Here is a 243,793-nt window from a genome sequence, read left to right as displayed (position 1 = left end):
GTGGGTGGGGCAGACGAGCCGGCGTTGACGACAGAAGGCTACTTCCGGCTGTGGTGCGTATGACGTCAGGGCCGAGCCTGACCGGCCCAGCCACCGAGAAGCCGAGGAGGGAGGGCTCGCGAGAGTTCAGGAAGGCCGCCCCGAGATTCCGGCGCGGCCGCGGGTGCCACCTCCCGGGGGCGGGGCGAGGGCGGAGCGGGCAAAAGGGAGCGGACGGGCCGCGGACCGGCTGCGGTCCGTGCGGAGGCTGAGCCGGCCGCGGGCGCGACCGGAGGCAGGTGAGTACGCGGATGCGGCGCGCGGCGGCCGCGGCGGCCGCGGCTGGGGGGCCCCGCTCGCCGCGCGGGCCCCAACTCTGCGAACCGGAGCCGGAGGAGATCTTCTGTGTCTTTGGGTGTCCGGCGACAACCGGGCTAATGTCGGGGCTGGCAGTGTCTCTCCAGGGAAGCTCCAGCGACGGCCTTGGCCCTCTGGTTCCCCGAGGTGATACTAGTCCCGCGTCCCGGGAGAGGTAGCCGCGAGCCCCGAGAGGAATCTTTGTGATTCCCTGCCCCTCTCCCCTTGCACTCCTCGGCCCCCGAGCACCCCGATCCCGGTCCCTGCCTGGGCTTCATAAACAATAACAAATGTCGTGGAACCTCTGCTGGTACCCCCCGCTCGCCCGTCCCGTGTCCTCCAGCCGATGTCACCGAGAAGGAGGATTCCAGGCATGGCTCAAATTGTGGGGGCTGCTTGTGTACCGTTCCTAAAAACTGATGCGTCAGATTGCTAAACATTTCTCAGATCGACACAACACGGTCCAGCCTGCTAGCTCCCAGAAGCACGGAGCGTTCAACACCGGTCTCAAATCGGTCCCTGCCCCTGGCACCGTAGACCCTCCTTTCAACATCATTTTCTCCCACTCCCCTTTTTTCTCTTTACTGTCGGGGGCAGACGAGGGCTTGTTTGCTAAGGGAATAGGAAAGGTTGTACCCGGTCGAGTAGGAGACGTTTCATCTTTAGAAAAAGTTGTCAGGTCGACGGCAAGGGAACAAACTTTATTTTCAAAACCGGTGGCCTCCCGTTTACTGATGCTGCTTTTGTTTTGTGGGATCACTTTTCGGATTGCAAGTTTGGAGGAAGGATATAAAAAGAAATTGGGGGGGGGGGGAGCTGGAGGTGCTGGAAGTGGTGGCTTGTCCAAAAGCTGTGAAGCTGTTCTCTTGGTAAAATGCAGAACCAACGCTCTTGTCTGTTTCACATAACTTGTGATAAGTTTTGACAGAAGTCAGTTGCTCGGAAAAGGCCTCAATATTAGCTTTCTTACGGCTAAAGTCTGAGGAGACAACTCTTAGTGTTTTAATTTATGCCTCCTGGTTGTAAGATGGGAGTGAGACCTTGTCTTTAAGGGAGTGGGGATGGGGTGGGAGCTTAATTTGTCAGGTCTCCCTACTATAAGGCAGAATCCATTGTTGCTTAAGCCCAATTTTACTTACTCTGTGCAGATTTTTTTGTCTCAATCATATATGTATATAGGATACTGGGAACCTCTTTGTCTTTGATCAACCTTTCTTAGTTTGCCTCAGGATATATAAAACAATTAAGTTTATTATACTCTACCCAGTAGCTGAGAGGTATTATAGGTGAATTAGCCACCATTGTGACTGTTTGAGGAAGAGAAATTAATTCAACATATGATGTTAAATTGTGATTACCTTTGTTGATTGCATGGGTTCATTAAAGTACTTTTGTGTGAAAAATCCTGATCTCAAAAGTAAAAAAAAAAAAGGTTTGATGTGGCTTAGCTTTGTGTTTTTCTCCTGGTTAAGATGGCTGATAATGTTTTCCATTTGGCTGGGATGTGTTTAGGATGAGAAATAAATTGGGTGTAGTTTTTGTACTCCTTTGAAAGGCCCTGCCACTGAGGAATGAAAAAAATGAGAAAAGCCACATTAAATGGGTGCAGTTCTTTTTCAGCTTTCTGTATTTTAGTTTGTTTTAAAATGGGTCAAAGGATAGAGACTAGGAAAATTTGGGCAAATGAATAGGTGTCCTTGGCAGTTTTTATGCTGAAAAATTAATTTCAAAATGTAGAACACTATAAAACTGGAGGAAAATTTGTAGAAAATGCACTCAATTTAGCCACTTGTTTTCAGAAAAGTTCTGTTCTCTCAAAGTGAGGGCAACATCATTGTGTGAGTGAAGTTGGATAATACTTTAGAAAGTGTTTTCCCAGTGATCCGGAATAAGCTGGAGGCTTGTTGTGTGTGGGGGGCAGGAAGGGGGGAAGGCTTTTTTTTTTTTTTAAAGAGGGAAAAGAGGGCACAAATCAAAGCCAGAACAATTTGCATCTCAATGTGATGTTAAAATGATTTTATTTTACATAGTGTTGGGTGAATGAAGCAAGCATATTGTCTTCTAGCATCCCCAGGATTACATTAAAATCAGCAGATGGGCAAGTTATGATTAGGTTAGACTTGACATATGCAGAAGTTATACTACTGCATTTTTATTATTAAAAGTACCATGGACTTTTTTGAATGAAATATGCAGCTTTTAAGGTATAAGAAATTAAAAAAAAATTAGTTTAAAAAAATCCTTAGCTGTTAAACATATTAAATTAATCCTTCTTTCCTCCCTCCCTCTCCACACCCACAAAATTTTGTTTAAGTCTTAAGAGCTCTTATTTAGCAAGGTAAGATCAGTATTTAAGTGTACTGGTTACATAAAGCTCCAGTCTCCAGGTAAAGCTTTGTTAATTGACAGGGTATGATTGTTCAGAACCTTTAGAGAGAGGGAAAAGAAGGACGGCAGTGAACAATATTTGCTGTCTGGTGTACTCAAATGAGTTGTCATCTGTCTTTAGAGAGCTACAATCTCATGTGAGGGAAATGCACCCAAATAACTGTAATACACATGCATTTTGTGGAGAAGCCTAAGAGGGAGGGATTAAATTCTACTAGATCAATTAAGGAAGGTTTTGAGTAGGAAAAGGCGTTTGTGTAGATGATTTGATGATCTAGTCATGATAATCATAATAAGTAAACACTTTATATAATGCTAATTGCTGCCAGAACCTTACATGTACTGATTTACCTGGGTTTAATTCCTATAACAACTGTACAGAGTAGGTATAATAAAAAATATATTTCCGTTTTGTAGACAGGGTAACTGAGGTATCAAGACCAAATAACTGGAAAATGATAGATCAAGGGTTCCAGCTCAAACATTCTGGCTTATACCTGTATGTCTGTGCTTAATCTCTATCCTTACTTTCTCTTCCACTCCTGATGGTCTTTCTTAAGTCTTTTTCAAAAAAATTAATTCAGGAAAGTACATTTCTCTGGCTCACATAGATTTAGTGGTCAATTTTGTAGAAAGAGCTTCAAAATAAACAACACCCAGGTAGGTAAGTTATTTTTGGAATGTGAGATAATAAATTGCAAGAAGCTGCTCTTGGTGCAAAGTAAATGTAACCATTGAGTGGGACTTTTGATGAATTTGACTTATTACCTGGTACCATACCCATAAGGGTTTAGAAATGAGAAATTGTAACTATACTAACTCCTTTGCCTAATGGAATGTTTGAATCATTGTATATTTTGGCTTATAACTTTAAAAAAAAAATCACTTGGCACTGGGTATTTTTTGGATTGAATTGTGAAGTTGGAAATTAGTTAATGATTGATAGTCTTAGCACTTCTAGTTTTTATTTCCACAAGCAGCTAAATATATTATGCCTGAATCAGGGTGGGGTTTTTTTTTCTTTCTTTCTTTTTTTTTTTTTTTTTTTTTAAAGATTTTACTTTTAAGCAGTCGCTACGCTTGATATAGGGCTCAAACTCACAACCCCTGGATTGAGTTGTATGCTCTATTGACTAAGCCAGCCAGGTGCCCCATGAATCAGGGTTTTGAATAGAGTGTGGTACATGTATAAAATAAGAGAAGTGCAGTCGCTGATACTTTCTGTTAGGGCACCTTTGAAAGCTTCTTGGGATTGTAAAATAAAAAGTGCCATAGAAATGCACTGTGCCTCCTATAGACCTACTCAGTAAATGCTTCTTTGTTGAATGAATGGTCCAAATGATTTTATTAATGAAGTTCCAAGAATAGTTCACGTTTGTTATTGGTTATCAAAGTACTGGGATCACAAACTCAACTGGATTTAAAGTTTAGGAGAGAAAGTATATCTCGGCAGTGGTAGGGGTACTGTCTACTAAGATGCAGACACTTCAGCTCCTTTGTCCATGTCCTGATTGACCAAACTCATCATAGAGTTCCAGAGGCACATTTTCTGAGATTGAATATAGTAAGTGTCCTCTCCTTGTCTGAGTTGGGTAAGATGGTAGAAAATGCCCACAGTAGGATAATTTATGGTTGATGAGCTTAAAATCTAATAGGAAGAGTAGAAGAACTAAAGCCAGGATTTAAGCTCATATATTATTACAATTAGACAAAAATGGCAAAACAAATTAAAATATGTATGTATATCGGTATACATATATATGTATTTTTACATGGCTTAAATTAATAATGATGGCGTATTATTTCCATTTACCACCACCTGACTGACAAAATTTTTAGCCCATAATTTCATGCAGGTACTTAAAAATTTTTTTAAATTTTTTTATTTTTAAGATTTTATAGATTTATTTATTTGAAAGAGAGAGAGAGAGCACACATCCGGGGCAGTTGTGGGGAGGGCAGAGGGAGTGGGAGAGAGAAAATCGTAAGCAGATTCCACACCCAGTGCAGAGCCTGATTTAGGGCTCCATCTACAACCCTGAGATCCTGACCTGAGCCAAAATCAAGAGTTGGATGCCTAACCGACTGAGCCACCCAGGTGCCCCTCATGCAGATACTAAGACAATTATGCTTTATTATTAAAAAAAAAAGAAAAGAAAAGAAAGAAAGTTAACATTTTTCTAAGCACAGGTTTGGTTTTGAAAGGTTATTCTTAGTGAAGAGGAGTGTGAGCTGATGCCTCGGAGGGAAACTAGATATACTCTCACCTCCTTGCTGGTAGAAATTTGGGGGCATCTTTTCCCCTAATAGACTAGTCTTGTCTATGCTGAACATCTACTGAGACAGGTAGCTTCCCTCTTAGATGATCTCTGCACAGGTCTTACAGAAGACCTTAGCAGTGACAGTTCATATGGTGAGCTGACCATTCACACTGATGTTGGGTAAATTCAAAAAGGCCTCAAACTTTGGCAGTTTTGCAATAGTAGCACTTCTGCTATGCTTAGCTTTTTTAAACTGTTAAACAAGCTCCTTGCCTTCTCCAGACCAGTTGACAACTGATGTTGATTCTCTGGCCACACATGCGGCTTTCTTGTTTGCCTTGTCTTTTGCTGATTCTTCCTGATTTCGCAGGCATAGACGTTATTACAACTTGTAAGTCTGATCCCCCATACACAGGCAGCATCCAGTGTTCGTCCCTACCTCTCGTTTCTCATAACTTTACCCTTGTTTTCTTACCTTTTACAATTATTCGCTATGTCTATCTGATTCCTAATTTCAAAACACTTTCCTTACGTTTGCAATTACTGAAGATGATGGAGTTAAAAAATACTTAACACCGAAAATCAACCACAAATACAACAACTTCCCCAGGATAAAGAACAAGATGACAGAAACCTAAATGACTATGCATGGTTGTTAATGCCATCTATTTTTGGCAAGCCGAGTTGGTGTGCCCTTGCTATGGAGCCTAGCTTTCATTCTGCCTAGGAAAAGTTAAAAAATCAAAAGTTTGGAAACAGAGAGTTTTGGTACACATCACTAAGCCCTTTTTGTCATTGGTGGTGGGAGTCTTGCTCTGTCTACATGCAGTCATTGCTATTCTGCTTTTATGACTTTGAGAATTTGGCTACAAAATCTGTACATTATTTCTATAGAGTTCTCTAGATTCTTCAGCAATCCTGGAGACATGGTACGACATTTGTTACATTTAATATGAAAAATGCCTTGTGTAATCTATGTTTCTCAAACTTGGTCTCCCAACAGGAATTTATAGACTTAGCTCTCTGTCACCTTCCCTTCTGACATGTTCTTGGCTCTTTTTTCTTCCTGAATGTCATCAGTCAGTGTACAGGTCTAATAATAATTTTATCAACAACAGTAATCACTCACTTATCGCTTACTATGTATAAGACATAATGCTAAGGACTGTATATAAATATCATCTCATTTAATCCCTGAGGCAACGTATGAGTTATTATTTTTGCTTACCCATAAGGAAACTTGAGTCTTTGGAGAAGTAACCAGGGTCATGTGGGTAGATAGTAAATGATGGAGTTAGAACTTGATCCCTGAGATCCAGTTTGCTTTCTCTTGCATTGCTTTATTTTTTTTAAAAAACACCTCCTCTGCTATTGCCTTCTTCTGGTCCCACCCGAGTTATCTTTCTTTCCTTCCCTTCCTCCCATTTTTAGGACTTATTTACAGTTTTGCATGTCAAACAAATCTTTTTAAGAGAAGTACATAGAAATAATTCGGCTCTACTCATATTTCCTGTAGAGGAGGACTTGCTCTTAGAGAGAGCTTATTGGAAGAATTCTAGTTGTAACACCTTATATTTGTATTGTGCTTTAGAGTTGCCTAAAGTATTTTTTGTCACATATCCTCCTAGCAGTCCTCCCTTTAACTCGAGTCCTTAGATTAAAAGATGCTACACACACTTTCCTAAAGACTGTGCAAGTTAGTTGATGAGACACAGTTCTTGCTCTCAGCAATTTTAATGCTGAAGTAAATGATATAATCAAATGTTCTGACTTCATTCAAGCCAATTAAGAGCAGATAAATATTGTTACAGCACAGCAGTTTCTTTTTCTTTTTTTTTTTAAGATTTTATTTATTTATTTGACAGAGGAAGAGAGAGATCACAAGTAGGCAGAGAAGCCCGCAGAGAGAGAGGGGAAAGCAGGCTCCCCACCGAGCAGAGAGCCCGATGTGGGTCTCGATCCCAGAACCTTGAGACCATGACCTGAGCATGGCTTAACCCACTGAGCCACCCAGGCGCCCCAGCACGGCAGTTTCTTAAAAGGCATTATAGTTTTGAGATTTGAGCTTCCTTTTTGGTCAAAATTGACAAGTTGGAATTTTAGTTCTGCATTTTAAATCATGAAATTTCAAAGTGCTCCATCCCTGTGATTCAAGTGAATGGTGGTTAAGTTGCTGCCTACCTCATCCTGCATACAAGTGTGGCATTTAACTAAAGGATTACAGTGAAGGAATAGGGCAGAGGGAGGACAGATTATTATTTCAAAAGTGAAATTGGAGAGATGGAGATCGTAACAAGGGCTTGATGAGGTATCTTATGGTGTCACTATTGTAGGAAATTGGATGTCAGCTTTAGAGAATGGACAAGCTTCGTGTATTGAACTCTGGCAAGTTGTATTATTTGAGAGATCAGAGAGCTTATTCAATGATCTATCTTTGGAATTTTATCTTGTGTCAGTATCTTGTTTGACTAAACTTAATTTTTACTAAATTGAGTATTTTTTTCTTAGTTAAGCATTTGCCCACTAAGTTGGCCCCAGGGTGGAAACGCCACACCATGTTTGCGCTTTATAGTTTTTTGGTATTTGTCAGCAGAGGCTGGTTGTCTGGTTTATAGCACTAGGGAGTTGCCTTTTATTGTGTTTTGACAATAGAGATCCATTTCATTTGGACACATCTTTCAAATCTGGTTGAGGATATTCTCCATATGTCCACTATTATTATCTAGCCAAACCGAAAAGACTTTTTCTATTTTTGTGGCTAGAGTGGAAAAATTTCCATCCAAATTGCATGTATTTGGCCTATCAATGTTCTTAATACTGGCAAATCCTAAAGGAGCCACAGACTCACAATATTTTCGTGAGGTTAATCATCATAATTCAACATTTATCGTCTATTTGCAGTGCACTGTATGAGGTACCGTGCAAAATAGAGATGAGTAAAATGTATTGCACTTCTACTTAGAAAGTTCTATCCAGTAAGAGACATAATGTATGGGTACAAATAAACTGTAATTCAAACAGAAAGTGATGAGTGAGTGGCAGGGCGCTGTGGAAGCAGAGGAAGAAGGGATTGCTTCTGGCTGGAGAGATTAGGAAGGCTTCCCCTATAAAATGAAATATGAATTGGCTATTTAAGTGTGAAGGCCAGACCAGAAGGAGGGATTAGCATAAATTGGATCGATCTCTACAACACCTGATAAATTACATGTTAATTATTTACTTTTCTCTCTGCCCTATTGGATTTAAGCCCACAGAGCTTTGAGAACAGGTGTTTTCAGAAAGCTTTTCATTATTTGCATCATCAACTGTTCAATGTAGTACATTTAATTAAAGTCATACTTTAGTAATATTACAGTGGCAGTAGTGTATTTGGACTTCATTCAAGGGACGAGGTACCAGAATTGAGAAGACCAATGAAGAGACTATTTAAATTTATTTAAAAAATTTTTTTATTTGAGTATAGTTGACACATGATGGTACATTAGTTTCAGGTGTACAACATAGTGATTCAACTCCTCTATATGTTATGCTCAAGACTCGTGTAACTACCATCTGTCACCAACACAATGCCACTACAATATCAATGACTACATGCCCAATGCTGTGTGTTTCATCCCTATGACTTATTCATTCCATAACTGGAAGCCTGTGCCTCCCACTACCCCTCACCAATTTTGCCCAGCGACCCCCCCCCCCCCCGCCGGCAACCATCAGTTCTCTGTATTTATAGGCTTGATTCTGCTTTTTGTTTATTATTTGTTTTGTTTTTTAGATTCCACAAATTATTGACATCCTAATGTCAATAATTTTGTCTTTCTCGGGGCGCCTGGGTGGCTCAGTGGTTTAAGCCGCTGCCTTCGGCTCGGGTCATGATCTCAGGGTCCTGGGATCGAGTCCCGCATCGGGCTCTCTGCTCGGCAGGGAGCCTGCTTCCCTCTCACTCTCCCTGCCTGCCTCTCTGCCTACTTGTATCTCTCTCTGTCAAATAAATAAATAAAATCTTTAAAAAAAAAAAAATTTTGTCTTTCTCAGTCTGACTTATTTCACTAGGCATAATGCTCTCTAGGTCCATCCATGTTGCAAATGACATGATCTCATACTTTTTTATGACCGAGTAATATTCCACTGTATGGATATATGACATCTTCATTCATCTATTCATGGGCACTTGGGTTGCTTCCATATCTTGGCTATTGTAAGTAATGCTGAAATAAACATAGGCATGCATGTATCTTTCTAAATTTGTTTTTTTTTTGTTTGTTTGTTTTGTTTTGAAGGGACAAAATGACCTAGGAGATAGATAATAAAGTTCTAAACTGGGTAGGATTGGAAAAGAGAGACTTGGATGGATGGTTGTTGCCCTGCCATCTTGAGATGAGGGATTTCTTTCACTGTGTGAATTACCTGTGAGGTACATGTCATGTACCAGGAGATATAGAGATGGAAGGACCTGGTGGTCCCTCAGACTGCAGGCAGGAAACTAGAGAGCCACACTTCCAGGGATAGAAATAATTGCACTATATGCAATTGCATATTGCAATATATGCACTATAATGGCCACTATAATAAAGGAGCAGTAAGAGGAGCAGCTAAGGAAAAGGAGCACCTGTTTCGGAAAATCAAAGAAGCCTTCCAGGGAGGTGGTAGTGTGTGAGCTTAAACTTGAAGGGTGAGTAGGAGTTTTTCAGGCCAAAAGGCAGCAGGAGGCCATGATGGCATAGAGATCTAAAAGACTGTTTAGAGACCCACAAGAAGGGTTATTTTAGTGTTGGGACATGAGGCTAGATAGGATAAATGGACTTGTCTTAATAGAATAGCATTATATTTGCCATTTTTTTAAGTCTTCTTTTTTGAAGATTTTATTTCAGAGAGTGAGAGAGATAGCGTGCATGGGCATGAGCAGGGGGGAGTGGTAGGGGGAGAAGCAGACTCCTTGCTGAGCAGGAAACCCTTCCTGGGGCCTGATCCCAGGACCCTGAGATACTGACCTGAGCCGAAGGCAGATGCTTAACCAACTGAGCCACCCAGGCGCTCCTGCCATGTTTTTTGTTTGTTTAAATATATTTATTTTATCCAGCTCTAGCACTCCGAGCTTTTGTGAGGAAGTATTTCTAGTGCCTCTTATAGCCTAGTGAAGGTAACTCTGCTGTGCTTCCCACTCCCAGCCTGCAAGTATACTGCCAGTAATAAATTGTCTCTTGCTTCCACTTAGTGAAATTAAGCAAAAAAGGTGATGAATGATACCAATAGCCAGAGAGATAAAGAGAGAAAGCAATGCACTGAAAACCTTTCCTCTGATGAATGCCCAGAGCTACTAGGGTTGTCCTCTAAAGAGAATACAGCATAGAGCATAGCTTCAAAGCACTTGACTCAGGGGAGGGGACTGTGGTAGGAACACAATTATTTACCTTTCCCATAAAGTTTTATGGAACCCATGAAAATTTCCCAGAACTGTAATATCTAGTGCTAAAGTCCTTTTGTTCTGGTTCCAGCCTTGATTTTTTTTTTTTTTAATCTTCTTTACTCTAACCCTTACTATATAAATTAGCATGACTTAAATTTAAATGGTCTCAAATGTGGGCCCTAGTTTGTTCCCCTCCCACTTTTCTGGGCTTCCAAAATCTGCATTGAAGGCTCCCTGCTAAGCAGAGAGTCTGCTTCTCCCTCTCCCTCTGCTCTCATTCGAGCTCTTCCTCTCTCCCTGTCTCCCTTCCTTCTTTCTTTCTCTGAAAATAAATAAGTAAAACCCTCTTAAAAAAAAAAAAAGAACCTGCACTGGCAAATTATGATTCTGAACTATGTGTACATAATCTATATTAGATAGCCAGAACTAGGAAGCTAGGTTTCTTTTTTCACATAGGTTTCTTTTCTACAGCCATTTATCCTTTCTGTCTTGTGTACTGCTGAAACCGAATATAGTTGTTTTCTAAGGACAATCAAAAAGTTAATTAGAATTATATCCATTGTATTCTAGGCTGGGGCTTGGCAGCTGTAGTGGGTTTAGTGCCGTTAGTGGTAATAATCAAAGTTTCTGGGCACTACCAAGAAGAAAGTGAAAGACAAGAGGGACAAGAAAAAAGAAGGCTTGCAGAGTGTCAGGGGAGGCATAGGGTAGGAGCTAGAGATACGGTTAAAAGGGGTCAAATACCTCTGACACCTGTTCCAGGTGCCACTTAGTGGGACATGTGCCATATTTTAAGATTAAGTTGAACCACCAGTAATCATGTCTGGAAATATGCTGGGTGTATTGTTATGCCCACAATGACAGTTTGTTTTAATCAAATATTTCTGGATTTAATAAAAACAAAATTTGTATATATACCTGTGCCTCTGTCTTTAGTATTGAGTAGAAAGGGAAACAGAAATCAGCACATTTTAAATATTAGTGAAAGTTACAGGTACATTTCTGAAAGGTAGTAAAACATTTAAGATTTAAAACCACAGATTACATATCTAGCCCCCATCAGGCAAAGGTGGCCAAGAGGGAAGGGAAGCACAAGTAGGAAAATGTGTTTGGATAAAACTGTGTATTCATCCTACTCGTATAACAGGACCCACAGAAGGAAAAACAGGGTGAGAAATTAGATCTAGAGGCTGTGGTCTCCCATCCAGGTAAACCAAGTACATTTCACTATCAGGAAACAAGAAGCTTTAATGCTTCAAAACGTTTTTCCATGAGCAGCTAACAAAGCCAAAGGAAAAGGATAGGCACAATTTTAGTGTTTCTGTAATGATGATAAAAAGTTATTTCTCAGATTGTGAGAAATACTGGATTGAATGAAAGCCTTTGGCTCATATTCAAAGCTGACAGCTGCTGTAGAGGTCAGAGTGTCAGATTCTCTACTGTGTGTTCCCTCTAATCCTTGACAAGTGGACGGCTTGTCTTTGTCTACATATTTTAGTACCTTGCTGAGACAAGGAATTCAGCAGTTTACAGGACATCTAACTTTCATTTCTTTTGGTGGCCAGTGTTCTCCAGCCTTCTGCCCCGATCCTCTTTTCTTCTTCCTGCACATGCTCTGGTTGCCGGATGATCTCACGTGCTCTGATGTCAGTAGGGACCACTCTCTCATGATCACTTGGAAATCTGTGTATCTTGCTCAGACCTCTTCTGAGCTTGGGACTCTGTTGTCCATCTTCTTCCTAGAATATTTAATATTTAAGGTGTTGATCTCACTTTTCCAGCTCTGTAAATGTGAATTGTTTATGTGTGTCCAGAAATAATCAGGATTATGGAAATTTACTTATGATTAGCAAGTGACCAAGAGACCACTATATAAACACAAGAATGCCAGTTAATGAGCTTATTAATATAACGGTGAATAGAATGGAAGCATGCATCATTTGGCCAACACACTGTCACCCAGTAGGACAGTCTTCATGGGAAGTGTCACTAAGCCATGATAGCTTGATGGAGCGTCTTTTTTTATAAGGATGCCTCTGCCCACTGCTGCTTTGGATATGGGCAGCCCATTTTAATTTTGGGCAGTGTTAGAGGAACACAGGCAAAATCTTGCATGTTGAACTCCTGCTTTCTTCCCCCCAGATTAATATAACTGTTATTAATGTAACTGTTAACACAGTTTAGCCAGAAGAAAAACAAAACTGATAGGGTTTCAGTTTTCTTCCTTTTTTTTTAAAGGATTTATTTATTTACTTATTTATTTACTTATTTTATATATATTTATATATAATATATATATTATATATATATATATTTTATATATATATATATAGAGAGAGAGAGAGAGATCACATGAGTGGGAGGGGTAGAGAGGGAGAGAATCTCGAGCAGACTCTGTGCTGAGCATGGAGCCCAGTGTGGGGCTTGATCTCATGACCCTGAGATCATGACCCGAGCTGAAACCAAGAGTCCGACGCTTAACTGAGGCACCCAGGTGCTCCACAAGGTTTCAGCTTTCTTAATCCACATTCTTTTTTTTTTTTTAAGGTTTTATTTATTTATTTGACAGACAGAGATCACAGGTAGGCAGAGAGGTAGGCAATGAGAGAGGGAGGGAAGCCCCTGATGCGGGGCTCGATCCCAGGACCCTGGGATCATGACCTGAGCCAAAGGCAGAGGCTTTAACCCACTGAGCCACCCAGGTGCCCCCTTAATTCACATTCTAATCCTACCTCCTGGAAACTACATCCTGTTCAGTTTTGATCGGAGTTGGGTATTCCAGATATTTTCAGTCACACATTCTTTTGGAATTACTTATGTTGATAGCTAATTTCTACCACTCTACTTGATTCATGCTGATATTTCTCCCAGAGGGTGATTTAATTTTCAAATTAGGTGGGCATTTCGCCTTGGCCTTTTGTACTCACTATAATGCATTGCCAAGTATTGCAAACTTCTCCAGGTATGAGCTGACCAGTACAGTGTACAGTATGACATCCACCTTCCTTTGTCTTGACCTTTTATGTCTATTAGCTTAGCCTAATAGTAAGATTGCATAGATGGCCATTTCACATTTTTAGTTTATGTCAAGCTTTGTTCAACAGACATCTTTAGTTGTTCTTATATATGTAGCGGTTTGTCGCCATTTGTGCCAGCGTTTCATTTTTTTGAATCCAAGTATAATTCTTTACCTTTTCTCTATAAATTTCATTGGTTTATGTTAATCTTCCGTTAAAATTGGTTTGAATTTTGACTCCACTGTGCCCTGTTTGATTATTCTCTCCCGATTCCAGTTTGGGATAAGGACTTTGAAAAGAATACATCTGATAAGGTTCAAACTTTATCCAGTTCATGGATAATATAACTGCCCAAGCCCAGCGAGCCTTGCAGAACTTACTTAAGATGACTCTGAGTTTTGTTGCTTAATCAGTTATAAACATATCCAATACTCAGCCCATTTTTCTTCATCTTTCTCCCTTCCTCACCCTAAAAAAAATTGGAGAATGGGTCTTGATCGGTACCTTTCAGAGTCGTAGAGATTATTTGTCCTTAAGACTTGCCAACAAAGGAAGTAAGTTACTTGGCAAGATGTTTTCCTCCTGAATCCGTGCAGATTTTTGGTGATCACCCATCTTCATCTGTTCAAAAGCCATCTGCTTTATTATCTATTCTAGAATTTTCCTCAGGCTGGATGATAAGCAAAACAATGAGTGTGTTGTAACATTTTGTAACGTCCATGTTCTTTTGTAATGCTCATGTTCTTTCCTCACTTTGAAAGATTGGGCAGTTTGTCTCCTGTCTTTCAGCGCAGCTCTCTGGTCCTCATGGGTCATCCGAGTGCTTAGAACATGTGGGCCTGAGATAGCAAACCAATCAGCTGGCCAGGTGAGAAGATTTGCAGGGCACTAGGGGCAGTTGTCTGATGGCCTCCCATGTCCTGGGCTTCAGCTCCCTGGTTTCACATCCACTTTTGGCCTTTGTTTCCCACCCTCTACTGTAGAAGAGAGGCGGAGCTCCATGGGTGGGTGGCAGGTGGGCACCCCACTGGGAGTCCTCCTTATAACACAGGGCTTGTATCTCCCCAGCAAAGATGTCGGAAGATAGAAATATGTAAACTGTAAAGGGGTATGCAAGTGCAATATTTTTAAAAAGCAAAACAGAAGTGGTTTTTCTTCCTTTTTTTTTCCTGTCCTATGTTAACTACACTGTTTCCTTGCACCAACTTACCAAGGCCGATTGCAAATTTTTCCTTCCAAATGAAAATTCAGAAGCTGCTTTTGTAGCCCTTAATGGTTTTCTTAAGTTCAGCTCACTGTGGGCATCTGGCTTCCTGATACCATCCTCTGTTTCTTTTATAGGCATCCATGTTACGTGTGCCTCCTCTCAGTTTCTCTTATCTGTGTTTTTAAAATCTAAGTTCATTGGAGAGCTCTCTGTGCAGCCACTCTTTTCCAAATCTTCCCCTTTTCTCTGTCATTAATATCCTTTGCATTTATAACAAGAGTTCTATTATTTTTGTACCAAATCATTTTAAGTTTTACTTTTTTTCCACATGACTAGGGTGAGTGGGGGGCTATACTGTTTGGTTATACTTTTCTCCCCCATGTTTCTCTAACTCATTCTCTTTCTTTAATTCTCTCTCTCTTGCCCTTCTTTCCTGGATACTTCTGGTGGCGTAATATTAGAAATTATTTACTTAAAACCTAGAAGTTTATTCAAGATTTTATTTATTTATTTTTGAGAGGGAGAGATAGAGAAAGAGAGAGATGAGGAGTGTTTAGAGGGGCAGAAGGAAAAGCAGATTCCCCACTAAGCAGGGAGCCCTAGGCAGGGCTCCATCCCAGGACCCTGGGATCATGACCTGAGCTGAAGGCAGCCTCTTAACCGACTGAGCCACTCGGGTGCCCTAAAACCTAGAGGTTTAAACCTGGTACTTGATCAAGTCCTGAATAGATATAGAACATTTCCTTATTATTCTTTTAAATTCATTTTCAATTTATAATTTACTTTCAACAGAGTTTAAAATGGGCACTGTCTCCAGGGAAATAATCATGGTTTCTACCTCCTTTGTATTTTCCTCACAAAGCCTAGCCAAATACAGGTATTTCACGTAGACATTGAGTGTAACAGGACCTAAGAAGTGTGAGTTCTTAATGGTTATAATTTAGGAGTAATCCAAAATCCTTATAGTGTCTACAAGTGCTTCACATTCTGGTACCGCTTACATCTCTGAACTCTTTTTCTTACCATGCCCGTGCACTCACTCTCTTCTTACCATGCTAATCTCCTTGCTGTTTCTTGCAGACACACTGCTGCCTCAGGGCCTTTGTAGTTACTCCTCTGTGCCCCCAGGTTTTGAAACCACTTTTTCTCATCTGTTTCAAACTTCCTTCTCAAGGGAACTTCTCAAGGTCATCTCCTGATGACCTTATTTAAAATGTTAATTCCTCCCTCAGCCCGTGCACTTTCTAGTCTCTCCCCAACTCGAATGTAAGCTCCATAAGGGCAGGTGTTTTATGTTACCTGTGTCCTTCCTGCCAAGAACAGTACCTGGCCATCGTGGATGCTCAGTAAATATTACTCAATCAAAGCTAGTTTAACCAGAGTTGTATTCTTGAGAGCTTCCTAAAACATATCATGCAACATCCCTTTTAGAGTCTCAGGCAAGATTTGCTTCTATATTCTATGAATGTTCTATAACTTGTGTTCTCTAATGTACCACATTAGAGAACAGCTACTGTAACAAAACTTCAAAATTGCTGTCAGGTTTACCAATACTTCCATTTAATCAGCTAATTTCTTCCTGTGGTCACATTCATATCCATAATATTTCTTTTCTTGTTTGAGAGATAGAAGGTTTAGCAAGGCATTATCAGATGCCTCGAGTTTTAGCTGTGGAAGAATTCTAGCAGATATTCCAAAAGTTCCATTTATTTCTGTGTCAGCTTCAGTCTCTAGAATATTCCAAATCAGCAACTTTTTATGCCCTACGTTTCCACCGTTGCTCTATTCCAGTTCAGAGTCCTATCTCATCAAATCCCAGTAAGGCTTAATGTTATCATATTTACTTATTTGTAAAATGGCAGTTTTCTTTAATACTCATATTCTGGGTTTGTGTTCACAGGAACCTAACACCGCATTGTTGCTAACACCTTCCTGTTTGTTTTTCTGCCATCACATCATCCTTTAACACTGTCCGCTTGCTAAAAGGAACCATGAGAAGCATCACAGTAATCTCTTCAAAAAACTTCTATTTGGGGGTTAATGTCCAGACAATAATAATGCCTTTATTGACAACCCGGGCATTACACTTTGAAATTGAATACAAATTATTTAAGTTTAAAGAAAAATGTCAACTTTTATAAATAGAGATGTTGTTGAAAACTGGTTTTTATCATTTGTATTTAGGGAATTCCATATATGTTTTAATTGACTCAACACAAAATGGGTAAATTAAAATAGCTCTTCTAAAAGGGAGAAAGCTTTATATTAAACTGATAAGAACAGATACTACACTTGATCTTAGCCAAAAGGCCGAGAAGCGATGGGGGGGCGGGGGGGAGAAAGCTTTATAGAGATTATGCTAAGTGTTGATAGGTTAAGCATTCTAAAACATTACCATTTCCATGGGAGAAAACTCCTTAAGTCATTGAGTAGTCAGGTTCTGAAGTAGCTCTTACTTTTAGAATGATATGGTTATGTATATTTAAAGTAGACTCAAACAAAATAGTTGTTGTATATAAACTATTTTAATGTGACCCTTTGTATCCATTTCACCCTCTATTTAGGAGAGGTCAGATAATAAAAGATGGTTTAGAAAGCCCTTTGAAGACTCTAACGAACCTCATAAATATGGGCACTACTACTCTGCACATGAAAATATAAGAAACATTTAATATAAGAGTTACTATAATATTTAATATAAGAGTTATCATTTCTTAACCAGTAGCAGCATGGCACCTGAGATTTGCTGATTTATGTAATAGCATTTTATGAATAGGTAGGACTCTGCTCAGGTCTTTTGTTTGAATAGGCATTTCTCTTTGTTGTTCTCTTTGTTGTTCAAAGTTGTTTTGTTGTCAAAGCACTCCTTCAGAAGACCTAGTTCCTGTTGCCATAGAGGTTAGAAGGTGTTTGAGATCCTCATTACTCACCCTTGAAAGAGACTTCGAGAACGCCAGTTATCATTCCCTAGAATTCTGTCTCTGTTGTTCCATCATTGGGACATGGGGACCCCTTGTCATCACTACAGTGTTATATCTAATGGACCTCCATAGTACTGTGCCGAAATAGTCTCCTGTTATATTCCTTAGGACTGTGCTTGACCTGCCCAAATTGCTACAATGTGTGTAGCGGTATATATAATATAGTGAAAGAGAAGCTGGGGCTGAAGCTGATTACTTCAGTCAACAAATATTAGCCCTTTCTTTGTGCTTTTATCATGCTAAATGGTGTGGGGGACAGAATAAGGTATGGCTCTTGTCCTCGAGAATTATGGAACTTAACAGAAGACTAACATACATGACAGCAAATCCACTTTCACAGGAGTATGGAATCAAATGCCCAATTGGGAGAGTCATAGTAAGTGCTAGACAAGTTCTGAAGTGAAGCATAAATGAGGCAGGAGAAATCAAGAACAACTTTGTAGAAGAGGTAATAATTCATAGGTTCTTTAAACACAAATAGAGGGGGAAAGGAAGGACTATTTTTAAGATATTCCAGGGCTTGGTGGTAGGGTTGATTATGGTATGTCTGTTGGTTGATGAGGGAGGAGACTGGCGAATAATGGAAAATAAAGTTAAGTAGTTAGGGTGGAACCAAATTATGGGGTTTAATAAAAGCCAGGCAAAGAAGTTTAGATTGGAGTGGCAGAAAGGAGAAGGCTTTAAATGTTTTTGAGCCAAGGAATGACATCATCCAAGCTCTGTAGAAGGAGCAGTGATGTACAGATGACAGAGAATGGCATCAGGAAGACCCCCTTTGAATGCTGCTGCAGTTATGTCACTGACATTGTGAGCGGGGCCTGGACTGATATGATGGAAATGAGAATGAAGAATAAGGTGGGATGGGAGAGAGATGTGGACAGCATTTGTTAATGAACTTGAAACAGGGGAGGGGGAGTTGAATTGCTTTCCAAGCTTTCTGATTGGAAGAAAGGTGGGTGCCATGGACAGAAATGGGGTTGGCTGTGGAGGAAAAGTATGCATTTACTTTTGGATGTAATTATGTATGAGTTATCTGTAAGGTGTTTAGGTGGAACTGTTAAGCAAAGAAATGTGAAAGAGCCAGTTGGATGAAAAGGTAGAATGTGTTAGTCACCTGTGGAGAGTCTTGCGTAAAGGCGGGGCCGGGGCGGGGGGGGGGGGGGGGGGGGGGCTGTGGGGGGAGTGGCGGGAGGAGGAGCTCTCTTCAAGAGTTCAGAGATGGAGGTTCAAGGACTGGCTTTCATGAATAACTTCTAGTAGATAAATCTGAAGGGATCCTCATATTCGTGTTGATTGAAATTACTTTAACAAGTAATTTTTCCCTTGGTGATAAAAGGCATGTCAAGCTATTTTAGGAAATTAGAAAATTCAAAGAGGTGTAAAGAAAAAAAGATAACCATTAACAGTACTTGGTTGGTTTTCTTTCTGGTCTTTTTCTTTTGCATATAAAGGGATAGGAAATATATACGTATGTGTATATATACATGTGACACATATATGTATATATGATCGTGTACTATTATATGTTTTGTCGCTTGCTTTTTCATTTAACATTGCATCATGATAATTATCCCATGTCACGAATCTAAGTAGCTTTTTACTAGAATATTTTTCTCCTGATTTAGTCTTGGGGGTAATATTGTATATAGTATGACCTCTGTGTTACAAAATGTTTCCCAGTTTGTATTACATGAAACACAAGTCCTAAAAGAACCACTATGTAATTCACCATGTTAAAAGGTTCCAGGGTCAAAGAATTTGGAAAATTCTGTTTGTTCTTTAGGAGATTTACTTGTTCAACTCATTATTCCCCAAATTTCTTTCACTACTGGAACCCATTTTCCTTCAGACAACTAAGAAGAAATGTTTTGTAGAACACACTTGGACAAAAAGATGCTTTATATCATTACTTTGTTGCTTTTCTACCTGTGAATGAGTTTGACTCAATTGTAAATTTTCAGTATTTTTGTTTCTGTTGCAGGTTTTATTTCTCACATTCTTTATCCTAAATAGTTACTTTCCTAGTCTGAAATGTCTACATTGTTTCAATGATGAGTTCATTATGTAGTCTTAACCACAACTCTTTAAAAAAAAATTTTTTTTTGTATGTTCCATGACCATCCTTGAGTCCAGTGCAGGGTTTGAACTCATGACCCTAACTAAGATCAAGACTTGAGCTGAGATTGAGAGCCAGATGCTCAACCGACTGAACCACATAGGCACCCCACAACTCTTGTAAAAGGAATATGTTAAATTGTTTTTCTTTTTTTAAAGATTTTATTTATTTATTTGACAGAGATCACAGTAGGCAGAGAGGCAAGCAGAGAGAGAGGGGGAAGCAGGCTTCCCGCTGAGCAGAGAGCCTGATGTGGGGCTTGATCCCAGGACCCTGAGACCATGACCCGAGCCGAAGGCAGAGGCTTATCCCACTGAGCCACTCAGGCGCCCCATATGTTAAATTGTTGTTTAAAGTGTGTTACATACAAGAACATAAAATGTATTTGTGCAGTAATTTCCATGGAGGGTAACAAATAGAACTTTCCCAGTATCCCAGAAGCTTCCCATATGCCGTTTTTCTCTCAGTTTTAAATTAGTTGTCTTTTTTTAAGCATCCCTTTGCTTTACTTACAGTTTCATTATCTAGGAATATATCCCATTGAGTGAATATGATATTTTAGTTTGTTTATTTCTGAATTTATATAAATGAGAACAGTTTATATTCTATGACTTGCCTTTTTTTTCCCAACTTTATGTTTGTTTCTGAGATTCATCAATGTAGTGATATTTAGATCATTTTCACTGCTGTGTAGTTTTCAGTTATAGGACCATACCACACTATTTTTGTTGTTGTTGTTGTTGTTCCTCTTCTGTTAATGATCATTGTATTTTGTTGTTGTTGTTATTTTTTGTCTGTGGGAACATTGCCCCAGTGACCATCATTAAGTGATGAATGCCCCCTGTACTCCACGTGTATCTTTTTGGCATATGTATTGGGAATGTAGTTGCTTGGTCATTGGTATGTGTCTGTTCATTGGGTGTGTGTCTGTTGAGCTTTACTGAGGAGTATCAGACTGTTCCCCAAAGCAGTTCTACCTTCATCAGCAGTGAATAAGAGTTCCTATTATTCTACTTCCTTAGCAAAACTAGATATTGACAGCCTTTTAAGTTTTTGCTGATCTAGGGGTGTGAAATGATACCTCTTTGGAGCTTTAATTTTAATTTCCTTGATCAGAATTGTAGTTGAGCATCTTAAATTTTATTTATGGACTATTTGTGTTTTCCCTTTTGTGAAATTCCTATTTGGAGTTTTTGCTCTTTTTATCTTATTTTTGTTTGTTTGTTTCAATTGATTCATAGAATTTCTTCATGTATTTAAGATATACTGTTTAGAAGAGTGCCTAATATCATAAGAATTATATAAGAGTATCATCTGTCTCGCCAGGTGTATTGTGATTATTTTGAATACAAAATATTTTTGGCTTCCTAATTCCAAAAGTTTAATACTTGCAACTTAGGGACTACTTGAAATCTGTAACAGCTGCCCATAAGAGAGCCACATGAATCCTAAACTATTCTTACAGCTGAGTCCTTATGATGTCAAATCACAGACTTAAGTTCTTTGAAATATATAACTTGCCGACCAAACTGTCAATGTATTATTTTCTTTAGCCGAGTGGTAGTTCAGAGATCTAATTATCTTCAATAGATTTTCCACATGCTTTAAGGATGGCAAAGGGAATATGATTGTCAAGTTAACAACAGTGGTGAGAGAAATGATAACAGTTTCTTCAAACTGCCCACTTATCATGTGTCAGGTACTGTTCCAAATGTATTACTTGCATTAACTCACAAGGACGCCTTCGGTGGATAAAGAAACTAAGGCCCACACAGATGAATTCACTTTTCTGAGATCAAACAAGCTGACAAGAGTGCAATCAGGGATTCAAACTCAGGCAGTCTAGTTGCAGAGTCTTAGAAGTAGATTCATAAGATTTATCAGCTGGTATCGGAAGACGAATTAATTACTTTTTTAAAATTAATTTTTAGTTTAAGAGAAGAATTCACCTAAAACTGTTTTGTTTTTTAAAGTGATGTTGAAAGTGGGAAACACATTTTTCGTGTGGTAGATGGGATCAAGTACTTTTAGGTTAAGAGAATTTTCCTCCTCGTAATCTTTATTTTGGATTCAAAACATTCTCATTGGCTCCTGAAACAGTTTTCTTTAGGTTGCTATTATTGCTTTGACTATTGGTTGTTTCAGATATAATTTTCACTCAGTTGTGGTTTCTTTATTCATTTAACTATAGGTTAAGTGCTTAGATGAATTAAGATCAATGCATTTCCTCTAAAAATTATAGGGTTAAATGACTAAGTGAAAAGAATGAAACGGGTTATAGCTTCTTACCCATTCTGTTTTGAGTAGAATTAGCAGAGTTGGAACAACCATGTATAGGAAAGGTAGTTAGTACCAAGGTGATTGGCTGCAGTGTATTATGCTGATGACTCAGCTAGGGTGTGTATCTTAATGGAAAAGTTTTAAAACTTTGCTATGGGATTTAAATATTATGCTTTTTCCTCTATTGCTTCCCCTCAAGGAAGGACTAGGAAGGTAGCTCTTTTCCCTGCCTTGTATGGTCATACTACAGGATTGCAAATTAATTAGCGACATTCAAGGCATCACACAGATTGAATTCCATATTTGTCTTGGAGGGAAGTCCAGATTTCTGTTTGGGGTGATTGCATCTGCTTTGTGAGACTGGGTGCAACTTCCTTGTATTCAAGGGCGGGATCATCTTGTCAACAGCCAGATGCCTTATTAGCCGTAAGTCACTTAGAAGAAATGAGCCCCCGAATGTAGTTTGTTTTAATGTTTCTCCTCACCCTTTTTTTTTAAACCACCTCCACCCCACATACATACAGTGCATCAGAGAAATATTGCACCTGCTTGTTATTTGGCGGTAGATTCTGTGAGGATTAATCGTAGACCTTGTTTTCTCTGTGGGTTGGGGACAGAAAATTGCTCTTAACCTTTTCCCAAGTTTCTGATAAGTACTGAAAACTTTGGCAGTTCAATGTGGTGGTCTTTAGAAGGTACAAATAAGTAAATACTGGGAAAACTAAGTAAATACACACCTTCAAAATTTGGAAAATCCCGTTTTCTAAATTAGCTCCTTTTATGATTTGAGTTAAAGGCAGTCTAGCATGTGTCAAAAAGAAATTTACTGCCTTTTTTGTTTTTTGTTTTTTTTAAGAACCTCGTGACCTTTGTGTTATGCTGACAGACATTTTGTGTTTGATTTGATTTGATTGTTTTTAAACAACGGTGGGGATTTTCTATTTTGCTGATTCCCATGAAGTGGTTATGATTTCTTTCATGGAACAGGTGCAATATTAGAGGTAGAGTGGTAGAGCCCCTGAACCAGGAGCCTAAGTTGCTGATTCCATTTCTAGATGTGTTACCTTAGGCAAGTCTTGTCTGAACCTCTAGTTTTTCATCTTTAAAATGCGGTTAATAACACCTGCCCACCTACCTCACACAGTTTTGGAGAGGCAGTCTGTCCTGCATGGTGGCAGTGTGGGCTACTGACAAGCTTGTTTTGGTTGTATAACGTTGGATAAGATACGCATGTTCTCTGAGCCCATTTATTTTTTCTACTGCAAAATGGCAGTAGAAAAGTGGTACTTTAGGTACCACTTCTTAGGGTTAATGCGAGGGTCAAGGTCGAATGGGTACTGTAGCTTAAATGTTAAGCCTATTACCTGGCACACAAATCTTATTTTATTTTATTTTATTTTGTTTTTTTAAAAGATTTTATTTATTTATTTGAGAGAGAGCGAGTGAGAGAGAGCATGAGAGGGGAGAGGGTCAGAGGGAGAAGCAGACTCCCTGCAGAACTGGGAGCCTGACAAGGGACTCGATCCCAGGACTCCAGGATTACCACCTGAGCCGAAGGCAGTGGCTTAACCAACTGAGCTACCCAGGTGCCCTACAAATCTTTTTTTAAAGATTTTATTTTATTTGTTTATTTGAGAGAACTTGAGCTGGGGTTGGGGTGGGGAGGAAGCAAGCAGAGCAGGAAGGGAGAGAGTGAAGCAAGACTCCCTGCTGAGCACAGAGCAGGGAGGTAGGGCCTGGTCCCAGGACCCTGAGATCATGACCTCAGCCGGTTCGTTGTTTAACAGACACCCACACACTCCATACCTGGCACATAATTAATGTTCATTTCCTTATTATAAATTATACATTTGTTATTATTGTCAGTGACATTTGGGGTGATATTAAGATTTTGTAAGGTTTTGTGTTTGGAATAGAATAAAATTTATAAGTTTTGATGTTTAGGACCACAGGTTTACTGCTGAGAGAATCTGAAATTATAAGAAGGTAATAATTAAAGGGCCTCATTTTCCAGTTTCAGAGTAATAGTCATGACAGCAGGACATTGTTCAGATGATCTACTCTCTGTGCTTTGCTTTTTATTTTTATTTAAACGAAGATAATTGTATTTGAGAGGAAAATATTCCTTTTGTTTTATAAAAATCAAAACAAAAGTTTATATGGTTTGTGGCACATAATACTGAGTACTTCTAATACTTTTCTTAGAAGAGCCCGTTTTGGTACTTAAAAGGTACTTTGTAGTTTGTAAGGGAAAAAAACTATCTTCTGTTATAGTCTGTACATGAGAGTAGTCTAACTCTTAAATAACAACAAATTAACTATCCACTCTATTGTTTTAAGAAGTAGCAGTAAGGATTATTGGTAATGTTGCCTAAAAGTTTGGGGGGTTGGGAGGAGGGTTATAGAGGGGCACAAAAATCACCTGAAAGAGAACTTTTGCCTTCCCTTACTTGTTCTTTTTATCTTGTCATTGTTAATATGACACATGGTACTGTCTGTTTCATTAGTTCATCAAAACTCATTCAACACATAACCTGCATTTATTAAGCATCTGCTATGTGCTTAGCACTGTGCTTGAAGCTGGTACCCCACGGATGATGAATAGACATTGTTATTTCATGCTGTAGCTTGTTTTTTATTTTATTTTATTTTATTTTATTATGTTATGTTAGTTACCATACAGTACATCTTTAGTTTTTGATGTAGAGTTCCATGATTTGTTTGCATGTAACTCCATGCAGTACATGTTTATTATCTTGAAAGATGGGGAGAGAAATAGAGTACCTGAAATCTGCATTTCTAAAGCTGTAACAGTATCTCAGTAATCTCCACTAATATTGCCTTGGTTCAAGCCCTCATCATATCCTGCTGGGCCATTGGAGTATCTTCTCCCTACCAGGTAAACCTCCCTTCCCTTCTCTTACTCCATCCTCTGATTCTCCAAACACCATGAACGATCACCAATTCTAGATTCCTGCTCCAAAAGCTCATCTAAAATGTATATTGGACCACATCATTTCCAGGCTTACAATCTTTAAAATAGCTTCCTTATCACTTTTCAAGATACCGTCTAGATTCCTTGGTATGGCATTCATGGCTCTTTTCAGTCTGGTCCCTACTTTCTTATCCAGTGTCATCTCCAGCCACTTAACTTTCTCCTTCTGCTTATGAGATTATCTACAATTCCCTGCTCTCTGTCACTGTGAAGGCCTCTGGCATTTTCAACTCCGTCATCGCTATCATCTCACTTACATTGTATTGTCATTTGTTTATACATCTGTCTGCCACGATTAGATTGGGTCTGGAAAGCAGAGATTCTGTGTCATTTTACTTTGTATTCTACCCACATGTTGCGCTGCCTGGCACATCATACGCATTCCCCGAGTGTTTGTCAAATAAGTAAATAAACGAGGGATCAAAGAAACCCCCGCTTCGCCGTAGTAGATCGCTAATAACATTTGCCGTTCTTAATTGTGTTGTACTGTAAGTCAGTTTTAGAAATCCAATAATCATGTTATAGTTAAAAGGAAACTTAATATTAGCTTGTCCAAACTTTTTTTTTTGTTTGTTTAGTTGGATAAACTCAAAAGCAAAATGAGGGTACCCGCTGAATAAGGTGAGGGTACCTGGCTAACTAGTGGTCGTGTCAGGATGAGTCTGGCCTGGCTGCCTTGCCATGAACAGATCTAACATTGATATGGGGCGGGCCTTTTAATATGGTAATCATTCAGTCATTTATTTTAGTTTTGGGTTTTCTTCCTAAAAAACTTTATTGTGGAGAAATTTAAATATACACAACAAGAGAGAATAATGTATTTCCACGGACCCTCACCAGCCTGAATGGCTATCAAAGCATGACCAGTCCTGTTTCGTCTGTACCCCCGCCTATTCCCTTCTTACTATCTTACAGTAAGTCCTTGATGTTATATTGTTTCATCTGGAAATATTTTAGTATGTATGGGATATGTTTTTAATCCTTTAAATATAGATCTCTCTGGTATTCTGGGAAGTCATGATACTTCAAAGGAAATAATGAAGCCTCCCAGAAGACCTGGGTCTGGAAAACTGGTGGCCTCTTCTGCTGAGTGGTGGTCTTCTGCCCCCGGGCTCTCTCCTCGCCCTGCCCAGCTATTCCCACGCCCATCACCTTCACTGCATGCTACTCCCTGAGACTGCTTTGTCCCTGGAGAGTTGTGCTTTTTTAACTGAAACTGTCTGGTGATGATGTTAATAAGGAAAACAGTAGAAAATAAGATATTCTATGTATGTATGAAGTTAAGTAGCTTTAAAAAAATTCATCCAGGGCGCCTGGGTGGCTCAGTGGGTTAAGCCACTGCCTTCGGCTCAGGTCATGATCTCGGGGTCCTGAGATCGAGTCCCACGTCGGGCTCTTTGCTCAGCGGGAGCCTGCTTCCTTCTCTCTCTCTCTGCCTGCCTCTCTGTCTATTTGTGGTCTCGCTCTGTCAAATAAATAAATAAAATCTTAAAAAAAAAAAAAAAAAATTCATCCACAAGAAGCCTTTAAAGTTCCTTGGCATCTTTGTCATTTTTCTTTCCTTAAGATTGCATTACAAACGAATAGTTGAATTTTTTATTATGAATTATTATAAACATGAACAGTTACAGAGAAAAGTATAAGGGACATCTGTGTGTCTGCTGCACAAATATTAATATTTTGCCAGATTTGCCTTGGATTTTATGAAGTAAACAAAATTAATAGAGTTTGAGATGGCTCCTATACGCTTTCCCTCCTTCCACAGAAATAACCATTATCCTAGATACAGAATTTTTATTGTTCCAGTGCGCATACATTGAGTAGTGACTTTTAAAAAACAATTTTGCCTCTTCCTTTTGACCTTCACAACTCTTAAAGTTTGTGGAGAACTATATAGAGTATTTCATTTCTAAAAATGTACAACCCAACAACCTTCCCAATCTCACTTAGTAAAAGCTGTAGAGTATGACGTGATGTTTTGTGATTTACAGTGTATCTGATTAGAAGCGGTGTTCTGAGGCTTCTGTGTGAGAACTGTCCACACCTGCTGTGTTCTCTGCTTAAAGTACAAATAATTACCTTTTAAAAGTATAAACAACATGGAGGACTGAAGGGAAAGAACCTCAGAGGGTTAAATAGTCTAAACTAACTGATGTTAGTGAAACTGCCTTAATAGCAATCACAGGTAAGTTTTATACTCATTTTCAAAGAAAATACCCTTCCTAACATAATGCTCACTGGCATGTCAGTGTGGTAAAGAAATCAGTGAGATGCCTTACTTTGCATTATCTAATAATGATTTTTAAATTAAATAACTATAGAGTTTGCATATGATTTAAATTGGGGGAAAAAAAAAAAGGTTCCACCCTAATTCCTCCCAACCAATATTCCCAGCTATGTTTAGAAGTTGTTTTTTTTCTCCTTGGAAGGAGATACAGTGTTCATCCTGTTTATTCAACTAAAAAAAATTTTTTCCCTTTTTTTTTTTTTTTTTAACAAATCTAGTGCTGGTAAAATTTTCTGACTCAATAATTTTGGAAAGAACTACCTCTTTCCACAAATAGATGAGCCCACATACTAGGTCTTCTGAGTGAACTAGTAAATTTCCATGATGTTGGGAAACTGGGTGGAGGTTTTTGTGGATGCAAGTCCTATGGAATAGGGACTTTTATGGTTGCATAGAGGGGAGTAGGATAAAGTTCTGGTACAGAGTAGTCCCTCGAGCCACAAAGCATTGGGGGGATTTCCCAATTGGATCATCTCGTGCAGGCCACAGTTTGTGCACATCATGGGGAGTAGCTTCAGCAAGAACAAAGGGTGATGCTTTCCCAAAGAATCTCAGCCCTTTTATTCGGGTGTTGTAAACTTGGCTCAGTCTTGCTTTATCAAGCAAATTGAGATCATCCCATTTTTCTTCACGTGGACTTTTGAATAGGTGTCATTAAATTTTGATTATTGTGAAGCATTCAGTGAAACTAGAGCTGAGCTACCTGACCTACTAGTTCTTATTGGGAACTGCAGCCTGCACCTGTTTTTCCCTGTTCTGAAGCCCTGCTTGTATCTCAAAGGCCCATCCAGATTTTGTCACATGTACTAATTATTTCTATGAGTTAGTCTTGCTCTGTTCAAAAATATTATGGGATTTTAGAGTGCTCATATAATAATCTCTTACTGTTTGGATCTCTTCCTTCTAGCAAAGAGTCTAGTGTATATCAGGTGATAACGATGCCCATTTTTGGATCAGCCTTACCTGAAACCTGTGGAAGTATTGGCTTAGCTGGTTTCTTCTATTTTTCTATCTCTGGTGATCCCAGGGCCTTAACTGTCTTGCAAGTACCACTTCACAGGCTTAATGAATTCTTATTTTGTTTTCTGCAATCAATAACAGACACTGTAAGTTTGGATGCAGCTTTTTTTTAAAAGGACTATTAAAAACCACAACCTTCAATCTGGAAACTTGTCCCCAGGTGGCAGAAATACCTCGGCAAAGAACCAAAATAAAAATGGTAATTTGAAGCCCAAGGCTGATGCTGGCTTAGTTTAAAGCATGTTTTTTCCTCTTTTCAAAAAGACAATATGTGGGGCCCCTGGTGGCTCAGTCGGTTAGGCATCCAACTCTTGATTTTGGCTCATGTCATGACCTCAGAGTCATGAGATAGATCCCTGTGTCAGGCTCTGCTCAGCAGGGAGTCTGCTTCTTTCCCCCTCTCTCTCTCCTTTTGCCCCACCTCCCACTTGCATGCATTTTCTCTCTCTCCCTCTAAAATAAATAAATCTTAAAAAAAAAAAAGGACAATACCCAATCAAAACCCCAAGTTTTTAAATTAAACTTTACGAGCAGATTCTAAAATTCATATGAAAGAGTATGTAAAAATTTGAGGAAGGAGAAACAAGGAAAAAGGGGAGAGGTTTGCCCAGCCAGGTGCCAAAATATATTTTACAGATCTGGAAATAAAATAGTTTAGTTTAGGTATGAGAATGCATGGATGGATGGTTGGATGGATGGATAGATTAATGGAACAAAGAAGAGTCTCAGAATGGACTATGACAAGATGATTATCTAGTGCAAAAGTTCTGTAGATGGTCAAACTCACTCCTAAGTCTAAGTGCACATATTTTTTTTTTAGTTTTTAAAAAATGTCCACTAGGGGTGTCTGGCAAGTTCAGTACGTAGATCATGTGACTCTTGATCTCAGGGTTGTGTGTTTGAGCCTCATATTGGGTGTAGAGATTACTTAAAAATAAATCTTTAAAAAGAAAAGGGTGTACAACATGATATTTTTTTTTAAAGATTTTATTTATTTATTTATTTGTCAGAGAGAGACAGAGAGAGAAAGATCACAAGTAGGCAGAGAGGCAGGCAGAGGCAGAGGGAGAAGCAGGCTCCCTGCCGAGCAAGGAGCCCGCCCGATATGGGACTTGATCCCAGGACGCTGGGATCATGACCTGAGCCGAAGGCAGCCGCTTAACCAACTGAGCCACCCAGGCGTCCCAACATGATATTTTTTAAAAAATAAATAATGTCTGCTGTATTCTTAAGTATGACTCTTCAGTTTTGTGAAAGCTTGGGGTGTTATTTTTACACATATTTTATAATGGTAAGAGGTGAGGAAGATCAAATTTGTAATAATGAGTGTGGTACTTTCAGGAAAAAAGTACTCTGTAAAGTGGGGCTTACTCATTTGAAAATAAAAGCCACATGAGAGACCGTATAGTTAAATGGGTTGTGAGCTTGGTCCCTGATACAAAGCAGACCAGGTTCCATTTACTAGTTGTTTATCTTTGGGGTGGTGACTTAAGTCTCTGTTCTCTCATCTATAAGTCTAGAAACATCTACTTCATAGAATTGTGAAGATGAAAGATTGTCGTGCCTATGAAACGTGTCACACTGTCCTCAACCTAGGGGTAGTTGATAAAAGTTACCTATGATTTTATTTTTATTAATTAAAGACCTTTAAAAGTTTGTGAGGGGTTCTGTTTTTTAAATCCTTTTTTTAAAATTTTTATTTATTTATTTATTTGACAGAGAGATCACAAGTAGATAGAGAGGCAGGCAGAGAGAGAGAGAGAGAGGGAAGCAGGCTCCCTGCTGAGCAGAGAGCCCGATGCGGGACTTGATCCCAGGGCCCCGAGATCATGACCTGAGCCGAAGGCAGTGGCTCAACCCACTGAGCCACCCAGGCACCCCCTCTGTTTTTTAAATTCTTAAATAAATACAAATCACGAGGATTTCAGAAGGGCAACTTTATTCTCAAATCAGTTTCACAGAGTTTTGGGGGGAGACAAGCAGTTTTTCCCTTAGCAAAATGGACCGAAAATTTAAGAGATTGGGGTTACAGAATGATGAGACTCAAAGGAAACCAGTGCTGCTTCTAGCTACTCTTTTCTTATTTGCTATGAGAATTTGGGCAAATTAATTTCTCCAGTTGAAGTTCTTCATTTTTATGGAGAATCTGAGAAAAATAAATGGGTTTGAATTTCAGTAGGAGATATTTAGATTAGACGTAAGAAGAACTTTCTGATTGTAAGGCTGCCAAACAGATCAAAGAGACTCCTTTGTCGCCACTCTGGAGACCTCTCCGGCTTTCTGAGGTTATTTCAGGGCTCTTGGTAACCCATCTAGAAGCAGCTTAAACGTGGACTTCAACCCTAATATGGCAACTTTGCTGGGTTTCTGACTGCCACTCGGTGTTGGTTAATCCTCCTGCTCACAGAGTAAAGCGTTCTGATACTTTCCCCCTATTTAGACAAGTAAGTGATGACAGCATAGGATAGACTACATATTTTAAATAATCTGTGAAATAATTGCAAAGGTTCGCAAAAGATTCTAAAACTCTTTAAACAGTTTGTACAGCTGTTTGGGCAAGAGGGCGTGTTGAGTGGGAGGAAGGTTAGCACAGCCTCGTTCCTGGGAGGATGGGCTACTTGATTCTTTTCAGTTTCTGTAAAACCAGGAACTGTAATAGTGCTTTCAGATTTATTAAGAATAAATAAGGTGATTGTGTAAGAAGAGACCAGTAATTCTTTTGAGTGGTCTTTAGGAGGTTAGCAGATTTATTTTTGGCTTGAGCTTTGTTGAACTAGTTGAGTCTGATTATAAAATGTAGGAGTGATGTTAGAACAATAGAACAGTAGTAGCCCTGGGGTCAGACGGGGTTCAGATCCCAGCTCTGCCACTTGTAGTTGAGAGCCTCTGGCAAGTAACTTAATGGCTTGAAGCCTCAGTTTCTCATTTGTTAAATGGGGAAATAGTACCTACCTCAGACAGTTGTGAAGATTAAGTGAGGTGATGCATACAGTACTGTCTGGTGCAGAGAAGGTAAGGTGCTTAGTGATAGTAGCCATAAGCCACCATGATGACAGTGATAATAACGACAATGACATTGGTTAGTTGCTTCCCAGAGAGTCATTATCTATGCTGGGAAGTTATCTGTTGAAGAGTAAATTGGCATTATTTTATTTTATCTATCTATCTATTTATTTTTAAGATTTTATTTATTTGACAGAGAGATAGAGAGAGTACAGGTAGGCAGAGCAGAAGGTGGAGGGAGAGGGAGAAGCAAGCTCTCCACTGAGCAGGGAGCCCCACATGGGGCTCGATCCCAGGACCCTGAGGTCATGACCTGAGCTGAAGGCAGATGCCTAACCTACTGAGCCACCCAGGCACCCAACTGGCATCATTTTAAAAAAGAAATTATATATGCTGGCCTAAATAAATAGGGTCCAAACAATAGGGTCTTTTTGTTTTCACTATTTTTAGATTTTATTTATATTCAAGTTAACATATTACTTTCAGGGGTAGAATTTAGTGATTCATCAGTTGCATATTATACCCAGTGCTCATGACATCACATGCCCTCCTTAATGCCCATCACCCAGTTACCCCACTCCCCCACTGACCTCCCCTCAAACAACCCTCCGTTTGTTCTCTATATTTAGGAGTCTCTTACGGTTTGTTCATCAGTTTTGTTTCTTAAATACCACAAATAAGTGAAATCATATGGTATTTGTCTTTGAATAATAGCATCTTAATGTCATATCCCAGTAATGGAAAATCTTATTTAGTCTGGAAAACTCTTTCTACTTACATCCTCAACCTGTGAGTTGTGTGATAATAGTTTTGACTTGATCTTACTGATTTGTAGGAAAGTGCCCTGCTTCTAATGTAATGACTATAATTCCTACATGAACTAAAGCATTCTTTGACTTTTTTGGTAAGTTTTATAAACCAAAATTATTTAAATATTGGCATTAAGGTATGATTTAAGCTATTTAAAATACTAAAACTGGGCTATGATAATTATATTGTTAAAATATAGTCTCACTTTATTAAAGAATGAATCTTCCAATACAAAAGTGGGCAAGGAACTTAAGTCAGGCAGCTTAGAAAAGAAGAAATATTTAAAATATATGAAAATACTCTTACCTCATTTTAGTCAAAGGAATACATAAACAACAGTAGGATTTTTTTTTAAACCCATCAGGCTGGCAAAGATTAAAAAGATGGATGGTACCCAGTGTTGCCTCTTTCATGTATCTGTAGATGTTAGTTGGCACTATCTCTCTGGAAGGGAATATTGCCTTGTGTGTCAAAATTTAAAATGTGAATATTCTTTGACTCAGCAATTGCATACCAGAAGAATACAATAAGGAAATAAGAGAAAGAGTGTGCAGTCTGTGATCTGAGTATATTCACTGCAGCATTGCTAAAAATACCTCCCCAAAATGGAAGCCATCTAAGCGTCTGTTAGTGGACATTGGTTTAAAAGTAGGGCACTATAGAGAATGGAGAGCACTGTGGTCACTAAGTTCAGATCCCAGTTCCACCACAGTTAGCTATATGATCTTGGGCAAGTTACGTGGCCCAGTTGAATCTTTCTTTCCTCCTGTCTATGTAGGAATAATAATAAATAGCACATGCTTTTTAGGGTTCATATGAGGGTTATATGAGATGATACACAAAGCACAAAGCAACTCACTGTATGTTGGAAAATGTTATTACGGTATGCTCCCTAAAGAAGATAAAGTGGGTCTGTTTATGTTAAAATAGGGAAAAACTGAGTTACAGAGCAGTTTATAGGAGCCCATTTGTATTAAAACCGTCTGTGTGTGTGTGCGTATGTGTGTGTGTGTGTGTGTGTGTTTGTGTGTGTACATGTTAAGGTTTGGGAAGGTCATCAGAACAACCATTGACATTCAGTGAGCAGGTGACTAAGGCTCAGGCACTATTCAGTGCTCTAATGTCTACCCGTCAGCTACTTTATTAAAATTTGTTAATATGGTTTAAGTGCTCGGAATAATACCTACACTTCATAAAGTACTTAATAAACACTAGTTATTAATTCTTGCACACTGTCATTGTCTCTGTTTTGTAGATAAGGACACTGACACCCTGAGAGCTCAGAGTTCGCCAGTGACAGAGCCAGAATTTAAATCCAGGCAGTGGAACACCAGTCTGGCACCCAACAGTTAAAACTGGCTGGTATGGGAGGTAGGAGTGTGAGGTCACTTTCGTGTTGCAATTTATATACTTCCGGATATTTTCACATTTTTACAGGAAACGTTTTGCTTTCATAAATAGAAAAAAGGTATTTCCAGTTTGGAAAGAAAAAAGTACATTTTTATATTTTAGAGATCTTATTTCATGTTATAGAATACCTAGGGCAGAATCCAGACAACTGGATGTATGTACACTTATCTTTGTCCTCGTGCTCAGCTGCCATGGACAAGGAATGCCCGTGATTCCATGTGGTATCTAAGATTTTGAAAACCTCACTTCGGGGAATATTTTTATGAGGAAATCATCATAGGTAGAGGTGGGTCCCCGGCTGAATTTTGTTCACTTCATGGCAGTTAACGTCTGTAATCGAAATCCTAATCACTTTCAAGAAGGTTTTAGTCATAATATTTGGGGTTTATTAGAAAGTTTAGAGTAAAAATGTCATTCTTCCATCATCTGAAAAGCAGTCCGAAACCAGTTATTTGATCCACAAATCTAATCCTAAGAAAGTAAATAGTGATTTAGCATTGGACTTGGACATCAGTGTTAGATCTCATGGACGCCATGTAGTACAGAACTTGGCCCGGGGTGTCAGTGTCCTGAGAGCCAGCTTCTCCACAGGGTAATACAGAGTCTCAGAGGTGCCGCCGCACCGTGGACTCTCCCGCTAGGTTGGGAGCACCAGCGGAAGGTCGAGTGACTGGTTTTGTTCAGGCTTGTCCACCAGGTAGCCAAATGACTGTGGGCCGCACTTCTGTAAAATGAGGAGATGGATTACATAATACAGCTTCTGTTGTTGGGTGCTGTGATTCTAACAGTCTTGCGTGTTGCTGAACTAAATTTGCCACCTTAGACCTTTAGTGAAATCCAGAAAAATACTGAACAGAATTGAACTCATAAATTGATTTATGGAAGGATTTGCCAGTCTACCCACTTGAATTACAGGATATCCTTGATGACAACAAACTATACAGTTTACTTTTTATTCCATCTTAGGCATATTTTTCCCTCGCCTATATTTGTTTTCCAAATAGACCGGAATCGTGTTCTAAAGACCACAAGTCAATCAAATGGTATGACCCTGTTTGGTACTTAGCTAATCAGCTGTTCAGGTATTAATTATAAAGGTCAGTAGCACTAAAAACATTTTTTTCTGCCTTAAAGATTTAAGTGCCTTAAATGAGGTGAAGTAGCTTCTGGATTTTCTCACGGTTGCAGAAGGCAAGTAATCTGAGTGTTTAACACAATATCTGAATCTTATGAGTCACGTGGTATGTCTGCTTTTAGCTGGGAGCAGTTTTTGGTGGTCACTTGTGATGGTCAAAAAGCCTCTTGGGAGAGTTTAAATGACTCAAAATAGCTAAAAGTAACTCAGAGCTACTTACATCTTAAAATTGTAAACTTGGTGATACCATGTTTTATTTTTAGTCTAATCCAATTTTTTCCCTCAAAAAGAATTGCTGCTTCTGCCTCTTAGGATGTTAGATCAGTCTGATCTCTTTCAGTGAGTGGTTGTTGTTTGAAAAGGAACAGTGAACAAGAGAACACAGTAATAATTTTAAAACTAAAATTAGGGAATATAAAAGGAATTGGTACAATAAAGGAATCTACATCTCTCTTGAACCTCTTCAGTGATGTAGAAGCTTTGAATATTTTTGAGTGAATGGGAAAATTCAACCATGAGCTTATATTTTTAATCAAAGTCATTTCTGGAAAATTCATATTTTACACCCTCACTTAAACTGAAGCCTATTTTTAGGTTTCATTTTGGGTGGGGAGGTCAGTCTGTTTCTTTCTCTCTCTCTCTCTCCCCCCCGTTCCCGTTCCAGTTCCCATTCCCATTCCTCTTAGACACTTACTTTTAAGAAAGTGAAAGGCAGGAATTCAAAGATGAGCAGCTTCTTCCAGTTGGACCACTGAGCGTGGAAGTGTATGAGCTGCTCCCCTTTCCTTTACAGTGCATCACACCACCTCTCACCATTCCATAGGTTTTTCTCTGGTCACACCAAACCTTCACCTTTTAGCACAAAATAGGTGTTTGGTTATACTGGTGCTTTGAATCAGGCTGTATCTCCTTTAAAGAAGGAGTAAAGGGGGGTGTGGAGATCTTTGAAGCTAGAGCCTTCATTTTGTCTCTTATGATTTTGGAGTAGTTCCCTTACCTTAAATAAGACATGAAGTTAATTGAGGTAAGACTTGTGCTGCCTTGTGTTTTGATTTTGAGATGGGCCTTCGGAGTCCCGTAGACAAGCTAGTTAAAAGAGTGACAAACAGTTTGAGCCCTTGTAAACATGCATGAGTATAAACCACTAAAAATCTGTTTTCCTAAAAAGAAATATAGGATATGACTGGAAAACTTCTCAGAATTCTCATTAGTCTTGTGGTTTGTATTTAACTTTATTCCATGACTCAGACTCTTTTTGCTGTTCCTCATTATCCTCCACTAAACCAGAACTAAGAATTTGGTTCATAGGAAAAAACTCCCAAGTACAGTGGTACCTGGAAAACCACCTTTGTGGGCTGAAAAATTCAGTTTAATTCCCTTTTACTGCTCCCATGTCTGTCCTCACACAATTACTCTGAAGTGCTTCTTTTTTCTTATTATAAAAATCATTGTTTTCCCATTATCGGAAAATTAGAATCTTTAAAAAATGATAAAGGACAAAATCTAAACTATCCATAATTTTATACCATAATTTACCCCCCCCCTTTTTCCATATCACTGAGTTCATATTTTAACTTATAGATAGAGCTTTGTATCCTGTTTACTTTGTATTATTTCTCATGTTAAATTTTTGGGGGGAAATTTTCTTCAGTATTTCTGTGGTATTTCATGCTATCATCATTCCATCAATCATTTCACCTAGTTTTAATCATTTGTTTTATTTGCTATTTTAAATAACGCTTTGATTTAAAAACAACTCTATAGGGGCGCCTGAGTGGCTCAGTGGGTTAAAGCCACTGCCTTCAGCTCAGGTATGATCCCAGGGTCCTGGGATCGAGCCCCGCATCGGGCTCTCTGCTCAGCAGGGAGCCTGCTGCCTCCTCTCTCTCTCTGCCTGCCTCTCTGCCTACTTGAAATCTCTGTCTGTCAAATAAATAAATAAAATATTAAAAAAAAACAATTCTATAAATCTTTGCTGCAATTTTTATTATTTTCTTATGATAGATTCCTAAAGGTAAAATTTTTATGTCAACAAACCCCTACAAACCTTAAGTTTCTTCATACCAATTGCTATACTCCCTACCAAAAGGATTATATTCCTATCAGTTAACATAAGCACAGGGAGTGATATCATCAAGGTGGTAACATAGATTGTTTCCAACTTCAGCCTCCTTCATAAGACCAACTAACAGCTACCTATAGACAAGACCATTGTAATAATCCCAGAACCTAGGTATGAGGCTGAAGCAACCCCCTGTATGACAGAGACTGAGAAGGACCACATACTCTGACCTCATTGCCCCCCACCTCCTGCCGTGCTGGCCGGCACAGTTCTGTACGGAAAAGGGCCCCCTGGGCCTATGGCTTTTCCAGTGGAAAGGAGAGCCCAAGGTGGATATCCAGCTCTTCTGGCCTTGTGGGATACACCCAGGGATGCCCACTTTGGTCTTACCTCCCAGGGCTTACTGGGAAAATCTGCAAGGCTCTACTACTGGGGATCAGATAGAGGAGGAGGCCGGGGATATACCACCCAGTGCTCAGATCTTGGTGGACCAGATTTCTGTTCACAGTGGTGCCCGAGCAGAGACCGCAGCCAGCTGCTCTGCCCATCTGTAGTGCCAAATCAGTGGCCTTGTCTATTAGGGAGCTTGATTGATAGATCTGCCTTATTTGGGCCCAGCCAACAAGCCATACTGAGTATGGAGCGTGTTCTGTGGCCCCACATGGTCAGGGCATTCACAACTCTGTCCAAATGCTGAGTATAGCCTCCATTCCCATCTGGCCAAAGAAACTGCAGCCACAGGGCCTATCCTACAGCCCGCTTGGGCAGGGAGCCAAGCCAGCAGCCCTGGCGAGTACACTATTTAGTATAGCCTCTGACATCGCATAACCTGGGAACCTGAGCAGTGAGCCTGGACAGCTCTGGAGCCCAGTCTGTGATACTACCCGGTTGCTGAGCCCACCCTACAGTCCTGCCCTGCAACAGAGTGCAGACTATGGCTCTGCCTGATTGTTGAATACCGCCTGCTGCCTCCCCCAGGCAGGAAGCCCAGCCAGCCAGTGACCTGTCCAAGTGGGAGCATAGCCTGCAGCCTCACCTGGTGAGGAAGCTTGGACAGCAACCCTGTCCATTTGCAGAGCACAATTTCTAGCCCAACTAACTATAGAACAAAAACAGAGCCCCTCCCAACCAGGGAACTCAGCCAGCAATCTTCTCCAAGAGTGGATGGAGCACAGCCAACAGCTTACCTGATTGTGAAGTGTAACCTGAGACTTTGCCCAAACTTGGGGCACAGCCTATATAGTCTGTTTGATTCCAGAGCATAGCCAGAAGCCTGTCTAAGCACAAAGACCTGTCTGCAGCCTTCCTCAGCATGGAGACCAGCCAGAGCCACCATCCAATCGGGAAAGCACAGTCTGAGACCCCACCCAAACAGGAGTGATTGCAAAGCCCAGGCCATAGCCCTGCCCAATCTGGGAGTCCACACAGTGGTACCACCATCCCAGGGAACACAGCCTGTGACCTCACTTGACCAGAGATAATTGTAGAATCCAGCTAGTGGCCCCACCTGATTGCAGGCACAGCCAGCAGCTCCACCTGATCCGGGAGCCCTCCTACTGCCCTTGCTCGAATGTGGAACCCAGTCAGCAGACTCACCCAACCACAGAACCAGGTAGTTGCACCCACCCTGACTTCAGAGCATGGGTAGTGGCCTCACCCAACTAGAGACCCTGATAGGAAGCCCTGCCTGCCCATAGCTAGTACCAGCTGATCTGTCTAATATTCCAAGCTGAGCTGACTGCTGAAGGTCTTTCCCTGCTAAACCTATAAAATCTGGGAGAAGAGACCAATTACTTAAATGGCAGATACCAACCCAAGGAATCCAGGAACACGAAGAATCAGGTAAACATGACACCATTAAAGGAAACTAATAGAGCTCCAATAATTGACCCTAAAGAAATAGAGTCTGTGAACTACCTGACAAAGAATTCAGAATAATCCTCTTAAAGAAGCTCAGTAAACTACAAGAACACACAGACACCCAACTAAATGAAAGTCAGAAAACAGTACATGTACAAAATGAAAAGTTCAACAAAGCTTTTTGATAGAAACTATTAAAAAAAAAAAACCAGAAATTCTAGAGCTGAAGAATATAATGAACTCAAGAATTCAATGGAGAGCTTCAGTAACAGACTTAACAACGTAGAGAAAAGAATTAGTGAATTGAAATATAGGAAAAAAGAAGAGTGAAACAAGTCCACAGACTTATAAGACACAATTAGGGGGCGCCTGGGTGGCTCAGTGGGTTAAAGCCTCTGCCTTCGGCTCAGGTCATGATCTCAGGGTCTTGGGATCGAGCTCCGCATCGGGCTCTCTGCTCCGCAGGGAGCCTGCTTCCTCCTCTCTCTCTGCCTAGTTATGATTTCTCTCTGTCAAGTAAATAAAAATATAAAATAAAGCTTTGCTTGACCTTTCCTTTAAAAGAAAAAAAAAAAAGACACAATTAGGAAATGCAAATACATATTATGAATACATATATTATTATGCATACCCAGAAGAGAAAGGGACAGAAATGTCTTTAAAGCAAGAATGAGAGGGGTGTCTGGGTGTCTCAGTCGGTTAAGCCTCCAACTCTTGGTTTCAGCTCAGGTCTTGATCTCAGGGTTCTGAGATCAAGCCTCAAGCCCCGTGTTGGGCAGCACTCTCAGCACAGGGTCTGCTTGTCCCTCTCCCTCTGCTCTTCCCCCCACCCCCAAATAAATAAAATAAAATCTTAAAGTAATAAAGAAAGGCAGCAAACTCTCCAAACTTGGGGACAGAAATGGACATCCAGATTCAGGAGGTGTAGTGAATCTCAAATAGATTGAACCCAAAAGGGCTATACCAGGATACATTATAAATTGTCAAAAGTCAAAGAAAAAAAGAGAATTTTGAAAGCAGCAAAAGAAAACCAACTTGTTTATACAAGGGTGCCCTCATAAGACTATAGGTGGTTTCTTAAAAGAAACCTTGCAGTCCAGGAGTAAATGGATGTTATATTCAAAATATTGAAAGAAAAATACCTGTCAACCAAGCATACTATGCCCTAAAGCTGTCCTTTACAAATGAGAGATAAAGACTTTCCGAATCAACAAAAGCATTACCTCAGACGTAATTTATAGGAAATATTAAAGTTGTGTTCTTCAAGTAGAAATAAAAGGATTCTAATTAATATCATAAAAACATGTGAATGTGTAAAAACTCACTGGTCTCATTCTTTTTTTTTTTTTTTTAAGATTATTTATGTTTTTTAACAGAGAGAGAGAGAGAACAAGCAGGGAGAGCAGCAGGCAGAGGGAGAAGCTGGCTTCCCACTGAGCAGGGAGTCTGATGCAGTGCTCGATCATAGGACCGTGGGATCGTAACCTGAGCTGAAGGCAGACACTTAACCAACTGAACCACCCAGGTGCCCCCACTGGTCACATTCTTAAATGTTGTAATGGTGGCACATAATTCACAACCCTAGTTTAAAAATAAGCATTTTACAAAAATAAGCATAACTATAAAAACTTATTACTGAATATACAATATCAAAGTGATATAAATTAAAGCACCAATAACCTAAAATATGAGGGGTAGAGAAGTCAAAGTGTGAAGTGTCTGCCAGCTACTAAAGTTAAGTTGTTCCTAGCTTAAAATAGGATGTAAACTATTGATAACACTATACATCGGCTAGTTGAACATAATAATAAAAAAATAGGATGTTATCAATGTAAACCTCATGATAACCACAAAAAACTTATAGTAGAAACACAAAAGACTATCATAAAGGAGTCAAAGCATACTGCCGAAAAAAGAAAAAGTCGTTATTCATAAAACAAGTAGCAAAATAGGAGGCAAAGAAGAAAGGATATACAAAACAGAAAACAACACAATGACAGTATTAAGCCCTTATCTGTCATTTCTCCAATCAAAAGATACAGAATAACGGAAAGAATTAAAAACAAATCCAATGGTGTCCTGTCTACAAGAGACTCATTTAAGCTTTAAGGACACACATAGACCAAGAGTGAAGGGTTGGAAAAAGTTATTTCGAGCAAATGGAAATCAAAAGAAAGCAAGGGATAGCTAAACTTAAATCAGACAAAATAAACTAAGGTAAACATGGTCAGAAGAGACAGAGAAGGTCATTATGTAACGATAAAGGGGTTAATTAAGAATATATAACAACCAGGGCGCCTGGGTGGCTCAGTGTTAAAGTCTCTGCCTTCAGCTCAGGTCATGATCTCAGGGTCCTGGGATCGAGCCCTACATCGGGCTCTCTGCTTCCCCCTCTCCCTGCCTCTCTGCCTACTTGTGATCTCTGTCAAATAAATAAATAAAATCTTAAAAATAAAGCATATATAACAACCATAAATAATTATGCACCTGACATTAGAGTGCCTAATCTATAACACAAATACTAACAGAACTAAAGGGAAATAAACAGTTATGCAATAATTGTTGGGGACTTTAATTCCCCCTCTCAATAGTGGATCATTCAGACAGAGAATCAATAAGCAGACAGCAGATATGAATAACACTAGGCCAAATGGACCTAACAGACTAAAACAAAACATGCCATCCAACAGGCCACAAGACAAGTCTTAACAAATTCAAGAAGACAGGGATTATATCAAGTATCTTTCTTACCACAATGGTGTGAAAATGATTACTTAGAAATCAGTAAGTAATAGAAGAAAAGCTAGAAAATTCACAAATACATGAAAATTAAACAACACACCCCCAGACAACCAGTGGGTCAAAGTAGAAATCAAAAGAAAAAAATTTTTAAATATGAAACAAGTGAAAAATGGAAACCCAACATACCAAAACTTATGGGATGCAGCAAAGGTGATTCTAAGAGTTTATAGTAAGTTTATAGTGATAAATGCCTACATTAAGAAAAAAAGAAAGATCTCTAATATCCTAGCTTTACTCCTCAAGTAACTACAATAAAAAGAATAAACTAAGCCCAAAGTTACCTGAAGGAAGGAATTAATAACGACCTGAGCAGAAGTAAGTAGATATGAGGAAAATAATAGAAAAGTTTAACAAAACTTTTGGTTGGTTTTTTGAAAAGGTAAAAGTGAGAAACCTTTAGCTAGACTAACCAAGCAAAAAAGAGGATTCAAATAAAATAGAAATGAAGAGAAGATATTATAGCTGATCCTATAGAAATACAAAAGATCCTAAGAAACTACAGTGAACAACGTAGCACCAGCAAATTGAATAGCCTTAGAAGAAATAGATGAATTCCTGTAAACATATAATCTACCAAGACCGAATCCTGAAGAAATAGAAAATCTGACCAGATCAGTAATAAGTAAGGAGATAGAATCAGTAATCAAAAATCTCCCAACAGGGGCGCCTGGGTGGCTCAGCGGGTTAAAGCCTCTGCCTTCGGCTCAGGTCATGATCCCAGGGTCCTGGGATCGAGCCCCGCATCGGGCTCTCTGCTTGGCTGGGAGCCTGCTTACTCCTCTCTCTCTCTCTGCCTGCCTCTCTGCCTACTTGTAATCTCTATCTGTCAAAAAAAAAAATAAATCTTTAAAAAAAAAAAAAGATTCTAAAAAAAAAAATCTCCCAACAAAGAAAAAGCTCAGGACATAGGTTAATATATATAAGGAACTCATGTAACTCAGTAGCAAGAAGGGCAAATAATCTGATTAAAAATGGACAAAGACTTGAATAAACTTTTTTTTCCAAAGAAGATATTCGGATGGCCAACACATAAATTAAAAGGTGGCTAATACTACTAACCTCCAGAAAAATGCAAATGAAAACCACTGTGTGATATTACTTCACCCCTGTTAGGATAGGTATTATCAAGAGATAGCAAGTGTTGGTGAGGATATGGAAAAATAGGAACTCTTATATGCTGTTGGTTGAAATATAAATTGGTATGGAGGTTCCCCCAAAACTAAAAATAGAACTACTCTATGTTCTAGTAATTCCGTCTCTTGATATCTGTCCAAATGAAATGAAATCATTGTCCCAAAGAGAGAGCTGCATCCCTGTGTTCATTGCAGCATATTCACAATAGCCAAGACATGGAAGCGACCTAAGTGTCTACTGATGGATGAATGAATAAAGAAAATATGGTATTTCAATATAATAGAATATCATTCAGCCATAAAAATGGACAGCCTGCCACTTGTGACAACATAGATAAACCTTGAGGGTATTAGGCTAAGTGAAATAAATGAGACAGAAAAAGACAAATACTGTATGATCTCACTTATATGTGGAATCTAAAAAAAATCGAACTTATAAAAATAGCAGTTTGATTAGTGGTTGCCGTGAGCCCAGGGGTAAGAGCAGTTGGAGGAGGAACGGGCAGAGGTGGCAAAAGTGTACAAAATTTCAGTTACAAATTCTGGTGATGTGCTGTCCAGCATGGTGATTATAGTTAACAATACTGTACTGTACATTAAAAAGTTGCTAAGAGAGTAAATCTTAAAAATTCTCACCACACACACACAAATTGTTAACTATACAGTGTGATAGATAACTAACCTTACTGTGGTAATCATTTCATGGTGTGGGCATATATTGTATCTATGTATCACGTCATTACTTGGTATGTGTTAACACTGCAAAACATTATATGTCATTTACATCTCAGTAAAACTGCAAGAAAACTACACACAAACACACATGGTGTATGAGAAAGTCATCTCATGATAGCCTGGACCAAGAGTGTCTCCCCCTAAATTATGGCTATTTTCACATAGGGAACATATGTATTATTTTAAAGTTTCCATATCCTTGATTTACTTGGGAAAATTGAACATTTTCTAGATGTTAGCTATTTTTATTTATATATTGTCCATCAGTATTATTTCTTTATTATTAGGGTCCTTATTTTCCCTTTACAATTTTAATGTTTAAAAAGCCATTTTACAAGCTTTTCATATATTTTAAGAAATGAATTTGTTATTTTTAAGATATACCTTTATACTTCAATATATACTTTTTTTTTTTTTTAAGATTTTATTTATTTATTTGACAGAGAGACAGAGAGAGACATACCAAGAGAGGGAACACAAGCAGGGGGAGTTGGGGAGGGAGAAGCAAGCTTCCTGCCGAGCCAGGAGCCCAATGCGGGGCTCGATCCCAGGACCCTGGGATCATGACCTGGGCCCAAGGCAGATGCTTAACGACTGAGCCACACAGGTGCCCCTCAATATATACTTTAAATACATGCTGTTATTTTGCAGTTTTTTTCCCCCAAATACTGTCTTTTACTCTTGTTTGACATCTATATATGTAGACTCCAAGTTTTTATGTAATGAATATGTAGCATTATTTTTTTTTAAAGATTTTATTTATTTGACACACAGAGAGAGAAGTCACAGGCAGAGAGGCAGGCAGAGAGAGGGGGGAAGCAGGCTCTCCGCCGAGCAGAGAGCCCAATGCAGGACTCAATCCCAGGACCCTAAGATCATGACCCGAGCCAAAGGCAGAGGCTTAACCCACTGAGCCACCCAGGTGCCCTGTAGCATTATTTTTATTGTGATTTTAAAAATACAGTTCTGTCAATTCAAAGATCAGATAATTACTCATCAATATTTCTTGTAATTTTTTTAAGTTAAACTTTTCTTTTTACTTCACTTCCTCTTTTCTTTCCTTTTTCTTCCCTCTTTAGTTTTTATGGTCACACTTTTGAACCATTTGAATTTATTTTGCCCATTGGAGGGAATGAACATCTGGCTTGCTTAAATAATAACCAGTTGTTCCAACCCATTAATTGAATAAATCTTCCCTTCTTCTACAATGATTAAATTTCCTCATAAAAAGGCTAACGGTTTTTTTCTTGATCAAGGTATTCTTAGGTATTTTATGAATGTTGTTCTTCATCCTCTTCTCTTTGCTACTTTCAGGAACATTTCCATCTCTAAATGTAAATCTTTAGAGTTCACATTTTAAAGCCTAAATTTTAAACTAAGTCTGGTGACATAACTCGGAATCAGACTTAAACTTATTTTCTTTCCTACCACATTAGCTCTTCTTATAATTCCTATTCTTATTAGCTATCACCATTTACCCACTCATCCAATCTGAAACCCAGAGGTAATTATAGATTTCATCTTTCCCTCTGAATATCTGAGCCCCTCTTTTAATCTTTTCTGCTACTATCTTAAGTTAGGCCCTCATTCTTTCATACTAAACCAAAGACTGTGATTTCGGCTGCTAACCAGAAGCAGTCAGGTAATAAATTGTGTGGAGGATGCTGGGCAAAAGGGAGTAGAAATTTGGTGGACTTGTGCAGGATGTCCTGTATTGCAAGGGGGCAGCTGCCTCTCTGTTCCAGGCAGTAATGTGGGCTCATATCTAACTGAGCTGATTTTTCAAGAGGACCAAAAATCTGAATTCTTATGTGAGGTCTTCTAATTTCTTTTTCTTTCTTTTTTTTTTTTTTTAAGATTTTATTTACTTATTTGACAGAGAGAGAGATCACAAGTAGGCAGAGCAGAAGACGGGGGGAGGGGGTGGGAAATAGGCTCTCTGCTGAGCAGAGAGCCCGATGTGGGGCTCGATCCCAGGACCCGGAGATCATGATCTGAGCTGAAGGCAGAGACTTAACCCACTGAGCCACCCAAGTGGCCCAAAGTCTTCTAATTTCTGAGTCACAGTACAAGCTAAGCACAATACGACTGCGGGCCACAAGTTCGTAATCCATGACTATGTATTATTGCATCCCCCTAACCTGATTTATATCCCTTCAATCAAATCTACTCCCAGCCTTTTTTTTTTTTTTTTTTTGCCATCCTCCCTGTACTAGCATATTCCATCTGAAGTGCCAAATGGATAGGATTTGAGAGGTGTAAACCGAACTAACATGAGTTATATAACTGAACTAACATGTAACCGAACAACATGAGTTAGCTCCCTGGTGACTTATACATAGAAACTACATCAGGTGGAGTTGTCATACAAAATCAACTTTATTTGCACCTAATAAGGAGGTCACAGGGAATAACTTCCAAAGCTGTGATTCACCAAGCAAGGATGAACGGGTTCCTTTTATTTAGGGTTAGGATGAGTGTTTAGAAAGGGGGTCCTTGTCATTGTATGTAGAGGCAGCCATATGGTCATACATGTGCCTCAAAGAAACATGCCTAGACATACATTGTACATTGTGTTAATGAGGCTTGTGCTCCTCCTTGGGTGGAGAATTTAGCATGATAATGAGGTAGAGGTCACTGGGGGTCACTCCTGGGTCCGTCTGCACAGGTGTGAGTCAGTGGATAAGTTCAAACTGGTTTGGGTGGTCTGGGCCTCTGGAGCTCTTCCCCATGGCAGTTGTTATAGCTTGAGGGGTAGTGTTGGTTTCTCTCATGGGATGCTGTGCCCATTAGGTCTTTGCCTGAGCTGAGAGATAACCTGGAAAGAACTTAAGGAAAATGTGGGACAAAGGTAGGTAGGTACATACAGGTGGGTGGTAAAGGTCAGGTCTTTTTTTTTTTTTTTTTAAGATTTTATTTATTTGACAGACAGAAATCACAAGTAGGCAGAGAGACAGGCACAGAGAGAGGGGGAGGCAGGCTCCCCGCCGAGCAGAGAGCCCGATGCGGGGCTCGATCCCAGGACCCTGGGATCATGACCCGAGCTGAAGGCAGAGGCCTTAACCCACTGAGCCACCCAGGCGCCCCAAGTTCAGGTCTTATAGTCTTGTTGGTCGGGCACCTGGGTGGCTCAGTGGGTTAAAGCCTCTGCCTTCAGCTCAGGTCATGATACCAGGGTCCTGGGATCGAGTCCCACATCGGGCTCTCTGTTCAGCAGGGAGCCTGCTTCCTCCTCTCTCTCTCTCTCTGCCTGCCTCTCTGCCTACTTGTGATCTCTCTCTGTCAAATAAGTAAATAAATAAAGTATTAAAAAAATTTATAGTCTTGTTGGTGACAGGAGGATTGGCTGCATTAAAACATACACCATTCTTAGCAGAGTTCTTGATACTTGAGTAATAAGCCCTCAGGAAATGTTATTTGTTGGCCACTACTTTTTACTTAGTTAAAAGCCCTGAATGGCTCCCATTTGTGCTTAGTATATTTTAACATGACAGAAAGATATTTTATCATGACTCCTACTTGCCCTTCCACCTTCATCTTCTGCTGTTTCACTGAATATACTAAAGCCATGTCTATACTTCTGTATGTCAGTCTGTTTCAGACCCTTACACCTCTTCCTACTCTGACCTGTCCATCTGACTTGTGAACCCTTACTCCTCCCCACCCACCCCAAGATTCAGTTCAAGTATTTCCTCCTCTATAAAACCTTTGACTACTCTTAAACCCTTGGAGAGCTAATTTCTCCCTTCTTTGCATGCCCATAAGATGGTGGACTCCCTAAGGCAGAGACTATATTTTATCCTTCTTAGTATTCTCAGTAATGTGTGCAGTGCTGGCACATGGTATAAATCCGCAGTATATATGAGCTGGAAATAATACAACCAGGTAGAGTGAGTACTGGAACTTGAGCCTTCACCTGACTGAATTTCTTGCTCTTCTGAATATACTGCCCAGGGGAAAGAGACTGTGGCTGCTCTATCCTTAGGGACCCAGCATATACAGTATCCAATGTGAGGACCCGTTGTAGCTTGGGGCATTACAGTTGTGACTAAATGCATTTAGAAAAGTTTTTATACTCCAAGGCAATACAGTAGCATTCAGGATACTCGTTCCTCTGATACGTAGTAGTGGAAACTAAGGTGAAATCCCCAGTTAAGTAGTGTGTTTGGCCAGTCAGGTAAAACAGTTCTGCTTTCCTACTTTAGAAATTTGATGGTAAATGGTTGGAGACACATCTATTTATAGGTAGCTTAAGTGCCAGATTTGTTATCTCCTTTCCCCAGGCTTGATAAACGAAAGAATGTTGGACTTAACTATTGGTAGTGTCTCCATTAATGAATAGGGGAGTCTGGCGAAAACACGTGAACAGGAAATTCAAGGGCACCTAGTGTTGTTTTTATCAGTCCAGGAATTCTAGACTTGCAAATTGTATCCTGTTCTTTTTCTGACTAAAGAAAGGGCTTCAGTAAAAGACAAAGGACAGTGTTAAATCCATTAGAGGAATAAATTTGCAATATAATAAGTGCCAGTCATTTAGATCATTCTTTGTAATAATTTGTTCACTTCTGTTGTTGGTTTTGTTCAATTTGAAATTTTTAAAGCCAATTTGTATCTAGTTAGAAGGAAATTATTTTTTCTTGTCTTTAAAGCTAATTTCTAAAGGGCATTATTTAATCAAGACTAAGGGTGGGATTTTGGCTTTTTTCTGCAATTGTCTCTCTCAAGGAGGATTTTTTTCTGAAGTTAACCTAACACTAAATGATTCTGTAGTTTTTAATCTAAAGAAAACTATTATGTACAAAACATAAATTTCAACTCTATTAAATTTGAGTTCTGTTACCATCATTTACTGAAAGCCTACTGTGTGCTCAGCACTTTGTCCGGTGTTGTAATACTTTCATTACAAAGACGAATACAAAGATGAATAGGTTTTGCTCTGATTTATTTTTTAAACACAGTACACGTACTTGCAGGTATGTATGTATAAGTAGAGTAGAAGGACTTAATCATTATTAGATGATACGGTGTCTGGAAATTGTTTTTCATTACTCAACATCCACCTTTGGATTTTGGAGTTAAACTCATCACGTCATCTTATGATGGGAGAAACCTGACCCTGTGTTTATTCCTCTTTTATAAAGACCTCAGGTTCTTACATTTTTATCTAAAACAACTTCATATTGCTCTGTACTGTTGATGCACACAATTACTGATGTTTAGAATTGTTTTGAATTCCCTAGCAATTTTTTTTTATGTTTCACAAAAATGTCCCCCAAAGTTTTGCTCAGTAATAATTCTGCCCATATCTAGCCCCTCGATTTTGCTTCGTTCTGGGAAAGTCCAGTCAGCAGGAGAGCTTGATGCTGGCCATCTCCAGCTACTTTAAAGTACCTTGGGCAAGATAGTGATCCATCTCTTATTTATTTGTTTTTTTAGAATCTGCCTTAGTCTGATGCCATTAAACATTTAAATTGAATAATGGTTCTCTTTGTTTTGATGCCGTGCTCACCAAGCAATCTTCTGATCCTAATTAAGGCTTTACATCTAGCTTGCCTACAAGGTTGGAATACATTTGCCCAAAGATACAAGTCTCTGTTCCTTGTTGCTCAATTTCTTATTGTGTAAATCAGTAAATTGCTATTATGTCATGCATATCAGTCCCTTGTGAACTCTTTTAGGCTAACATAGCTTCCAGAATGTGATTGCTCTGGATCTCTGGAAGCTGAAGAACAGAGCTTTCTTCACGAGTCCCTGGACAGCCAGTAATCTGTCTTCCAAGGCCAGACCCTGAGTTCTTCACACATCTTTCCTTCTGACTTGTGCAAGCATTACTTAGGTGTGATTTCTTTATGCTTTTTTTAGGAGGCACCACAGAAGATTTTGGTTGGTTGGGTTTTTTTTTTCACCATTTGCTTTTTGAAAGAAACATGAACAGCCATAGTTGGGTCTTGGCCTTTTTTCCTCCTAGGAACTGGCAAACCAATTTGAAAATTCCTTATCAGATACAGATCTTTTGGACAAATGAGAAAACCCTCTGAAGTCCCTGGATATTTCTGTGTTGGAGCTTCTAAGTTTTCCCACCTCCAAATGTTGAAAAAACAGTTCTTTATTTGTATTTGATGAGCATTATCTATGAACTTATATGCATAAGGAAGCTCCTTGGAATTCAACTGCCAATTTTATATCTCCCCCCCTTTTAGCACTTAAGATGCATGTTAGCATATTTAAAATGCTGAGAAGTCTTGAAATAAGACACGTGTTTAATTTCATTTACTTTGGATTTCCTGAATTTATTTGAATTCCTCAACTTCTCGTCCATCTTCCTTAGCCTTCCCTCCATCCTCAAATCCCAATTAAGTGGGACTCAGGATGTCTGCTGTATACCCTGCCTGTTCTGCTTTTCTTTGTTTGACTTTTCTACATCTGATCCTGAAGGACAGACCATGAATCCAGTGATTCTGAGGTTTCTAAAAATGGTGTGGCAGCATTGCCTTAGATAACATTCCAAGAAGAGTGAGAACTCAGTACTCAAAAATCATTTGGCCATGATAATTCTTGAGTTCCATTTGTTTTTATTTTTTATTGTTTTTAAAAATAATATGCATTATGTTAAACCATTTAGCACATTTAAAAAATTTAACTAGGTGCCTCAAATAATGTCTTACATTTGTATAAGCCACTGTGGCTTTGCTCCGTATCAGCTCAGATGGCCTTAGACAATGCCGGTGAACCAGCAAAACAAATATTATAAAACCCCTCTTGAGTTCATAGTGTTCTAGTGATTGGAATAAGACCTTACTATCGTTAGCAGCAGTGCCTGGATTAGATCTCAAAATTTCTGACTCCTAAGTTCAGTAATTTCTTCTCTTATAGTTGCATATTAGCCAACCTTGATGGAGTACTTTATTTTTTGCTAATTCTTTCAGTTCTTCCTCTACCCCCCATTTGACCGGTTGACCCATTCATTCATTAAAGCCTACTATGTGTCAGACACAGTGCTATTGTGGTGAATACTCAAAAATGAACAGGAAGATTCTTGCCCAGACATGCCCCTAGTTCAGTGGAAGAGATGGATGAGTGCTAAATACCAGTATCCGAGACCTACTGGTACAGGTGCTAGGCAACACACGTGGCAGAGTACCAAATAGTATGCCTCTTCTGTTGGGGAATGTTAGAGAGGTGATCGCAGGAAGACTTGAGCTAAACTGGGTCTTAAAGGTCGGAAGTGGTTGGGGATAGATCATGCAAGGGTTCGGAGGCAGGAAAGAGCTGGTATGTTGGGAGAAGAGGGGTGGGGGCGGGGCAGTAGAGAGGCTAGACAGACAAGTTGGAGACAGCTCCTAGAGTTGGATCCTGACTCCATGACACACTAGCCTTGGGATTTTTCTGAGCCTCAGTTCCTTACTTTGCAGGGCTGTTGTGAGGAGGAGACGCACTCATGCTTAGGAAGGGCCACTGTCTTAAATCCTCTGGAGAAAAAAGGAGAAATCAGTGAATAAGATATCATACAATTGCTGATAGGCACAACCATTCAATGTCCCCGAGTTGCCTTTGTTTATCATGCCAAGCTAATTTGATTTGCTATAGGCAATGAGGAGACGTGAATGATTTTAAACAAGTGGCATAATCAACTTCTTGTTCTAAAAACCTTTAGAGTAGTCAGCAGAGGACAAGTTTGTGAGGCTGAAAGAATAGATTCATGTTTAGACATAATGACTTTGAGGCTTATACAGTTCATTGAGGTATAAAGCCAGTAAGAGGGAAGTAGAACCCGGAATTTGTCAGAGTTAAATTATATACTTTCAACCTATACTCGACTTGCTTGACATTGAGGAACAAGAAAGGTCTTTTGTTCATTCCATTATCCCTGGAGTCTACTGCAGTTCAGGTCCATACTCAGGGGTCTGTATCTTCACGTAGTTAGGGAGTAGGTGTCAGGTTTGGGGGAATGCTTTCCAGCTAATAGTGCAATATTAGATGCTCGCTGTTGGCAGTCTGGATCTTCTCTAGGTCTGTTATGATCTCCATCTAGATAAGCACAAACCTCTTTGCTGTATGAAACCATTCTAGTCTTTTTTGGTCCTGATGTAGACTGTAGACTGTAGGAGACAAGTCTCTTAGGGTCACTGCCCACCAGCAGCGGCCACCACAGTTCAGTCTGCCTCACCACCCCCATGAAGCAGCCATTTTGCTACAGTCCTTGTCTTACTGTCCAAATTATCTTCTTCAAACCAGTACTTCATTTGGCTGGCCCGTGGTTTTTTGAAGTTGGCACTTGAATGGCTTTAAGTAGACACACATTGCCCAGTTAAGGTCCTAAAACATCCCTGCTGTTACCTGGCTTGATTCATTTGTGTTTTCTGACTCCTATGGGCATTTGAGTGTCGTTTGGAAATGAAATGGACCTCACAGTCTGGAGGAGTACACCAGACCTTGTTACAGCACATTCTGAAATGAAATAGGATTCAGACTGAAATAGGGCAACAGAGCCTCCATCCAAAGGAGCTTCTTTTTAGAAGTAGTTTACCTGCAGGGGTGCCTGGGTGGCTCAGTAGGTTAAAGCCTCTGTCTTCAGCTCAGGTCATGGTCCCGGGTTCCTGGGATCAAGCCCCGCATCGGGCTCTCTGCTCAGCGGGGATCCTGCTTCCCTTCCTCTCTCTCTGCCTGCCTCTCTGCCTACTTGTGATCTCCGTCTGTCAAATAAATAAATAAAATCTTAAAAAAAAAGTAGTCTACCTGCAAAGCCTGTATATGTGAGAATTGCTTCAGATTGACGTTTATGTGCAGATTTGATAAACTGCTTCATGTTTCCTAGAATTTATATGGTAGAAGCTACTTCTTACTATTTAACTGGACTTATGTTTAGTGCAGGCATATGTAGTAACAAAATCTTGTGGATTTTATTTAGTGATCAATAAAACAACAGCAGAATAGATCGAACCTCTTGTTTTGTTTTGTTTTGTTTTTAAGATTTTATTTATTTATTTGACAGAGATCATAAGTAGGCAGAGAGGCAGGCAGAGAGAGAGGAAGGGAAGCAGGTTCCCCGCTGAGCAGAGAACCCGATGCGGGGCTCAATCCCAGGACCCTGGGATCATGACCTGAGCCGAAGGCAGAGGCTTTAACCCACTGAGCCACCCAGGTGCCCCTGAACCTCTTGTTTTGAATGCTCGTTGAGTACAACTTTTTCTATAAAATATGTCCATGTTGTGTGTGGACTGGTGCTTCTTGACTCTTATTCATCCCTGGTGGTACCAACAGGAAAATAATTTCTGCTGCTTCCTCTTTCTTTACTGGTATTGTGTTATTTATAATGTGAAAGACTTGGATAGCGTAACTATTAGGGTAGAATTTTGCTTAGCAGAAATTAAACCATCTCCAGAGTTTATTATGAGGGTTAGAAAGTGTTTTTCTACTGAACAATTTGTGTTTATATGTTGTTTCAGTTTCGGTTACTATGGCAATGACGGCAGGGACTACAAGCACCTTTCCTATGAGCAACCATACCCGGGAGAGAGTGACCGTGGCCAAGCTCACATTGGAGAATTTTTATAGCAACCTAATTCTACAGCATGAAGAGAGAGAAACCAGGTATAGTAAAGGCTGGTCAGAATTTTCTGTTTGGTTTAATAAGCTGTTAGGTTGCAAGTAGGGTATAAATGTTTATTAATATTACAATTAATATAATAATAATAATATAATTAACATTAATAATATAAATATTGTGGATCCATGTATGCTGTTTTTAGGTTTCCTGTACTGACAGTGTCTCTAGTTATTTTTGCAGAATTTTTCTTGCCCTGTGCCCCCATATACTTAAATCACATCAATTAATACCTTCAGTAAAACATTTCTAACCATGAAATTATGATTTATCTTTATACTTCATGAATAATTAATGTTATTAATTATCCAAAACATGTATAGAGTGTAAGCAGAGGTAGAGGAATAAAAACATGAACGATGTGTTATTTTGCCTTCAGAAAACTCTGAAGAGGGAGATAAGGCCCATAAATATGACATGAAAGAGTGGAAAGCATCACTAAGAGAAGGGCAAAGAAGGGAGAGATTGCTTTTGACTAAAGTAACTGGGAGGGTGTCATAAATGGTGGTGGCATTTATCAGGGCTCTCAAGGAAGAGTTTTAATTACACATGCATTAATGGGAGAAGAATGAGATAAAAGAGCAGGAGGAAGGATAATACCGACAGAGGAAATGGCCTTTGGTGCTGGGTCAAGCAAGAACCAGTCTAGCTCAAGCTGGATTTCAGCTTTCCTTGGGAGCCTAGGATGCTTTGCTAATGTAACTGTTCTCATGGGAGTAGAGAGGCCTGAGGATTTTTGAACACAATCCATGATCACGGTGTTTCTCCAGAAAAGTGCTTTAGTTGTCATGTACAGACTGGATTGTGCATGGAGAGATAAGAAACAGGGAAGGCTAGTGACGTGTAGTGCAGGCACATAGAAAGGGCTTGAATCAAGGATCGTGACAACAATAGAATAGAACTTGGGAGCAAGAAAGATTGACAAAAGTGGCGCCTAGCTAGGTATGAAATGTTGGACAGGTCTCACTACTGATCAGCCAAGCTGAGCAGAGAATTGAACTAGAAAATAAAACAAGTAATTATTCAGAAGTTAACCTAGAGACGCAGAGGCAGAAAGAGAGGAATGAGAGTTGAGAAATATGGAGAATAGCAAGGAGAGCTAACATCTTTAACCAGAGTTCCTAAAGGAAGAGAGGAAAGAGGCTGGAGTAGAAGCAGGTTAAACTAAATTCACCATCACCAAAACTTCCAAAAGATTCAATTTAGGCTGAAAGAAAGTGATCACAAACAGATCTAAATATAAATGTGGGGATAAATCTCAACACAAATGGTGTAAAAACTGTAGCAATAATGATAATGTCTTATACATTTTTAAAAGTAGAATTAAGATATTTTCCAGCAGTGGACTATCAGTCAGGAGGGCAGTATCATTAAAATGTTTCTAGAGATCTTTGTGTCACCACAGTAGAGGCACAACATACAGAGAGGTAAAGATTGATTCATTTCAGACTAATAGAGTTTATAACTTCCAAACTAGTGGAAGGGAAACAATGGAATGAGGAAAAAATCCTGGTTCAAAATAAGGCAAGGGAAAAAGAAAAAGTAAAACGCCAAAAAGTTGACACAAATAGAAACCACACAATCAGTTAGAAATGAATCCAAACATATGAGTAATTATACTAATTGTAAGTACAATGAAAGTCTCTGGAATTGATCCAGTCACCAAGGGAGAGTGAATGAAGTAGAAGAGAATCAGGGAAAGAAAGACTGCTTTTTCAGGAGGCAGACACTGAAGTTACGCATCAGAATTTTGAAGGCTCATTGTCTTTTCTTGATGAAATCTTTCAGTAATTAAGTTTTGCCCTCTTTCCAAACAAAGGGAAGTAAGACTGAAAGTATCTGCTGTTATTTCAAGAAGGGGGGTACTGGGGGGAAGCAGTTTCAGCTTGGTGCCATGGAAGTCATATTAAACAGCTCATATTTTCTCAAAGCTTATACTTTAGGACTACATGTGATGAATTTTTAAGGCTTAACTAATTGAGTAAATACATAACCCAAATAAAGTACCAATCAGAACAAAGTATCAGGACATTTAGGAGGAAAACTATTTTCAGGTACCAGAGAAGCCACAGGTCTTCTTGTTTAGATATGGTAGAAACATACGAAGGTTACTGCCTCTGTCTCCAGAGTAAGGGATGATTCCCTGAAGTGTTAGTCTTGGTAAGCAGTGAGGAAAGGGGGCAGTGGAGATTTGGGAGAATGAAGTTGCCTGTATGCAAATGGGCCCTCCCAGATTAGCGGTCCTCCTCCACTGTGCATTCTGTCTGCCGAGGAGAAAACTCAGAATCATTCAACAAGCGGCTATGTGGGGCCCAGAGGAGCATGATGGCAGGCACAGAGCTTACTCCGTTCTGAGGGTTGGGCTTCAGAGAATAGTGTGTAAATGAAAGATAAAAATCAGTGTGATAACGCACCAAGGTATCTATTAGAAATGTTGGGGAAGTAGTCAGAGAACATGCCATTAGGTATCATTGCCTTTGGGGTACTGATTGATGAACAGCCATTAGATATTTTTATGAATTTTCTGTAAGAATAAGGGGTTAGGAAAGAGCTTACCTTTAGGCATATTGTAAATGACAAATGCTAAAAAATGTATATGATGATTTTAATCCTCAACCCTTGTGTTCCCATGTAGGTAAATCCTGGAAAGTTAGTCTTACTCTCACGTACTCCAGAACTAATCAGAAAGAGCTCACTCAGGTTTATCTCTAGGCAAAACCAATATGATAGAAGTAAAATGATGAATATTCAGTTGGAAATGAGTTGCAAAATTTGTATCACAACCATCTCCGTAGTTACTGGTTCCTTCATCCTCTGGCCCTTTCCCTTTTCCTCCCCATCTCCCCGCAGTGCTTAGCTTGACTAACTTTGGTGATGTCATCTAAAAATGAGGAATAACTGGACTTGGCTGTACATAGAAAAGCAAATGCTCTGGTGGTTAGTGGGGTTTTTTAAATGTACAGTTTGCAAAGAATTAGAATAAAATACACTCAATTACATTGAACTTTTTTCATTGACTGATTATGAAATCAAGCTTAGACATTAAATGAAGGCCTTCCACAAGCTCATTTAGATAATAAGTATTAGAATCAGGGTTCAAACAGGGATAGCCACCTAAAATATTTATACTTTTAGTCATTATAGTCACTTTTATATACTTCCAATGTAAACACTGATAAATGTTAATGATTTTGGTGGTTTGCATATTAGAGAACATTTTCCTTACTAGAATATTAGTCACCTTTGTTAATCATTGATTTAAGCAGCATTAGAAGCAAATTTTTCATTTGGCCAATATGAGAAAGTGAAATCTGGGTTGGATTTATATTTTGAGAAAGAAAACTATTCTTAATGATTATTTTGATTCAACTTGAGATATCTTTTTTTAGCATAGCAAACTGAAGTGGTAAACTCAAATAAATAAATGAACATTTCTTAAATGATAATAGTTAGGAATGTATTTAAAATTTAAATTATTTTTTCTTTGAAAAGGCAGAAGAAATTAGAAGTGGCCATGGAAGAGGAAGGATTAGCAGATGAAGAGGTAATGTTAGCTGTAATTACTGCGACTGTAGTTAATGATACTATGTACTTAAAATTTACTAAGAGTGGATCTTAACTGTTCTCACTATAAAAAAAGTTACTTATATGAGGCGATGGGTATTTTAACTAGCCTTATTGTGGTAATCATTCCATGATATGTATGTGCATCAGAACATCACATTGTAGGCCTTAAACTTGCTTTAGACATTGTAGACTTTAAACTTGTGTTATATGTATGTCAATTATATCCCAAGCAAGTTATTGGGGAAGGGACTAATTGCTGGGTAATGACAACCCCAGTGACTTTTTTCGTGTATTGATATTAGATTATTTTATAACTTAGGTAATGTGTATTTCATCATTTGAATATGGGCTTCTTACTTTCTTGCTATGATGAAGATCTTTAAAAGGAGGCAGCTTTTTATCGTTTCAATTCTGAGAACATAGGTTTAGTGAACAGGGTCTACAGTAACCTAAGTGCACGGAACAGGAAAAGTGGGCTCCAAGAAGAATCAGTGAATCGCCAAATGTTCTCACAGTTTTTCCTGAACATTTCTTAAAACCATCCAGTTCTCTAGTCCAGTGCCTCTCCCCATCTTTAAATTACTATGTGTTCACTTGAAGAAAAACTGCCCCCAGCTGGGCTCTCTTCCTGCAGTCTGGGCCCCGCTCCCACCCCCAGGTTTTCTGCATACTCCACCCGGAGTTCTCGATCTAAAAACAGGTTTGATCCCGTAATTCTTTTGCCTAATACCCGTCACTGGGTCCTGAGTACTCTCAGATGAGTGCTGGAGCCTTCCCAGTTAGGTCTCTGTGGTTTCATCCTAGCCTCATCTCTTGTTCCCCAGCCCCATGCCGACCACCACACCTGGGTTACTTTGACCTCCATGTTCTTGCCTGTGGACGTTTCACAGGCTATTTCTGCCACTTAGAACTTCTTTACCCTTATGCAATTCCCATTCTTCTTCGGTTACCTCTGGGCCTCACTTCCAGCCTCAGTTCCACGGGGAAATCTTCCCTACGTTCGGCACGAACACTGTTCCTGTCCCTGCGGCAGCGCTAAAATATCCCCTCCCACAGTAGACACTTCATGATGTCTTATTCAGCTTTACACCTCCAGACACGGCAGAGGGCTACAGATAGAATAAATATTTGGTGAATAAAGGAACAATGACCTTTTCCTCCAGGAATTTACCAGTTAGAAGGAGTGATGATGATGATGTGTGCATAAAAATACATAGACATGATAGAATGTGGCAAACTTCGAAAATACAGGGATTTTTTAATATAGGGATCAGAAAAGGTTTCATGGAAGAGATAACAACTGATTTGAATCTTAGGAAAATAGGGAGACTTACATTAGAATTATGAGATAAACAGAAAATAATTGCCGGACAATGAACTATAAAGAATGCAGTAAAGGAAACAGCAAAGGAAGTTGACAGAACATATGGAAAGGCTAGGCTGGTAGTAGTTTACTAAGAAATGTACAGGCAATAGGGAGATACAACTGAGAGTAATCAGTTTAGCAGTTTTCAGTGATCAGAAATTTCTGTACTTTAAGAGTGATCTTCCAAATGATGACTTGAAATCAAACCATTATTTAGTCTTTCCTGTACCTTTCCTAAGACTGTTCCTTTATTTTTCTGCTGGCACTGTTTAAATAAAATAAAACATTTTATGATTTGTACCAAATGTGGTTACTTTATTAATCAGTTGACTCAGCATAGAAAACCTAAATTATTTGCATAAAATTACTATGATAAATGTCTTAAAACTCATTTAATTATATTCTTTAAACTGTAAGTGAGAAAGGCAGTGATTTAGATCTGTATTACAGTCGATAAAGAAAAAATAAAGCAAAGCACACACCTTTTCTCATTTATTCATTAGTATTAATAACATCCTTATTATTAATAATCTTATAATTATATTAATGCATATTATACATCATTATATTTGTGTGTATAGAGAAATATTATATATGTAAATGAATCTTAAGCATGAGATCTTAATTTGAGGGCACCTGCGTGGCTCAGTGGGTTAAGCCTCTGCCTTCAGTTCAGGTCATGATCCCAGGGTCTTGGGATCGTGGCCCCCATCAGGCTCTCTGCTCAGCGGGGAGCCTGCTTCCTCCTCTCTCTCTCTCTCTCTCTGCCTGCCTCTCTGCCTACTTGTGATCTCTCTCTGTCAAATAAATAAATAAAATCTTTTTTTAAAAAAAAAAAGATCTTAATTTGAATTCTCAAGGGAGAAATTATAAAAATAGATGCTTGGAGGTCAAGCAGATAACATGAATGAGGGAAGCTGGCTGTATTGTTTTCATGATATCTTAGGTTATATATTCTTTTGATCCAACACACTTTGTTTGCATGTTCAACTCCCAAGAATATTTTTTCATTTCCACAAAGAAATAGACTCTATTTTTTTTTCTTTTTCTAAAATATCGGATCCTCACAGCTTATCTTTTGATAAAGACATATCCCTTTTCACTTTACTGAAAAGAGACAGGAGCACCAGCCCTGTTCTCCATGTCACCTGATGACTGGTGTCAATTAGAGAACTGATGTCCATCAAAAGAGGACTGACTGCCTCTTTGGCCCAGTATGGCCAAGTTCCTGTTTTTCAAGAGAGGCTGGAAATCTGGACTTTTATGTGACATCACTTGCTTTTTTAAAATATTGGCAAATAATTCAAGTGTTTTAAGAGCAACTTATAGGCAAAATCAAATACATCTGTAGGTTGAATACAATTAGTAGCTTTCAGTTTGCAATCTCTATTCTGCACCGGGAAGGAGAAAATACATTTAGAGCTGTTTTCTTTAATTCTTCTAATTAACTTGGAGAAAGTGTGATATGGTTTATACCTAAAAACAGTTAGTGGCCCATAATAACTATAAAACTTCTAAAATTTTTTTATTTTAATTCCACAAGTGCTTATTATTAGGCCCCATGCCAGGGCTTAGGTCATGGCAAATTCTACAAAATAGACATCCTCTCTTAACCTTGATATAAAATATGTTGCAACTATCATTATGTGGGGTGGATTTTTCTCTTTAAAGATTTTACTTTTTTATTAGAGAGAGAAAAAAAAAACAAGTTGGGGGAGGGGCAGAGGGAGAAAAAGAAGCGGCTCCCCTCTGATAAGGGAGCCCAGTCCAGGACCCTGAGACCATGAACTGAGCTGAAGGCAGACACTTAACTGACTTAGCCACCCAGATGCCCTGTGGTGGATTTTTTAAAAATAAAATTGTTTTATAAAAATCTAGTTTTAAAGTGAAAGCTAGTATTTATCCTTCATTCATTCATAATAGAAAATCTTTATAAAATAATTCATGAAAGTTATTTGTGAAAATTAAACCATGTACTGTGGTCATATAGAGGATATATATGGAGACAAAGTTGCCAGCTGAACTCTTTCCTATCTCAGAACTTCTGTGTACACTGTCTGTCTTACACAAAAACTGGACATCTCGCAGATGGAGAATTTGAGGACTACCCATTTAAAAAGGAATGGAGAAAGGAAGAAAACGATGCATGTCTAGTTTCATCTCACTTAAGAAAATCCCATCAGACATGGAATATTATGCACTCAATGGAAAAACAAAATAAGCAAATTTAAGCTGCAAAGGGAGCCATGAAATGTTAAGCCTGCCCACAAATTTTTCTCTTTGGCAAAAGAGAATATGATTACTACAAAAGTGTTATTTGTTTTTCAAGGCTACTTAATCTACACAAGTCATGAGCAGATACATCAACATGCTTTTTTTATCAATATATTTTTTGAGTTTATTCTTTACTTCCTAGTATAATAATATATAATATTAATATAATAATTAATATTATTAATTAATAATTAATATTAATAATTAATATTAATAATATATAATAATATATAACTGTATGTTGATACAGTGTTAGATTAGTTACAGGTATACATTATAGTGAATTAACAATTCTATATACTCAGGCTCATCATGTCATCAATATATTTTTTAAGATTTCCTTATTTATTTGAGAAAGAGAGAGCAGTGCATGTGCAGGAGGGACAGAGGAAGAAGAGAGAGAGAGTCTCCAAGCTGAGCCCAGAGCCATACACGGGGTTCCATCTCATGACCTGAATGGAAACCAAGAGTCCTATGCTTAACCGACTGTGCCACCCAGGTGTTTCATCAATATATTTTTTAATGCTAGTTTGCTTCACCTCCCTCTGAACTGCAACACTGATTTTAAGACTAATATCATTGTGGGGGCACTCTTGGTCTTGGCTCAGGTCATGATCTCAGGGTTTTGGGGCCTTGGGCTCCACTTAGTGGGGAGTCTGCTTCTCCTCTCTCCCTGACTCTCCCACTGCTACACCTCCTCTTTCTCTATCTAAAATAAGAATAAATAAATCTTTAAAAAATGTGTATTTTTAAAAAAATAATGTAACAATGTTATAGTGTGGTCCCATTTTTGTAGAATTATGTGCTCCCTCCCTATACTTGTGATTCTCTCTTTTGGCCATTAAATAGCTGTGCCCCAGACTACATAAACATTGTTTACTTGCTGCATTACACAAGCTATTAAATATTAGTGAACATTATTTTCTTTAGTGGCCTCTCTCCTATTGATGTTGAGCATGATTATGGTAATGAGATCATCTTTTCCATTCAGATTAAACAAGTTTCTGAAACGACACCCAACTGTACTCCATTTTATACTCCACAAATCAGAAACCCAGAAAGAGTTTCAAAATTCTTACATTTATTCATTTATGTAATAACCACCCCCCAAACCTCTTTGGTACTTGAAAGACATGATACTATAGTGCCACCATGTGGCCTTTTTTTTTTTTTTTAAGATTTTATTTATTTATTTGACAGAGAGAGATCACAAGTAGGCAGAGAGGCAGGCAGAGAGAGAGAGAGAGAGAGAGAGAGAGGAGGAAGCAGGCTCCCTGCTGAGCAGAGAGCCCGACGCGGGGCTCCATCCCAGGACCCTGAGATCATGACCTGAGCCGAAGGCAGCGGCTTAACCCACTGAGCCACCCAGGTGCCCCCACCATGTGGTCTTTTTAATTAGTCTTAAAATAGGCTGCTCTTGGGGGCTCTTTTGTTTTACTATAGTAATTCAGTTATTTTAAAAAAAACAACAACTATTCAATGAGCTTTTTAAAAAAAACATTTATTTTATTTTTTCAGTGTTCCAAGATTCATTGTTTATGCACCACACCCAGTGCTCCATGCAATACGTGCCCTCCTCAGTACCCACCACCAGGCTCACCTAATCCCCCACCCCCCTGCCCTCCAAAACCCTCAGTTTGTTTCTCAGAGTCCACAGTGTCTCATGGTTCATCTCCCGCTCCGATTTCCCCCAGCTCACTTCTCCTCTCCATCTCCCCATGTCCTCTGTGTTATTCCATATGCTCCACAAGTTAGTGGGCATTTTTGAACCAAAAAATAGTCTTCACTGTTTCCACCTTGATGTGCCTGTGTGCATAACTTCATTCAGCTGTTTAAAGATGTTTAAATTGAGGATATAATTTCTTTCTTTCTTTCTTTCTTTTTTTTTTTTTTGAGGATATAATTTCTTGATCGCATCTTCTTAGATTAATTGTATTGGAAGTATCAGAATTCCATTGCACTGGTGATGCACATTTACCCATTTCCAGTTAATTGATAGTTTGCCATACCTTTTTGAAAATAGATATATACAGGAATAGTAAGACACCATTCAGTGATTATACCTTGTACAAAAGCAGTGTTTCTGAGCTAAGATGGCCACTTCGACTTGACTTTCCCTCAGAATAGAACTCTTGAAAGCCTGGTAGGGTTCAGTTGATGGTGAACAGGTGCTTAACTTTTTTATTTTTGTTTAATTCCTACTATATGAGACCTCTACTGGGAACTAACAGAATGTCAACAGAGTTTTGTTTGGTCAGGGGGAACATGACATTTAGAACAATAAAGTAAACATCCCTTCCAAATGTAACCTTTGGGTATTTCATAATGTTTTTTTATCAGTGTTAGTTATTTTTTGGCGATCTTTGGAGAGCATATTATGAAATTCCTGACTTGAATATCTTTTTTTTTTTAATTTTTATTTATTTGACAGACAGAGATCACAAGTAGGCAGAGAGGCAGACAGAGAGAGAGGAATGGAAGCAGGCTCCCTGCTGAGCAGAGAGCCTGATGCGGGGCTCAATCCCAGGACCCTGGGATCCTGACCTGAGTCTAAGGCAGAGGCTTTACCCCACTGAGCCACCCAGGTGTCCCCTGACTTGAATATCTTAATGAATTCTTCATGTAATTATTACTACTTTTTTGTAATCTCATATTTTTAGGAAGTTGTGTGCCAAATCTCAAAGCAATTTATTAAAATTTATCTGAGAAAAAATTCCATCATAAGTAAATTTCCATGGAAACACTACTGTGGTGTTATCTTGGTGTCCTAGGTTTCAGTAGTTGTGACAGAACAACCTAGAAATTAGAGAATTGAAGCAAAGTAGATTGCCTGATGGTAAAATTCATGATCAGAATATAATTAGCTTTTCCTAAAGCTTAACTTTTCTTTATGAATTAAGTTAGCATATACATGACGTATAAGATGAACTTCATTAAGATGAAATATTTAATGGAGTCCACCTCAAGAATAAAGATTTATCAATTGGTGAACACAAAAAATGTTTTCTTTAGATTGTTTTATTCTTTCCAAGATTAATGAATACTCAACTTTGGTTAAATAAGTTCTAACATTAGTATATAATATTTAAGATACTTCATCCCCATTTTACATTTCTTTTAATACTACAGGCTTCCTTTATAGCAATCTAAATTTAGAATCATCCTTTTAAATTGTCTTTTTTTGATAGAAAAAATTACGCCGATCACAACATGCCCGAAAGGAAACAGAGTTCTTGCGGCTCAAGAGGACCAGACTTGGCCTGGATGACTTTGAGTCTCTGAAAGTTATAGGAAGAGGAGCATTTGGAGAGGTTACTTCTTTTTTAAAGACACTGCCGTTGAAAATAGATAGCTTTAGATAGTTTAACATATGTATTCCAATAGGCTAATATGTATTAAAATAGCTTAATGTATCAGAATAGTTTAATATTCAGAATTCCTAAAAATATAAGCAATGGCAAATTGAAACACTGATCTCTTTAAAAGAACTTACCTTTTGTTCCTAAATCAATAGTAGGGATTGCATAACATTGATAGCATGGTCAATTTTTACACTCTAGGTGCGGCTGGTCCAGAAGAAAGATACAGGCCATATCTATGCAATGAAGATATTGAGAAAAGCTGATATGCTTGAAAAAGAGCAGGTATGAGTTCTTTAACATACAACCAAAAGGAATACCACTGACGAGGTGTTAGAGTCCATGTTAATATTGGAATTTGTAAAAAGAAGTCTACACATCTTACTGTATAGTCTATTAATTTTTTGATAGCCTGTTTTATTGTTTCTCAATTCTTATAGCTAAAATTTCTTCCAAATTTATAATCTGAAATTGTATTAGTTTGTTCAGACTACCATAACAAAATACCACAGACTGGGTGGCTTAAACAACAAAAATTTATTTTCTCACAGTTCTGGGGGCTGAAAGCCCAAGATGAGGGTTCTGGCAGGGTTTGAGTCTGGTGAAGTGCTCTTCCTGGCTTGCAGATGGCTGCCTTCCCACCAGGTCCTCACATTTGCACAGAGAGAGAACGCGAGCGAGCGCTCGGGTGCCTCTTCCTACAAGGATGCTATCATACTTCTCTCCCTCTCTGGCCTCACCTAACCATAATCACTTCCTTAGAGGCTCCACCTCCAAATTCAGTCACCCTGGGGGTTCATCATCACGGGAATTTAGGGCGGGAGGGTACACAAACATTTACTCCATTACAAAATACCTTCTTTTCTGACTTCAGTGAAAATAAGGGACAGTTCTCAGTTTCCTTAATCCCTATCACATATAAGCAAGACCAGTCTCCTGAGAAGTTGCTGATTTAACATATTTCCAAAATCTGTAAACCACCCCCTCCCCCAATGTCATTCTCCTGGACTCTCTATGTTTCCTGTGACTTAATGCAGCTTAAGGGTGGGCCATAAATCCGAGAATATCACTAGTATTATTTATGCATTCCTCTGTTTCTAGTCTGGATAGAGGCTCTATAGAACCCTAAGTGGATTACATATGCTAGGGAAGGTCTCAACAACCAGATAAAGAGGGAGTATGGCCCCTCTCTCTGCCTAATATTCTACTTCAGTCTTTCAGTCCCTGTAAAGCTTACTTCAGAGTTCAGCTTTTAACTGAACAAGTTACAGAAGAGATTTAGGCAAAAAGACCAAACTGCAGGTCCTCATCAAACTCCTGGGATTCTCCTTTCTTTGCTTCAATTCCTTCTCCTTAGCCAGGGCAGCCTCAGTGGAGGGAGCAGGACTTCCTGCTGGGGTGGGTCCGTAGCCCTTTGTTTGTAGATGAGGCTCCTGATACTGATGTTGACATTGGCCAGGGGCCTTTGCAGACAAGCCTGGCCAGAAAGGTTCAGCTTCTACACCCGCTGCTCTGATGAGGCCATTAATCTTATCCTCTGTGACTGGAGGATGAGGGCTGAGTAGACAGATGTTGGTAGCAAGCCAGAGACAGAGGCCACAGAGGCCGAGTAGTGCTGTACCCACACGGTGCTAGTCACCAGAGGAAGTGAGAGTCTCACCCAAGTCGGTCCTGGCTTCCTCAGAAGGAGTCAGCACCTTAGCAGCAGCTGAGGAAAGTCCCGCCTAAAGCTTCCATAGTTACTATGGCAGTATAATATTTATTTTTATTCAAATATGCCCCACCTTGAATTTTCACTGCATTCTTTCACTTTATTTCTATTTCCTGTGCTCAACAAGTATTTACTGGGGGCCAGTGATGTGCCAAATGGGTCTGTGGTGTTGTAGATAAACACATAGGCGGGATTAACAGGACAAACCTGATCCTTATTTTTTTCTAGTACTGGGGACACAGACAGCTATCTCAAATAGTCATGATTGAGAAAGACTATAAAGAAAGTTTGTACAAAAGGATAAATTGATGCAGATGATCTGGTTTTAGGAGGAAGAATTAGATGAGGTAGTGTTTCTCTGAAGAGAGAATTATTTGGTGAAAGACAGAATAATGAGAAAGAATGACAGAAAAGATCATGTAGAACAAACATCCAGACAGCAGATGCAGAGGTCCTGAGGCAAGAAGCCGTTGTGGCTAGAATTCAGTGCACAAAGGATGGTAGGAGATGTAGAAAGGGAGCAGATCCCAGAGACCTCTGATGGCCAAGATAGAGCATTTTGGTTTTATTCTAAATGCAATGGGAAGATGCTTTTGTTTGAACAGGGGAATGGTATGTCTGATTGAGGTTTTACAAAGATGAATCAATCCCTTTGCTTGCTGATGGGGAAAACAAGAAGTGAAGCAGAGAAGGCGATTTAGAAACCGGTGAACCACTTTCAGCCAGGATGTGATTGTGGCTCACAGCAGAGAAGCTGAGGAAGAGTCTGACAGATTAAGTATATGTTTTAGTGGAAGAGCCAGCAGGATTTTCTGTGGTGTCCTGTACATTGGGGGATGAGAGGATGGGTGAGGATAGTGAGGAAAAAATGGAAGAATCAGGATAATACCTAGAGTTTCATTTAGGAATGGGATACATGATGGTGTTGTTTTCTGATTTAGAAAAGACTGAAGAAATAACATTTGGAGATAGTGGAAATGAAGAGTTCTCCTTGTGGCATATTGAGTTTGAGCTGCCTGTTAGATTCAAGAGATACTGAGTTCACAGTTGGCTGGAATCTGGAGAGAAGTTTCTCTAGAAATATAATTTGGAAGCCATCATATTGACCATCTATTGGGGACAAGATGAAATTGCCTAGAAAACATAGAGAAGGAAAGAGGGCCTATATATAAGCCCTAGGAAACAAAAGGCAGAAGAGAAACCAGCAAAAGGGACCAAGAGGGAACATCTAATCAGGTGGGGGAAACTGAGAGAACATGGTGTCATGGAAGCCAAGAGAAGAAAGTGTACCACATAGTTGAATGCTGCTAAGAGAGTACAAGAGGAAGACAAGCCAGTGGATGTCACAATATGGAGATTTTTAATAACTTGGCAAGGGCATTTCCAGTGGTTTGCAGTGCAGAAGCCTAACTGAAATGGTGAGATAGAAAAATGGGAAGCAAAGAGCAGGGAGCGTGAATGCAGATAAATCTTTCATGTGAGGCAGAACAAAGAACAGATTTATAAAGTGAGACTTGGGATAAAAAGAATTTTCTTTTCTTTTTATTTTTAAAGACAGGAAATGTTTTGATTCTGTTGAGAAGAATGCATTAGAAAAAGAAATTGAAGGTCCAGGAGGGGGGAGGATAGCTATAGGAATACATTAGAAGACAGAAGAGTTGGGGTGCCTAGATGAATCAGTGGGTTAAGCCTCTGCCTTCAGCTTAGGGTCCTGGGATCCAGCTCCACGTCAGGCTCCTTACTCAGCAGGGAACTTGCTTCTCCCTCTCCCGCTGCCTGCTGCTCCCCCTGCTTTTGCTTGCTCTCTCTGTCAAATAAATACAATTAAAAAAAAAAAAAAAAGAAGAGTTGATCTTCGATAGGAATGGACGTGTACCTATCCATTGGAACAGGAAGAAGAGGGAGAGAAAATGGGAACAAATGCAGGGTGGTTGACCTAGCAGCCTCAGGTACCATGTTTCTGCCTGAGTGCAAATAAGTGAGGTCATCATCTCAGAGTAGAGGAGGGACAGATAGCTTGCTGGAGGCATAAAGAGGGAGAATTTGTGAAATAGTCACAACTATTGACTTAAAGGGTGGGAAAGCAGACTTGCCTGGGAAATGCAATTGAATGCCTGTTGAGATTTGCAGTCATAAATGTACCATGAAACCAGTTGGCATAGTTGGGTGACCTTTCTGTAGAATACTTAGTTGCTCTGGGGTAGGTAGAGAATAGACAGAAATTTGAGTCTAATTAAGGTTGGTGTTTTGTCAGGCAAATACAATGGAGGAAGGGGATGAGGGAGTTCAGAGTGTTTGCAAAAAGAGTGATTATAATGATGGAATCTAGGCTGGGTAGAAAAAGATACGAGATTGTGAGGAGAGTAATAGAGAAAAAGTTGTAGAATCCATGGAAGGGAGATTGAAATATAAGAAAAAGAGATCTGGAAGATGAAAGGTAGAAATAGAGTTCCTCAAAATGGAGATTTTAGAGGGGGTACAGTTTTAGGTGATGAGAAGGCTAGGACGCTTCCATGGGTGGCTGAGGTGCAGAGGCAGAAGAGATCATTGTAGATGAGGAGGAAGTCAGTAGATAGGGCATTTGATGGTTCACCCTTATGGAGGTCGAAATCCATCCATGAATGGAGAAATTGGAAAGGAAGTTGATAGTGAGCCAGGAGCTGAAGTTATAAGTGAGTGAGAGGAATTGCCCTGGAGCTCTGTAAACGATAGCCATGAGGATAGATGATGGCTGATGGAGTTTCACAGGGTGCACTTCAAGGAACTGCAGAGAAGGAGAGTGTCACAATGGTATGGAAGCAGCATGAGAATGAGCAGGAAACCTACCCCCTTGCCACATAAGGCATGAGAGGAGAGCAGATCATTCTTGAGAGCTCACTGTGCAGGAAGACAGAATTGTCAACAGCCTGATGAGAAGAATCATCAGTTAGGATGACAAGGTGAAGGAACTGTCCAGAGGTGAGATGATAGAGGACTTTTTTGAAGACACGCCAATTCCATAGGGAAGAGGCTGGTTTGAAACTCAAGAAAGGTCGAAGTATTACAGTGTATTAGAGAATTACAGATAATGGTAAGAAAAAAGGTCTGGGTCAAGATGTAGAGCCTCAGAGACAAAGAGATAAACAGGATCTAACCAAGCCTTATGGGATTAGTCCTGAATAGGGTTTTGGAGAAGGGACAAAAGGAGCAGTTCGTTCTAGCTATTGTCGTCAGCTTACTAGCTACGCATGGCTATTGGGTGTAGCTAGTCTGAATTGAGACTGTGTAAATGGCAAATATATATCAAATTTTGAAGACTTCCTAACAAAACTCAATAATTTTTATATTGATTATGTACCGAAATGATAACATTTTGGATACATGGAGTTACATAAACTATATATAATTAAAAATATTTCACCTGTTTCTTTTTATATTTTATGTGGTTACTAGAGAATTTTAAACTAAGTCTGTGGCTTGCATTGTATTTCTTTTGGACAGCACTAATCTAGAATATTTTGCCAGAAGTTGAAGAGCTTCTGACCACTGTTCATTCCTGAATGCAGGGAAAAATCTCACTGGAGCCCAAACATCAAGTCTGTTTTGCCCCCTATATAAATTAATTTGCATTTGCAACCACTGAATTTCATTTTAGGAAACCTTTTCCCACTCAATTCTAATATGTTATTATGTGAAGTGTTTAATTACATTTACTTTAATACTAACCAATCCACAAAGTAGCAACTTATCTCCCTGATATTTTGGTACTATGTGCGAAGCGTCCTATTCTTTGAAAACATAGACCCATTTTAAAAACATCCTGTAATCTAACTTCAAGATATTTAAAAACAATCAGGCCAAGTTGATGACATAACTTTTCCTGACAGCAGCAGATGCAGCATCAAAGGTTTAAGGTTTTTCCTTTACTAATCTTACAACGCTTTGTAAAAAACCATCGGTAGGAATTTTGATACCATTGTTCACTCTATGAAACAGATCCACAGAGATTGTAAAGTTTTATTCATGCCAGAAAACAAGTTCTTAGTTTTCAACTGTTTTTCCTGTGCTTTGATCTCAGAGCATTTATTGTACTAGGTAATAAATACAGTAATCCCAACTATGACATTTTAAGCAGATCATATTTCATTACTGTGAAAAGGCTTAGGAAATCTGGGTTCTCATGTGCTTTGGGCCAGAGTTCATAATAATGCACAATAAGAACAGCAAAAGGATAAAATCAAATATTATTATTAATCTTTGAAGAGAAAATGTATAAATATATTAATGCAAAACATCTGAAAATTGATTATACCAACCCAATAAATTACTCAGTTTATAAAATTTTCCAGTCTATAAAATGTTCATATAAAAGTCTCCCTAGTAATTGTATGTCTGACAAGTCAGCAGCAAAACCCCCAAAGTTACACTAATTTGCTGCGGATCATGTTAATAAATATTATAGAGGCTTTTATATTTCAGAAAATAATATAGTTATATTTGTCAAGATAATACAAAGTTATTATAAATGTTTCTACTTGTTAAAAAAAAACCCAAATATTTAAAAATCACATAACACCCTTTTTTTTGACTAATAGCAGTTAAAAACAGTCTGCTAAGGATCCTGACTTTGTTATACCAAACTGTTAAGGCATTGCTTACTAGTTTTAACTTGCAAAAGTCAGGCCAGGGCACCTGGGTGGCTTGCTCGGTTAAGTGTCTGACTCTTGGTTTTGGCTCAGGTTGTGATCTCAGGGTCATGAGATCTGACCCCGCATCACGCCCTGCACTCAAGCAGAGTCTGCTTGAGATTCTTTCTCCCTTCTTCTCCTTCCCCATCTGCTCCTCCCCCCCCCCTCTTTCTCTCTCAATAAATAAACCTTAAAAAAAAGGCCTGGGGCTGAAATTTGTATAACAAAGCCAGGATCCTTGGCAAAGAAGGATTCTGGTTGGAAAGTTTTTGGACTAATCATTTTCCTACCTCAGAGGCATCAGCTTCTGTAACATACCTGTGGATCCCACCTTTCCAGGCCAAAGATAAAAGATTTCCTGAGGTTCTCTATATGTAATGAGGATATGAACATGCGTCTGTATTTCAAATCTTTTCTAAAACTCCCTCTTTCCTTCATGATTGTTAAGGGTCTCTTAAGAGGTCAACTTGAAAGATGTGTAATGTGTTGCAATCATTTTTTCCAACTACATTCATCTAGGTGGCCCATATCCGAGCAGAAAGAGATATTTTGGTAGAAGCAGATGGTGCCTGGGTAGTGAAGATGTTTTATAGTTTTCAAGATAAGAGGAACCTTTATCTGATCATGGAATTTCTCCCTGGAGGTAAAAACAAACATAATAGTCATGACAGACTGACACAAGCTTATCTTTACATGTAATTATTATCCTGTTGCTTAGGTTTTTTCTTCTATTCCTAGCAGTCATGGTTTTCCTATAGTTCCTCCCATAATAGTGCTAATTTTTACCACAAATCAGATTATTTTGAAGGAACGATACATTTGGCACATTTTAAATACTACCAGTCTGGTCAACAGGGTATAGTTAGTTAGATTGTTGCAAGTCTAGAGTTAAGAACAGTAAGTCACTAAAGAGAAAGACAAACAACCCAATGGGCAAATAGCATATGGAAGAGAAACTCTGGCTGGTCTATAAATATAAAATATAAATATTTTACAGCAGCTAAAAGTTAGGAGCTCTATCCATTTCAATAAGATCTCAGAAACAGTGGAGTAAGAAAGCAAGCTGGGGAATTATATGTACAGTTGATACCATTTATGTAATTTTTAAAAATATGAAAGAACATAATTTCATAGATTAAGATATATGTATATGAAAACATATTTTAAAAATAAGCAAGAAGGATACCCATCAAACCAAGTCCACACTAATGGTTGCTCAGCAAAAAGGGAAAGCGGAATAAAATGGGATGGAGGACAGAGAATACTTCTACATTTTTTTTAAAAGACTCAAAATATCATAAAAAATATTAACAGTTGTCATTTCTGAGTTGTAAGTTTACCATTTTTTATTCTTTGCCCCTTTTTAAAGAAAAAATTCCTTGAAAATAAAGAATGTCTTTTGGTGGGATAATGTTCTGTTTTTGATGGACTGAAGAGCTCTGAACATTTTTGAAACTTGAATTTGAAAGACTCTATCCCATTTCCAGGTGTGCTTACTCTGATTCATTTCCTCAGTTCAGCATATTTTCCTCAGCAATTTATTATGGATGTTGAGTGGTAGATATTACTTCATTATCACCTACTTTCTACCTTAAAAATCATCAGATGTTGTGAAACTTTTGCTGATGCAGTGACACTTTTTTTACTTGGCCCTAGAGATGGTTGGCGGTCTGCTGGGTGGGTCATACAATGCAGAAATTAGGCAGAGGTTGTACAGATACAGAGGAGGCCTGACGTGTTTCTAATACATGATGCTTGGTTTCCCTTATGGAGGTGACATGATGACATTGCTAATGAAGAAAGATACCTTGACAGAAGAGGAGACACAGTTCTACATTTCAGAGACTGTTCTAGCAATTGATGCAATCCACCAGTTGGGTTTCATCCATCGGGATATTAAACCAGACAACCTTTTATTGGATGCCAAGGTATGTGAATTATTGGGTTGCTGATTATTTTAATGGAATAATAGAGCTGATTTTGTGATTGAATGGGCAACTACCCTTTATATTATTGCTCAACTATGTGATGTCATAGAATGATGTGACGGGAAAAGACTCGGCAGTGAAAAATGACATCAAGGGAGGATGGCTGTCTTTGTCTTCCATTTTCTACTTTTAACGATCGTCATCATCAAATATTTATAATTTTACTTACCACCTGTAGGAATTTTTATAATGCTAAGAATTTTTATAATGACTGCCTTAAGGCTTTTGTTTCAAAGTTAAAATAATCTCTTGATTTTACTGGATTTTTTTATAGGGTCATGTAAAATTATCTGATTTTGGTTTATGCACGGGATTAAAGAAAGCTCATAGGACCGAATTCTATAGAAACCTTACACACAACCCGCCAAGTGACTTCTGTAAGTTTGATTCTTTTTTTCTGTGTGACATAGTGTAGCTAGTTTAATTCAGCATTGTTGAGCACTGAAAGTTCTCTTCCTCTCCTCATTTCTTAAACCAGTGTATTTACATGTATGTGAATTTGTTTTTTGGTGGAGTTTTTCCACTTATAATTACAATTTCTCTTGTTGAAATTAGCATTTCAGAACATGAACTCAAAGAGGAAAGCAGAAACATGGAAGAAGAACCGGAGACAGCTGGTAAGTTAGCCAGGTCTTTAAGAAAGATTGACCTGGTCCTAAAATTTCACTCCGGTTTTGCTTTATCATTTTGTATCTTCACAATGATTAGTACTTACTTTGTAGCAAGGATAGAACTGCTTCTGGGGTCACATAGTTCTCTTAGTTTCTCTGTAACATTTCCTTGCCTAAAAAGTGAATGCTGATTTTTACTTTATGATTTAACTTTATAGAATTTTATGACTCATACCTATAATTAAGCAGCCTGTTTACTAGTAATTAGCACAATATAAAATTCACTGAGATGAATGTGATTGTAGCGAATGCCTTGTGTGTTCCATTTTTCATACTTGTTCTGAAACAACCGCCAATCAGCATAAGTAAGGTGGTTGTGTGTTTCTAAGGACTTTATAGACAAGGTAAACAGGAAGTTTGGCATATTAACAGATAAAACAGATAAAATAAAATTAGAAAGCAGACTTTACCACAGATAAACTTAATTTCTCTTTAAATGGAAGTGGAATAAAACTACTTCTGCCCACACTGTTTCTCCTTTATTACTTAGCAATTATAAGAATTGTTTGCCCATTTTCCTCTTTCCTTTATCCTATTAATTAGGTCCATGCACATTCTCAGGGTTAGGAATGTGCCTTTTGACTTTGTTTTCCTGATCTCTTGTACGCCCGGCACATACAGACACTCTATAAATATTTGTGAAAGTCAACCAAGTGATGAAAGGGAAATTAATTCAGCATTCCCTCTGAGTATTGGGTGAGGTTAATAGACTGGAAGATAATAGTCCAGTACCCTCTCAAACCAAATAATAAGACTTTGCTTGATCAAACTCATTCTGTCAGTGGCCCAAGTAATTAACTATAAGCTTCCTGTGCTCATAAAACATTTCAGTGTTTTTAAAAGTTAGAAAAAAAGAATTTTAAAACTATGGAGCTATGAATTCATGACAGAAACTTCCTTCTACTTTTAAATGTGCCACTTTCAGATTGGATTTTACCACCGAGAGAAGAATTGCAGTATTTCCTGCTTTTAAGGGGAAAAGTGAATACTGCTTAAAAGTATGGTGGGAATTCGACTTAACAGAGTATTCACGGGTGATTCCTGCTGTCGTGTTTTATATTCTTGTGGCCATTATCATGACTTCTATCAATGTTTATTTACCAAGGGAGAAGTAGAGGGGACTCTTAGTGTTTTGGGCAGGAAAATCCTTTGGATCTTGTATCCCCCCTGCCAACTAAATGCCCATCAGCAACCATCCCCACCCCCACCCCCCACCACCCTCAGGTCCTTGAAATGACGAAATCTACTGGCACACATTTTCAAATGGTCCCTGGCATAACTGCCCTTAATTGAGAACAACTACCTTAAAGAAATCGTTTTTGTAAGATTTTATATGAATTAAGAATGAAACACTCCATTGCTTTCTGATGGATAAGCAGTGCCCTGGAATTAGGTTTATCATGAAAATACATGATGTTTATATATACAGCAGGTTGTAGTTTCCAAAACACATTCCTTTTCTTGTTTCATCCTCCTGTCAACTGTGTATGATTACTGCAGTTTCCTGTAAGCAGCAGCCGAGGTTCAGAGTGCTTGAGTCGTCTGTCCAAGAACTCACATTAGTAGTGAGTGGTGGACCCCAGCCCACTGGGTTCAGCCTCTTTATTCTTTTTGAAATGGATGGGTAACCTTAAAAATGAAACAATTATTGTGCCAGCAAAAGTGGATTTATTTGGGAATAACAGAGAATCGCAATTTGGGACAGGCAAGCTGTAGCAAAACCATTGGCAACTCCAACAAACAAAGAAGAGAACTTGTATTTTAAGAGAAGAAGGAGGATTCGAAAGGGGCTGTTTTGAACAAGAGTTCACTGGAGCAAAGCAGGAGTTGAGGGTGGTGAAGGTCTCTCCTTGGCTGAGTTGCAGGGTAGCTGCTTTTGCACAGGAGACGCAGTGTACATCTTTCCCTGTTGGGGCCCACAATAGGTGATTCTTTGCCTGTTCGTGATTCCTCTGATGGGGTCTGTAATTGACAGTGAGGAGTACAGCAGCATAGCTCCCCCTTCTAGCATCCCCAGTCCACTTTTGTGAGCTGTCCTTCCATTAATTTTCATAGGATTTAGGGCTAAATATATAAATAATTTAGTTGAGCTTCTTGGAGAGGGGGTGGTAGGCAGCCAGAAATCATATCTTAAATAACATATTATCTGATTCAGTACCTGTCACTAAGCTTTCTCGTGATAAACGTGCGAAACAAGTATTAAATGCAAAATTAACTGCTGTATTGCTTTTCCAATAAAAAGCGATACTCAGATCTTTTAACGAATATTTAAGAATGCTGGTTTGATAAGCTCTTCCTTTGCAGGCATATTCCACAGTTGGGACACCAGATTACATTGCTCCGGAAGTATTCATGCAGACTGGTTACAACAAGCTGTGTGACTGGTGGTCTTTGGGGGTGATTATGTATGAAATGCTAATAGGTATGTCTTATCATTTGTTTACATATATACTATATATATACTACAGAAATTTCCATGAGTGCCACGGATGGAACATATTACAGATATCATGGGCTAAAATGTCTGAACTCCTTGACATCCCCCAGTGTCAATAATGATAAATACCAGTGAGCTCTGTAGCGATTCAGGAACAGGGTATTTAACCAGAACTCCCATGTGTCAAAATTGCAGCTACATGGACTTTGGGATAAAGGGGGTGATGCTTTGAATCCTTTATTTTATTGCCTTTATTAGAAATTTTATTATAAATTGATGAATGGTGACTTTCTTTTTTTTTTGCTGAATAGAGCACTTCTATTTTTTTCCCCTGTGACACATATACAGTAGGTAGAGCATATTTGATTATTAAAGATGATAAAACTTGTATTTTCTCTCATATGCAGGATATCCACCTTTCTGTTCTGAAACTCCTCAAGAAACGTATAGAAAAGTGATGAACTGGAAAGAAACTTTGGTATTTCCTCCAGAAGTACCTATATCTGAGAAAGCCAAGGACTTAATTCTTAGGTTAGTGCTTAAATCCCTAGAGGAGTTTATGGTATTTTGAAACTTCACAGGTACCTAAAAAGATTGAATTGGCCATTTTATTCTTGTGGGAGGAAAAGGACCACTACTGATCTCTACAGTCAAAGAGATCAATAAAGAAAATGTGTTTTTTAAAAACTGCAAACAATTAAAAGGAAGCATGCAGTAAAAGTAAGAGTTAAGAAGAGGAACGGTGTCTTGTATCATTTCAAAGGCCACTCCTGTTGGTACGCAAAGACCTATTTCGTTAAAGAGAAAAAAATCGCTAGTAGCAGTGCCTATCACAAGTCTGTATATGAAATTGTTTCTAAGCAAAGGGTTCCATTCTGTTTCTCAACTAAAATGAAGTTTGGTATTATTGTGAATGGCTGCAAGGAATAGAAATTGGGACAACCTATGAGAACAGCTAATTAATAGCATATTATCAAAAATCTTTAAACTGTATATGACCATTGACCCAGTAATTCTAGGAATTTTGCTTATGCAGATAATTTGATGTGTGTAAAGATGTAGGGAGACTTTATCATGATGTTTTTAGTAATGAAATATTGAAAACTAAATGTTCAACAAGAGTGGACTGGCTAAATAAACTAATATTTCCACAAGCAAATTTTAGAATATGAAGTTAAAGAAAAATATATAATGACTTTGGGAAGTTTTCTCAGTATATTAAATGAAAAGAATCACCCTAAAACAGTAACTACTGTACTAACACATATTTTTAAAAATTATAATAAAAGACTAAAAGGAAATGGCTTCAAGCTGTTTACAGTGGTTCTCTCTGTACAGTGCAATTACAGAGGACTTCTGTTCTCTCCCACATTTCCCACAAGAAACAGAGCTGACTTCGGTAAACAGAGGGAAAAAACGAAATGTTTGGGAAAAAATGCAAATAGGGCACTGTATATGTAATTTGCATATGATTATTTCTGTTTCCATTTTCTAGATTTTGTATTGATTCTGAAAACAGAATTGGAAATAGTGGAGTAGAAGAAATAAAAAGTCATCCTTTTTTTGAAGGTGTAGACTGGGGGCACATCAGGTACGCTCATAGGCTTCCAACGGGAGAGATCTAAATAAAACGTTTGTTTGTTTGTTTTTACTAGCTTTAGCAATCAGTTTGTCTCTGACTCTGCTAAATACTCACTGCTGTTACAGTGTTATTAAGCCAGTGTTCTCTGGACTACGTAAGCAAGACTATAGCTAAATGACTGGTTTTAATGAATGCCCCTGTAAAGGGGAAACCACCTACTGCGCACCTGTTTCGGTTTTTATATTCAGAGTTACGGGATGCAAGCTGATGTCCACACGACAGGGATGTAGTTTTATTTCACACAATAACCCCTCATTTTTTCCTATTCTGTCATGCTGTATATTGCTCCTTTCTCTAATATACCATCTTCTTTATGAAGTTATAAGAAGACACAGTCCCTTTTTTTAAACACTGTGAGAAAAGTGAAATGATGCAAGTAACTTTTAAGAATTTGCTTGCAGTTGTTAATTGTAAGCATCGGCCTTTAATTCAGTTTGTGGCCAGAGTACCTTCAGTAGTTCTGAGCTGCTCTCCACACAGTGAGACTTCCGAAACATATCACTGATCATGCCCTTTTCTTCCTTCCCTTTGCACCTCGAATAAAATTAAGGCTGAGGTACTGCTTTCAGGACTGTGGGGTGTGGCTCCACCCTCATCGGTCCCAGTGGCATCTCCAAGGGTAGTTCTGCTCCTCTCATACCAGGACTTTGCCCTTTGCTCTTCATTCTGCCTGAAATGCTCCTCTCTCTCTGCTTGTTCCTGTCGCCACTCCTGCCCTGCCTGGCCAGCATCTGCCCCTCCCTCGAGACAGCTAATGTGTCACTGGCTCCAGGCACATCTTCACGGGAACTCCCAGTGTGCCAGGCACTCGACCTGCTGTAATAACAACTCCTTTGTTTGGACCACTTACTGTTATGTCCAGCACTGTTCTGAGGACTTCATGTGCATTTTTTGTCTTATCCTCATCATAAACCTTATAAAATAGGTAACATTATTATGTCTCTTTTACAAATGAGGAAACTAAAGCACAGAGAGGTAATTTGCCTGCAGTGCCACGGCCAGTAAATAATCCAGCTAGAATTTCTAACTAGAATTGGACCCCTGGGTGTCCTGGTTCTTAACTGATACGCTGCATTACACTGTATACCTCATCTCACTGACCAGAATGAGGATTCCCCGCTTCACAGTTGGAAGGACGCTTAGAGCCCATTAGTGCAATCTCTTGCTTTGATAGTAAGGAAATAGTCACAGAGCAAGGAGTTGCCTGCCTAAGGTCACGCTGCTAGTTAGCGACACCAGTCTCTGGTTCTTAACATAAAGTAATATACATTTATTAAGTTATCACATTAAGTATAAAGAAATTGGAATGATTCTGCAAAGAATACTCAGGACTTTAGGTAACTGGCTTTGTTCACTTCTCCCGTAATACATCCAGTTAAGTATTTGTTGAAAAAAATAGAAGCCATAAAAATGGATAGCTTCTTCGAACTATTTCTATTTTTAAACATTGTTAGCATGGTAAGATACTTTCATGACTGGTTTTTTTAACCTAATCTCCCTGATTCCCTTAATATTTATATGGCAGAAAGTTTTAGATTTAGATTTTATTGCAAATGTGTAGTCTCTTTGCCCCCCTTAATTTCCCAAAGCGCTTTTTGTTTTTCCAAGTATCTTTATTTTTTAAAGTAATCTCTAAACCCAGTGTGGGGCTTGAACTCATGAACCTGAGACCAAGAGTCACACACTCTACTGAGCCAGCCAGACATTCCCCAAATGACTTTTAATCTCTGGATCCTTTAGTAGAAGAATTCTATTCCTGAATTGTTTAGCTAGAATCCAGTACCCACAATAGCCAGCATACATTATGTAATTATTAAATTGTTTGAACAAAATCTCTTCTGTTCTACATTCCCTTTCATTAGCTCTTATTTTTCCACTTTAAACAAAACAGCATGAGAAAGTCTGGGTACAAAGAAATAAAAATTCAAGTAAATGGTCATGTTTTCAGAAAATATTACACTCAACTATGACATCCACTTCACAGGTTTCAAGTCCACAATAAATTCTCTTGGCTCTTCTATTATCTATAGAACAGGAAGCAGAATTTGCAAGTAGAACTGTTTTTGGAAAACAAAGAGTTAAAGAAAGTTTGCCATGCTACTACTTGATCCTTTTTTTATAGGGAAAGGCCAGCAGCAATCCCTATAGAAATCAAAAGCATTGATGATACTTCAAATTTCGATGACTTTCCTGAATCTGATATTTTACAACCAGGTAAGATAATCTATGACAAAACTAACACTTCACGGTCTGTAAAGATGCCGACAGGGTCACTAATGAAATTCCTTTGCTCTTGGTTAATTTTCCCATCTTTCCTAGTGCCAAACACCACAGAACCGGACTACAAATCCAAAGACTGGGTTTTTCTCAATTATACCTATAAAAGGTTTGAAGGGTTGACTCAGCGCGGCTCTATCCCCACCTACATGAAAGCTGGAAAATTATGAATAAAGATCACGTTCGCCCACAACCAAGAGAACTCAGGTAGCTGCATCACCAGGCTTGCTTGGCGTAGATAACAATACACTGAAATACTCCCGAAGACGGTGGTGCTTATGACTACAAGAGGAAATTCTACAGGATTAGGATTTCTAAGACTACTACAGGAATTGGTTGGCAGTGCCAGCTGGCTTTTGGGTTTTTTTTAAATATTTTATTATTTTTGTTAACTTTATTATACGAAGGTACTGGAATAAAAGAAATGTACGTCCCTTTGTAACTGCACTGCCTACACGCGTATTAAGGTCCATTCTGCCTGTGTGTGCTGTGGCTTTGTACTGTAACACCTCTGATCAATTCAGGAGAAACATATCATTTAAAGCAACATAGGCTAATCTGTAGGTAACACTGCAGTATTGCTGTTTTACTGCAAATCTTATGGGTCTAGATAATCAAAAAAAGCCATCTTCCAGAGTCGGTGTTAGAATACTTGCCCTATTGGTTTGGACGTCTATAGAATGAACAGACATGAAGACAATTTCTGTAATGGTTTTAAGAAATTTTAAAAAGGAAATACACTGGTTATTTAAAAAATAGAACTTATCATCATGTTATTTCACAAACTGCACAGTCGGGAGTGACAAGTTTATACTCAAGAGGAAGTTTAACACCTTCACTCAAGCACTCCACTAATATATTTACTTTGCATTCAGAAATACTGATGACCTTTATATATGTAGTCTGTATACTCATAGGGAGATGTACTGTATTATATAAAATGTAAAGTTGCTTTTCTTGTGACAAAAGGACTTCTTTTTTAACAAGAGGACATGGCATTATTTTGATTTGATTATGGTGAGTTGAATTTAAGAAATGACCATGAAGGCTGCTTGTAGAACTGGTGTATTTTTATTAAACTATTTTTTTAAATGTCAAACTTCTGATCATGGAAATGGACTTGTAGAGAACAAAGAGCTATCTACTTTGGTTTTCTAGAAAGTTGTTACATATCATGGCCGGTTAACTTTTCTTTTGTTTGGTGAAAATCTTTCCTCTGATAGTACTTGTATTATTGTGCCATTATTTTCTTACACTCCAAATGTACCAAAGATCCTGAACAGTTCACAACTGAGGAGAATTTTCCTTTCCTGTGGGAATGCCATATTCAGATATGACAGATCTTTGATAGTGCTCAGCCTATTCAAGGGCAATATTGTTCATGTTCAGCTACATCACTATGGTTAACCTACGTGGAATTAAGGAAGTAAATGCAGGTGGGGGGGGAGGGGCGCTGGTGAGGTTGTGAGGAGGATAGGGGAGAAGATGATGTCAGCATCACATTCTTTAGCTCTTTCCCGAAGAATTAAGTCATGCTTTTTAGCTCAACATTTTATTCTAAAATGACTCTCTGAGGTTTTGGCTTTATAAGCACTAGTTAAGGAACAATACTTTATCAAAGAATGGCCTAATGTTTCTCTTAACTGTTAATTGATACAATTGTAACCATGATCTGTGATCAAAATCAAAAGTGATGGTTTATTTGTAGCTATGTTCTTCTTAATGGGGAAGAACTGCACAGGATCATTATGCAAATCTACAGAAGCTTTTATAAATGCTGCTGCTAGGTAGCTCCACGATATTTCAACAAGGCCATGCTGGTTGGTTCGTTGGTTGGTTGGTTGGTTTTTCTCCCCCCCGTTCTCTCTCTTTCCTTCTTTCCATTCTTTCTTTCTAGTAATTGTTTGGTACTTATTATATGATCATCTAATCGTTCATTTCCATTTTTCTCATTTGGATCATGTGGCTGAGTATGTAGGAGAGAGAACTATTAAAATTCTAGGGTTATCTCAATTTGACCAGCTCTGGTTCTTCTAATTATAACTCCCTCTAACTTTAAAAAAATTGTAACTGCTACTCAGTTTTATGAGATTTTTCTCACCCCACCGCATCCCCCCCACCTTTTAAAAAAGACTGACTGTTTTGCTTGTGTAATAATGAATGAGTAAGACAGGAGGAAACTGCATCATTCTCTAGTTGTAATATGGTAACTATTCTAGCATAGAAAAATGTCATTAATAATTCAAGTTGACCGTGGAGGGGGCTTTCCTAGAATGGAACTGAATTACCTGTTTGCTTTTTAATCAAATAAGAGAAGAGCATGTTGTTTTCCATCTCCCTCATTTTTATTAGCAGGAAGAACTTGGAAATAATTATGATTTCTTGGCAGTGGAAGAGCAGTTCTGGAAAATTGACTTTGCTTAGAGTCTCATTTTTCTCTGGAGTTAACAGAGTGATTCACAATCTTTGGGGTTTCCTCCTCGTCACAAGCATTTCTTAAGTGCCTATCTAAAAGCAATTAAAGACTGTGTCTGCCCTTTGGAAGCTAAGAATTTGAGTCATGATGCAAATTAGCTAGGTAATTTGCAAAGTACCCTCAAGATCGAATTTCCTCTACTATACACTTACCATGTTTCAGGTGAACCATTTAATTTAAATGACAAAACCCTATCTAATCAACTGGGCATAATGACATTTTCTTTAAATTAGACTCTATTTTGAATTAAAGAGTTTTATTATAAACTGTGTGTTTTTGGTTTTTCTAAGTATATAGAAAGCTTGTATAATTCAGATTTATTGATTTCCTGATTTAATGTAGACTTCAACTTTTTTTATTAAAAAAACCTTTGTATTAAAGCAAGTTATGTTATTTTACTTTTATGCTTTTCTTACTAACATAGTTTAAATTTATTGAAGCATAGTGCTAGCTGAAAACAAGGAATACCTTTTCTGAATGAAATATATGGCTGATTTTAATAAGCTAATAGCTGAATGAAAAATAACATGTGGAAAACTGTAAACTTCCTTTGGTTGCTAAGTCTGAAGATAGGGTTTCATTTATTTCTATAATGTCATACTACTTCTGTTTTTAAAACATCTGTATATCTTTGTGTAAATCAGTAAATGTAAAAATTTTTTAAGTTCATTAATTTTTGAGGTTTTATTGTAGAAAACCTTTAGACAGTCAAACCATATCTACTGGTAGAAGAACCAGCTATCCATCTTTTGATGATCTATAAATTAATGAGTTGAGATTTTAAGCAGGAGAGAAGTCCCCTAGCAACTAAATCACATTCGCTCTGAGGTGTTAAGTTTCAGAATATTCAGAACAACTGTTTTGCTATAACCATGACTATTTCCTCTCGTCTTTATTTAACATATATTTTCTCTTTAGAAGTGCACTTATTTCTGAAAAGTTTTAATGAAACACTTAGAACAAACATAAATATGAAACACTTGGGACTACTAGATATATTTTAGATTTTTATGAAAAAATCTAATGTGAGGGCACATTGCCACTTTAAGCAGAAATGAAGTAATAAAAATAGTTCTTAGTTATTTTTTAAAAAGCAATATAAATTATTCAGCAGTTGTCTAGAAAAATGATCATCAGGCTGTCAAGTGCTGTGTTTAGTTACCGAGTTTCAAAAAAATGTTTTGGTGACATGAGGCCTTTTTCATTGAAGGTAAGAAAAGAATAAAAACTATGTTTATAATACTTCTGTTGGTGAGATGTTTTGGTTTTATTTTCAAGTTTTGAGACAGGTGTTATCCAAAACGCAAGAAAGACTCTCCTGTAAATATATGCAACCATCACACTTAAATATCACGTCAAGAACACAATATTTGAAGTTTCAATTGTACTATGTTTAAATAATCAAGATAGTTGTACAGGTTTGTATATAACTACCCCACCAAGCCAAAATCAATTTGCAAGCAACCGGAAATTGAAAATACCTCAAAATTAAATTTAAAATGCCTCAGAATAGCATGGAAACTAGTGATGCGAGTGGCCTAGGTTTGCACACAGATACCATTGTGTCCTGTCCAGTGGAAGACACTGATAAGCAGTCATGCTACTCTTTCCACCAAGCGCAGAGGGGGCCAGTCAGAATCCTGCTCATCCTAATTGTGCTCCTCACTGTTCCTGACTTACATCATTTCAATAATGCCATTGTTAAGACAAAAACAGTGAAAGCACCGATTGTGAAAATTTGGACATTGGAGCAAACTTGGAAAGTGCATCTTCTTTCAAGAGCATCTTCTGATAAAAAGAACTTCTATTTGCATACAAAATGCTTTAACTTACATTATTCATTTTGGATATTACTATTGCTCTGAAATAAACATAATTACCCTCATTTTACAGATGATGAACATGAGGCTGAGTGTGACTTACCCAGACACAGGTAATAAATTGCTCTTGAACCCAAGTCCAATGCTGCTGTATCCCCCCACATCAGACAGCGTGCTTCCGTGACAAATTACCTCATGTGCTTCTAGACCGCAGAAAAATACGTGGGGAGCTAGTGACAGATTTGTCACTTTGGGTACTTTAGACTGCAAGTGTCAGAAGACACAAGGCAAGATGGCTTTGGCAATGAGGAAAATGATTATCTTATAGGACATGAAGATACGAGATAGTGAGCTTCCCGGGTGGTCAACTTCACATCTCAAAAGCAACATCAAGAACACAGGTTCTTTCCATTGTACTACTTTTGTCATCTTCCAAGCATTAGCTTTGTCCCTCCTCTTGTTTTTCAGAGGGGCTAAATGGCTACAGAGACTCTAAGCATGAAGTCTTTCTACAACATGTAAGTCCCTAGAAACTACTGCTTGTGCACCCTCTTTTTTAAAATCAAGGAAGATGTCTTCTAGAAGCATTCTAAGCAAATTAACCTCCACATTTTATTGGCCATGATTATGTCATACATCCATTCCTACAACAGTACCTGGCCTGGGACGGACTTAAAAATCAGGATTCACATCCCTGGTACTAGGTGGAGGCTTACCTTTTAAAGCACATTGGCCACCTGATACCAGGACCAGTTGGCTTTCTTTTAAAAAGCTCCAAGGTAATCAAAAGGGTGCTACACATTTTTGTAGCAATGGTTCTTACCTTAAGCCACTGTACCTGGATTTTCTTGCTGGTTCTCCCATTGCTATGTTTGAGCTGAAGGCTGATCCATTAACGTCTTTCCTGGCCCACCGAAAGCAGGAGTACTAAGTACCACTGTGCCCAACCATGGCCCAGCCACTGTAATCCTACTTTTCTTGCCCTTTGGAGAACCAAAAGCAGGGTTGTATCTCTGGACCTCATACAAACAGAATAGATGTATGGCCCAATGACCAGGGTTTGGTCCGTTTTAGTGCTTTTGCCATCCCTCCCAGCTCCTAATCATTGCTTCATTGGTCCATCTCCCCACACTGCTATCATGCCAGCAATAGAGATCCTCATCGATTTATTTCTCCAAGATCCAGCCAGAAGTGGGGTCGCCTACTTATTCATTGGCTCAACTGTTTGTCTAACTTGAGCACATGGGCTTTGACTAATAGAAATCCAAACATTTCTCAGGCAAGATGCTAACTACCACGATTTTATCTTGGAATTACTCTACTGTTCATATTAAGATGTTCCTTACCAAACCCTTAAACAGAGGATGACTTTTTTTTAAGATTATTTATTTTGAGACAGAGAAGATGCAGGGTAGGGGGCACAGATAGGGCAGAGGGAGAAGGAGAATCTCAAGCGATTCCCCACTGAATGCAGAGCCCAATGCGGGGCTCAATCTCACAACCCTGAGATCATGACCTGAGCCAAAACCAAGAGTTGGATGCTTAACTGACTGAGTCACCCAGGTGCTCCAACACAGGATGACTTTTAAGTCTCTACCAAAGGGCAAAACCCATAACATGAAAGGGAGACTTGTCCTTTGCCTTTCTTGTCCTCTTGGGTGAGATAAACTTGAACAGAACTTGAAGATCACTCCTGTCCAATTCCATACATATGAGGAGGACTCAAGAGGATCTGGGATACATACTTGTTTCAAGAGTGTCCCAAACCTGCAAAAGTAAAAATCACTTCAGCTTTTGACACTTATAACACATACACAAATATCATCTCTAAGGGGAAAATAACATTAAACAATAACTCCATATATAAAGAGATGACTGCACAGCCATTCCCTCAGGCTTGTCCTATGTTCCTTTCTGTATTTTTCTCAGAATTTCAGTTTATGGCTACTTCCGACCTCTGGCTAGCAGAAATACCCAGCTTACCCCCACAACAACCTAGGCTTAGGAAACGTGATTTTTGGCAAGTTGAAGCAGTATTTTCTAGAGTACTTAAAATGTCTCAAAATCAACTAGGGTGCTGGTTTGAAGTAGGGACTGAGAACTACTAACTCAGAATCTCTAGGGGTGAGTCTGAAATTCTGTACATTATCATGAACATCCAACTTGGGGTATGGCGGAGCTGAGGAGAGAAAGACACTGGCTGGACTTTTCCCAAATGAAATAATACCCACCCCATCAATTGCTGTGAGAACATCTATATAAAGTGACGGGAGCACAGCAGGTGAAGTACAAGTCCGTGCTTACAGCAACGCCTGGCACACGGTAGGCACTCTATAAATACGTGTGAACAAGTGAATTAAATAACTGCATTTTGTTGTGGGCAGCCCTACTTTCCATCTAAAGCTGATCTCAAAATGTTCTCATTTTTAATAAAAACATAAATCAACTCCAAAAGCATTGAAAAGGGATGTAGCTTTACTAAAGTTGTTATTTTCCAGGGAAATAATGTAAGAGGGTTTGCATTACCCAGTGAAGTTCCTTTAATACCCTTTTAAAAGATCTTTCTCAAATTTCCACTCCCTGTGGCAGCTGCCACCTCTTTCCTCTCTCTCATGAGTATACGCTCCTGGACTTACCTTCTCTGCATTCTCCACTCCTTCATAAGCCAAGCTCAAGCTGATCTTCCCCGTACCAGACGCCTACGACAGGTCCGCCTACTCCTCTAAACACATTTGGCCTTTCTGTTTCTCCCAGCTGTGCTCCCACTCATCAATCTGCTTAGCAAAAACAAGAATCGTCCCCAGTATGGACCCTCCATAGAATGCTGGGGGTGGGGGTAAAAGGACAGTGGCAGGGAAGAAAAGGTAGTTTTAAATATAAATAATTTAGTTATTTTCTCCAGCCAGGAGCTCATTGAGGGGTGGGTTTTTTTCTTTCTTTCTTTTTTTTTTAATGCATCATTGGAAACAGTATCTTTGAATCTTCGATTCGAAACAGTATCATTCTGAAGCAGGTAGATTCCCCCTCCCCCACCAACTAAAATATGTAAGTGGTCTTAAGGAACCCTCAAACCAAATTACATTGTTACAATCTCAGCAGGAGGTTGACAAGTATAGGAATTTATAGTTTTGAGGCAGTGGATATTGATTCCAGTACTGTTCTTGCCTATGTACTTGGCAGTGAAGCAAAATTAGGAAACTAAGATCACCCTGGGATTAGCAATGATTCCTGAAGAGCAACACTGTCCCTGGGCCTGTGGTGAGAAAAGGGGATTGAGCAGAAGGAAATAGATCATGTGTTCTGCAAGTTATGTTTCAAATCACTTGTTACATTTTGCCCAAGGAGAAAATGTTAGAAAATCACTACCTGTAAATGAGAGATTACCTTCCTATCCATCTCTCAGGATACTGGTTTTCTATCTGTTTTATCCTACTAGGCATACTATAACTACTCTTAAAAAAAAATGTCCTAGAATGGAAAGCTCCAGAGCATAAAGAAAAAGTAGCAAGTAAGATTTAAACTTGAACATTAAGGGGGAGTGCATGTTAAGCTATGAAATTGACTTGCCCCCGGAGAACCCTGTGGCCTCTTCTCCTTGAGCATTACTTCCTCCTATCATATTTAGGTACTGGATTCCTTTTCTTTGGCTTTCAGGCTTGAGTGGAAGTGAATCATCATTTCTAAGAAATGAGGACTGCAGTGATTCACCAGAAAGCCTACTGGATACCGTGGTATGAACGCCCAAGAAGATCTGGTTTTAACAGTCTGGCTTCTCCCACCCATTAAGTGATCCTGGCCCCAGTGCTCATCTCTGAGCCCCTATACATATATACAAAGTGTGTACTCTGCATTTTAACCAGGGTACTGCTTCACCAGAAAGGTGACATTTAATACATGCTGAGGTCTTAGAATGCCTCCTCACTTGGTCAACCATCCCCAAACGGTGCACATTTACCTGGAAAGCCAGGTTTGGACATATTCAGGGAAACCTACCCCCAATTAAAGACTAGCTGCCAGGCTGTCTGTGGAATTTTTATTTTTGAGCTGCCGCTGGAGTTGGTGGATTTCAGGTAGAGCTCCAAGTCAAAGCTGGGATCGAGAGGTGTCAAGAGTGGTGTTGAAAAGGGAAGTGCCTTGGTGTGCATTACTGAGCGCAGCCACAGTTCTCAGCACCTCCTTCCACCTCCAGCTGGTAAAATTGCCATCCCCACTTCAGAGGGCAGCAGTTTCCCCTGAACATGCTTATTTCTGCCCAGGAACGCTGTTCCAATCCCCTTGCCCAGGTTTGGCCCGAAGTGGCGCTCAGAACACATGGGCAGCTAGTTTAAGACGCTATAACGAAGAGTCATGGTAGGAAAATTAATAGATTTGGGCGAGTTGATGCAAAGATTTCGTATTCTCTCTGCTGTTCCTTTCCTCCACTACCTTCTTCTACTGGCCAAACTGTAAGCAAGGAACGGGGCGAGGGACCAGTGGGCGGGGAGAGAAGCCGCTGATCCCGCACGGGGCAGGGGTGGGGGGGTTGTGTGTGTGTGTATTGATCCCCAGAGGATGTTGCTTCTGGATTTACCCAACGGTGGCAGAAGCCAAAACAGCTTCCTCAGTGACCCCTTCTCTGTCACTTCGCACCCCTGTCTCTGCAGCGAAGCCCCTCCCTCGCCCTTCCGTGGACCCGCGAAGTTTCTCTTCCAGCTCCTCCCTCCCCCAGCGTCCCCACCTTGCAAAGATCTCCATTCATCCTTTACCTTTCCCCCCAACGGAAACAACTCCAACCCACGGAACATGTACACAACGAATCCTTAAAGTGATGTGGAAACCTGTTTTAAAAGCCGCTTTCCGAGAAGCCTCAAGGTGCTGCCTCGCCCGCCGTTCCCCGCGGTGCCTCCAGCCGCAGGGGGCGGGGGCGGGGCCGCCGTGACTCCGCCCCGCGCCGGGTGCCTTTCCCCGCCTGGGAGCCCCGCGGCAGGCCGGTCCCGGGCGGCCGGGCTGCGAGTCGGCGCCGGCTGCGCGCCCAGGGGCCGCGGGGGGTGACCGTCGAGACGCGCGGCCCAGCTCCCCCAGCGCTCGCGTCCCCGCTCCCGGGCCGGCGCAGGGCGGGCCCGGAGCTCTCGATGCCGCCAGCCCCGGGGCTGCGGAGCCGGCCGGGTGGCTCCTGCGATGGCGGCGGAACAGGAGGCTGCGGCTAGAGGTGAGGCCGCGGGCGGGAGGCTCCAGGTGGGGAGCGGGGTCGCGCGCGCGGGAGCATCCCGGGCCGGGCTGGGGGCGAGCGGCCGGCGGGGCGGGCACAGCGTGCGGAGGGCTCTCCTCCCCCCACCCCGCACAGCCAACGATTGGCTCCCGGACCGAGGTCGTCGCCGGGGGGCACAGGTGCGGCGCGGCGCCTCGCGGTCCTCCCGGGAAGGCGGAGGCGGGGAGTCCCCGGGCTCGCAGCCGGCTTTCCTGGGGCCCGCGGCCTCATTTCTTGGCCCCGGCTGGACCTTTTGGCGGTGGTGAGCTGGCGAGGGACCAGCCCCCTTGAAACGGGGAGCAGCCGCCCTCGGCCGACCCCCGGGATCCCACTTCGTCGTCTGCAGGGACTGTTGCGTGGACTTGTTAGATTTCCTCTAATGTGTGAAGCAGTTGTCATCAGCCATGGAAGGAACCCGGGTTCTGCCAGCTGTAGCCTCGGTCCTGGAAATACTCAAGTCTCCGTAACCCGTTTCCCAAACTGCCGCGTCGTGGGGGGGGGGCAGGCGGGCGCGGGAGCGCGTGGACGCTGGTCCGCCGCAGCTCTCACTCGAAAACCCAGATTGCACCGCAACAGCCCTCCGCGGGCGAGAGGAGGCTCTCGTCCTTTACCGTTACTGCTTTAGGAAAGCCATCAGGGGCATGTTTTCTATTTTAGTGGAGTTTTTGTGAATTGAGTCGGAAGCGTTGCTTTGTCTTATTCCTCTCTCTAGTAAACACTGGCGACATTCTGTTGTCTCTTCCAGGGGACTAGTCGCAATTGTGGAACGGTTACAAAATATCTGTTAAGTCAAAAGGGAGGCAGGAAAAAAAGAAATAACTGAAGGAAGACTGGACGAATTTCAGGGAAGCTTTTGATTAAATCTGCACTTGCCTTTTGGAATAGGATGAGAAGTTTTGATTCTCTGAAATACAGCAATAAGAAGAGTGCTTTTGAAAATCTAATACAGTTATGGGAACTTGGATCGGGGGAGATTTCCAAATTTCTATCATTTGAGTATGTGCACGTTTTCTGGATGATAGAAAAAGGTGAATAAGCACTGTTTTGCAAAGAGAGGGCAGTATGTATGGTGTTAAATTCAGACGTGGTGGGGTTTATTACTGGGATTATTTACCTTAGCCTTAGTTTCTTCATCTGTAAAGTGGGGATAATTATAGTACCTGTCTTATAGGATTGTTAGGATTAAACGAGGTATAAATGCATTTAAGTACAAATAAAGTGCTTAGTCCACTACTGGATAAATCGCAAATGCTCCATAAACATTAGCTTAATACAGTTATTAACTTGCAGCTCCCACTTGCTTTTTGAAATTAACGAGTCTTGTCTGGTTCGTTAAAATGTTATCCCACACAAGTCAAAAATTGGCCAAACTGAAAGAATGTTTGGACTCTACTTGAAAAACGAGAAACAAGAGGGGCATCTGGGTGGTTCAGTCCGTTAAGCTGCTGCCTTCTGCTCAGGTCATGATTCCAGGGTCCTGGGAACCGGCCTTGCCTCTTGCTCCCTGCTCAGTGGGAGGTCTGCTTCTCTCTGTCCCTCTGCCTGCCACTCTGCCTGCCTGTGCTCTCTATCAAATAAGTAAAATCTTGAAAAAAGAGAGAGAAATATGGAAATGGTCCGACTCATTCAGAGTGGCTTTCACCACATGAGCCTTGTGGACTTTAAGGTTTTCAAACAAATCGTTTATTGCTATCTAGTTGACTACCACATGTGAAGTTGGGAATGATTAAAATGAATCCTTCTTAGATAAAAGGAGCAAAGTTTCAGTGGGGGCTGGGAGGGCCAGCATTTCTTGAGGTCCTATTGCGTACCAAGCATTTCATAAGGGATATCATCCTTAGTGTCACAGAAGCCCTGTGATGTAGGTGGTGTTAGGTTGGCCCAGAGTTAACAAAGCCAGAGTGACAAAATTGCAGTGAAAATCTGTGGCTACTGGCCTTGCTGATTTCCTTCCTTTCCTGTCTCACTAGGTGGCGCTAATGAGCAACGCGCGCACCTTCAGCCACCCTCTTTACCTAAAGGGTGGAAAAAAAATATATGGTTACAAGTTCCCCTATCCCCAGTGGGAAAAAAACACAACAAAACAGGTCTCTATATCAGAATCCATGGCCATGTTTTCCTTACACAAAATCCATGAAGATATCTTTTCCCTAGGCAGTTTGACATTGAGGCTGGTAATAAAATACAAATCTAAAAGTGGTGGTGGGGAGAACCTACCCCCCACCCACCTCATGGTGGTTACACAGCTGAAAATAACTTCAGGGCTGATTGTGAGAATAGCCATCAAAACCGCGGCTGCCTCACGTAATTGCCCGCTCAATTTTTTGACAGGCTTATGGTAAACACCAAGATTGAGCAAGCTGCTAAGTGACGGGGTGTCCTCCTGGTAAATGATTCCAAAATCCTTGGAATCAGGGAAGGGCTGTCTTGCAGGAGCAGTACATTCTCGGGACTGACTGCCAGAGATGGTTTGGGTCTTGGCATTTGTGGGGCAGCTTTCTCACCTTCCCTTTCTTTCCCGTAGCTTGTTTCCCCCTGCGAGGTTCTCAGACCGCTCTTCTGAGGTGTAGTTCTGCAACTATAGTGGCTTAAATTCACTTTTGTGACTCAGAAGTAAAAAATCATGTGCCAATCAACTTTACACAAGCTACTGCTTCTGGCTGGGATCCTTAGGCAAAGTCTCAGCCTGAGATGCATTACTCAACATAAACCAGGACAGACTGAAACTGCTTTTCACGGGTTTGGGAAGGCAGTGGAGGGTTGGGAAGGGGAGGGAGAGGGAAGAGGGAGAAGAGGGGTGGAGTAAAGAGAGAAGAGGGGAGAGAGAGTAAAAGAGCAAGATGGAAGGAAGGTGGAAAATGAGGGAAAGAGATGGGGAAATGAGGAAGGGGTTAAAGGGGAGGGGAAGGAAAATGAGAGAGGGGCCAGGCAAGGGGTTGGTGGGGGAAAAAGAGTGAGTGGGGGAAGGGGAAAGAGGCTGGATGGAGGTGGGAGAAGAGAGGGAGCGGAGGGACTGCCAGCCCATTAAAGTTTAAGTAATTTAACGTTTAAAATAGGTAAGGAGTGGCACCTGGGTGGCACAGTTGGTTAAGCGTCTGACTCTTGATTATAGTTCAGGTCACGATCTCTGGGACCTGACAGCTCCACATAGGGCTCCATGCTCAGGGGCGAGTCTGTTTGAGATTCTCTCTCTTTCTCTCTCAAAATAAATAAATATATAGGGGGAGCTGAAATATTTACGGTAAGTACAGTATAGTAAGCACATTTCACTTGACCTTTTTCCTTGTGGCAATACTCCATAGGTCTAAAAAGCATGACCTCTTTCTGTGTTGTCAACATTGATAATCGCATCCTTTCGAAGTCTCTCCCTTTACATAATGCTCAGGAAATCATCAATAAGGTAGTAACACCTCATCCTAGTAGCCCCGGTTTCAGTTATCCCGTTTAGTTGAAGACCTCCGGTTTCCCACCGTGACAGCTGAGTGATGCAGGTGCCTGGGATCTGGGTCATGAGTCAGCATCAGGATGGTCATCAGCATTACCGGGGACTCAGTGAGCAGGTGCCGTATAGGAGATGAGACATCTGCCTGCTCTGTGAGACAGTGATTTCCTGTCCTGGTTTCCGTGGGTCTGCTCCCTGGAGTGGCTTCTCCCACCCCCAAATCCCAGCCCTCCTGTACCCTGCCTGCCTCACCCAGTGCCTGCCTCCTTCTCTGTGGCAGGAGGCTGTGAGAACTTAGAAGCTACAATTTAAACTCTTATTGGTGCTGGGACTACAGGTGGAAGATATTCTCTGCAGTACATTGTAGTAGTTTGGGATATTTACCAATAATTGATGAAGCATAGCTATGTCCCCCCCACCCCCATTTTCTTCTCTTACTTATGTGAAGTCACATTTACTGGTCCCTCACACATACTATCTAAATTATATCACTTTAGGCTATAATATCTTCCCACCCCCAATTTTTTTTTCCCTTTTTATTTATTTTTTCAGCGTAACAGTATTCATTCTTTTTGCACAACACCCAGTGCTCCATGCAAAACGTGCCCTCCCCATCACCCACCACCTGTTCCCCCAACCTCCCACCCCTGACCCTTCAAAACCCTCAGGTTGTTTTTCAGAGTCCATAGTCTCTTATGGTTCGCCTCCCCTCCCCAATGTCCATAGCCCGCTCCCCCTCTCCCAATCCCACCTCCCCCCAGCAACCCCCAGTTTGTTTTGTGAGATTAAGAGTCATTTATGGTTTGTCTCCCTCCCAATCCCATCTTGTTTCATTTATTCTTCTCCTATCCCCCTACCCCCCCATGTTGCTTCTCCATGTCCTCATATCAGGGAGATCATATGATAGTTGTCTTTCTCCGATTGACTTATTTCACTAAGCATGATACGCTCTAGTTCCATCCACGTCGTCGCAAATGGCAAGATTTCATTTCTTTTGATGGCTGCATAGTATTCCATTGTGTATATATACCACATCTTCCCACCCCCAATTTTTAAATTTAAAATATTTTAAGGGGCGCCCGGGTGGCTCAGTCAGTTAAGCATCCTACTCTAGATTTCAGCTCAGGTCATCATCTCAGGGTCATGAGGTCCAGCCCTGGGTGGGGCTCTGCCCTGGGTATGGAGCCTGCTTAAGATTCTTTCTCTCGGGGCGCCTGGATGGCTCAGTGGGTTAAGCCTCTGCCTTCAGCTCGGGTCATGATCTCAGGGTCCTGGGATTGAGTCCCACATCGGGCTCTCTGCTCGGCGGAGAGCCTGCTTCCCTTACTCTCTCTCTACCTGCCTCTCTTATGATTTCTCTCTGTCAAATAAATAAATAAATAAATAAAAATATTCTTTCTCTCCCTCTCCCTTTTCTTGTCTCCCAGTCTAATTTTTAAAAAATGTCTTAAAATATTTAAATCAGTCCAGTTTTATAATATTAAAACTCTTATTTGAAAATACCTAAATGGGGATGCCTGAGTGGCTCAGTGGGTTACGCCTCTGCCTTCAGCTTGGGTCATGATCCCAGGGCCCTGGGATCGAGTCCTGTGTCGGGCTCTCTGCTCAGCGGGGAGCCTGTTTCCCCCTCTCTCTGTCCGTCTCTCTGCCTACTTGTGATCTCTGCCTGTCAAATAAATAAATAATATCTTTAAAAAAAAAGGAAAATACTTAAATGTTGTTTAGCATGATAGGAAACTTGTCATTTATCCAAGTACATTATTGGCATTTTGTTTCTCTAGTCTTTAATCTTGTGGTTTAAATCTCTAAATAATATCTTTACAGAGAGATAAAATCAAAAGCTTGGAGGAGAAGGAAATATGGAGAGAATTACTCTTCCAGTCAACATGGTTTGCATTACAGGATATTTATTATTGAAGGTCAAGATTATTGCCATAACACAGTAATTGCCAATGCATTCAAAATGTTTTACTTATAAAGAAAATTTTTTGCTTATAATATTTATTTTTTAAGTAGATAAGAAATTACACTTTACCGTCTGTTCCAAATATATCACAGGGAACATGGAAAATCATCCACTGGCTTTCTCTTCCAAAACCTCTCCATTTTGTCTCCCTTGTATGTCCTATAGTCTGTTATGTGAGGGAATCTGCCTTTCCCCGTATGTTTTTTTTTTTTCTTTTTTTTTTTTCAATATTTTATTTATTTGACAGAGAGAAATCACAACTAGGCAGAGAGGCAGGCAGAGAGAGAGGAGGAAGCAGGCTCCCTGTGGAGCAGAGAGAGAAATCACAACTAGGCAGAGAGGCAGGCAGAGAGAGAGGAGGAAGCAGGCTCCCTGTGGAGCAGAGAGCCCGATGTGGGGCTCCATCCCAGGACCCTGGGATCATGACCTGAGCCGAAGGCAGAGGCTTTAACCCACTGAGCCACCCAGGTGCCCCTCCCCGTATGTTTTAAACTTTGCTACCTTCAGGCGTTGCTCCGGCTTTTGGCTACTCCTGGAATCCTCCTGCCCTCCCTCCAGATAAGCTGTAGAAGGCTTATGTAGTCTTGAAGGCTGAGCTCAGGTGTCACTGTATGTTTACTTGCCTGTTTAGGGAAATGAGCATGAGCTTTAGAACCAGGTCACTGGGAATGTGACCACCAGTTTCATTATTTATAGCTATGTGACCTTGGCCAAATTATTTAAACTGCTCTGAACCCCAATTTCCTTGTCCTTAAAATGGTAGTAAAAAATGCCTAACGTGGAGGCTTATGTGGGAATTAAATGAGATGATTACAAACTGTTTAGTGAAATCCGACACACAGTAGATGAATTTTCCCTTCTTTTCATGAAGCTTCCCAGAAGCTCTCCTTCCCCAACAGAAATGCTTCTTCCCTTCTATTCTCACTGTGTGTGTGTGTGTGTGTGTGTGTGTGTGCGCGCACACGCCCATTAAAACACTTGGCCCACTTGCCACAAGTCATTTAGGTAGGTTTCTTAGCTCTGTCCCCATCGTAGGAGAGCAGGGTTCTTACTCATCTTTACAATCTTCAAGTCCTTGTACCAATGAAATGCCTAATGAAGGTTCGTTGATTTTATTTTTTGTATTTTTAAAGATTTTTATTTATTTATTTATTTATTTGACACAGACACAGTGAGAAAGGGAACACAAGCAGGGGGAGTGGGAGATGGAGAAGCAGGCTTCCCGCTGAGCAGGGGGCCCAATGCAGGGCTCGATCCCAGGAACCCGGGATCATGACCTGAGCCGAAGGCAGGGCCCCAGTTTGTTGATTTTAAATGAACAATTGGTCTAAGGTGTGGACAGGTCTGGTTCATTCATGAACTATCCATTAAATGCATGCCACTGTACTAAGCAAGCAAAGATGGAGAAATGGAAGAAGCCAGAAAAAAGATGCAGGAGTTTATAAATAGGCCAAAAGTAGTCAAAATATGTGTAAGACAAGATAGAACCTAGTAAGATCTATAGTTAAGATCTAACTGTTAGGAGTGAGCCTCCCCACCCAAAGCTGGGAGAAATTCTGTCTAGTTCAGGGGGCAGGGACTCACTTGCAGAGAAGGTGTCAACTTTAATATTGATACGTAGAGAGCTCTTGGGGAGGCGGTGAAGAAGAGGATCTTTGAGGACGGAGCACAGACATGGGTATGGAAAGTCATCAGTGACATGCTTGGGAGAACTGCTGGTAGTTTTTTGTTTGTTTGTTTGTTTTTTGCATTGGATAGGAAAAATGGGAAAGGAATTGACCAGTGAAGTTGTGCTGTTAGTGTTGTGGAGGGCTTCCCCTGCCCTGCCTGGGGTGCGGCACAGGCTGTGGACCCAGAAAGCCCACCGTATACAAACAATGATTTGCCTCCCCTCCAGAAAGAAAGATCCATGCATCTTCTTTTTGGCCCCTGGTCAGCAACAGAGCTTCTGTGTCACCTCCAAAGAAGAATTGTGGCACATTTCTAATCAGATTAAAAAAAAAAAAAAAAAAAAAAGCAGAGTTCCAGGTTCTGCCAGGTTTGTGGCTCTTAGCTGGACCACTTCTTTCTTTCTTTCATCTTTTCTTCCTTGAAAAAGGAGCTGCTTCTGTCTTTAGATCCATTTCACATTGATCTGAAAAGCATCATAAGTATGGTTTCATTTGTTCTCATTACAACCTGCTGAGAAGCAGGTCTCTGGACTTCTAATGACCTTTCCTGCGTTGTTCCACTGTCCTCATCGCTGATACACCCTCAGGAGGGCCGTGTGCTCCAGGCATGCTCTCAGACACTTCCCATGCTGTTCTGTGGGACCAAGCTGAAAGATACCCTCAGCCTGGACTTCCAGCATAAGCACTTAGAGAAGGTTTGTGAACCAAAAAATAATACTCATGGAAACACCCATGTGTGATAACCTCAGAAGGTGTTCTTATTTTGAGTCAGGTACAGTGCAGACGATCTGAGGTTTAGAAGATACTTAGAAGCAGAAGCTCTAGGGGCTCCATCTGTTTGGTGTCTGCCTTCTGCTCAGGTCGTGGTCCTGGGGTCCTGGGATCAAGACCCCCACTGGGCTTTCTGCTCTGCAGGGAGCCTGTTTCTCCCTCTACCTCTCTCTCTCTCTGTGTGTCTTTCATGAATAAATAAGTACGATCTAAAAAATGTATTTTAAAAAAACAGAAGTTCTAGATACATTAAAGTACCTCTTCACCTTTTTTCCTTAGGAGGGGAGAATATAGAAAGAATGGATTAGCATAGTTGAGCTAGGATAGTCCCAGAGCCATGTGTATTTTACAGAAATACAGATTTTAAAAGATCAGTGTGCAGTAGATAGAATTGAAATTGAACCCTTCATAATGTAGATCTTGATATTTAAATGCATACATGATTGTGAAGATTAATACTTGTTCTATCAAAGATCTAGAGAAAAGGTTGAAATGTGGAACACAGTTGCCAGCTCTGCATGTATTTCTTCCCAGCTCCCTGGCTGGAGGATCGGATGTCCTGAGTTATGAGGTAGCCCAGATGGGCTGTGTTTGCACTGCCCGGGAGACCAACCATATTGCTTTTAGTAGACCATCTCTTCTGTAAGATTTATCCAGACAACCACACTGACCTAGAAAAAAAGAGACCAAACCTAATTTTCCATGCATCCTGCTGCTAGTGGCTTCTTAGGACAATTCTCCTTTTCTTTAGTTTTCAGCCTGAGTTCACCTAGCCCTTTTAGCTCATCAGTTTCTTTCAGCAATAGTCATAGCTACCTCTGGGACTTGTGTTTGGTTGTAGCAAAGCAGCCTGGACTTGGCGGGGTGGGGGGGGGGGGCGTGCGGTTCAAGTTCATACTTCAAACTGTAGAAGGCATTGAGGACAAATCATGTATCAAGAGGTTTTAACATAACTGTTTATTAGCTCTTTGTCTAGGAAGAAGCAGTGTTAGATTCTGGTCACCACTGTTACTATGATGTGTGAGGCCTAGAGAGTATTAACGTCATAGGTGTCACTTTGGGTTTTATTACTTTTAAAACTCCTATCATATTTCAGTTTGTAGAACTTGAACTGTTTAGTTTGCCTGTTGTAGTGTCAATGCTTCCCCCTCCCCCGACTTTGAAAGGGTCTTTCTTCTACAATAGTTGCCGTTCAGAGAAAAGATACACAAATATTTTTGTGAACCCCGATGAATATTTTTCTCCAAGTTGAACTGAAGGTGTCTCCTTTTGTTAATGCTTTAGTTGTCAAGAACCATTGTATCTCTTTAAAAAAAATTATCCACATTTATTTACTTAAAAAAATTTTTTTTAAAAGATTTTATTTATTTATTTATTTGACAGAGAGCGAGGCAGGGAGAGAGTGAACACAAGCCGGGGTAGTGGGAGAGGGAGAAGCAGGTTTCCCGCCAAGCAGGGAGCCAGATGTGCAGGGCTTGATCCCAGAACCCTGGTATCACGACCTGAGCCCAAGGCAGATGCTTAACGACTGAGCCACCCAGGTGCCCCAACTTAAACATTTTTAAATAGTTACATACAATATTATGCAAGTGTCAGGGATACAACATAGCAAATCAATGGACAATTATATACATTCAAAATGCTCACTATGATGTGGGCTTTTGCTGCCCTCATGCAAAGTTATTATAGTATTACCGACTATATTACCCATGCTGTACTTCTCACCCCCATGACTTATTTATTTTCTAACTGAAAGTTTGAATCTCTTAATCTCCTTATATTCTAGGTGTTCTGTCCGTTGTCCTTCCCTTCTGGCAACTACCAGTTTGTTCTCTGTGTTTGAGTCTGTTGTGTTGTTGTCTGTTGTTCATTTATTTTGTTTTTTAGAGTCTCCATGTGAATGAAATCATAGGGTACTTGTCTTTCTCTAACTTATTTCACTTAGCCTGATACTTTCTGCGTCCTTCCATGTTGTTGTGAATGGCTAGATTTCATTCTTTTTTACGGTTGAGTCATCGTTTCATTGTGTACATATACCACATCCATCTTTTTGTGTATATATACAGATGTGTATATGTATCCATATACCACATTCCATCTTTCATTGATTCATCCATCGAAGGACGCTTAGTCTGCCTCTGTATCTTGGCTATTATAATAATGCTGTGATAAACATCGTGATGCATATAAACTTTCAAATTACAGTTGACACTTGAACAACATGGGTATGGACTGTGATGTTCTACTTATACACAGATCATTTTTTTTAAATTTTATTTATTTGGGGCACCTGGGTGGCTCAGTGGGTTAAGCCTTTGCCTTCGGCTCAGGTCATGATCTCAGGATCCTGGGATCAATCCCCGAATCGGGCTCTCTGCTCAGCAGAGAGAGTGAGAGAGAGAGACAGAGCGTGAATGGGGGGAAGGGGAGAGGGAGCAGCAGACTCTCTGCTGAACAGGGGCTCAATGCAGGGCTCGATCCCAAGACTCCAAGATCATGACCTGAGACGAAAGCAGACACTTAACCAACTAAGCCATCTAGGTGCCCCATACACAGATTTTTTTTTAAATAAATATAGTACAGTACTGTAAATGTATTTTCTCATGATTTCCTTTTCTCCAGCTGACTTTACTGTAAGAATACAGTATATAATAAATATAACATACAAAATCTGTGTTAATCAGGTATGTAGATTATGGGTAAGCCTTCCCAGTCAACAGTAGGGCTAACTTAGTTATATTGTGGAGTCACAAGTTGTACATGGGTTTTTGACTGTGCAGGTGGCCAAGCCCCTAATCACGGTGTTGTTCAAGGGTCAACCATAGTGTTTTCATTTTCTGGGTAAATACCCAGAAGTAGAATTAATAGATTTATGGTATTTTTCTTTTTCTTTTTTGAGGAACCTGCATACTGTTTTCCCCCATGGCTGAGCCAGATTTACATTCCCCCAAACAGTGCAAAAGGGTTCCCTTTTCTCCACATCCTCACCACTGCCTCTCACTTCTTGTCTTTTTTTTTTTTAAAAGATTTTATTTATTTATTTGACAGAGAGATCACAAGTAGACAGAGAGGCAGGCAGAGAGAGAGAGAGAGAGAGATGAAAGCAGGCTCCCTGCTGAGCAGAGAGCCCGATGTGGGACTCGATCCCAGGACCCTGAGATCCCAGGACCTGAGCCGAAGGCAGTGGCTTAACCCGCTGAGCCACCCAGGCACCCCAACTTCTTGTCTTTTTGATACTGGCCATTCCGACTGGTGTGAAGGTGGTATTTCATTATGGTTTTAGTTGGCACTTCCCTAGTGATTAGTGAACACCTTTTCATGTGTGTTAGCCATCTGTATGTCTTCTCTGGAAAAATGTCTGGGTCCTCTGCCCCATGTTAAAAATCAGATTATTTGTTTTGTTGGTATTGAGTTGTATAAGTTCTTTATAAATTTGGGTATTAACCCGTCCTTGGATATATCATTTGCAAATACCTTCTTTTGTTTAGGAGGCTGTCCTTCATTTTGTTGTTTTTTTGTTTGTTTGTTTCTGTGTTAAAGCTTTTTATTTTTTTTTAAGACTTTATTTATTTATTTGACAGAGATCGCAAGTAGGTAAAGAGGCAGGCAGAGAGAGGGGCAGGGAGCTGAGCAGAGAGCCCGATGTGGGACTTGATGCCAGGACCCTGAGACCGTGACCTGAGCCAAAGGCAGAGGCTTTAACCCACTGAGCCACCCAGGTGCCCCTGTGTTAAAGCTTTTTAGTTTGATGTAGTCCTGATAGTTTATTTTTGCTCATTTCCCTTCCCCTGGGAAGACAGATCCAGAAAAATTTTGCCAGGGCTGACATTGTGTTTTCATCCATGAGTTTTATGGTTTCAGGTCTCATATTTCAGTATTTAATCTATTTTGAGTTTGTTTGTTTGTTTGTTTTGGTACGGTGTATGAAAGTGGTTCAGTTTCATTCTTTTGCATGTAGGTGTGCAGTTTACTCAACACTGGTTATTAAAAAGACTATTTTTTCCATTGTATATTCTTCCTTCCTTTGCCATAGATTAATTGACCATATAAGCCTGGGCTTATTTCTATGCTGTCTATCCTGTTCCTTTGAATCGATGTGTCTGTGTTGGTGCCAGTACCATATTGTTTTGATTACTATAGTGTTACAGTGTATCTTGAAATCTGGAATTGTGTTACCTTTAGTTTTGCTTTTCTTTCTAAATATTCCTTTGGTTATTCAGGATCTTTTGTGGTTCTACCCAAATTTTAGCATTATTTGGTCTAGTTCTATGAAAAATGCTGTTGGTATTTTGATAGGGATTGCATTGAATCTGTAGATTGCCTTGGGTAATATAGACATTTTAACAACATTAATTCTTCCAATCCAGGAGCATGGTATATCTTTCTATTTATTTGTGCCCTCCTTAGTTTCTTTCATCAGTGTTTTATAAGTTTTCAAAGTATAGGTCTTTCATACCCCTGATTAAATTTATTCCTAGGTATTTTAAAATTAATTAACTAATTAATTAATTTAGATGTAGTGATAAATGTGATTGTTCTTATGATTTCTCCTTCTGCTAGTTTGTTATTAGGGTATAAAAATGCACCAGATGTCTATACATTAATTTTGTATCCTGCAACTTTACTAACTTTGTGAGTTCTAATAGTTTATTGGTGGAGTTTTTAGGGCTTCCTATATGTAGAATCATGTCATCTGCAAACAATGACAGTTTATTTCTTCCTTACCAGTTTGGATGTTTTTTATTCCTTTTCTTTGATTGCTGTGGCTAAGATTTCCGGTACTTTCTGGAATAAAAGTGGCGAGAGTGGACATCCTTGTGTTAGTCCTGATCTTAGAGAATAAGCCTTTAGCTTTTCACCATTAAGTATGATATTAACAATGGGTTTGCCATATAAGGACTTTATTATATTGAGGTATGTTCCTCCCACAGGAGGAACTCTTTTTTGAGGGTTTTTTTTCCCCACATCAATTATGTTGGATTTTGTCAAATGTTTTTTCTACATCTATTGAAATGTTCATATAGTTTTTATTCTTAATTGTTAGCATGGTGTATCATATTGATTGATTTGTAGATATTGAACCATCCTTGCATCCCTGAAATAAATCCCACTTGATTGTGATGAATGATTCTTTTAATGTATTCTTAAATTTGGTTTGCCAATATTTTGTTGGGAATTTTTACATCTATGTTCATCAGAGATATTGGTCTATAGTTTTCTTTTTTTATAGTGTCTTTTTCTAGTTTTGGTATCAAGGTATGGCTGGCCTTGTAGAATGAATTTAGAAGCATTCCTTCTTTATTGTTTTTTTAAAGATTTTATTTATTTTTTTAAATTTTATTAAAGATTTTATTTATTTGACAGAAAGAGATCACAAGTAGGCAGAGAGGCAGGCAGAGAGAGAGAGGAGGAAGCAGGCTCCCTGCTGAGCAGAGAGCCCGATGCGAGGCTCAATCCCAGGACCCTGGGATCATGACCTGAGCTGAAGGCAGAGGCTTTAACCCACTGAGCCACCCAGGCGCCCCCCTTCTTTAATTTTTTAGAATAGTTTGAGACAGGTATTTTTTTGAAGATTTTATTTATTTTATTTTAGAGAGAGAGCATGAGGAGGGGGAGGGGCAGAGGAAGAGAGAGAGGGAATCTCAAGAAGATGCTGTGCTGAGCATGGAGACCAAAGTAGGGCTCGATCTCATAACCCTGAGATCATGACCTGAGCCAAAACCAGGAGTCAGAGGCTTAACCAGCTGAGCTATCCAGATGCCCCTCTCTTTTTAAAATTTTGGTAGAATTCACCTATGAAGAATTTGGATCCTGGACTTTCGGGTCTTAGGGTTTTTTTGTTTTGTTTTTGATTACTGATTCCTTTTCATTACTACTAATCAATCTGTTTGGATTTTCTCTTTCTTCCTGATTCAGTTTTACACAATTTTTTGTGTTAGGAATTTATTCGTTTCTTTTAGTTGTCTGATTTGTTGGTATATCATTTTTCATAGTAGTCTCATAATTATGTTTCTGTGGGTTTAGTTGTACCTCTCCTCTTTCTTTTCTGATTTTGAGTCCTCTCTTTTTTTCTTGATGAGTCTGGCTAATGGTTATCACCTTTCAAACAACCAACTCTTGGTTTCATTGATCTTTTCTATTGTTGTTGTTGGGTTTTGGTTTTTTTTTAGTCCCTATTTTATATTTTCTGCTCCAATCTTTATTGTTTTCTTCCTTTTACTATTTTGGGCTTTGTTTGTTCTTCTTTTTTCTAGTTCCTGTAGGAGTAAAGTTAGATTGTTTCTTTGAGTTTTTTCTTGTTTCTTGAAGTAGGCCTATATTGCTCCTTTTTCTCCACATTCTTGCCACACTTACTATTTCTTGTATTTTTGATGTTTGCCATTCTGACAGGTGGGAGATGATACCTCATTATGGTTTGTGTTTTTTTTTTTTTTTAAGATTTTATTTATTTATTTAACAGAGAAATCACAAGTAGGCAGAGATGCAGGCAGAGAGAGAGGAGGAAGCAGGCTCCCTGCTGAGCAGAGAGCCCAGTGTGGGACTCGATCCCAGGACCCGAGATCATGACCTGAGCTGAAGGCAGAGGCTTTAACTCACTGAGACACCCTAGCGCCCTGTCATTATGGTTTTGATTTGCATTTCTCTGTTGATTAGTGATGTCGAGTATCTTTTCATGTGTCTTTTGATCATCTGTATGTCTTCTTTGGAAAAATGCCTATTCAGGTCCTCTGCCCACTTTTAATCAGATTATTTTTTGGTATTCAGTTATATAAATTATTTATAATTTTTGATATTAACCCTCATTGGGTATATCATTTGCAAATATCTTTTCCCATTCAGTAAGTTGTCTTTTAGTTTTGTTGATTATTTTTTGCTATGAAGAAGCTTTTTATTTTCATGTAGTCCTGATAACTTATTTTTGCCTTTGTTTCCTTTGCCTTAGGAGATGTGTAGAAAAATGTTGCTATGGCCAATATCAAGAAATTACTGCCTGTGTTCTCTGCTAGGACTTTTATGGTTTCAGGTGTCATGTTCAGCTTTTTAACATATTTTGAGTTTATTCTTTTTTGTTTTTTTTGGTTTTTTTTTTCTTAAGATTTTATTTATTTGACAGAGAGAGAGATCACAAGCAGGCAGAGAGGCAGGCAGAGAGAGAGGAGGAAGCAGGCTCCCCGCGGAGCAGAGAGCCCGATGAGGGGCTCGATCCCAGGACCCTGAGATCATGACCCGAGCCGAAGGCAGCGGCTTAATCCACTGAGCCACCCAGGCGCCCCGAGTTTATTCTTTTTTATGGAGTTAGTAAGTGGTCCAATCTCTTTTACATGTGGCTGTCTAGTTTTCCCAGTACCATTTATTGAAAAGACTTTCTTTTCCCCATCTGGTATTCTTGGCCCCTCTATTATAGATTAATTGACCATATAAGTGTCAGTTTATATCTGGGATCTCTGTTCTGTTCTATTGATCTATGTGTCTGCTTTTGTGTCAGTACCATACTGTCTTGATTTCTACAGTTTTGTATATACCTTGAAATCTAGAATTGTGATATCTCCAGCTTCATTATTCTTTCTTTGGATTGCTTTGGCTATTTGGGGTCTTCCATGTTTCCATATAAATTTTAGTATTATTTGTTCTAGTTTTGTGAAAGATGCTGTTGGTATTTTGATAGAGATTGAATTGAATCTGTAGATTTCTTTGAGTTATGGATATTTTGACAATATTTTTCCAATCCATAAACATGGAATATCTTTCCATTTATTCACATTATCTTCACCTGTGTTTCTTTCCTCCATGTTTTATAGTTGAGTACAGGTCTTTCACCTCCTTGGTTAAGTTTATTCCTCAGTGTATTCTTCCTTGGTGCAATTGTAAGTGGGTTTTTTTTTTTCTTTTTAAAATTTCTCTTCTGTAACTTTGTTTACTGTATAAAAATCTTACCAATTTCTGAGTATTAATTTTGTATCCTGCAACTTAACTGAATTTGTTTATTTCTTCCATAGTATTTTGGTGGAGTCCTTAGGATTTTCTTTGTATAGTATCATGTGGTCTGCAAATAGTGATGGTTTACCTTCTTCCTTACCAGTACAGATGCTTTTTATTCCTTTTACTTGTCCAATTGCTGTGGTTAGGACTTTCAGAACTATGACGAATAAAAGTGATGAGAGTAGACATCCTTGTCTTGTTCCTGACCTTAGGGTGAAAGCTCTCAGTTTTTCACTATTGAGTATGATGTTACCTGTGGGTTTGTCATTTATGGCTTTTTTCATGTTGAAGTGTGAAACCCCATTTAAAAAAAAAAGATTTTATTTATTTGATAGAGAGAGATCACAAGCAGGTAGAGAGGCAGGCAGAGAGAGGGGGGAAGCAGGCTCCCTGCTGAGCAGAGAGCCTGCTGTGGGGCTCGATCCCAGGACCCTGAGATTATGACCTGAGCCAAAGGCAGAGGCTTAACCCACTGAGCCACCCAGGTGCCCCTATGAAACCCCATTTTGTTTGGAGTTTTTATCATGAATGGTGTTGAATCTTGTCAAATGCTTTTTCTGAATCTGTTGAGATAATGATATGATTTTTATCCCTTGTTTTGTTGATGGGGTGTATTATGTTGATTGATTTCTGAATATTAGACCATCCTTGCATCCTAAGAATAAGTCCTACCTGATCGTGGTGAATGATTTTTTTAATGTACTGTTGAATGTAGCTTGCTAATATTTTGTAGAGAATTTTTGAAACGATGTTCATCAGAGATATTTGCCTAAGTTTTCTTTTCTCTGATGTGTTTTTCTGGTTTTGGTATTGGGGTAATGCTGACTTTGTAGAATATTTTTGGGAGCTTTCTTCCTCTTATTTTTCTTGGAATAGTTTGAAGAGAATAAGTCTTAACTCTTCTTTAAATGTCTGGTAGAATTCACCTGTCAAGCCGTCTGGTTCTGGACTTTTATTTTTTGGTAGCTCTGGTTTGAGCTACCAATTCAATTTGGTAGCTCTGGTTTGAGCTACCAATTCAATTTCATTACTTGTAGGGAGTCTGTTTAGATTTTCTGTTTCTTCCTGGTTCAGTTTTGGAAGATTGTATGTTTCTAGGAATTTATCTATTTCTTTTACATTGTTTGTTGATGTTTCATAATCTCTTATAATCCTTTGCATTTCTATGGTGTTAATTATTACTTCTCCTTTCTTGTTTCTGATTTTATTTACTTAAGTCCTTTCTTTCTTTCTTTTTTTTTTTTTTTTCTTGATGAGTCCAGCTAAGGGTTTGCCTCTTTTATCTTTTCAGAGAACCAGTTCTTGATTTCAGTGGCTTTTTTTCTTACTTCTTTTTTTTTAGCCTCTCCCTCATTGTTTCATTTGTTTCTGCTCAGACCTTAATTTCTTCTACTCTGCTCTAATTTCTTCTATTCTGTTCTGACCTTCATTTCTTCTACTCACCTTGGGCTTTGTTTATTCACACCCCCCCCACCAGGCCCTTTAAGGTTAGATTGTTTATTTGAGTATTGTCTTGTTTGTTTCTTCTTTTATATGTTACTGTCCAGCTTTCCCAACACTGTTTGTTGAAGAGACTGTCTTTTTCCCATTGCATATTCTTTTCTCCTTTGTCAAAGATTAACTGACAATATAATCATGGGTTTATTTCTGGGGTCTCTGTTCTGTCCTGTTGATCTATGTGTCTATTTTTGTGCCAATACCATACTGTTTTGATTACTACAGCTTTGTGGTATAACCTGAAATCTGGAGCTACCCTTTTTTTTTTTTTTAGGATTTTATTTATTTATTTGACAGACAGAGATCACTACTAGGCAGAGAGGCAGGCAGAGAGAGAGGAGGAAGCAGGCTCCCTGCTGAGCGAGAGCCCAATGCGGGGCTCGATCCCAGGACCCTGAGATCATGACCCGAGCCGAAGGCAGAGACTTTAACCTACTAAGCCACCCAGGTGCCCCTGGAGCTACTCTTTTAAACCACTGCTTTTTACAGAAAGAATAAAGAAAAAAATTATAATGAAAGAAAAATATAAAACAAGAGAAAGAGAAGTAGAAAATGAGAGTGGGAAAAAAAGAGGAAGAAAAGAAAAAAAAGAAGAAATGACCACAAATAAAAGCAAGAGAAAATTTAAAAAATAAAAAAATTAAAATAACAAAACAAAAGCAAACAAAATAAACACAAAACCATGGCTCATTCTGTTCCCCAGCACCACAGGGCAGCTGGTGCAGGCTTGTGGCTCCTGGGCTCCCTGACATTGCAAGCTCACCCTGAGCTGGACCATGCTCAGTGTGGGTTTTTAAGGTGGAAGGGGAGAAAATGTTTCTATAGTTCCTTGGCACTTTTAAACTGTGGTTTTTTTCCCTTGTGCCTCAGCATAACTGGGGCTACTGTGGGCTTGCAGATCCTGGGCTTGCTGAGGTCACAAGCTCCCTGTGATAACCGGAGCCACCAGCTATTGCATTGGGATCCGCCCCTTATGGTGTCCAGAGCCTGCCTTGGTCTGTGCTTGTAGGGTGGAAGAGAAAGAATATTCCCACAGTTCTTCTGCCCTTTTAAACTGCTGCCTTTTTTTTTTTTTTTTTTGCTGTGTTCCAGTACCAGTGGGCTGGTGTGGGCTTGCTGATCCTTGGTTTACTGAGGTCACAAGCTCCCTGTGATGATCTGACCCACTGGTCATGGCATTGTGACCCGCTAATTATGGCATCTGAACCTGTGCTTTATGATGTCCCGATCCTGCTCTGGTTTGAGCTTTTAAGGTTGAGGCAGGCAGAGCGTTCGCCAGGCTCCCCAGCCCTTTTAAACCTGGCTTCTCTTTCTGTGCCCCGGCATGACTCTGGTGTGGGCTTGTGGACTCCAGCTCATTCAATTCACAAGCTCATTAAGATGACCAGACTCCCCCATTTTGGTATCCGGATCCTGCTCTGGTCTAGGTTTTTAAGGTGGGGTAGAAACTCTGCCCTTCTGCGGCTCACTAATCTGGAGAAGGTTTCACAGCTCCTCTGTCTATGGGAGGAGGTGAGCTCAGGATCCTCATTCTACCATCTTCCTTAAACTGCAATATTGTGTCTTTTATAGGTTCTGTGTGTCATCATGCCTGATTAGTATTAAGCATGTTTTAGTATTGTCAGTGTTTTCTGTTGACTCATAAACTGCAAGAATTGTGTTTTCCCATGTGTAACAATGAAGTGGGTGTACGCCATCCAAATCTAAGTACGGTTTTGTGCTTTTTGGAAAAACATGCTGATGTTCAAAATGGTAAACCCTGTGTTTTTTTTTTTTATGCATAAGGACTAATCTGGTCTGGAACAAGTTAGGGAACTTCCCTGTTTCGATGTGGAACTGAAATTCTGATGAACCTCTGTTTCTTGCTTTCACTGATACCTGGATTAGGTTATAATGCCTATGAAACGCTGGCCTTGGGGCACCTGGGTGGCTCAGTCAGTTAAGCGACTACCTTCAGCTCAGGTCATGATCCTGGAGTCCCAGGATGGAGTCCCACATCAGGCTCCTTGCTCAGCAGGGAGTCTGCTTCTCCCTCTGAGCCTATCCCCTCTCATGCTTTCTCTCTCCCTCTCTCATTCTTTCTCTCAAATAAATAAAATCTTAAAAAGAAAAAAATGAAAGAAATATTGGCCTTTTCCGGAATGGTCATAGTCAGGGAAGCATTCTTCAGTGCTTATACACTCTGATTCTACTCTGCATCAGAACTGAGTGGTTTTCCATGACTCCGATTTCCTCATAGTCATAATGGGTGTTTCTCCTACCCCTTGGCCATTTCAAAAGCTTAGCATTGTCTGGTCTCCAGAGCTCTAAGCTTCTACCCTCTCCTTCAGTGCCTGCCAGACATTTGGATGTGTTGTCATTTCTGTGAAGTGCTGATGTCCAAAACGGAACTTCTGTTGGGAGGGAATGGGAAATTGTGACCTATTTTTGGCTTTGCGAGGCTCTGAACTCTTTTACCTAGTTACTGTGTGATCTTTGACATGTATGTCAGTTTGGGTTCAACCGGAAGGACAACTAGTAGGAGATGTGTATATTAAGAGGTTTATTGCAAGGAATTGGCTTCTGTAACTGCGGGGGCAGGCTGGGCAAGACGGGACTGCACAAGCCAGGCTGTGAGGAAAGGCCGGCTTGAAAACTCAGACAGAGGCCGAAGCAGCTGTCCAGAGGCAGAGTGTCTTTGTCTTCAGAGAAGCCTTAGCTCTGTTTTTAAGGCCTTTCAACTGATTAAATCTGACCCACCCATATTATCTAAAATAATCTCCCTTTTAAGGTCAACTGATTATGGCCTTTGGACTTGAGTCATATCTACTAAACACCTTCCTGGCCGCACTTAGTGTTTGAGTAACTGAGGGCTGTAGCTCAGCCAAGCAGACACAGCAAAAAGACCATCACAGCAAGTTACTTTGCTTCTCTAAGCCTCTTTCCTCATGTGCTAAACCATAAACCACCACCGTAGGGTTCTTGTGAGGATTGTATAAGATAAGGGAGGTAAAGGGTATAAGTGCCTTGCACATAAGGACTCAGGAGAAGATCATTCTAGTTCTTGTGCGAGGGGTGGTATGTGTGTGGGGGGGGGGAGGGGGGGTGACAGTGGTCGTGACTGTAGTCTCACCTACAGAAGTGCCCCAGTCTCGGTTTTTGTCACTTCCCTGATCATTCTGCTTCACAGCAGTGGTTGGCTTCCTGACCAGTATTCCTCCCAAAATGTCTTCTCCTCCGTCTTCATTTTTTTCCTCAAGGCTTAAAGTAGCTCACTGCTGTTCATCTCTGAAAAAACTGTCTTCACTGGGGCGCCTGGGTGGCTCAGTGGGTTAAAGCCTCTGCCTTCGGCTCAGGTCATGATCCCAGGGTCCTGGGATCGAGCCCCCCATCGGGCTCTCTGCTCCGCAGGGAGCCTGCTTCCTCCTCTCTCTCCGCCTGCCTCTCTGCCTAGTTGTGATTTCTGTCAAATAAATAAAATATTTAAAACAAACAAACAAACTGTCTTCACTGAAATCCAGACACACTATGTTCATAGCTTTCCTCAATGTACCCGTGAATACTACAGCTCCCTTCCCCAGAAAGTCCCCACCTCCTGCTAAAAGCTGGTGGAATAGAGGACTGCCTTCTCCAGTGGCACCAGTGTTCATTCTAGTATGTTTTATTATTTTTAAAAATGTCTGCAGTAATTGAGAGTGGGCATGCATGAGAACTCTTTCTCTGTGAGAGGCTGTTGTATATAAGTTCTGCTTCTTTTTCTTTCATTTAAACTGCAGTATAACACGTGACTGGGCAAATAATTCCACACTCTTGAGTCTCACTTTTCCTCTGCTGTCTGGTGAGTGACTTGGACGAGATGATTTCCTTTGTTCCTTTGGCATTAAGAAAACCAGTTATCTTTTTAGGATGTTCTCCAAAAATTTTATAGTGATTTTTATCTTTAAGATCGAAAGCAGTTTTTGGTTTTTTTTTTCTGGATCAAAAAAGATCTGTAACAGGCAATAATTCAATACAGTTGAATCAAATAATCCATAAAAATTTACCTGGGAAAACCTTTCACTTCTCCAATCCATCAATAAGAAACAATGTTAGGGGCACCTGGGTGCTTCAGCCAGTTAAACATCCAACTCTTGGTTTTGGCTCAGGTCATGATCTCAGGGTAGTGAGATGGAGGCCTCTCTCTCAAATAAATAAGAAATCTTAAAAAAAATGTGTGAAAAAATGAATGCATTTAGGAACTATTATAACCCATAGGAATGACAGCTTTGTTGGTGAATGTCACACAGGCCAGTGAGCAGGCCATATTCTTCATAGGTTAAAATGAGCCAGGGCAGATCTGGTTTCCTATGCGACACATCCCTTCAACTAGTAAGGAGGGACCAGGGATTTCCCAGCCTTGCTCAGTTCAAAGGCATATATATTCCAGAGCATGTATGAGGTAGGGTATGGATTTGCTTGTATTGCTTCCATTGGTTTGTGTACTAAAAAGAGCCTTAAAACCAGCAGGTGCCCTGGACCTCATGCACAGTGTATGCAAAGGCTCTCCATATCTGGTTATGAGGGTGCAGTGTTCAGAGTGGAACACAGACCAGTTGTATGGGTGTGAATGGGAAAGAGATAGGAAGACTATGACTTCCAAACACTAGAATGAACTCAAAAGCCCATTCTCCAGTTTGTAGCACAACCAGGTAGAAAGGACATGGTAGGAAAAGCACTAGTCTATTCCCCCTGTAGGGACAGTCATCTCGTAAGCAGAACTTGTCTGCTGTGGTCCTATCATGTCCATATATCCCAACAGCACATAGTCATCAAGCCACTTCGAAGCAGACAGTCTGCTGTGGGGCTGGGAATATGATGTTGACCCAAAAGATGGTTCCTTCATGGAGCCTAAAATCTAACTGGTCCTCCCATGTATCCTGGAGTTCTACCAGGTATTAGCCCAAGACTGGAGTGCTGTTGGTGATGTGGTGAAATGGAGGGGAAGGACAAAATTGAGAAAGGGCATCATTTAGGGTGTCAGTGAGTAAAAGGCATTGAGGCATTGAGGAACATCACCCACTCACTTGCCTGTGTGATGTTCAATGCCAACAATGTGATTCCTAGCAGCTCCTGAGTGGGTTTTTTTGTTTGTTTTTTGTTGTTTTTTAGAGCAAGAGAGAGGCGGGGGGGGGGCAGAAGGAGAGGGCAAGAATCTTAAGCAGGCTTCATGCCCAACGTGGAGCCTAATGTGGGGCTCAGTCTTGTGATCCTGACATCATGACCTGAGCTGAAATCAAGAGTTGGCCACTTAACAGACTGGAGCACCCAGGGAACCCCCTGCGTTGTTCACAGCCTTACTTCCAGACTGCTTTCCCCAATCCAACGAATTGTTCCAAGTGAATCTCCCGGTCCATTCTAACCATTCGGAGCTTTCCCTGGTGTCGGCGTTTTGCTTTCCGCTGTGACTCTTACTTGGGCTCTCACTCTGCCTACACTGTATTTGATCACAGCGAGTAAATTCCTGGCTGTTCTCTTTGGCTTTTTTGTTCCACACACCAGCCAGACATTTGCTTTGACGATGTAAATGTCATGCCGGTCACTTTTGCAGATGGCATATTTTGAGGAGGCTTTATTCAATTTGTTAGCTATAATCTACATCCAAAAAGATGCTGTTAGGGTGGTGCCAAAGAAGATTAAACTTAACAAAAAAGGGGGGGGGCAGTAACTAAGTATTTTTAAAAAAAAATGCCGATGTATGAAAGGTAAAGAGGTGTCTTTTTTTTTTTTTTCTTTTTTTTTTTTTTTAAAGATTTTATTTATTTATTTGACAGAGAGAGATCACAAGTAGACAGAGAGGCAGGCAGAGAGAGAGAGAGGGAAGCAGGCCCCCTGTCGAGCAGAGAGCCCGATGTGGGACTCGATCCCAGGACCCTGAGATCATGACCTGAGCCGAAGGCAGCGGCTTAACCCACTGAGCCACCCAGGCGCCCCAAGAGGTGTCTTAATAACAACCCATAGAAAAGACAGATTGGGGTTTACTCAAAGAAAGCCTTGTTCTGGAGTCCAAAGACTCACAGAGCCGTCCCTCCTCCGTCAATGTCTGGTTGTATGAAGAAGGGCAAAGAACTTAATCCACTGTGGAACTCTTTTTTTCTCTCTTGGAAAAAGAGGGAGTCCTATTAGACCATCTATAATACCAGTTACAATTCTGAAATTATACAGTTGACTCATTCATTTATTTAAAGGCCCAATATATTAAATAAAAGCTAAAGCAGTCTTATAAATAATGAAAATATAGTCAAAACATTATCAATAAGAGTTCTGCTCTCCTCTCTGTGGGCTAGATAACTCCCGGGTGTTGTGTTCTGATCACACCACACATCAAAGGAAATATTTGGCTAAAGTCTGTCCAGTGAGAGTAACCACCCTAGCGACAAGGCATCCTATATGGGTGATGTTTGAGGGAGTTACATGGCATCTTCAGTTCAGTGGGGGGCCACTGCTAGAGTTTGGGCAATAGAGAGAAATACTTACATCTGTTTTGTGCAATAATCACACCACTCATGGTATGCATATCGAATAGTCTCTCAGAGCACACAACTTTTAATTCCAGCAGTCATCACAGTTCTGAATTATGTATATGATTTTTGCTTCATGTCTCACATTACCTTCTTTGGAAGGGGTGGGAAAATTTTATTTTTTACTGATTAGATAAGGATTTTCATGTGGAAATCTGAATTATCTGGCACTGTATTTCTTTTTGCTTTTCTTTTTCTTCTTCTTCTTTTTTTTTTTTTAATTAGGCTCCACACCCAGTGTGGAACCCAACAAGGAGCTTGAACTCAGGACCCTGTGATCAAGAACTGGTCGCTTAACTGAGAGAGCCGCCCAGGTTCCCCTCTGATACTGTTTATTTCTGATTTAACGCAGCTCTGCAGTCAATCTGACCATGAATTTGACTTGGCTTTAGTTATGTGTCACATAATTCAATCTGACCATGAGGGAGGGCAGAGATGGATGTACATACATGTCCGTTGGGCTCTCATACCTTGCCATGAGCCCATTATACGTACCTCACATAAGTAAGTAGTGCACGACCTGACATCCATCCAACAAAGCTTCACAGATTCTAAAGGGCTTCAGCATTTATCTCATTCTTTTTCTTTTTTTTTTTTCTTTTTTAAAGATTTATTTGTTTTAGAGGTGGGAGGGACAGGGGAGAGGGAGAGTCTTAGGCAGACCTGGAGGGGAGGACAGAGGCCGATGTATCCTTGCTGGATATTTTACGAAATCCGTACAGTCCGGACGTTCTTCCCTTAGCAGAGTGCTTAGAAACAGTACAGGTTGTCACTCCCCATGGATAAGCAGGTGCCTTTGCAGAGCAGGGCTGTTCCCAGGCACAAACAAGGGCCCTTCGTGGACTGTGTTGCCACAGTTCCTAGAAAGCATTAAACCTGGCATCTCACTAATGCTTTGAATCAGTGATCCAGTGTGGCATGTAGCTGTGTTCAAAGCCACGTGGCTGCTGCTTTCTGAAATCTGTACATTTACCCCTCCCTCTCATCCACAGAGGAATCCGCTCTTGGCAGGTGACTCCTGTGGAAAGCTGCTTCTTAACTCCCTTGAATTCCTTGCCAACAGATCTCTCTTTCACGCACAGTTTAGGACAAGGGTCAGTCTGGAATCCTGTGCATTTGATTAGAAACTCCCTGTTCCTTCTTTTTAGGAAAACATTAAATGATCTTTGAAAGTGGCTGTGTGTTCTATCTTCAGCAACGTAAAGTTCACGGTATCAGCAGGTCATGTTTGTTTTTTTATTTTTATTTTATTTTTTTTAGAGAGAGAGGGAGAGAGAGAATCTTAAGCAGGCTCCACACCCAGTGCAGAGCTCGACATAGGGCTTGATTTCATGACCTTGAGATCATGACATGAGCTGAAACCAAGAGTTGGATGCTTAACCAGCTGAGCCACCCAGGCGCCCCTGTTCTTTGGATTTAGAAAAACAATATATAAGGTGGGGCACCTGGGTGTCTCCGTCAGTTGGGCACGGGACTCTTGATTTTGGCGCAGGTTGTGATTTTAGGGTCCTGAGATGGAGCCCCAGTCTGCTTCCTATCCCCCCACACCCGCTCACATGCTTTCTCACTCTCTCTCTAAAATAAATATATCTTTAAAAAATATATATAAGGCAGTCTGCATCCATGACTCTTCAATATCAGTATAAATTTATCCTTTCAAAGAAATGCCCCAGGCTTGTGAATGACACAGTATTTTTGTGGTATATTTGTTTTTCTGAATAAAAAAATATGTGTTAATTGTAGAAAATTTGAAAATTTTTATTTTCAAATTTTAAACTAAAACATAAATGTTTTAACCATATTTTTTATTTTCTGTATTCTGATGCTTTATGATATCGATCCTGCTTCTCCCAGGATTTAACCCAGTTCTAGAGATAATAAGCAACTTGCCTATGAGTGCACTTTTCAAATTTAAACCAACCAGTCCAGAGGCTGTACCCCAAATGCCTCTTTTTTTTTTTGGCATCTCACACTCTAGGCTACCATCCAGCTGTCCTCATTTTCCTGGGCCAGGTAAACAGACAACTAGAGACAGTCGCTTTGTCCACAGCTTGCTGAAATTACTCAAACTAGCCAGTCCTAAGCCTCTTTAGCCTGCCCCCCTTTCCTTTCACACACACACACACACACACACACACACACACATTCTCTCTCTCACACACAATAAAGGCTCTTGTCCATGGACACCCTCTCTCCCTCTTCCACCTGACTGACCCTAATGCTTCCCCCACATGCCCCCCACTTTCCCTACGGTATAGCATGCCCCATGGGAACTTAATAGTCTATCATTTTGTTGGCATCATGTTCTGAGCTGTTGGATTTATCCCAGATTTTTCCTATTAATATACTGTATTTTAAAACAAGGACAAAAAGCATCAAGTTTAATATGCTATGTAGTGTTTACCATTTCATAAATAATTTGGAAACATCTCTAAAGTCTGCATAGCAGTTGCAGGGTGCCTTGGTGGCTCAGTTGGTTAAGTGTCTGACCCTTGGTTTCCGCTCAGGTCATGATCTCTGGGTCGTGAGAGGGAGCCCTGTGTTGGGCTCTATGTTCAGCAGGGAGCCTACTTGGGATTCTTTCCCTCTGCCAGTCCCTGTACTCACGCTCTTTCTCTCTCTTTAAAATCTTTTTTTTTTTTTTTTTAAAAAACAACAACAAGGCCTCTATAATAGTCCATCCCATGATTACACTTAGTTTTTTAGTTCCCTTGTTTGTTGATACCTTTAGGTTGTTTTCAGGTTCACGCTGTTGAAGTAGTTTAATAAATTTTTATGTACAAAAGTCTTTATTTATATCTTTAATAATTTTATGTATATCTTTAATAATTTAAACATAAACTCAAAGAAACAGAATTGTTGGGTCAAAGGATAGAAGTATCTTTATGTCCCTTGATAGAACTTTTCAAATTGCCTTTCAGAATGGTTATATCAATTGTTATTCCCACAAAAACTATATGAAACTATGAGAGTCTCCCTCTTCTTACCTCATCTTCTCCAAGGCTCCTTTGCCAGTATAACAACTTATCAGGATTGGTCAGTTTGATAGGGGGAAGAATTATCCCTTTTTCCACTTCAGTAGTGCTCAGGTAATTTGTCATGTGGTCAGCCCGAATGTGAAGGAAATGATGATCAGGGAGTCGTAGAAGCTAATCACTGGCTTGTGTATTTCAGAACTAGGAGAGGAAGTTGGCATTATTTGAGCCTCCTTGCCATTTTCAGAGATTATTCCCCACGGTCACTTACTTATTTTCATTTAGGTTTTGTGTTCCTTTCATCCTCTTCTATCCTCACTTTAATCATCTATCTCTGGGATGTTACCTCTGTATATTCTTAGACAACTTCCTCTCCTGTCTCTTTCCTGTCTTTCTTCACATTTCTACATGCTTCGTCTTCACTTCCCTGCAGCACCCCCTTGGGCGCACCTTATGTAGATGCCTGAATTAGCTGGAAATTCTTTACCTATGAATCCCCAAGTATGAACTTCTCCCTGCCGATTATACTGTCCTATTTTGATGACTCTCTCACTTACACAAACATTCCAAATACCGGCCTGTTCTTTCAGCTCCTTCCAGGGTTCTCTTGCTTTCCTGCCAGCCTGTACTCTGGGATGGACCATTTCACTACAATACAGACATCACTTCTTTGTCCTTTGACCTTCTGCCTACTTCCCTCGAAAGTGACTGACTGTGGGCAAATGAAACTGTTTTCTCTGCTTCGATTCTCCAGCTATTGTGTAATCATAGACAAAATCACATGCCGGCGAAGCTCCACATCCATGGAATCTAGGAGAGTATGGTTTCCCCTTTACCATTTGGAACTCAAAGGAAGAGTCTTAAAGTAAAAATTAACAGACAGAATAAGGCTAAACTGACTTTCTGTTTATGAAGTCTGAGATAGTTCCACTTTGTCCCAGGGTCTTCTACCTGGGTTTCTTTCTCACCATATCTGAGCCTCTTTCCCCTAAGAGGCATCCTGGGGGCTTACCTTTTAGATATCCTTGCTACTTTTGACACCAAGGCCAAGAGAATAGAATTTCCTCCCTATATAGGAGAGATTGAGGGACACCCGGGTGGCTTAGGCGGTTAAGTGTCTGCCTTCGGCTCAGGTCATGATCCCAGGGTCCTGGGATTGAGTCTTGCATCTGGCCCCCTGCTCAGCGGAGAGTCTGCTTCTCTCTCTCAGTCTCCCTCTGTGTTCTGTCTCTCAAATAAATAAATAAAATCTAAAAATCTTTCCCAAAAAAAAGGAGAGATTGATCCTTCTGTGATATTCCAACATCATATCTGAGATGAGTGGTTGTGGATCCACATGTGGGATCCTGATCCCAAAGTAAAGGTTTTTTTTCAGCTTTTAATAGGAGGACTAGCTCCTGGTAGGGAGAACAGTGTAGACGTACCCCTCCCTTGTGAGGACTGCCCAGGAAACAAAGGGGGCTGAGATGCGGTGCTCGGCAACTTCATTAGCTCCCTGCTACCTGGAAATAAAGCTGTGTCTCCTCAGTGGAACATGCAGGGCCCTGCGTGAACTAGTGCGATGACTTTTCCAGCTTGATTTCCTAATGTTTCATACTGTGTCCAGCTGCATCAACGTACTTGTTAGTTCCCAGCAGTCCATATATGCATTCCTTTTTCTTTCTCAGATGTACGCATGTCTTACAAACGTTAAGACACAATACTTACAGTTTTGGAACAATTCAGAAAAGTAGAAAGGAAGAAAGTCCTTTGATTGCCCATTCAGACAAAACACCTGAAAATATTTCCCTGTGTCTCCTTCCAGGTTTTTTTCTCCCCTGCATATACATTGTCTTTGTTTCTTGTTTTTGCGTAGTCTCTGTCTTTCATCCTGCTTTTCAAAATACACATTATGTAAGCATTTTCCATGTTCATAAAACTCAGACATACGATTTTTATTTTATGTTATTCTTTATCAACAACAGCAGTTTATTCCTCACAGTTCTGACAACTAGAAGTCTGAGGGTTCCTACAGAGTCTGGAACTAGCTTTCTGGCCTCTGGATAAGGGCTCTGATTCCATTCAGAGGGGCTCTACCCTCAGACCCAAAATACCTCCCAAAGGCCCCAGCTCCAGATACCATCACATTGGGGATTAGATTTGAACATATGAATGGGAGGGAAACACACACACATTCAATCCATATAGCAGCATCCATAGCTGCTAAGGAAAAAATTTTTGTCCTCTAGGGGTGCCTGGGTGGCTCAGTCAGTTAAGTGTCTGCCTTCAGCTCAGGTCATGATCCCAGGGTCCTGGGATCGAGTCCTGTATCAGGTTACTTGCTCCACAGGGAGTCTGCTTCTCCCTCTGCCTGCCTCTCCCCTGCTTGTCTCACTCATGCGTGCTCGCTCTCTGACAAATAAATAGACAAAATTTAAAAAATAAACAGTCCATTGGAGTAAACTGAGACTGGCAGTGTAGGGGCTCCTCACTGGCTGGATTGCTGCAGGAGGATACTCAAGTAGCATCGAGGTGCAAGGGTGCAGGGTCCCTCTCTTCCTCTTGGGTCTGCAACTGAAGAGTGATAGGACATCAGAGCACCCCTGCTGAACTTGCCACTCCACTTGTGTGCTGTTTCCCACTAATTTTCCCAGAGGCAAATACCAAGTAAAGCTTTGCTTCAAGAGCAGCAACAGAAAGGAACTACAGGAAAATAAACACTTTCCTAGAAGATAAGGTAGAATTGCTTCTTTGTCTTCCTTCATCCAAGCCACACCCATTCACCAAAGATGTTGTCCTTTCCAACAGAAAGTGATAGTGGAGAAGCCACCAATACAACCCTCTTAGCATGGTTAGAGACGTTAAGCATCTTTTTTTTTTTCTTTTTTTTAACGTGCAAAAATAGGACGCCAGGTTATTAGTGGATACAAAATATCTCTATCAGGAGGTGTTGTCTGGGTATCTATATGATGTCCTTCATGTCTCTATAGGTAGACCCACATAAAAATCCTGCTTTTAAATCAAAGCTCGAAATCTCCTCTGCCAAGGTCACTGAGGCTGAGATCATGGGAAAACCAGGTTTTCATGGGAGAAATTTTTCTGTAATAGTAAGGTACGTGTTAGAGTCCGAGATTGAATACTTTGCAAAAATAGTAGCAGTGTGAAGGGTCTCTACACATTCTGTCTGAGAACAGATGGGAATTTAGAAAATGATACACTCAGGCTCCTGTATCTTACTCTGCCCTTTTTACCCTTATTCTGAGTAAGATGTTTTACTGGCTTCAGAGATGAGTGTCGCTACATATGTGCTCTTCCTCCGGGTTCAGTGAACTATTTGCATGGACAACTCAGGAAAGGTAGTCAGAGAGAAAGAATTTCCTGCCTTTACTAAGCAGAGTAAAAATTCAGAGGTAAATAAGTCTTGAGAGACTTTCATGAAATCTCACTGAATCTAAGCCTCATCCTTATTTTGGATCTTCTAGGCAACCTGCATTTCTGCATGGTGACTAATGATCTGGGGTCTGGTTTCTGGTTATATAGGTCAATTTAGTGTGTGTTTTGTTTCACAGGCAAGAAGGTAAAATTTACTTTGAAAAAGTCCAATCGTACCCATCAGACTTACATCTGGAGAGGCATTTTCTAGAACTTGACCCTGATACGTATTCATTGAGTCAACAACTGAACGTCATCATTAATGATGACATTGGATCTTACTGAATATGTTTCTTCTGCCACCTGTTCATGATCTTCTCTTAGCCTGAAAAGATGCCGTTGTTCTCCCCTCCCCCCCAACAGAATTTGGTGCTGCCCTGTCTGTGGTCTTGTAGCATAAACTCATACCTGTCTCTAGATCTAATCTGACTTACATGTGCACAGACATATTCAGGATTATAAGCTTCTTGATAGCAGCTTACATTAGGCTCTTAAAAAATACTGTGAAATAGGGGTGCCTGGGTGCCTCAGTGGACTAAAGCCTCTGCCTTCGGCTCAGGTCATGGTCTCAGGGTCCTGGGATCGAGCCCCGCATCGGGCTCTCTGCTAAGCAGGAAGCCTGCTCTCCCCCCACCCTTGCCTGCCTCTCTGCCTACCTGTGATCTCTGTCTGTCAAATAAATAAATAAAAATCTTTAAAAAAATACTGTGAAATAATAGAGTATTTTTAATTTCTCCTGAGCAAAAGCCTTTTCATGATTCGTGTATAGTACTATATGTAGATGGTCTTGTTCTTGAATAGTACCAATTAGTACTTTATCTATTATGTGACTAAGCATCTTACAGTAATATGTCAGTAATAAACGATTTTTGATTTTCTCTTGAAATGCGTTACCACAAACCTATACAATTACTGCTTGTTGTTCTAGAAAGCTACTTCAGACTGCCAAATCCTGTATCACACGGTAGCTTTATTCCAACACACAATCAAGTATATTTTTCCCTCTCTGGGGGAAAAAATGGTAAAAATGAAGTAATGGAAGCAAGCAGAGGTAGGCCTATTTGTGAAATAGGTTTAGTGGGGACTCATGTATTCCTTATCGTGGGAACATTATCATTCCAGCATTCCAGGAGAGTGAATCTGTTAGTTTGGATTTCACATCTCTTACAGTTTCTCTTTTGAATGTCTGGAGGTAATGAAATGAAATGCAGTTCATCCTTTCAACAAACCCTCTTATTATGTGTTAGGCACTGTGCTAGGATTTGGGCATAAGACATGATATGGTTCTCAAATCTATCCATATTGCAGCTTATAGCGGATCTCATAAACCTTTCTCCTGCCTCTTCTGTTGGGTCTAAGAGCTGAACACCTTTTGGAATCCTGAAGAGCAGATCTCAGTGTAGCAATAAAAAGTCTCAGAGGCAAAAAAGAAAGGAAAAGAAAATGTGGGCATTTAGCACTGAGGAGGACACAGCATCCCTTTTGTGGCATTCTTGACAAAATTTCATAACTTGAATTTAGTTATGAGGAAATATTAGACAAGCTCAAACTGGCTGACATTCTCTACAGCTGGCCAATACCCTTCAAAAACCTCAAGGACAAAAGAAGACCAAGGAAATGTTACAATTTAAAGGAAACTGAAGACACATAACAGACCTTAAATATTTCATGTCATCCTTGATTAGATCCTGGACCAGCAGAAGGACACTAAGGGGGCAATTAACAACATTTGAATATTCCTGACCTTGAGGTTAAGTAAGACATTATCATTTGGGTAATCTGATTTAGGGCATGGATTCTCAGAAATTAAGAAGCAAAAGTTCACATTGCACAAATTGTTTTTAACACAAAGTTATTCACAGGTTAATTTATACTTTATATAAATTTTAACATAGAGCACGCTACTGCAATGAAAGTCAGTAGTGGGACAAAGTTTATAAGTTGTATGAAAAGTATATTTTTTCCATCTTGCCAATGCCTGTCTGTGAATGTGTGTACTTGTGTATGGGTATATGTATATTTTCTTTCAAGCACAATGTCAAATCCTAAATTTGAACCCTTTGTAACTATGAGCCTAAATCAAACGGCTGCTTGTTCTCCCCTGCTTACAATTCCCAAGCAGCTGCTCATTTCCCATGATTTATTTTCGTCTTTGAGGAACTGATACTAAATGGCAGAACTTTAAAATACTGTTACATTGATAACCATCACCAGGGAGATGTATGTAGAATGGAGTGAGAAGTAATGCTAATGTCCTTTTATTTATTTCTTAAAAGTAACAAGCAGCTCATTTTATTTATTTTTTAAAGATTGATTTATGTGACAGCAGGAGAGAGAGCAAGCATGAGTAGGAAAGCACGGGGAGCAGCAGAGGGAGAGGCAGAAGTAGGCTCCTCACTGAGCAGGGAGCCTGATGTGGGACTCAATCCCAGGACCCTGGGATCATGACCTGAGCTGAAGGCAGATGCTTGGCCAACTGAGCCACCCAGGTGCCCCAGCTAATGTCATTTTATTTATTTGTTTGTTTGTTTAATTTGATTTATTCATCTGAGACAGAGAGACAGCATGAGCAGGGAGAGACGCAGAGTGAGAGGGAGAAACAGACTCCCCACTGAGTGGGGAACCCAGTGTTGGTCTTTTTTTTTTTTTTTAAAGATTTTATTTATTTATTTGACAGACAGAGATCACAAGTAGGCAGAGAGGCAGTCAGAGAGAGAGGGGGAAGCCGACTCCCCGCTGAGCAGAGAGCCCGATTTTGGGGCTCGATCCCAGGACCCTGGGATCATGGGAAACCCAGTGTGGGTCTTGATCCCAGGACCCGGAGATCATGACCTGAGCTGATGCTTAACCATCTGAGCCACCCAGGTACCCTGCCAGTGTCATTTTAAATAAACCATAAAACCTCCTTTTAAAAGACATGCATACTATCTTTGTTTTAAATCTAAGTTCTGAATTATTTTACTGAGCTAAATAATGTCTATTACCCAACTCTATGTCAAAAAACCCAACAATCCAATTAAAAAATGGGCAGAGAACCTGTTAGGAGGTGGAGAAGGGACCGTAAAATATCCCCCAAACTGAAAAGGCACTTTGAGACTGGAAAATGAAGCCTGCCGCTCTGTAGAGTTTACACTGAGCTTTATTCAGCATAACTGAATGACTTGGGATATTGGGCAGAGGGTGATCCTTGGCAGCTGCATAGCTATTCTCACGAAATCCAGCCCTTAGTCCACAGATTTTATAGAGTGAGGGGACATGCAGAAGGGCACTGTAGTAGGAGCATAGGGTTCACATGCACCACAAAGGGCTTGCATGCACTTAATTGACAGCTACTCTTTAATTAGATCTGGTGGCACCACCTGTGCATCAAGAAAGATGACTATGTTATCTCTGACAGATTCACGAGAGGCCAGAACAAGCCTTTCCACCATCCTAGTCTTTTTTTTTTTTTTTTAAGATTTTATTTATTTATTTTTGACAGACAGAGATCACAAGTAGGCAGAGAGGCAGGCAGAGAGAGAGGAGGAAGCAGGCTCCCTGCTGAGCAGAGAGTCCGATGTGGGGCTCGATCCCAGGACCCTGAGATCATGACCTGAGCTGAAGGCAGAGGCTTTAACCCACTGAGCCACCCAGGTGCCCCTCCACCATCCTAGTCTTAGCATACCTCTCGAAGGTATGTACATAAATCTCAAAGGGGACCAGAACACACCGCCTGAAGAGAGGTCATTGTGCAAACATGAACAAGATGGAGGGCCAAAGATGGAGTCAGTCTTGTCAACGCTGCCAGAGGACTTGAATAGACATTTTCCCAAAGACCTCCAGATGGCCAACAGACATGTGAAAAGATGCTCAATATCACTAATCATCGGGGAAAGAAATGCAAATCAAAACCAAATGAGATACCACCTCACACCTGTCAGGAATGGCTAAAATCAAAAGACAAGAAATAACAAGTGTTGGTGAGAGTGTGGAGAAAAAGGAACCCTCGTACACTGTTGGTGGGAACATAAATTGGTACAGCCACCGTGGAAAAGAGTGTGGAGGTTCCTGAAAAAATTAAAGACAGAAATATCCTATGATACAATAATTCCTATAGTGGGTACTTACCCAAAGAAAATGAAAACACTGGTTTGAAGAGATCTGTGTACCCCTATGTTTATTGCAGCATTATTTACAATAGCTAAGATATAGAAGCAACCTCAGTATCAGTTGATAAATGAGTGGGGAAGGAAGACTTGGTGACTATATGTATTCACCACACACACACAGCCATAAAAAAGGATGAGATCTTGCCATTTGAGACAACATGGACAGACCTAGAGGGTATTATGATAAGTGAAATAAGTCAAATTGAGGAATAGAAATACCATACAGTTTCACTCATATGGATCTAGAAAACAAAATAAGTGAATAAACAAAAAGCAAAACCAGATCTATAAATACAGAGAACAAACTGAAGGTCACCAGAGAGAAGGCAGGTCGGTGAATGGGCAAAATAGGTAAAGAGGAGTGAGAGATACAGACTTCCAGTTATGGAATGAATAAGTTATAGGAATGAAAGGTGCAGCATAGGGAATCTAGTCATTGGTATTATAACAGCACTGTATGGTGACAGACGGTAGCTACACTTACATTGAGCATAGCATAATGTATAGAGATGTTGAATTACTATGTTGTTCACCTGAAACTAATGTAACATTGCTTGTCAACTATACAAAGATGAACTTTTTTTAGAGTAGGATAATGTATTATAGAAATGTATTAATAGTTATTTTTCTGGAAACAACATTTATTATCCTCACCATTGAGAAGTGGCAACTTGATGAAGAAAGACAATATCAAAATATTGAAGCATATACCTTCAGAATGACTTATATAAAAGCAGAATTAACTTTCAGTTCCTAACACATGGTCTCATCTTCAAAATAAGTAATTGTGGAGGCTGCAAGTAAATTGGGAAGTTAAAAATGAAATCTTCACTCTTTGAGTCACCTTCTAACATAAAAATCTATTACATGAAGGCTGAATTATTTCCAAAGAACAGATCTTTTCCTCCAGAACTAATTAGTTCCACTAACCCATATTTTCCTTTTGTTTACAGAAAGCCTTCTGCTTTGAATACACTTCTACTGCCATAGGAAACTTAAACTTGATGGAACGTAGCTAATTTGGGGCAGTACTCCCCCACTCATTAGGGAACATACAAATAAAGACCCTTAGAGCTTTAGGTTTTGATTTTGTGAAAAGAACATTATTTTGCAGTCTAAAGATGGTCCATTTCTTATTTTAAAGGTTAGGAAGTAAGACTGAAATGTGGAGATTATGCTTCCTAGAATGAGAGGCAAAAAAAAAATCTTTTTTTTTTTTTTAAAGACTTATTTATTTATTTGACAGATAGAGATCACAAGTAGGGAGAGAGGCAGGCATAGAGAGAGAGAGAGAGAGAGAAAGAGAGAGAGGAGGAAGAAGCAGGCTCCCTGCCAAGCAGAGAACCCAATGCTGGGATCATGACCTGAGTGAAAGGCAGAGGCTTAACCCACTGAGCCACCCAGGTGCCCGCCCCCAAAAAATCTTTATTTTTGTTTTGAACTTATGCGAGGGAAACTGTGTGCTTGCTTGAGTATGTTGGAGGATTGGAGATGGGTGGGAGGGGTCTGGTATTATACATACCAATTGAAGTCTGGTTCAGTGTTGGTGAATTTTTTCTATTGATTTGTCATTTATTGTAAGAAACTCCCCACTTTTTTTCTGTGGAGACAGATGGTGTTCTGCCATTCAAAGTCCATTGGATTACAGTCTGGAAGCTGAAATCACAATTAATTTCATGTGGTATCTGGTGATCCTGAATTGTTCCCATTAAGAGAGTCCAAGCCAAGAAGTCTTCAAATACTGGGGCGCCTGGGTGGCTCAGTGGGTTAAGCCGCTGCCTTCGGCTCAGGTCATGATCTCAGGATCCTGGGATCGAGTCCCGCATCGGGCTCTCTGCTCAGCGGAGAGCCTGCTTCCCTTCCTCTCTCTCTGCCTGCCTCTCTTGTGATTTCTCTCTGTCAAATAAATAAAATCTTTAAAAAAAAAAAAAAAAGTCTTCAAATACCAAAAATCAGAAACTTAATTCCCAAGTGGCCAAAAATATGGATAAAATTATTCTCTTCACTTCTTTATTGTGAAATGTACTGTAACTTACAGAAGACTGTAGAAATTATATGTGTAGTTTAAAGAATTTAAAAAATCTGTGAACTCACACCAGGCTTAAGAAGTAGAACATGAGGGGCGCCTGGGTGGCTCAGTGGGTTAAAGCCTCTGCCTTCAGCTCAGGTCATGATCCCGGGATCCTGGGATCTGAGCCCCTCATCAGGCTCTCTGCTCAGCAGGGAGCCTGCTTCCTCCTCTCTCTCTGCCTGCCTCTCTGCCTACTTGAGATCTCTGTCTGTCAAATAAATAAATAAAATCTTTAAAAAAAAAAAAAAGAAAAAGTAGAACATGAATTCTTAGAAGCCCATGTGTGTCCTTCATTGATCACATCCAGATGCTCTTTTTCTTTTCCCAGAGAATTCTGAATTTTGTGTTAACTGTTCCTTTACTTTTCTGTATAGTGTGCAATCTCTGTAGATATTATTTAAAAATATTGTCAGTTTTACTTATTTTTGAAGTTTATATAAATCTTTTTTAAAAATGTTCTTTGGGTGCCTGGGCAGCTCAGTTGGTTAAGCCCTTGGGGTGTTGATTTCTGCTCAAGTCATGATCTCAGGGTCATGAGATGGAGCCCCATATTGGGCTGCACTGGGTGTGGAGCCTGCTTGGGATTCTCTCTCTCCCTCCCCCCTTACCCCTCCCCCTTGCTTGTGTGCACATGTGCACTTTCCCTTTCAAAAAAACAATTTTTTTAAATTAAAAATGAAAAACATGATGTATGTTTTTAGCTGTGACTTTTTTGGCCTAGAATTATTATTTTGAGATTCATCCATGTTGATATCAGTACTTAATTCATTGTAACTGCCATTAGTCTTTCATTTAATAAACAAACAATCCATCTATTGAAGGAAATTTAGCTTCCAGTTTTCTCAGGTTTTTATTTTTGTTTTTCAGTTACAAGTGCTACCAATGCATTTTTTTGTACATGTCTCTTAATATGCATGGAGTTTTTCTATGTACCTAGGACTGGAATGCTGAATCACATGTTATATGAGTATCCCACTTTTTAGGTATTACAAAAGAGGCTTCCAAAGTGGTTGTAGCAATTTATGTTCCCACCAGCAAAATAGAAAACTTCCCATTCCTTCACATCTTCGCATACACTTGGAGTCCTACACTTTTCCATTGTAGCTGTGGGATGAGGATGCCACTGTAGATTACTTTGGATCTTCCTGATTACTAATGAATTCTGCTTTGAATGAGTTATTTGTGTATTTCTTAATTTTTGAGGATATAGGGATTTTCTATTATCTTTTTGTTATTGGTGTCTAGCATAATTACACTGAGTCAGTAAATGTTTGATGTAGGATATCATTCTTTTGAAACTGTTAAGACGTGCTTTTTGTCCAATATATTGTCGGTTTTTATAAATGCTCCATGGGTGCTGCCAAACAGACGCTGGCTAAGAGTAGGGGACTGTAGATGTCTATTACACCAAGCTTGTGCATTGTGTGGATCAAATTTTCTACATCAGTGTTTCTGAATGCTTGATCTGTTAGGTACTCCTAGAGAGGTGTTAAAAATCTCCCACTCTTGTAGATTTATTGCATTCTCTTTGTTAATACTTCTTATATATTTTCAATCTATGTTGTAAGTTACAGATGATCTTTAACCTGTTATATCCATTTTAATATGAGAAATACAGTTACTCAGGGAGGCCTACTTTTGGAATATCTGTTATTTTTAGTTCAATGATTCTTATTTTTATATTTTTAAAGCATTTAATAAACTACACTTTATACAGAAAGATTTTATCATCATATTTTTTGCAATTTAGGGTTAAAAATATTCACATCCCTTGGTGTTATTCTGGGATGCCATCTAAATGAAATAACCAATAAATGAAAATCTTTATGTACCACAATACATATTTATGATGGTTAAAAGAAACATAGATTGTCACAATAGAAGAATGTTTAAGTAGCAGGGCACCTGGGTGGCTCAGTCAGTTAAGCAACTGACTCTTGATTTTGGCTCAGGTCAGTATGTCAGAGTCATGTGTTCAAGCCCCTCATCACAATCCATACCAAGTGGGGAGTCAGCTTGGGATTCTTTCTCCCTCTGCTCCTCCTGCTGCTTTTGCACATGCAATCTCTTGCTATAAATAAATAAATACATAAATAAATAAAATCTTTAAAAAAAGAATGTTTAAGTAGCTATGACACAAAGAATTTGTAATAGTACTATAAAGTTATCACAGTGATTTGTAAATAAAGTAGAATATACCGTATGCTATGATTTCAATTACTTTAATGATAACTATGGAAAAAATTCTAAAGGGAAATATCTCTAAATAGTAACATCAGTTGGTGATCTGATTTCCCCCTTCCTTTCTATTTTTTGCATTTTTCCCTATTTTCTACAATCTTTTTACAACAAACAGTGGAAATAAGCTTAAAAATACAGACTAACAAATATATTTCTAAGTGTTCATGGTTTGTCTTTCTATGTTATGTTGTAATTGATATTTTTAAAATATAAAGATTAAAAACCACTTAAAGCGTGTGATAGGGATATGTATAAAGTCAAAGTTGATGTTAAAAATAGATGTGTTATTGTGCTTTATCTCTCATAGACAGAATACTCCTTGAAGAGAACCAGTGCATTTCTCCTGTGGTTTCCAGTCACATGAGCCCATGGACAAAACCAACAGCTGTTGGATCCCTCAGCCCACATGTGATAGAGTTCCCAAGAAAACGAAAAGGAAGTGACTCAGGCCCATCCCAGTAAGTGAATTTATTCCTTTAAACCCATGAAATCTTTCATTCTAAGGGGGGGGGGGAGATTACTTTTTAAATCATCGATTTGAAAATGTTACATGGTAACATTTGGATAGGGACAATTACTTACCCACCCAACCACCACCCGTCACTGACTGATCTGTAATTTTCCATCCAGCTTTGAAGCTTATTAGGTATCTAGGGAGGGTCAATTGGAGTCTGAAAGACATAGGAACATAGGGTTAATTTGCTTAACCATGAGGAGAACATCTTTTTGTGTGTTTCACTGAACAAATACCACGTTGCTTCTTACCTTATCTATCACTTATATAATAGCCAACCCTTGGTCATCTGTGGCCAGTTGAATCCTATAAAACTCTTGTCTTCCATGTTTATTAAGCCAAGTAGATAACAAAGTCAATGTTGAGGATACTTGCTTTCTTCTTGTTTACTTTTGTTGCTTAACGCAGCTTGCAGCCCCAAATATTCTTTAATAAACTCCCCAAAGCTAGGGTTTGTATGGTGAAAATGATAAGGCAAAGTAAATATTACAATCTCGAGTACTCCATTTTAGGCTGGTACTTTACAGAAATGAGAAAGTTGATGATAGGTCTCCATGAAGGAAGGGAAAAGTTTTGAACAGGGGGGACAAGATGACATACTGGAAGAAACCAGCTCTTTTTAAGACTGTTCTTTCCAATATACTTTCTGATTTAGTTAAGACTCCCAAGACAGCAGAATCAGTGTTTATTCAAACGTAAGAACCAGTGCAATTCCTAAGCCACATATAAACCACTTGAAGTTTATTTACTGTTCTGGGTTGTCTGTATTCTCTCAGACTCTTCTACTAATGTGAATGATCACAAATAACTACAGTTGACCAAGTGACTGGTCTAGAATTGTTTACCGTTTTACATCCCAAGTCAGCAGTTTGTAGTCCCCACTTAGCTCAAGCTCGAAGTGATTGTCAGTCCTTTTTATTTTCTTTTTCTTCGGACTCATGAGCACTGTTGTTCTTTCTTAGTATCCAGATGAGACTGTGACTGCTGAAATGGAGGCATGAGTCCTAGAGGTGACAGTTTTATGCCGCAGAGCTGGCATGGCTGTGACCTTCAGTGGTTTGGGGAGTGAATGGGAAGTGGAGTCCATGGTAGGGGAAGTAATGGAAACATGCAAAGTACTGGCAGATAGTGATTTTTTGGGCAGAAGACAACACTGAAGATTAGCCAGTTGCCCACAGTTTAGAAAATGAAGCGTGGATGCAGAAATAGCGAGTGGTTTGCCTAACGTTATCCAAGTAGTTAGAACGCCTGACTGTTAGTGTGGTACTTTCTTCATTACACCCTGCTTCCTGTCTCTCTGCATCTGGACGGGGTAGGGGACTTGTGGCACATGAGGATAATCATGCTGTCCATTTCCCAACGTCTATGGGTAGAGGTGACCCAAGACCTCCTTCCTTCCAGGTCAGGAATCATGACAGAAAAAGTGGTGGAAAAGCTCTCTCAGAATCCTTTTACCTATCTTCTTTCAACAAGGATAGAAATATCAGCATCCCGTAGCAGCAGGTAAGTCCTGGACTTCATCTGACATAATCCCTACTTAAAGCATGTAATGGCAGTAGACAGAAGAGCATATACATCCCACTGATTTGCTCATTGTCTGCCTTAGAGCTTCTCCATTCTGCCCCAATCTGTCTTTCATTCCACCGTTTTCCATTCCTCTAGTGAAATGATGGATGTCAAAGTACTTTAGGCGTTTTACAAAGTACTGATTGTATAGCATCCTTTCCAGAGACTCGGGGAATGAAAGCCAGTCAGTAGACATGAAGTTGATTTCATTGGTGGAACCTCAGAATATTGGGCATTTTTAAACAAGAATGTATGAGAATGTTTGCCATTTCTGCAGCACTCTTGGTTTGAATGGAGAGCTGATTCTTTTAAAGGGTCATTGATGAAGATTCCCTGGAATATAGTCATTAAATATTTCTTGAGTACCTACTATGTGACACCCAGTGGACTAGGAGGGAGAAATACAAAGACAAAAGAAACATGTACAAATTAGAAAGATACAGGTAAGTATTACACATTATGATAACCGCCATAACACATACCCCAGGTACCCTGACAACAAGGACAGTTGGGCATTTAAATAAGACTGGGTTAGGAGGGAAGGACAGCTTCCTGCAGAGGTTGATTTAAGCTAAGTTTTAAATGAAGAAGGGAAGTGAACCATTCTGAGCAGGAGTAGAGGAGGTACTTTAGGTGGAAGGAAGAACTATGCATAGGCATAGGGCATGGAATATGAAATAGCACTCTGCTAATCAGGAAACAAGTGGCTGGCACAATAGAACAGAGGGTGTACGCAGAGGTGAGTGAGCTGTGAGACTTGGGAAATGAACATGGACTAGGTCAAAGAGATCTGTTGAACTAAAGAATATAGAAATCATCTTGCATGCAGTCAGGAAGACACAAGGATTTTAAGCATGTCAAATTACATTTAAACAAAAATTGTGGGCCTTTGGACTTTTTTTATTTGGTAAAATATATATAACATAAAAATTACCATTTCAACTATTTTTAATGTAGAATTCAGTGGCATTAGTTACCGTCACAATGTTGTACAACCATTACTGCTGCCTATTTCCAAAACTTTTTTTTTTTATTACCCCGAGTAGAAACTCCATATGCATTAAATAATAATATTCCATACCTTGTTTCCTTCAGTCCCTGGTAACCTCTAGTCTATTTTCTAGCTCTATGATTTTGCCTATTCTAGATATTTTACATAAGTAGGGTCATGCAATGTTCATCCTTTTTTGTCTGGCTTATTTCACTTAACACATGTTCAAGTTTTCTGTTTGTTATAGCATATATCAGAAATTCATTCTTTTTATAGCTCACATTCCACTGTATGTATATACCACATTTCTGTAACAATGTCACATTAATATCAGGTGTACAGCCTAGTCAACTTCTCTATACATTGTGCTATGCTTACCACATAGCTGCAGTCTGTCACATACACTGCACTTTCAATATCATTGACAATATTCCCAGTGCTGTGCCTTTTATTCCCATGACTTATTCATTCTGTAAGTGGAAACCCCTATCTCCCACACCGCTTACCATTTTGCCCATTCCCCACCCTCCTTCCCTCTGGCAGCCATTAATTCTCTGTATTTATAGGTCTGATTCTGCTTTTAGTTTATTCATCTGTTAGATGCCACATGAATGAAACCATATGGTTTTTATCTTTCTCAGTCTGACCATTTCATTTAGCTTAATACACTGTAGGACCATCCATGTTGCAAATGGTAGGATCTCATCTTTTATATGGCTGTGGAATATTCGTGTGTGTGTGTGTGTGTGTGTGTGTGTGTGTGTATTGCATGTGTGTGTACTACTTCTGTCTATTGATGGACCCTTAGGTTGCTTCCATATCTTGGTTACTATAAATAATGTTGCAATAAACATAGGGGTGCATGTATCTTTTTTAATTAGCGCTTTGGTTTTCTTGGGTAAATACCCAGTAGTGGGATTCTTGGATCATATGGTATTTCTGTTTTTAATTTTTCTGATAATTTTTCCATAAAATTATCCATATCCATATCCATAGTGCTTTCCACAGTGGCTGTACTAATTTACAGCCTCACCACGAGGGTTTCATTTTCGGTACATCCTCTCCAACACTTGTTATTTCTCATCTCTTTGTTTTCAGCTATTCTGATAGGTGAAAAGTGTTATCTCGTGGTTTTTTTTTTTTTTTTAAAGATTTTATTTTATTTATTTGACAGAGAGAGATCACAAGTAGGCAGAGAGGCAGGCAGAGAGAGAGGAGGAAGCAGGCTCCCTGTGGAGCAGAGAGCCCGATGCGGGGCTCGATCTCAGGAACCTGAGATCATGACCTGAGCCGAAGGCAGCGGCTTAATCCACTGAGCCACCCAGGCGCCCCTATCTCGTGGTTTTGATTTGCCTTTTCCTGATGATTAGTGATTAGCATCTTCTCTCCTGTCTATTGGCCATCTGTATGTCTTTGGGAAAATGTCTATTTAGGACCTCTGTCCATTTTTAAATCAGATTGTTTGCTTTTCGGGTGTTGAGTTGTATAAGTTCTTTTTAATTTTGGATATTAATATCTTATTGGATATGGAATTTGAAAATATCTTCTCCTTAGTAGGTTGCCTTATTATATGAAAGCCGCACAAAAGCTTTTAATTTTGATATAGGTCCAATAGCTTATTTTTGCTTTTGTTTCACTTGTGTTAGGAGGAATATCTAGAAAAATATTGTTACAGCCAACATCAGAGAAATTACTGCCTGTGTTCTCTTCTAGAATTTTTATGGTTTCAGTTCTCACATATAGGTCTTTCATCCATTTTGAGTTTATTTTTGTGAAATAGTGTTAGAAACTGTTCCAGTTTTCCCAGCACCATTTGTTGAAGAGACTTTCTTTTGCCCATGGCATAGTCTTGTCTCCTTTGTCATACATTAATTGACCATGTAGTGGTGGGTTTATTTCTGGCCCTTTATTCTTTCCCTTCGATCTGTGTGTCTGTTTTTGTGCCAGTACCATAGTGTTTTGATTACTATATCTTTGTAGCAGATCTTGAAATCTGGAACTGTTATACCTTCAGTTTTGCTCTTTGTCAAAATTGCTTTGGCTATTCAGGGTCTTTTGTGGTTCCAGACCCATTGCAGGATTGTTTGTTGTAGTTCTGAAAAATGCTCTTGGTATTTTGATAGGGATTGCATTGAATCTTTACATTGTCTTGGATAGAAGGGACATTTTTTAAATTTAAATTCAATTGGCCAACATACAGTCAATTGTTAGTTTTTGATGTAATGTTCAATGATTTATTTGTTGCATATAACAATATTAATTCCATGAACACAGTATCTTTCCATTTATTTGTGTCTCCTTTAGTTTCTTTCATCAAAGTCTTTATAGTTTCCAGAGCATCCATCTCTCACCACCTTGGTTAAGTTTATTCCTAGGTATTTTAGTCTTTTTGGTGAAATTCTAAATGGGAATGTTCACTTAAAATCTCTTTTTGCTAGTTTGTTATTAGGGTATGAAAATGCAAAAAAAAATTCAGTGAATTTCAGTATATTAATTTTGCATCCTGCAACTTTACTGAATTCACTAGTTTTAATAGTTTTTTGAAAGAGTCTTTAGGGTTTTCTATATGTAGAATCGTGTCTGCAAATAGTGACAATTTCGCTTCTTCCTTACTGATATAATTGCCTCTTATTTCTTTTTCTAGTCTGATTGCTCTGACTAGGGCTTCCAATACCATCTTGAATAAAAGTGGTGAGTGGACATCCTTGTGTTGTCCCTGTTCTTAGTGGAAAATCTTAGTCCTTCGTCACTGAGTATGATGTTGGCTGTGGTTTTTTCACTTATGGCCTATATTATGTTGAGATATGTTCCCTCTAAACCCACTTTGTTGAGAATTTTTATCATGAATCGGTGTTCAATTTTGTCAAATACTTTTTTTATAAATCTACTGAGAAAATCATGATTTTAAAAAAAAGGTTTATTCATTTTAGAGAAATTGAGAGTATTAGCATGGGGAGAGGCAAAGTGAGAGGGAGACAAACAGAGTCCCCACCGAGCAGGGAACCCTACACGGAGCTTGATCCCAGGACCCTGAGATCATGATCTGAGCCAAAACCAAGAGTCGGATGTTTAACTGACTTAGCCACCCAGGTGCCTTGAGAAGATTATGATTTTTATTCTTCATTTTGTTGATATGGTATATCATGTTGATTGATTTGCGAATATTGACCCATCCTTGCATCCCCAGAATAAATCTGTTTGATCATGGTAAATGATCTTTTTAACGTATTGTTGAATGTGATTTGCTAATACTTTGTTGAGGATTTTTGAATCTATGCTTATCAGAGATACTGGCTTATCGTTGGAGTGTGTGTGTATGTGTGTGTGGTGTCTTTGGTTTTGGTATCAGGGTAATGCTAGCCTCATGGAATGTATTTGGAAGCTCTCCTTCTATTTTTTTGGGATAGACTGAGTAAAATAGGTATTAACTCTTCTTTGAATATTTAGAATTCACCTGGGAATCCATCAGGTCCTGCACTTTTATTTATTTTTTATTTTTTTCTTTTAAAGAGAGTATGAGTGTATTCGGGGTACAGAGAAGGAAAGGGAGAATCCTAAGAAGGCTCCATGCTCAGCTCAGTCTCACAACTGTGAGATCATGACCTGAGCTGAAATCAGGAGTCAGATGCTCAACCAACTGAGCCACCCAGGTACTCTGGATATTTTTCTATTACCAATTCAATTTCAGCACTATTAATTTGTCTGTTTAGATGTTCTATTTCTTCTTGATTCAGTTTTAGAAGAAGATTGTATGTTTCTAGGAATTTATCCATTTCTTCTAGCTTGTCTAATTTTTGTTATGTAATTTTTGTAGTATTTTCTTATAATCCTTCCATATTTCTGCGCTGTTCTTAGTTTTCCTCCTTTGTTTCTAATTTTATTTGGGCCCCCCCTTTTTTTTTCTTGATGAGTCTGGCTAAGGATTTATCAATTTTGTTTATCTTTTCAAAGAACCAGCTCTTAGTTTTATTGATTTTTTCTTTTTTTTTTTTTAATTTTCAGTCTCTACATCATTTATTTCTCCTCTGATCTTTATTATTTCCTTCCTTCTACTCATCTTGGGCTTTGTGTCTCTTTTTCTAGTTCTTTTAGGTGTATGGTTAGATTGAGCTTTTTTCTTTGTTTCCTTTTCTTTCTTTCTTTCTTTTTTTTTTTTTTTTTTTTTTTTTTTAGGTAGGCCTGTATGGCTATGTATTTCCTTCCTTAGAATTGCTTTTGCCATGTTCCAAAGATTTTGGACTATTGCATTTTCATTTTCTCTATGTATTTTTTAATTTTTTCTTTGATTTCTTTATTGACCCATTGTTGTTTCGCCTCCAGGTGTTTGTGGGGTTTTTAGGGTTTTTTTTTCATGCTTGATGTCTAGTTTCATACAATTCTGGTTGGAAAAGATGTATGGTATGGATTTCAATCTTCTTAAATTTATTGAAACTTGTTTTATGGCCTAATATATAGTGTATTCTGCAGAATATTTCATGTGCACTTAAAAAGAATGTGTGTTCTGTTACTTTTAGATGGAATGTTCTATATATGTGTGTGTTAAGTCCATCTGGTCTAATGTGTTGTTCAAAGCCACTGTTTCTTTATTGATTTTCTGCCTGGATGAAATACCCATTGATGTAAGTGGGGGTGTTAAAGTTCTCTGTCATTTTTGTATTACTGTCAGTTTCTCTGTGTTCATTAATGTTCACTTTCTGTATTTAGGTGCTTCTATGTTGGATGCATGAATATTTGCAATTGTTCTATCCTCTTTTTGGATTGATCCCTTTATCAATACGTAATGGCCTTCTTTGAGTCTTGCTACAGTCTTTATTTTAAAGTCTATTTTGTCTGATACAAGTATTGCTACCCTGGATGTATTTCCCCCCACTTCCATTTGCATGGAATATTTTTTCTATAGTTTTACTTTCAGTCTATATGTGTTTTAGGTCTGAGGTGAGTCTTTTGTAGACAGCATTTGTTTTTTTATCCATTCTGCCACCTTATATCTTTTGATTATAGCATTTAGGTCATTTAAATTTAAAGTAATTATTGATAGGTATGTACTTATTGCAATTTCTTTTTTTTTCTGGTTGTTTTTGTAGTTCTTCTCTTGTTCTTTTTATGAGTTTCTGTAGCATTATATTTGGCATTCTTTTTCCTTTTTTGGTGTCTATTACAGGTTTTGTGTTTGTGCTACCATGAGGTTCATATATCACATCCTAAGTATATGGCACTCTAAGTTGATAGTCATTTAAATTCACACACATCCAGGAAAAAAAAAACAAACCGTTATTTCACCCTTTCCTTCATGTTTTATGTATGTGCTATCATATTTTCTATCTTTATTCATAATTTTCTGACATCTAATTATGACCACTTTTCCACTTAAAGAAGTTCCATTAACATTTCTTGTAAGGCTAGTTCAGTGGTAAAAAATCATTTTGGGGGGAATTTCAATTCTGAATGATACCCTTGCCAGGTAGAGTATTCCTGGTTGTAGGTTTTTTCCATCAGGACTTTGAATATATCATGCCACTTTCTTTCGACCTACAAAGTTTCTGCTGAAAACTCGGCTGATGACCTTATAGGGTTTTTCTTGTAGGTAAATTTTTGCTACTCTCTTGCTACCTTTAAAGTCTCTCTTTATATATTTATTTTTTAAGTAGGCTCTATGTCTAATGTGGGGTTTGAACTCACGACCCTAAGATCAAGAGTAGTATGCTGTACAACCGAGCCAGCCAGGTGCATCCAAAGTCTCGCTTGATCTTTAACCTTTGGCATTTTAATTATTAGGTGTCTTGGTTTGGACCTCCTTGGGTTCCTCTTGCTTAGAACTCTGTGCTTCTTGAACCTAGATATCTATTTCCTTCCCTATGTTAGGGAAATTTTCACCTATTACTTCAAATACGTATTTTCCTTTCTCTCTTGCTGCTGCTTCTAGGTTCCCTGTAATGGGAATGTTTTTTCACTTACTGCTGTCTAAGAGCTCTCTTAATCAACCTTCATTTGTTTATTATTTTCTCCTTCTGTCATTCAGCTTGTGTGCTTTTCTTTAGCCTGTTTTTCCATACCACTGATATATTCTGCATCCTCTAATCTACTATTGATTCTCTCTAAAGTATTTTTTATTTCAGTTACTGTATTATTCAGTTCTGATTGGTTCTTTTTTACATTTTTTAATTATTGAAGGTCTCGCTGTGAAGTTCACTCACTCTTTTCTCCAGCCTAGTGAGCAGCTTTATGATCATTACTTTAAATTCTTTATCAGGCATATTGTTTATCTCCATTTCATTTAGCTCCTTTCTCTGAGGTTTTGTTTTGTTTTTTCTTTTGAAGCATATTTCTGTCTCCCCATTTTGCCTGACTCCCCTTGTTTGTTTCTATGAATTAAGCAGAATAACAACTTCTAAATTTGAAGGAAGGCTTGGTGTGCTTGGCGACTTTCACTGGCTGGAGATGTGGCTGGCATGGGTTGGGTGTCTCAGGACTCTCCACATAGTAGGCACTGTGGCAGGATAGCTGAAGTGGGTACAGGTCAGTGTGGTCCCTGGGCCTCCCTGCAGCAGGTGCCGTGGCAGAATAGTTAAAGCTAGAGTGGGTGAATGCCAGGGTGTCCCAAGGCTCTACACCCAGAGGGAACCTTGGTAGTGTAGCTGACGCTGACGTGGATATTATTCAGGGTATCCTGGAGCTCTCTACACAGAGGGCACCCTGGCAGGACAGGAAGCTGAAGTGGGTGTATGCCAGGGGATTCCAGGGCTCTCTGTGGAGTGGGCGCCCTGTCCCAACTGTGTGTTGCAAAGTTCCAGGTTCTATACACTGAGGGCGCTCTGGAAGGTTGGCTGAGGTGAAGGGAAGCTGGGATTTCTGGGGTCTATTTGCAGGGGGTGCCCCAGTGGGGTGGCTGGAGCTGAAGCAGTGTGTAGACCAGGAGACCCTTGAGTTCTTTGTACAGAAGTGTCCTGGTAGGATATCAAAGTGGGTGGAAACAAGTATGTTCTAGGACTCTGTAGAGAGAGTGCCTTGGAGGAATGTTGGCTGGAGCTGAGGCAGTGTACATGCCTGCCAGGGAGGGGTTCTGTGGTACTCTCCACAGGGGTTGCCATATATCACATTTTGTTTATCTATTCATCTGCTGGTGGACATTTAGGTTGTTCCTATCTTTTGGCTACTGTGAATAATGCTGTTATGAATGTTGGTGTACCAGTATGTGTTTGGGTCCTTGCTTTAAATTCTTTTTGGTATATACTCAGGAGACTTTCTGGGTTATATGGTAATCCTATGTTTAGTTTTTGAGGAATCACAAAAACTGTTTTTGACAGTGGCTGTACCCACCAGCATTACATTTACATTATACCAGCATATACGTTCCCACCAGCAATGTGTGAAGGATGCAGTTTCTCCATATTGCTGATATTTGTTATTGTCCATTTTTAAAAAGAATATAGCTACTCTACCAAGTGGGAAGTGGTACAGACTTCTATGTTCAAAGAATCACTTGGGAAACAACATGGAGGATGGGCTGAAGGGGGGAAACCCAGGAGGCAGAGAAAATAGCTGAGAAGTTTTGTCAGGGATTGTTTTCTGAGCATTGGTCCAAGAGAGTAAGGTCCTGTACAGCAGGGCATGGAAGGGGAAGGGCATGTTATGAGAAGTTTAAAAGAGAATTCATGATTTTTGGTTAAGGAGAATGGGCATACAGGAAGTGTCCAAATTTTCTGACTTGGTTACCTATGTGGAGGATGTTATACTGAGATCAAGGGATAGATGGTGAATTCAGTTTTGGACACAGTGAGAACATGGTAATTCTCAGTTCTTCAACCGGGCATTTGGATATGAGGACCTGGTACTTAGGGGTGACACCTGGTCTGGAGATAGAGATTCACACATCTCTAATGTTCAGGAAGCCATTGCAGTGATTGGCATGGATGCGGTCACTGGGGAAGTGTAGAGAGTGGGAAGATTTGGGGACTGAGGATATACTCTGGGGGGACTCAGGCCTAAACACTGTAAAAGGAGGAAGGAAATCCCACCCCAAATGTGAGAAGACATGGCTCTGAAGTAGGATAATATCTCAGAAACCAAAGGAAGAAAGTTTTAAAAAGAGGAAGGCACGAAAAGGAGCAAATCTGGAGAATGTTTTGATTGCATTTGCACTTACCTAGGTTTATGCTGCAAACAAGAAATGAATTGTTTGGCTAATATATGATTGTGCCTTTTCTCTGTTCTACCAGGGGTCATTAAATAATAGTATGTTTGGATTTCATAAGTACAGTAGGTTTGGATTTCACCATTTCTTTCGAGTTTTTTTTTTTTTCCCCTTGTAGTTCAGTTGACACTGTTATATTAGATTTGTGTGTGCAACACACAAATTCCACACAGGACTCAGTGCTCACTATGATATATGTACTTACCATCTATCAGGATATAATGTTATTAAAATATTCTTGACTATAATCCCTATGCTATACTTTTCATTCCTGTGACATATTTATTATTTTTTTTAAGATTCTATTTATTTATTTGACAGACAGAGATCACAAGTAGGCAGAGAGGCAGTCAGAAAGAGAGGAGGAAGCAGTCTCTCCGCCAAGCAGAGAGCCCGATGTGGGGCTCGATCCCAGGACCCTGGGATCATGACATGAGCCGAAGGCTGAAGCTTTAACCCACCGAGCCACCCAGGCACCCCTCCTATGACTTATTTATAACTGGGATGTACCTCTTAATTCCCTTTACCTATTTCCCCTCTGGCAATCACCAGTTCAGTCTCTGTATTTAAGAGTCTATTTTTGTTTGTTCTGATACATTTGGAAATATATTTTTTTAAATATGCATTTTTAAAACTACTCAGCCTGCATCATTTTTTAATGTGGAACGTATTCTGTCGCCTGCATCATTTTTTTTTCACATTTTAAACTTTTTATTTGCATATTAAAAATTGTGCATTCCAATACTTAAAGTCATACAAAGAAAAAAATGACACTCTGACTAAACTGCATTTCACCGCCTGCAAGACCCACTTGGTTTTTACTAGTTGTGTCCACCCAGCTTCTTCCTTTGCTGATGTATAGGAGGCTTGGCTTCCCAATCAGTAGTTCAGATTCTTTGATAAGAACAAGGCAGCACAGTCATTTAAACTTGATCCAACCTCTTTGCATCTTACAAAGTTAAACAGCTAAAAGAAGTAAAATAAGAAGGCAATGCTTGTGGAATGTACAGTGCATACTGGCAGCGCCCGCCTCATTACGATTCGCCTGCTTGCTTCTCCTGTTCAATCGTTTCTTTTGAAGGCAGTGGATTTTTCTCTTGTGTTTCTGTCTTCTTCAATTTCGACTTATCGAATTTCTCAATCTCAGCCATATCGGGTTTGTCAGACATGGTTGCAGAGGAAGCGGAGCGAGGTGCGCGAGCGAGGGAAGCCCGGTGTGCTCAGTAGCCGCCGCGGAATGCCGGGGCGCCTGCATCAGTTTTTAATGTGGAACGTATTCTGTCACCATGGTATATTCTGCTATAGTAGTGGTCTGGTGGTAACTACATGTCTTACATATACATACACACACGTATGTATATATACATATATAGCCCCACACGCATATATACATTTGGCGTATTCTGCTAGGGAATATACTGCTGTGACTATCAATATTATTGCCAAGTGACCGGAGTTTCCAGTTTTCAATGATATTTTTAATTAAAAAATAAATTTTAACAAAATAAATTCCTTTTCATTCAATTTTAGGCTTTTTTAATATTGTCACTACAAAATTTTTGGTGGAGCCAATTATCTAAAAATTATTCTATTTAATATTATTCATATGAAAATTATATTTCTCAGGACTCACACGAGATAAATTTTGTTCATTGTCCCAAGTTAACAGTTTTCATTGCCCTGATGGGGAGGAGGAGCCTGTGAGCCTCAGGAGGAGAACCACCACCGCCACTTGTATCAACAGTAACAATCATTTCCAGTCATTAGGAGCTCAGGGTAGCATTTTTAACTAAAGACTTAAGAGGATTTAGGATGTAAGATGATGGTACTTAATCTCACATTTATTTTCTTTCAAGAATGACATAAAAGCTGTTTCACGTAGTTTGACACTTTATCCTGCTTTTTTGTAGAATGGAAGATGGTGAACAACAAGTAAAAATGAAGTCCTTCAGGTACACTGAACTGTTGAGATTGGTAGATGGTGGGTGGAAAATGTTGCAGATGCAGACCTTTAGCCAAAGTAAAAGGTGATGCCAAGATAGAATTGATTCACGAATATTAGGTTTTTCTCATCCCATATGCTCTGAGAAGTGGTGCATGTCAAGTACCTGTTACCTTTTCTATCTACTGGAATAACATTTGTCTTACGTGCCTTTAAATTTTTCTTAGAGGGACTGTTTATTCTTTAAGCACTAGAGCAAAGCTGATCCATGCAGTAAAGAAATTCCAGTTACTTCTGAGGAGCATCTGAAGAGCATCTGATTGTTAGTCTTTGTCAATTGTTTCAACATATTCTCAGCATCAACAAAAATTTTTCTATATCTGGCAACATGGCCAGATCTCAGTTTTGCTTTTTCTTCATTTATTCTGGTTTTGTATCTAATTTACAAAACACTGACAGGGATCAAAGTGGCAGTAAGAATATGCAGAATTAAGAGCAAGACCCCTGCCACTAAATTATCAGACAACCAGCCTCTGGTAAACAGGTCTTTCCCTAATAGAGTCTTCCAGAAATCTTTTTTTTTTTTTTTTTTTTTTTTTTTTTTTTTTTTTTTCAGAAATCTTTTAGATGCATCTCCATCAAAAACTAGCTATTTGCCTTCTTCTGGGTTTCCTAGCTCCTGCCATCATCATTCATTGTTCTCCACAGGGCCTTGCTCCCACATGTTCTCACCTTTCTCTAACCCCTACCTCAGAGACAGAAGATCCCATCTGCTGTACATTCCTGGAAACAGGCATCTCTGCCCATTGTTGGTGTCTGTGCTAGTGGGTAATACTGGTAGAAATGAGAGGTGATAATTCTAGCAGGAGGATAACTCTCACATTCTTCTAAACATAAAATTTTAATCTAAAAATTGTTCCTGAATGGACCAAAGCATGAGTATATAACTAAATTTTATGTGAACATACATATAATTTGAATTCTATCCAGTTCACTCAAAACTTATTTTGTTCCAGGAGTAGTGTGACCCAAGGATGAATGGTTGGGTGGGAAAGGGAATATTATCTCCATCGGTTTTCATTAGTGTTCTCTCCTCCCCCACTCTTTTATGTGGAAAAATTACATTTTCTTTCGTCTAATTTAAACTTCCCATAAAGACAGGCCAGAGAAAGTCTCCTCCTTCTTTCCCATCAGATTGTCCTTTTTAAACTCTTCTTATGTGGAAATTCTGGAAGTGCCACAGTCTGACTGTTGTAGGAGAAACAGACAGATGTTTACAGTTAAGTGTGAAGTTGAGTTAAATGTGAAATGTAAATGTAAGATATACAATTTCCCCCTACATTTTGCCATTCACGAAAAAGGTCTTATCAATGGCCTCTTCCTGTTAATGGGCAACGTTTTTCTTTCCTTGTGACATATTAAATAATACTGAATTTCCAGTAGACGGTGACTTAGGTCTGGTGACATGGTAGAAGGATAGAAGACATAGAGGCAGCTGAGAGAGGAAAGGGATTCATCATGTAGTAGTCACAGTTTCCCGGAAGAATAACTGAGGTGGGTTTTGAAGAAGGAAGAGGATTTTTTCCAAGAACATAGAAGGGAAGGACATTATAAGCTTAGCAAAGAGCGAGTAAGAGGAGATGTGAGGTGACTTGGCATGTGTGAGGACTAGCAAGTTGTTTGGCATTGCTGTGGAGTAACATGTGGAGATGTAGGGAATGCACGGAGACATGAGCCTGGAAATGAGGGCGCAAGCCAGGTCATGGAGAACCTTGGGATGTCATGAGGGAGTTTGGCCCTTTCTCTTAAGCAGTAGAAATATATTTTAGCAGTTTGATGCGATGGAATTAGATGACATCATTTGTATTAGAGTGATAATTCTGGAAGTCGGGGTTTGTGTAGACTGAAAGGGGAAGACACTGGAAGTAGAGCAGGTTAAAAGGCTTTTGGGGGTAGTGCAATGAGCTGTCACCTCATGAATCAAGGTGGTGACACAGTGAATGGGGAGGAAGAGAAGACCTATAGAAGAACCATTTTAAGAACTAGAACCTATAGGAGTTTGTGATTATTTGGCTCTTCAGAGTGAAGAAGAAGGAAGGGTCTAGAATGAGCCTAGTGGTAGCAGCAACCAAGATAAATTCTTCAGGAGTAAGTCAAGGGTAATGGAGGAAGGAGATATAAAATGGGGGTAAATTGTAAAGAACGTATTCGGTATGGGCTTACCTGAGGTTTAAGGCACTTGTGAATCATTTAAGTGTGTAGTTCAAGTTCTGAAGGTCAGGAATGGGGTGAAGTATGAACAAGTTAGAGATTTAATAATAGCTTAGGAACAGCTATAAAGCCTCTGAGAGAAGGAGCTATTTCAGGGTGAAGTTGTAAGGTGAGGAAAGAGTAGAGCCAACTGGGGAATCTTGGGGACACTGCTTTTAAGGAAAGAGGAAGAGCTGATAAAGAGACAAGGGGACTGAGCGGAGCAGGGAGGACAGCGGAGCAGGGGAGGCCCACAGGAGCCAGTAGAATAAGAAGGAATGTCAGTACTGTCAAATTCAAGGCAGAGATCAGCAATGCCTTACATAATATAAGGATGACCTCCGCTAGAAATAGTGTCTGTGGGGCAGGGTTTGCAGAAGGTTGATTTTAATAGATGGGTGGAAAGGTGCCTGCTTGAGAAGAAAAAAGAGCGGAGATGGTGTTCATCCAGGAAGCTGGCTGAGAAGAGAAGACAGTAGCAGGGTAAAAACCCCTCAGAGTGGGGAAAGGTGGGGTTTTTTTTTTCCCCCAAAGAGAGAGATTTGCACACATTTGCAACCCCATGGGAAGCTGCTGTGGAAGAGAATGAAGATGCTGAAGCAAATACCAGAGAGCAGGGATCTGTAGTGAAAGGAAGAGCTGGGTAGCCTTCTAAGACTGAGGGAATTTCTAAAACTACTCATGTGGCCCTCAGACACATCTTAGTTCTTAAAGGTTTCTGGAAATAAGATAGGGAGGAAGGAGCAGGGGTAGTTGGTGGGATGAGAGATGAGCGCCATTTTGGTGCTCAACAGCTCCCTCTTCTTCCCTGAACTGGGAGTGCAGGGCCAGAGTTGGGAGCAAGGAGGGTGTGCTAGCTGGCCTCCTCAGGCTCCAGCCAGCGCCGCTGTGGTAACCATGGGTCTGCTCGTTGTTAAAAATAAAGGAGGTTCTTTTCCTTTTTAGAGAAGCTCATAGCCAAACCGAAAAGCGGAGGAGAGATAAAATGAATAATCTGATTGAAGAACTGTCAGCAATGATCCCTCAGTGCAATCCCATGGCACGGAAACTGGACAAGCTCACAGTGTTAAGAATGGCTGTCCAACACTTGAAATCTTTAAAAGGTGAGTTTGGAAATGGCTTCTGCACTTGGATTTGTTGTTATTGTTGTTGTTTTTAAAGGTTTTTTTAAAAGATTTTATGAAATCATAAAATGTTAAAGATTTTATAAAAATGTATTTATTTGAGAGATAGTGACATGATGATAGCAGGAGGAGGGAGGAGAGGGGGAAGCAGGCTCCCCACTGAGCAGGGAGCCTGATCCCAGGACCTTGGGATCATGACCTGAGCCAAAGGCAGACGCTGAAATGACTGAGCCACACAGGTGACCCCATACTTGGATTTGTGAAGTCCACCCTGTAATTGAGATTCCCGGATTCATTTTTGTGGTTGTTGGTTCCTGAAATTCTATATGGGTGTGTCTTCAGCTTTATAGGCATCAGTTTGTTTATAGGCATCAATTTTGATGCTTGTACATATTCTATATGTGGAGAGAATACTAATCTGGGTATTGAAAATCTTGGTTTCACTAAAAGCTTGATCTTAAATGCACACAGTGTGTCTTTCCATTTGTGTCATCTTCAATGTCTTAGAGTTTTCAGAGTACAATCCTTCCACTGCCTCGTAAAATTTATTCCTAGGTGTTTTATTCTTTTTGATGCAATGGTAAATATAATTGTTCTCTTAATTTCTCTTCCTGCTAGTTTGTTAATAATGTGTAGAAATGCAATGGATTTCTGTATGTTGATTTTGTATTCTATAACTTTACTGAATTCATTTATTGTAGTTTTTTGGTGGAGTCTTTAGGATTTTCTGTATGTAGTATTTTGTCATCTACATATAGTGAGAGTTCTACTCCTTCCTTACCAATCTGGATGTCTCTTATTTCTTTTTCTTATGTGATTCCTATGGCTAGGACTTCCAGTACTATGTTGAATAAAAGTAGTGAAAATGGACACCCTTGTCTTATTCCTGATCTTAGAGGAAAACCTTTCAGCTTTTCACCACTAAGGATGAAGTTAGCTCTGTGTTTGTCACTTATAGCATTTATACTATTATGTTCCTTCTGTACCCACTTTGTTGAGTTTTTCTGAATGTCAAATTTGTCAAACGCTTTTCCTGCATCTGTTGAGGTGATCATATAATTTTTATCTTTTATTTTATAATGTGTGTTGTGTTGATTGATTTGCAGATACTGAACCATTCTTGCATCTCTGGAACAAATCCACTTGATCATGGAGAATGATCCTTTTAATGTATTGTTAAATTTGGTTTGGAAATATTTTGTTGAGGATATTTGTGTTCATCAGGGATATTGGTCTGTAATTTTATTTTGTAGTGTCTGTTTTTGGTATCGGAGTAATGCTGGCATCATAGAATGAAATTTGGCCGTTTTCCTTTCTCTATATTTTGGAATGATTTAGAAGGGGAGGTATTAACTCTTCTTTAAATGTTTGGTAAATTTCACCTGTGAAACCTTCTGGCCCTGGACTTTTGGTTATTGAGAGTTCTTTGATTACTGATGCAACTTCATTGCTGGTAACCAGTTTGTTCAGATTCTTTCTTCCTGACTTAGTTTTGGGAGATTGTAGGCTTCTAGAAATTTACCCATTTCTTCTAGTTTGTCTAATTTTTTTGCATAATTTTTGTGGTAGTCTTTTTAAAATTCTTTGCATTTTCATAGTATCAGTTGTAACTTCTCTTGCATTTCTGATTTTGATTGTCTTGATGAATCTGGCTAAAGTTTTAACAGTTTTATGTCTCAGTTTCATTTATTTCCACTCTGATATTTGTTTTTGATTTTGTTTGTTCTTTTTCTAGCTCCTTTAGGTATAAAGTTAGGTTGTTTGAGATTTTTCTTCTTCCTTGAGGTGAGTCTATATCACTATAAACTTCCCTCTCAGAATTGCTTTTGCTGCATCCAAGAGATTTTGAACCATTGTCTCTAATTTCATTTGTCTTCATGTATTTTTTTCCTTTCTTCTACAACTTCTTTGCTGATCCATTGGTTGTTTAGTAGCATGTTTTTTTTATTTTTTTATTTTTTTGGCCTCCACACATTTGGGGTTTGGGGGGGCTTTTGGGGGGGGAATTGATTTCATTTCACTGTTGTAGTCAGAAAAGATGTTTGATTTCAGTTGTCTTTCTTTTAAATTTCTGTCTTCTTGTGATCTGTCCTGGGGCATGTTTCATGTGCACTTGAATGTATATTCTCTTGTTTGTGGATGGGATGTTTTGTGTATGTAGACTGTTAAGCCCATCTGTTGTAGTCAGTCATTCAAAGCCACTGTTTCCTTCTTTTCTTCTCAGCAATCTATCCATTGACCTAATAGGTTGTTAATGTCCCCTGCTATTATTGTATCACTCTTAACTTCTCCCTTGATGTCTGTTAATGCTTGCCTCACATATTTAGGTTCTCCTGTGTTTGATGCATATTTATAATTGTGATCTTCTCTTTTGAATAAATCCCTTTAATATTATTGTATAATGGTCTTCTTTGTCTCTTGTTACAGTGTTTTGGAGTCTATTTTGTTGATATAATTGTTGCTACCCCATCTTTGGTTTTGCTTTCATTTGCATGGAATATCTTTTTCTAGTCCTTCATTTTCAGCCTGTGTCTTTAGTGCTGAAGTGAGTCTCTTGGGGGCAGCATGTGGTTGGGTCTCGTTTTGTTATCCACTGTTATCCAAAAATCACCCTGTGATTTTTGATTAAATGTAAATAAACGTGACGCTCCAAAATAATTATTGATAGGTGCATATGGTCATTTTAAAAATTGTTTCCTGGTTATTTTTGTAGTTCTTCTCCATTCCCTCCTTCTTCTTTTGATCCCTTCCCTTGTGATTTGAGGACTTTCTTTAGTGTTATGCTTGGATTTCTTTCTCTTTGTTTTTTTCTGTATGTATTATAGGCTTTTGGTTGTACTAACCATGAATTTCATATATAACATCCTAAGTATGTAGCAACGTATACCAAGTTGATGGTCTCTTAACTTTGACCACGTTCTAAAAGCACTACATTTGTATTCCCCCTTTCCACATTTTATACACATGTGGCCACATTTTATAGCTTCTTACTTTGTGTATTCCTTGACTAATTTTTGCAGATATCATTTTACTACTTTTGTCTTTTAACGGTCATACTAGCTTTATAAGTGGTTCATCCACCACCTTTACTCAGTTTTTACCACTGAAATATTTTTCTTGCATAATTTTCTTCTTGTCTTGGCCTTTTCTTCTCTGCTTAAGAAGTCCCTTTCACAAAAAATAGATACTTAAATCACCTTCCTTAGATTTCCACATGCACAACTGTGGCTGCCATACTCTAGCTGGATGACTATGTGCAAATCTGGAGGGCAGGCAGTGAGGAAAGGAAAGCACAGCCTTGATCCCTCTGATGCCAGACAGAACAGTGCAAGTGTGAGGATACTGCTTGGCAGGCTCCTTTCAGGAGTGTGACAGGAGGTCTCATTTTCGTAACCATCCATTGTGAAACAGGATTCCCTTTTACCCACAACCGGATCTTGCCTAAGTTGTATGCAATATTTCCCTTACATCTCTTAGCAGTGAACATTTGCAGGCCCCGCTGAGGTCATTTGATTGCAACTCTAAAATTACCCAACAATTTTGACATTTGCAATGCCTGGAGGGAGGAGGACCTAAGGGGAAAAGTCATGAATCCATCAAGTAATTCAGCAAACAGGCACTGAGCATCATGTAGGTTCCTGTCTGTGCTGGGAACTTGAAAAGGAAGGAACAAGATCTCTGAGCTCTTGCGATTCATGGTAGGCGAAGGAGACAGAACCAGGCAGAGATCATTAAAATGCAGGGTAATAAATATTACAGTGGAAGTAGGAGTGGGAGGAGCAGCAAGAGAAGCTCAGTGGGGAGGACGGACTGTCTAAATCCAGAGCAGTTTCCTTACACCAGAGCACAAGTTTTTGCCAGTGGCCTTTCTGAGGTGCTCAAGGGCTCATCACACACCCTGAGCAGACCCTTTAGTGCTGCCCACGAGTAAGAAGACTTCAGGCAACTGGGTCTGCCTGCCTTCCAGTGCCCTTACTGGAGTAGACCACCCAACTTGCTCTGCAGAAACCTGGACCCCACATCATCAGAGGGCTGCCTGCAGAGCATGTTGTTTTGGTCCCTACATAATTACTTTAAAGACAAATGGATTGTGAAGTGAATTTTTGCACTACATGCTTTAAATAGTGCTTCTCAAATTATTTGGGTGAGGGACAAGTGTTACCCACCCCCACCCATTAAAAAGTACAGCTAAGTCCTGGAAAAATGATCATGGGCTGGGGTGCCACAACAATGTCACATTTCCATAAAAGTATCTAAAATTGCTTTCTTTAAAAAGGATTTATTTATTTGACACACAGAATGAGAGCAGGCATGTGCACAAGCAGAGGAAGAAGCAGGCTCCCCGCTGAGCAGGGAGCCTTAGGTGGGGCTTGATCCCAGGACCCTAGGATCATGACCTGAGGCGAAGGCAGATGCTTAACTGACTGAGCCAAACAGGTGCCCCTAAAAATGCTTGTTTTTCATTTCTGTACTCACCTGCCTTAATTTGCTGATGACACCAGTCAGCAGACCACACTTGGAGTAGCCCTTCTTCTCAGCAGGTGCCTTCAGAGAAACTATGGGCATTCTGTGTGTGCAGTCATAGTACTGGTACTCGGGGGGGGGGGTGGGAGGGAGTGGGAGGGGTGGATGCTGTGGTCCATGCATGGAGGTCCCAGGGGCAAACCCCCGGGGTTCAAAGCCTGGCTCCCTTACTTAATGGCTGTGTGACTTACCCAAGTCACTTCACGTTCTAATCCTCCACTTCTGTAGGTGTAAAATAGGGGAAAAGCATTATTGAATTAGGGTCATTGTTAATAGTAAAGACTAACACCTGTCAAGGGCAAGCACAGTGTTTACTCTGGGTGGAGGTGGGAGAGGGGGAGGAGGAATAGTTACTGTGATTTTGATCACTTTAACCTAATGCACACTGTGATAAAGGTAAGTGATCTTGTTTCCTTGTTTGTTATCTTTTGGTGTGCCCTAGTGGCTCAGTGGGTTAATAAGCATCTGCCTTCAGCTCAGGTCATGATCCCAGAGTCCTGGGATCAAGTCCCACGTTGGGTTCCCTGCTCAGCAGGGATCCCTGCTTTTTCCTCTCCCTCTGCCTGTCCCCCGCTCTCTCAAATAAATAAAATCTTTTTAAAAAGTTGTTATCCCTCACTGGCACAGGTTCAGAATATCACAGCATGTGTTTTATTAATACTTCAGCCTGGCTTCGGCTCTGCCCTTACCTCCATCATTTCTCCTTAGCATGTCCTCGCTCACTGTCCCAGCTCCCAGTTCTGGCTGATTGACACCGACAGGGTCTCCCCAACATACTTCTTCCGACCTCAGGCCAGACAAGAAGATAACACTGCTTTGCTCAAATTGATTTATGGCCTACCCTGGCCTGGAACTCAGTCTGTATCTTTCTGCTCTTTCTCAACTCCCTTCCATCAGGTTGCTGTGTATTCATTTATAATCATAAGAAATCATTTGAGGGAATTCTTGGAGCCTTACCTAGAAGGTAGATTCTGGAAGAGATTTTCATTTGCTTATGCCAGGCTCATATGCGTGCTACGGGTCTGAAAAAACCTTTATCCAGTAAGACCATGAGGTGTTTTTTTTCTGGGTACCCCCCCAACCCCCCACCCCCGCTAGCACTTACATATTTTGTGAGTTTGAGCTGCAGATCTTTCCAAGGCCACTGTGTGGTTAAAATGTCCCAGGGTGGGGAAAACAACAACAAAAACCTCTCAGGGTATTAACCCATCTTTCTTTTGCAAAAACAACTTTTCTTGCGGTCCTCAGGACGAGGGGCTTGGGGGTTAGGAAAGTTGACGAGTATAACAGAGGGAAAATTGATTTACCTGTGAATTAGGCTTGCCTGGATGTTATCTGGGGACAGGGCACCTTGGCTTGGTGGACTGTCCCTTGCGCCCCCTTGTGGTCATACACAGCTTTGTGCTGTTGAGGAGGGTGGATGCCTTTAGGACAAAAGTGATTTTGGTGCTCCCCTTGTTTCTCTCATTGAAACTTTTACGTAGGTCCTGTCCTGCTGGTTCCTCCTTTTGTCAGCTGTTCAGCTAGAGACTTTTCTTTTGAATAGCACAATAAACTGTGATAAGGGCTTAAAATGAATTGTTTCATTTATATTTTATACATTTTTATATATTATCAGAAGTCTCCATATGATTTTTCAAGCACCATTTGGAAAATCTTAGAAATCCAGAGCAGTGATGTAAAGTTCCACAATCTTCCTATTTAGGGTAATTCACATAATCCATTTGTTTTGTTTTTGTTTTTTCAAGTAGTCTCCATGCCCAGCATGGAACCCAAAACAGGGCTTGAACTCACGACCCTGAGATCAAGACCTGAGCAGGTATCAAGAGTTGGATGCTTAACTGATTGAGCCACCCCGGTGCCCCTGAGCAGTTTGAAGAAGCTAAGGAATTATAGTGTATTAGAAAATATAGTTCTCTTTTGAAACCAGCTCCTACTGTCCATACATTCAAGTGTAAGGGAATAAGTAGTTCCAAGAACTTAGAGTATAAAATCAGGACATCCTAATCTAATACTATTGAAAGAATGAGGATGATAAAGTCATAGATGTGCTAGTAATAGTACCATTCCCAATGCAGCAGCAACGTACTTATTTCCCTTGAGTACTTACTACATTTCCAACTCTACTCTATTTTCCATAACTTTTGGACTTATTTTTAGGTATGACAAATTCTTATGCAGGAGGTAATTATAGACCTTCATTTATTCAGGATAATGAGCTCAGACACTTAATCCTTAAGGTAAGTCCAGAGTTCTGTTTGTTTAAGCTGTGTTTGTCCTTTCAGTTTTACTTGGATGGGAGGCAGATTTTTTTCAGTTCGCTTCCGGATGCCACAGCCAGGGCTCCCAAATACACCATAGCTCCCTTCCTACAAAAATAAGTTGCATAAGTAACCGTGATTTAATTTGGGCTGATGAAAGTAGAGACAGAGGATATGCAATTTCCATAATACGGAGCCAAGCTTGTCTTTGATTCTAAACTTACACTGTACTCACCTCCTGTGCCACGGGGTCTCTTTCCCTCCATCACCACCTCCTAAAAAGCCATCTACCTTGTATCTTTTTCTCTTCTGGATCCTGTTCTCAGCACATTAGCCCGTTACTGCTTAATGAGCTATTGGTCGATGCTTTGACATTTCTGTTCTCACCATTCATATGCATGGGTTTTCAGATTCTCTCCTCTAGAGGTTATTTGACATGGGAAATATGACCATCTCATAGGCTTCTCCTGCCGCCAGGAGGGGATAAATGTCTTAATCTTGTGCTATGACTCCTGGGCTTTAAACCATAGCATGATGAAACAGAAAGATTCTCCATATATATATCCTTGTCTATTTTTTTCTCAATTTTTTTAAAAAGCTCTTTTATCTGAACAGCTGAATTTAAATACAAGATTCCTGATAGGAATGTAAGGGATTTTTTTTTTTTTGAAGATCAAGATATCTAAAGTTAGCAACATGTACAGTATGCTTTGGAAGCTTTCTCACAATCTTTAAGTGTTTTTTGTTTTTTTTCCCTTTCAGTCCTAATATAACACTTGTTCTGCCCTTCTAGAGTATGTCTGCCAAACTCACCTCATGTTTGTTTCCAGTTAGTAGAAATGATTCAAGGCAACATCCAATGGGAGTGCTAGACTCATCCTGTGTCCATTTCCATATAGGTTGCTTCACAAAGGATGTACTGGGCAGACTTCATCTAACCGAGGTTAGAGTTTTTTAAGTTTAGTTTCCAATGAGCAGTTCCTAATTACTCACAAGGTATATTGTAGGACGTCTGCTCTTTTTCTTGTCCCCACTCTACACATTCCCTGCATCTCAGCATATCCTCGGGCAGTTGTTATTGCAGTGTTTTGATATTGTTATAGTTTCATATGCAGTATAGAATTTGGGGTAGGTCATTTCTATATTAGAAAATATCTCAACCAAATATTCCATGGCCAAATTTTCCATGTCAAAAACTAGTTTAGACTGGGGTTCAATTCGATGTTCTTCATCAGTCTTTTTATAGCTTAAGAAAATGTCCCAATTTTACTAGCTCTATGACCACTCTTTGTTTTATCGCTATAGGAATTTTCACAGTACTTGAATGTGTGTAAGACAGACAGAAGATATTTAAAAATATTCACTTTTATATTTTTAAATTCTAGACTGCCGAAGGCTTCCTATTTGTGGTTGGATGTGAAAGAGGAAAAATTCTCTTCATTTCTAAATCAGTCTCCAAAATACTTAATTATGATCAGGTATCCAAAACTGAGGTTATTTTCCACATGATGCTTAATTTCTTTGAACACATACATATTTCCAAGTTCTCTTCTTGAAACCTGGGCTGTGGGTTTAGGTTCCACTAGGTTCCACTAGAGAGATGGAAATGTATGCAAAGATTATGGGTTCTTATTTCTGATAAGAATGTTCACTTCCTTACCTCTGGCAAGTTATTTAATTTTCCTGAGCTGCAGCCTTCTCTTATGTGACAAGGGGAAATGATGATTAAACCTGTCTCTTAGGTTGTAAAGACAAAATAAGTGTCACATTTGAGACTAAACAATGTTTGGTGTCCTTCTGTTTCCTCTAAAAGACAGCATTATTATTATTAGGTTACATGCATAACAGTTTTTGATCTAAGCTCTGGCAACAAACTCTAAAAGTCATCTTTCATTTAACCACCTTTCTCTTCTCTTCACCTCTTCAATCCCAAGTACCATTTAATTTGAGCTAGTTACTCAAAAGCTCTAGCACTAACACTAATCCAACGGAGTGAATAAACTAGCTTCTGTGGTCAGCTTTAAAATAGGAATCAGACCACAGCTTTACCCTTTAATAATTCCCAATGACTTTACCTATATTCTCCCAAACATGAAAATTTAGAGAGATAAGATTTGTAGATAATGAGTTAAGTAATAGAAGAAGAGGTATTATGAGCCTGCATACAGAGGAAGTAAGAACCAAATGAATCATGCAGCTGGTTTTATCGGCACTGGGGACACAATGGGAGGTCAAGACTTGATTATTCTATTTCCTAACACGAAATAGAGAACATCTCTCTCTCACACACACACACACAACTTACAATTCAGGATAGCGTGTAAGTTCCAAATTAGTGACATGGAATCTCGTCCCACTGGGCACTGACCTAGTATTTCAGACCATTTAAGAGACATACTGACTTCTCAGGAGGACTTTGGAATCTCCATGATTAGGTAGGATCTGGTCCTTAGCTCTTCAGATTCAGGAACCTGATTTGCTTTGAAGCATAGAGCTATGGGTAGAAACTTCTATTAACCAATCACACAGCAGATTGATTTATAAAATGCTATTTTTTAAAATATGAGATATCTAACAATCTAGGCTACTTGTCCATTTGTCCATCTAGCTGGTCCATGTGTTTTGTCTTCTATAAGAATGTCTACTTTAGGTAATAAAGGATTTCACAAGGCGAGAGTGATCACTGAAATCAGGGAAGACTTGATATACAAAGTAGAATGTCTGTTTAGGTATTAAGGTATTAAGAGGTATTTAGGTATTAAGAGGATTAAGAGACGGGGAGGAAGACATTTCAAGTTGCGGAGGGAATCAGGGAGCAAAAGCCAATTGGCTGGAGTGGTGAGGGAACTATGAGTTTGTAGAGAGGGGTGATGAATTCTAGGTGATGAGACCATGCAAGCAAAGGCATAGACATGGGAATGCTGTACATACTGGGGGAAGTGAAATGGGAAATGGGAGGTATTCTAGGTTAGATTTTTTTTTTTTAATAGTACAGTGATTTTTTAAAAATCTGAATCACACCATAAAATCACAGATATGTTGTGACTTCCATATTACAATACAATCGCTTTACTTTTACCAAGAATAAAAAAAATTTAAATAATCATATAATTTAGAAGTAACAAGTGAACTGGGAGATGTTAACAAGAGTTCACCGAGTATCAGTGATTAGGTGTTTGTGATTCGTGTCTTTCCAGAAACAATTTTGTATATTTCTGTCTACAAGTATTACCCTGCTTTTAACACTAAGTTAGTGTAGTAGATGGATCTTTGAGCTTGAGAAAAGGCAGTTTTAACAGTATTCACCATAAGTTCACGTGAAGAAATGTAGAAAAATTATGGTACTGATTTTAAATGAACATCTACCTTATAAATAGGCTAGCTTGACTGGACAAAGCTTATTTGACTACTTACACCCAAAAGATGTTGCCAAAGTAAAGGAGCAACTTTCTTCTTCTGACCTTTCACCAAGAGAGAAGCTGATCGATGCCAAAAGTAAGTGCTCATGTCAGCATGTCCATAATTTTATGTAAATAAATTATTACTTAAAAGCACAGCTATGCAATATTTTGAAAAATTAGCTAATTATGGTTTTATCAAGAGGAGATTTAGTAAACCTTACAGTCATTAACCTAGAGTTCAAAAAACAATAGAGAATTCCTGTATTTGTGTACACATACAAAAACAAATATGTTCATATGAAGATGCTTTGGGGGATATGTGATTGCTTTATAATCACTATGTTTCATATGCTAATAAAATCTTTATAAGAAAGTATCATTTGAGATTTAAAAAATTGCTGGGGTTTCCGTTATTCAGCCATATGCTTAGATAGTTCTCTTTCTTATAGGAGTTATATATATATAGCTTATATATCTATCTATCTATCTATATACTTATAGATCTACTCAGTATGAAATACCTTGTATAATTGTGCTTTGGAAGTGTAAATATTCTTTATATTATAAATAAATGTTTGGCACTAAGCATTTCCAAAGTGGTATTTTCAGAGAAGATAAAGTTATGATGCTTAAAGCCATTGATTACTACTGTAAGTTCAGGGTTTTTTTCATTTAAAACAAAATTTCATTTCATTTTGATTACCTTTGTTTCCCCTGCCAGGGAAAAAATGAAGATAAGCTGCAAGTGTTTATAAGTTATAAAAATATAATTCCTTGGCATATGCTCTTTTTGGTATATTTCACTTAGTGGTTTACCATATAAGGATGTCATTGCTTTAAATAACCATTTTTCTTTTTCAATGTATTAAAAAAAAAAGGTAATAGTTTTGAAATGTGTCTCCTAACATTTCTTATCTATATGAAAATATTCTTTTCCACCTGTTCTCTTGCCTCCTGCTACGAAAGCTGGCTTGCAACTTCACAGTAATTTCCACAGTGGAAGGATGCATGTGTATTCTGGCTCGAGGCGATCCTTTTTTTGTCGGATAAAGAGCTGTAAAATCTCTGTCAAAGAAGAGCATGAATGCTTATCCACCTCAAAGAAGAAAGGTATCATCATTTTAAAATATCAAGTGATTTAAAGCATGGGTATAAAATTAATGTCCTAAAAGCTTTCTATACAGCAATAGTAAAGTGTGTGGTCAAGACAAATACTTGAGGCCAAAAGCACCCGAGGAGATTATTCTGGTTTAAAAAAATCTTATTTGGATTGACTCATCACATCTTTCACATATCAGGTAACTGCAGGCCCTTTATTGTCCATGATTTTAATGGTGCTGTTGAAACCGCAGCTTGGGGGCTTTCCAAGGGGGGGGTGTGAAAGTTTTAAAATATGAAAGTTAGGACTTTTTAAAAAACTGCAATAGTACAAGAGCCTGATTTGATTAATTTTGGTAAAAGTTTCTTAAGACATTCAGTGCTTTTAGTTCTTTGGTAAATAGTTCTAGTTCTGTTTTCCTGTGAATCTTTTATAGGTTTGCCTCATTTACATTTTTAATTGATTTAACACTCATCTATTTTACTTGACTGGGAAGTTCTGGGGACTGAAAAATGCCTCCCACTATTTTTTGCCTAAGAATATACTAACCTATTAGAGATAGGATCTCCTATGCAAATTTTTTTCTTTTTCAATTTTTATTTATTCATTTGACAGAGAGATCACAAGTAGGCCAGAGAGGCAGGCAGAGAGAGAGGAAGGGAAGCAGGCTCCCTGCGGAGCAGAGAGTCTGATGCGGGGCTCGATCCCAGGACCCTGAGACCATGACCTGAGCTGAAGGCAGCGGCTTAATCCACTGAGCCACCCAGGCGCCCCTCCTATGCAAATTTTATTGTGGGATTTTCTTTCCCATCCTTTAAAGAGTCTATTTATGTCTTCTCTCTCTCTTCAACAAAGAGATGGAAAATATAAAAGACAACTAAGCAGAGTTGAGGAATACAATAATTGAGCTGCAAGATTCAGTTTATTTACAAGTTTTGGACAAATCTTTTTTGGTAGCCACCTAAGACGATAATCACTCAATACTCACTTACCAAGCATATACTTGTGCTGGATCAGACTGTAGTGTTTTAAATCCTAAGAAATCACTATGCTTTCCACTGATTAAGAATCAGGGAAGAGAGACTTGAGTTTCAGTAACTTTCAGAAAAGGAGATGGGCAAAACTCCCACTCAAATCTAATGCCCCTACTCTCATGTTACACCATAAAGAAACATAAGCAGAATGACTCAGCAGTAGTAAGAGAGGATCTGTTTGTAACCATCCATTGCCACCCTCGTGCCCTTGACTCTGAGTGGACAAGGGTTGTCCAAAGTCACCTGTAAGGCCTCCTGGGTTTGAAGTCACAGTTGACTTGGTGTTGAAGAGGCTGTGGAATCCAGCTGCCTGGGATCAAATTTTGGTTCTATCACTTGATAGCTCTGTGGCTGTGAACAAGTTCCTTAATCCCACTGAATCTGTGAAACAAGATTATCCACAGCCTGGTATGACTTTGTGGACTAGGTAAAGGCATCGATTCCGAGGTCCAACTGTTCAGGTTTGAATCCGAACTGGGGAGTAACTGTGACTCAAGATAAATTGCTAAAGCCTTCTAGGTCTCACTCTTTTCAACAACAGAAAGAAAATAATAGAACCTCCCTCCTAGGGTGTTTATTAAGATTAAAAGAGTTAATACAAGTGATGTGCTTGGCCTGGTTCTTAGCACTATTAACACTAGATAAATGTGGGGAGCTGTCATATTATTAGAAATAATGCACCTAAATTCTTAGGACAGTGCAAGTAGATGGCGGTATCATTACCTCAGGGTGCCTGTTTCCTCTGCCCTCCTTGCCAAGTCAGTCAGGTTAATTTCATTAATCTTATATTTGACATGACCATATAATGTGTGAAAGTAATCTCCAAGGGCAAGAATATGCTTTCTGTGCGGATGGTCCAAGGAGTCATACCCCATGTAGACCCTGCAGTATAGAACATTTTACCCTTAGGATTTAACTAGAAGTGAACCAATACCATACTGAGTAGCTCCAACCATAAGTGAATCACCTAACGTAGACAACAGTCCATGTGAGAGAAAAACATGGCAGCCAACACAACTACCTTAATGTAGTTGAAAAATCTCTGTGGTGTTTTACACAAGTTATAAGTTGAGTAAAGAGATTTTATTTATTTATTTGACAGAGATCACAAGTAGGCAGAGAGGCAGGCAGAGAGAGAGGGGAAGCAGGCTCCCCGCTGAGTAGAGAGCATGATGCGGGGCTCGATCCCAGGACCTTGAATTCATGACCTGAGCCGAAAGCAGAGGCTTAACCCACTGAGCCACCCCGTCCCAGTTTCTGAGTGTTTTAAAGATTCCCAAATTAAGGAGAAGTTGTTCTGGTCTAAGATGGGGACATAGGAAGACCCTGAACTTACCTCCTTCATAGATACCACACCTACACCTTTTTATAGAGCAATTTCTCCAGAAAAACATCTGAGGGCTAACTGAATAGCTTCTGCACAATAAAAGACCACATACAGAATGGCACAATAATAAAGGGAAACCGTTATACTGAGAACTGTAGGGGGGAGGGATAGTACTGAGGGACAGTGAGCAGATCTGTCTGCACTAGGGCACACAAAAAGTCACAGTGTAAAATATCAGGAACTAGCCCTACAACCCTGCCAAATAGCAGGGAGCTACTGGAATTCTCTCCAGGTCAGAGGAGCTGGTGAGCACCACAGTTTACATTCCCCCCTCCACCTTGATAATATGGGTGAGAGCAGGGTCTGGGTGCCCAAGCTAACCTTCTCTGTCAGTGAGCCCCAGGCCCCAAGTCCATAGCAACCCTAAGGCAACTCCACAACAGTGCACAATAGGACATCCCTGATCCAGCTGCCTTGCCAAGGTGACACAAGTACAAAGCAACCTGGAATACTCCAGGCCCACATCACTTCAGCTCCAGATGGCCTGCTAGAGCATCCCCAGTGTAGACTGCTCTGGAACACACACATACACACACACACACACACCACCAGCTTATGCTTGTTCCACCCACCAGAGTGCTTCTTGTGCAGAGTACCTGGAGAACACCCGGCCCATAACCATCTCAGCTCCATTTGCCCTATCAGAGCAACCTCTAGGCTGAATACACCCCCACACCCTGGCTTGCATCCACTTTAGCTAACCTGCCAAAGCACCATCTGTGCAGAGCACCCAAAACCACCCCAGCCCATGCCAACACTTTAGTCTCAGCGATTTCACCAGGATGCCCTCTGTGCAGAGAGCCTCAGGACCTACTAGCTTATACCCACTTCTATTTCAGCTGAGTTGCTAAAGTACCTTCTTTGTGGAGAACCCAGGGACCTCCCTAGCCTGTGTCCACTTCAGCTGTCCTGCCAGGGTGCTCTCTGTGCAGATAGTCCTAAGACCTCCTCAACTTGTGTCCGCTTCAGCTCCAGCCATCCTTCCAGCGCAGTCCCAGCACGGAGTGCCCTAGGACTCTCACTGACACCAGCTACAGTTCCAACCAGCCAGCCGAAATCACCAGATAGAGAGTCTACACAGGGAAGGACCACACAAGATGATTCCTTCAAGTTTGAAAGAAATAGCTCTTCAGACTAATTCATAGACAAGCAAAATGGGGAGACATAGGAGTATGCTCCAAATGAAAGAACAAGATGGGGCGCCTGGGTGGCTCAATGGGTTAAAGCCTCTGCCTTCTGCTCAGGTCATGATCCCAGGGTCCTGGGATCAAGCCCCGAATGGGGCTCTCTGCTCAGCAGGGAGACTTCTCCCTCTCTCTCTGCCTGCCTCTGCCTACTTGTGATTCTGTCTGTCAAATAAATAAATAAAATCTTTAAAAAAAAAAAAAAAAGAAAAGAAAGAACAAGATAAAATCTGAGAAAAAGAACTAAATGAAACAGAAATAAGCAATATGCCTGATAAAGAGTTTAGAGTAATGATCATAAAGATGTTCACCAGACTGGAGAGAAGGGTGGAAGAACTCAGAACTTCAACAAAGAGATAGAAAATATAAAAGACAACTAAATAGAGTTGAGGAATACAATAATTGAAATGAAAAATATACTAGGGGGAACCAACAGATTAATGGATATAGAAGAATCAAGCAGCAATCTAGAAGATAGGGTAATGGAAAGCACCCAAACTGAAGAGCAAAAAGAAAAAGGAATTTTAAAAAGTAAGGGTAGGTAAAAAAATTTCTTCAACATCAGGCAAACAAGCATTCACATTATAGGAGTCCCAGAAGGAGAGAGAGAGGAAGGAGAGCAGCACACTTATTTGAAGAAATGAGAGCTAAACAATTCTCTATCCCAGGGAAGGAAACAGATCTCTGACTCAGGAGGCACAGAGAGCCCCAAAGACGATGAACCCAAGAAGTTCTGCATCAAGACACATCACAATTAAGATGTCAAAGATTAAAGAAAGATAAAGAGAGAATTTTAAAAGCAGCAAGAGAGAAGCAATAAGTACCATACAAGGGAAATCTCACAATGCTATCAGCTGATTTTTTAGCAGGAACTTTGCAGACTGGAAAGGGGTTCCATGATCAATTCAAAGTGCTGAAAGGAAAAAACCTACAACCAAGAATACTCTACCTGGCAAGATGATCATTAAGAATTAAAAGACAGATAACGAGTTCCCAGACAAAAGTTAGAGGAGCTCATCACCACTAAGCTGGCATTACAAGAAAAGTTAAAGGGACTTCCTGAAGTGGAAAAGAAAAGGCCATACTTAGCAGTAAGAAAATCATGAATAACAAGATGTAAAATATGACAACATATAAATTAAACTTGGGGAAGGGGAGCAAAAAAATCTTTCAGAATGTTCAAACTTAAGTGACCATCAACTTAATATAGACTGCTATATACTTAGGATGTTATATATGAACCTCATAGTGACCACAAACCAAACACATATAATAGGTACACAAAAAATAAACAGAAAGAAATCCAAGCATAACACTAAAGAAAGTCCACAATCATAAGAGAGCAAGAAGAAAGGAACAGAGAAGATCTACAACGACAACCAGAAAACAAACAAAATGGCAATTACTTTAAAAGTAAATGGTCTAAATTTTCCAACTGCGGACACAGGAGGATTCAATGGATTAAAAAAAACCAACACCCATCTTATATGCTGCCTACAAAGGCTCACTTCAGAACCAAAGACCCATACAGACTGAAAGTGAAAGGATGAAAAAAGATATCCTATGCAAATAGAAGCAGGGAAAAAGCTGGGATAGCAATACTTATATCAAACAAAGTAGACTTTAACATAGAGACCATAACAAGTGAGAAAGGGGCAATGAATAATGATAAAAGAATCCAACAAGAGGGTAGAACAATTGTAAATATTCATGCATCCAACATAGGAGTACCTACTAAATACATAAAGCAAATATAAGACTATAAAGGGAGAAGTGGATAGTAATACTAAGAGTAGGGAATTTAACACCCACTTACATCAATGGATAGATCATCCGTGCATAAAATCAATAAGGAAACCATGCCTTTGAATGACACATTGGACTAGATACACTTAACAGACACGTACAGAATATTTTATCCTAAAACAGAGTACACATTCTTTTCAAATGCACATAGAACATTCTCCAGGTTAGATCACAAGTCTCAATAAATTGAAGAGGATAGAAATTATACACACATCTTTTCCAAACACAACAGTATGAAACTAGAAATCAACCAGAAGAAGAAACTCTTAAAAACAAACACATGGAGGCTAAACAACATGCTACTAAACAATCAGTAGTCAATAAATAAATCAGGGGGGAAATAAAAAAATACATGGAGGTGGGAGTACCTGGGTGGCTCAGTCAGGTAAGCATCCAACTGTTGGTTTTGGCCTCAGGTTTTGATCTCAGGGTGGTGAGATCAAGCCCTATGTTGGACTCTGGGCTCAATGAGAGTCCCTCTGCGCCCCCCCCCCCCCAATTCTCTTGCTCTCTCTCAAGAATAAATAAGTCTTTTTAAAAATAAATACACGGAGACAAGTGAAAATGGAAACACAATGGTCCAAAATTTGGGGGACACAGTGAAAGCAGCTCTGAGGGAAGTTTATAGCAATGCAAGCCTACCTCAAAAAACAAAAATCTCAAACAGCCTAACCTTACACCTAAAAGAATGAGAAGAACAAAGCCCAAGGTGAGTAGAGAAAAGAAATGACAAAAACCAGAGCAGAAATAAATGAAATAAAGACTAAAAAACAACTAAAATTCATAAAGCTTTAGCCAAACACATCAAAAAGGGGACCCAAATAAAATCGAAATGAAAGAGAAGTAATTGACAACACCATAGAAATACAAAGGATTATAAGGATACTATGAAAAATTATATGCCAACAAATTAGATAACTTAGAAGAAATGGATAAATTCCTAGAAACATACAGTCTTCTAAAAGTGAGTAAGGAAGAAATAGAAAATCTTAAGAGAATAGTTACTGGTAGTAAGATAGAATTGGTAATTTAAAAATTCCCAACAAATAAAGTCCAGAATGATTCCTAAGTGAATTCTACTGAACAGTTAAAGAGTTAATACCTATTCCCCACTAACTGTTCCAAAAAATAGAAAAGAACACCGCCCAGTTTGTTTGATAAGGCTAGCATTACTCCCATACCAAAACAAGGCAAAGACAGTATTAAAAAAGAAAACTTCAGGCCATATCCCTGATGAACATAGATGTAAAAGTCCTCAGTAAAATATCAGCAAACCATATTCAACAATAGATTAAAAGGATCATTCTGTGTGATCAAGTGGGGTTTACTCTGGGGATACAGGGATGACTCAGTATTTGCAAATCAATGAAACTGATACATCACATTAATGAAAAAGCCATGATCATCTCAATAGATACAGAAAAAGCATTTGACAAAATTCAACACCCATTCATGGGAAGAAAACTCAATGAAGTGGGTTTAAAGGGTACATGCTTCAACATAATAAAGCCCGTATGTGACAAACCCAGAGATGACATCATACTCAATGCTGAAAACCTGAGAGCTTTTCCTCCAAGATAAAGAACAAGGATGTTCCACTCTTGTCACTTTTATTCAGCACCATACTGGGAGTTTTAACCACAACTGTCAGATAAGAGAAGAGGCATTTGAATGGGTCGGGAGGAAATAAAATGGTCAATTTGCAGATGACATGATACTAGACATAGAAAATTCTCCCAAAAGACTACTGGAACTGAGAAATGAATTTAGTAAAGTGGCAGGATACAAAATTTATATACAGAAATTTGTCATTTTTCTATACACTAATAACAAAAGAGAGAAGAATTACAATTCCATTTATAATTGCACACAAAAGATTAGACTACCTAGGAATAAATGTAACCAAGGAGATGAAAGACCTATACCTTGAAAACCATGGATAAAACCTTGAAAACATTGATTAAAGACATTGAAAGTGACACAAACGAATGGAAAGACATACCATGCTCACAGATTGGAAGAATGGATATTATTAAAATGTCCATACTACCCAAAGCATTGTATAGATTCAGTGAAATCCCTATTGAAAACAGCCCAGAACTAAAACTAACAATCCTAAAACTTCTATAGAATCCTAAAAGACCCAAATAACCAAAGCAATTTTGAGAAAGAACAAAGCTGGAGGTATCACAATATCAAATTTCATGATAGACTACAAGGCTATAGTAATCAAAACAGTATGATACTGGCACAAAAATAGGCAGAGGCCAGAAATAAACCCACACTCATATAGTCAATCTACAACAAAGGAGGCAAAAATATAGAAGGGGGAAAAGACAGTATATTGAATAGATGATGCTGAGAAAACTAGACAGCTGTGTGCAGAAGAATGAGCCTGGACCACTTTCTCAGACCACACATAAAATAAACTCAAAATGGATTCAAGACCAAAATGTGAGACCTGAAATCACAAAAATCCTAGAAGAAAATTAGCAGTAATCGTTGGTGCATTGGCCTTAGCAGCTCTTTGGTCTAGATGGGTCTCCTCAGGTAATGGAAACAAAAGCAAACATAAACTATTTTTGTTCTGACTACATCAAAATGAAAAATTTTTGCACAGTGAAGGAAACCAACCAAATAAAAAGACATTTTGTACTAAGTGAGAGAAGATATTTGTACATGATATATCCAATAAGGGATATAAATAACTTACATCATGAAACAAAGAAATAATCCAATTTAAAAGTGGGCAAAGGAGCTGAATAGACCTTGTTTCCAAAGACCTACATGACCGAAGTATATTAAAAGATGCTCAACATCACTACTCACCAGGGAAGTGCAAGTCAGAGGCACAATGAAGTATCACCTTACACCTGTTAGAACGGCTAGAATCAAAAAGACAACTGTTGGTGAGGATTTAGAAAAAAAAAAGTGTGCACTTTTGGTGGGAATGTAAATTGCTGCAGCTATTTGGAAGATACAGTATGGAGTTTCCTTGAAAAATTAAAAATAGAAATACCGTATCATCCAATAATTCCACTTCTGGATATTTAACCCCCCCCACACACCCAAAATGATAACACTAATTTGAAACACTTATGTTCATTGAAGCATTATTTACATTAGCCAAGATAAAGCAGCAACCCAAGTGTCCAATAGTAGATGAACGGATAAAGAAGTGGTGCACACACAATGGAATATTTTTAATTCTATTTACATTCAATTAATTAACATTTAGTGTATTATTGGTTTCAGAGGTAGAGTTCAGCGATTCATCAGTTGCATGTAACACCCAGTACTCATTTCATCACATGCCCCCCTTAAGGCCGATCACCCAATTACTCCAACCGCCAACACACACACACTGGTATATTCCTCAGTCGTAAAAAGGATGAGATCTTGACATCGCAACAATATTGCAAGAATATGGGTGGAGCTAGAGGGTATAATGCTAAGTGAAATAAGTCAGACAGAAAAAGGCAAATACCATAGGATTTCACTTCTGTGTAGAATCTAAAAACCAGAACAAATGAGTAAACAAAGAGCGGAAACAGACCCATCAATACAGAGGACAAACCAATAGTTGCCAGAGGGAAGGCGGGGAGGAAGAAATGGACAAAATGGGGGAAGGGGAGTGAGAGATACAGGCTTCCAGTTATGGAATGAGTAAGTCCTGGGGATAAAAGGTACAGCATAAGGAATACAGTCAATGATATTGTTATAGTGTTGGATGGCAGCTGCACTTGTGGTAAGCATTACATTTAGGCCAGACAGATCCCTGTGTTGTACTCCTTAAACTAACATAACATTATGTATCAACTATAATTAAAAGATTTTCAGATTAATTTGTCTTTGCTTCTGGGAAGAGAAGCATTTCCCATATGGTCTTATGTAGTACTGGTATTTTAATCACATCTCTGTCTTGGTGCATGGTTAGTGCCCAGTGTCACCATGTTCTGCTTCTGTAAAACTTGACTTCACCCTCCACTGCCTGCCCTACCATCTTACTCTTTGCTTCTAAACTTTGCAGCCCCACAGGTTTCTCAGTCTCTCTGTTCTTTTTGAGAACCAATGCTTTAGATGCTTCTCTCAAGTATGAGATTATCTGGGAGCAGAAGACGAAAGACAAGGAGAGTGGAGGAGAACAGATGCCCTGGGCAGCAGTGCCCAAGACCGGTGCTGAAATTCTTTAGTGGAGATTCTCCCCCTCTTGAATGTTCTCATAGCTTCTATTATAATCTTGGTTTTAGAAAACCCAGCATAGTTGCTATGCTTAAGTAATACTGGTAGAGACCAGCCTGGTATCATTGTCAGACAGAGTAGTTTCTAATTAAATAGATTTTGGACACTCAATAATTACTTCCTGAGTTCCTACTATGTGCCAGGCACCATACCAAATGCAAAGGATACACTGGAGACAGGCAGTCAAGTCATTGCTCTAATGAACATTATATCATAGCGACAGGAGGCAGTCGGTCAACATGTACATTAATAAATGTTTTGGGCAGTAGAAAATGCAATGAAGTTAATAAAATGCAATAAGGAGGACAGGAACTAGGAAGAGGTAGTTACTTTAGAATACTCAGAAAGTGTCTCTCTAAGGTGACATTTGATCTGAGACCCAAATGGTAAGGAGCCAGCTATGTACAAATCTCTGGGAAGAAATTCCTACAGAAAGACAAGTGTGAAGACCTTGAGGTAGGAAAAAGTGGCATTTGGGGAGTGCTTAGCAAAGAACAGTGTGACTAGATCTTACATACAGGAGATAGTGATAGGAAGAGGGCAGCTGAGGCCACATTTGCAGGTCCACATGGGCGAGGGACAGTGGTATGCTGGTTAGTGTTTAACAACCAGCTCTGATTGTTCAATCATTGTTCATACAACATTCTGTATGAATGTTGGTTGACATTTTCCTTTACATTAACAAGATGCAAGTGAAATCATGAAGACTCATGGTCAGAACTTCACTCATTTTTTAAATACTAAGGACTTTGCTGAAATGACTATTTTTTTCATATTAGAGAACTATTTGCTCAATTTTGGTGCTATTTACCATGTAACAGCTATAGGCACAGCATGCTTTTAAGTTTAATCTTCATTATTAATATTTTGTCCATCATTTTCACAGATGTAGCCAACCAGGAAAGAAAATATTTTAAACAATAACTCAAGCCCACTTTGTAGCTGTGCTGATTTCTGTGGCAAAAAGTAGTCACACATTTACCAACAGGAAGCCACTGAATGTGAATAGGGAAGGGAAACACAAGAACACACCATTATATGGTACTGTGTTCAAAAAGAATTTTTTTCAATAAATACTTATTAACTATACACTATGGGCCAAACACTATTCCATACGCTGGGACCAAAGCAATGAACAGAACAAAAATTTTGCTGATGGTAATAAGTGCTATGAAGAAAAAGAAAATAGAACAAGTTAGATTTAGAACCAGACCTTCCAATCACGGTTTCACGATGTGTTAAAACATGGTGTTTAAAAGTAATAAAGCATATTTAATAGCTCATTAAACAAGACATATAATTTTTAAACAAGTTTTGCCATTAATAAAATTTATTCTTAAAATGTTTTCATATTTTTTCTCTTTTTAATTTTAGTTTTGTGTTTTATAATATACATATTTTTTTAAGAGTTGATAGAGAAAATGTAGGCCCATGAAGGGTGCTTACATTTTTTTTATAGCATGCAAAATAAAAAATATTTGAAGACCATTGCTCTAGAGATTAGAAAAATAACAAATGAACCTCAGAGATGCCTCTAGGAACATTTCTGGATTTTTAGTAGAATGCTCCCCTACCCCCACCAAGATAGTAAGGAAGAATGTTCTGTGTTGTATTAGGTCCATTGGGAGCTAAGTGACCATTTCCATCACTATAGTAGATTATGAAATACCAAATTAGACACCCTGAGTATGTTCCCCCCACTTAAGACCTCACATTAACACCACAGGAGAGCCAAGACATGTAGACCAGCTGGGAGAACCATAAGAAATATTTCAAATGATCTGTTTCCTAACAAGGCAGACTCTACAGCATGATCTAAGGTAACATGAAAGATTTAAGAGGGCAGCTTGATGACTTGTTTCACCATAGCAAACATTTAATCCTGAATTGAGAAGTGCCATTATGGAAGGGAAGATGGAGTCTGTGAAGCCACAGGCAGGGACCGAGACCGGCCCCGGGGGTTTACCAGGCTTAGATCTCCAAAACAATACCAACAGCAGCACGAGGCCATCCTGCTGGAAGGAATGGAGAATGAAAGCCTACTGGCAGATCCAGAACCATTAGAACACAGGCAACACTTCTTTCCAGGATATCTTCCCTAACATCCTTCTCTCTCTGCTGGGTTAAGTCTCAGCTACTCACTTTTGGTAGGTAACCTATTAATAATCCTGAGGTCTTTGCCACACTGTATCAGAATTATTTTTTTTGTATTTGCGTCCCACATTAGAATGAGAGTTTCATTTGTTTCTGTGATGCCTGACACATTCTACACATTTATAGAAGACCTAAGGGACAATCCTCTTGTCTTTTTTCCAGACTGACCACATAATTGCTTTCAGATCCACAAGAACAATTAAGAATCCAGTGAATTGATCTACATCATGATGTTTTTGTTTCACCCAAAAGGCAATTTAAACATTTTAAAATATCTGATCCAAAAAAGTTTCAGTTGTCAGAGCAGGGTCCTCATGAGGTCATTAGTGCCCTTATAAGAAGAGATAGGAGAGAGTTTATTATCTCACAAGTGAGGTGGTCACGGTCTACTAGCCAGGACGAGAGCTCTCACCAGAACTCAACTATGCAGTCATCCTGATCTCAGAATTCTAGGCTCCAGGACGGTGAGGAAATAATCTGTAGTTCAAGCCACCCAGTCTGGGATATGGTGTTATGGGAGCCCTCGTTAGCTAAGACAGCCATCATCTGGATCATTTTCTCTGACGTGATTCTCATGAGAAGTAAATCTGGAAGGGCTCCGTCTGCAGTGGGGACTGAAGGAATCTGGGTCTTGCTGAGTACATCTACATTTATTAAATAGGCATGTTATAATTTGGCTTGAAATATGGAACTACAAGTCACAGATGGTGGGGGGGCACTCTCTCGTCTAGGTTCTAATGTTACCTTAGATTTTTTTTATTTCAGCTTTTGTGGAATTCTAGGACAGCACCTGACTGAATATATACATTCTTGGAGGATTTTTCTTAAATAATGGAGCTCAAGTACATCACTAATAATAATCTAAGAAGAATGATACTTTGTGTCCGGTCTTTTAACCCCTTTGCAAAGATACAAAAGGGAAAGTAAGATGTCCTCCATGAACTGCATTGTACCATTACAGTATTTTGTAATTCAATGATATTGAATTTTGTAATTCAAATAATATTGAATCATAAGCAAAAACACATGTGTCTAGTCCTGGGTTAAAAAAAAATTCCAAGCAGCATTTTTGAAGGATGAAATAATCACACTTTAGTCTTCCTGTATGGTTTCTAAATGGAATTTTTATATTGCAAGTTAGAAATTTACAGAAGAGGCAAAGAAGATCTTTTCCTTTTTAAATATTGGTTAACCTGACTTATATATTTCAAGTGGTAAATTAAAGCTAATTCATAGATGAATTTCATGATGAGCTAAAGGAACTGTCACATTTTTAAGTCTCTCCAGTGTTCCAAGTTCTCATATTAGGCTTTGCCTCACAATAAGCCATGCTGCTGGCCAGACTTTAGGACAGAGTAGAAGGGGTCTGGACTCTGAATTCGATAGGATTTTGTTTTGTTTTAAGATGTTATTTGAGAGAGTGAGCATGAATGGGGGGAGGGGCAGAGAAAGAGGCAGACTCCCTGCTGAGCAGGGAGCCCGACACCAGGGTGGAGATGAGTGGCAGGGGAAGGATCAAGACCTGATGACCTGAGCCAAAGGGAGATGCTTCACCAACTAAGCCACCCAGGCTTCCCTCAATCGGGTTTTAACATCATGTCTGCTGCTTAACAGTTGTGCAATGAGAAGCAAATTCCTCCCAATATATGGAAAATGGGTGTTATGGACTGAATCATGTTTCCCCAAAATTCACATGTTGAAACCCTAACTCCCAGTGTGATTCTATTTAGAGATGGGGCCTTTAAAGAGATAATTAAGGTCAAATGAGGTCATAGAGTAGAGTCCTAATCCAGTGTGACTGGTCTTCTCATAAGGAGAGAAAGAAGGGGGCATAGGGGCTCAGTCACTTAAGTCTCTGACTCTTGGTTTCAGCTCAGGTCATCATCTCAGGGTCCTGGGACAGCCTGGTGTTGGGCTCTGCACTCATGGGGAGTTTGCTTGGGATCCTCCCTCTCCCCTTACCCCTCCCCCTTGCTCGTTCTCATTCTCGCTCACTCTCTTTCTCAAATAAATAAATCTTAAAGGAAGAAGAGGAGGAAGAGACAGTAGGGACGCACACACACAAAGAAGAGGTCATATGGGGACAGTGAGAAGTCAGCCATCTACAAGCCAAAGAGGGAGGCCTCAGAGACACCAAGCCTGCCAACACTTTTGCCTCCAGGAATAAGTAGAAAATAAATTTCTTTAAGCCCAGTCTGTGTATTTTGTTATCACAACCCTAGCAGACTGATACAATGGGTATAATAATAATACCCCCTCGTGGGAGTTAGGATTACATGTGACTGAGGCGGTGCTTGGCTCCCAGTAGGCACCCAATAAATGGAAGCCCTTTTTTGTGGCTCAGAAAGAAAACAAGGAAAACAAAATAAAATTGGCTTCCTGAGCAAGAAAAACAGTCATTATTTAAAACCCATATGCCAAGAACTTTGAGTAAATACCTAATTTAATCTGAATAACAATCCTGAGTAAACTGTCCTTATTTTGTACCTGAAGAAACAGAAGCCAAAAAAAAAAAAAAAAAAAAAAAAAAAAAAGCTGCTTATGTAATTTATCTAAAGTCACATAGGAAGTGGCAGAATCAGGAACATGGCTTTAAAATCTGGTTCTTTCCACTATGCTATACCACCTACTAAAGCAGCTTCCTAGGAGCCAAAAGGTTACTAATGAAAGGGACCCATTCTGGATGATTTCTGCAGCAGACACCCAGCAAGGGGGCTGGCTTCTGTGGAAGGAACGTATTCCTGCCCACACACGGATGTTCACTCCCACATCAAGCTGGGCCACACAGATGCCTGCAGTCAGTCAAATATCTTTCTGAAAAAGAATTTTTAATCTTCCCAAGCACTTGCACCAAACGTTCCCTTTATATTCTAGAGCTCTGTGCCAAAGGCATGTGGCTAGTTTTTCTGAAGGAATGGAAAGGGCACGTGTCAACAATCAGGGTTGCCTTCCCTTGCAGTGCTGGGTTAGAGGAAAACTGCCTGTAGACAGGTAGACAGACAGCTGGGGCAGGATGAGGTAACCACAAAATTGAACCCTGATTGGCCACATGGATGGATTCCCACACATGAGATCATCAATGTTCTACTTTAGCCAAGGAAAGTACCGAGTGAAGTAATTGTATTTTACATAGAGTTGCTCCTACATGGTCTTTCCAGTAATAATTAGCCAATAGGATTATGTTTTAAGACGACTCCCTATTAATGAGGAAAGTTCATAGTTAGTAAAGGTGCTTTCTAGTTTACCATGTCATGGCAGTTACATTTAAAATTTTCAATTATTTTTAAGACTATTTTTTTTAGAGTAGTTTAAGGTCTACAATGAAATTGAGAGGGAGGTACAGAGATTTCCCATTTACCTCTGCCCCCACAAATGCAGAGTCTCCCCCATTACCAACATCTCCCACCAAAATAGTACATTTGTTACCAAGGATGAACCCACATTGATACATCATCATCATCACCCAAAGTCCAAAGTTTGTCTTAGGGTTCACTCTTGGTGTACATTCTGTGGGTTTAGACAAATGTATAATACACGTATCTATCTTATAACATACAAAATGGTCTCCCTGCACTAAAATCCACTGTGCTCTGCCTACTCCTCTCCCCACTGCCACCACCCTTGGCAACTACTCATCTCTTATCTCCATAGTTTTGTTTTAGTTACACTTAAATTTAAAAGAAACTAGAAAGCAGCTCCTTTTTAGGCAAATCAAAACCGCACTTACAATTTATGGAAAAGCCATTTCTCAAGATTGGCCATGAATCACTCAAGTGGGGTTTCATTATACTGTTCTGATTGTGTATGTTTGAAATTTCCCACAATAAAAAGTTGGTTTTTTTTTAAATAAGCAGGATTGACATTAAGAACATTATTTCTGTCCCAATTCTAACATGAATGTTAGAGACTCAAACTTTGAAAAAGCTTCTAAGATAGGGATAAAATTACTCATGTGTATCTACTTGTGAAATCAAGGGCTGATGAAAGATGGAGGACTACTGCCAAATATCTTGGGTGTCTCCCAGACATCTTAATAAGATCATCAGTAATAGAGCAGTACACCCAGGAGCCCTTTGGCTCCCTGTGCAAGTGTGGAAGATGCTGTCAGTACACCATGACCTATCCTCTTAGCACCTACCACTTGAAGGTTTTATGACCTTGTTTCCAATGTCCAACCTCCATGACTCTGCTAGACCTTCTCTCTTCCTCAGAGACTGCCTACATTAGCTAGGGGCAGACCTCAAGTCCTTGGGAATCAATGCTCCCTGTGAGCACCCCTCAACCACTGCCTGAAGGGAGCTGGTAGATGAGTATCTTCATTCTCTTTTTCTTCAGATTACTTAGTTCTGAGGCTCTTGATCTATAATTTTTCCCAGAATGCACCCTACCCAGATATAACATTGATTTTCCAAAGTGCCAACTTCCTGGACAACATATCCTTTATCAGCTTCCTTCCCTTTCCTGTCTCACCCCACTTCCCTACTAGTTTTCTTGGAATCCCCTCTCAAATGTGTTTGTGTATCTGAATCCCTGTCTCAGGATCTGCTTCTGTGAGAATTCAAGCAAGATACCAAATTGAGAGACCTAGCCCTCCACCCGAAGAAAAATTTTGTGAGGGATTTTGAAAAGATATCCTATAAACGAAGGCTGTGTTTGGGTTAACATAAATTTTTCCCTCTTTCCAAAAATCACGGAGTAAGTTATACTTGAATCTACCCTGCGGAGCTGATGTAAACAGTTTGGTAAGGATTGGGGCCATGACCCCAATATTTAGGTAAAAATCTAAAGAATTCTTTTTTTACGATGATTTATTTATTTCAAGGAGAGAGCATGTGAGCAGAGGGAGGGACTTAGGGAGAGAATTTTAAGCAGACTCCTGGCTGAGTGTGGTGCTTGAAACTGGGCTTGATCTCACTACCCTGAGATCTTGACCTGAGCTGAAATCAAGAGTTGAATGCTTAACCTAAGACTGAGCCACCCACGTGCCCCTAGGAATTTTGAGATAAGCGGTATTTTATGGGATTTAAAAAAAGCCTAAAACGATTATCAAAGGGATTGCAATGGGTGGAATTACATAATCCCAACTAAAAATCTGCCTATTGAATAAATGTTCACAGTTAAGAACTGTGAGACAGACTAATTTAGAAATTTGGTCAGCAACCCTGTTATTAGAGAAGAATCAAAGTAAAATGCTAGGTTCTGTGTGATGAGCTTCCATATGAATGTGAAAATTTTAATCGACATTTTTAATTGAAAAGAATATTTTTAGTCAGTATCATTTGTAAGTTTGCAGGCAAGTGCTATCAGAAATGCCAAACTCCGTGTATAAGCTTTTTGACTTATGACTATCTAATTTTAATAGGAATGAAAACCTTGTATTTACCATTTATCCCAATTTTAATTCCCTTAAGGCATCTTGGATGTTGTAAAGAAAGGAACCTGGTAGGACTCCCGGTTTTCTCATTTAACTACCTGGGTTGATTGTGGTGCCAATAAACATATACATATGGTTTGGGATTGGAGGAGATAATGACATAATTTAAGGCATCTGTGGACCATGGAGGGGGAGATGTCTGTTAAGTGATGAGTGCAATGTCCTGTGCATGGTTAGAAGAGATAACCTATCTGTTTTCTGCTTTATTCTCAAGCTACTTCCCCATCACAGACTATGGCTTCAGCCACATGTGACTCTCTCTTGGCTCTGGGGTTACACTGGCCGTCCCCTCTGACTCAAACACTTTTTGTATCCTCCCCCCACCACCACGCAGACAACTCCTGTTTGAACACCTTCCAAGACAAAGCACTCACAGCTCCACCCTTGCAGCTATGACTTTGGCATTAACTCTCAGTTTCCTGAGACAGTGGTACTGATAATAAGAACACTTCACGGGACTATTAAGATCAATTAATTATACATTTAAAGCACTTAAAACAACACGGCACACAAAGTATTCTCCAAGTCTTTGCTATGACTACTACCAGTTTGTCTTGTAATACAGCCCATATCATCTTCTGTTCATTTTTTTTTTTAAGATTTGTTGTGATAACAGTCTTACCAAATAGTGCTGGTTTAAAATAATGAATGTTCTGATCTTTTCTAAATCTTATCACAAACCACTGTTTTCCATAATTTTTACCAAGCTTTTCGCCCCCCCTTCTCTTGAGCCCTATTAAACCCTTACGTCAGCTTTTGTGTGTGTGTGGATTGCCGTAATCTGTATACTTCCAGTGTTTTATGCCTGTGTTGTATCTCACTGTTTTAAGAATTTCCTGACATTTGAGCATATGGATTATTTCCAGTCTTTCATTATTTTGATTGGGCCTGTGTGACAAGCTTTTTCCTATGAGTTAATTGCTTAGGAGTTTTCTGAAAAGTAAAATTTATATCAAATTTTATTTTTATAACTTTTATGAATTTCTCCAAATGCTCTCTAAATATTCTTATAAATCTATTAAAATCATAGATATCTATTACCCATTATAAGTGCTAACATGAGAAATTCAAGAATCTTTATGAATTTTTAGATATGCATTATACCAAAAAGTTACAAAGCTAAAAATAGTATCTTTGTGGCTTAAAGTAAGGATACTTAAAGTTTAAATTTTTCTAACAAATATGAATTACTGTAATTTTTAAAAACTGGCTTGGAAATATATTAAGCCCTAGGCCTATTTAAACCTAAATTAAAGTAATCTTTTAACTTTTATTGTAGCATGTATAATTTAGTTTATGAGAAAAATAATCCATTAAGAATAAGGTTGTTAAATGAAATTGATGACTTCTTTTCAATGCAATACCTTTCCCCTTTCATATTTTAGCATGCTTAAAGAATGCTTTATAGCACAATTATAACTATTATAAATTTAAGAGTTGATTCACAATTACTCAAATTTTCTTTTTTCAAACTTTTGAAGATCATAGAAAATTCTGTACTATCCACTGCACTGGTTACTTGAGAAGCTGGCCTCCAAATATTGTTGGAATGGAAGAAGAAAGGGACAAGAAGAAAGACAGTAGTAATTTTACCTGCCTTGTTGCCATTGGGAGATTACATCCATATATTGTCCCACAGAACAGTGGAGAGATTAAAGTGAAACCAACTGAATTTATAACCCGGTTTGCAATGAATGGAAAATTTGTCTATGTGGACCAAAGGTGAACATTTATATACCATAATGATAGAGTTCAATGAGATACTTAAGGCTATTAAAGATGTGCCTAGTAGCACTGCTGGATAAAACTTGGAATAATATTTTTTGGCCTCTGGTGCAGAAATGGAGCATGGTCTGTTTTATTGAATAGGAGAAGAACATACTCTGGACCGGGTGGGTGTCCATTCTATGTTGTACCTCTAGTCTGGGTCTAGGGCAGCCAAAGGGATCCCAGTGATGCTTATCAGTTACTCATCCCCCTGTCCACATTCCTACTATGCCAACCATATATGGACCTACAGTATTCTGGAAGGGATTGCATTTACCGATCTAAAGCTTATTTTCAATTCCAAAACCAGGGCGACAGCAATTTTAGGATATCTGCCTCAGGAGCTTTTGGGAACTTCTTGCTATGAATATTTTCATCAAGATGACCATAGTAATTTGACTGACAAGCACAAGGCAGGTATGCATCAAATGGGCTGATTTTGGGTGTACTTTTAAATTATAGCTTCAACTCATTTCTCATTTCTGTGATATCTGAAACTTGAATTAATCCTCAGGGGATTGATTTATATCATGGTAACCCATTATGCTGATTATTATCTTTTCTTGTTAAGTTCTACAGAGTAAAGAGAAAATATTTACAGATTTATACAAGTTCAGAAAGAAAGATGGCTCTTTTGTAACTTTAAAAAGCCAGTGGTTTAGTTTCACAAATCCTTGGACCAAAGAACTGGAATACATTGTGTCTGTCAACACTTTAGTTTTGTAAGTAATTTTTTTTTATGTTGTTAAGACCTTTGTGTTAACTTCAAATGAGTGTCTTTTCTCATCTTGCTAAACCATTAAAGTTGTATGATCATCTGGCTTTATAACGAGCATATATTTTTTTTATAATTCATTCACTGTTCACTGGTGTTACTTCTTAGAATTAAGCTGAAAATTTTCCCTTTTGTAATAACTTTCTTTTTGCTTGGTGTAGAAGGTGACAGTAAATGCATTCACTCAAGCTCTTTCTTCTTGCCCTTCATGCCCTTGTCTTGTCCTGTCACAAAATGATGTAGTTGTAACTTAAAACTGTAGATCATTGTAAGAAACATTTTGTCCCGCATGTCATTTTTGCATGCACATCTGCTAAGCCCGAGGTACCACATGTGATGGATTGTGTGGGAGTATTTGGCTGAGGGAGAAGCAGAAATCCAGCCTAAGGATTACTTGCCAAGCTGTGGCTGTGTCAGCCAGCCTGGAAGAACAGCCAACTTCTCCTGATTTGCTTAATAAATTAACAGAGCCCATTCTAAGTATTATCTTTCTGTAAGGGTTTTCTTTGTAATTGTTGTAAGGTTGCAGCAAACCAATCCTATTTCCTGATCTACTATAGTTTTTTAAACAGGACCCCAAGGCTTGGTATCTCTAGCAGCATCCCCTGTTATTCATTCAGATAATCCTTGCCTGCTTATCATTAATATACAAACTGAGAGTTTGTAACTGTGAAAAAGTGTAATTCACAGGGTAATAGGGCATTGGGTAAATGCCCTGGTACTTAGCACATCAGTGCCTTGATCTCTGGTTGTGACATTAACAATGTGTATAAATAAAAAGGCCAAGAATTGATAAGTACACAGAATTATAATGTAGTGGCTTTAACAATTTCCTTCACTTAAAAAAAAAAATCACCTGTAATGTTTCTTAATTTTAGGGGACATAGTGAGATGAAAGAAGTGTCATTACTTCCTTGTAGCTCTCAATCATCAGAAGGTAAGCTTAGTTTTAAATGATGGAGATTTATTACTAGGACTGTTATTGTTACCATCTTTTTCTGTCTTGGAGAGGGAAAGATTTCAAGATAAAATTGCAAAGACTTCTAGGGCTTAAGTTATCCTCTTTATAATTTCTAGAATACTTTGACCACACTTCCATTATAATCTTACATATTTTTGCAATTAGTTGTTTGTTCAACTGGCCTGCCACTAGATTGAGTTCAAGAGTAGGAATAGTTTTTTATCCATTATCTATCCCTAGAAGTTCCCTGTAGTTTGTGTTACTCAATACATATCTGTTGGGTAAATCAATGGAAAGCATTAAGGGGGAGTTTTTGTTTATCTTGCTTATCCACCATGAGAATATTTTAACAAATTACTTGTATAAATAAAAGTAGAAATATTAAGGAATATTAAAAAATGAAGCAGTATTGCTCTGACTTTAGTGTGGAGATTAAAATGGGAAGGAAATATCCATACCCAAGGGTTATAGATTATGATTGTACCCTCAGTGATGTTCTACATCATTGATTCCTATCATTCTTCATATGCATCTTAAGCCATCAGGAGTTATATTTATAATACAAGCATGACTATTTCTTTCTTTGAAAGTATATTGGAGTTGAAATTTAAAATATTTTAAAAATTTATATATACATTTTTAAAGTCTTCATTTGAATTTTTCCTTTTGTTATTTTTTAGAATCCTCTAAACAGTCTTGCATTAGTGTGCCTGGAATGTCTACTGGAATAGTACTTGGTGCTGGGAGTATTGGGACAGATATTGTAAATGAAGTCCTGGATTTCCAGAGGTGATGTTTTCAAATATTTTCACAAGTGAATTACTGTATTTATAAAACTGATATTCAAAAATCAGTAAGTTTCCCATATACAAACAGTAACTAGTACAATAAGATAATGAAAAAGATCATTTTTACAGTAGCAACAAAAAAGGTTAGTATTTAGATATGAACTTCAGAAGCATTCAGAACTCTCTGAAAACAAACTGTCAATGCTCCAAAGGTTCATAAAAGATGACTTGAATAGCTTTCCGGATTATTGTTTTTCAATGGGAAGACTCAATACTGTAAGGATGTCAATATTTGTTAAGCTCATCTATGAATTCGGTGTGAATCCTGTCAAAAAGGCATCTTGCATTTGTTTTTTTAAAATCCAACAAATGATACTAACCATATTGAGGAAATTCTAAAAACTAAAAGTAATAGAATGAGTTAACCCTAACAGATATTAAAATATATTATAAAGTGACAGTCACTAAAACATTTCAGCACAACCCACAGATAGATAAATGGGAAAGAACAGATTTCAGAAATAGACTCAAACATATATAGGAATTTAAGATTTCCCTATTGTAATGACTAAAATAAATGTAATGACTAAAAAAGACCAACCAACCAACCAACCAACCAAAACCAAACTCCCACGCATAGGAATTTATTATATGGTAAAAGTGGCATTTCAAATCAGTGAGGGCAAATGGATTAAACAATTATGAGCATTATAATAACTTTAACTGTTTGGGGGAAAAAAGCTGAACACCAATTTTATTCTTTACATTAAAATAAATTTCAGATAAACCAGAGAGTTCAAAGTAAAATTTAAAAACTATAGAACTATTTCAAGGACAGAATTACAAGTTTTTTATAATCTTATTTTAGAAAGTCCTTTCTAAACATCACACAAAATCTGGAATTCATAAAGAAAAAAGTAGATAAATTATATATATATTATGTATAATATATATTATTATACAATATATAATATACAATAAAATATAATAATATAAATATATAACAATATATAATTCTATAATGTATATTAATATATATTAATAATTAATATAATAAAATTATATTATAATATATATATAGAATACTGTATTCTTACAATAAAGTAAGCTAGACAAAGAAAATATTGAGAAAAGTCATAAGGAAGAGATTCTCTTCCAAGATGGCGACATAAGAAGACCCTGAATTCATCTCTGCCACAGACACACCAAATCTACACCTATTTATAGAGCAGTTTCTCCTGAAGAACTAAAGACTGACTGAAGAGCTTCTGCATAAGTGAAGTAATAGAGACTACATAAAGAATAGTTAGAGAGGGGCACCTGAATGGCTCAGTGGGTTAAGCCTCTGCCTTCAGCTCAGGTTGTGATCCCAGTGTCCTGGGATCAAGCCCCGCATCGGTTTCTCTGCTCAGCAGGGAGCCTGCTTCCCCCTCTCCCTCTCTGCCTGCCCCTCTGCCTCCTTGTGATTTCTGTCTGTCAAATACATAAATAAAATCTTAAAAAAAAAAAAAAAGAATAGTTAGAGAAATACAGACACTATAACAAACGGAAAAAGGGAATTCCCACCCTTGACAATGTAAGTAGTAGTGGGAAAAAATAATACTGAGGGATTATGAGCAGATAAGTCTACCATGGGGCACATACAAAAAAGTGTGGTTTAGAAGATCAACCAGAATATACAGGAACCAGCTTGGAACTCTGTCAAAATATCCCAAGGGAGCTGCTGGATCTCTGTCCAGGTCAGAGGGGCTGGCTGCCACAGTTTATATTCTGCCTCTACCCTGAGAGTGTGGATGAGAGCAGGGTCCTATATGCACATTCTAGCTGGCCTATTCCTTCACTGAACCCCATGCCCCAGCCCACACAAACCCTGCTGTCCAACCAAGGTGGTCCCAGTATAGCATATAGTAGGACACTAGGACACATCTGGTCAGAGCTCGGTACAGCTTCAGCTGTCTTGCAAAAGTGACACAGGTGCAGAGTACCAGAACACTCCAGGCCTGAACCACTTCAGTTCCACATGACTTGCTAGGGCACTCCTGGTGCAGAGCATTCTGGGGCCACGTGGTTCATGCTACATTAGCTCCAGACACTTTATCAGGGTGTCCTGTTTCCAGTGTGTCCCAGAACCCTCAGGCCCAGCCCTGCCTTGTTTCCAGCCACTCTGCCAGGCTACCCTTTGGCAGGAGCCCCCAGCATGTACTGCCTCATCTCTGCTATTCTGTCAGGGCACCCTCAGTGCAAAAAGCCCCGAGGCTATGCTGGCCCATGACCTCCAGCTCTCCCACCAGCACAGCCCTAGCACAAAGTGCTCTGGGATCCCCATCCAGACTAACCCTACCTCTATCCAGTCAACAAAATTATCAGGCTCTTAGTCTACACAGGGGACAACCATACACAAGCCCTTCCTTTAGGTTTAGAAGTAGCCATTCCACCTAATTCATGGAAACAAAAACAGTAAGTTGGTCAAAATGAGAAGACAGAAATATGCACCAAACCAAACAACAAGGCAAAACCGTAGGGAAAAAAGTAAATGGAGATACCCAATCTTTCTGATAAAGAGTTCAAAGTAATGGTCAAAAAGATGCTCACTGGACTAGAAAGAAGAGTGGATAAACTTAGTGAGAACTTTAACAATTTAACAGAAAATATTAAAATAATCAGAATTAAAGAATACAATGACAGAAATGAAAAATAAAATACAGGGAATCAATAATAAATTAGCATATGCAGAGGAACGTATCACTAATTTTGAAGACAAGGTAATGGAGAGCATCCAAGCTAAATAGCAGAAAGAAAAAAAAATTTTTTAATGAGAACACGTTAAGGGATCTCTTGGACAACATCAAGTGAACAAACATTTGCATCATAAGGATCTCTGAAGGAGAAGAGGGAGAAGAGGGCAGAAAACTTATTTGAGGAATACTGCTAAAAACTTCCCTAACCTGGGGAAGGAAACAGATAACAAGATAAACCCAAGAAGTCCACACCATGACAGTTTTTGATATTTAAATTATTAAGAGAAGATTTTAAAAGCAGGAAGAGAGAAGCAACTAGAAATGTATAAAGGAAACTCCATAAGGCTAACAGCTGATTTTTTAGCAGAAAATTTGCAGGCCAAATGATATGTTCAGGTGTTGGCCAAATGATATGTTCAAATGTTGAAAAGAAAAAAACCATACAACTAAGAATATTTTACCCACCAAGATTATCATTAAGAATTAAGGAGAGGTAGGGGCACCTGGGTGGCTCAGTTGTTAAGCATCGGCCTTCAGCTCAGGTTGTGATCTTGGGGTCCTGGGACTGAGCCCTGCATCGGGCTCCCTGCCTGGCCAGGAGCCTGCTTCTCCCTTTCCCCCTGCCACTCCCCCTGCTTGTGATCTCTCTCTTTCTCTGTGTGTGTCAAATAAATAATAAAATCCTTTAAAAAAAAGGAAGAATTAAGGAGAGGTAAAGAGTTTCCCAAACACAAGTTAAAAGATTTCACCACCACTAAACTGACCTTACATGAAACTTTTTTTTTTTAAAGATTTTATTTATTTATTTGACACAGAGAGAGAGAGAGAGAGATCACAAGTAGCCAGACAGGCAGGCAGAGAGAGAGAGGGGGAAGCAGGGTCCCTGCTGAGCAGAAAGCCCGATGCGGGGCTTGATCCCAGGATCCTGAGATCATGACCTGGGCCGAAGGCAGAGGCTTAACCCACTGAGCCACCCAGGCTCCCCCCCTTACATGAAATCTTAAAGAGAATTCTTTAATCAGAAAAGGCTGTAAGAAAATTACAAAAGGAAAAAATTCCACTGATTAAAATATACACACAGTAAAGGTAGTAGGTCAACCTTATAGTTATAAAGCTAGTATGATGGTTAAAAAATGAAAATAGTAAAATCAATTATATCAACAAAAATTAGTCAAGGGATACATGGAATTAAAAGATGTAAAATATGCTGTCCTATACATAATATGTGAAGGGGGAGTAACAATGTAGTGCCTTTAGACTGTTGAACTTAGGAGACCATCAACTGAATACAGACTGCTATATACTTTGGATGTTATATATGAAACTTATGGTAACCACGAGCCAAAAATGCATAAAAGATATGGAAAAAACTGAGAAAGGAATCCAAGCATAATACTAAAGAAAGTCATCAAATTACAAGAGAAGGGAGCAAGAGAAAAAAGGAACAAAGAGCTACAACAACCAGAAATAAGTGAACAAAATGGCAGTAAGTACATAGCTATCCATAATTACTTTAAATGTAAATGAGTTACAGGTTCCAATCAAATGACTCAATAGATTAAAAAAATTTAGACCTGGGCACCTGGGTGGCTCAGTGGGTTAAGGCCTCTGCCTTCGGCTCAGGTCATGATCTCAGGGTCCTGGGATCGAGCCTCGCATCGGGCTCTCTGCTCTGTGGGGAGCCTGCTTCTCCCTCTCCCTCTGCCTGCCTCTCTGCCTCCTTAACAATCTGTCTGTCAAATAAATAATTAAAAAAAAAAAAAAATTTAGGGGCGCCTGGGTGGCTCAGTGGGTTAAGCCGCTGCCTTCGGCTCAGGTCATGATCTCAGGGTCCTGGGATCGAGCCCCGCATCGGGCTTTCTGCTCGGCAGGGAGCCTGCTTCCCTCTCTCTCTCTCTCTCTGCCTGCCTCTCTGCCTACTTGTGATCTCTCTCTGTCAAATAAATAAATAAAATATTAAAAAAAAAAATTTAGACCTATCTATACGCTGCCTGCAGGAAACTCACTTTAGAGCTAAAGACACATACAAACTGAAAGCGAAGGGTGGAGAAAGATACATCATGCAACTGGAGGCAGAGAATAAAAGCTGGGGTAGCAATACTTGTATTAGACAAAACAGACTTTAAAACAAGGACTATAGCAACAGACAAAGAAAGGTATTATGTATTAATAAAAGGATCAACCCAAGAAGAGGACATAATAATTGTAAATATCTATGCATTCAGCATAGGAGTACCTGAATATATAAAGAGAATATTAACAGACATAAAGAGGGACATTGACAGTAATAAAATAGTAGGGAATATTAACACTCCACTTAAATCAATGAATAGACCATCAAGACAGAAAATCAATGAGGAAACAGTCACTCTGAATGACACATTAGGCCAGATGGACATAAATATATATATATACAGGGCACCTGGGTGGTTCAGTGGGTTAAAGCCTCTGCCTTAGGCTCAGGTCATAATCCCAGGGTCCTGGGATCGGGCTCTCTGCTCGGCGGGGAGCCTGCTTCCTTCTCTCTCTCTGCCTGCCTCTCTGCCTACTTGTGATCTCTCTCTGTCAAAAAAAAAAAAAAAAAAAAAAAAATATATATATATATATACACACACACACACACACACACAGATCATTTCATCACCAAATAGCAGAATACACATTCCTTTTAGATGCACAGGGAACCTTCTCAAGGATAGATCACATGTTTATCCATACAAGAAGTCTCAATAAATTTAAAGAAACTAAAATTATATCAAGCATCTTTTCTGACTACAACATGAAACTAGATATCAATTACAAAAACAAAATATATACAAAATGATATAGGCCTTTTTCAAGAAACATGAAAAGTCTCAAACAATGTAACCTTTCGAGTAAAGGAACTAAAAGAAGGACAAAATCCAAAGTTAGTAGAAGGAAGAAAATAATAAAGACCAATGTGGAAATAAATGAAAGAGAGACTAAAGAAATCAATTAAAAGATCAATGAAACTAAGAGTTGATTCTTTAGAAAGATAAACAAAATTGATAAACCTTTAGCCAGACTCATCAGGAAAAAAGAGGAGACTCAAAATCAGAAATTAAAGAGAAGTTGCAACCTACACTGCAAAGGATTATAAGAAAACAACTGTGAAAAATTATATGCAAAAATATTGAATAACCTAGAAGAAACAGATAAATGCCTGGAAACATACCATCTTACAAACTGAATCAGGAAGAATTAGAAAATCTGAGCAGATCCATTACTAGTAATGAAATGGAATCAGTGATCAACAAAATCCCAACAAACAAAAGTCCAGGAGATGGATTCACAGGTGAATTCTACCAAATGTTTAAAGAAGTGTTAATACCTATTTCCCTCAAGCTATTCCAAAAAACAGGAAAGAATGCTTCTAAGTTTATTCTATAAAGCCAGCATTACTCTCATACCAAAATAAGACAAAGATGCCACTACCGCCATCACACACACACAAAAAAACAAAAACAAAACCCTATCTGCCAATATCGCTGATGAACATAGATGCAAAAATCTTCAGAAAAGAATTAGCAAGGGGTGCCTGGGTGGCTCAGTGGGTTAAAGCCTCTGCCTTCGGCTCAGGTCATGGTCCCAGGGTCCTGGGATCAAGCCCCGCATCGGGCTCTCTGCTCTGCAGGGAGCCTGCTTCCTCCCCTCTCTCTCTGCCTGTCTCTCTGCCTACTTGTGATCTCTCTCTCTCTGTCAAATAAATAAATAAAATCTTTAAAAAAAAAAAAAAGAATTAGCCAACCATATTCAACAACACATTAAAAGGACCATTGAACCTGATCAAATGGGATTTATTCCAGGGATACAGGGATGGTTCAATATTTGCAGGTTGATGAACTTGATACACCACAATAACAAAATATAGAAATCATATGATCATCTTAATAGACACAGAAAAAGCACTTGACAAAATTCAATATCCATTTATGCATAAAACTCAGCAACATGGGCTTAGAGGGTACATATCTCAACATAAATAAAAGCCATATACAAAAAACCTAGAGCTGACATCATACTCAATGGTAAAAAATCAAGAGCTTTTCCTCTAAGACCCAGAACAAGCACATACCCCTCACCACTTTTATTCATTGTAGTACTGGGAGTCCTAACCACAGCTATCAGACAAGAAAAAGAATAAAAGTCATCCAAACTGCTAAGAAAGAAGTAAAAGAGTTACTTTTTACAGATGACATGGTACTATACATAGAAAACACTAAAAACTATTAGAATAAATGTTTCAGTAAGTTGCAGCATACAAAAATCAATATACAGAAATCTGTTTTTTCTATATCCTAGTAGCAAAGTAGCAGAAAGAGAAATTAAACACACAATTCCATTTATAATTACACTAAAAAGAATGAAATACCTAGGAATAAACTTAACTAAGGAGACGAAAGTTCTGTACCTCGAAAAGTACAAAATATTGATGGAAGAAATCGAATGACACAAACAAATAGAAAAACATACCATACTCATGGATTGGTAGAATATTAAAATGTCCATACTGTGCAAAGCAATCTATAGATTCAATACTATCCCTATTAAAATACCAATAACATTTTTCACAGAGCAAAAATCCTAAAATTTGAATGAAACCACAAAAGATCCCAAATAGCCACAGCAATTTTAAGAACAAAGATGGAAGTATCATAATATCAATTTTCAAGATATACTATAAATATATAATCAAAAAAAAAGTGTGGTACTGGCACAAATATAGACATATAGATCAACAGAATAGAGCACCCAGAAATAAACCCATGATTATATGGTCAATTAATCTATGACAAAGGAAGGAAGGAAGAACATACAATGGGAAAAGACAGTCTCTTTAATCAACAGTGCTGCGAAAACTGGATGGGTACATGGGAAAGAACAAGATTGGACCACTTCCGGGATGCCTGGGTGGCTCAGTCAGTCAGGCATCTGCCTTTGGCTCAAGTCATGATCCTGGAATCCTGGGACTGAGCCCCGCATCAGGCTTCCTGCTCAGCAGGGAGTCTGCTGCTCCCTCTGCCCTTCACCCCACTTGTGTTCTTGCTCTCTCTCTCAAATAAAGAAAATCTTAAAAAAAAAAAAAAAGATTGGACCACTTTCTTATACCATACACAAAAATAAACCATAAAATTTCTAAAAAACAAAACAAAACAAACAAAATAGGCAGTAATCTCTTAGACATTGACCTTAGCAACATTTTTCTAACTATGTCTTCTAAGGTAAAGGAAACAAAAACAAAAATAAGCTACCGGTGGGGGGAGGGGTGCCTGGGTGGCTCAGTCCATTAAACATCTGCCTTCAGCTCAGGTCATGATTCCAGGGTTCTGGGACTGAGCCCTGCATCAGGTTCCCTGCTGAGCAGGGAGACTGCATCTCTCTCTTCCTGTGCCTGCTGCTCTGCCTACTTGCGCTCCTTCTCTCTGTCAAATAATAAAATCTTAAAAAATAAACTACTGAGACTACATCAAAATAAAATGTTTTACATGGCAAAGAAAAGCATCAATGAAACTAAAAGGCAATCTACTGAATAGGAGAAGATACTTGCAAATGATATATCTCATAAGGGGTTAATATTCAAGATAAAGAATGTATACAACTCAAAACTACAAAGACTCTAAACAACTCAATTTAAAAATGGAAAGAGGATCTGAATACGTATTCTCCAAAGAACACATACCAGTGGCCAATAGAACATGTAAAGATGCTCAACATCACTAGTCATCAAAGAAATGCAAATCAAAACCACAATGAGAGACCACTTCACACCTGTCAGAATGGCTAAAATCAAAAGACAAGAACTATCAGGTGTTGGGGAGAATGTGGAGAAAAAGGAACCCACGTGCACAGTGGGTAGGCATGTAAATTGGTGCAGTCATTGTGGAAAACAGTATAGAGGTTCTTCAAAAAATTAAAAATAAAAATACTGGGACACCTGGGTGGCTCAGTCAGTTAAGTGTCTGACTCTTGGTTTCAGCAAAGGGCCATGATCTCAGGAGTCATAAGATTAAGCCCCCATTGGACTCTGTGCTCAGTGCAGAGTCTGCTTGAGATTCTCTCTCTGTCCCTCCCCCCACTTGCACCCACACACTTTCTCAAATAAATATTTAAAAACAGATTATACCTATATATCTGTTAATTCCATTGCTGGGTAATTACCCAAATAAAATGTAAACTAATTTGAAAGGATATGTGCACCCCGATGTTTATTGCAGCATTAATAATAATAGCCAGGATATGGAAGCAATCTAGGTGTCCATTGATAGATGAATGGATAAAGAGGTTATAATAGTGTTTACACAGTAGAGTATCCTGATCAATGAGATTTGTCAGAGGTGCAATTATTAGTAAGAAATGGTGTGTACACACACACCACACACACACACACACACACACACACACACACACACACACACACACAGGAATATTACTCAGCCATAAAAAATGAATGTGATCTTGCCATTTACAACATCAGAGACCTAGAGGATATTATACTAAATGAAGTAAGTCTGACAGAAAAAAACAAACACTGTAGTATTTCACTTATATGTGGAGTTTAAAAAACAAACGAACAAACAAAATGCAGAAACAGACCCATAAATACAGAGAACTGGTGGACACCAGAAGGAAGGAATGTAGTGAGATGGGCAAAATGGGTGAAGGGGAGTTGGGATGCAAGCTTCCAGTTTTAGAATGAATAAGGATAAAAAGGTAGAACATAGGGAATATAGACAATTGTATTATAACAAGATTGTACAGTGACAGATGGTAGTTACAGTTGTGGTGAGCACAGCATAGAGTTGTTGAATCACTATGTTGTGTGCCTGAGACTAGTATGACATTGTGTGACAACTAAACTTTGATGTAAAAAAAAAAAGGATGAAAATCATAAGCAAAAATATATTTACAGTACTGTATTTATCAAAGACAATTCATGTATAAGCGGACTCATACAGTTTTGGTCAGGGGTCAACTGTATATACAAAATCAAACCATAAGGTGATACTTTTTTCATTTATAAGATTGTCAAAGATTTGAAAGTTTGATGACACTCAATATTGGTGAGTGACAGCGTGAGTGAACAGTAACCCATAAACTGTAGGAAATAAACTAATGTAACAACTCAGGAGGGCAATTTGACGATGCTCATAAAAATGTAAATGAATATGGTCTTAGACTCAAATTCTACTCCAGGACCAAATATTCTTACACAACAAAATAGTGCAAAAGTCTATGAATAAGACCATTCATTGTATGCTTGTTTACATTAGTGATTTAAATATTTACAACTACAACTTGTTATGGCACACCCATACAATGGAGTACTGTGCATCTATTAAGAGTTAGGTCTATTTATACTAAAATGGAATGGTCTTTAAATGGTCTTTAAAATATATGGTTAATAGAAAGCACAGGAAAAGAACAAATATATATATATATATATAATAACTCACTTTATAAGAAAAAAGTTTTTTTTTTTTAAGATTTTGTTTATTCATCTGAGAGAGAGCACAGGCAGGAAGAGAGGCAGAAGGAGAGGAAGAAGCAGACTCCTTGCTGAGCTGGGAGCCTGATGTGGGGCTTGATCCCAGTATCTGGAGATCATGACCTGAGCCAAAGGCAGATGCTTAACCATCTGGGCCACCCAGGTGCCCCAAGATACATGTTTATATATATGAATATGTGTATATACAAAGCTCATAATTGCTTATCTAAAACCCTTGAGACCAGATAGTCCTTGAACCTAGAATATCTTTGGATTATAGAAAGATCTTGTTCTGGAATTTAAGTTTCTTTAAAGAGAGCAATTAGTTACATTATGGACAACACCCATAATCAATTAAATTGTTATTTATGCTTTGAGAAGTATTTACAGATTAAATGATAAAACATGGGAGGAGAGGGGAAGAGTTTGGGGTAAATGCATTAAATAAGATTTAGAAAAGAGTTATTGAAGCTCTTTGTGGATATTTTATTACATTATATCATTTTATTTTCTTATCTACTTTTATATCTTTTTGAAGTTTTTGAAGTTTTCCATAATAAAAATTCTAAGATCTATTTCTGGAGTGAATTGTAAATATTAGCAGGGCAAAGTAGGATAAAACATTAGTCTCATCACTTCAAATTTTGCTGAGTTCAGATTAATTCTGATTTTGCTGCCACAACAATTATGGAAAATGTTTCCAAGGCATTTTGGATTTTGGAATTGTAAAGAAAGAACCTTAAACTCCACAACATATGACAACACAGAAAGTTGTTCAGACTCGTTTCTTGTAGATACAACTAGGTGTTGTATATAGGTGTTCAACTTTACATTGAAGAAAATCACTGAGACATTTGTCTTGTGACTGCTGTCTGCCCAATTTTATTCAATACTGAATACTTGCAACAGGCTATATACTTTAAGTATTGAAAGTACAATAAATCATATGTACAAGGATATGCATTTAACCCCTCATACACTTTGATCATAAATTTCTTGACAACACTCAATATATAAAACTGACAGAAGCATATAGTGAATTTTTAAATGCTCGAGTGTGTGGTTTATACATTCTTAGTCTTTAATCCTATAGTAATTTTCACTACAGGATTCGGTTTCCTTCCAGATTTAAGGTTTTACAGCTAAGTGACTTAAGTAATGAAAAACATTGTATCAGTGAAAGACATTTTATTTGTTTAACTGTGGTAAAATATATAATCAAAGTTGAGGATTTTCCCCATTTTTAATATACAGTTCAGTAGCATTAAATACACCTGGGCAACCACCACCACTGTCCATCTCTAGAACTTCCTTCACCTCGCAAACTAAAACTCCCATTAGACAATGATTCCCATTTCCCTCTCCCCTTAGCCCCTGACATTCACCATTCTACTTTGTCTCTATGAATTGGACGATTCTAAGTAGCTCATGAGTGAACCCTATGGTATTTGTCTTTATAGGATACTGTTAATGTCCTGAAGACACTAATACTATCATATTAAGTCTTGAAGAGATTTATGATTAAAGCATAGGATTTTGTTTATATTGTTTTGGGTTTCACTGATTTTGTACCTGGGCATGACTTATAATAAAAACATAAACTTTTTCACTTAAATAGGTTACAGGATATTAGGAAAGCTTTCTTTATTCTCAGTTCTGTTGTTAATTAAGGAACCGAGAAGGAATGGATTCTTAATGTGAATGCCTATTTTGAATGGTTATTTATTATTCCATCACTTTACCACATGCTGTATTAAGACAGGCAACATGATTTACCTAAGAGCTCTTACTTGAGAGTTTTATGTTTCAATTTACCACATGGTGTTTTTCAGCAATCCATAGTAAAAATTAAGTATGGCACTGAAAAAGTCTACTTGAGAAAACTGTCATGACATTCAATCTCCTGTTTTTCACTGAATTTTATCAGATTATGTGTTTAAAGAAAAAAGTACCATATATATAAAGAAAATGTTTATGTGTCACTTTTTGAAGGTTACAGTCTTCTTCCTCCCTTGATGACTCAAGTCCAACAAATTTAATGAAAGATTCTCATGCTATCAACTGCAGGAAAGTAAGTAGAATAAGTAATATTCATGAAATAAGTGGGTGAAATTTGTTTCTTCTTAATTATTTTAGAAAAGATGCCATGATAAAAAAATGAACTCTTCATGTTTTTAAGAGGCAATATAGAATAGTAGTTGACCGCAAAGTTGCTGGACACATGCTGTGTGGGTCCATGTTGTGACTCAGACACCTACTGCTGGATAACCTCATGCTTGTTATTTAAACTCTGTGCCTCTCTTTCCTCTTCTGTGAAACAGGGACAGTCATAGCACCAAACTCTCAAAGTGATGTGTGAATTAAGTGACTTGATACAAAAAGAAGCAAAAACTTAACAGTGCCTGGTACACAATATGTGCTCAATAAATGGAAGCTAGGATATTATTGTAATGGATTCCAATTCAGTGGATTAAATGTACTCCTTATGGTCTGGAAAAAAATTTAATACTATACACTACAAGTATTACATACTGTTTAATTCAATTAAACAAATAATCGCTATTCAAAAAACATCGTTGCTTATATAAAATTGACTAAACATAGTGGTAAATACCTGGAAGAGTGACATACAACTTAATTCTAATGGATCCCAGAAAACAAAAAGAGCTAAAGTAGGTCTATAAACTAAGTGGTATTTAAAAATAAAGTAGGAGAAAAGAGAAATTAAATCTGATCAGGCCAAAAAGGAAATAAAAAAAAATATTTTTATACAGGGGGCCTGTGTGGCTCAGTTGGTTGAGCAACTGCCTTCTGCTCAGGTCATGATCCTGGAGTCCCAGGATTGAGTCCCGTATCGGGCTCCCTGCTCAGCAGGGAGTCTGCTTCTCCCTCTCCCTCTCCCCCTTCTCATGCTGTCTCTCTCTCAAATAAGTAAATAAAATCTTTAAAAGAAATGTTTTTATACAAATGTCATGGGTCTTTTGGTCTAGTATCTACCTTTTGCTCATATATTTAGCCAATGTTTATTAGGTAGCTATTTTGTTCCAGACAATAGGGTAGAAGAAGGGGGTTAAGTCATTCCAACATAATCTCCAAGTATGTACATAATGTAGACATTTTATAGATCAAGTTCATCAACTTAATAAGACAACATAGGTAAATGATGTATCTTTTTTCCACCAAGCATTATTGCATTTATTTAGTCTTCAACATAATGTTTAAGACACCATACATTGCTTACAGGAATTTATATAGATGCTAAAATTATAAAAGCAAAAAGAAAATTATTTACCTAAAACTCGAGATCGTGGTTACTTTAGCAGAAAAGGGGATGTGATCAGTGGGCAATTGCCAGGCTAATAAGCTGTCAGTAATATTATATTGGTAAATGATGTATGTTAATGAGCTACATTAACTACTGAATTGTTGGACCTATAACTGTGTAATAGTATGATAACTTTTTGGTAAAAGCCTTTAGTTTAATCCACTTCCCACTCCCAACCACTATTTCCCATTGTAGTTTCATGTGAGATAAAGTTTTACCATCATCTTTCTTAAAAACAAATAGCTCTTCCTCCTCAATCCAAAATCCTCAATCCATAATCCTCAATCCATATAATATGCACATTCAGTTACTGTTACAAACAATGTGGACTTTGCCATTAGGTGGATCGGTTAGAATAATGGCCTCAACACTTGGGCAAGCTATTAGCCTCTTTAGCCCTCAGATCCCTGACCTCATGACGTTTGAAACATGAAATGCCTGGGGGTGCCTGGCGCACAGTCCTCAGTGAATGGAAGTGGCCATACAGATGAGGCAGGCCTACGTCTGATCACTGCTAAGAGAGTTTCATTTCATTCAAGTAGGAAACTTACTATTTATTATTCTTTCTTTTTAGATTTCAAAAAAGGAGTCGATTCCACTAAATCCTTCTGAAATAGGAAAGTCAGAGGCTACAAGGCAAAACCAGAGTGCTGATTCTCCCCACAGTCACGAGCCACTCCTCGGTAAGACTTCTTTGGCAACTGCCCGCCATTTTAGTTTTCCAAACACTTTCTTAATCACGATATTTTCAGATGTAGGAGAGCTCTAAAGGAGCAAAGATGGGTGCCTGGGTGGCTCAGTGGTTAATCGTCTGCCTTCAGCTCAGGTCATGGTCCCAGGATCCTGGGATCGAGCCCCACATCGGGCTTCCTGCTTGGCGGGAAGCCTGCTTCTCCCTCTCCCACTCGCCCTGCTTGTGTTTCCTCTCTCGCTGTATCTCTCTCTGTCAAATAAATAAAATGTTTAAAAAAAAATAAAAAACATAAAAAATAAAGGAGCAAAGACTTTTAAAACTAAGATTTTTCCATTCAAAACCCTAAATACAATGACCATACTCGACTTCAAGGTGGTTGCTACTGAATGTACCTGTCATTAAAAATACCGTTATCAATGGAATTAGTTATGGATATTGTTAATACATACTATCAAAATAAAACTTAGGTACTTCTATTTAGGGGAAAAATGCCCACTTCTAAGAATAAGCACTTTTAAATGTACCAATCATAAAGTGTTTAAGATGTAATTATTCATTTTAACTATGTTTATGTAGACTCAAACCAAGTAAATTGAAGTGACACAGGTTTATACTATCCATAATTAACATTGATCTACTGGAAATGTATGTCAAAGAGAATCAAAGAACTTGAAAGAAACTGGATTTCAGCTTCACAGAGAACCACACATTAATCATCTCAAATTCTATTGTACTTCGAAAGATTTCTAGAGAACTTTGGCTACCTGTAGCTGTATGTTAACCCATAGTTTCTAGATCCTCTTTCTTATCTCTAACTTAAGTTTTGTTTCTATGGTTTCTTCTTACTTCCTTCTTCAATAAAAAAAAAAACCTGTTTATTTCCCCTTTTATAAGATTTTCCAGATTTTTGGAAGAGGATGCTTTTGTGTCAGCCTTCTCTTTCAGATTAAAGACGTACAGTATTTTCACAAGGCAGATTAAAGTTAAGTTTATCCTTCTTGGCTCTATGTGGACACATGCATAAACACTGGCCCCTAGCTTCCAATTGTCTGGGAGTCAGTACATTTTAGTGCTGTTATTTTCTATTTGAAAACTCATAGATCACCTCATTTATGTGCATCAAATGAGTTCTCCGCAATTTCTCTGATAGCACATGGTTATATAATAGGTGACCCATTTAAAAATATATCAGCCTTCTGCAATATAAGGCCTATGTTTTGTCTTCAAAATCTCATTGTATATTATTCTAGCCTCACTTTGCAATTTTTAGTTTAAGTTTTTTATTTTAATTCCAGGTAGCTAACATACAGTGTAATATTAGCTTCAGGTGTACAGTATGGCGACTCAGTCATGTACAATACTGGGCATTCATCACACCTGCCCTCCTTCATCCCCATCACCTATTTCTCCCCTCCACCTGCCCCCCTTCCCTCTGATTACCATCAGTTAGTTCTCTGTAATTAGGACTCTGTTTCTTGCTTTCTCTTTTTTTGCTCGCTTTGCCATTCTTAATGATATTCATCTTTTAACCTTCAAACATACTTACACAGGTCTGTATTTTAATTTGATAGGTGACAGTGCCCAGCTGGATTTTGATGCCCTGTGTGACAATGATGACACAGCCATGGCTGCCTTCATGAATTACTTTGAAGCAGAGGGGGGCCTGGGAGACCCCGGGGACCTCAGTGACATCCACTGGACACTCTAGCATTTGATTTTTAATTCTTACAAATTAGGAATGTGTTAAAGCATTTCATTGACAAAAAAACTGTATAATCTTCTGTACTGTCTTGATACTGTTTTTATCTTTTATTCCTATTAATAGTCTACCAGTTGTTATAGATGTGCACCTTACTTCCACAGCAGTATGGGGAAATGTGATGTTTCCTTTCACAAAGAATGGCTCAGAGTTTCCTACAGACAGACCCCTTGTCTCAGTGACATGGCTTAAAATCCACTAGTTGCTATCTTTTTGTTAAAATATTTCTCATCAAGAATATCACATACATCTTGTTTTGGTTTTGTTTTTATTTTCTGATGCAGTTTTTTGAGTGTGAGGAATTAATATATTGACATTTTCCTGTGTCTAAGATTAATTTATAATGGACTTATAATAGTAGATTTATAGAATTGGAGCATCTCCATTTCTTGTATATTTCCTTAATTGAGGATAAGGCTTATACACTTTAAGAAAACTCTGAGCCCTTGAACACCTAAAGAGAGGTAGTCATAATTGCAGTGAATACTATGTTCAGTCATTGTAAACTTGGGCAAACGTAACCAGGATAGTTATGCTTGGTCAAGCATTTAAGATGGGCTTTAAGTGAGAGAATTTATTTAAAACTCGGGGGAAAAAAAAAGTTAAGGGATTTTCAGTTGGCTTACAGAAAAGGAAAGATCTTGGGGCCTAGATCTTGATAAGTATCCTTTGCATGTAAGAATTGTTGCTAATGTAACCAGTCAAGATTTTCATTACATATAAAACCAGTTTTTAATGCAGAAAATGAGGTTAGTGAAAGATTAGCCCTGGACAAAAATACAAGCCCAAGCAGCTTAAATATCTTCTGTGAAGTCACAGTTAAATTCATATTTTTAAAATGTTTAATGTGTATATATCGGTTTCTTGATACACATTTGGGAAAGCAATGGTCTCACTGGTTAAATTATTAGTTAACTGACCCAGGAACTAGCTGTGGCCTTCTAGAATAGGCAATTACAATTACTGTTGCCTGAAACCAAAGGTAATTATACAAATGCTAAGTGTAGTTTTGAAACTGAAGCAATGAGAAAGAATTTAAAAACCAATTTTCTAGCTATCATTACAAATTTGGAGATCATTTTTTAACTAGTAATTGAGGAGTGGCTTATACTGATTACAAGAAGAATATTTAAAATCATATATGTATGTCTACCTTTCTGAAGGTCATACTTTCATAATACTGTATGTTTTCATAGTTCTTTCTAGTTTACCAAATATGTTTTCATATACTTTATTTTGTGCCCCACAAATGAAAATACGATAGTCTGGGAAGCTAATGGGGAAGCCGGAGCTCAGATGTGGGAGCCAATGCAGTTCTCTTCCTCTGTGTGGTGCTACAGCAGATAACTCTCCGAGTCTCGCACCAAAACAAAGCATTATTTTGGCCTTGCATATTTCTTCTGGCAGTACATAATAGATTAGAACTTTTGTCAAACTGGTTAATGGCAAACATACCACCAGATAACGGGCCAAAAGCACACATTCCCTTCAGCTGGGACTCCTGCAGTGGCTACATGGGGAAGGCAGTATTGGCACATTGTCCTCCAGGCAATACAATATTGGAGAGTCAGCAACACTCCCGGTTCTGGGACTTGAGGGACTTGGCAGGTTTACAATAAGCCAGAGAAATTCTACAGGATGGGGGAGACTGGTTTGCAGCAGGCTAAGCATGATTGTTCTTGCTTCTTCAGACTTAAAATGATCACATCTCCTCTTTAAGTCTGAGGCCATACCAACATTAACAGTTTAGGGTCTAAACCATTGCATGTTGGACTTGGCCTCCAGAGTTGACCTAAGCTAGGGATAGCAAGATGGGTCACTGTGACTGGATGACCTTGAAAGGAGAGGAGCAAACCCTCCTGATGCAAGGCTCTGGGAGGCCGTCACTGCTACATATAGAAACACTTTTTTCTCTTTGCAAGAAGAAGCGTTAGTTTGTAGACTGGTGGGCAGACAGCCAATTTAAGGCTTTGATCCTTTAATAACCCACTCAAGGATTTTTCTGTACATCTTGTCCTGAACCCAGAATCCAATCCATGCAATGCAGGATAATTCTAACTCTCCCATGTTTAGTGTTTTCTCTGAAATGTGTGGCATTTACATTGAATTGCTGTTAGGAGAGACAGATATTTTTATGGCTTACGCTATATTATTTTTTCTCCTAACCATTAATTTCCTGCATTTTGATGAAAAGCATCTACGCATTGAATGATATCATAAAAAGGATATTCTAGTTCTTTTTTTTTTTCCCCATAAGTCTAAGAATTACTTACAATAACACAGTGGAGAGGGGAAGAACCTGGAATCAGAGCCTGCTCGCCCTAAGTTTACCTGTGTGACCTCAAGTAAGCCATTTAAACACTCTGTATGTGCCTCAGTTTCCTCCTCTGTAACAAGAGGTTTGATCTCTGTTTACTTCCAGTTCTGATTCTGTGATTCTAACCTACAGGACTTGAACATTAGGGTCAGACTCTAGAACTGTGTTGTCTGGTATGGAGCCACAGGCCACATATGGCTACTGAGCACTTGAAATGTAGCTAATGCAAATTGAGATAGACTGTAAATGTAAAATGCATACCAGATTTCATATATTTAGTATAAAAAGGGAACATAAGATATCACATTAAATGTTTTATAATGGGACACCTGGCTGGTTCAGTCAGAGGAACACACCACTCTTGATCTCAGGGCTGTGAATTTAAGCCCCATGTTGGGCGTGGAACTTACTTAAAAATAAATAAAAATTTAAAAATAAATATAAAAAACTATCTTTTAAAAAAGCAGTTTTATACTGATCACATACTCAAGTATTTTGGATATACTGAATTATATAAAACATTAACATTTAAGTTTTTACTTTTTTAATGTGGCTACAAGAAAATTTTAAATTACCCATATGGCATATATTATATTTCTATTGGACAGTGCTGCTCTGAAACATTTTATTAAGTGGATATTATTGAAGTAGACCAAAGGTTATACCATAACTATGATATTTACCTCTAATTGCTATGGTTTAAGGAACAATTGTTTATTGATCCTTGATTTAGTATAATCCAATAACTGTGACCCTCTATCCATGTATCCAAATTTAAAACTTTTTTGAAACTAGTAAATCTGAAAATGTTCTCAATTATTTCATTATATGATAATAACCTGAAATCAAATAAAATTTTAGGTGTAAATGTTGACACCCTCTTGCAATCACTAAATCTGGAAATCCACCAAGAAATAGGAAAGTAGAGGATAGAGGCTTTTGGTAAATAAGTGGGATTAGAGTATTTCATTACAGTGTCATAGTGGGGAAAGGCTCTATTTATTAGTCCTATTTGAGGAATTTCTGTAGCATCAGGGCACAGTAAATGAAATAACCACTACCTAGTTACTGGACCACGTTTGGTAGTGTCATTTCAGATCCAGCTCTGAAGAATCATCTACCACTCAGGTAGGTCATTTTTTGGCTCTGGATTTGGAAATTCAGATTTGCCAAGCACAGTTATGAGAAGAGCAGGGAAAAGATCTAAAATGATCAGAAGCCACCAAGGAAAACTGCCAAATGGCCACTAGGTGTCACTTTTCCATTTCTAGAGTGCTTTGTTTTCATTAATTTTTCCAAGTTCTACAGGGCCGAGGGGAGGCATTTATGACTTGTATTTAGATTAGGTCTGCCTCTCTGGTGTGGGTTATTTTATGAGAAATTCTTTTTAAGAGAAGTCTGGGAAGATGTTTCCCATATAAGAGCCTTGGTTTAAGATCCTTTCCAGATGTGGCTCCAATAAAAGTTGACCATAGAAAGAAAACTTGTCTAACCTGGAACACACTTCTGAATTCACTTGAGACTATATGGTATGTGTGTGTCACTGCTCCTACATTCCTGTGCTTAGTTTTGTTTTTTATACAATTTTTAGCTTTTTTCCAGTTTACTTGCTCTTGTCTGTATATTGGTATTTTTTAAATTTTGTGGTAAGTAATGAAAAGAGTGAAATTAAACTATATTTTATAATAATTATTAGTTTGAAGTTTTTTAAACCTAATATATTAAACCTCTTCGCAAAAAAAGAGTATCTCCTTAACTACTTTCTAAAGTGGAAACAGACTAGAAGATCCAATCTTCCCAAACCACAGGGCAGAGGGGTATACTGAACTACATTCCTCTTTATGTATTTGTGTGGGATCATGAGGATTCACTAATGGCTATAACCATCTTCTTGTCCATAATGGCGCTTAGAACTTCCCAGAACATGTTGTTCTTGCAAGTAGCAACCTTAGTGGAAAGAGAGATTCTCTATTTCCTAGTAATTCACACAAAAATGTCCATCGTTTGGGCCTTTGCATCAACTTGGTTCACATAGAGTTTCCTGAGGTCACCAGGCTAGAATATACAGATTGATTGGGTTTTGGTTACATGCCCAAACCTGTATTTTAAAAGGTATCCTTGAGGGGCACCTGGGTGGCTCAGTGGGTTAAAGCCTTTGCCTTCGGCTCAGGTCATGATCCCAGAGTCCTGGGATCAAGCCCGGAATCAGGCTCTCTGCTCTCCGCAGGGAGCCTGCTTCCTCCTCTCTCTCTGCCTGCCTCTCTGCCTAGTTGTGATTTCTCTCTGTCAAATAAATAAAATATTAAAAAATAAAATAAAATAAAAGGTATCCTTGAAAGGGAAAGGATGTCAACAATAGTCAGCTGCCTGACATTCTAGTGCCAGTAGGAAGAATGGGGACGTGTGCAGAAAGGACAATGGAAAACTTGTAATTTATGATGGTTGATGATTTTGGAGGATTGTGGGTTTAGCTGTGTGAATCTGGGATCTTGTTTTTGGTTATTTTGGGGGGCTGTGAGAGGGTAATGAGTAGCAGCAAGTTGTGTCATGTATTTTTAACACTGATCACCTTTTTTGTTTAATACCCAGCTACTAGGTGCTTTGGGGGACCCAGTCTATTGCCTCAGTTTGTGTTTGGAGACTCCGTAAAGAGTTGTCTTAAGTTCTTGTCCAGCTGTGTGTCTCTGGCATAGGATGTGTTTTCTTAGGTAGTCCTAGTTCTTAAGCTCACATTTAGGTAGTATTTTCCACATTTATTCCTGTCCGAGGAAATCAGTCCCATTTTACCTTGCGAGTAAATATGTCACATTTTTTTGTGATAATTTTTTTCTTCAAAAAACAACACAAAAATGAGAGGCCAAGGGCGCCTGGGTGGCTCAGTGGATTAAGCCGCTGCCTTCGGCTCAGGTCATGATCTCAGGGTCCTGGGATCGAGCCCCGCATCAGGCTCTCTGTTCCGCAGGGAGCCTGCTTCCTCCTCTCTCTCTACCTGCCTCTCTGCCTACTTGTGATCTCTCTCTCTGTCAAATAAATAAATAAAATCTTTAAAAAAAAATGAGAGGCCAAGATTATAGATATTTATAATTTAATAGAACTCTTGAAAAATCTCAGTTAGTCCAGCTCAAAATGGTGATATAGGAAGATCCTGAATCCGCCTCCTCTCATGGATGGACCAAATCAACAGTGGTGGAGAAGACCATGAAGCAGGCCTCTCAGAGTCCTGGACACTGTTGCTCCTGTCACGATCATGGCTGGCCTTAGTGTAGGAGGGATGCTGCCATGGGCTGGGCTCAGAATGGTGCCCTGGCTGTGCCCTGCCTGCTGTGGATTTCTGGGGCCAACCTGCAGCCGAGGCTGTGATGTCTGCCTCCCTACCCTAGAACTTGACAAAGATGCCCAACCCTGTGCACCCCAGTACCCAGACCAAAGCCATCCTGGCCACTGAGCAGTTTGAAGGTCTGCTGGGCACCACCAGGAGCCCACATCCTCTCTTACTCTGTGCCATGTATATGTTCATCTGTACCATTCCTTCCAACAAGAGCACATTAAGTTCTGCAAGTCTATATGCAAGTCAGCCCAGAGGGCTGCAAGCCCATCTTCATCAGGTAAACCACCTGTGGTCTGAGAGCCAAGCCTACAGGAGCTGCCATTTATGACTGGGGCACGTGCATCTCTCACAAGGCCATCATCATATGGGCAGAGTGAATTTCCCTATGGATCCTAGTAACGGAAACTGTAGAGGGGCAAGCAATGAATGCTAGAAATGTAAACTTATTTGGGCTACACAAAGGACCTAGTTCCAAACCAATTTTAACTACATAGTTCAGGGAGGCAAAAAGTAAGAGATGAAGACCAAATGCCATGGTGTGACTGCATCAGGTGAGGTGAAGGAGATCCTAAGGGCTTCTCTAATAAAACATTCCAAGCACACCATTAACCTTTACACCAATTCTGGTTGCCTATGTCCTCATAGGCATAGTAATGAGTAGTATATCATGGGTTAAGAAGGTGAGTGATGCTCCAGATTACTCTGGGGGGAAAGTAATATTACTAAGAAATGGCAGGATCAACTCTGTGAAAAAGTTAAGCACTGGGATAAGAAGCTCTGTCATCTTAGAACAAAAGTGATTCTAGCCATAGTAATTCCACTCAGAGTCAGATGTCTGGCAGGAACTCTAACCCCCTACAAGCACACAGCTAAACCTGAAATGCAAGAACAACAGTGAACTTCATCTGAAGACTTGCATTGCTGGACTAGCAAAGGAAAATTGCACTGTTGAACATGATAGTCTGTTATTTACCACGTAAATGGGTGTTACCTCCACTTCTCTCTTTTCTCCTTCCCTTTTTTGTAATTTGAGTACAGATCCTTAAATATATTATATATACTCAACTTAACAAAAAGCACAGTCTGTAACTAAATTGTGAGAAGTTAAAGACAAGGGGAGAATCTTAAAAGCAGTGAGGAAAACAACTGGATACAAACAAGAGACCCTCCATAAGACTATCACCAGAATTTTCAGCAGAAACTTAGCAGGCTAGAAGGGAGTGGCACCATATATTCAAAATGCTGAAAGGAAAATAATTCTGCCAACCCAGAATACTCTATTCCAGAAGCATCATTCAGAATAGAAGGAGATCCACAGTTTCCCAAACAAAAGTTGAAGAAATTAATCACACCAGGCTTATAACAAATGTTCAAGGGAACTCTGAGTTAAAAGGAAAGACCACAAGCAGGAGTAAGAAAAAGGGAACCACCAAAGCAGTAAAATTAATATCTATAAAAATCATAGGAGAAGAATAAATGAAACAAGATGGGATTGGGAGGGAGACAAACCATAAATGACTCTTAATCTCATAAAACAAACTGGGGGTTGCTGGGGGGAGGGGGGGTTGGGAAAGGGGGAGGGGGTTATGGACATTGGGGAGGGTATGTGCTATGGTGAGTGCTGTGAAGTGTGTAAACCTGGCGATTCACAGACCTGTACCCCTGGGGATAAAAATATATGTTTATAAAAAAATTTTTTTAAAAATCAGTCCAGGAATTCACAAAATAGAAGGATGTAAAATATGACATCATGTATATGAAATGTTGGGACAGGGGAGGTAAAAAATTAGTTTTTATTTTATCTATTTTAGAGAGAGAGTATGTGCATGAGTGCAGAGAAGGAGCAGAGATGGAAGGAAAGGGAAAGAGAAAGACTCTCAGGTAGACTCCACACCAAGCTCAGACCTCAATCTCATGACACTGAGGTCATGACTTGAGCTAAAACCAAGAGTTGGATGTTCAGTTGACCAAGCCAACCAGGAGTCCCAAAATTTAGTGCTTTTAGAATGGATTCAAACTTCAACAACCATCAACTTAATATGGACTGCTAGATGCATAAGATGTTATGTATAAACTTAATGGTAACCACAAATGAAAAACTGGTAATAGATATGCAAAAAATAAAGAGAAAGTAATCCAAGTATATCAATAAAGAAAGCCAGCAAACCAAAAAGAGAGCAAGAGAAGAACAGAATAGAGAAAAACAATCATAAAGCAAGTAACAAAATGGCAATAAGTACAATAATTACTTTGAATGTAAATGGACTGAACACTAAAGACAGAGGGTGACAGTGTAGATAAAAAGCAAGATCCATTTTTATTCTGCCTTCAAGAGACTCAATTCAGACCTAAAGACACCTGCAGATTAAAAGTAAAAGGATACGGGGCACCTGGGTGGCTCAGTGGGTTAAGCCTCTGCCTTTGGCTCTGGTCATGATCTCAGGGTCCTGGGATCGAGCGCTGCATCGGGCTCTCTGCTCAGTGGAGAGCCTGCTTCCTCCTCTCTCTCTCTCTGCCTGCCTCTCTACCTACTTGTGATCTCTGTCTGTCAAATAAATAAAATCTTAAAAAAAATTTTTTTTTAATAAAAGTAAAAGTATTGGGGCACCTGGGTGGCTCAGTGGGTTAGGGCCTCTGCCTTCGGCTCAGGTCATGATCCCAGGCTCCTAGGATCGAGTCCCGCATTGAGCTCTCTGCTCCGCGGGGAGCCTGCTTCCTCCTCTCTCTGCCTGCCTCTCTGCCTAGTTGTGATTTCTCTCTGTCAAATAAATAAAATATTTTTAAAAAGTAAAAGGATAGAGAATCATCTATCATGTAAAGCTGGGGTAGCAATACTTACACTGGACAAAGTAGACTTTAAAACAAAGACTGTAACATGTAACAAAGAAGGACACAACATAACAAAAGAAACAGTCCAATAAGTAGTTGTAACAATTGTAAATATTTAGTAGCCAACATGGGAGCATCTAAAGACAAAGCAGCTAATAACAAACTTTGAAAAAAAATTTTTTTAAAGATTTTATTTATTCATTTGACAGAGAGATCACAAGTAGGCAGAGAGGCAGGCAGAGAGAGAGGGGGAAGCAGGCTCCCTGAGCTAAAGGCAGAGGCTTAACCCACTGAGCCACCCAGGTGCCCGAGCTAATAACAAACTTAAGGGAAGCAATTGATACTAATACAATAAACAGCAGAGGACTTATGCATCCCATTTATACCAACGGGTAGATCATCCAAACAGAAATTCAACAAGGAAACAGTAGCTTAGAATGACACATTGGGCCAGATGCAACTAACAAATATATTCGGAACATTCCAGAATGCAGTCTTTTCAAGAGAACGTGGAAATGTTCCCAGAATAGGTCACATGTTAGGCCACAGAACATGTCATAACGAATTCAAAAAGATTGAAGTTATATCATGCATCTTTTCCAATCACAATGCTATGAAACAAGAAATTAACCACAAGAAAAAATCTGGGAAGAATACAAATACATGGAGGTTAAATAACATGTTACTGAACAATGAATGGGTCAACCAAGAAATCAAAGAGGAAATAAAAAATACATGGAGACAAATGAAAAACACAATGATCTGGAATCTTTAAGATGCAGCAAAAGTTATTCTAAGAGGGAAGTTTATAGCAATACAGGCCTACCTCAAGAAGCAAGAAAAATCTCAATATAATTTAACCTTACACCTAAAGGAGCTACAAAAGGAAAAACAAACAAAACCCAAAACCAGTAGAAGGAAGGAACTAATAAAAAGTACTCCGAAATAAACAAAAGAGAAACAAACAAAAAGAACAGATCAATGATACCGGAGCTGGCTCTTTGAAAAGATCAAATTGATAAACCTTATTCCAGATGATGGGGGGGGGGGGGGGGATTGATTCTAATAAACAAAATCAGAAATGAAAAAACACCACAGAGATACAAAGATTATAAGAAAATATTATAAAAATTATATGTCAAAAAATTGAATAACCTAGAAGAAATGGATAAATTCCTAGAAACATAACCTCATAAAACCGAATCAGGAAGAAACAGAAAATTTGAGCAGACCAATTACCAGCAATAAAATTGAATCAGTAAAAAAAAATTCCCAACAAATGGGGTGCTTCAGTGGCTCAGTCGGTTAAATGCTGCCTTCAGCTCAGGTCATGATCCCAGGGTCCCTGCTCTGTGGGAGCCTGCTTCTCCTTCTTCCCCACTTCTGCTTTCTAGTGCCCTGCCTCTCAAATAAATAAAAAAAAAACTTTTTAAAAAAAATTCCCAACAACCAAAAATAGTTCAGGACCAGATGGCTTGACAGGTGAATTCTACCAAATATTTGAAAGAGGAATTAATACCTATTCTCAGACTATTCCAAAAAATAGAAGAGGAAGGAAAACCTTCAAATTTATTTTATGAGGCCAGCATTACCTTGATACCAAAACCAGATAAAGACACTACCAAAAAAAAAGGGGGGGGACAATATCTCCGATGAACAGATGTAAAACTCTTCAACAAAATGTTAGCAAACTAAATCCAATAATATATTAAAAAAATCCTTCACCATGATAAAGTGGGACTTATTCCTGGAATGCAAGTGTGGTTCAGTATTTGCAAATCAACGTGTTACATTACATCAACAAGAGAAAGGATAAAAACCATATGATCATTTCAATAGATGCAGAAAAAGCATGACAAAATACAACATCCATTTGTGACAAAAAAAACCCTCAGCAAAGTAGGTTTACAGGAAGCCTACCTCAATTTAATAAAGGCCGTATGTGAAAAACCTGTAGCTAACATCTTAACAGTGAAAAGTTGAGAATATTTTTCCCTAAGAATGGGAACAAGACAAGGATGTCCACTCTCACCCCTTTTATTCAATATAGTCCTGGAAGTCCTAGCCACAGCAAGCTCACAGAGAAAGCAGTAAGAGGCATCCAAATTGGTAAGGAAGAAGTAAAACTGTCACTATTTGCAGATAACATGATACTACATAGAAAATCCAAAAAACTGGAGATGAGGATAGATAAATGAATTCGATAAAGTTGCAAAATACAAAAGCCAGTACACAGAAATCTGTTGCATCTTTATACACTAATAATGAAGTAGCAGAAAGAAAAAAATCCCATTTATAATTACACCAAAAATAAAATACCTAGGAATAAACCTAACCAAGAAGGAGAAATACCTGTACTCTGAAAACTATAAAACACTGATGAATGAAATTAAAGATGATATAAATGAATCAAAAGATATTCCACGCTCATTGATCAGGAGAACAAATATTGTTAAAATGTCCTGACTACCAAAAGTAATATATAGATTCAATGCAATCCCTATCAGAATTCCAAAAAACACTTTTCACAGAAATAGAAGAAGCAATCTAAGAAGCAATCCTAAACATTCGTATGGAACCACAAAAGACCCTGAATAGCCAAAGCAGTCTTGAGTAAGAAGAGCAAAGCTGGAGGCCTCATGCTTTCCAATTTCAAACTATATTACCAAGCTACAGTAACCAAATAGTTAGGTATTAGTGTAAAAAACAGACACACAGATCAACAGAATAGAAGGCCCAACCACAAATCCATAGGTATATGGTCAATTAAATCACAACAAAGGAGTCAAGAATATAAAATGGGAAAGACAGTTTCTTTAATAGGTAGTACTGGCAAACCTGGACAGCCATATGCAAAAGAATAAAATTGGACCCCATCTGAGCCTACTCACAATAATCAACTTGAAACAGATTACAAATTTGAATCTATTAAACTTCACTCTGAAAAGCTTCTGCACAGCAAGGAAACCATCAACAAAACCTATTAAAGGGGAGAAAATATTTGCAAATCATATATCTGATAAAGAATTAATACCCAAGGTATATGACAAACACAAACAACTTAATGGCAAACAACAACAAAACCACAAACAATCCAATTAAAAAAATGGGCAGAGTATGTTGAATAGACACTTTTCCAAAGATGACATATAGTGGCCAACATATACTTGAAAATGTACTCATCATCACTCATCATCAGGGAAATGTAAACCAAGACCACTGTGAGAAACCACCTCGCACCAGTCAGAATGACATATCAAAAAGATAAGAAATAGCAAGTGTCAGTGAGGATGCGGAGAAAAGGGAACATTTGTGCACTGTTGGTCAGAATGTAAATGGGTACAGCAGGGAACACTTGTGCACTGTTGGTCAGAATGTAAATGGGTACAGCCACTATGGAAACCAGCATGGAGGTGCCTCAGAAAATTAATAGATCCAGTAATTTCACCATTGGGTATTTACCTAACAAATATGAAAACACAATTCAAAAAATATATATATGCACCCCAAGGTGGCTCAGTTGGTTGGGAGACTGCCTTTGTCTCAGGTCATGATCCCGGAATCCCAGGATCAAGTCTCACATTGGGCTCCCTGCTCAGCAGGGAGTTTGCCTCTCCCTCTGACTCTCCCCCCTCTCATGCTCTCATTCTCTTTAAGAAAAAAAAAAGAAAGAAAGAAAGAGTTCTACGCACCCCTGTGGTGCTATGGGAGCAAACTGGATGTCCATACACAGAAGAATGGATAAAGTAGATGTGATATTTATAGACAATGGAATATTATTCAGTGGCGACAATGAAATTTTGCCATTCATGACAGCATGGATGGACCTAGAGAGCATGATAAGTGAAATAAGTCAGAGAAGACAAATACTATATGATTTCACTTATATGTGGAATTTTTTTTTAAGATTTACTTATTCTTTTAAGAGAGAGCATGAGTGGTGGGAGGGAGGGGCACAGGGAAGGGAGAGAATCTTAAGCAGATTCCCTGCTGAGCACGGAACCAGACATGGGGCTCTATCCCATGACCCTGAGATCATGACCTGAGCTAAAACCAAGGGCCGGTAGCTCAACCAACTGAGCCACTGGGGCACCCCCTACATGTGGAAATTAAATAACAGAACAAAACAAATAGGCTCACAGATATAGAGAACTGGTGGTTGTCAAAAGGGAAGGGGAGTAGGGAGGGGTGAAGGGAGCGAAGGGAATAAAGAGGTACAAATTTCCAGTTATAAGTAAGTGACAAGGATAAAAAGTACAGCATGGGAGGGGTGCCTGGGTGGCTCAGTGGGTTAAGCCGCTGCCTTCGGCTCAGGTCATGATCTCAAGGTCCTGGGATCGAGTCCCACATTGGGCTCTCTGCTCAGCGGGGAGCCTGCTTCCCCCTCTCTCTGCCTGCCTATCTACTTGTGATCTCTATCAAATAAATAAATAAAATCTTAAAAGAAAAAAGAAGTACAGCATGGGAAACATCAGTAATATTGTGGTAACTTTATATGGTGACAAATCACAACTACACTTACCATGGTAAGCAAGGCATAATGTATAAAATTATCAAGTCACTATGTTGTACACCTGACACTAATATTGTATGTCAACTATATTTCAAGAAATTAAAAATTGAGAATAGAACATATGATTCAACAATTCTGCTTCTGAGTATTTACAGAAGAAAACGAAAACACTAACTGGATAGGTGATCTGTGCCCTGACGCTCACTGCAGCATTGTCTTCAATAGCCAAGACAAGGACACAACCGCTTAGGATGAATGGACAGAGAAAATGGGTTATATGTGTGTCTACACACACACACGCGCGCCTGTGCGCGTGCGCCCACAATTATCCACTCAGAAGAGAAGGATATCTTGCCATTTGTGGCAACATGGATGTATCTTGAGGGCATTATGCTAAGTGAAACAGATCAGAGAAAGACTAGTACCATAGGACCTCACTGATAAGTGCAATCAAACAAAACACAACAAAATCAAGCTCAGCACAGACTGGTGGTTGCTGGAGGCAGGGCTAGGGAATGGTAAAGGTGGTCAGAATGTACAAATTTCCCCCTGTGAAATGAAAACATCCTGGGGATACAATGTACAGCATGGTGACTGTAGCTAATATTACTGTACTGTATATTTCAAAGCTGCTGAGAGTAGATCTTAAAAGTTCCCATTATAAGAAAAAAAAATTGTAGCTCTGCATGATGATGAATGTTAACCAGACTGATTGTTCACAATACACAAATAGAGCAAATCATTAGATTTTACACCTGAAATCAATACAATGTTAAGTCAGTTGTGTCAATGAAAAAACTTTATTTTATACTTGGTTGAGAGAGCAATAACCAAAAAGGTTTTTCATCTACCAGAATGGACATCTAGACCAACAGCACATAGTTAGCCAATTGTTAAAATTATTTGGACGCCCATAGTGTTCTATTTGAATTAACAAAAGTCAAGAAAATGTTACAGTTCCTGAAATAGTCATTCTTGGGAGGGAAATGGAAACATATTAGTTTATATGTAAAATGATCAAATTCATATTATTCACAGTAGAACACTATTCTAATTCTTTGTAGTAACATTAGCTTTATTTTTTTCTGATTACAAGAGAACTTTATCCTCACTGTTGAAAATTCAAGAATACAGGAAAGTGCTAAGAAAATAAAATTCACTTATAATTTCACCATCTAGTGAAAAAGCACAATTAGCACTTTGGTAATCTGTTTATCTTTTTTCCTAGGCCTTGAAATTCTGATGATTTCATTTAAGTTATAAAATTGTACAACCAGGATCTATTATTCCCCTATTTTTGTATGAAATGAACATGTGTATTGATTAAAAGTCATTTAGTAATAAAAAGCATTAACTCTTAAAAATAAAAAATTTTCTTAAAGAATTTTTTTTTTTAGATTTATTCATCTTAGAAAGAGAGAGAGAGAGAGCACATGCACAAGGGGAAGGGAGGGGCAGAGGGAGAAGCAGGCTCCCCACTGAGCAGGGAGCCCAACACATGGCTTGATCCCAGGAACCTGAGATCATTACCTGAGCTGAAGGCAGACACTTAACCACCTGAGCCACCCAGGTGTCCCTAACTTGTAATTATTGTCCAGAGCAACCATGTACAGCTTTCATTTAACCTATTATAGTACTTCTATCTCTTAATTTGCTTTGATTGCCACTTTTTGATTGGCACAGAATGAGTTTAGAAGTGGTAGCCCACAATTTAAATATTCTCCTAATTATGAAACATATAGGATATTTGGAAAATGTTACTATTATGGGTAATATGGCGGTTAACATCCTTCAACAAAAGTTTGGTTTTGCTTGCTTCTACACTCAAAAACTTCTCCTCCCCAAGATCAGATAAATACACAACCACGTTTCCTTCTAGGTGTCATGTGTTTTCATAATTTTATACTGAAGTCTTTGATCTAGCTGAAGTTTAGTCTGTAATGAGATACAGAAGTCTAATTTTTCTCAAATATTAGCCACTTGCCCCAGAAACATTCAGTAACTACTCCTTCCTTTCCCCCGCTGTTCTGTTATGTTACCTTTACCAACTGTTACGTTTTTACCTATTCAGGGACCTGTTTGGAAAGGAGGGGGGGTTGCGGTAGTGGTGCTGTATGTGTGGGGAGGGGCTTCTCACCCATTAATCTGGCTGTCTTTTCACCAGTATCAAAGTGCTTAAATTAATAATGGACTTTGAAATGAATTTTTTCATTATTTGGTGGTGTATCACTGTATCTTCTGAAGGGTTTCAGAACATGCCTCCTCAAAATATGACACTTTGGCACATGGGTTATTTTGAGCCGAAGGCACTTGAGAAACAAAGTGTGGAAAGGGCTCTCTGCCCTCCCCCTTTCTACCTAAAATTTCCCAAATGAGACAAGGTTTCCCAACGAGAAAGGTATCCTCTCTGTATAAGAGAAGAAAATTCCTATCAGCAGAGATTGAGAATCAATGGCGAAACTGACCTTCATAAGCAAATCTACAAAAATAACCCCGATTTCCCATTAGTTTCCCCATAGATTCACTAGTCCCTATTCCACAATTCACTGGACCTAACCTAATTTATATCTTATCATATTTCTACAATTTACCGTTGTTTGTGTAAAAAGATATGTAGCTTTTGGGGCCTAAAACCTTCTTTAGTTCATCATTGTCCTTCTGAAGATTCCCATGTCCACATAAAAATATTAAATTCGAATACCTTTCTCTTGCTAATCTGTCTTACATCAGTTTAACTCTGGGCCCAGTCACAGGACTTGGATAAAAGGATGTTTTAATTTCCCTACACTTTTTTATCCTGAAAGTTTTTGAAATAGCAATTTTCTATATATTTACTTATGAAATACTTTTAAGACAGTGAAAATAGAGGAAATGTTGAAGTCAGAACAAAAACTACTAAGTTTTTATTTTATCAGGTTGCACATCATCACTTAAAACAATGAATTCCTTTTCAGGGATGGTGTTGATGGGTTTGGCATTCTTCCATACTTGTATTTATATAGAGAATATATTGGTATAGGATACATTTATTCTTGGAACAACCCATCCAATAATACAGTCTCCATTCTCCTGAGTTGTTGATGTTCTAAGAGCATAACATCTAGCCTTTATTAAATTCTTACCATGGGAGGCAAGTTCCTAAGCCTTCTACATGTATTAATTTAAGCGGCCTAATGACTGAAGATAAATGCTGGTATTGCTCTTTTTACACATGGGGGAACTAAGGCTCAGAGAGTTCGATACCTTGACAACAATGTTTCCCAGCTCATGAGCAGTAGAGTCGGAATCCAGACCCACACAGCCCACACTGGTATTCTTAACCTTGTATTGTAGTAATCCCTTTGATTTATTCCGGGACTTTTAGGGTCTTTCTGCCTTTCCCTCACCCTCCGTAATTTAAGGGACAACAATTTCTAAGGTTTTTGTAATTATAAAAAGTCACCATCTTAACCATTTTTATATTAAGTATGCAGTTCTGCAGTGTTAACTGTATTCTCATTGTTGTAAAACATCTCTAGAGCTTTTTCATTCTGTAAGATTGAAATTCTGTACCCACTGCACAACTCTGTTTCCTTTCCTCCCAGCCCCTGGCATCCACAATTCCTCTTTGTAAGTTTGACTGCTTTAGATAGCTCATCTAAGTGGAATCATACACTTTCTTTTTGTGACTGGCTTATTTCACTTGGCAAAATGTCCTCAAGTTTCATCCACGTTGTAGCACATGACAGGATTTCCTTCCTTTTAAAGGAAAAGAAGATTCTGTTTTATGTATGTACCACCTCTTCTTTATTCATTCTGCCTCTTGGCTATTGCAAATAATACTGCTATAAACATGGGTATGCAAATAAGTCTTCAAGATTATCCTGCTTTCAATTCCTTTTGGATATATATTCAGAAGCAGGACTGATGGATCATATGGTAAGTCTATTTTTAATTCTTAGAACATCATACTCTTTTCCACAGTGACTGCACCATTTTATTTTTTTTTTAAGATTTTATTTATTTATTTGACAGACAGAGATCACAAGCAGGCAGAGAGAGGGGAGGAAGCAGGCTTCCCGCGGAGCAGAGAGCCCGATGTGGGGCTCGATCCCAGGACCCTGGGACCATGACCTAAGCTGAAGGCAGAGGCTTTAACCCACTGAGCCACCCAGGTGCCCCAACTGCACCATTTTATATTGCTACCATCAATTCACTAAGATTCTGATTTCTCCACTTTCTTACCAACACTTCTTATTTTGTGGGGTTTTTTTTTTTGTATGTTTGTTTTGTGTGTTTGTTTTTTAATAGTGGCCATCCTCATGGGTGTAAGGTGTTATCTCGTTGTGGTTTTGATTTGCTTGGTGTTACCCATCTTTTCATATGCTTGTTGACCATTGTGTATCTTCTTCGGAGAAATGTCCATTCGAGTCTGTTGCCATTTGTTTATTCATCCGTTCCAGTATAATTAACAATGTTATGTTAGTTTCATTTATACAATATAGGGATTCAACAATTCTACACATCACTCAATGCTCATAGCTGTAAGTGTACTCTTAATCTCCTTCATCTATTTCATCCATCCCCTCACCCCACTTTCTCTCTGGTAACCACCAGTTTGTTCTCTGTATTTAAGAGTCTGTTTTTGTCTTTTTCTTTGTTTGTTTGTTTTCTTATATTCCACAAATGAGTGAAATCATATACCTTTCTCTGACTCATTCCATTTAGCATTATATATTCTAGATCCATCCATGTTGTTGTAAATGGCAAGATTTTATTCTTTATGACCAGTTAATATTCCATAGTATATATACACTATATCTTTCTTATCAGTTCGTCTATGGATGGACACTTGGGTTGCTTCCATAATTTGTCTATAGTAAATAATGTTGCAACAAACACAGGAGGGCAAACATCTTTTCAAATTAGTGTTTTTGTATTCCTTGAGTAAATATCCAGTAGTGAAATAACTGGATCACACAGTAATCCTACTTTTAATTTTTCGAGAAACCTCCATACTCTTTTCCAGAGTAGCTGTATCAGTTTGCATTCCCACCAATAGTGTGCAAGAAATTCCTTTTTCTTCGCATCCTCACCACACTTGTTTGTGGTTTTGATTCTAGCCATTCTGACAGGTGTGAGGTGATAGCTCACTGAGGTTTTAATTTGTATTTCCCTGATGAGTAATGTTAAACATCTCTTCCTGTGTCTGTTAGCCGTCCAGATGTCTTCTTTGGAGAAATGTCCATGCCTTCTGCCCATTTTTAAATTGGATTGTCTTTTTGGTGTTGAGTCATAATTCTTTATATATTTTGGATATTAACCCTTTATTGGATATACCATTTGCAAATATCTTCTCCCATTCAGCAGATAGTCCTTTTGTTTTGTTATTTCCTTTGCTGTGCAGAGACTTTTTATTTGGATGTCGTCCCAATGGTTTGCATTTGCTTTTTTTTCCTTTGCCTCAGGAGACACATGTAGAGAAAGGTTGCTACCAGGGAGCCTCGGTGGCTCAGTCAGTCAAGCGTCGGTCTTTGGCTCCAGTTGTGATCCATGAGCTCTGGGATTGAGCCCTCTCTTGGGCTCCCTGATCAGCGGGGAGCCTGCTTCTTCCTCTCCCTCTGCCACTCCTCCTGCTCCTTCTCTTTCTCTCTCACTCTCTCTCTCAAATAAACAAAATCTTAAAAAGAAAGAAAGAAAAATGTTGCTATTGCCAGTGTCAGAAACGACTACCTCTGCTCTCTTGTAGGATTTTTATGGTTTCAGTCCTAACATTCAGACCTTAAATCCATTTTGAGGTTTTTGGGGTATAGAGTGTAAGAAAGTGGTCCAGTTCCATTCTTTTTTATGTAGCTGTCCAATTTTCCCAACATTATTTGTTGAAGAGACTTTTTTTTTTTCCCATTGCCTAGTGTTACCTCCTTTGTTATAGACTAATGACCATATAATCATGGGTTTATTTCTGGGTTCACTGTCCTATTCTACTGATCTATATTTTCTGTGCCAATACCATTCTGTTTTGATTACTGCAGCATTGTAATGTATCTTTAAACCTGGGCTTGTGATACGTCCAGTTTTGTTCTTCTTTCTCAAGATTGCTTCAGGGGTTTTGTTTGTTTTTGTTCCATACAAATTTGAAGATTATTTGTTCAAGTTCTGCGAAAAATGCTATTTACATTTTGATGGTGATTGCCTTTAACCAAAAGCAATTACTCGAACCCATGAGCATGGTTTGGGTCATCTTCAATTTCTTTCATCAGTTTCATAGTTTTTGCTTTTTGTTTTTTAAAAAGATTTTATTTATTTATTTGACATAGAGAGATGCTGCGAGAGAGGAAACACAAACAGGGGGAATGAGAGAGGGAGAAGCAGCGGCCAGCCAAGCAGGGACTGAGCCACCCAGCCGCTTCAATGTTTCATTGTTTTCAAAGCAGAGGTCTTCCACCCCTAGTTAAATTTATTCCTAGGTATTTCATCCTTTTTGGTGGAATTGTAAATGGGATTGCTTCCTTAATTTCTCTGCTAATTTGTTATTTGTCTATAGAAACACAATGGATTTCTGTGTATTAATTTTGTATTCTGCAAGTTTATTATTTCTAATATGTTTTAATTGGAGTATTTAGGGTTTTCCATGTATCACATGTCATCTGCAAATAGTGACTTCTTTTTTTTTTTAAATAGCCACAGTTTAATTTCTTTCTTACAAATTTGGATGCATTTCATTTCTTTTTCTTCTCTGATTGTGCTAACTAGGACTCCTATTGAAATGAATTTTGTAAACCTCAGAGAATTTCTTGAAATAAGGAAATTTTATTTACAAATCATTACTTTGCCAAACTATTGTAGCTGCATAAGAATTATGAGGAAAAAAACTATCCTAAATATTTAGAAGAAATTTAATACATGGATAGCATTTGTACAACTCAACTGGGCTTTCAAACCCTTCCCAACTCAGAGCTTTCCAAGCAACCACTCATAAGTGATTGAGGCAACGTATTAGATGAAATGAATTTTTCCATGTTGTCCTTGAAAACATTTACAAAAACACTAGGTAAAGCAGAATTCCTGAGATGTGAGATTGAGAGAGAAAGAGCACAAGCAGGGGGAGTGGCAGGCAGTGGGAGAAGCAGGCTCCCAGCTAAGTAGCAGGCTGAGCAGAGAGACTGACACAGGCTCCATCCCAAAACCCTGGGATCATGACCTGAGCTGAAGGCAGACTTTAACCAACTGAGCCACCCAGGTGCCCCAAAAGGGATGTTGTTATCCCTTTTGTAGATATCCACCTCTTATTTTATACAAAGGAGGAACAGGTCACTCAGACCCACTACCTGGAGTCTAGCTCCTATTTTAGCTCTGGATATTTAGGGGTTTATATAGATATGGCTTTAGAGGGCACCTGGGTGGCTCACTCAGTTAAGTGTCTGCCTTCGTCTCAGGTCATGATCTCAGGGTCCTGGGATTAAACCCTGCATGGGGGCTCCCTGCTCAGCAGGGAGCCTGCTTCTTTCTCTCCCTCGGCAGTTCCTCACATGCTCTCTCAAATCTCTCTCAAATAAATTAAAAAAAAAATGCAGTTTTGGTGAGCATTTATTAAATTGGCCTTTTCAAGACATTATAGGAAATAAGTCATTAAAAATCATAGCAACAGTTGCTATGAACATGCAAGTTTACAAAACATCTTAAGGCTTAACGTTTTTCATTCAGATGTGAGAGTTCACAGGAATACCTCAAAAGAATCCAATGCTGGGGCGCCTGGGTGGCTCAGTGGGTTAAAACCTCTGCCTTCGGCTCACATCATGATCCCAGGGTCCTGGGATGGAGCCCCGCATTGGGCTCTCTGCTCAGAGGGGAGCCTGCTTCCCCACCCCCCAACCCCGCCCCACACCGCCTGCCTCTCTGCCTACTTGTCATCTCTGTCTGTCAAATAAAGTCTTTAAAAAAAAAAAAAATTCAATGCAGCTTTTTTCAAACAGTATTATATGATACTGAACCATGAGAGGATTTCTTAAATATAACCTAGCATTAAAACAGAAGAATTCATGAAAAATCGTGTATAAATCCACAGAGGTTCTCCATATGCGAGCCCAGATAAGTAACATCAGCATCACCTGGGAGCTTGTCAGAAATACAAATTCTTGGATTTCACCCTAGGTCTGATTCAGAAACTATCTGAACAGATCCCAGCAATCTGTATGCTTTAACAAATCCTCCCGGTGAGTCCAATACACACAAACTTGAGAACTGTTGCCCTTGTTCTGGTCTGCTATTAGATTCACTGAGGCTCCTCGTTCTGTATGATATTGGTAATAATGGAATTTCCCCACACTTGAGAATACAGGACCATTTTCCAAATGTAACATCTAATGAGCAATTAGAAGTGACCCTCCCTCTCTAGCAAAAATAGAGTACAGAAGTTGCCTATGTATTTTTATGAGACTGACGCGCTGCCTACTGCGCTAAGAGGGCGACTTGCCTATGTATTTTTAGAACACAAAAAGAATTTGCTAGCATTTTCAGGAAAACAACTAAAAAGGATTCATTCTCTTTTGTCATTAGATTTAGATGACTGGTCTATAAATAACAAATAAAAAAATAACAGGATAAGAGTATAACTATGAAGTTGACTAATATCTGCGGCACTTTGAGAAAATAATGGAGCCATTCCCCAGCGAAGAGAGCAATCACAACTTATATAAATAGAAAGAGGACATTTTAAGTAGTGGGGGTGCCTCCAAGTTAAATAAAAGGGCATCTCTGCTCTGCAGATTGGAGGGACGTCCTACACCATGGGCAGAGCCCAGTGGCTGAGCCTCTGGAGGAGGCTGTCTGCTTTACAGCAGCAGCATCTCGTACCAGGCATCTGGTGGCTTGAAGTCTCCAGTCACAACCACCATGCTCCAAGGGGTTCCTGAAATCTGCCTGCCCTCTTCTAGACCTTCATATTCACCTTCCTAGCAGTGTGACGGTGCTAAAAAATAAATAAATAAATAAATAAATAATAAATAAATAAATAAATATGTGTTCCTTAGCTAGGCAGATCTTTAAAATCCCAGGTGATGTTTCCATTTTGAGGGACATTTCATAGTTTTTGGATTACAATGACACTCTCCAGAGCAGGGTTTCTCCACTTGGGCTGGATAATTCTTCAATGTGGGAGTCCATCACATATACTGTAGGATGTTTAGCAGAATCCCTGGCCTGTACCCACCAGATGCCAGTAGCAAACCTAGTTTGACAAAAACGTCTCCAGACAGCACCAAATGTCCTGAGGGGGAGGATCACAATCTTCCACATACCAAGTTGAGAACCACATCCCCAGAGAGTTATATTCTTTTTGTTAAAGGGGGTAGGAAAAAATTCCTCCCTTCTGTTCTTTAATCTTCATTAAGATGACCACTCCTATGATAGCCCTCATTCTTTCCCTACTCATCTCCTCTCCTCATGCTTCCCTCCACAACCCTCTCCGTACACAAAATCTTTTCTTCTTCCTAAACATGGACTGGCCCACTAAGTCTATCATTTCACTGATTTTTTTTTTTTTTTTAATCAATGTTCTCCACTTCCTGGCCCCTCTGCCTTTTGATCTCATTTAACTCTAGAAAATCCCAGCTCTGGATGAGTTCAGCTCTCTGATAACCCTATTCCTACACCAAGCTACCAAATATTGCTTGAGAAAGCTGTAGGTCTGCATCAGTTCACAATATGCCACTAATGAGCCTCAGGGAGGCAACAGAAGGTTGTTGCTTCTCTTCACACACTTCAAACTTTTCTGTCACCGCCTTGAGTGAGTTGCTCTTGATACACATTGAAAAGGTGTTCAATATTAAAGGAAGTTTTTGATTTGGTTTAGGGTTTACCTCATTAAAACTTCATGTCAAAGAACGGAAAATGTGTGAGTGGAGAAGATCTTATGGAGAACTAACTGTAAGGTATGACCAACCACAGGGAGCAGCCTTTATTCTGCCGTAATGAGCCAGGATTAGCCCTGTCTCCAGCCCTGACCACGAGGGGGACACTCAGAATGGACTTACTGGGAGAAGAGGTGGATAGACAAGAAGAAGAAAAAAAAAAAGGAAATGTCAAGGATAAGTTCCCTAGGATTTCGTGAGTTCACTCTTTATTAGAAAATTTAAAACCTAATAGCTGACAGGAAGATATCAGAGTAGGAGGACCCTGAGCTCACCTTTTCCCACAGACATACTAAGGTTAACGACTACACTTATACAACTAACTTTGACAATACACCTGAACCCTGAAAGAACAGATCTTCCACAGCTAGTTAGAGAGAGGGCCAGATGGAAAAGGAGAGGAGGGGTAGTGACATCATTGGGAACCAAACCTCCAATGCAACTAGCCACAAACAGAACGGACATCACAAGCACAGAGAAGAGGATCAAAAACCACACCAGGCACTCTTGGTACAAGGACCCACACTAGGAAGATGAGTCCCCATTATGCCTAGCTTTGAAAAATCACTGGCGCTTAACTCTGAGAGCTTTAAAAATCACGGGAGTAACACCAGGAGAACCAGAGAACAATAGGAAATCCAGTCCCTGTCCTTAAAGGGTCAGCATACTAAATAACTCAGCCCAGGAGATAGCACAAAATAGCAGTTTGAAAAGCACCTGGGGTATATGTGAAGCAGATTTACTGACTAATCTCAGTATGTGTGCTGGAAGGGCAGGGATCTGTAGACTTCTCCAAGAACAAAACTGGTGGAGGTCACCCTTTCTTTCCCCTTCTCCACACTAGAGACTGGGTGTTTTGGGAAGCCAGTGCTAACATTCTCCATCTACCATGCTAGCACCATGCTAGCTCCACATGCAAGACCCGGCTGTTCCTCTGCAGAACTGTCCACCTCGGCAAACATCCCTTCAGAGTGGTTCCTGTCCCACCAGAGCTGGAAGGCAGCCATGTCCTGGATAAGGGGTTGGGAGGGGAAGGAGATAACCCCATATACCAGCATTCCTCCTGCTCCAGAAGTTAAGAGGTCTGGCCGCTCCAGGGGCAAGCTCTGGCCATGATGTGTCTGCTGCTGTGGCAGAGAGGCTAATCACAGGCTGTTAAGCTGACAGCCCTCCCGGCCCACCAATGAGCCCATGGCAGCCACAGGCAGACCTCTCAACAGAAGAGGGAGCAAACCCTGCCCTATGTGCTCATAGCCAATAAATCAGGTCCTTACACTCAGCTGAGCTAAAAGCATTCACAATTCAGCCACAATAGGAGGGCACATAAAATCCCACATAGGGGACGCCCCTGGTGTACTGGGTTCTGCTGGGCAGGGGATACTGTTCTATAGGGCTCCACAGGACCTCTTAGGCACAAGACCACTACTTTCAAGACCAGGAGATGTAGCTGACCTACCTAATACACAGAAATGAACATAAAGAGCTAGACAGGATGAGACAGGAGTATGTCCCAAATGAAGGAACAAGGCACAAAATCACAGTAAAAGAGCTACATGAAATGGAAATAGGCAATATGCCTGATTAAGAGTTCAAGATAATGGCTATGAAGATGCTCACTGGACTTGAGAAAAGAGTGAATGAACTAGTGAAACTAAAACAAGGAGAAAATATTTTTAAACGCAGAATGGAAGTATTCAATAACTAAAAGAAAAAAACACTAGAGGAAATCCACAGCAGATTAGAGGATGCAGAAGAATAGATCAGTGACCTGGAAGACAAGTCAATACAAAGCAACCAATCAGAACAGCAACAGTAACAATTAATAATAACAATAATATATGAGAATAGGTTAAGGAAACGCTGCAACACCAAACCTAACAGCATTGCATTTTAGGGATCCCAGGAGGAGGAGGGGGGAAGAAAAAAAAAGAGGAGAAAACTTATTTGAAGAAATAGCTGAAAACTTCTCTTATCTGAGAAAGGAAACAAACATCCAGGTCCTGGAATCAGAGAGCCCTAAACAAGACGAACCCACGGAGGACCACCCTATGAGACATAATTAAAATGGCAGAAAGCAGTGGTGAGATCATCTTAAAAGCAACACGTTAAAAGAAAACAGGTCACATACAAGAGAAACCCCATAACTCCATCAGCTGATTCCTCAGAAGCAGCTTTGCAGGGTAGAGGGGAGTGGCAGGACATATTCAAAGCGCTTAAAGCAAGAAAACCTACAACCCAGAACATTATCTGGCCGGTTATCTATCATTCAGAATTGAAGGAGAGATAAAGTTTCCTGGACAAAAGTTAAAGGAGATCATCACTAGTAAACCAGCCTTACAAGAAATGTTAAAGGGAATCCTCTAAATGAAATAAGTTCTTAAATAGAAGAAAATTGTGAAAGAGAAACATTTCATGGGTAAAAGCAAACATACCTTCAGTGTGATAGATTAACCACTTCTAAAACCAGTATGGAGGGTAAAACTCAAGAGCAGTAATATCAAATATATTTACAAAAATCAGCACAAGGATAAACAAAATAAGAAGATGTAAAATATGACATCATATGTATACAATCTGGCGGGGTCATAGGAATGTAATGCTTTTAGAATGTGTTTGAACTTAAGTGACCAGCAACTTAATATAGACTGCTAGAGAATACACGTAGAATGTTCTACATGAACCTAATGGTAACTACAAATCAAAAACTTAGGATACGCAAAAAATTAAGAGAAATGAATCTAAGCATAACTACTAAAGAAAGCTGTCAAACCACAAGGGAAGAGACAAGGAGAAGAAGAAAGGAATGGAGAGGAACTAAAATAATTAGAAGAAAATTAACAAAATTGAAATAAGTCATAACCTATTAATAATCACTTTAATAAATGTATGAAATGCTCCAAAGACATAGGCTGGCTAAATGGATAAATAACAAAATCCATCTATTTGCTGTCTGGAAGATTCCCTCTAGACTTAAAGAAATACAGACTCAAAAGTGAAGGGATGGAAATGCCTTGGAATAGATGATACCAATGGAAGCAAAAACAAAATAAAAACAGGCAGGGTAGCAGTAGTATCAGACAAAGTGCACTTCAAAACAAACACAGAAGATGACAGAGTACGATGATCCTACGTTAACCTCCTCCCATGAATACACACAGACATCATCCGCGTTAGTGTAACAAACCCAGAAAATGACCTAAATACTGGTGGACCAGACTAATAGTAGAGAAGAGCCCACATTAAAAAAAGGAAGAAAGAAAGAAAGAAAAAGAAAAGAAGGCAAGGCAAGAACACCATAGGGAACCAAACTGACCCTTGAGACTATCTCCAGGAGGGAGGAACACGAAAAAGCATGGAGAAGAAAGGAGAGGAGCAGACCCCAGCCCAGCCGCCTAGGCATGGGGACCCACACTGGGAAGACCAACTGCCGTAACATTTGGCTTAGAACTTAACTTCACAAGTTCTTATAATCAGTGGGGCTCAACCCTGGAAACTTGACAAATCAGTGGGATTGGTTCTGGAGGAGGTGCAGGGCCATAGGAAACTGAATTCCCACCCTTAAATGGCCAGCATAACAAAGAACCCTGCTGAGATACAGCATAGGAGCAGCAATTTTTTAAAAATTGCTAAGGTAGGGCACCTGAGCGGCTCAGTCGTTAAGCGGCTGCCTTTGGCTCAGGTCATGATCCCAGGGTCCTGGGATCAAGGCCCCCACATCAAGCTCCCTGCTTGAAGGGAAGCCTGCTTCTCCCTCTCCTGCTCCCCCCCTACTTGTATTCCCTCTCTCTGTGTCTCTGTCAAATAAATAAGTAAAATCTTAAAAAAAAAAAAAAAAAAACAACTGCTAAGGTATATGGAAGGAAGATTTATTTACTAATCCCAAAATGTGTGCTGGAGGGCCAAGGATATTTGGGAGACTTCTCCAAGAGCTGGTCAGCACCATTTCTCGCCCACACTCCCCAGACAAGACACATGGATACCTGCAGGAACCAGCACATCCTAAACCCTCTCCATCTAGCTTGCTAACAGCATGCCCTGCCCCCTTGCCCTTCTGTAGACTCATCCCATCCATTCAGCTTGGGCAGGAGTTCTCCCAGGCAGTCAGAGTTCCTTTGCTACAGCAGACCGTTAGGGACCTCGCTGGTACTATGCATCTTACCCCTAGGTTCTCCTGCAGATCTGCCCCCTCCCAACACACTTTAAACTGGTGCTACAAGTCTAACAGCATGCAGTCAGCCCCAACAAGGGGCCAGTACCATCTCAAAGTGACTCCTGCCCCAGGCCCAGGGGAACATAATCTTACACACTGATTTTTTTTTTCTTACACACTGATTTAACTGTGACCCCAGCAGTGGTCTAGGGGCAAACATCGGGTGACAGCAGACCTTGGCCACCAGTGAAAGCAACAACACAGGGTTGTTCCTGTTGTTGCAGTTTGGTGCTACTGCATCTCTGGCAAACACATGGTCTGATTCAACTCAGGCTCAAGGTGGCTCTAGACTAGTCCACAAACACAAGGAACAAACTCTGTCCACAGCAGGCAAAGAGAGCCACAGCAGGCAACTGAGCAGAAAGCAAATTTGGCTCAGCCACAACAGCAGGGCACACATAACTCATATAGAAGACATGCCTGAAGGGCCGGGTTCTGCTAAACTGGTAACGTAATGCAGCAGGGCCCTAAAGGACCTCTTCTTCATAAGACCACTGCTTCCAAACCAGGAGGCATAGATCTTCTTTCTTAACACATAGAAACAGACACAGGGTTAGACAAAATGAGGAGACAGGAGAATAGGTCTCAAATGAGAGAACAGGGCAAAAATCACACCAAGAGAGTGAAACAAAATAGAGATTTAATGTGCCTGATAGAGAATTTAAAGTAATTTCATAAAAATACTGTTTGGACTGGAAAAAAAGATGGAGGATTTCAGTGATACCCTCAAAAAAAGAGAAAAAACAAAAAAGCAATTTGGGATGGAAAACTCAGTAACTGTAATTAAACACACACACACACACACACACACACACACACACACCCCCCACTAGATGGAATAAATAGACCAGAGAAAGCAGAAGAATGAATCAGTGACCTGGAGGATAGAGTAATAAAAAGCAATGAAGTGAAAAAAAAAAAAAGAGAAAAAATAATTAAAAAATGAAAACAGACTAAGGAAACTCAGTGACACCATCAACTGTGACAATATTCACATTATAGGGATCCCAGAAGGAGAAGAGAGAAAGGGAGGCAGACCCTTTATTTAAAGAACTAATAGCTGAAAATTTTTCCCAAATCTGGGGAAAGAAACAGACATCCAGATCCAGGAGGCACCGAGAACCACCAACAAAAACCAACCCAAGGAGTTTCCTCACCAAAACAAATAGTTGTTAAAATGGCAAAAGGTAGTGATAAAAAGAATGTTAAAAGCAACAAGAGGGGCACCTAGGTGGCTCAGTGGGTTAAAGCCTCTGCCTTCAGCTCATGACCCCAGGGTCCTGGGATCAAGACATGCATCGGGCTCTCTGCTCAGCAGGAAGCCTGCTTCCCTTCCTCTCTTCTCTGCCTGACTCTCTGCCTACTTGTGATCTGTCTGTCAAATAAATAAATAAAAATCTTAAAAAAAACAAAACAAACAAAAAAAAAAAAACAAGAGAAAAGACATAGGAAAACCACATAAGACTATCAACTGAGTTTTCAGCAGAAACTTTGAAGGCCAAAAGAGAGTGCCATGATATATTCAAAGTGCTGAAAGAAAAAATCGTGAAGCCAAGAATATTCTGTTCAGGAAGGCTATCATTCAGAATAAAAAGAGAGAGAAACTCTCTTCTAGCAAACAGAAGTTAAAGGAGTTCATCACTACTAAACCAGCTCTACAAGAAATGTTAAAGGGAACTCTGAGTAGAAAGGAAAGACCATGAGCAGAAGAGGAGTAGGACACAGAAAAGCAGTAAAACTAAGTAGATTTATAAAATTAAAAAAAAAATCAGTGAAGAGATTTACAATATAAAAGGGTGCAATGTAGGACATTTATACACCTAAAATGTAGGGAGGCGAAGAGTAAAGAACAGGTTCAAATTTAAATGACCATCAACTAAATATAGACTGCTATTTGCAGAACAGGTTATATGCGAACCCAATGGTTAATCATATATAAATACCACCACTAAACAGGCAAAGAATAAAGATAAAGATGTCCAAATATCACTAAAAATAAGCAAACCATGAAGGAAAGAAAGACAAGAAAAGATCAGAGAAAATCTTCAGACACAACCAAAGAACAGGTAATAAAATGGCAATAAATACATATCTATCAATAATTACATTGAATGTAAGTAGACTAAATGTTCCAATCAAAAGACTCAGGGTAACAGAATGGATCAGAAAAACCAAGACATGTCTATGTTGCCTACAAGAGACTCATTTCAGACCTGAGGTCATCTGCAGACTGAATGTGAGGGGATGGAGAAACATCTATCAGGCAAATGGTGTCAAAAATGCTTGAATAGCAATATTTAAATTGGGCAAAATAGAATTTAAAACAAAGAATGCAACAAGAGACAAAGAACAACATATAATAATGGGGACAATCCTAAAAGATCTAATAATTATAAATATTTATGTACCCAAATACATAAAACAGTTGATAACAAAGAACTACTCTATAATAATAGTAGGGGACTTTAACACCACACTTACAAAACGGACAATTCATCTAAACAGAAAAACAAAGAAACAATGGCTTTGAATGACATGATGGAACAGATGGATTTAACAGATATATTCAGAACATTCCATCCTAAAACAGCAGAATACACATTCTTTTCAAGTACACACAGAACATTCCCTGGAAGAGATCACATATTAAGTCACAAAACAAGCCTCAACAAATTCAAAAAGATCGAAATCATACCATGCATCTTTCCTGAAATGCTGTGAAACTAGAAATTAACCACAAGAAAAAAACGGAAAGATCTCAAACACATAAAGGCTAAGTAACATGCTAGTAAACAATGAGTGGACCAACCAGGAAATAGAAGAAAAAAAGTACATGAAAACATAATGGCCTAAAATCTTTGGGAGGCAGCAAAAGCTATTCTAAGAGGGGAGCTTATAGCAATACAGGCTTACCTCAAGAAACAAGTAAAATCTCAATCTAACCTTAGAAAAAGAAAAAACAAAACCTAAAACTAACAAAAGGGAGGAAATAATAAAGATCAGAACAGAAGTAAATGACATAGAAACTAAAAACAAAACAGTAAAACAGATAAATGAAACCAGGAGCTGGTTCTTTGAAGGAAGAAAAAAAAATTTGAAAAAAAGAAAAGGAAAGGAAATAAAATTGATAACCTCCAACCAGACTTACAAGAAAAAAAAAAAAAGAGGAAGGACTCAAAACCAAAAATGAAAGAGGATAAATAGCAAATATAAACAATTACAGTATTATGAAAAACTATATGCCAACAAATTGGACAACCTATGAGAAATGGATCAATTCTTAGAAACACATAACCTGCCAAAACTGAAATAGAAAGAGAATTTGAACAGACTTATTACTAGCAGTGAAATTGAATCAGTAATTTGATAATTGAAAAACTCCCAAGAAACAGAGGTCCAGGACCAGATGTCTTCACATATGAATTTTACCAAACATTTAAGAAAGAGTTAATACTTAGTCTTCTCAAACTATTCCAAAAAACAGAAAAGAATAACTTCCAAGTTCATTCTATGAAGCATTACCTGATACCAAAACCCAATAAAGATACCACTAAAGAGAACTACAGTGTGGCCAATATCCCTCATGAACATGCATGCAAAAAATTCTCAACAAAACACTAGCAAGTCAAATCCAACAATACATTTTTTAAAAAAAGATTCCCTACAAGTAAGTGAAATTTATTCCTGGTTTGCAAGAGTAGTTCAATACTCACAAAACACATCCAAAAGAGAAAGATAAGAACCATATGATTCATTCCCATAGATGCAGGAAAAGCATTTGACAAAGTACAACATCCATTCATGATTAAACACAAATACAAAAACAAAACAAAAAAAACCCTCAACAAAGTCGATTTACAGGGAACATACCTTAACATAACAAAGCCCATATATGAAAAATCCACAACTAACAACATCCTTAATGGGGAAAAACTGAGAGCTTTCCCCCCAAGGTCAGGAACAAGACTAGGATATCCACTCTCACCAATTTTATTCAACAAAGTACTGGAAGTCCTAGGCACAGCAGTAAGAGAAAGAAATGAAACTCATCGAAATTGGTAAGAAAGAAGTAAAATTTCCACTGTTTACTGATAACATGATACTATATATAGAAAACATGAAAGAGCCTAATTAAAAAAATTCTAGAACTGATAAATTCAGTAAATTTGCAGGACACAAAATCAATATACAGAAATCTGTTGCATCTCTATACACTAATAATGAAGCAGTAGCAATTAACAATCCCACTTACAATTAGACCACACAAATTAGTATTCTAGTTCTGTTTAAAAAAAACTTGATTATACTTTGATGCGGATTGCATTGAACCTGTAGATTGTGTTGGGTAATAGGAATATTTTAACAATATTAATTCTACCCATCTACCATAAGCAGAAAATGTCTTTCAATTATTTGTATCTTAAATTTTTCTCAATATCTCATAGCTTTCAGTGCACAACCTAAGTGCACATCAATAGATAAAAGGGTAAAGAAGGTATAAATATATATATACATATATATTTATATATATATATTTATATATATATAAATATATATATTTATATATACATATATATATTTTTATATATATATACATATATATATATTTATACCTTCTTTACCCTTTATATATATATATATATTTATACCCACACACACACACACACACCAGAAGGTGGGCTAGGGTAGCCCTACTTACATCAGACAAAACAAGCATTAGGCCAAAACTATAATAAAAGACAAATAAGGTCATTATATAATGAAGAGGTCAATTCTATTGAAGAACATCTTCAAGAAGTTATATTGGTAACTATTTCTGCACTCAATATACAAGTACCTAAATATATAAAGTAAATATTAACATATCTGAAGAAAAAAAAACAGAGCTGGAATATTCCAATCTCAGATTTCAAGATGTCCTACAAAACTGTAGTAATTAAAACAGTGTGATATGGGCACAAAACAAACACAGATCAATGCAACAGGACAGAGAGCCCAGAAATGAACCCACACTCACAAGGTCAATTAATCTATGACAAAAGAGGCAAGAATATACAATGGGGAAAAGATAGTCTCTTTAATAAAGAGTTCTGAGAAAACTGGACAGCTACATGTAGAAGAATGCAACTGGACCTCTTTCTTACACCACACAAAAATAAACTTAAAATGGATTAAAGGCTTAAATATGAGACCTGAAACCATAACACTTATAGGAAAAAACATAGGCAATAAACTTTTGGACATTGGCCTTCGCAATATTTTTCTGGATCTATTTCCCCAGACCAGGGATACAAAACAAAAATAAACTATGGGACTACATCAGACTTAAAGTTTTGCACAATGAAGGAAACCATTAACAAAATGAAAAGACAAAATACTGAATGGGAAGCATTATTGTAAATGATATATCTGATGAGGGGTTAATATCCAAATATATAAAGAACTCCTACAACTCAACACCACAAAAACCAAATAATCTAAAAAATAGAGGATCTGAATAGACATTTTGCCAAAGAAAACATACAAATGGCCCCCAGGTACATGAAAGAGTTCTCAACATCACTAGTCATCAGGGAAATGCAAATCAAAAGCACAATGAGATATCCCCTCATACCTGTTAGAAGGGCTATTCTCAAAAAGTCAAGAGACGAAAGTGTTCATGAGGTTGTGGAATAAGAATCCTTGTACACTGTTGGTGGAAATGTAAACTGGTGTAGTCACCATGAAAAACAGTATGGAAGTTCCTTAAAAATAGAAGTAATTTTACAAGTTAATGAAATTAAAAAAATAAAGTTAATGAAATTAGTATCTCAAAGTGATATCTGCATACCCATGTTCATTGCAGTTTTACTCACAGTAGCCAAATGTGGAATGAACCTAAGTATCTGTCAGTGATGGAATGGATACAGAAAATACAGTATCTATAATATTATTCAAACAAGAAAATCCTGCTACTTGTGACAACATCAATTAACCTGAAGGACATTATGCTAAGTGAAATAAGCCAGACACAGAAAAATAAATGTTGCATGGTCTCAAATGGGGGAATCTAAAAAATGGAACTCATCATAACAGAGATTAGAATGGTGATTACCAAGGGTTGAGAGGTGGGGAGAAAAAGGGAGATGTTCTTCAAAAAAGTATAAACTGTCAGGGGAACGAATTAAGATGGTAGAGGAGTAGGGATCCCTAATTTTATCTGGTGGTGGAATTCAGCTGCGCACTTATCAAATCATTCTGAACGCCTGCAAAATCAGATATGAGAAAAGAAATGCTGCAATTCTACAAAAAGAAAAGCAACCACTTTTTGGAAGTTAGGATGTGCGGAGACTTGACTGTGGCAGAATATCAGAGAATATGACTGAGGGGAGGGGGGCTGGCTTAAGGAGCCTACCCCGAAGTATTATTAGCAGTGGAGGGCAAAATCAGAACGTTTAGAAGTCTGCTACACTGGGGGACATCCTTGGCTTAAAGGTGCTCAGGTGGAGAAGCTGGGCAGAATCCCAGGTGGTACAGCATGATCTCAGGATCCCCAGTGTCACAAGAAGAACAGGGGCACCTGAGTGCAGCAGAGTACTCAAGCATCAGAGCTGAAAAGCTGGCTGAAAACATTACAATTATATCTGAGAACTTCCCCAATCTGGGGAAGGAAACAGGCACTCAAGTCCAAGAGGCACAGAAAAATCCCCTGCAAAGTACACCTGGGCATACAATAGCGAAGTTTATAAATTTCAGAGAAAAAGAGAAAATCCTGAAAGAACTCAAGAAGTCCTTAACTTACAAGACTAGAAACATAAGGCTGGCAGCAGACCTGTCCGCACAGACCCAGTTGCCGGAAAGGACTGGCATGATATACTCAATGAGTTAATGGGAAAAATATGCAGCCAAGAATACCTTATCTCTCCTATTCTGAAGGATAGTCTTTCTGGATAGTTTCCAGGACAAACAAACTACAGGAATTTGTGAACAGTAAATCAGCCCTGCAACAACTATTAAAGGGGATCTTTTCAGCAAAGAGAGAGCCCAGTAGTAAAGACCAGAGAGGAACAGAGACGATCTACAGGAACAGCGACTTTACAGATAAGATAATGAAACTAAATTCCTATCCTTCATTAATTACTCTGAATATAAATGGACTAAATGGTCCAATCAAAAGACACAGGGTATGAGATTAGATTAAAACTAATGACCCATTCGTCACCAAAGGCAAAGGAAGCAAGGCAAAAATGAACTACTGGGATTTCATCAAGATCAAAAGCTTTTGCACAGCAAAGGAAACAGTTAACAAAATCAAAAGACAACTGCAGAATGGGAGAAGATATTTGCAAACAACATATCAGATAAAGGGCTAGTGTCCAAAATCTATAAGGAACTCAGCAAACTCAACACCCAAAGAACAAACAATCCAATCAAGAAATGGGCAGAGGACATGAACAGACATTTCTGCAAAGAAGACATCCAGATGGCCAACAGACACATGAAAAAGTGCTCCACATCACTCGGCATCAGGGAAATACAAATCAAAACCACAATGAGATATCACCTCACACCAGTCAGAATGGCTAAAATCAACAAGTCAGGAAATGACAGATGCTGGCGAGGATGCGGAGAAAGGGGAACCCTCCTACATTGTTGGTGGGAATGCAAGCTGGTGCAACCACTCTGGCAAACAGTGTGGAGGTTCCTCAAAAAGCTGAAAATAGAGCTACCCTATGACCCAGCAATTGCACTACAGGGTATATACCCTAAAGATACAAACGTGGTGCTCCGAAGGGGCACGTGCACCCGAATTCTTATAGCAGCAATGTCCACAATAGCCAAAGTATGGAAAGAACCTAGATGTCCATCAACAGATGAATGGCTATAGAAGAAGTGGTATATATATACAATGGAATACTATGCAGCCATTCAAAAGAAATGAAACCTTGCCATTTGAGACGACATGGATGGAACTAGGGGATATTATGCTTAGCAAAATAAGTCAATTGGAGAAAGACAACTATCATATGATCTCCCTGATATGAGGAAGTGGAAATGCAATGTGGGGGTTGGGGGGTAGGAAAAGAAAAAAATGAAAGAAGATGGGATTGGGAGGGAGACAAACCATAAAAGACTCAATCTCACAAAACAGACTGAGAGTTGCTGGGGGGCGGAGGGTCGGGAGAGGGTGGTGGGGTTATGGACATTGGGAAGGGTATGTGCTATGGTGAGTGCTGTGAAGTGTGTAAACCTGGCGATTTATAGACCTGTACCCCTAGGGATAAAAATACATTACATGTTTATAAAAAATTAATAAATTAATTAAAAAAAACTACTGACCCATTGATATGCAATCTGCAAAAGAATCATTTTAGGCCCAAAGACACTCCAGATTGACAATGAGGGGCTAGAGGACCATTTATCATGCAACGACATCAAAAGAAAGCTGGAGTAGCCATCCTTATATCAGACAAACTAGATTTTAAACAAAAGACTGTAAAAAAAAAAAAAAGACTGTAATAAGAGTTGAAAAAGGATACTACATCATAATAAAAGTGTCTATCCAACAAGAAGATCTAACAACTATAAATATTTATGCCCCTAACTTGGGAGAAGCCAATTATATAAACAAAAAATTACAGAATTAAAGAAACATATTGATAATAGTATAATAACAGTAGGGGACTTCAACACCCCACTCACTGCAATAGACAGATCATCTAAGCAGAAGGTCAACAAGGAAACACGGGCTTTGAGTGACACACTGGACCAGGTAGACTTCACAGATATATTCAGAGCATTCCATCCTAAAGCAACAGAATATACATTTTCAAGTGTGCATGAAACATTCTCTAGAATAGATCACATACTGGGACACAAATTTGAGTCTCAACAGGTACCAAAAGTTTGGGATCATTCCCTGCATATTTTCAGACTCTAATGCTTTAAAACTTGAACTCAGCTACAAGAAAAAGTCTGGAAGGACTACAAATACATGAAGGTTAAAGAATCCTACAAAAGAATGAATGGGTCAACCAGGAAATTAAAGAAGAATTTTTTTTAAATACATGGAAGCAAATGAAAATGAAAACAGACAGTTCACAACATTTGGGATGCAGCAAAGGTGGTCCTAAGAAGAAATTATATAGCTGTACAAGACTTCCTCAAGAAGCAAGAACAGTCTTAAACATACAATCTAACCTTATACCTAAAGAAACTGGAAAAAGTACAGCAAATAAAGCCTAAATCCAGCAGAATAAGAGAAATAATAATTAGAGCAGAAATCAAGGATATAAAATTTTAAAAAACTAGTAGAACAGATCAATGAAACTAGGAGCTGTTTCTTTGAAAGAATTGATAAGATCAATAAACCCCTAGCCAGACTTATCAAAAAGAAAAGAGAAAGGGGGAGCCTTGTTGGCTCAGGCTATTAAGCATTTGACTCTTGGTTTCAGCTCCATCATGATCTCAGGGACCTGGCATGGAGCCCTACACTGGGCTCCCTGCTGAGTGGGAATTCTGCTTCTCCCTTCCTCTGCCTCTCCCCACTCCCATTCCTGTGCATGCTTTCTCAGTTACACTCTGTTTCAAAAGAAATAAAATCTTTAAAAAAGAGAGAGAGAGGACCCAAATAAATAGAATCATGAATGAAGAGGAGAGAGGACAACCACCACTGAAGAAATACAAACAATAACGAGAATATTATGAGCAATTAGATGCTAACAAATTAGGTAATCTGGAAGAAATGGATGCATTCCAAGAGATGTATAAACTACCAAAACTGGAACAGGAAAAGATAGAAAACATGAACAGACCCATGATCAGAAAAGAAAGTAGAGCAGTAATCAAAAATCTCCCAACAAACAAGAGTCCAGGCCCAGATGGCTTCCCAGCAGAATTGTACCAAACATTTAAAGAAGAATTAATACCTATTCTTCTGAAGCTGTTTCAAAAAACAGAAATGGAAAGAAAATTTCCAAACTCTTTTTAGGAGGCTAGCAAATGAGTTTTGATCCCAAAACCAGACAAAGACCCCACCCACAAGGAAAATTACAGACCAATATCCCTGATTAACATGGATGCCAAAATTCTGACCAAGAGCCTAGCTAATAGGATCCAACAGTACATTAAAGGGATTATTCACCGCAAGCAAGTGGTATTTATTCCTGGGCTGCAAGGTGGTTCAACATCCACAAATCAATGTCATACACCACATTAATAAAAGAAAGGACAAGAACCATATGATCCTCTCCACAGATACAGAAAAAGCATTTGACAAAATACAACCACCTCTTTTGATAAAAAGTCTGCAGTGCAGGGATGGGGGAACATATTTCAATATAAAAGCCATCTAAATGGGCACCTGGGTGGCTCAGTGGGTTAAAGCCTCTGCCTTTGGCTCGGGTCATGATCCTGGCGCCCTGGGATTGAGCCCCACATTGGGCTCTCTGCTCAGCCGGGAGCCTGCTTCCTCCTCTCTCTTTTTCTGCCTACCTCTCTGCCCACTTGTGATCTCTATAAAATAAATAAATAAAATCTTTTTAAAAATAAAAAATAAAAGCCATCTATGAAAAACCCACAGCAAATGTCATCCTCAAGGAGGAAACACTTGAGAGCTTTTCCCCTAAGTTCAGGAACACGACAGGGATGTCCACTCTCACCACTATTCTTCAACATAGTAGTCCTAGCCTCAGCAATCAGACAACAAAAAGAAATAAAAGGCATCTGAATCAGCAAGGAAGTCAAACTCCATTCTTGGCAGATGACATGATACACTATGTAGAAAACCCAAAAGACTCCAAGCCAAAATTGCTAGCACTCGTGCAGGAATTCAGCAACGTGGCAGGATATAAAATCAATGCACATAAATCAGCTGCATTTCTATACAGTAACAATGAGACAGAAGAAAGAGAAATCAAAGAGTCAATCCCATTTACAATTACACCAAAAACCATAAGATCCCTAGAAATAAACCTAACCAAAGAAGTAAAAGGATCTGTACTCTGAAAACTATGGTATATTTATGAAAGAAATTGAAGAAGACACAAAGAAATGGAAAAACATTCCATGCTCATGGACTGGAAGAACAAATATTGTTAAAATGTCAATGCTACCCAAAACAATCTACATATCCCATGTAATCCCTATCAAAACACCATCAATATTTTTCACAGAGCTGAAACAAACAATCCTAAAATTTGTATGTAACCAGAAAAGACCCTGAATACCCAAGTAATTCTGAAGAAGAAAACCGAATCTGGAGGCAACACAATTCTGGACTTCAAGCTCTATTACAAAGCTGTCATCAGCAAAACAGTATGGTACTGGCACAAAAACAGACACACAGATCAATGATACTGAACAGAGAACCCAGAAATGGACCCTCAACTCTTCGGTTGTCTAATCTTTGACAAAGCAGGAAAGAATATCCAATGGAAAAAGACAGTCTCCTCCAGAAATGGTATTGGGAAAATTGGACAGCCACATGCAGAAGAATGAACTTTGACCACTTTCTAACACCACACACAAAAATAGACTCAAAAACGGAAGAAAGACCTAAGTGTGAAACAGGAATCCACCAAAATCCTAGAGGAGAACATAGGCAACAACCTCTTTTGACCTTGGCTGCAGCAACTTCTTGCTAGACACGTCTCCAAAGGCAAGGGAAAGAAAAGCAAAAATGAACTAATGGGATTTCATCAAGATAAAAAGCTTCTGCACAGCAACAGAAACAGTCAACAAGACTAAAAGTCAACTTACAGAATGGGAGTAGATATTTGCAAATGACACATCAGATAAAGGGTTAGTATCCAAAATCTATAGAGAACTTACCAAACTAAACATCAAAAGACTAAAAAATCCAGTCAAGAAATGGGCAGAAGATAGGAACAGACATTTCTCCAAAGAAGACATACAAATGGCCCACAGACACATGAAAAAAAAAAAACACTCAACACCAGCTAGCAAATACAAATAAAATACAAATACAACCACAATGAGATTACCACCTGACACCTGTCAGAATGGCTAAAATTAGCAACTCCGGGAACAACAGATGATGGCAAGGATGTGGATAAAGGGGAACCCTCTTACACTTTTGATGGGTATGCAAGCTGGTGAAGCCACTCTGGAAAACAGTATGGAAGTCCTTCAAAAAGTTGAAAATAGAGCTAACCTAAAACCCTGCAATTGCACTGCTAGGTATTTATCCAAAGAATACAAACACAGTGATTCAAAGGGGCACATGCATGTCAATGTTTATAGCAGCAATGTCCACAGTAGCCAAACAATGGAAAGAGCCCAGATGTCCTTGGACAGATGAATGGACAAAGAGGATGTGATATATATATATATTATATATATATATATAATGCATATATATCGATGTGTGTGTATATATATATGATGATATCTATCATCATCATAAAGAATGAAATCTTGCCATTTGCAATGATGTGGTTGGAGCTAGAGCATATGCTAAGGAAAATAAGTCAGAAAGACAAATACCATATGATTTCACTCATTATGTAGAATTTTAAAAAAACATAAATGTAGGGGAAGGGAAGGGAAAATAAAATAAGATGAAAACAGAGGGAGGCAAACCAAAAGACTCTCAATTGTAAGAAATTGTGGGCTGCTGGAGAGGAGGTAGATGGGGGGGTGGGGTAATTGGGTAATAAACATTAAGGAGGGCACTTGAAGTAATGAGCGCTGGCTATTGATGCAACTGATGAATCACTAAATTCTGCTTCAGAACAAATAATATAGTATATGTTAATTAAATTGAATTTATACACAAATTTTTTAAAAAGTATAAACTATCAGTTATAAGACAAGTTCTGGAGACCTAACACACAAGTATGGTGACTATAGCTCATAATGTACTGTATATTTAAATTTGCCGAGACCGTAGATCTCAAGTTCTCATCACATTCACAAAAAATGGTAATTATGTCAGGTGACTGATATTTTAATTAGCTTGGTTATGGTAATCATAACACAATGCATACATATACCAAAATATATACACATTAAATATATGAAGTTTTTATCAATCATAGAGTAATTAAACTAGAAAGAACGTTGGAAATATACTAAAATTAAAACCAAAACCAAAAGTGAATCACTTAAGAAATGGGAACATGTGTAATTTACATTTTATTTTACCCTAAAAAGTATATGTCCGTTTGTTAGTTTTCTGAGTTAGGCCCATGGAATTTTGGAAGGGGTCTGTTAATGGGACTTCTGCAGAAATCATACCAATGATTTCTCATTTGTATGCCCAGTTTGAATTTCTGTGTAGGTAAAGCAATGTAAGTGCAAGATCCTACTAGGCTTTTACTTTTTTTTTCCCAGATCCAAATGTTTACAACTGTGTTACCCACCCCTACTTTAATAACAAAAAAGTGCAGTTTGCCATTTTAAGATGTTCCCAAAGTTTAGCTTAGCTTTCTTTTTTTAATTATATAATTACAGTCATCATTCTTTTTTTTTCTTAAAGATTTTATTTATTTGACCGACAGAGATCGCAAGTAGGCAGAGAGGCAGGCAGAGAGAGAGAGAGAGAGAGGAGGAAGCAGGCTCCCCGCTGAGCAGAGAGCCCGATGTGGGGCTCGATCCCAGGATCCTGGGATCATGACCTGAGCCAAAGGCAAAGGCTTTAACCCACTGAGCCACCCAGGCACCCCTAGCTTAGCTTTCATAAAAAGAACCTTTGAGGGGCGCCTGGGTGGCTCAGTGGGTTAAGCCTCTGCCTTCGGCTCAGGTCATGATCTCAGGGTCCTGGGATTGAGCCCCACATCGGTCTCTCAGCTCAGCGGGGAGCCTGCTTCCCCCTCTCTCTCTACTTGCTTATCTACTTGTGATCTGTCTCTATATATCAAATAAATAAAATCTTTAAAAAAAAAAAAAGAACCTTTGAAACTCATTCCATCATTTTACATTATTTGATACAATGAGCACAACCAGAATGAAGAGGTCACAAGGGAAAAAGGGTTCATTTGGCAAAAGAATCCATGCAGAGCTCCGGACGTAAGTCCATTTCCTTCCACCAAGCTCACCTGCGTGAACAGCCATCCCTTCCACCCTTCTTCCTGTAAAAACAGATTGGGGTTCCTCTTCTTGACCCAAGAGTACTTCTCGGCTTACATCTGGTCTCCCAACTCCTCAGATACTTCAGTCTACATCCTATTTTCAACAACTCCCTCTTTTCTACCTGGTTTCTGGGATCTCACTCACTCCTGGAAATTCCTACCACCTAATTGCTTATGATATTTAAACCTGTGATTTCCTCCTGATGTTTTTCCCTTTGTCCGGATCTATATCTCCAAAAGCCTGCTAATTAAATCTGCTTATATATTCAAGAAGGACCTTCATATCCACATTTCCAAAATGTAATTCATCATTTTGTCCTTTCTCCCCAATTAACTCTGCCTTCAGTGTCCCCTATTTTCCTATAGGGTATCAAGATTTACCCCATTTCCAAACCAGAAACCTTTAAGGCATCACTGACTCATCCCCTTACTCTATACATCTAATCAACCCCATCACCCATTTGATAAATATTTCTTGATCTGTATTAACTTATTATAGGTTAGCATTTCCAATTGAGTAAATAAAAACACAGGGCAGTCAGCAAAATTTTAATTTCAGACAAATGATGAATAATTTTTTAGAGTAGTTTTAACCCCTACACTATTTGGGACATACTTTTACTAAAAAGTTATTTCTTGTTCATATGAAATTCAGATTTAACTGGACATCCTATATTTTATCTGGCAATGCTATTACAGGTTTACAATTCCAATTACTCATACCAACTTTAGGATACAAACATAAAAACAAACAAAACAAAACAAAAAGCCACAACTGTAAAACTGATATTACAACAGAAGCTATCAAGGCTCCGTTTGTTATAATTAAAACTAGTTCATGCCCACAAGCTCCAAGATACGTATTTTAACAGTAACTCCACAGAGACCCATGTGTCACAGTAAGATTGCCCACTGTTCCAGAAGCGTCTTAGCATAGGCGAACTGCCATAACAAAACACCATCGACGAGGTAACTTAAGAACAGAAATTTATTTACTTACTCGCCATTCTAGAGGATCGGAAGTCCAAGACAGAGGCTCCGGCACTGTCCATTTCTGGTGACCACTCTCTTCTGGCTTGCAGACAGCTATCCTACCCCTAAACCCTCAGGTGTGGTGAGAAAAGAGACCTTACGGGCCCTCTGGCGCCTCGTCTTATAAGGTCGATAATTCAATCATAAAGCCCCGCCCTCATGACGTCATCTGAACTTAATTACCTCCCAAAGGTCCTACCTCCAAATACCATCCCATTGAAGCTTAGGACTCCAACATAGGAATTTAGGGGGCACAATTCAGTACATAAGACAGAAGCTTACCTCGTTTATAAATTGTACAGTAGCCGTCTCTTTACTCTCCTTACTGTTTTCCATCTAAACTAATGAATCTCAAACGTTAGCTCCATTAGAGTCACCTGAGAGAGCTGTCAGAGTGCTGGTCCCATCCGCACGGTTCCTGATTCAGTAAATGCATGCTGGAGTTAGGGAATTTGCATCTCGAATAAGGTCCCAACTGATACTGATGCTGCCGGTCCGAAGACCACACTTTGAGCTCTGCCTTAGAGATCCCCTTTGTCTGATGCGGGGACTGAGTATTGGTACTTTTTTTTAAAGCTCCCAGGTGATTCTAACAAGCAACAGGGTTGAGAACATTGTCCTGATGCATTTTCCATGCAATAGCCTGTATGCTTTTTGGAAAGCCTAAATCTGAGACAGGAACTCATCAGTTGAAAACACTGAATGGCATCTCAGTTGCCCTCAGCATCAGACGTAGCTTCCTACCAAGTCTTACAGAGCCTGCATAATGTGCTTCCAGCTTCCAGTTGTTTGCTGTTGCCTCTAGTCCCGTGTCAGGCTGGCTCACCTTGTCATGACCTATAACCCAGGCTTGCTGGATCAATGGCAGTTCCCTGAAGTTGATCTTGCTCTGTTTCTCGCTGAGTCTTTGTGCGTTCCTTGTCTTTCCTGGGAAAGTTCTCCCCAACACACTTCTCCACCTGGCTAACCTTTCCTTTCCCTTTAGAGCTTTACAGCTAAGAAGTGTGAGCCATGGGCCAGCAGCATCAGCCTCTCCTGTTAGAAATGCAGAATTTCAGGCCTCGCTCCAAACCTTCTGAATCAGAACCTATATTTTAATAAGATCCCAGAGTGGAAAAAAAAATCCCAGAGTGATTCATATTTACATCAAAATTTAAGAAGTACTTTTTTTTTTTAAGCTCCTGTAGAGGTATTTTCTCTGGATTGATGTTTTTGATCCCCCAAGACTCAGGCAGGTGCCTCTCCCCGTGTCTGCCTGGTAGTCTTCACTAGCAGCTAACACACTGCACCTGTGTGCCCCATCCCCCCACTGGCCTGTGAGCTCTCTGCGGACAAGACTGTATGTTTATTTATCCTTGTATTCTTTACAATAGCACAAGACCTAGCCCATAACAGATGCTCAAAAATAGTTGTTGATTAAATAAGAGCTTTTTAAAAGGATGTATGTATGTATGTATGTATTTGAGAGAAAGACAGAGAGGGTGGGGGATGGAAGAGGGAGAGAGAGAATCTTGAGCAGATTCCTTTCTGAGGTGGGGGAGCCTGATGCAGGACTCGATCTCACAACCCTGAGATCAGGACCTGGGCCAAAACCAAGAGTCAGACACTCAACCAACTGAACTACCCAGGCACCCCTAAATAAAAGCTTTTGGAAATAAGTAGAGAAAGCATCAGCTTTCCAGTTTAAATAGATTGGGACTTTACTTCCTTCTTTGCCACTTACTAGGTGTAGAATCTTGGACAAGTGACTCACTTTTTAGAACTTGCTAGCCACTGGTAAAATGAGAATAACATCAACTATTCTATAAAGATGTTGTCAGGATTAACGCTATAATGCATATAAAGTCAAAACACAATGCCTGCCACATCAGAATTGCACGGGAAGTGGGAGTGGTCTTCTCCCTTAGTTCTCCCAAGGGGTCAGACTTGACTGAGTTTACTAGAATACTACTCATTGACATAGAAAGACAGGCTGTATTTGAGCAAAATGCCATTTTTCTTCTTGCTCTTTTTCCCACTGCATAAAAGCAAAAACAAGTCAATAAAAGTGCAAACTGACCTGGAATCAATGTTCTTCTCTGCTTTGTGTCAGAAAGACAAAACCCAAACGTGGGCCATCAGACATGCTGGTCTTTAAGGATCTATACCAGGGATCCCAGCCAGGTTCTGGGACCCCTGGGCTTAGTTCTTTAACCCTCTTTCTCCATTTCTGTCCACCAGTGTCCTAAAGAAGAGTAAATAAAGAAACTTTTTATAATGTGATTCAAGGTGGGGCAGCAAACAAATGACCTATAAGCAGAATCTTCTGCTTTAGATGTACTAGCTGGAGGTTAAATTTTCCCCTGAGAAAAGTTACCATCTTTTTGATAATTCACCTCAAGGCTGCTCCTACATCCTGCACCCTCATTCACCAACCACGTGATTCTAATCCCCTCAGTCTCTGGCTCCCAAGCTTTTTCTAAAAAATGAGCTAATAAGGACAGAGGGGTGAAATTATCAACACCAGAATCAAAGGATTAAAAGGGCATAGTGGATTGAAAGAGGAGAGGAGAGAAGGCAAGGGTACTTTTCATCTACTGCAGACATGACAATATGTTGGCCATAAGACCACCCCTAATCTGGGCTATGGGTTTTGCACAGGTCAGAAAACTGTATTACCTGACCTGGATTCACATTCTCCTGAAGTATTGTGCTAGACTGGCTAAGCTGAAGATTTTCTTTTATAGATCATGCCACCCACGCTTCCACAAGAGCAGAATATAAAGCTAGAGTGACTAGATGAACATCAATATCTGAATGATGTTTCTTTCAATGGCTATATACAAACCAAATACTTTGCTAGGATCTCTGCATAAACATCGTTTGGATACACAAACATTTTATGTTTTAGTTATCTTTATTTGTGTCAGGAAAAAAGCAAGCCATCATCTGTTGCATACTTTTGAAAAATTAATGGGTAGAAACAACTTCACAAGCTTCTCAGCTACAAAATCATCTCTAAAAAGTAAGTTACTGAAATTAATTGTAAATAATACAGTGTAATGGTTAATTTTAGGTGTCGTCTTGACTGGCTATGGGGTGCCCAGATTAATCATTTTTTAAGATTGATTGATTTGAGAGAGATAAGACAAATGGTGGGGGGCAGAAGGAAAAAGGAGACTCCCCACTGACCAGGGAGCATGATGCCAGGCTCAATCCCAGGACCCTGGGATCATAACCTGAGCTGAAGGCAGACGTTCAACCGACTGAGCCACCCAGGGACTTCTAAACATTTCCAAGGGTGTCTATGAAGTGTTCCTGGATGACATTCATATTTGGATTGGTGGACTCAATAGATTGTTCCCTCCATTGTGTGTGGGCATCACCCAATCCATTGAGGACCTGAATAGAACAAAGGTGGAAGGAGGAATTAGCCTCTTTTTTCTGCCTCAATGTCCAGCTTGGACATGGCATCTCATCTTCTCCTCCCCTTGGACTTGGATTTACTCCATTGGCTCCCCTGGTTTTCAGGTTTTTGGACGTAGACTGAATTACACCACCAGCTTTCCTGGGTCTCCAGCTTGCACGTGGCAGATCTTAGGTCTTCTCATCCCAAGATTTATTATGAGGAATTGGCACATGTGATTATGGAGGATGAGAAGACCCAAGTCTGCCATCTACAAGCTGAAGACCCAGGAAAGCCGGTGGCATGATTTAGTACACCAATAGGATAAAACATATATATCCTATTGTTTCTGTTTTCTCTGAAGAACTCTGGCTTATAAGACAGGAAACTGCTTATTGAGGTTGTATTAAAAGACTGACAGAAAGAATAATGGGGCTCCTCTCTCTGCTTTGCCTTCCTGGAAACTTCCTGCATAGAAGAAATTTGATTTAAAACCTATTGTGCCTTGATTGAGTTAAGTATAACTCGAGAGGATTTATGCAGACTTAGTTCTTTTTTTTTTTTTTTTTTTTTTTTTTTTTTTTTTTTTTGCAGACTTAGTTCTCAACTGGTTCCCTGAAGGGGGGAAATGTTAAAACCCCTGATATAAATCCACCAAGTAATCCACCAGTAATAAAAATATGTCCCACTGTCCTCTGCCCTTCGTAATTCCATTTCCCTGGCTAGGAACTTCTATTCCTCCACAGCAGAACCACAGGCTCTTAAAAAATCAGTCTTTCCCCTGAACTCCAAGAAGACAGTGGCCCAGTTAGCTTAAATGCCTGACTGACTACCTGGGTCTCATATCTCTAGACAGAATTTTTCTGGCCAGGGTAGCTGGCTCCATTTGCTGCCTCTTGCCTCTCTCTCACCTTTGTCTTTCCCTTTATCTGTCAGTTTGGGCTCCCAGCCCCCTCTCCAACCATAACAACCTCTTCAGGCAATCTTACCAAATGCAGCAAGGAATGAATTATGTGGACCTCGTGCAGGGACACAGTGTTCATCCTGGGCTCAGCTCCATTCGTTTTAGGAGAGAAATCCGTGGAGGTCACTGCCCCAGGTAACCTCAGCCAGTGCTGTCCCAAGGGCCACTCGAGGCCGTTGAGCCTCTCTCTGGTCCTGATTTAGGCCTTATGGCTTCCTTGAGTATGAGACAAGTACCCTGCTTCTTCAGTGTTGGCCAACCCCACTCCATCCCACAGCCCCGCCCCTGTGGACCACGCTGGCTTGTCTGATGGACACCACTTGACCTGACCTGTTTCTTCTGATGCCTGCTTTTCACTGAAGCACTTGTGTACTCATCATGAATGGATGCTATCAGTTAGCTGAGGCTTCTTGTCTAGATAAGTCTGTTAGCTTCTAACACTACCAAGTTTAGGACTATTGCTTCAGTATAAATAGCCCCCCCCACCCACACCCCAGAGAATCCATACTTTAGGTCTTGTAAATTAGCACACTCAAGACTGTAATCCAGAGCCCTCACAGAATGAAGCAGCACTAAGTCTGGAACAGAGAATTCCTTAATTATAGAGGAGTTATTAAAATAATGTTTATTAGTGAAGGAGTACTCCTGTAGTTATTTAAAAACGGCACTTCAGGCAAATTAGACTGCCATAAATAATAATGAAATTATAGCCAAATGGTAAGGTAAAACGGGCTACATCTCTCTAGGTAGAAGTTTCTTGGTATTTTTGTATTACTGGCTTCATACAGCTAAGTATCCCCAACGGGATGTCAGCGAAGGAGATAACCCTTATAGGGAAACAATCACTGCCCTGAATGATTCCTTGGGGAAATTTTAGAACCCTTATGAAACACTGATATAGTCCAAGGAATTCTAGATTTTTATATGCTTTATGAACAGCCACACTGAGGCTCTCAATCTTTTCTCACATGAAAATAGGAAGATACCGATACATGTCACCTATTTTATCACTAAAGAAACTACTTACCACTTGCTCTTTCTTCTTCTTCCAAAATCTAAGATCCCAGTTCATTCTCATTATTGGCATATAAAGTCTCTGAGAATGCTGCAAATTAGCAAATACTGGACAGTTTTCCTGGGGAAATCAAGGGTTAGATTCATGTGAGCTTCTGGTCACATTTTCATCAACCAATCGACAACTTTGTTTTTCGTGTGCTTCTGTTTAAAGATACCATATTTAATGAATATTATTGATTCATTAACATTGAACCAGAAGCCAACAGCACTATAACTCATGCCTGAATGAAGCTTCTTTAATGCATGTTTTTTCTCTATAAAGCATATCGCGGCCTCCTTGTGTAAAGAACACTAGACAGCACTTTTAACACTACACTTGATTTTATTTTTTTAATAAAAAATTATTATCATTTATTTTAACACTTTATTTTATTTTTTTAAACATATATCACTTCATTTTTTTTCTTTTCAGCATGACAGTGTTCATTGTTTTTGCACCACACCCAGTGCTCCATGCAACACGTGCCCCCACTAATACCCACCACCTTTTTCCCCTAACCTCTCACCCCCCACCCCTTCTAGACCCTCATGTTGTTTTTCAGAGTCCATAGTCTCTCATGGTTCACCTCCCCTTCCAATTTCCCTCAACTCCCTTCTCCTCTCCATCTCCCCATGTCCTCCATGTTATTTGTTACGCTCCACAAATAAGTGAAGCCATATGATACATGACTCTCTCTGCTTGACTTATTTCACTCAGCATAATCTCTTCTAGCCCCATCCATGTTGCTACAAAAGTTGGGTATTCATCTTTTCTGATAGAGGTATAATACTCCATAGTGTATATGGACCACATCTTCCTTATCCATTCGTCTGTTGAAGGGCATCTTGGTTCTTTCCACAGTTTGGCGACCATTGCCATTGCTGCTTTAAACATTGGGGTACAGATGGCCCTTCTTTTCACTACATCTGTATCTTTGGGGTAAATACCCAGTAGTACAATTGCAGGGTCATAGGGAAGCTCTATTTTTAATTTCTTGAGGAATCTCCACACTGTTCTCCAAAGCAGCTGCACCAACTTGCATTCCCACCTACAGTGTAAGAGGGTTCCCCTTTCTCCACATCCTCTCCAACACATGTTGTTTCCTGTCTTGCTAATTTTGGCCATTCTAACCGGTGTGAGGTGGTATCTCAATGTGGTTTTAATTTGAGTCTCCCTGATGGCTAGTGATGATGAACATTTTTTCATGTGTCTGATAGCCATTTGTATGTCTTCATTGGAAAAGTGTCTGTTCATATCTTCTGCCCATTTTTTTTATATGATTATCTGTTTTGTGTGTGTTGAGTTTGAGGAGTTCTTTATAGATCCTGGATATCAACCTTTTGTCTGTACTGTCATTTGCAAATATCTTCTCCCATTCCGTGGGTTGCCTTTTTGTTTTGTTGACTGTTTCCTTTGCTGTGCACAAGATTTTGATCTTGATGAAGTCCCAAAAGTTTATTTTTTCTTTTGTTTCCTTTGCTTTTGGAGCCATATCTTGGAAGAAGTTGCTGTGGCTGATATCAAAGAGGCTACTGCCTATGTTCTCCTCTAGGATTCTGATGGATTCCTGTCTCACGTTGAGGTCTTTTATCCATTTAGAATTTATCTTTGTGTATAGTGTAAGAGAATGGTCGAGTTTCATTCTTCTACATATAGCTGTCCAGTTTTCCCAGCACCATTTATTGAAGAGACTGCCTTTTTTCTAACACCAAGGAAGTAGAAACAATTATCAGAAGTTATTATCAACTGTTATATGCCAATAAGCTAAGGAACCTAGATGAAATGGATGCATTCCTGGAAAACTATAAACTCACAAAATTGAACCAGGAAGAAATTGACAACCTGAATAGACCGATATCTAGTAACGAGATTGAAGCAGTGATCAAAAACCTCTCAAAAAACAAGAGCCCAGGTCCTGATGGATTCCCTGGGGAATTCTATCAAATTTTCAAAGAAGAAATAACACCTATTCTCCTGAAGCTGTTTCAAAAAATTGAAGCAGAAGGACAACTTCCAGACTCTTTTTATGAAGCCAGCATTACTCTGATCCCCAAACCAGGCAAAGACCCTACCAAAAAGGAAATTTCAGACCAATATCACTGATGAATATGGATGCTAAGATTCTCAACAAGATCCTACAAACAGGATCCAACAGTACATTAAAAAGATTATCCACCATGACCAGGTGGGATTCATCCCTGGGTTACAAGGATGGTTCAACATTCGCAAATCAATCAATGTGATAGAACAAATCAGTAAGAGAAGAGAGAAAAACCACATGGTCCTCTCAATTGATGCAGAAAATGCATTTGACAAAATCCAGCATCTGTTCCTGATTAAAACGCTTCAAAGTACAGGGATAGAGGGAACATTCCTGAACTTCATAAAATCTATCTACGAAAGACCCACAGCAAATATCATCCTCAATGGGAAAAAGCTTGCAGCCTTCCCGTTGAGATAGGAACACGACAAGGATGCCCACTCTCACCACTCTTGTTCATCATTGTACTAGAAGTCCTAGCAACAGCAATCAGACAACAAAGAGAAATAAAAGGTATCCAAATTGGCAAGGAAGAAGTCAAACTCTCTCTCTTCGCAGATGACATGATTCTTTATATGGAAAACCCCAAAGACTCCACCCCCAAACTACTAGAACTCATACAGCAATTCAGTAACGTGGCAGGATACAAAGTCAATGTACAGAAATCAGTGGCTTTCTTATACACTAACAATGAAAATACAGAAAGGGAAATTAGAGAATCGATTCCATTTACTATAGCACCAAGAACCATAAGATACCTGGGAATAAACCTAACCAAAGAGGTAAAGGACCTGTACCCGAGGAACTACAGAACACTCATGAAAGAAACTGAAGAAGACACAAAAAGATGGAAGACCATTCCGTGCTCTTGGATCAGAAGAATAAACATTGTTAAAATGTCTATACTGCCTAGAGCAATCTATACTTTTAATGACATTCCAATCAAAATTCCACTGGTATTTTTCAAAGAGCTGGAGCAAATAATCCTAAAATTTGTATGGTATCAGAAGGCCATACATGTTTTAAACCATGAAATCATCAACCCCCCAAAAAAAAAATCACTACTGTAAGAATTGGCACCATCACAGTCTGCAAAAAGGACACTTTATAGTATGAGAGCTGAAACAAGAAGGCAGAGTACCACCTTGTCCCTCCTTAGCTTGGAACATGTCAGGCGACTCAAGGTTTTCAGGGCTCTGTGAAAACCCACAAAGGATCACAAAACACCAACAGGTTGATTTGAGGGTTTACAAATAAACTTTAGTGAGTAGGTCAATTTATAAATATGGAAATTGTCAATAATGAAGACTGACTGTATATTCTTGGTCCCCAGACCCCCTCTCCCTTAAGTATCCTCATTCTTGGGCTACTCGGTGGATTACCTGGTGGATTTAAATGACTTGGGCTTCTAGAACCCTACTGGGTCTGCTTTCCTGAAGCAAAGTCCATAAGGGGATCTTTTCCTTCATCCCAGTTCATCGCCTAATAACCATCACTCTCTATAGGGAACACTTGTCAGCTAGCAGGAGTTAGAGTAAAATTCAGTCACATTTAAGAGGTCATGGCTGATATGATACCTCTTCCAGAGATAACGATAATTTTGCAAAATCTGTTTGTTCCATAATCATATGGAATGGAACTTTAGTAGGATTTCAGAGCAGTCAGTAGATAATAGAGGAAATGAAGGTAAGGAAGGCACATTTC

General features: G+C 39.2%; 3 protein-coding genes, 1 long non-coding RNA gene and 2 pseudogenes across 10 annotated transcripts; 3 read left to right on the top strand and 3 right to left on the bottom strand.

Moving 5' to 3' along the window:
* Nucleotides 1–201: 201 nt before the first annotated feature.
* STK38L (serine/threonine kinase 38 like) lies at nt 202–79,675 on the top strand. Of its 3 annotated transcripts, XM_046012765.1 has the most exons (15): nt 202–278; nt 33,361–33,476; nt 52,689–52,833; nt 56,339–56,390; nt 63,242–63,364; nt 63,614–63,697; nt 70,310–70,433; nt 71,564–71,718; nt 72,053–72,155; nt 72,334–72,395; nt 74,754–74,871; nt 75,294–75,417; nt 76,382–76,477; nt 78,651–78,742; nt 78,848–79,675. In XM_046012765.1, the coding sequence occupies exons 2-15, from the start codon at nt 33,470–33,472 to the stop codon at nt 78,973–78,975; spliced, it is 1,413 nt and encodes a 470-aa protein (XP_045868721.1). In that variant the 5' UTR covers nt 202–278; nt 33,361–33,469; the 3' UTR covers nt 78,976–79,675. The 3 variants fall into 3 exon arrangements, with proteins under 3 accessions (XP_045868721.1, XP_045868723.1, XP_045868722.1); XM_046012766.1 differs by lacking the exon at nt 33,361–33,476 and having other exon boundaries at nt 203–278; XM_046012767.1 differs by lacking the exons at nt 63,242–63,364; nt 63,614–63,697.
* Nucleotides 16,833–16,935, bottom strand: LOC123947681 (annotated as a pseudogene).
* A 5,006-nt stretch (nt 79,676–84,681) lies between the features above and the next one.
* Nucleotides 84,682–87,964, bottom strand: LOC123945913. Its single transcript, XR_006819532.1, has 3 exons — nt 87,847–87,964; nt 85,738–85,875; nt 84,682–84,868 (listed from the first exon to the last, which is right to left on the bottom strand). It is a non-coding gene; the product is annotated as an uncharacterized LOC123945913 (long non-coding RNA).
* Nucleotides 87,965–88,069: 105 nt separating this feature from the next.
* ARNTL2 (aryl hydrocarbon receptor nuclear translocator like 2) lies at nt 88,070–196,430 on the top strand. 5 transcript variants are annotated; one of them, XM_046012247.1, is made up of 17 exons: nt 88,070–88,289; nt 127,344–127,494; nt 128,952–129,053; nt 140,209–140,250; nt 143,436–143,593; nt 150,299–150,378; nt 151,785–151,877; nt 153,777–153,894; nt 154,767–154,910; nt 173,622–173,862; nt 174,218–174,324; nt 174,479–174,629; nt 175,561–175,619; nt 176,324–176,432; nt 188,669–188,747; nt 190,576–190,684; nt 192,267–196,430. In XM_046012247.1, the coding sequence occupies exons 1-17, from the start codon at nt 88,259–88,261 to the stop codon at nt 192,401–192,403; spliced, it is 1,911 nt and encodes a 636-aa protein (XP_045868203.1). In that variant the 5' UTR covers nt 88,070–88,258; the 3' UTR covers nt 192,404–196,430. The 5 variants fall into 5 exon arrangements, with proteins under 5 accessions (XP_045868203.1, XP_045868204.1, XP_045868205.1 ...); XM_046012248.1 differs by lacking the exon at nt 140,209–140,250; XM_046012249.1 differs by lacking the exons at nt 128,952–129,053; nt 140,209–140,250.
* Nucleotides 138,986–139,547, bottom strand: LOC123946645 (thymosin beta-4). Its single transcript, XM_046012252.1, has one exon. It carries the CDS (start codon nt 139,465–139,467, stop codon nt 139,333–139,335), a length of 135 nt encoding a protein of 44 aa, XP_045868208.1. The 5' UTR covers nt 139,468–139,547; the 3' UTR covers nt 138,986–139,332.
* A 1,700-nt stretch (nt 196,431–198,130) lies between the features above and the next one.
* On the top strand, nt 198,131–198,972 carry LOC123946360 (annotated as a pseudogene).
* The last annotated feature ends 44,821 nt before the right edge of the window (nt 198,973–243,793 follow it).

This window comes from Meles meles, chromosome 7 (genome assembly GCF_922984935.1).
Source record: "Meles meles chromosome 7, mMelMel3.1 paternal haplotype, whole genome shotgun sequence".
Classification (NCBI taxonomy): domain Eukaryota; kingdom Metazoa; phylum Chordata; class Mammalia; order Carnivora; family Mustelidae; genus Meles; species Meles meles.
Note: the sequence above shows the minus strand (reverse complement) of the source record. Positions and strands in the feature narration are given on the sequence as shown.

Excerpts from the sequence above, each read along its gene's own strand:
- STK38L (XM_046012765.1), top strand. Across the intron at positions 72,396-74,753 it reads AGAAGAACCGGAGACAGCTG|GCATATTCCACAGTTGGGAC; the intron begins GTAAGTTAGCCA and ends CTTCCTTTGCAG. Across the intron at positions 76,478-78,650 it reads GTAGACTGGGGGCACATCAG|GGAAAGGCCAGCAGCAATCC; the intron begins GTACGCTCATAG and ends CTTTTTTTATAG.
- ARNTL2 (XM_046012247.1), top strand. The coding sequence starts at position 88,259 with ATGGCGGCGGAACAGGAGGCTGCGGCTAGAG. Across the intron at positions 151,878-153,776 it reads AAATACTTAATTATGATCAG|GCTAGCTTGACTGGACAAAG; the intron begins GTATCCAAAACT and ends CCTTATAAATAG. Across the intron at positions 190,685-192,266 it reads CAGTCACGAGCCACTCCTCG|GTGACAGTGCCCAGCTGGAT; the intron begins GTAAGACTTCTT and ends TTAATTTGATAG.
- LOC123946645 (XM_046012252.1), bottom strand. The coding sequence starts at position 139,467 with ATGTCTGACAAACCCGATATGGCTGAGATTGAGAAATTCGATAAGTCG.